This window comes from Pteronotus mesoamericanus, unplaced genomic scaffold (genome assembly GCF_021234165.1).
Source record: "Pteronotus mesoamericanus isolate MK-2021 breed Mesoamerican mustached bat unplaced genomic scaffold, CSHL_Meso_final scaffold_54, whole genome shotgun sequence".
In the NCBI taxonomy this organism is placed as follows: Eukaryota; Metazoa; Chordata; class Mammalia; order Chiroptera; family Mormoopidae; genus Pteronotus; species Pteronotus mesoamericanus.
The window spans coordinates 10758644-11047001 of record NW_026555321.1 but is presented as its reverse complement, the minus strand read 5'-3'; the positions used below and the strand labels follow the sequence as shown (position 1 = coordinate 11047001).

Here is a 288358-nt window from a genome sequence, read left to right as displayed (position 1 = left end):
GCATAATGGCATTAGTCACACTTTGTCATAAGAATTTTCTTTCTATGTTTTGTTTTTTGCCGGGAACTCCTCCTGAAATGGCAAAAACGGGCACAGGAACAAACACATCCTAACTTACAAGCCAGAATTTCTGCTCCTGTTGCCTTTGGCAAAGCACCTACCTCAGGACTGAGCACTTAGTGGGGCCTGTGTAAATGCTGGTGGAATTGCATCAGCCCCTTAACCTAACCAAACCATGGCCACGTTGGGTTTCATAGGAGAATTTCAGGAGGATCAAGGGAGTATTAAAGCAGCCAGGCTGGGAAGGTGATTTCTCAACACTGGTTCTTGCACAGGAGCTTGTGGGCAATCAGGTTTTCAGGGCACCTCTGTGAAACAAGGAAATAGAAAGAAATCTGTGTGTAACCCTCAATTTTTTTATAACCATAACTTTCTTCCAACTAAAAGACTTCCCTTTATTCTGAGAATGTTCCTTCTGACCTTTTGGAGCAGAAGAGTGTATAAAAAACTTTCCTTTTATGAAATGGCGATGGCAGGAAATGATAGTTGTTTCTCTTTCTGAATGTCCTTCTTTTGCAAAATGAAACGTTGGCCACTCTGGCGGCGCCCAAATGTGTTTGTTGGTTTGCCTGTTTAACCATCCTATGAAATGTGAAGACCTGGGAACTTGTAAATCCGGCAACGGAGAATGTTTGCCTTGCATTTTTAGAGAAACTAAAGAATTCTTTAAATAGTACAGTTGGCAACAAAGTTGATAAGTGGCTATGCCACCTTATTTTGGGAAAAAACAATATTTATCATTTATATATGCTATAATTTGGGTGTACACAGCAAGTAGACAAGTTCTTATACACAAGTAAACAAATTCTTAAGATGTTCATTGTCAAACTTTATTTAGATATGCACACATTCTCTTTCATATAGCCAAAGACCAAAAATATATCTGCACGCAAATAAAGAGGTGGCAGTCTGCTTATAAGGGCTTGTTATGTGTTTTCATTGAAAATTTACATTATCCCAAGGACTTCCTGGTTCTGCTGAGATGCCAACATACAGACCTGGCCTTGACAGATGAGTTCATTATTCCTTTCTAATTGCAAGGAGATTTCTAGGTGTGTTCATTACGTTTTAAATGAAATCTGCCTAAAGATTTTATGTGGTACCAGCCCAGGGATCAGCCAGTGGGGTCCATTGCTTCTTTTCTATCCCTGGCTTCCATTTCTTACCTGTAAATTCTGACCGAGGACCTGGATGGACGCCTTTGAGTAATTCCCACTGTGCAATCACCTCTCCACGTGCACCGCTGCAGGAATACAGGCGAGGAAGCTGAGCCACATCATAGTGATACGCTCTTGAAAAAGCCCTACTTAATGTATTTTTAATTACATATTTCAAACACTGGTGGCATTTTATGAGTGGATTGTGAAATCTCCAATTATAATTGTTCTCAGTTGGTCGAGGGGCAGGGTGGTAAGTCAAGAACATAGTTTTCATTTTTTAACTAGATAGCAGTTTCTTTGGCTCATTCTGATTTTGATTAACACCTAGATGGTATCTCAGAGAACTGGGAAACAGGGGACAGAGTGGTAGTCCTGAGAATGTTTTCATTGACTCAACAATAAATAGTTTCAAGTACTTATTCTGTATGAGGCACATGGAGGCACCAGGCACACGAGAAGGAATGAGCCACCGATTCTGCCCAGAAGCAGCTCAGATTCTACTAAAATCGAGAAACTGTCATCCATTCCACAGATAGTTATTGAATGCCTGCTGGGCGCCAGGCACTGTTGTAGGGCTATGAGGACACTCTGGTGCTTGCTTTCTCGGGTTAGCTCCTTTAACAGCTGTACAGTTGGCCCTCTTGTTCCGGTTCCATAAGGAAAGAGGGTTTGGCGGTATTCGCTAAAATTTACAGTATGTGCCCATCCAGATGATTCTGCTTCTTTGTAAGAAATGCCATCACACTGGCGTATAAGCAAGCCTGTTGTTGTTTATGACAATAATGAATTAGAAATAGGCTAAATGTTTATTTTTAGTAAAGGAACTGAATGAAAAGGCACAGAGCAGAACACACACACACACACATACACACATACATATATGTGTATGGCATATATTTAAAAATACACATAAAATAATGCTATACATTTTCTAGTACTTACATACACAGATGAAAGACATACAGAAAACTAGAAGCCATATCTCTGAGAAAAACAACAGGTTTGGGGGAGGGGTGGTTAAAGGGATACTTCTGCTTTTTCTATAGTCCTCTTTTTAAATGAGATTGTATTCTGAAATACTTTGCAATTGAAATTAATTAGTAAATATTAATTTTCAAAATAGAGTAGCATAAAAATTAGCATTAGCGTGAAGGGAGGTGCTCCAAGCTATGGAGATTCCATAGAGCCGTAATCGGGACAATAAGGGTAGTAAGGTGCTGAAGAAAAAGTGAGGAGCCAGAAAAATGTAAGTGGGGCCTTGAAATATGAGTAAGAGTTTCCTGGCTTAACTGGAAAGGGAGAGGGTGAGGAGCAGGGCAGGCAAAAGGACCGGCTTAAGCATAAGAGTGAGCATAAACAATTGCGTCTGACTGAGGCACGGCTTGTGTGCCTGGGAAAATGTGCGGCTTGTGGAAAGCAGTCACAGAACCTGGAGGTGTGACTGGAAAAACAGGTGGGGGCTGCAGTCAGAGGCTTTGAGTGACATTCCAAAGAACTAGATGTGTTTTGTGTAGGTATTTCTGTTCGTTTCCTGCAGCTTCAGAGGAAATTACCAGAAACTTGGTGGCTTAAAACGACAGAAATTTCTTCTCTCACAGTTCTGAAGGCCAGAGATTTGAAATCCAGAGGGGCCATGTTTTCTCTGGAGAATCCTTCCTTGCTTCTAGCTTTTGATGGTCCCAGGCATTCTTGGCTAGTAGCTCCATAATTCCAATCTCTGTCTCCACCTTCACACGGCCTCTTCTCTCCAGTCTGTGTCTCTGCCCTGTGTGTCTCTTATAAAAGTGCATTTCGGGCCCACCAGGATAACCCAGGAGGATTTCATCTAGAGATCATTAACTTCTTTATGTCTGTGAAGACCTTTTTTTCCAAATAAGGTCACATCCACAGTTTCTCGGAGTTAGGATGTGGACAAACCCTATTGGAGCAGAGGGAGGGAGCAGGCAGGGGGTCACTCCCCAACCCATTACAGTGCTGATAAGGCAAACCATTAAGCAGAGAAGTAATATGATCAGATCTGATTTCTTGGAGGGTAGTACAGGCAAGTCAAGGCCGCATGTGTCTTAAGGAGTGAAAAAGTTTTTGGTCATTGTTAAGACCAGAGCAGCTTCCATGATTTCTAACATGCTCATTATTGAAATAAGGAACAAATGAATGAACCTGCAAGCAAACCAGTAAAGATTGTGAGCATTTAGAGATGGGAAGAATACTTGTGGGAGGTGCTCATTAAGTGTGTTTGAACAAATGTTGGTCCTGGAGCAAAAATTATTCTTGCATATAAGTGTTCCTTATTAGGCTGCTCAAAAGCACACAAAACCACTGAAGCCTTACTGTACAAACATAAAGTTAATTCGTTCAACAAATATTTATAGAGCGTTTGCTGTAGCTTTGTAGATAAAGGGTGAGAATGTTCTCAGCTCTCATGAGCTAACAATCAATACATAAACAGCATGCAAACAAGAAAAAAATAGCAGAGTGATAAATGCAAATACAAAATAAAATATGATAGTGTGAGATTGGGTGGTCAGGGAAGGTCTTACCAGGAGGCAGCATTTGACATTGAACCCTGGGAAAATCTGAGTGATGGACATTTCCGGCTCACAGCAACTATCAGTTACTTGAGGGACAAGCCTAGCCTGCTTGAGGGACAGGGAGAGTAGAAAAAAGGGCCATATGATGAGGGACCACATTATTTAATGTTTTGGAGCTCATAGTAAAAAGTATGGATTTTAAATACAAGCTGAGGCCATGGGAAGATTTTAAAGAACAGCATGGCATGATCTTATTTCCATTTAAATATGGTTTCTCAACCTCAGTGCTACTGACATTTTGGGCCAGACAATTTTTTGTTTGGGTTCTTTCTTAAACAGAGTAAGAGATTTAGCAGCATCCCTGGCTTCTACCCTCTGGATGCCAGTAAAACCCACTTTCCCCAGCTATGACCACCAAAAGTATCTCCAGATATTGCCAAATGTCCCCTGGGAGACAACATCACCTCCAGATGAAAATATTGATTTAAATAAATCACTCTCTGGCTACCATGAGGAGAAATGTTAGTAGGGGAGGTAAGAGTAGAAGCCAAAAGACCAATTAGGAGGCTGTGTTGTGCTCTAACAAGAGAAGACAATGGTTTCTAATTGCAGAGAGAGAAATAAATAAGTAAATTGGGAATCTGTTTTGGAGGTAGAGCCACAGGATTTACTGGTGGATTAGAAGCATGGAAGTAAGAGAAAGAGAAGAATCAAGGTTTCTGAGCAATGGGGTGAATAGTGGCATCTTTTACTGACATGAGGAAGAATGGTAGGGGACCAAGGCTGGATGGAGGACACAGTGTAGGAAGGAAAGCCAGTGTTTTGATTTCTAAAAGTCGCAGGGTTTTTTTTTGTAATATCTACTAGACACCCAAGGGAGAAAAGAAATGAAGTAAGCTCTTAGATATACAAATCTAGAGTTTAGGAGAGAGTTCTAGCTAATGGTATCATTTTTGGAGTATTTGGTATGTGGATCGTTTTTAAAGCCATGGTCAAGATGAGATTCCAGGGAGAGGGGAAGACAAAAGAGGAATGAGACAGGGAGAGAAGGGAGAATATATGAGTAGAGTAGAGAATAGGTGGCTCCAGGACTGAGGTTGGGTCCCACCACACTTGAAGTTCTGTTCCAGGAGAAGCCAAAATAAGAAATCAAGAAAGAGGACCCGGTGAATAATGAGGGTTCAGAAAAACAATGAGTGATATTCTGAGGCCCATGGAAGACCTTACACTTTTTAGATGTTGCTTTTGTTGAGCTGGAAAGACAAGGAATGATAAGCAATTCCCAAAAGTCAGAAAGAAAAAACTTAATAGTGTGAGATAGCCTAAATGTTTCTTCTTTTCTAATCATTTTAACTATGAAGACTAGTTTGTAGATGAGATGCCCAATGTTCTAAAGCACTAAAGAGCTCATTGCTTCATATTCTTAAAAGCTATTTCAAGTATTCTTCTCTCCTGGTAATTGAAAGGGATCTCTAGGTTCCCTTCTACTACCACGGCAGGGCCTGACTGTGTAACCTTCCACAGTCCTCCTAACTTTGAAAATCAGTGCCAAATACCTTTTAGTGACTCAAACTGTGTCCAAATAGAGAAGCCATTTTTCTTTTCTTGGGTTGATGTCCCATCCCAGGTGAAAGGAAACAAATAGGCAGGAAAGGAATGAACCAGAAATCAGAATAGCTCACCGATGAGAAGCCAGAATAATACCTGGCTGGCTAGGGTACATGGAAATCATTGTGTATTTTTTTTTTAAAGAAGGCAAAAGAGGTTCATGATTACATGAAGTCCTCAGTTATATTTTAATATTTCAAGCCACTAGCAAACAAATCCAAGTTCAAATTGGAATCATACTGAACCTTGAAAGGCCCAAGCAGAGGCATGAGTGTGGTGAATGGTCAGAGTAGGAAGTGAGCGGACATAGTTCAATGTGGAAGTTGAGGACTGAAGTCAGCATCTAGACAGCATAGTTGGACATGGAGATACATGAACATACTATGCTCACACTGTGCGCAAAGGAATAGTGGGAAACAGGAAAGGGGTCCAAGGATTGGGAACAGATAATCAAGTCTCAGGACCAGTTATCCCAGGACAGCACTTTGCATCAGGTAAGTTTCCAGCAGGAAACAGGTTGGGCAGTTTAGGAGAATTAAATGTGTGGGTAGGGTTCAGAGAGATCTACAGAGATGAAGAAGGCTACTGGTACTAGCAATATCAACATTTCATTATTATGCCCAGACCTGAAGGGTCTGGAGAGGAAACAGTTACCAGATATTGAACAAGGCAGGACAGAGCCACCCCACTGGAGCTGGGGCCTTCTTAATAGAATGCAGCCAACCTGCTGCCCCCATCTGGGAGGGAGCTGGGAAGTATGCGTCTCAACCTCAGAATCCTGATACCTGCCAATCAACCAGAAGCCAGAGTAGATGCTGGTTTCTTGGGACAAGAAGAAGAGCGAAGAGTAGATCTAGAGGGAACCATGGAAGACCTCCCCACTGTCTCCCTCTGGTATTAATGGGTTCAGCCTAACATGTACTCTTCAGAGTGAACAAGGTTGGTATCTTCAGATGTTAATGATTTTAGCAGAACTTGAGATAAACTAAGCAATTGTAACCTGGACTTTGCCTAAGAAAGAACTACAGAAGCACATCCAGAAAAACTCCACAAAGAAGACTCTAAGGTTATTTTTTTTTCTCCTTTTTTTCCTGAATACCTTTTCTGAAACCCATACCTTTTATTTAGTGCAGGAAGCACTGATTATCTTGCAGGCTGAGAATAGAGTTTACTGAAAAAGCAGAGAGAAATAAACCAGGTTGTCAAAAAACTATGAAAAATTAGTCCAAGTTGGTAGGCATCAAAACTGTTAAGAGATATCTGCCAGAGAGAAAATAAAACCTGGAAAATTATCCTCCATCAGTATATCTCATCTTTGAAAAATCAGCCTCAAACAAGGCAAGAAAATAGGACCCTACACGTGGTAGGTGAGTCGATGCTTTCTCACTGATGATGGTGTATTCCAACCATTGTGTCATTAGAGTTGAATTATCTCATACTAATGATCTCTTTGACGTCTAGAGAACCAGGGATGTTGTAGTCAACATTACAGCCATCAGTTCTCAATTGTTAGGTTTCCTGTACTATGTGCTATTGTTGTTTTAATACCGATGGTTAACACCTTACCAAGCAAGGAGCTCTGTCATAATGTGGTGACAGTTGAGTCACGGAAGGTGATGAGCTTTGGGGGTCCTTGGGCTTGTGTGACTAATTGTTAGGATTGAATAAGTACCATTTTACACTTCTGATAACTAAGGAAACTAAACAGGACTACTATATATAAGTCAAATAATGAACACATTTGTTTCAAACAAACTTGGATCCTTTTGTGACCCCTCATAAATGAATCCCACCTATTAGTTGAGAGAACATGTACAATCCCTTCTAACTATTCATAAACACATAGACGTAGGTTGGGGCACATGTACCATCATCAAAATTGTGGTTCTGTGTGATAATCTACAAGCACGTAGCCACACCAATTTGTTGTTGTTGTTGAGTGAGAATGATGGAAAGCATGGATTCCAAAGCCAGACTTCCACTGACCATTTACCAGCTATGTGTCCTGGAGGGGCACTACCCAACCTCCCTGCAGTTCAATTTCCTCAGCTATGAGGTGGGGATAAAATTACATCTACCTCTTCAGGATTAATGAGGAGTAAATGAGTTAATCCATGGAAAGCTCTTAAAACCATGGTTGACCCGTGGGGAGTACCCTGTAAATGTGAGCTCTTGGAGTATTAGTTTATTGCACATCTAATGTATTGCACTGTTTATTAAGAAAACCTCAAAGACAAACTATTATTATTGTGTAGAATCCACTACATAACACTGTACTTTTCTCACTCCACTCTGGATATCTTACCATTTCTCTACCCACCACAATACTACCTCCCTGTCAGTCCGTTATCGGTCACCCCAGAAAAGTGCCTGATGTCTAACACATAGTAAGGGCTCCATTAATTTTTGTGGGATGTGTATAGTTGAATAAGACACAATTCCAATCAGTCTCAATATGTTGTCTTTTATTAGTGTAGAGAACACTGAAAGAAACGGAAATTTTTGTCTCCGTAAGCAATTCCGGCCCGATGGCCCCAGACACAACCGTGTCTTTCTATCACCCTGTAATCCATGCTTTGCTCTGTAACAGAAGTCCTCCTGGGAGGGTCAACAATGCACATGCTGTTCCTGAGTAGTAGATTTTTAAATTTGGAAACAGGCTTTTGCTGATAGATGTATAAAAATGCAAACTACATGTGTAATTCCCTCTCACCTTGACAGCTGTGGATAGCAGGAAAATACACTATTTCTTGCCATTTAGCATTAATGGACACTTGAATCTTTCCCCCCAAGTCTACCTGTTTCTGATGGTATCAGGCTCTCCCAAGGATTGTTCAGCTCAGTGCATTTATTTGGGTTTCCCACACCACTAGTGGAAGCAATTCCAACACAAATATTGAAGACGTGCAAATATGAACTTCTGTTTCCTTCTGGAGGAAATGAGAACTCTACCAGGGTGTCCTTGTTTAGGCACTGGTCCCATTTCCAACCCTGCATGGCCCCCAGAACCTACACAGGACACCATGTATAAAACATGGACTTGGTGGGACCTGGGTGGGCTCAGTTTGCAGTAATGAAAAATGCCTTGTTTTCCTTTTTGTGTAATCTTTTTTCAATCCATTATGTTGGTTCATTTTTTTTTTTTTCGTTGTTGCTTGGAAAATACTAAGTGATTAATAACCTGTCTTGGTTTTGCTCTTGCTCTCACTGGCTTGTAGAGAAATAATGTGACCTACTAATGTTTGGACAAATAGTACATTGTGTTAATGACAGATTCCGCTCAGACATGCCCCACGCAATTGAGCTTATCAGCACTGAAAGAACAGGTATTGCTGGACTTTGTCTAATTGTCCTTTCTTTGCTTTTCTTGTTAGACTAAATACCAACCATATTGAAAAGGGGACTGAACAAAACAGTGTTCAGAGCTGTGTATTGCTTTTGTCCTCTACAGTGCAGACAGAGGGAAACCTGTGCAGAGAGGCATATGTGGAGGTCATATAAACAGTCCTAGCAGAATAGGAACATTCTTACATGCTAGGCATGGCATTGTGTAGGCTGGATATTTCTTTAAGTAAAAATTTAAAAAAACAATTTATATAAAGTGTGGTAGTAGGAAATAGGGCTTTCCAGGCAGATAAAAATTACCAGGCAGAGTTAATTAAGTCATCTTTTATAGTATGTAGTTTCATTTAACATAGGTGATTAATGATAACTGAAACTCTCTGTGCTGGTTTTTATATAAGATTCAGTTGGGATTTTAGAGTAAAGGAAAAGGGAGGAGACATAATTTCCAAATTGAGTCATGTTCCCTTGATAAGAAAATTCAAACAAGTTAGAGTTCCCCAGGAGAAGCATATGGTTGAAATTTAGAACCCAGCTCTTCCCGTAAGTAGCCGGGGGTGACCTCTGAAAATGGTTCACTATTCACTTGACCCAGAAAACCGCACAATATCAAGCAAATCAAGAGGTTCAAATTCTCCCTGTTCACTTTAAGATTACTCATGAAACTGCCCAGGCCATTAAGGGTATGCATATTTGAAAAGCCACCCTTTCTGGAGTGTGAGAGTTCATGTAAAGGATGTCACTCTACAGAAGTAACATGTGCCATTCCGTTGTAACAATGATGGAGTTGGTAGGTATGTCCAGGCCAAACAGTGGGACTGGACACAGGGTCAGTGGCCCAAAAAGAGTGTTGAATTTCTGCTGCACATGCATAAAATGCTGAACTTGGGGTTTGGATGTAGATTCTCTGGTCATTGAGAACATCCTGGTGAACAAAGTTCCCAGGATGCGGCATAGAACTTACAGAGCTCATGGGCGGATGAACCCACGCGCGAGCTCTCCCTGCCACACTGCGGTGATCCTACTGAAAAAGAGCAAGCTGTTCCTAAACGAGAGAGGAGGTTGCACAGAAGAAAGAGACATCTCAGAAAAGAGTGAAGAAACAAAAACTTATGGCTCTGGAGTAAGTTCAGCATAAAATACATGGTAATAAACGTTTTAAAAAATTAGAACCCAAATTTTAGAGCTGGCAGAAATCTTTGAGCCACTTCATCCAACGGGCCCATTTTACAAATGGGGAAAAGGAGGCACGAGAGGGTTTGGTCGCACTGCCAAGGTCATGTGGCTCATCAGTAGCCTAGCAATAACCGGAATCCACTTCTTTTTAATGTCTGAGAATTGTATTTTTCCCACATTGCTGCCCACCACCTCTTCCTAGTCACAGTTTTTTTCATTTCAAAAAATATTTGCTAGGCTCGTAGTAGATATAGGCGCTGAAGTGTGGCAATTTAGATGAGAAAATAGAGTGTGAGAGTTCATCACATTGGCCATCAAAGTTATGTTTTTCATCTGCAAAACAGAGACAGCTGCAAAGCATTTGATCTTAACAATGGCAATTAAAATGAACGTTATTTGAAGTTGCAAAATCACCACATTGCATTAGCACAAGACTCCGACATGTGTGCACAAGGGCACTTTGCAGATGTCTTACAGAGACTTAGTTTATGTAGGCACTTTAGGGAACATATGGAACCTGTGGCGTTCCATGGCGAATGTGGATTTATAGCACATCGTCACAAGCCAGAGTGGCTCCCCTCTACCTGCGGGAGCAGCTGGGATGATGTGACGCCTCTGGTCTGCGGATCAATGTCAGATCAGTCCCTTAAGGAAATTTTGCCCCCAGCGGTACCTTTGGCTTCATCCTGTACCCCTGCAATGCATCATTAATGGGCATTTGATGTCATTCAAAGATCCTCCTTTTTAAACTTTATGAAGAATAACTATCACCCAGAAGGCTGTGTGGTTAAGTGAGAAACACACATTAGTCTAAATGTTCTCTGCTTTTATCATAAACCCGCCACAGATATTCTGTTCTTTTTTTTTTTTCTCCAACTTTTGTATTTAGTCTGTATGCTGCATACCCTCTTCCTCTGATTTTTCTCTTCCCCAAATGTTTTAAGCACTTGAGATTACAGAATAAAAGGAAAATACACATAGAGCCAAGTTTCATGAAGACTCTGCTAATAAGTAACTTCGGGGTCTTTAATCCATAAAATACTGGTAAAAATGTGGGCCCTGTTTCCTCCTAAAGTTGCATCGGCATCTCATAAAGAGGCTCTCAGAAAATACAGCCAGTTTGAAGAAAAAAAGACATACAATGCCCCCCAAAAAAGATCAATGAGATGAATGCTAAAGCTATTACCATGAATGTAAAATATTCTCTGTATGATGGTGTCTTTCCTAATTATTTAAGATCGCTTGTAGCATTGATTTTATGTAAACACAAAAACACTCAGCAACAGCCAGCTCCTTGCAGGCAACATAAGTTCCAGGGAATTTATTGACCTGTCGTTCACATGTGTTACTTTACTACCACTTAATGGTCTGTTTAGATAGTCTTGGTGTGTACAAACTCCCTGCCATCAGCTCCAAGCACCACACATTGACAGGTAGCTGCCACAGAGATAAAATAAGGGACCTCAGGCCAGAGCACGTGGGCATAAAACCTTCCTTTATTCCAATCAAATGCAGGGTTTTTTCTCAGCAGCTAGAATGGGAGATGAGGAGGAGTCTATAGCATCCTCTTTCTACTGTTTCTTAAACACTGAGAGCATAAAAAAAAGCTAGACTCAAACCTAGCTTTAGATTTTTGTTTCACCTCTTATTGATGATATGAACATAGGTATAGCAGATCACATCTTTGAGCCTCAAGATGATCAGCTGAAAGACAGGAAAAAATCAGTAACTGCCTGGCTCAGTAAATGTCTTGGGAAATTTTAAGGACAAATGGGAATAACATACTATACAAATGTATGATCAAACAACACACACACATAAAGTCCCTCTCCCTCCCTCCCTCCCTCCCTCCCTCTCTCTCTCCCCACCCCCCTCAGTTCAAAGTTGTTAACAAAATAGGTTGAGAAATACAAACAGCAATTTTCTACCTTGGATGTAAAAGACAAGAGACTAGGGCACTATCACTACTGGCAAAGAGCTTCCAGTCTAATAGCGGGGCCGCCATATTCCTCTATGTGTATTTAACATTGTAACATCTCTGAAATTGAGATGTACTTGATAACTAGTGATGTATCATGTTTAAACAAGCAGACTTTTTTTTTTCTTGGTGGCACATGGTATAATGTTGCCTCTTTCCTATACTCAGCAATGTGTTAGATTCCATGACATTTAGTAATATAGCTTCACAGATAACTTTCCTCTTGGACTGAGGGAGCTGGAGGAAGAGGGAGGTGGAACCCTGAAGGGAAGATACTAAAAAGGCTTTGCAGGAAAAGGAACTTCTTTGTAAGCTACATGGCTGGAAAATTAACATTGGACTCGACTAGTTTGGGGAGAAAAAATGACAAATTTTGCAAGCATTCCTTTATAGAAGTCAACAGTTTCCTATTACATCAAAAGAGAAAGGTAAAGAAAAGGATTGGATAAGTAATGGGAAGGAGGTGGAATAAAGGTAAATGCTGCTCTCCCTCCCACCTGCCGCCCTGTGCCTTGCTCGATGGAACAGTTCATTTCTAGAGAGGTTCCAGAGTGATCAGACGCTCCCGTGCAAAATGCAGGCCCTCTGCCTAGGGCTGACATCATCCACACTCTTCCCCACCCTGTACCCCTTGGGTGAACCCAGCTCTTAATCTAAAACAGAACGTTTGGAGTCTCAGGCTCTGTGACTGGCCTCGGAGGCGACCCCAATTCGATCCCAGGGCAGAGCAAACAGCCTCACGGCAGGTTCAGTTTTGGGCAGGCCTTGGCTTTCAGGAATGTGGTTATGTGGCCATTTCCCTGACCTGGCCCCTGTCATAATGAATCCTTCCTTCCCGCTGAATTATTTCCCCCTTTCCTCTAAAAGATTTATCCTGCATGCCAACCTTTAGTGAAACTTCTTTTGCTCAAGAAAAAATAAACAAGCAACCAGGACTCGAGTGGCCAGAGTTATGACAAGATGAAATGGCGTTTCCTGCGTTTTAAAAGATTGCAAAACATTCTAATGATGAAGAAGAATGTTGATATAGCTTAAATGCCCAATTATAATAACTGGAGTTCAAAATCCAATGAATGGCATCGTTTGTCTCCCTCCCCCTCTGAGTTTCCCCTCCTCCTATTTCCTGTGTTCTCTCCTCTTGACTGGCTTTACTTGGAGACTTTATATTTTTATTTTCTCAGTGTGACATCGACCCAGAGTTTAATGTTTCTGTCATGCATGTTTAGCTTCTTGGATTTTTTTTTTCTCCTATAGAATCCTTATTTCCCACGTTTTATCTACCTCGACCTTTCCATCTGGTTATTTTTATCCTTCTTCCTATTGCTTTATTATTTTCTCTTTCCTGTTTATTATTTCTCTTCCTTCACTCAGGTTTCCGTTTTTCTATTTGTCGAGTCATTCCACATCCCTTGTAAAATAATCATTGAATCAAGATGCTCCCAAAATGTCAGGGTGTAGGCAAATGAGAAGCTGTGCTCTGTTATCATTACTAGGTATTACAAATAAATTTGACCAAGACTACTACCCAACAGTATTGAGGCTGTTAGCATCACATTTAGGGGAGTCTCCCAAGGAGTCCTGTCTTAAAGGAATGCTGTCATTTCCCAGGGGAGGAAAAAAAGACAAGGGTGGCAAGGAGAGGCAGTGTCATATGGTGGCCGTAGGACTTCCTGTGTTCAAACCCCAACTTCTCACTTCGGCTGTGTAACCTTAGAAAAATTACTTCTCCAAGCCACATTTGCCAAACACTGATGATAAGATAATGCCTGTCTTGAAATAAAGGAGTCAGTCCACTTAAGCGCTTAGAACCATGCCTATAACACTGTAAGGCTATAGAAGAATTAGTTATTATTGGTCTAAATTGTTCAAGTTGCTATTGAACATAAGAAAATCCACATTTTGGAAAATACATTTCCTCTTGCCTATGTCCACCAAGGTCAAGTTTTAGAAGGCTTGAAAGTAGTGATCCCCAAAGCTTAGTCCTTCAACCAACAGCAGCGGCATCTAGGGACCCGTTAGAAAGGCAAATTCTCAAGCCCTACTACTCTGACCCCCATCCCAGGCAACTGAATCAGAAACTTCGAGAATAGAATCAGGGGATTCAAGGTTTAACAAACTCTTCAAGTGATTTTGATGATGCTGAAGTTTGAGAACCATGGCCTGAAGGTAGATACCCTCTCTACTCTACAGCTATGTCCAGAAACACAGTATTCCCAAAGCCAGCTCTCCCCATCCACCACCAGCAACACGATGAGCTTTTGTGTGGTTCACGGTCATGCTCTTTGGAGCAACTTGAATAGTCAAGAAGCTATGGGTGTGAGGTAGTAATATTCGAACTGAGGAATATTAGCATCATCTCTTCCCACAGTAGTGAATTACCTGTTTCTTTGGATCCAAAGAATAGGAATCCAAAAGCGTATGGTAGGTAAAGACATATCAAAACAAAGATGGCCTTCATTCTCAAAATAAGTCAGACTAGATAGTCCAGACATAGGCTTAAATATTAGTACCTTTCACCTCCCCAAATAATCAGGTCCCCTGGCAATGAATGTATAATGACTGTTGAATATTTCTAAGTTGTCCATTTTGGAGTATGTTTGGGATCTTTTGAAGTTGATACTGTTTAGGTAAAATCACTGTGTTCTCCTTAGGGTGCTCTTTGGTGGTTGGAGAAGTTCCCCTCTCTTGGACATTAACTAGGTAGCCCATCCACAGATGCATGTGGCATTGCCTATGTCCTGACAAGCAGTAGTGATTCACTAGCACCTGTGAAACTGTGTGTTAAATATGGAAGAGGGCCACATACCCCTCTCTTGTTAATTGCATTAAGAAGATACAGCTGACACCTGCTGCTAGCGATGTCCCAAAGAGACATTAGCTCAGAGGCCAGAACCTTCACCCATAGGCAGACCTCCCAGAGGTGCTCAGTGTAGAAACAAAGTGAGCACATCTAGGCTAGAAGGCTCAATGTCCATGCTACGGTCTTAGAGCAATGATTCCTGAATGCATGCTGCTGATATGCTCACTAGGCAAATACCAATTCCTATGTTTGCTTAGGATGTTACACCTCTATATTCACTTAACCAGCCAGGTTACTTTGGTTATCTCCATTTTATCAGTGCAGAAACTAAAGGTCAGAGAGCTTGTAAGGACAAGAGACATAAAACAAGTCACAGAACTGAGGTGTGAGCCCATGACCTCGGAATCCCAACTCAGGACACGCCCCCCACCACACAGTGTCCCCCTGCCAGCCCACGACACAGCACGGTTGTACGTCTTCAGCATGAATTAGTGTTGGTTGCTCAAGAGAGAGGCTCCTTTTTTGATTCTAAGAAATGAAAAGGTAATTTTCTTACTAGTTTTGGCACTCCTGTGCTAATAGCATCTGCTATTCTCCAATAATTTCCCCAGACCTCATCTGGGTAGACAAAGGAGCCTGGAAATGCTAGCAAGGACGACCACCATTAGTATGTAGCCATGCCATCCAATAGAACTTTTGTTGTTACAGAATGTTCTGTATCTATTTCAAGCAAAAATGATAGCCATTAGGTGAGGAGTTAAATTTTCAATTTTATTTAACATTCATTTATATAGCCAACACAGGACTATAAGGTCATTTTGTAATTGGGGTGTCAGGATGGGTTCCACTTGGAAGAAGAAGAAAACAAAAACAATTTAACCACTGTCTCCTCTACCTCTCAAAATAAACAAACAAACAAAATCCACTTTCTTCTAAATATCTAGTACATCTATTTAGAATGTCCTGGAGTCAGCGTGTCCCCAGCAGAGCTCCCATTACTGCATGGCACTTGTTAAATTGTCTGGTTGTTACCTGAATAGCCAGTGCAGGGGCTCGCGTGTTCTCTTTCTCTCTCTCTCCCCCTCTCTCGCTCTCTTTCTCTCTCTCTCTCTCTCTCTCTCTCTCTCTCAAAGCAAGCTTATTTATTGTTGTTATTTCCTATTAACCAACAGGGTAGGGTGAGAGTCAGTGAGTAGACAAGAAGGAAATACTTGTCCTCTGTGTTGGGCGGAGGGCTTGTGTTAAGATTTATAACCTGGACTCTTCCTTGACTCTTGCATATAAAAGTGAAAAGATGCCCTGGCTGGGTAGGTAGTTGGTTGGAGCATCATCCCATACACCAAAAAGGTTACGGGTTTGATTCCCAGTCAGGGCACATACCTAGGTTACAAGTTCATTCCCCATCAGGGACCATACGAGAGGCAACAGATTGATGTTTCTCTACCACATCAATGTTTCTCTCTCAATTCCTCTGTCTCTAAAATCAGTGAACATATCATCAGATGAGGATTGGGGGGAAAAAAGAGTGAAAAGGCATGGATGATAGTGGTTGTGCATAGTTGTTGGATGACAGCATGTTAGAGATTGCGGTGGGAACCAGCTCCTTGGCTTTTGTCTTCTTTAAAGCGTCACAGCCCTGGCTCGGTAGTCACACCCGCACACAGGACTGGCCCCCCTTTCTCTGGAATCTTCACCTGAGACTGTTCTTTTCTCTCCTAAGAGCTTGCAATGGCAGGAGGTGGGCTGATGTGGGATGTATTAGACAGCAGAGAGCTGTGGTTTATTTCATGATATACCCTTCAAATATGAGCAACTTCAGACAGTCCAGCCTTCTGTGTGCTTTTAATGGTAGAAGACCATTCTGTCCATTCAGAAAGCTTAAGAGGGGGAAAGAAGTAAGTTGTTCTCCTAATTAAGTGCACTTCTTTCACATGTTGATAGTAAAAAATTGTGAGGTGCACTGGTTCCACGTTATTACACACTACACCGCATCTGCGGTCTGTTTTGTCTTCATGCATCATAAACTTTTACCTTTGGGGTCACATGCTGAGTAGCACCATAGAAATTTGCAAGCAGAATAAAGTATGCATGCTTTCCTCCAGTCTGGTCCCCTGTTTAGTTTCTTAGCCTTATGGTTTGCCACGCACTCCATATACATGAGACTCTAGTCACACACATGTACTGGGCATTTCTGAGATGTGCCCTCTCTTCTCACACCAGATGCAGACTCTTCCCTTTGCCTTGAGTGCCTTTTCCTGACTTCTCTGCTTGCCACAGTTTTGAAGAAAGAGAATCAGGCTCCATACATTTATTTACTCATTTATTCAATTTATATGTATGTATGGGGCGTCAGGATGGGTTCCTCTTGGAAAAAGAAAAAAAACAATTTAACCAAACAAATTTAACAAATTTAACTCCTCATCTAGTGGCTCGGAATAAGATACAGACAATGAGAAGGTGACAGACTGGTTACCTGTGTCCAAATCAGGCCCCCACCCCATCTCCTTCTACCTGGGTAACTTTGGGCACTCAACCTAATGAACCTCATGTGCAAAACCCTGAGGAGGCTGCCTCCCCCTGCGATGGGCAGTCGTAGGTGAGGGGACAGTCCTCAGCTTGGAGAATTGCTGGCACAAAGGAAATCCCCAAAGTTGCTTCCGTCCCCTTTAAAGCTCTGCTTAAATCCCACCTATTCCGGGGAAACCTCCTAAGTTTACCCAATTGGAATTCGTCTCCCCGCCCCATCATGCCCCTAGCATGTTGCGTGGACTGAAGGAATATGCCTTCTTTTCTGTTTTATACCAGTTATTTGCATGAGATTCGGTCTACTCAACTTGATTTCGAGCTTTTAGAGGAAATGGTTTGAGTGTCTGTCTTCTCTGAAATGCCCGAATCACTTACATTAAACTCAATCTATAATTTTTTACTGTGTTCTGTGTGCCAAGCACTGTGTTAGATGGAAACAGGTCAAAAAACTACATTGCCAGCCTGCAAAAGTTAAGGCATAACCAGGGGGAATGTAATGGGCATTATCATTTCTCTTTGTTTGGACCTATTCATTCTTCTGGAAATTATATCACCTTTCCTTTGAAAAATTATTCTTGTAATTGGATCATTGGCTCCCGATCTTCACCCCCTCCTGTACTAATACCCTTTGCCTTGAGACTCTTCAGTCCTTCCCACTGAGGCCACAGTACCTTTCCCCAGCCCTTGACTCAGTGCTCAACTCTGTAAGTTGTGTTAGCCAATAAAATGGTTAGAATCCAGTGTGCCATTTCTGAGCCCAGTCCTTAAGATCCACCGTAGGCTTTCACTTCCTCTCTTGTATTCCTGTTACTGCCTAAGAACTTCCCCTTCAGCCTGGACACCAGAATAAGGCACATTAATGGAAAAGGCCTGAGTTTAACCCACCAGCCAGACCTGCAGCTTAAAGCCAAGTCCCCTAGTCTGTATTGGCCAACCTCCAGCTTCATGAAGAATAAATGCTTACTGTACTTTCCCACTGAGACTGTGTGGTTGTTGGTTTTGCAACAGTAGGCAATCATATACTGACCTCACCCTTGCCTTGTCCTCCTCTGTGCCCTTCCCCCCATCCAAGAGCTTGGAACGTGGTCCAAATGGGATTGCCATCTTCCTACATCTTCCCTAACTCGGAGCCACCGTTTCGGTCCAGGGCAAGTATGTGACCCAAAAACGGAACAATCAGAGTTCTTCTCTAAGACCTTTCCTATTGGAACCAAGAGAAATGTGAGCTTAGGCCCCCCTGGCAGACATGATTCCATCCTTCTGATAAAAGTGAACATGTTGACAGAGGAGAAGGGTGACAGACGGACAGACAGAGGCAGGGAACAGAGAGGCTGACACACCAAGACCAGTCTTCAAGGCCCTGATGCAGAACCTGGGAATCTGGAAGGGACCCTAATTTCTGCTTTCCTCAAGACTGCTCAGCATTTCTTTCCGTTTTATGAGCTAACCCGGTCCAATAAATGTTCTTTTTAGCTTAAACTGGTTCAGGTTGAGTTTCTGTCTCTTGCAACCTTGAAAAATTCAGACAAAAAAAAAAAGGGAATATGCTGTTCAGTCTGATAGAGCTGTCCTTGGGGAGCAAAAGGGACTGTAGGGGCACAGAAGGGGATCTGAGAGGACAGGACGAGGGCCCTGACCCAGCTTAGGGAGTGGGAGGAGGCTTCTGGGGGAAATGAGCAATGAAGCTGACACCTGAGGATGAGGAGGAGTTGGCCAGAGAGGGGAGAGAGAGGGGACGCTTTCTGAATACTGGAGGCTCATAGTCAGAAGTGAGTTTGGGAAGGTTGGCAAGGGACCGGCCTTGCAAGTCAAGCTAAGGAAGTGGGACATCTCCTGGTGGCAGGTAGGGCCCTTAAAGGACTTGACAAGGGGACGTAATGGCTTGAGAAGGCTTCTTTTTTGACTGCACAGCAGAGACTGAAGTCAGGATGCCAGTTGAGAGGCTGTTAAAAGCATCCAGGCATGAGATGGAAGTCTTCTGGATTCTAACGAGCCTTAGGCATTCAGGCAGGGCTTTCTCTGAGTTCGTGTGCATGTGGTATTTGCCAGTTGGACTGAAAATTGGGGAGTGAAAGCCACTGTCTTGAAGCTCCCTTTGAGGGAAACTGTGCCTTCTATTTAAGACTATGAGGAATCTTTGACAAGGGGACAATTGGCCACTTGTTCCATATTTTTCCTCCTAGGAGACCCTACTGAACATGTACAACCTGGGTGTCACTACCCTGGGGCCATCAACTCCTTCCCCATTGTTCAAGATGAGCGGTGTTGCATTTACCCTGAATAAAATGATTCTCATTTACTTACCTAGCAGCTGTCAAAGCCTGAAATTTCATTCCGTAGGCGTAAGCAATTTTCCCCCGTCAGCATGGCTTCATCTCGAGTTTGTTATCTGCCTGCAACAGTGAACAGTGGTTCTACAGTCTCTCTTCCTCTCTCTTACAAGCAACAATTACAGACCCATTCTGCCCAAGTACAAACGCATCTGTTAGCAGTTGTCACTCTGGAGCCATGTGCTTGGGAGCTTTAATAGTTTTTCCAAGAGACCTTCAGTTGAAGAAATGGCTTGGTGATATACAACGGAAACCCAAAAGGAGAAAACAGTAGCTTAACTCCTTTTGGAGCTAGCAGGAAAGAATAATTCTGTTTCCTGGGCGGACAAGGGGACACTGGCTTTGGGAAAACTCAGGATTCAAGTCCCTATTGAGGAAGATGAATTCACCAGGAAGACGTCAGGGAAAGTGCTTAGATAAGCTATGCTGAATTTCACCCCGGTTGGCCTTATCCTTCTAGCACCTGTGGAGGCAGAACACATTGGCTGGATTGTGTCCAGAGGACCGAAGTAGAGAGGACATGAAACAAGAAGGAGAAAACAATGGGTTTCTGGACTGTGTAGGCAGCCATTCTGGATTTTGTAGAATTTGTGGTGTCTCGTTAGCATTTCCCTACAGGCCCGAGTATAAACAGGAACAAGACGTGGCCCAGGGTACCCCCAGCCAGTTCTGGACAGAGAAAGGCCTTGGCTTTGACATCTGCACGCAGCAGGCCTCTGGGGGTGTAAAGTGGCTCGCCATCGGCTCCTCTTCCCCATCCCTTCAGGGCTTTTGACCACACACAAAATGAGGTCGCACTTCAGCCTTGCCTTTGTTCCACCCCAAACGATGTCCCCACCCTCCTGACAAAGCAGCTTTTGTGCCTTATGTCAAAATAATCACTTGCCCAAAATGATGGCTAGATTCAGAAATATCTCTGCTTTATCCCTAGGGAATAGGGAAAAAAAAAAGTGTTAAATGTTTAACCTGGATTGATGAGGTTTGCTGAAACTATTGGATGAAATAAAAACTTTCCTACAGGCATAAATCACTGGGGAGACTTTTCCCCCCCTCTCATTGATTTTTGGATTTGGTTAATGATTCCAGCACTGAGAACATAAGGCTGGGTGGAAGTTAAAGAAATGGAAAGGCCGCATTAACCTCTAAATTTTACCTACATGTTGATTTTTGACAGTGAAGTACTGTAATTAACTCAGACTATTTTCCCAAGATTTAATTTTTTGCTGATGTTCAAAAGTATTGCAGAAAAGCTGATTCCTAATTATTACATACAGCATTGCATAAATTTCTTCCTAATTAAAAAGCCTCTAAATTCTAAATAATCAATTTATAAAGACTTGGTTTTGAAAAATTAGGCATTTAATTTCTAAAGAGTTATTAGTAATTTGTGCTTTAGCTAGTTAATTATGGTTATAATACTATTGCAGTCATAGCGGAGATTGATGTAATGATACTATTGCAAATTTATTTTGATATGTCTTCTTTAATATGAGAGAATTACAATATAGTTAGTTTCCAGTCCCTTCTTAATTATGCTTGAAAGCATTAGTTTAATGAAAGATAAGAGGGCTTGATAAGTGTACCATCAGAATTTATTTGAAAAACTATTTTCAACATGAAACAAACAAATTGATTTTTGCCCTGGCAAAATGAAATTTGCAGTTGGTAATAAATTAGCAGACAGAAATGTCTTAAAATTAAATAGTATTTGATACAGAATGTCCCATTAACCATTGTGACAATTCACAGAGAGCTTCACATGAGAAAGTAGTTAAACTGTACAAAGGAAGCCTGCTGACAAAAATGAATAGGACTCAACATAAACAATGATGGCGTTGTAAATATTCACAAATGCATGAGAGAGGTGGGAAAGATTTTTTCCTTCGCCATGTGACTTTCTAGGCATTAGAAATAAAAGAATCTAGAAACTGTTTTTGGATGTTCCCAACATTTTCTTTGAAGTTGTCAGAGGAGAGAGATTTTTTGATTTAATGATAGAAAATGCCACCGAGCTGTTTCATTGAATAGAAACACATGAGCTCCCTGAATAAACCGGGCAACATAAATGGATTGCTGGTTGCAAGAAGAAAGGAAAGGGAAGAAAGTAAAAGCAGTTTCACAGAATGTGTGGAACCAGCTGTGCTCAGAGTGCAACGTGCCAAATTCAAGGTCGCTGAAGGACGCATTTCCACATGGAGGGAATCTGGACGGGGTTCCTGGGGGAAGCGGCAAAAATTCATAAGCTCAAGATCTTTCTGATCAAATTCCAGGTATTAAGAGTTGACTGGGTGACCTATCAGTCCCTGCCCTCCCTGTTTTACAAGGTAATAAGCTTGGAGGTTTTGTTCTGCAGCTTCTTTAGGGATATCCTCGGTTTGGACTGTTTTTGTTAAGGCTGTGGCTTTTACCAGAGAAGGTCCAGTAGCTTCACGATTCTAGTTTTTCCACAGTACACCATTCCTCATAGCTGTGTCACTTTGAGAAAGTTACTAAACATCTCTGAAGTCTGTTTCCTCTCCAATAAAAAGGTGCCAGTAAGAGAGCCAGCCCCATTGTGTTGCAGGGAGGCTAAAATGTGGTGACGCCTGCTAGCCAGCACTCGTAGCACCCGGGGAGCTAGCTAACCGTCTGTAGCGGAGAGGACCAGTGCAGAGAACTGGAGGTCTGGTCCGTGGCGGGGCTGGGCAGTTTTCATTCACTCATCTTACAAATGTTCGTTATCCATCCCCTCTGTCTTCAGTGTGGCTTATTTGCTGTGGACACAGAAATAAAGAGAATGCATGGATATCTGCCCTGTCAGAAGTCACAATTCAATAGATAAGGTAATTGTGTATAGAAATAAGAGTGGTTAGGTTTGGGTTGCATGGGGCACAGAGAGAAATGCCTTAGAAAGCTTGAAAAGGCCTAAAAGAGAAGACGAGAAATATGTGAGTCTTGAATGAAGGCGAACTAGGTGGAGAAGAGTACTGAGGCAGGTGGCAAAGCAAGACTAAAGGGGCCTAGAGCGATATGAAGGAGCTGTAAGAAATCTGAGTTAGGGCTAAAGAAGTAAAGTGAGGCTGCTGAGAGATGAGCCTGCAGGTTGGCAAGGGCCCAGGCTTATTTATTGGGTAAAAGACAACCTGTGGGATGTAAAGTGCCAGGCATACCTGTGTGTATATTAGTAGACACATTCATTTTTCCTCTTCAAAAAATAGCACAGGTTCTAAAATAGATAGTGGAAATCTACTTCGAATAGAATAACCAAATGCATAGTCTATCATATTTATCAACTTTGAGCTTCTCAATAATAAACATCATCATCAAAGGAAAAAGTAATAGAGCTTTAAAAATTACTCTTGGGGGTATTTTATCACATGTACAATAAAATTATAACATTCTTCCTTCAGTCAACAAACATTTATTCAGCTTTTGTTACGTGCTGGGCATTCTGCTAAGCCCCATATGACTACTATGTACTACTTAGTTTGACTTTTCCCAGTACTCTCAGCAAAACATTAATAATTTTGATAACAATTTTACATTAGATTAGCTCTTTCCTTTGCGCCTAAAAAACCTGATATTGAACTTATTTAAAAAGTACTTATTGAACATCCATTCTGTCCCAAATATGCATGTCTATATTTGTTCAGTGGTCAAGTTCTGTATCAGTATAATGTTTTCTATATTCACGGTCAGGGATTAGAACTAACCGTATGACCTTGTGTAACTCATTTAACCACACTAGGCTTCCATTTCCTGATCGAGAAAGTGAGTCCATTTCATAGTTCTTTACCATGTCAAAAACTGTGTGATTTTTGAAAACGGGTAAGCTCTTTCAATTAGGAAAAAAATGCATTTCCTTGTGTAAGTGTCAAGAGCTGATGTATACAAACTTTCACTGAAAGTTTTAACTTTTCATATACTCTTTCACTAAAATTCAGGCTGATGCCAAGGTAAATCTTTTGGGCAAAAGTTCCCCTAATTTTGGATGTTCGATATCATACAATTTTACATGAGAATTTATTATCATTCCATCTGACTTAACATGTGTGTCCATGCACTAGTTTCTGCCAAGATAAAAAGGCAGAAAAGCTCCAAGTTGGGGGACCGGATGCAAGGGAGCTGGCCGGCCACCCTGCATTCCCCTCTGAAGACTGAAATAATTGAGGCGGGCTCCTGAACTCCGGGTCATGGTTTCAAGGCTGGTCCATCACCATTAACTACAGGAGCCACATAACCACACTGGATGCTCCCACGTAACTCCCATTATTATCGATAAAAGTTACACTACTATACCGAGGGGAGAAAAAGGCCACAATAAGGCTTTTAAAAAGCTATTTAATATATCAGCTTTCACAAAGATAGACGACATCACTAAGACAAAATGAGAAAAGATGTGCCAACTTTACAAAGTATTGGCACTGTTAATCATATTTTGAAATATTGCTGGTATATATCTTGGAAAACACAGCACGGTTGCCGTATTTCCAATGGGAGAGATGACAGTTTTAATGTTGAGATACACTGATAATTTCAAGCCCTTTTTTCTCCCTTATATAGGATAAGTTAAAGAAGTAAATTAGGCAACTAGGTGGGTTCCAGGACCTTTAGTATTAAAATTGAACATTGTAAATTCTGTCACATTCCATTACAAAGACATTGCAATATTTTCTTAAACAAAAAACTACATGCATATATGTATGCATTATTATAAAATTATTTACATTAATATATATTTTTATATACAAAATGTTAAGATTTCAGAAATGTATATACATATTTTAGATGGACTTATAAAAAAGGTTTTTTTAAAAAATAGCTGGGTTCCATTTATACTTCTTTGTTTTCAATTTTTAAATATGTCAAAAGAGATAAATAAAATGCAAGGGTCAGTAGATTTCAAAGCTGTCCATATTCACTATTTTCATCTTCCCAATTCTGTGAAGTGGGTAGTACACATGCATTTATGCCCATCTTATTGGTGAGGAAATATGAAGTTAGTCTCTTGCCCAAGGTCCCCAGATGATATGTGGCAAAAGCAGGATGTGATCCTATTCTGCTGCTGCTAAATCCAGGGCTCTTCTCACTACACCAGCATGGCTTTCTGACATGAGATCACTTACAGATGGATACACACACAGATGTGAACCAGGAGCATGTGGATTTCATAGTCTAGCTCCATGTATCACCGTGGTGCTCACTGAGAAATGTGATCTACTGGGCCTGCCTATTTCTGATGAATTTGTCTCCTCTAACTTCAATTAAAACTTTGGTAACTATGGCAGATATTTTGGGTTGCTGTTGTCCTTTCTTTCTGATTAAAAAACATCTCGATTTCCTTCCGTGTAGAATCTATCCATTTAAAATATCCCATCTTTGGGCTCCTTTGTAGCCAGGTGTAGCCATGTCTGACACAGTCCTGGCCAAGGAGTTGGAAAGAAAGTCCCTTAATGAGGCTTCAGAGAAAGCTATTTAAATGGGAACAGAATTGTTGGCTTTACTTTTGATCTGATCCCCCTCTATCCTTTTTCTTCTTACTTGAAATACAGACAGAATGCTGAAGGGGTAGCAACCAGTTTGCAAGGACGATGATGAAAGTTACGTATTTAACTAACAGAGTAGAAAGGTGGAAAGGGCTCGGGTACCCCAGGGCATCAGGGAGCCGTTTATCCTGAGATCTGACTGCCTACCTACTGAATTCCTCTTCTGTGAAAAGCATAGGTCCCTAGCTTATTAGGCCATGTAGCTGCTGTGACTGAACTCAGTCCTGACTGACAGAGTAAAACAAACTGGAAATGAAAGGAAAAATTGTCAGATGGAAGCAGAAGAAAATTCAAGGTTTGTCTCTCAGGCGGAGAATAGATACAATCCGCAAGTGCCCCATCAACTGTCATACATCCCTGGCAAAGGCCTATCACCAGGAATGCTTTGGGTTAGGGTCTCAGCTTCTGTTTCCAGAGAAGAAAGCCTTAGGGATGCATTTTATAATTTGTCGCTTTACGTCTGTTTTCTTTATTTGCAAAATGAGGATGTTAATAAAACCTACCTCTCAGGACTGTTCTAGAGAGGCACTAACGTAGTACATAATGGGCTTAAAATACTGCCAACCATCCTGGAAACAAATAATACTACCGATTATTACTATGATCTGAAAAAAGAATGGCCAGTAATGAACAGTTCTGCACAGGCAAGAAGAACTGACTCCTAGAGACACAGTCCCTGCAATTCTCCCCTTTCCACAGACAGAACCCCCATAAAGAGCTTCATTTCCTTCACCCCATCCTTTTCCACACAAAAGATACCAAAAGTATGGGAGTTTGCCTTGGGAATGATCATGATGGAAGAAAGAAAAAAGCCAAGGAATCTATATTGGGTGATTTGGAGATTCCAACGTAAGTATCAAATGTAGCTCTTGTCTTTAAGAGAACTCACAGTCTGGTGGGTGAGGGAGAAAGGAACAGCGTGTTCAGCTGCGCAAGCACTGACATGCTGTTCTGCAGGGTGCTAATAATAAGTAGCACAAGGTTTCAGAGAAACAAGATCTCAGTATTTGCCCGAATCTCTCAGCCAAGGTTTATTGGGGGTCTTGAACTAAATATTACAAAGGGGCCAAAAAAAGAGAACCAGAATGGAATGAAATCAAACGCACCTTAGAAGAGATCTGATAGCATGTGAATGTCCCCAGGGTAAAGCTATTATCTCATTCATTGTAAAACACAAGTACCAGTACACATAGAATAAATTTTCCCAGTTGGGTTTTTGATAGTTTTCTGCCTGTGGGATCCTGCTTTGGCAAAAACCACAATTATTCAACACTTCTACTCCTGGCTCTTATGAAGTAGCATGTAGCAGACCAATGCTCCTAAGAAGGACAACTAGAAAGGCCAAAAAGAATTGAAATAAAAAACTGTCTGAAGACATTAGATCTGCCAAGGCCTGTGGGACCTGAGGGACCAAACTCTCTGAGAAAGGAAGACTCCAGACTTTTTCCCCTCTCAGTAGCTTTCCCATTTTTAGCTGTCTAAAGCAAAGGGTTAAAAAGCCAAACAAAAGAAAAGCTGCTAAAAAGCAGAGTGGGTTTTTAGAATCTTGTGGTGCTAAAAAGACAAAAAATTCAGATCCCAGGCTCCTCCTAAAAGGCAACACCTTAGGAGTAGGTGAACCCAAAGGAGACAGGACCTAAGAAAGGTAATACTTTCTCTCTGGTACTGAGCCTTTAAGTTAGATGAGGTAAACTTCCACTACTCTAGATATCTAGATTTACCTTTACCTGCAGAGAGAGTAAATCCTCTCTAAAGGGAAAGGACAGCATCCAGAACCTCTAAGATTTTTTTTTTATACTCAATATTCCTCATTCTATCAAAACTTATCAAACAGAATATGAAACAGGACCAAGAATAAATAGCTAATAGAAACAGACCCATAGGTGATCCAGATATCATAGTTATCTTTAAAATCAATGTGATTAGTATAGTCAAGAAATACATGATAGGATGGAGAATTTCACTAGTAAACTAGATTTGATTTAAAAAGAATCAAGTAGAAATTCTGAATATATATTTGGATTCCCAGATAAAAAGAAGAGAGATATTGGGACAGAAGCAGTTTTAAGGAGAAAAAGGCCATGAATTTTCCAAAATTGATGGAAGACATCACCACAGGTTAAAGAATATAATTTGCAGCCCCAAGCTAGATAAAACCCAATTACTCAAAGCCAGTTTCATCCAACACTATTGATTTGCTTGTGGTTTAGAAGGAAAACCATGTGAAGCTTCATTGAATTCATGGTTCATGTGATTTCGACTGGAGAATGAGATAGTAGTGTTAAATTTGACCTCAACTTTGCCTTTAAACTTGAGTAAACCTAGGGAAATCCGGGTAGAAGAAAGTTACTCTGGCTTAACTTTGGAATGAGAACAAAAATTAAAATTTCAGCTCTGTGATTTTTTTTTTTTAATTTGCTCTGATGTAAGAAGAGGCTGTGTCCCAAACTATACTGCCATCCTAATAACTTTTCCAGCTTTTTTGATCAGCTCTGATATTTTCCTGGAAAATCTTGTCTTCTCTGACATTTGAGTGCTGGTATTTAGCACTTTTATTTCAATTTCTTTTTCTTTTAAGAAATCAGCTATCGTCTTTACTTTTTAAAAAGATGCCAAGTTTCACAAGCTGCAAATTCTTTTTTAATAAAAAAAAAAATTTAACCTTAATTTTTTTTTTTTCCTCCAAGAAGCTTATAGTTGAAGGGCAAAGCTTCCCTAATAAATTTTTAGTGACTATTTCAAGATTTCTTTTTTCCTGGACAGGATCCACCTGGAGCCTTTCAGAGGCTGCAGATAAGGCAAGGAAGAGTTCAATCCTAGACTGTGAAAACTCTATCTAAAATCGCTCAGGCTTTCATCGCTTGATCTGATTTCAGGAAAGCAGGGAAGAGCGATATTTGTCAAAATGTCAATGAATTCTCAGGTTGTTTTACATTTTCTTCAGCAATCTTTGCTACTTCATTCTTTCCAGAGGTCTCTTCTCACTGATGAGTAGTCTTGGCAAAGCCTTGATGGTTTCCTTCCATATTCATAAGGTGTTGGCTGCACTCCGTTTCACATACCAGCAGGGTTAGCTTAGCTGGAGTGTTGTGTAGCCAACAGCAACATGCTCCTTGGTAGAAAGTTGACTTGCTAATGCTTGTCCCCCTTTAACTCCCTGGAGTCACTGTTTTTTTTTCCAAGAGTTACTGCTTACTAGAGCAAACGAAGACAAGATGGCTGACTTACTGTCCTTTTTTTAAATAAAGAATACGCTTCCCAGGAATGGAGAATTGACCCAGTTTAGAGAAGGTAAGCAGAAATATTTCTCAACATTCCCTCCTTTTCATTCTCTAGCAGACATTTTGAGCACCTATTATCGGCGAGCTCCCATAGTGGGGGGTAAAGATGGGATGGGGGAGGGGAGGGAAACAGCAACGAAGTAGGCATAGCCTCTGCAGTTCAAGGATTGCCCGCAAAGAGAAAGACCCTCATGATGATACATTAATGTTAGTTACAGTGACATAAAACAAGTGAAGTTTTTCAAAGTTTCTGTCCTGGAAGAACACCCCTCACTCTTCCACACCCATTCTCCAGCTGTTGATTTCTTCTCAAAGAACATAATTTGCTTGCTACACTTTGTCAAGGATCTTAACAGGCCTCACACCCAGTCAACATTTATTGTATGTTTTTTTAAATCCTTGGAAAATAAAATCGATTCTATAGGACCAGAGTAAAAAGTATAAGAAGTACAATCTTAAATCCCCTAAGGCAAACTCCAAGTCTGGCTAAATGACATTTGCAGATCTGAGAGGTGGGCTTAGCTTCATTTCTCTGCTTATTGTATGAGATCTGACCCCTTAGAGGCCAAGGTTGTATTTTAACCATCCCTTGTTCCCAAGAGATTAGTACAGAGACCTGGCATCTAGTGGAATTCATGAAAGTCATCGAAGGTGTTTCTTTTGTGCCACAAGACTGACAAGTAATCTCTATCAATGATCCAAGACAAAATGGCAGCCATCATATGCTCACAGATATGTTATAAGCGTTGCCATGCATCAGGTGCTGAGTTTGGTGTTGTGGAAATACAAACTTACTGAAGAGGAAATTTTTGCCTTCACCTTGCTTACCACGTGGCTGGTGAGCTGAGACATGTGCATAAATATCCATCGTCTAAGGCAGTATGGGATGAGGAAAGGAATAGCATAGTAAGCACTCTAGATCTGTGTTGCCAAATATGTTAGCCACTAGCCACATGTGGCTATTTAAATTACATAAAATAAGATAAAATTTAAAATCCTCTTTCTCAGTCACATTCACTACATTTTAAATCCCCAGTATTCACATGTGGCTAATGGCTTCAACATTATAAAGCACAAATATATTTCCATCATTGCAGAAAGTTCTGTTGAACGTGCTGCTCTAGATATCTAGAGAGACGAGAAAGCACTCCTGTTTGGTTGGTCAGGAGAGGTTTCTGGTGGATGTGGCATAGGAGCCAGCCCTTGGTGGAAGGGCAGGACATTGATGGGAGAGGAGAAGACCTTCCAGAGGGATGCATCGCTTTGCTAGGGCTGCCATAATGGAAGATGGCAGGTCGAGTGGCAACAGAAATTTGCTGTCTCACAGTTCTGAGACTGGAAGTCCAATTTGCAGTTGGACACAGTGTTCCTGACTCTTCGCATGGTCATCCCTCTGTGCTCGTGTCTCTTTGTTTTATAGGGACATTGGTCATATTGAATTAGGCCTCCCCTTAGCAACTTCATTTTAACTCATATACCTTTTGAAAGACATTCTCTCCAAGTATGGTTACATCCTGAGGCACTGGGTATTGAGACTTCAACATATGCAACAAGACAGGATCATCTACCTTGCACCAAGATTAACCACAACAATGAGCAGGGTGACAGAAGCCACAGCCACCGCTGTCACAGCAGACCCTAATGGTTAAATATTTTGCATTGCCTCAACTCCTCATTCACGCCAAGGCTCCCTGATGGCTGCTAATCGCCCCCACCAACCCTTTGTTTTGGTGCCTCTAAGTTATCTTTACTTCCCTCTCTCTGCCTTTAATGTAGAGTGATTTTTTTAAGTCCTGTAAGTTTTTCTACAGTAGATACCATCTTTCAAAAACATCTTTTGTCCTAGTTCTATCTCCACATTTTTTGACAGTTACCTAAATGGCTACTTCTACCATGATTATTTTCAGGATAGTTTCTACCAGTCACATCATGTACTGTTTAAGATGCCTTCAGTGGTTCCCTATTGCCTGTAGTCCAGTATTTGAGGTATCCCTCACCAGAACCTAACCTATAGAACCTTAATATCTGCTACAGGTGTCACTACAGCTGAACAAGGGGACTGACTGTGCAGTGTGGTAGGCAAAAGAACAGTCTTTTGAGTAAAACAGACACAAATTCAAATTCAAAGTATTCATCATCATTTGAGATATGTTAACTGAAACTCGGTTTCCTTGTCTCTAATACTTGCCTTGAATGTTGCTGGAGAGAGATTACTTTTTAAAATGTACAAGGTACCTGCTTAAATATGGTATCTTCTCAGTTAAACATGTAATCATCATCCTCCCTGACTCTACTTTCCACCTGGGAGCACACTGTTTCACCTGCTGGCTGTGACCTCTCCTCTTTGTATGCCTATTTTAGTTCCCTTCTTCAAAGGCCTGCCATGAGAACATTCTCGGCTCTCAAGCAGCTCAAGCTGGAAGTGTCAGAAAATTAAGCAGCCCTCAACAAGGACAGATGGGAGATTGATGGGTAAATCTCTGAGCCTTCTTGCCAATTGGAGAGGATAACTCTGAAGTGTCTTCTACCCTCTCTCCCAAGATCCCAGCTGGACTGAACTCCAACTGCCTATAATGGCAACTTCTCAATAACACACGTGCCTCATCGCCATCTGATTTCCTCACGTCCCCACCACTGGAATTCCCCCACCTTAACTCCATACACTCAAAACCTTCTCTCAATCACCCAACTAAGACAAAAGCTAATGTGTACTGTCTTTCATAACTACACAGAACAGACTTAGTCTCTCACTTCTTAACGCCACAGTAACACCCAACTTAATAGGCCTCAAACAAGCGGTGTTCACTCCAGGCAATTGTCATGAGGAAGTTAGGAGCTATGGTTCATGTAGTATCTCCAGTGCTACCAGAGGTCTTTTTCCATTACAGAATTGTTAAAGGAAGGCTGGCCTGGCTCCATGCAGCAGGAAAATCAAGCAACGGCACAGTAAATGCCACATGGCTTATAAAACAGAACAACAAGAAAAACTGTGATGCTCAAGAATGAGTGTACCAACGCAGCAGGTTCTTTGTGATTTTATCTGATGACATAGGATCCCTTGGTCACAGTGGCCTAAGCCCACTGCTATGAGCTTTCTTTATTCTTGTCACCAGAGAAAAAATGTGTAGTTCCATGAATATCTTCTACTGACACGACAAAAAAATTTTTTACATTTATTTTCTTGTTTTCCCAAAAGACCGTGCAACTGACTTTGCTTTTGTCATTGAGCATCTGCTAGCAAAGGTTCTGTGAACCCTCTTCACCCTCATCAGATCACACACCATGTGCCATTATCTGCTGGGCTTGCACATTTTCCTGGTTGACAGCCACTGTAAACTTTTGCATGTCTGGAACACGTGTATCATAAACTCAAGGCCTGATTCAAAATTGTGTTACCTCTGTCATGGAATGGGGCATAAACCTTCGGGAATCAACCTGAATATTTGGGATTCATAGAGAATGCAAAGTCCCAGAATATTAATGGCCATTAGAATCTCTAAAGTGGGACTATTGTTGAAATTTCTCAAGGTTTGGAAGCACTAAATAGGTGTACAGAGTGTAAACAGTACAAAGTTTTGCTTTCTTTATTACAGAGGACATGGTGTGGGGTCCCCTTTAATCATATGCAGAATTTAAAGTGGCCAATTGAATGTGGGGTTCACATCCAAGCCAGCTGATAAGTTCCCCTGGATTCATTCTCCAGAAATGTTACTGTTCAAGTCCCCACGGGTACAGAAAGTTATGTTAGTACCTTTACCCAATGGAGTCTTACTTTCACATTTCAGGAATTCTTCTAGCAGGGAGATGCAGAAACAATGGAACTATTTCTAATTTTGATCCTGGACAGATACTAAATCAGACATATATTTACATCAGACAGTTTCTCATTGTTGTAGATCGTGACCACTTTTTCCTGTCTGAACACCATTTACGACAATCCAGTTCCTGTTTTCATCCATTCTCTTAGCTGGTAATCCATCCCGCTTTCTCTCAGGGTGAGATTTTGTACTCTGGCTGAAACACAATGTGCTAATCCCTCCGTTCTAAAAAGGACTGGTAACGAAACAACTGAGTATGGGTCATTGTGTCGCTCACAATGTGTTGTTCTTCCTGTGGCTTAGTAAACATTTACAAGCTAAGATACAACCAAGTACGCCTGGTCTGCCACTCACGAATTCTCATTACCTGGCTAATTAAATGGTGCTTTTCCAGGTGCTATCCTTAAATAGTTTCACAAATCTGTCTCCAGTGTTTTCTCCCAAAGTGGCTGCAGAAGAAATGCTAAGAACCTATTGCCACATCCACTAGTTCTCATCCCAACAAGGCACTTCTTTTTATCCTGGACTTTCATCTGATATCATCTGACTTGACAAAGAATTACTTAATTAATGCTTGTCTTTATTTCCTTTGAACCTGGGATCAGTGAACTCTTGGAACCTAAGGGCATGTGTTACCATATATGGTTGTGACTTGTTGGTTTGTTTCATTTATCTATTCTTTGCTTAATTTCTTGCATGGTTCACTTAGAATAAACCTAACTTATTCTACAGTCCTGTTGGAAAAAAGTGGGGTGGTGTCTAGGTGGCAATTTGATAACTAATGGGTCCTGAGGTTCCCTTACCTGTGTCAGTTCACAGGAACTAATACTTGGTATCCCTACCCAACACTATGTCTAGCGATGTCATGTCAGACGATTCCTAAAACTGACCGTGATCAGAGTATTGACCCCATGGAAATCAGCCTGCACTACAAATGAGAGCTTCTTCCTGAAAGAGAGCCAGTTGTTAAATATTCACCAGCACACCACTGGGCAAAGGTCAGCTTGTATTTGGCGTAAAAAGTCAAGATCACACAACAGCCTTTGAAACTTTTCAGAGGAATTGGAACTGTTTTTCTAAATCAGTGGATCCCAGCCCTTGGCTACCTAAGATCTCCTTTATAAACTAAATATTTTATAAAACATTATATGTTATTCTGAAATGAAGTATGTCAATAATGTAACCTACCTACTACAAAACATTATTTTTAAAAAACAGCATAATATCCTAATGATAATATAAAGAAAAATTAAAAGAAAGTTAATTATAATAAATTAATTTATATTTTACACTGTAAGTGTTTGGGCATGACGACACTAGGGGACAGGATAAGGTAGCCAAATGGTTGTCTCTTTTAGAACTAGCATGAAAGCACCAGCTACAATACAAACGGGTGGATGTGATACGTTTGGATAGTTTTGGATGAATCAATATGACTTCCTGGAATGATAAACAACTCGATAAAATTCTTCTCAATACAAACCCACACTTCCCGTAATCCATAAGGTAATTGCACCTTGAAAGAACAAGTACATGCTAAAACCATGCAAAAATTGTTTGTGTGTTTTTATATAAGAAGGAATTTGTCTCTAGGTTCAGGTCAGTATTACCTACATTCTAAAGTCATGTGATACATCAGTAGCTGTTCTTCATTATACGGAACAACTGACATCTCTAGCACCACCCACTAAATACCAGTAGTTCCCTAGTCAGAGAGGCAACCAAAAATATCTCCCAGAGCAGCCTAAAAATAGGACTGCTCTGGGTGAGAACCCATACTTTAAATCAAGGCCAAAGAACTGCACTTGAGGGCCTGGATTTGTATGTACCCCCTTTGTTTTGATGGGTTGGTATCAAAAAGGAGAATTTCTTGGTTGAAAGGACAGTGACACCTGGGCATCCAGAGGGGAGGTCTCAAGCTACCCAAACTCTCAGCAAGTCCAAAAGATGCAGAAATCATGGGGAGAAACAACAGGAAGCTCTAGGGAAAGGGACAGTGCTCCTTTCCAGCAGGCTGGTACGGCAGGAGCTCAGGGGGCTGGGGACTGGGTGGAGGCAGAAGCAACAGACATTGGGGAAATGGCAAACTTCAAGTGGAATCACCAGTCCTGCTTAAAAAATCTTCCATGATGCAGGAATAGTAGGTGGCATGAGAAACAGTCATCATGGGGCATTACAGAGCCAGGGGCTCCCTGGAAATGACTCTAAATTATCGAATAACTCTTGGCTTCTTGTAATACATTGTGGTTAAGGTGCTTCCTAGTGGGGAATTGAGAGCAGATAATTATCTGGAGGGAAATGCATATTTTATTTTTCTGTTATTCTCTGTCCCTCATTTCCTTCTTTTGCCTGCATTTACTTTCTTGGATATTTATTTAAAAGATAAAAATTATGCCCTGAAATATTGAGGCTTTGGTGTTTCTTCATTAGATGCTGCTATTACCTGCATAACCTGGTTATATAGATACTGACACAAGGTTTCATGAAAATGCTCTTTGTACTTTAAAGTTAAATATTCAAAGCTCATTCTGTAGTGACTTCTAAACTCCAACTCCCCTTCCCCCAAGTATTTGAAGTGCTTGTGGTAAGAGCTGCTCACCCTCTCAAGGTTGTTGACTGGAGTGGTGGTTCTCAAACTTTTTCAATCCAAGGACTAACTGAGAGGATTTAAAAAACAAAAAAACAGCAACAATATAAATAGCCTTGAGTCATTGGTGTCATCCACTCTTTATTTTTTAAATAAACATTTTTATTGAAATATACATATAAAGAAGTATACAGATCCTAAGTACACAGTTTGGATTTCTTTCTTTCTTTCTTTCTTTTTTTTTTTTACAACCAAATATACACATTTAACCAGCCCCCAGATTAAGAAACAAAAAAAAAAAAACAAAAAAAAAAACAAAAAAAAAAAACAAGAGCCCCTTTGTTCCTTCTTCTAGTCACTAATCCTGACCCAAGGATAAATTAATTAGACCTATTCTTGAACTCTATATAGAAAGAATCATAAAGTTATGCTTTTTGTGTGTGTTTCTGGTTTCTTTCACGCAACACTATGTTTGTGGCATTTATCCATGTTATTGCATATAGTTGAAGTTCATTTGTTCACATTGATGGATAGTATTTCGTTGGATGAATATATTTTATTTATTCATTCTATGATTAATAATATTTGAGGGGTTTTCTCTTTTGAGCTAGTATGATTAGAGCTGCTATGACCAGTTTTTTGTTCATGTTTTTTATATGAACATATGTGTACATTTCTATTGGGTATGTACACAGGAATGGAATTATCATGTCCTGAATTTTGAGTATGTCAGATTTCAATAGATAGTGACAAAGGATTTTCCAAGGAGTTGTACAAATTTCCATTCCACCTGGAAGTGTATGAAAACTCAGGTTTCTCCACATCTTTGCATACCCTTGGTATCACTGCTTGTTTGTTTTCATTTTAGCCATGCTGGGTTTGCAGTGGTATTGCATTGTGAGCTTCAGCTTCGTTTCCCAGAAAACCAATGAAATTGAGCACTCTAACAAACAAGACTAGATAGTATTTAGCTGTGACACACTGGTGTGGCCAGCATTTATTCTCAAGAGTTAGTGTCTCTACTATACTGGTTGTTAAATATTTTGTTAAATACTGTTTTCCATGGCAGCTTTATTGAGGTATGATCAATGTACATTAAACTTTAATATTTAAGGCATAAAATTTAATGATTTAATGAGTTTCAACAGATGTATACACCTATGACCCATAACCATAAGCAAAATAATGAATATATGTAACAAAGGAAACCATCAACAAAATGAAAAGGAAACCTGCCGAATGGAAGAAAATATTTGTAAATCATATATCTGATATGAGGTTAATATCCAAAATTTATAAGGAACACATACAACTCAATAGCAAAATAAATAGATAAATAAACAATCCAATTAAAAAAATGGGCAGAAGATCTGAACAGACTGTTTTTTGAAAAAAGGCATACAGATGGCCAACAGGTACATGAAAAGGTGCTCAACATCACTAATCATCTAAGAAATAAAAATCAAAACCATACATCTGATAGAATGACTGATACCAGAGAGAGAAAAATTGACGAGTCTCGGTGAGGATGTGAAGAAAAGGGAACCCTTGTGCACTTCTGGTAGGAATGTGACTTAGCGCAGCCACTGTGTTTCCTCAGGAAATTAAAAATAGAGCTACCATATGATCCAGCAATTCCACTTCTGGAAATTTATCCAAAGGAAATAAAAACACTAACCTGAAAAGATATCTGCCCCCTCATGTTTATTGCACTATTATTTACAATAGTCAAGACACAGAAACAATCTAAGTGTCCATCGATGGGTGAATGAAGAAGATACGGAATATACACACACAATGAAATATTATTCAGCTATAAAAAAGAAGGAATCTTGCCATTTACTACAACATGGGTAGAACTTGTGGGCATTATGCTAAGTGAAACAATCAGACAGAAGAAGACAAATATCATGTGATCTCATTTATAGGTAAAATCTAAACACACACATACACAAACTCATAGCTACAGAGAACAGATTAGTTGATGGTTAAGGGAGGCAGGGGTGGAGGGGTGGAGATAGAGGGGTGAACAAAGTGGGTGAGGGTCGTCAAAAGGTACAAACTTCCAGTTATAAAATAAATGAGTTCTGGTAATGTAAAGGACAGCAGAGTGACTATAGGTGACAATACTGTATTGCATTTGAATGTTGCTAAGAGTAAATTTTGAAAGTTTTCATCACAAGAAAAAAAATATAACTTCGTGTGGTGGTGTGTATCAGCTAGACATTGCAGGGGTCATCTCACAATACATACCTAAATTGAATCATTATTTATACAACTGAAACTAATATAACATTATATATCAATTATATCTCAGTTAATTATAGGAACAATGAACATACCCACCCCTTCCCCAGGAATTTCTCCATGTGCTTTTGTAATCTTATCCTCCTGTCCATCCCTGTTCTCCCAATCCCTGCCTTGAGGCAACCACTGATCTGCCACCTACTACAGCATTTTAAATGTCCTATAATTTCCTTATGTAAATGACACCACACATTAAATCCTATTTTGTGCCTGTCTTCTTTCACTCAGCATAATTATTATGAGATCCGTCTATATCGTAGCACAGGTCGGTTCATTCCTTTTTATTGCCAAGAGTTTCCCATTGCATATTTATCAATTCACCTGTTGATGGACAGTTGGATTGTTTCCAGTTTTGGGCTATTACAAATAAAGTTGCTATAAACGCTATAAACATTCATGTTATTCACTAAAAAAAAAAAAAAAAAAAAATGCTTTAATGTTTCTTGAGTAAGTAACTAGAAGTGGAATGGTTGGATTGTTTGGTACGTGCATGTCTAACTTCTTAAGAAATTTCCAAACTCCTCTCAAAGTGTTAGTATGATCGTAGACTTCTAGTAGTTGTATATGAGAGTTTCAGTTTCTCCACACCCACAGCAACACTTGGTGTTGTGTCTTTTTTTAAACCATGGTGATTCTAGTAGATGTGTAGTGGTATCACTGTGGTTTCAATTTGCATCTCCCTAATAACTCATGATGCTGAGTATCTTTTAATGTGTTTGGTTGCCATTGTAGTTTGTCTTTGGTGGCATTTCAGTGCAAATCATTTGCCCACTGAAGGTGAAGGTGGGACGCTTGGATGATTATTATTAAATTTTGGAATTTCTTTATGTATTATGAATACAGATTTGTTTCCAAATATATGCTTTTCCTTTAGTCTGTTGTTTGTGTTCTCATTCTTTTAGCAGATTTTTTCAAAGGAAAGACATTTTTAATTGTGATAAAATCCAAATCACCAATTTGCTTTTTATGTACCACACTTTGGTGTCATATCTAAGAAACCTGTACCCACCCCAAAGTCACAATATTTTATCCTATTTTTCTTCCAAAACTTGATAGCTTTATGTTTTAATTTTAAGCCTATGATCCATGTTGCGTGAATTTTTGGATTTGGTGTGAGCTATGGATCATTTTATTTGTTTGCTTGTTATAATGAATATCTAATTGGTCCAGTGCTCTTTTTTTGAAATGACTGTCCTTTTTCCTGGTCTGCATATACGTTAACTTCCTTATCAGTGAATTAAAAGTATAAGGCTTATGCCACAGATTTTGTGTTTTAAATGATATCTTTTAATAATTAGTCTTAATTTTATTTTACTTACAGTGAGGCCATTCTAGTTGCCTTGAAACAGTAGATTGTTGTTTCTGCCATTTTTTAATTTCTACCAAGTTGTACATGGCTCTATATAATCACTGTCTTCTAAGAAGTGCTGTTTGTTTATTCATTCGCCTATTTATTCAACAAATATTTTTTGAAGGATTACTAGGTGTACTGTTTATTATTGGGGTTGTCACAGTGAACTGGGTAGAGTTACTGCCCTCAAGGAGGTAACTTTCTGTTATCAGAGAGATACAATAAAGAATAAATGTATGCCAGGTAGTAAGAAACTATACATTTTAAAATGTAGGGCCAAGGAACAGGCAGTGAAGAATGTGACCTAGAGTCCTACTTTAAATAGAATCATTAGTATCTCAATTAAGGCAATCTAATCATAAGAAACAGAAGACAGGAATTTAATAACTCATGTTGCTATCTAAGCAAAGAGTATTCCAGGCAGAGCAAAAGGAAACTCAAAGATGCTAAAGGAGTGCATTGGCATGCCTAAAAAATGGCTGCAGAGCGTTCTTGGGCATTGAAGTAAGAATTTTAGATCTTGAAGAAACCTTCCATATTATCCGGTTCAAGGATTGCTGGTGGATTTCATTCCCAAGCCAATTCAAATGGATTGGTAGTGTGTGCCTGGAGAGTGGGAGTCAGCATTGTTTAATATATTTTAAGGTCCAGATCATAAATATTTTCAGCTTTGTGGGACATACCATTCCTGTGCCAATCCCTCAGTTCTGTTGTTGGTTGAAAGCAGTCATGGACAATATGTAAACAAACAGATGCACATCTGCTGTTCCCCAATAAAACTGTTTAACAACAACAGGTGGTGGGCTGGGTTTGGCCTTGTAATCTGCCAACCTCTGGGCTAGTCTGGTGCGGGGCAGCCTTACCCAGATCTTTTAGACGTACGCATTAGTAATTCTGGCATGGGCTCATGTAAGACCTCAATCATGTATTTGCCACCATGAGTCACAACAGCTTCCTCAAGTTACTGATCAGACCAGGCAAGTTCTTACAAGCCATTACTGTGAAGATAGGTCCCGGGCCTCTTTCCCCCTCCGGATTAGCCACAACTTACATATATGACAGTAATAGAGCTTTGAGGGCCGCCTCCCTCTTCAGTGCAGCCCACAGGGCTAGAACCAGCCTAGGCCTGGGTGGGAGCCTTTCCTAGGGAGCTCCCGGTAATGTTCAGAGTTGAAAGTGAGGGCTTTGTCAGAATTTTGACACATTCTGTCTGTGTTACACAGAAAAACTCTGTTATTCTTCTTTGAATCTGGAACATGGGTGGGAGTTGGTATCAGGTGTCTTCTCTGCCACAGACCAGTCCTCCCAACAAGAAAGGAGAGAAGGCCTTGGCCCAACTGGGTCGAAGAACAGGTCTCTAACGTTTAGACTTCACAGGGTTTGGGCAGTTGCATGAGGAATATTTCTTCTTATTTTAACTTTAAACACATCAAAAGAAATTTGATTAATTAGAATATAGAGACCCCTAAACTATAATGGTATAAATAAGGTAAAAGTTTATTTCTCTCAATGTAATTGTCTAGAGATAAATACATTGGCTTTGCACTCAGTGGCTGTGTTGCCTGCACACAGGCTGGCAGGGTAGCTGTGCTCCACAAGGACATTCAGGGACTCAGGTTCCTTCCATTTTATTGCTTTGCCTTCTGGGTCCCACAGCATTACAGCCGGCAGAGAAAGGAAAAGATAGCAAGTGAAATATGGGAAATCACTTTTTAAGAAAGAGTTATGGAACATGCACACAGCACTTCTGATTCCATTTTGTTGGTAAGAACAGGGTCACATAGGCACTACCTATCTGCAAAGGATTCTGGAAAATGTGGTCTCTATCTCGGTAGCTATGTGCTCACCTAAAGCTCTGTTGAGGATTTTTAAAGGGGATTATGAATTAGGAGGAAGGCTGGAGTTGGCAGTTTGTCACACAGCTTATAAAAAGAGGTAAAACATTTTTTCTGTCAGTTTTTACCCAAAGTGTGAATAGTAATTTCTAACATTATATAATTTACAAAGTTTTTTCTCATACAGTGTTTCATTTAATTCTTCATATTATCTTCCTTTGAAGTAAATAGACATTATCATTTGAGGTAGACATTATCTTCACTTATGAGACAAATAAGTAAGGCTCAGAAGGATTGTGAGGATACCTAAGGCAACACAGCCACTGAGTGCAAAGCCAAAGTTTCTTTACTCCAGGCTCAGAGCTCTGCCATTTCCACTCCCAGCAATTCATTTTTCTTAACACAACTTCCTCTAAAGGCCTACTTTTTTGCATTCACCAAGTGGAATGTCCCATCCCAGTGGAGGGTCTGACACTTTAGTGTTCAGAGTAAATACCTGAGGACCTTGATTAAAATGCGGATTACTGTACCCCTACCCTAGATATTTTCATTATGCGGCTCTGGGTGGGAAGCCATAGCATTGCAGTGCTTTGGGAATCATTACAGCGATCTTATATTTTACCATTGTACTTTACTTAAAGAAAGAGGGCAATGTTTCATAGTTTTATTATTTCATTTCCTTGCCCTCCTGTGCTTATATGTTACCTTAAATTTTGAAACTATTGCCTTCTGAAAAATCTCTGCTACTTTTTTGAAGCAACTCTAATTCAAAACAAAAAAAGCAAACCATGACAAAATGTCAAAAACTGATTTTGGATACCACCGTGATACCCTCTCACACAGAATTTGTCAAAGCCTTTGGGTGAGGTAGTTGTCGAGAAGATGGCTTTATATGTATATCCTACTGTTTGAAAGGAGAGAGAAAAAGACTTTTTCAACAAAAATATTTATGTTGTATTCATTGTGTTTGTGTGTGTGTGTGTGTGTAACATATGTATAGACATATCACTGTTTCCCCAACAGAGGGCAAATTTCACAGTGATTTCTATCTGGCCCAATTTCTGCTCAATCACATTGGCCTTTTTCACTTGCCTTTTTCTCTGTCAGACACCAGGATGAATTTAAACTCCATCCCCTCTCCAGCGGCCTCTGAAGTATTTGTGACTTTATACATCCCATTTGCTGCTAGAAGAAACTAATGGAAATTCCTTGAGGGCCTTCAGCTTTCCCTCAGAGTCACAAACTTTTGTGTTGCTAATAGAACTCAGCCTCATTAGCATTTCAAATCCTGGATGCTCTTAGAAATCAGCGTTAGATCCAAGGGGCACCTCCACAACCTGATTATCAAATCTGTTTAACGGAAATCTCCAGTGGTCAGTGGCTTTGACTGCCAGTACAACTCACCAGGAAATCCTTCTCCAGGATTCTAGAGAAGGACACATGCATAATCTGAAGAGCTTTACTTTTGTCCCTCTCCTTGCTCTACACATTGCCTGCCAAAAAGCCATACTCTCTTTATCACCATTGGTGGTTAGATGATGAGTCAGAGTAGGAAGAGATGGGTTAATGGATGAGTAAATGGGTCGCTGGACAAGTAAGTGGGTGGATAACTGGAAGTGTAGATGTACGGGTAGATGGGTAAACAGATGGGAGGGTGGCTGGGTGCATATCAGGTAGATAAATGAGTACGTGGATGGGATTGAGGAATGCATGGATAAATGGGTAGATGGATGGAAGGAAAGATAAGATAAGATAGGATAGGATAGGATAGATAAAATAAATCTTCCATCTTGTAGAATACCTTTGCCATTTTGTTAGCCATAATTGTTCTTACATTCCTGAGGCTAAGTACCACTTCTGCAGAAAACAGCAAGTCGCGTCATATATTTTCTGCCTCTCACAGGAGCAGCAGGGTGGGGCTTGTCAGATAGTCTATTGCCATTCTGACTGAGTGTCTGCTTTGTAAAGTACAAGAAACCACCCTCCTTTATACTGCACGCACACACACGCATGCATGCTTCAGTGCAGTGGTATGTAACCAGGCATCTGCAGCAAAACCTCTCGGGGAACTTGCCCTAATTGCAGGTGTCTGGGTCCCGCAGCCTGAGATGTGCATCCTGGTTGAAATGACTGCCCTGACGAGGATTCTCCGGACCTGGTAGCAGGAGTGTCTGAGTTGTATTTGAGCTATGTGTTCCTGGCTTAATTTTCTCCTTGCAGATATTCCACTAATATTTTTAAAGCATTTATATCTCAGGCAATGTTCTAAGTATTTTTAACTTGTATCACTTCATTTAATCTTTTCTACAGACCTTTAACATAGGTATCATTAGTATGTCCATTTTTCTGGCGAGGAATTAAGGCATGTAGAGGTTAAGTTACTTGCTGAGGGTCACACATGATAGAGGGGAGGCTGGGACTCCAGCAGCCAGTTGACGTCCAGTTTCCATGGTCCCACCCATGGTGTTATACTGCCTCTCTGGTCACTAAGCTGACCTTTTAGAGAACCGTGGTCCAATAGCACTTTCTGCAATGATGAAAATGTTCTCTATCCGTGCTGTCACATGTGACTTTTGAGCACTTGAAATGCAGCTAGTGTGACTAAGGAACTAAGTTTTTTAATTGTATTGGATTTTAATTAATTTAAACAGCAGTTTAAGAACCAACTAATAGCCTCTGTTCATATGTATGATTTTCAAAAAATGAAGGATTGAACTAGGAATTAAGTTAGGCATCTCAGTTATAGACATTATCCCTTATTAATAATATTAACATGAAATAATTGCAAATCACTCTTAGGATCTTTGTGCTTTTTTCCATCCTTGAAGGAGTCTTACTGTTCTTCTAAGCACTCCACCAACTGGGTGGCATGTCTAATCTTAGCTCATTGGAAGATTCAAAGAGATGGGACATTAAAACAGTTCAGGCAGGATAACACAGGGACGTCATGGGCAAGTTGCAGCATGGTGGTGCCATTGATATCTATTCTCAAAATCACTGTTAAATTTTCCAGCTCCCAAATACTGACCTTATACATTGGGGTAAGTGGGGGAGGGGGTTGATGGAAGTAATGGACTTTAAAGAAAGGCTTGGCGGTAGAAAAAAGGAAGCACAGGAGCACCTGGGCTCATTGGGGGCCAAAATGCACTCTCACGGCCCTTCTTACAGAGGGAAGTAGAGGGAGTGAAGTAGGAAAGTGGGAAGTTATGAATCAAGATGGAAGAAGAGGTGATTCTGGATCAAGGAATAGAATAAAAGAGCCGTATTACTCATGTGGTACACCAGTTGCAACTGGGTAAAGCTCTTAAAGGAGAGGGAAAATTAAAGTGTTAACAAAACCCAAAAGTATATAAGTAGGTTTTATTGGGAAAGAGACAAGGCAATGTAGAATTTGGTGATATGTTGGTTTAGAACAGAAGTGAACAAACTACAGCCCATGGGTTAACCCTAGTCCACTGCTAATTCTTATAAAGTTGTCCTGAATATAACCATGCCCATTCATATATATATATATGTATACACACACACACACATACACATACGTGTATGTGTGTGTGTGTGTGTGTGTGTGGTGTCTGGCTCCTTCATACTACACTAGCAGAGCTGAAAATTGTGGAAGAAACTGTATAACCTGCAAAGCCTAACATATTTCCTGTGGCCCCATATAGACAAAGTTTATCACCCCATGTTTTAGGACAAAAGGGGAATACATTTTAGCACAACCATCTGGAAGTACAATATTGTTTGGCCATCAAATTTTAAAATGCACATCATCTTTGACCTGGCAGTGCTGCTCCTACACATTTATCCAGCAGATGTTTTGGTACACATATCCACAGGGCTTCTTAGAACACTGAAAAAACTGGAAACAATCTATATGTCCCGTAGCTGGACACTGGTTAAATGAATTACAGCATGTTAATGTAAAGAAACATTATTTACTTTAAAAAATAAATCTCTGGGTACTCATTTCTTAAATGAGAAAGTTCTGTTTATTATGAAAAGACTAACAGGAAATATTATTAAATAATAAAATGTTGCAGAACAATATGTATTATTTGATTATATTTGTATAAAAGCAACAAACAATTCTCCCCCGCAAAGATAAGCAGGTATATACCTGGCACCTATCACAATGACACACATAGTAGGTACTCAACATTTGGTGAGTGAATACATAGAGATGTCTACACATCTGTCCAGAAAGTATCCAGCCATGTACTAGGAAACAGAGACCTTTATTGAAGAAGATGCAAAAAACATTGTACACAAGACAATGAAGCCTCATTCCCCTTTAAAGGAGGCCTCTTGGGACCTCACACAGTTCTCTCAATCACTGTCAGCTGCCCTGTTGTATTTTCCCGAACCTTACCCGTCGTCTGAAATCTCTTCCCTTTCAAATGTGATTTGAGTTTTGGGAAAAGCCGGAAGTCATAAGGCGCTAAATCTGGGCTGTAGGAGAGCTGAGCCACCTGGGTGATTTGATGTTTCGCCGAAATATTCTGCCGGAGATGTGATGCAGGAGTGGGCGTGTAGTCATGATGAAGCAGCCAGTTACCAGTGCGCATAGCTGTGGCCTTCTGAATCATCCAAATAGTTTCCAAACAGTACACATGCTTACTCAACGATGTCTTCTGCCCCCACTGACTAGTACAGTGAAGTTGTCATTGTTCACTCATGTGCATTCTGGTCCACTCTCCTTGGCTGCCAGGTTACATTGACGTCGCCCAAACCGTTCTCGTTATATTAACAATGGCTGGGCTCTTTCGGGACAGACTATCTTATATATATGTATGTTAGACACACACACATACATATATGTACTTTTCACTTTGTATCTTCTAGACTAAACTCTCTGAGTTTTTATGAATATGTATTATTTTTTAAAAAATCTAAATAAGAAGGGGATAAGTAAATCAGGGGAAATAGCCCGGTAGGCCTCCGCAAACTGATCACTGAGATGATGCCACCGGCAGTGACTGTCAGCTGAGAAACAGCTGGGAACTTATTGCTCAGCACTGAGGCCTTCAGGAAGGGATGTATTTAAGTGTCAAGTTGGGACCAACAGAAACTGCTGGGCTTTAAGAGGTTTCTTTATGAGTCATGCACAGCCAAAGCTGAGAAGTGCTAAAGAAAACAACTCAGACGTGTGGAAAGAGAGAAGTGTGCCCGTTGTCCTGGGGTGAATGATGTTTTTAAGTAATCAGGTGGGAAGACTTACGTGAAGAAACTGGAAAAAACAGGAAGCTGGAGAGAAAGGAGCCAAATGAAGGAGGGACGCAGTGGCCAACCCTCAGGGTGAAGTGTTTGAGGGAAAGCAAATGCTCCTTGGGGTTCTGAGAGGACCCACTCTCTACAGCGATGCAGAGCGCCACCTTGCAAGTTCATGTTTGCAAAGTGCTTTGGTGTCCTCTGCTATAAGATCCAATGGACATCAACAGTCCTGGCACATTAGCAGGTGTTGAGAGGGGAGGGCCCGAAGCAGTTTCTGAGTGTTGATGAGCGTTCAAACGTCCCCCATCAACTGACACATAAGCAGCTCTTCCCAGTGGTGTGGCCGCCCTGGGAACAGCCTGAGCTCTTGGCTCGTGGTGACCGCACATCTCTGCTGAAACACGGATATTACTCAGGGCTAACCATTTGTTTCTCTGGCAGAATTGTGGCAAGAGGGGTTTATAGAAGAGTAATGGTAAAAATAAATAAATATATATTTTTTAAAAACCCTGACAGACAGGTGTGTCTTTTTAAAACAATCAGTATCCACCTCCCTCCCTTTGCCCCTCCTGTGCGCGCCTGCACTTTGCATGACTTGTGCCTGGGGTGGATGTGTCTGCGCCTGTAGGAATCACTTTATTTAGACATCACGCAAAGCATTTGACCAGTTTTTGAACACGGCCGGCTGCAACACTGTTACACAGAGATGCCTGCTCTTTCTTCACAAAACTCTCCAGTTCAAACATGTTTGCAAAGCATGATTCATGGTGTTTCTTTCTGGATTGTCCAGTGGGTAATTGCTGTACACAAACCAGAGAAACAGATGTAGACCCTGAACCCTGGCTATAAATTTTTGTTTTATGATTATGGGTTTCAAATGTGCTGTGTCACACTGACAAATACACAGTTATTCTGAAACAAAATGGCTTTTGGTCTCAAACTTTAGCTTTTTTGTTTGAGGTTGGAAATACATTTATTAGAGTTTCTTTTATCATGCATCAAACACAGAGAAAATACAGGTCCTTTCGTTCACTGTCATTTAGTTGATGAAATGACTTAGGAACTTAACTCTTGTTTATATCAATTAGCCTATGGTAAAATTGGTTTTGTTACACATTGTTTCACTTACAGTAGAATCTTTTGACATCATTAAGTGAGGAGATGACATATATCCAACTCTTATTTTCTGCTGTCCCAAGAGGATATTTGGGAAACATTTTTTTCTGTTTGATTAATCTTTAAATAGGTGCCAATAATTTAAACTTCATTATCAAGAAATTAACTAGACCACTTTTCACCATCTACCTATTCATTAATCTTTGTAGTACATGGATCTGTATTTAAAGAACTGTGGTTTATTTGTGTGTCTTTCCTTAACTTTACTTAAGATGAAAATTTGGAGTAAGAATCAAGTTTTCAAGAAGTATAAGAATTAGGTTTCCTGAAAAAGAAATGTTAAGAAATGTGTGGCTAAATTATGGGGCTGCTTTATAAATTAATACTTGGATTAAATAATAGTTCTAATAATTGCTTTCAGCATAATTAATTCATGATGAGAAATGATGAATTGACTGAGTACTGTTGCATTGTAAGAAACCCATAGTATTCTGCTCACAAGGATATAAATACTGATCGTGCATCTCAAGGCCCAAGTTTATTTCTCTACAGTTAACAGAACCCTAAGTTGATTATAAATTTTAACTTTTCTTGAGCAAAGAAAGAAAAATCTCCCAACCTCTGCTGCGCACACACTGTGTTATGGTCTTTGGTTATGAATATAGAATTTAAGGGAAGAAATTTGGCAGCAGTTGTGTCTCTTTCGAGATGAGGCTGATTCTCTAGTTTAGGAAATGACAGTGAACAGAATTCTGGGGAGATGGACCCCATCTTCATTTCCCTGCGACCAAGGCACGCCCTTCGGAAGGGCTTGGAGTAAGGAAGTGCTGTGGCCTCTCCTGGTCTCAGGTACTCATCCACCCACACCTGGCAGCGCTGCCTGTCTCTCATCTCTTAGCTCCTCCTGCTGTACTTTAAATATAGTTGCACCCTCCTCTCCCCCAGAACAACTGGTCATCCATTTCCAGTGTCGGGTATAAAATAAGCCCGGTTTCCAAGGAACTCTGAGGACCTTAAATAAACATTTGGAGCTGTACGTCTCATGGACCACATAGAAATTGCCACATAATATGGTGCTTTGTATATCTTTACAACTATCTTAACGACAGTGTGTTAAATGTTTTGTAAATTTTGCTGTGCTCCTTGCTTAAAATGGGTGTTTTCTTTGTAGTTAAAGGGCTTCTTACAATACAGCTCTGTTACAAAATGAGGGCCACATAAAAAAGAGAGAGGAAGAGAGAAAGAAAATAACAAATACGTAGATTCAGCAAAATCTCACCCCTTTATCACCCTGAACTTTTCAATAGCAAGAACTGAGCTTGCTGGGCTGAAAATTGTGTTAATGTACCTTCATAAAAGGATCTTTGACTTGGTAAGTGTGTGCGATGCATACTTTGCATGTTACTCCAGGAGTGCCACTTAGCAACTCTGCGAGACAGAGCAGCGTTTCAGGGTGGGGCGGGGTGCCCCCTGGCAAGCTTTTCACGAGCCCGGATGCCAATGCACATTCCAGCACTGTCCACACAAGGGAGAGTGGAGCAGCGTCCTGCCCTGCAAGGGGCAAGGGGCCACTTGCCCACCCTGTTTTGTGCAAGACTTTTAAGTAAATACTGGAGAGGCAGTGGAAGGGGTAGGCTGTTTTAATTCTTCCCCAGAGCCTCCTTTCTCTGAGGCACAGTTAAGCAAGTTATGCAAAATGGCTGCAGGGGGATTGAGTCTCCCTTTTGAAGCTCTCTGTCTGCCTGAGTTTATTTGTAAATATTGCATCTGTCCTTCTCAGTGTTTTAAGACTTGGTTGAAAAGCTTCTCCTTCCTCTAGGTAGGGTCGGTGTACGAAGTACAAAAAGAATCCTTTTTTTTCTTAACTATTCTAAATAAGTAGCCAGATTGGGCAGCAGCTAGTATTGGTGAAAACTGGCCCACACACTTAACCAGTTTTCAAAGTATGTGCTTAAGTTGGTGGTGGTGGTGATTGCGTGATGAGAGCAGCCACCAACATGCTGTTGGGGTCCCAGGCTGTGGAAACAGCAAAGTAATTTCTGCATTAGACTGGGATTCCAGGGAGCTGGGTTCTAGTTAAATGTCTGAGCTGTATGACCTCAGGCAGGTCTCAGGCTCCCTGGGCTTTTATTGCTCCGGTTGAAAAATAAGCTAATATTTGTTCCAGGATATGTCCCGAGTATCATACAAGCACAATTTCTTTTTGTCCTCACAGCAACCCACTGAGGTGGGTAGTAAGTAGTATATGTCCATTTTACAGATGCGAAAACTGAGGTCCAGAGAGGTTGAATTCATGTCCCAGACCACACAGCTGATTGGGAATAGAAATGGAATTGGGAATCTACTTCAGTTTGACTTCCATATCCGTGCTCTTGAGCACTATATGATGTTTGCTCAACTCAGGACCTGGAATCCTGTGTATCAAGGAGTGTGTGCGTTTGGAGCAGGAGTAACTAATTCTTGACTACTTCCTATGCTGCCTATAGACTTGAGAGTTTTTAAAAAGTAACTGAATCCAGAAAGCTGGCTTTTTACTCCACAGCAAATGCAATGCCTTTGGCCAGGGCTTGCAAGAAGGATAAGGGGGGAAAACACTATGAAATGGAAAGTTTCTCATCCCAAGGCTTCCCTGAGGGGTAGCTGTTCTCTATTCTACAGTTTAGGGGTTGCCTGTGCTTTTTCGGGACTGGAAAAATACATAAGTTACAAGGAATTTAACAGACAGAGCGGCGTACAGAGGAATTTAAAGGGTGGGCTGGGGGCTAAGGGGTGGGCGGGAGGCAAGAGGGGGCGCGAGGCGAGGCGGAGGGGGGGAGCAAGGGGGAACACTCGCTTGCAAACTAAGCGGCTGCAAATAAAAAGGTGAAAAGGGAGAGAAGTTGGCGCTCAGCGTGAGCCAGGAGCGGTGTCCTGGCTCCTCCCCTGCTCGTTTTAAAAGCACTTCTAGCATTGTTTTTAAGGTGAGAAATGGGAAAGAAAGAGCCGGCTTGCACGCTCGCTCGCTGCCTGTCTCTCTGGCTGTCTGCGTTTGCAGGGCTGCTGGGAGTTTCTAAGCTCTGTGAGAATCCTGGGAGTTGGTGATGTCAGACTCGTTGGGTCATTTGAAGGTTAGCAGCCCGGGAAGGGTTCACCGAAAGTTCACTCGCATATATTAGGCAATTCAATCTTTCATTCTGTGTGACAGAAGTAGTAGGAAGTGAGCTGTTCAGAGGCAGGAGGGTCTATTCTTTGCCAAAGGGGGGACCAGAATTCCCCCATGCGAGCTGTTTGAGGACTGGGATGCCGAGGACGCGAACGAGCCGGGCAGGGCTTGTCTGGGCACCGTCGGGGTAGGATCCGGACTGCATTCAGAAGGCTTTTTGCAAGCATTGGCTTGGAAGGAGAACTTGGGATCTTTCTGGGAACCCCCGCCCCGGCTGGATTGGCCGAGCAAGCCTGGAAAATGGTAAATGATCATTTGGATCAATTACAGGCTTTTAGCTGGCTTGTCTGTCATAATTCATGATTCGGGGCTGGGAAAAAGACCAACAGCCTACGTGCCAAAAAAGGGGCAGAGTTTGATGGAGTTGGGTGGACTTTTCTATGCCATTTGCCTCCACACCTAGAGGATAAGCACTTTTGCAGACATTCGGTGCAGGGGAGATCATGTTTGACTGTATGGATGTTCTGTCAGTGAGTCCTGGGCAAATCCTGGATTTCTACACTGCGAGCCCGTCTTCCTGCATGCTCCAGGAGAAAGCTCTCAAAGCATGCTTCAGTGGATTGACCCAAACTGAATGGCAACATCGGCACACTGCTCAATGTAGGTTTATTTTTTCCCTTCTTCTACCAAGAAAAAAAAATTAATTGTCTCTCTTGCATGCAATAAAGACATTGGAAACAAACTGCACTGGTAGCAAGACAAAGGGTTTAATGATTTAATGCTGAAAGGGTGTAATATGCTGGCGTGTGCATATTGATCCCCTCTGCTGAAAATTTCCTGTTAGATGTTTTCTTCCCAAACAAGCCCTCCCGACCCCCGCTCCTCTCCTTTACCAACCTTACAGTCTCTTGAAAACAGTTTTAAAAATATGTGTGTGTCTGTGTGGTGGGGGGGGAATAGAGGGTGACCACAGGACTTTGAAACATTCTTCAAGTTAAGGCAATTGGACACATTGTGCAGTTTTTACTAAGATGTATGCAGAGGGAATTTAGCTTTGCTGTTTTTTGGATTAGCTACCAGTTGTATATATCACCCCCTCCCTGTGTGTTTCAACAGTCCAAAGTAATTAAAATATGACATCTTCCTTGCAAGGAATTTAGCCTGATTAAGATGGCTTGTAGCTCCTGAAGTTCATAAACCACCGGTTAAAGCTGCAGCCTCCAATGTTTTCCTTACTAAGGAAAAGCAATATTTCTTAGCATTGACCCTGCTGCCACCTTTCCGAGTCACTTTGTTGCTCTAAGAAGTTGCTGTTTTGCTAGAAAACTACTGGCAATGAACACCCCTTGCGCTGAGCCATCCATTATTTTCCATATCTTGCAATTCAGCCAGGAACTTGGGCATTGGTTATAGGAAAGGAAATATAAGTGGGGTAGCCCAGCTTTTTTTGTTTTTTTTAATTGACAATTTGGTTATCTGCTGCTGACACCATGCCGAGGCACGCATCTGGTCAACAGTAGCCTGGCTGCAGGATTGAGAAATGACCAGAAGTCCCAGAAAATCCCACCTTCGGTGGCTGTAGTGGGAGCCTGCAGGATGCGTCTTAGCCCTGACAGTGATTTAGATAAATGGCTCAGCTATCTATCAAAATGTTTTTAGTACTTTATTTGACAATTCATTGGAGCATTAGCCTGAAAATGACATTTTAAATCTTTGTTTTCAAAAAGGTCAAAGTTTAACTGGGAGAAATGGAGTTTTCCTAATAACATGGTGGCTTACTTTATCTAAGGAGAGGAGAAAAAGGAGAGGGGACAATGACAAAATTTAAATTGCCCTCTTTGAAACTTTTCTTAAGGATAAAGACTTGCTTCTTGGGCCAGGAAATCAACAGGTTTGTAGCTGAAAAATCAATAACCATTTGATGCCAACAGTCTGGCTGTCTGACTTAATATTTCGTAGAGCCATAACCAGGGCAAAAAGAATATCGTTTTCAGAAGACGTCTTAATCCTCAGCTGCTCCCCAAATGCCTTTTCTTCCTGCTGCCTCGTTTCTTTCCAGAGGAACTCAGAAAAAACTTAAGCGTTACCAAATAATTTTCAAGCCCACTAAGAGATCTTTCGGACCTATCCTCTCTAGCAATTAAAACAGTGTGAACAATGTCACTTGGGATCGCTGGGAACTGGGGCTTGCTCAAACTTTTTCTTGTAGGAGAAAGTTCTAATGAGACATTTTTTAAAGAACCGGGGAAAATATGCTCGTGTCCCTGGAATAACGCTGGTCAACCTAATAGAGCTTTTACAAGCGGACTTCTCCCTTTCGTAATTAACCCTCCAAACATGCCCATTAAGTTGCAGGAGTAGGGGGAAAAGCTTTGTTTGTTCTTGAACAAGTTAAACAAGGGATTTGCCTTATCTAGGAAGAGGAGTGGTAAATGTGTCATTCGCCTAGGGCCAGCCCGATAAGCAAGAAGTGTTGATAACAGCAAAGTTCAGCTAATCAAAGAAACTTGCATTAGGAAAAGTAAATAAGGACATTTGACAAAGGGATTGCAGAAATTCCACTGTCTTATTTTTGTAAGCAGGGCAATTAGTGCTTATTTTGGTCAATTTCACAAGGGTCTGAATCCCAGGCCCCAATTTTAGTTTAAATGAATAAAGTGTAAATATTGCGTATGCCCCCTCAGAGTCGCTTTCTCCTCCATAAACCACTTTATGACTGGTCAGTTTAGGTGTTCAAGTAATTAAGTTTTTAAGCATAAATAAATACTCCGACGAATGGCTGCCATGCCAGGCTTGGTTCAGGGTGACATAGCTAGTTACGGCTTTCAGAATAACAGCAATCATCTGAGGGCTACCTTTCTGTAAGTAAGAACATAAAAGCCACAACCTTTTCCATTTTCCTTAATGAGTGTTTTGACGAGAAGCAGATCTGTTTGTGCTCTTAACGCAGAGGAAACAGTGGGCAAGGAGGAAAAAAACATAGTACTAAATTCCAACCAAAACTATTTTTTGTTTTGAGATCCTACTGATTTTTTCATGGGGTGGGTGTGTGTGTGGGGGTGTGTGTGTGTGTGTGTGTGTGTGTAGTAATTAGAGTAAATCTTTTGAACATAAAACACCAGAAGCTTTCTCTGAAAGGTGTTAAAGTATTCTTTTTATTTTCATTTTTTTTAAATTTTGAAGACAGAAAAATGATATGCCAACCAGCTGCTGTTGGAGTAGGGCCTGTGAATTGCTGGTTATAAAAATGCGAAGTCAGGATTAGTGGGCTACTAAGGGAATGTGGTATAAATAATATGATTTAAGACTGCCCCTGGAAGGTATGGAGTCTCTAAGTTTCTGTTCAGATGCCTCCTGGATTATCTTGGTTTTAGGCTGCTCCAGATGTTTTCAGCATTAATTGCTCAATGGGCATAGGATAGATCCTGATATTTGTGGTTTAAATATAGTTGCTTTCAGTGAAATCATGAGTGTTACAATTTCTTGGCCCTTTTCCCTGTCCTCTCCCTTCTCAGCACATCAAAAGAGAAAAGAAAAAAAAAAATTCTTTTTGAAATACTATTTTGTCCATTAATGAGAAATAATCTGTTAAAAAAAAAAAAAAAACAACAGAACTGTGGCTGTGTGTGATTAAGAAATGAAGTCAGTCTCCTTCTCAGAGCCCTGGGACCTGAATTTTAAGTATTAAACAGTATCTAAATCCTCTCCTAGTGAGATATAAATTGGGGTCAAAGTGGCAAAATCAAAGATACCCTCTGAAAGAGAGACTAAATAAAGACTGACAGCCACCGTATGAATTGAATGGGGTTTTGAATAAATATTTCGGTGAAAAGGCTCAATTGTTTTTCTAAAGTAGGACATAATTTTCTGCTTCTCAGCCACATGACGGTGGTAACTAATACCATCAGAAAGAAGAGAAGAAAAGGGACTTTTGCTTAAATCTCAGAGTGCAGGATAGGGTCGGTTGAAAACAAGTGGGAGATTCACGAAGTTTTCTTCCCTGTAGAAGAAAGACATTTACCAAAATAAGTATCGCCAACGTCCAGATAACTTGGTACTTTAGGTAAGGAGGTATGGGTGGGCAACTTAGAAGTAAAAGTGCATGAGTTTAAATTTTACCACGAGAAAAGTGTAGATTCCAAAAGTAAAACAAAACAGTAGGAGCAGTAGACATCTGTCAGCTTAAACTTCGCCTATGGAATTGATTTGGAAGTTCTCGTAAGCATTTGATTCTCCAGCTCAAATGCAAAGTTGTTGTATTGGAACAGGCCTTCCCACCCCCCCCCCACCGCCCCCCTTAGTAGATAAATTACCAGAATGGCAATTTCTGATAGGTTAGCTGACCTGAATTAGAAGTTTTCTTCTCATTTCTGGAAACCTAGCTTTGACGATATAATACCCAGTCAGTATTGTTGTGAACTTTTCTTTACAGCATAAAAATAAAATAGAGTTCTTCTGCATATCAGATGCTTATAATTTACTTTCAACATGTTAAGCCTCTGAATTGGATGAAAAAGAAAGAAAACCTTACCGTTTTCTCCTTTATGTATTCCACAAGCATCAATAAAGGATTTCAGAAGGGAAATGCATGATAAATGATAAAGATGATAAATTCTGTTCTCAAGGAATTTATAATCTTTAAAACTAAAGAATTTTTTTTTAAAGCCTTGAAATTTTTAGTTAGAAAGTGACTCTCTAGGAGTCAGATGGAGATGTGAAACCAAGATGCAAAATACAAAACTTTTTCAAGTCGCAAAGGACTTATTAAACAATACGTGCAGTGTTTTTAGAACATCTTAAAAAGGATCTTCTATAGAGTTTGAGTTACATGTCTAAGTGCCAATAAATTAATCCTTAAATGACATTTTTATACTTTAAATGTTCTAATATAAATTCAGTTAACTATCAATTAAACAGACTATTTCAGAAATGGGAGTTTTGATGAAGGTTAATCAGAAAACTCTTGGCTAAAAACCTCTCCAAAAGATATTAATGTGGAATCTTGCCTTTCAAATTATAGGGTGCTTATGGCAGTCATATATCTCTGATTTTCTAGAATAACCCACTTTCAAATATACTGCCACAATTCCCACATAAATCATTGAAATATGCCAGATATTTCAATATTACGACATCTCCTAGGCTGCCCCTTGAACCCGAGTGGCACGGACAGTCTTTGTTTGGATTCTATGGTCAATATAACGAGAGTGCTCACAGCTTAATTTTTCCATTAATACTGAAGATCTCCTTGTGTCATGCTTCTGAACGTGAATTCCTTTTGTGGCAAACTATAGATCTGTAAATAGAAGACATCCCTTGCAAAATGGATTTAAGTATTACAATGGGGATTCTGACTCTAGCACTTGTGAAACGTACGTGTTGGGAGTCAGGGAGGGGGTAGAATTAGTGAATTGAATTACTCTGAGTGAATCTACAAGGTCCTGCAGAAGAAAGGCCTGCTTGAGTATGGTTGGTAGGCTAATAATATGGGTGTAATAATGTATAGTTTTAAGTTGAACATTTCACCTAAAATGTCATATGGTGTGCTTAAGTGTGATATTCTTGTTACAGAATTAAATGCTTATGATTTTGTAATAAAAGATTTTGTCATTTAAGAGGGGCATTATTTGTGCCAAACCCCGTATATCAGTTCATCTTAAAAAGTTGGAATTGGGGTTGAGAGAAAGAAGGGAGCAGAGTTAACTCAGGTTTCAGATTTATCAGCATTCTGTCTGTAAGTGGCTTGGCCTAAGTACCTCTTGTTAAACAGCAGAAGAGATAACCTGCCTGGTCTGTAAGATCTAACAACACAACCTCATCAGTCAATATGTTGCCCTGAATTCTCCTCTTCCTTCCCAGCTTCCTTACTTCAGCATCAAGAAGCACGATTCTTGTCCCATCCATCCCCCTAAACCCCTTTAAATGAATTTTTGTGAAATGTTGCAGAAGTTCTCTGTACCAAGAAAGCAGTAGAGGGTGAGTCTGCAGGTATTACGTTATTTATCCTGAGCTTTCAGAGCTTCTTAGATAGGAATTCACACAGGCAGTGGAACTGCTGACTTGATTTTTCTCCAGCCTTGCAGGGTGGGGAGCTGAAGGCGTGGGGGTGGGGGGGGGCGGCATTCAGTTAGATAAGACCCTTGGTGCGCAGAATGATAAGGCGAGGATAACAGGAACTGACATCAGCAGGCGACTCAGCCTGGCCTAGCATTTCCTCCGCCAGGGCACCGGGGTCCCAGGAGTCTCCGGCTCCCACCCACCGCAGCTGCTGAAGTGAGCCAGCTCAGGGTGGGAGAAGCAAGCTCATGTTATCAGGGGTGATGACTGTGAGTGACAGTGCCCCTCATTCCCAAAAGGAGATTGCTTTAAACAGAACAAAGAAAAACTTGGTGGGGGGGGGGAGTGATTTTAATAAAAACAGATCTAAGATTGTATTGGCAGTTTAACGTTGTCATGTAATAGGTATTTATTTCCTGGCTGTCAACAGTTTGTTTCCCTCCGATGTCTCATGAGAGTCTACCGAGCAGTCACCAAATATTACCACCTATGGTTCGTGCCAAGTGTCCATATAGAACAAAATCGGAGGGAAGCCACATTATCAGAGTTAATCCCTTGGACTCCTATTTACTTTTCGAAGTACCAAGTACCCACCCCCACCTGCATCATATGACAGCGTTGTTAAACCCATTTCATTTGCCACCAGCCCAGCAGATTTTCCTCTGCTCTTTCCGTCTTCCTTTTCTCTTAAACTCAGATTTGTTTTTTCTTTTGCAAATATATCCGACTTGAGGTTTGCAGAAGGAGAAATTCAAATGAAAGTGTCCTATTTTATTTTTTCAAGTTTATAGGTTCTCTTCAGTCTACTCCTTTCAAGATTGCTCTTTTTTAAAATTTTAGCGTTGAATAGGAATTAATCTCCTAATTTGATTCAGATTTAGTGAAATGTTTGCTGTTGTTGTTGTTGATCAATTACTGTAATTACTGTTCACCACTGATGATTAACATTTTACCAAGTGGGGGGGGAACATAGCTGAATTCAAATACTGTGATAGAAGTGATGCAGATAAGATCAGATAGGACCAGTGCATCAAGTAACTGGGAAGAGAGATGGATCACATTTATCACAATTTTTCTCTAATTTGCAGAGCAAATGAAGATCTCATGTAATAAATCCCTGTTCTCACAAATATTAAAGCTTTCAGGGCTACAGTACCTTTGTCTTGTCATCAAAGTCCATAATTATAAAAAGGCTGATGATCTGAAGGTCATTTTAGCTTCAAAAGATTTTTTAGGGTCTGGTCTATTGGAAAGCTTGGGGGTATAATTAACTAAAATGGAAATGGAGGCAAGCGAAATTTAGTTCCTGATGTTTTAATTTAGCTCAGTACTGCCATGTGTTATTGAAGAGAATTCTTAAAGGCAAACATAATTATTTCATTATGGGCCTCAGAATGCTTTCATTGGCTTTAATGACAAGAAGCTGTATAAAAAGGCATACATTTTAATTAGTCCTCCTTATATTTACATCAGATAAATAACAAATAATTGATGAAAAACAAGACTTTGGAATGGATGATTTCACATAGCGCGCTGGTTACAGTTTAATGATGAAACATTTCTCTGTTGCTTTGCATTTTAATTATCCAAACATTACAGTGGTGGGGCTGCAGAGCTAAAATACTGTTGTTGCCATTTTATTTCCAAAAAAAAAAATAAAAAATCATGATTGATGCTTATGAATTGGAGGCTGAAAAAGGTAGCTAGGACCGCATCTCAGAAGAAGTAAATTGCCAGTACCATTAATTTCGCTGTGTTTGTTAGCACTTACTTTCATCACTTCTATCTTTTCTGCTTCATCTTTTAGGATTAAGGTGGTCAAGCATTTCACATGTGTTTTTATGGCCACATCTTCTCCTAAATACCTTTCTTTCCCTCTTGCTGCCGATTTTGAAGACTTGCCTAAAAGTACTTTGCCAAATGTGTCCTGGAAATGCAGGGAGCCTTTCTCCAGGGTATAAGCCCAGTTTACCTTTGATTTTATATGAAAACCCATTTCACATGATTCATCCCTTTTGGTGTACAGAACACTAATTGTTATTATTGATTTTAAATTCCGTGACCATTACAAGTAACCCAGATGACTGGCAGATAAAGGGTAATAATCCATGGAGTTCTGGAACTGTTTCATGTTTGTCTGGAGTACTTTATGTGATCAATATTAACTGCCCCATTGAAACTAACTGCTGTATCAAATAACAGTCAATCAAATGAATGTGCTTAGAGATTATTTATTGAAAGCTTTAATTGTTCACTGGGGCCCTGCTTATCAGAGGAAACAATAGGAACTAGAGATAGGATGAGCAGGTTTGGCTTTGCGGGGAAAGTTGGAAGATGCTGATGAACATGCATCTCTCTGGTAATTGGGCAGGAGTTTCAGAAACCCATGTTGGGCTTCTAGTAGGCAGAAATTGCATGGGCTCTTACAGAGGTTATCCTCTCACCTGTACCCCGAGCGCTCTCTAGGGAAGGTATAATGGTTTTCTTGCCCTATGAAAGTTGTCCCTCTCTGAGAGTTTTATTTCTGCTTCCTTGGACTCCCACTCACATCATTACCCTCCCATGCATCACCCCACTTGTAGCGCGTCACTGCCTGATGGTCTGAGATCATGGAAATAGCCTGACTTGATGCAGGATCAATTTCTACAGCTATGAAATGGGAATAATAATGTCTACATCACAGGATATGTAGAAAGATTAGAGATACTGTAAATGAGGGTTCTAGTCTTGTCCTGAAAACAAACAGATGTCACTGAGTAGACCTTCTGCTCTGTTCCATGACACCTATGGCTTATGTGCCATGGCTAATGGCAACCAGTCTTTTTTAGTTGGTATCTCTTTTCCTCAGTGAAGTAGTTCCTCTCTGTGTGGCTCATGACTTAGATGACAATCCTTCCCGTTTGTCACAGTTTGGATAGCACTGTGGTCCTGATTCAGTGGCATCCATTTAACCAAACCCCCAGATTTAGTACAAATGGATTGACTTTTACAAGTGAGCGTTGTCACTTTTGAAGTTGTTACAATACACATCGCCCAAGGATGCTGTCAGGGGCGCAGTACATTTTTATTACTCACTGATGGATTAGATCTTGTAGCGTTCCATTCAACAAAGGGCTCTTGGGTGTCTGCCATGTTCCAGGCTCCCTGATATGTTCCGGACAGGGGGAAGTGTGAGGGGAGGGAGACGGCAGGAGGGATCTGATGCTGCCCCTGCTCTCTCTGGACTTGCAATATATGGTACAAACTTGTGCACACGGGTCCTTGTGAGACAGCCCCCTTTTAACACAAACAGAGTCTCCTCAGGACTGTGAACCTGAGTTTCATTTTGATAAAAATGTAAAACTGCTGAGAACCACAGCTGATGCATAAGGTGAAGGATCAAGAGGGTGACACATTTTTGTCACAAGGAGCAGGCTTGAAGTTTTCCTATGTGTCGGCCTCCTGGGTAATTTCTAAACGTAGCTTACAAAGCAGAGTTTTAAACTTACCTTGAGCAATAGAATAAGTGCATACCTTCCTAACGGGCTTCTTGAAGGCTCTCATATGAATGCTTCTGAAGTGTTTGTTAAATAATGTTCTTTCTGGGGTCGGTCGGATTCGATTAGGCTTTTAAAAGTCACTGATTTCTTTAGGATTGTTTCTGAGACATTTTACTATGCAACAAACTTCCCCGAAGCTCAGGGGCCTAACGCTTTATTGTCTCGTGATTCTGTGGCTGGGCTGTGCTCAGCTGGGCAGGTCTTCTGTCCCACCGGATGTCAGCGGAGGCTGTGCCATCCAGGGCTAACCTGGGCCGGAGGTCCCGGAGGGCTCACTCCCGCCACTGCCAGTCATGGGGTCGGTAGAGAGCTCCGCTGGGGCTGATCACTGGCCTCGCTGCACGTGGCTGGAGCTTCTCACGGCCTGGTCAGGGCGTTCTGAGAGGGGACATGCTGGAGGGAGGAAGCGGACGCTCGCTGGATCCAGAGCTGGCACAGAGTCACTGTCACCATATTCTCTTGCTAAGCTGCCACAGGGCCAGGCCAGATTCAATGGTCTACCTCTCAATGGGGGAGGGACGAAAAATGCGCAGCCAACACCAGTCCGCCGTGACAATCATCACACACCAGTATGTGCCCCATGACAACAAATTACTGTCTTCTGACAATAGAGGCTAAATTGAAAAACTGTTGGATTATAGTTCGGGTTCTTTTCTTTTGGCAGGTTAAATACTTAGCACAATTCCTCTCTAATGACTATACATACATTATTATCTCTTAATCTTCACAAACAATTCTGTGAGGGAAGTACGATTGTCCTCCTTTTACAAAAGAGGAAATCGAGCCTCAGAGAAGGTGAGTAACGTGACCGGCCTCACCCAGGACAGGGTTTTCAGTCCTGAGAAGGCCTCCCCACCCTCCACGTGCAGTTTCTCACTGAGGGGCCGCCAGCGTCCACGGTGCTGCCCGCGGAGCAAAGAACTCCTGAAAAACTTTTTATGCCCCGGTAATACCAAGAATGACCATAGAGTGTTTGGGTTTGGGGGCCGTGTGGAAAAGGGAGAGCTGTAATTCCCGGGAGTCCCTCCGGTCACGTTATTTCTCTAATAGAAGCCGTAGTCCTTTTATATTGTGCAAGAAACTAGTGAAGCTATTTTACTCTTTTGTTCTCTGTGTTTCTTTATCCTGGTTGTCGTTGAAGTCTGCGCTGGCCTGGCCCTCTCTCTATGGCTGACAAGAGTTGGGGTCAGGATTAGTTTTGTATTGGCAGAGAAATCACAAGAAAGTGAGAGACAAGAAATGAAGTTTTCCACGTTATCCTGGTTCACTTGTAACCCTCGTGTAGAAATGGGTGCTCGTGTTTCCTACTGGCTGGTGTCTCTTAGCTAAGCAGCACAATTGTGTCTTCTGTTACTTAAAATAGCAGGGAGGACTTTCTAAGAGATGATGAAGTTGAATCATTATTCTTGTATTTGCCTCCTATTTTAAGTAGCTGTTTTGTTTGGAGAGTCCTGCACCTAAGAAAACGATTATTATTTAATGAAGTTTACATTAATAATGATGTTATGCATAAACCATGGTCAAAGACAACGATATGGGCATCAACTGTTGGGGGGGGGGCTGGGTGAAGGTGGGCAAAGAGGGGAAAAAGGCAGGACAGCTGTAACAGCATAAACAATGAAAAATGATGATGATGATTAGCCTCCTGCATAATGCTCTTATTTTTGTGATTTCAAATATACTTTAAGTGGATACAGTATATTGTTTTGGATTGTTATAGGCCGTATTCTACCTGTTCCTTTTATTTGAGATCCAGTTGATGTTGAATTACACGTTTTGAAGTAATAGAGACAGATAAACAGATTGAAGTGAATCACTAAAGGCCATGTAGTGGGTTCTAGAGGGAAGTAGATCTCAATCTACAAGGTGCTGCCACGTGCTTCAGTGTGTACAGTGTGGCAGCAGCGTGTGGTGAGGCACAGGGCAGCGGGCACCCATCCTGTGCTGCCTCTGCTGTGGGGGCCAGAGCTCCAGGGTGCCACAGTGTTTCCATCTGTAAAATGGATCCATAATGCTCATCTTGCAAGCGTATCATAGACTTAAGTAAAAGGGGGTATTTAAAGTACCCAATATGTGACGTTCAGTAAGAGATTCTCCCCGCCCCCCCCCGCCAAGACTTCATTATGAAAAGCTTTATAAAATGCAGAAAAGCTAAAGAATCTTCTAGGGAATACCTGGATACTCTCACCACATCTCCCATTAAAGTAAACAGGTTTGTTTTGTGTTGCTACCCATTTTTCCTCTGTGTGTGTTGGGGAGTGGGGGGTTTGGTTTTTGGCTGGATTCCCTTATTAACCTGGGAAGTCTTTGAGGTTGGATAATGTGTCCTTTACTTCTGCTTTTCCAAGGCTAGTCTAGCAGTGCTTGGTACCTGGTCAGTAGTCAGTTAACTACAGCTGAGTCATGAACATGGTCAAGCATACCACCACTTACTGTACTCGATATCGGCACTGTCCAATCAAACTTTCTACAGTGATGAACTCTGTAATCCTATGTTGTCCAATATGGTAGCTGCTAGCCATGTGTGGTTACTAAGCACTTGAAATGTGGCTAATATATCTGGGGGACTAAATTTTTTATTTTAATTTATTTAGCTGGCCACCGTATTGAACAATGCAGCTCTATATACGTCAGCTATTAATATTTTTTAAATATTTGTTCATTCTCTTTATTTCCCTCTTCCTTTAGCCTTTATTCTTCTTTCCTATTGCTATTATGGAGCTCTAATTATATCTTTATGTAGCTGGTAAATAGACTGTAGGAGAATGTAAACAGAAAACTGTGGGGTGGTGATTTCAGTCATTGTTTAACTTGCTTTCCTTCTGGGTGGAACTGTTTTTCCTGGGGCCTGGCAAATACTTGGTACTTATTTTGCTAACACTTATTTGGCAGAGCGAAACCAAGATTTTCACAGAATTCCACTGGGCTGGACTTAATTACATTTTTTGTAGCAATCATATCACAGGTTGCATAAAGTTTCTAGTCCTATGCCCCACTCCTGATTGGTTTTCAAATGGACACAGAGTATCTTCCAACATTTTTCAGCTACTTTCAACTTGTTTAAATAGCTTAATCTTCTGGGAGGCAGAGAGGAACAAGCCATAATCTATGGAAGCCTCCGTATGTGTTCTAGAAAATTCCATGCTCTGCCTCCCACAAGGGCTTTCTTCTGCTTATATATATATATATATGTGCCCTGCTTTGTAACCCAGTGCCTGGCACACAGTAGGTGTCCAAGAAGGATGCTGAAAGTAGTTCAGTGACAACAAACTTGAAATTCAGAACATCACAAGAGGTGTCTGCTTTTATTTATTTGTATATCTGTGGCTTACTCAAAACACTGGAAACAAATTTGAGGAAGGTGTCAAAAACCTGAGAGGTTTAAGTTGGCTTTTATGGTCAGCTCTTATAAAGGTCTTAGCTGGAAAGCTGGCCTGGAAATGTAAGAATGGGATATTTCCTTGATCTTCTGGCACTTACTTTGATATGCCAGGAACAGATTTTCTATGCTACTTCCGGTTGTTTAAGACATTGTTGCTCCCTCCCCCCCTTTTTTATGTCTAGCCCTAGAAATGGTGTGAAGAGAGTAAATAGAAATAGGAACAAATCAAGATGACCTTTTGATTTTGTGTGTTTCCCCCTGAATGGTTGCAAGTTGTGATTGATTTTTTAAAGTGAAATAATCGCCATCATCATCATAGTTAATATTAAGTGCATATTATCTTCCAAGTGCACAAAATGGCTTATGTCATCTAAACCTCACAGCAGCCCAAAGAGGAAGCACTGTTTTTCCTCCCCTTAATGGATGAGAGTTCCCAGGCACCGAGGTGGTCAGGTACCCACTTCAGATTTCTTGAGGAGGAGGAAGTGATTTTGAAGTTCCCCACTCAGCTCTGCATAATGTGGGTTTCCTTCCCTCTGCCAGCTTTGCAAAGTGCACTCCTATTTTCTTTGTGGGGAAGGGCAGTGAGGAAGGTTGGAAGCCTCAGAACCCACAGAATAATAAAAGAGTTTCCAAGTGAAAGCTGGAAACAATACATTTTTTAAACAAAATGGGCAGTTACTCTAATTGCTTTGCCCCTACTGTTCAATTCCTTTTTATGTTCTAATTCATTAAATTATGTGCACACACAGGCTTATTATTTACAGATGTATGCACTTTTAACTGGCTCATATGAAACAGATGTTTCACGAAAGGTAACTGAGAGCAAGTGATCTAAACCCTCCTTAGTGGGTATCAAGTGAGTATTATGGCTCATTATCTGCAGGTCTTTTGCTATTATTTTGAATTGCAGTGTCCAGTGTGGGGAGATGAATTTAATCTGTCCCCTGGAGGAACAAATTAAAACACAATGACCCTATAAGGAGACAGCTGCATCTCAAAATAAAGGGAGGTTGTGTGCAGGTGATAGACAGGTGGTGTTCACATGTGGGCTCAGGTGGGTATGAGTGAGTTTTATAAGCAGTTTGAGGGGAAAAAAAAAGACCCATTGGATTACAGTGGATATTTTTATTTTTAAAGAGACTTATTCCATGATATTTTAATCATTACAGTCTTTGAATTCATAGCCCAGCAATTATCATACCTTTTCTTTTATCCAGAATGTCTTAATTCTTGACTTTTAGGTGGAATTATTCCATTGTTCTTGTAACTGGCAGGAATGCATGTAATGCTTGGACTATGATGTCAAATTACTACTACCTAGCAGATTCTGGAAGAGCTAAGCTGGGCCCTGATCACAGGTTTTTCATGGCTCCACAATAAATAATATTCAATTAATAATAACCATAGAATTAATTCAGTATCTCTTGCTACATAACAGACCACCCCAGTACTTGGTAGCTTACAACTTTTAAGGTTCTGTTGTCTCACTTGGGGGTCACTCATGTGGCTGCAGTCAGATGGTGTTGCGGCTGGACCCGTCTGAGAACTTGACTGGGCTGTATGTTCAAGGTGGCCTCTCCATTCACATGTCTGGTTCCTTAGCTGAGATCCGTGGAACAGCTGGAGGCTGCCTGAGTATCTCTGTCTCCATATGGCCTCCTCTTGTGATGTGGGCTTCCTCACAGTATGGTGGTCCCCAGGATCTTTATTGGCTTCTCCCAAATAAGCATTAAAAGAAACCCAGATGGAAGCTGTAAGGCTTCTTAGCATCTAGCCTCATGTGTAGCACAGCATTACCCTTGCCACATTCTGTTGATCAAAAGAAAATCACAGTAGCAGCTTAGAGTCAAAGAGGCCTACACAGTGGTGTGGTTCTCTGAGCAGGCCATCGTCGGAGACCAACAACCATACTAACTAGCAGTAGAAATAAATGCACTCAAAACAAGATAACATAGTCTAGTAAAAATAAACATGACCAGTTACTATTGCCAAGTGGGTGGCGTATGTCAGTGGACAGTTACTTCCGGACTTCTTCAGAATATTGGGGAGCAAAAATAATCGCCCCTCAAAGTCACAGTGAGATTTATTGTTTATGAATTCTCAGGAGTTCTCTAAACAAACTACCAAAAATGGAACAAAAAGATGGCTGAGACTGTGTCACTTTGAAAGCTGGAAACCATCACAATTGAAATATAAAATGGGATGTGAACTATTAAGTGGCATATCGGGTTTATTGCATGTATGACCATGAGAGTGCATTTTATTTTGTCTTATGGAGCTCTAAAAAATCCATGTAATGGATTAAAGGTATTAAAACCCCCATATTCTGCCTGGCTCGAGGCCAGGGAACAAGGCGTGATAAATAATCCCAATAGACAGAATATGTAGGGAGGAATTTTAAAATGTACTTATGATAGACATATTGACCTCCCTAACTAATAAAAATGTATACATGAGGTTAGTTTTGAAGGAAAGGTGCAGACCTTGCACATTTATGGTGTATATAAATATTATATACACTATAGTGATAGCATCCTTAAAATATTTCCCTCATCTCTGTGACATATGGCTGTCATACTCTGTCTTTACCCTGGAAGCAAAGAAAAGTATGGATTTTATACTAACATGTGCAGTTACTCTATGAAGAAATAGTTTCAATATCCTTCATCATAAAGCAGGGGTTAGGAAACTGAGCCAAATCTAGCCTATAGCCTGTTTTTGTAAATAAAATTTTATTGGAACATGCCACACCTGTTCATTTACATCTTGTCTGTAATGGCTATCCCTTGACAGTGGCAGAACCAAGTGGCTGTGACAGAGACCAACTCTACGGCTTCCAAAGCCTAAAGTACAATGTCTGTCCAGAAGGTTTCCAGCCATGTCATATGAAAAATAGAGACATTTGTTGAAGAAGATACAAGAAACATGGTACATAGATCAATGACACCTCAGTCACCTTCAAAGGAGGCACTTTGGGATCTCGCACCGTTCTAACAATCGCCATCAGCTGCCCCATTGTAGTTTCCTGAGTCTCATCCGTGCTCTGAAATCTTTTCCCTTTCAAATGTGATTTTAGTTTTGGGAAAAGCCAGAAGTCACAGGGTGCCCAATTAGGGTTGAAGGGGGGCTGAGTCACCTGGGTGATTTGATGTTTCACCAAAATAACTCTGCACGAGCTGTGATGCACGAGTGGGTGTGTTGTCATGATGAAGCTGCCAATCACCGGTTGCCCATAGCTGCGGCCTTCTGAATCATCTGAATAGCTTCTGTGCAGGAATGTTCAAGCTTAATGCAAAATTTGATGTAGATTCCTTGCTCTGCTCGCTCAGTCAGTTTGAATGCGACATCCACATAGTACACATGCTCACTCAGTGGTGTCTGCCGCCCCCACTGACTAGTACAGTGAAGTCATTATTTACATTCCAGTCCCCTCTCCTTGGCTGCCAGGTTACATCGATGTCGCGCAAACCATTCTCATTATATTAGCAATGGCTGGACTTTTTCTGGACAGACCTCGTACTTTGTCCTTTCATAGAAAAAAGTTTGCCGACCTTGTCTTAAAGCATGAAAAAATTAATTGGACGGCTCAGAATATAAATGAATGCTTTGTTTCTTGTTTATAATTATCTGCGTGTGGATTCAGGAGGCCAGTTCTGGATCAAGCCATTTCCTAACCATGTGACCTTGACCAAGTCGTTTTACTTCTCTGAGCTTCAGTCCTCCTGCGATAATGAAGCCTTAACAACTGATAATGATAATAACCCCCTCTTCTTCCCACTTTACCACGAGGGAGCAAGTGGGGGAATGTGAGTAAAAACACACCTCACGTCATCTACATAGTGTGTGCTGTTGGCAGATTCTGCTGAATCAGCTGAAACTGTCATCACTCCTCTGATCTGTGGCAGGTGAGGATGTCTGTGCAGATTCCGTTCTTTTCACTCATTGATTTTTTCCAGCCAAAATTTACTGTGCTCACGCTGTGTACCGAGCACTCTTTTAAGCACTGGGTGTTTAAAGGCCAGGCAACCGAAGCCTCTGTGTGTGCAAGTAACATGCCAGGTCATGGCAGCCTCGGGCACCCATCAGCTCCTTCTTCCAGGTTGGGCCATTTTTACCATGTGGTATTTTTAGCTGTTCATTTGCGTGGGCCAAGAACAGTGTCTTCTAACTTCCCCGTAACCCGGCCTTCACCACGGTGTCTGGACCTGCCAGGTGCTCAATAAATATTTGTTAGCAGCTGGATGTTGTTGGTTGGCAGTCGTTGCCCTGTGCTGCCAGCTTCCCCGTTTGGTCCATCCCAAGGTTTTCTACTTGGGGTTTACAGCAGCAATGGAAGGCTCTCCAAAGGCAAATTCATGTTGTAAGGAGTTGTTTAAAGAAGCTGTTTCTGAGGCTTCTAGGCATGTGGGTCCGGGGTGGGCCAGGAAAATCATGAGGAGATGGTTGTTGCAATATTTTAGATGAATGCCTGAGAGGCTGGGAAGGGACAGTTAAGAGAGAGTGTAATGAAGCAAAGATGACTCAACTTGCTTTATTCATATTAGCTTGTGCAGAATCTCTTAGGTACATCAGGAGGACCGACTATTTTGTTAGGGAAATGAAAGTAAAGTTCAGGAAATCAAGATATGAGGCTGATTGGTAGAAGAAAGACAAGAAGGTACGTAACAATGAAATTGATCAACACAAGCCTGACCCTAGATACAGGAATGATGATAAGTCTGTTTAACACTGCTATGTAACAGGCATTATGTCAGGTGCTTTACAGTGCTTTATTATTTAATGCTTACAATGATCTAAAGAGGGATATGCTATCATTTTATAGAAGGAGCAGTTAAGGCTCAGAGAGGTTAAGTAACTTGCCCCAAGTCACACAACTAGGAAGTAGAAGAATGAGGATTGAACCCAGGCAGCTGGCTCCAGAGTCCATAGTTCCAACCACATGCCACAGCTTGTTACAGAGATGGAAAGTTCTCTGAAGGGGAATATCCCCTTCAAGGCTCAAAGACTTGAGCCTTGGGGCCTGCTCGTAGTTGGGAGATGGGTGAAAATTTCTTTGAATGATTTTTTTTTTTCAGTTTTCCCTAGCAGTTTTTTTAAGAACTTAAAGTAAAGCGCTTTGAAATTCTCATCCTTCTCACATCAAGAAATATTGAGAAATCAAAGGTACAAGGGAAAAAAATCAATGTTATAGTGTTTCTCTAATCTGAACAATTCTTTTAAAATAAAATATCCCCAAGTGTATACTTTTGAACTGATGCGTTCTGCTCAAGTCCAGCACTAGCAAAATCTCCCTATTAGTCAACTAGAAGGTTTGGTAAGGATGTTCACTATCTTTCTGCTTTCAGTCATTCCTCCCACACGCCCTGGACCGCAGGGAAGAGAGTGATTTGGCTTCTCACTTGGGGCATTTCAAATCTGCAGTCAAGGACAATTCTCCACGTTGGTTTCATTCTTGTGCCAAATCAGCTTTGGTTAAAGGAGAGCATATGGCCCCCTGGAAGAGATGGAGAGCCAGGTTGGGGGAGTGGGGGAGAGGTCCAGAGACTCCGGCCTCCGAGCAGAGCCCAAAGCTGCCAGTGCTGCTGACCACATTTGGCCTGAGTGACTGCTCCTCACAGTGTATAGTCACACGCCCTTGGATCACTGCCAAGGACCTTCAGAACTTTGGTCTTAGCTGCTGCCATCCTGCCTGCCGGGGGCTGGTTTCTCAGCAGGGAAGATCCGGGAGGGGGTAGAGGGCACGCGCGCTTGCGTGCGTGTGTGCAAGTGTGTGTGTGTGTGTGTGTGTGTGTGTGTGTGTGTGTGTGTCTTTTTAATTCCTGTGTTTGCTTCTGGGGGACTTTCCTACTTTACTGCTCTGACTGGAAAGAAAAAAAGGGCCTTTTTTCTGTCCCCTTAGCTTTGTTTTCAGTTTTCCAGTTTACTTTTGCTCCTTATCTTTGGGTAACCATGTGTCTTTTTGACTTAGACATAATCTATATATTCTCAAACTTGCGGCCAGTGATTTTTACCAACCTCTTGCCACAGAAGATCTGTGTAGTCACGAGAGACGATGTCATTGCCTTCTCCCCACACCTGGGTCACACCCATTCTCTTGAACTCAAGGCATTTGCCTTCAAAGTCCTGCTCAAAAATTCTGTCTGTACGGCCTTCAGCAAGTCACCTAACCACCTTGTGTTCGCTAGCCTGTAATATTGCATACATGCTCCATAACCATTAGTTATTAATATTGTAAGTTATTATTAGACTCAGCTCTGGAGATGTTTCTATCATCTTCTAAGGCAATAATATTAGTCAGATTAAGATATGGCTTACGTATTTTTCCAAACACTCTAATAATGAGGTGTTCGGTATTATTTTTCTGTGTTTTTCTGGTTTTGTAGAGACCACAGAGCGTCAACCCTGCAGTGTGGCAAGCATAGTTGTCATCTCCGCTTGTCAGATTAGGAAGCTGAGGCTCAGGAAGGTGAAGTGGCTGTTTGGAGGCAGGGTTGGGAGCTGAGCTGATGCCTCCCGTCTTCTAGGCCCGTGCAGTTTCCACCTCTCTAGCGCGTCAGGAAGGTATTTACTGGCCCACTCCTTTGTCCTAAAGTCTCCCCACAAGTAGCAGCCTTTCCCCGGATCAGGGCTTTTGAACCTCAACATTACTTATCATTGGGGCCCAGTAATTCTTTCGTGCTGTCATTGTTTTGGAGAGGGGCGCGCTCTCCTGTGCATTGTGGGATGTATAATAGCATCCCTGGCTTCCACCAGTGGAGGCCCCCGTTATGACAGTCAAATGTCCCCAGATACTAAGAAATGCCTCTCGTGGGGACAAAAATCTGTGTTGGTTAAGAACCGCTGCCCTAGATTAAGGAAGCACAAGGAAGTGCATGTGTTTGCGGGGGTCGGGGGGGGGGGGTGGAGTCGGTGCTGGCTAGCACTTATTAAGCACTTACAGTGTGCCAGGCAAGTTGCAAATATTGTCTGTCTTTCACCAGCTCGCCAACGGGAATTTTAGGAGTGTCTGCATTTTCAGGAGGAAGACACTAGGGTTCAGAGAAGTAAAAAAAAAATTACAGAAGAGGGATTCAAATTCAGGTCCGTCTGGCAGCAAAACCTGTGCCCTTCCCATCACTTCCTGCCCACAATTTTCTGCAGGGTCATGGTGTTTTAGTTCTTTTTTGGAACCAAGAAAACTCACACAGTGAGGATTAAAGTGGTTTCAAAGTTATTTTGAGACCACTAGTATGAGTGTATACCTGTAAAAAGCAAAATGAAACAAAAAAGTTTCTTTGCAGCAGACACCCGAGTAAGCAGAGCCTTATTTGGTTAACAGGAGTTTGACTAAATTCTGGTGTAATCGTACTTGACGTTTCTCAAACCTCATGTGACAAAGCATAATTTCATTGGCATCTTCCGTAAGGATTCCGAAAAGTATCTCCCCCATTACTTTTCTCTAAGGCTGGCACCAACATGGTTGAAAAATATATTTACAGTACAGAAGCCAAGAATTGTGTATCTGAGACAATATACATTTTAATGCTCTTATTTTAATCTACTTCGTGTGCAGGAAATTTGAACAGATAATAGAATGTCATTTATTAGTGCAATAATTGCTTTTTAGAAATGACGGGAATCCTGATTGGAAGCAGAATATGGAACTGAATCGTTTGGTGTTGAGATGAACTCTTCAGGGGGACCTTAATATTGCGATGCAATTAGCTTCATGCACGTATGATTCCCGGGGCCCGTTTCAGCATTTGTTCAGTTAATACAGTTCCATTTCTGATGCCTCTCAGTTCAGATCATTAATAAGTACTTAGACGGGTCTGCCTGTTAAGTGATTTTAAGGGAGAATTTATTTGAACCCTGTCAGAAGCTATCTTAGTATGCCCTAGAAAATAGTGATATAAAGCGTCGTCTGTTAAAACGTCACCCAAAACAACCTATGAGATAATTTTCGACTATATTCCTTGAAGCAAGAAAGCACATTATAAAAATGAAATGTAGGTGTTGAACGTGTCACGTTCCCTTATGAAAATATGACAGCACTTCCCATGGTAAAAGTCAGTCCCAGATATAATTTCTGCTGCTGGCCGGGAGCCCAGGCAGGTGTAGCTACAATGCAGTGATTAGTGGATACTGTGCCTCACTTTCTCTCTCTCCTTTAAAGGACCAAACTATCTTGTTAAATTTAACCATGTCTGGGATCATATTGGTGTTTGGAAAATTGTAACTGTGAATTAAAAGAAAGAGAGGGACACAATTCTTCATTCCTCAAATTTGAGTAAATAAGACCAGACCCATTGACATTTCTAGCAAAGGAAATACATGAGGGAGATGGAAAATGAGCAGTTAGAGCTGTGGATTTTCGTGAAATAATAGTTGTATGTAAGAAGCCATTTAAATCTCTTCTGTAAAGGCTGAGAGGGGTGCTGTCTTTTTAAATTTCCTAATTTTAAGGTGCAGACTTCCTGGTACCTCCCCTCCAGGTGATTTTGGGAGGAGTAAAGAAGTTACTACCTATTAAGCACTCAGCACAGCCCCAGGCACACAAGTAAAGGCTCAGTAAAGAGTAGATACTATTAGTTCAGGCTCTTCCGGTACAACTTTGAACCCACTGCCAACTAAAGTCCACTGCCAAAATTCCGTGGGAGAGAACGAAGGCTTCTGGCTTCTGGTGAGCATAAATACACACCCAGCTTGAAGATCTTAATATTTTAAGTACTTAACAAGGTGGAGCATTTAGTGAGGACCTGTGCAAAAGGGAAGCTCACTGAGTTCCCATGCCAAATTGACTCAGCACAATGTTTGGGATTCTGGGGAGGTGAGCACAGTAACAGGACATTTTTTAAGTCAGGGTGTCTTAAACGTTGTTCATGTGCAGAGGAATTAACGGAATTTTCTTAAAATGCCTATTTTGATTGGCAGCCATTTCTGGGTGGAGCCGAGAGCCTTCCTTGAACGAGTTGCCAGGTGATGGTGTGGCTGCCCACCCTGGACAACCTTTTGCAAAGCAAGGCTTTCTTTAAGGAGTCAAAAATCAAAGCCTCCCCCCCCCCCGGCCCTGCTTTTGTCCCCTGCCTGTGTTCCGCACCTGTTGCATGTGTGGTCAGAATAGCAGGGATTCTCATAACCCAGCTCCAGCCCTCCGCCAGGATCCCGGTGACCCGGGCAAACACACACTCCTTCAGGGTCATGGGCAGGTTACGGAGTCAGGACTGCCAAAGCCCCACAATGATGTTTTCCTTCCCCAAACACCCCCTCCTTCCCTTGCCTGCCCCAAACCGGGGACTAATCTTGGAGCTGCTTAATAATAACAAAGCCAGCAGCAGTGTGCGGCAAGTCCATTTTAGAGCAGAGTTTTTCTTGTTTGATAATTACCTAATTTCAGAACGCGATTCACAGATTTGCAAAACCAATGTGTGTGGAGACAAACCACTTCTCCAGAAAGCTGATTAAAAGCAGACCCCCGCACGAAGAGGCGACAGGAAAATTAAATGAGCGACAGTATGGAGTTCTTCTGCCCCCCACTCTAACGTTTGGAGGCATGTAAATTATATTTTAATAAAAGGTCTAGAAGCGCACTCACACACACGCATGCGCACATACACGCAGAGGAGAATCTGGTTCTAATTACTTGTACTTTAGTTGAACTTTGGCGTTTCCTTTGACTTTCTCCCTAATGTATGTGAGCTGTGGGCCTAGCAGTCCTGCAGTGAATCCACAGAAAAAGGGGGAAAAAATCCAGACCAGCTCTCTTTGGTGCCAACAAAAATGAAGCCCAACTGAATGTTTTGACCAAATGCAACACTTTGCTATTCTCCCTTAATTAGCTGAAATTACTCCCTCCCACCGGGTCTGGAGCTCTGGGCTCAAAATTCCCTGGGGGCCATGCAGGAAATGCCTTTTGCTTTACAACTCCTTTTTTTCTTTTAAGGCTCAGCTGCCCAGAGAGTGCGTTAAAATATTGTCTTAATCATGGAAGGTTCTAGTAAAAAGACAGGGCTTTCATAATGCAAGATGCCTGCCTCTAATCAGGCCCAACATAAAATCCTGAAATCTGTCAACATGGTTTAGCCAGCAGTAAATTAGCTCTCACAAAGAAAAAAAAAATTGTATACTGAGCTCTCTCTTAAAAATGGTATCAGCTACTTAATCTAACCTTCAGAAAAATGCTAGGCATGTTAGGAATTGTGAAGGGAGCTATTGTTGGAGACTTTCTGTGTGTTTAAATGACACTCAGGTGTGTTGTAACAACAAGGACATTTATCCTATGTTTTCTCAGGTGAGTTAAGTTTGTAAGTGCCAAGTTCTCTTAACAGGCCACATCATTACATTTTTTTTTTTCCTTTTGAATTTTGAGAATGAATTAATCCCCAGCACTGTGGCCGTGGCCCGGGGTGTGCTGGCGTTCCATTTTGCACCATCCCTGTTCGTGGAGATTTTTAGTTTTTTTGTTTTGCCTGTGAACAACCTCTGATTTTGAAGTCCTTCAGAGCAGTGCTTCTCAAAGTGCGGTCTGTGGCCCAGTGTCCTTCTTGAAACTGCCGGTGGCCAGTCCACAGCAAATGCAGAAATTGGGAGCAAGTATTTAAAGACTTTTATAGCAATTGCACAGCATAAGCTTATGTCTGCTAACATTTGTTTCTAAGTTGGAGCTTATGTTTTGGACACCTTTTTGTTAATTGTTTCTAGAGATCCATTTTTTTAAAAAAATTTTTAATTATTTATTTTAGAGAGGGGGAAGGGAAGGAGAGAGGAAGAGAAACATCAATGTGTGATTGCCTCTCATGCGCCCCCTACCAGGGACCTGGCCCACAACCCAGGCACGTGCCCTGACTGGGAATCGAACCAGTGACCCTTTGGCTCGCAGGCCAGCACTCAGTCCACTGAGCCACACCAGCCAGGGCTAGAGATCCATTTTACTTATATATATTTTTTCTAGGGATTTGTCTTGATTGGATTTTATCACCTCATGATAGATTTAGAGTGGAAGGGTAAGACATGGTCCTTTACCCTAGATAGAATGAAAATTACTAATTTAAAGCAAATGCCCACCGCCCTACCTCCAGGAATCCTCTTGCCGGTTGCTGGTCTGGACCACACTTTGAGGAGCATTGATTTAGATGCAAACAAGACCTGTAATGAATTTTTATACAAGACAGCGATTCTAGCTTTGTTTTCCTTAGTGGCAGACATCCTCTATGTTGCAGGGATGGAGGGGTTTAAAATATGGGCTGGAAGCTTGTGCCTGTTCACGCAGGGTTGTGCAGCTTGCTGTCTCCTTTTGCCTGTGTGCAGCCCAGAGAAGCCCCCTCAGCACCTCTGGTGCTGACTCTGCTCTGGGCAGGGACCCATGGAGCCAAGCATCCATCTTACCCCAGTAGCAGAAGTTTCCCTGTCTTGGCCATTCCCTGACGAAGCAAAGCAGCCCATCTGGTGAGCAGTTTAGATGCCACATTGGAGGCTGCGGCTTGTCGGCGGTGCAATCACCAAAGAGCACTGAATAAGACAATAAGTAAGCAAGGAAATAAATAAAAGCGGGAGGCAAAAAGCAGATCCTAATTATTCCTCAAAGGCCGCTTCCCCAAACTGAAATCACATCAGGATGACTGGAGTACAGTTGTCTGATTGAATGACACAGGCCGCTTTTCCCCCTGGGAAGTCTAAAAACTGCTTTTTTGGCCTGCCTGAGATCGCTGAATGAGCTAATACAGGACACATTGTCTGCTGAGCCTGCAGAGTTTTCCAGCAAAAATTTTATCATTCCATAGACTTATTGTGCTTGCTTGGAATAAGGAACAAAATGTTTGAGGCCTCTCAAGGGCATTTGATGAATCTAACTCTAATTTAAAGGGACTAATAGATTATTGATTTAAGCAGGATGACAGTGAACAGATCAATGGCCAAGCACTCTGTCGCTACCTTAAATGCCAAAATGACTGGGGAAAGGGGAGCCCTTAGGCTATCTGCCTCCCTGGTTTCCCACTGTCTTTACTCCTGGTGGTGGTGGGGAGGGGGAGGGGCAGGTGGAACGGGGAATGAAAGGGGAAGGGGAGCATTAATAAACTTTGCCAAAGTATTTTGCTACATTATCCAAAAGGCCGGAGGTTGCATTAAGTAGGGATCTGCTTTTATGCTGATGCCATATCCTGGCTTTAATTCCAGAACTGGTTGTGGTGAGTGTGTTTAAGGCTAGCTTAGGCAACCTGACTGGACCATGGAGACTTTTCCTTTCTTTTTGCATTGCATAGTTCTCACTGTTATGGGCCACACAGAGGAAATACAGGACCACAGATTACCAGCTTTGAGCATGATATTTGAATATAGATGTAAATCAAATATTTAGTCCTTTACTACCAATGGTAAATTTTTTCTGAAGATGATTATTCCTTGTCACATATAAGACTTGACTGTTTAGATTTGTGTGGGATTTGCTTACAGCATTTTTAGGATTCAAATTTAAACCTCGATAGAAAGAATCAATTTATCCCTCCAAACACAGCCTGGTCATCTCCCCCGGGAAGCCTCTCTTGGTTTCTCCTGGGGTGAATAAAGTTTGAAACCTTCCTCATTATCATAATACCAGTGGCTTCCAAACTGCTGCAATTTGGATTCACCTGGGAATTCTTTCTTTTTTCCAAAACATGCTCCTCCTGCCTGGCTTCCACTCCCAGACATTCTGGCATATTAGGTCTGGGATATAACGTGTGCATGAGGATAGTTGAAAACTCCCCAGGTAGTTCTAATACGTAGCCACGTTTGGAAACGTTACATGCTAAATCGTTGGTTTACTCTCTATTAGGCCAAGCTTGTCGGGACTAAGGGATTATACCATGCTCTGTCCATGGCATATAACACAATGCTTGCCATATTATAGTCACTCAGCAAAAATGAACAATTGAAGATGTGAACATCCGTTGTGCAAATATGGGAAAGTTCACAGCATTGCAGGTGAAATCACCCCAGCCCTAATAAAAGTCCAGAGCCCTCACAATGGATGGCTTACAGTAGAACATTTGAATTGATGGAAGCTATTCAGAACAGCATTTTAGATCCATTCGTCATAAATGACTCTCATCCATAGAAAAAGTCTATTTCCAACCTTTGTAAAATGTTTTGGGATTTTCAAGGCCTCTCCCTTTTCGTGTACTTTGCCCCGAGTTGCTTGGGTATTAAATTGCCCGCAGTTATGTTTCCTCTCTTTGGGAGGGTGAAATGCTTGAGTACATGTATTTGAAGTGGCATATTTATGGAAATTACCACCCACTTTTGAAATTCAGGGCATAGCTGTGACAGCTGAATCCAGCCCTAACAATTCTATTTACAACTTCCCAAGTCAAGCCAGATTAGCTGTTCTACATGAGCGAGTAGGGCATTAAAACACACCCCCCACCACGTTGCTTCTGTAGAGAACACAATGCAGGGCCGCTCCTGGTGGGGACGGCGGGGCCCTGTCAGAGCTGTGGGAGCGCGCGGGCAGACATCGAGGCACACCAGTGGCACCAATCCAAAACTTTTCAGAGGCACGTAGGGAAGGACTCACCTGTTGATTTTAGGAGTGTCAACTGACACAGGCTTCCTAGAAGTCAATTTATCAAACTGAATTAAAAACTAACAACAGATTTTTAAATAACCATACATTTTGAACAAATAATTCTACTTCTGAGACTGTATCCTAAGGAAATAGAGATACACTGAGATTCGCTGTAAAGATCTTCATGTCATAATGGAATGTTCTGTGGAGAAATATTTTTTACAAGGAAATGAACCCCTGATAGAAAAAAAGTTAAGCAGACTAAGTCCCAAATAGACTCTACAGTATAATTCAATTTTAGTAAACAAAGCAACCAAAAACATATGCGTAGAAAAATGTCTGGAAAGTGTATGCCAAGATGACAACAGTGATTTTTCTCTGAGTGAAACGATTGTGGTTGATCCTGTGTGTGTTTGTTTTCTTTGGTTTTAACAAAGAGTGATCTATTATTTTGTACTTTTAACAAGTACTGTTCTCTTCTTGATGTCATCATTACTCATCTGTTTTCAGTGAAGGTGAATGGTATGAGGAATGCTTTGCATTTTCAGCCTGATATGTGATCTGATAAGCCTTGGAGACATTTTAGATGCCAGCCCATCTGTAGAACACTTGGCATAATTGTGCCAGGCCATCCCGAGTAAGGGCTCTCTTGTCCCAGATACCTCGGGTCTAACCAATGAAGACTTGAATAATGAATTCACTCCAAGATTCTTCTGAATTGTAAAAATACTATAAATAAAGTTAATTCTATTCCAAAGGGATAATTAATTACTTTTTTAAGTAAGCAAGTGAGTAAATGAAAGTTATTTGATTTCCAATTTTATAATTTATTGACTTAGAGGAGCACTTAGTGTTTGTAATGGAAGAAGAAAAAGTTTATGTATTAATTCAACAAATATTTATTGATTACTTACCTACTATATGCCAGGACCTCTTCTGGGCCTGGAACACATTGTAAACAATGCAGGCAAGTTCTTTGGCCTCGTTAAACCCATACTTGAGGGTATGGAAGAGGTATAAAGTAAAGTTGTACACAAACTTGATAAATGTAGAGTTAGAGAATTGTATAGAAAATAAAATAAAATAATGGGATATAGTGACCAGGAGTGAGGAATGGGGTAGGGCATTTTACTTTCAAAAGTCATCTTAGATAAGGTAACATTTGCTCAAAGATCTAAGAGATGAAAAGAAACCAGAGAGGTGAAGGTTCCAGAATTTCCAGGTAGGAGAATTGGTCAGTGCGCACTTGCCTTAAGTTGGCATGAGAGCTTGGCCTATTCAAGAGATACAATAGAAGCCAAGTCTTGAGGAGTCTATAAATTAGGACAATCATTGCTGTTGCTATTGGGCCATATCATGGAGAGCTTCACAGAACATAGTAAAGAGCTGAGCTTTGATCTAATGCGTAGCTATTGGAGAGCTTTAAACAGGTAAGTAAGGAGGGATTGGTTTTAACTTTTTCAACAGTTGTCTTACGGCTCCTTTGAAGAATGGACTCCAGTGTAGAGAAGTAGGTACAGTGAAGAGGCCATTGCTGTAGTTGAGGCGGATTCCTAGCCTGGCATGGCAGTAGGACTGCAAGATGAGGACTGATACAGTGTGTCTAGTGGGTGACTTGACTAGACCTGCTGTAAAGTTTGGCTACAGGACAGTTAAGTCAGTAGAAGACTGGGGCCTGATAACTATGTTTTCAAGTAAGTTCTGAAGAGATGCAGGTGCTGCGGGTCCATAAGATCAGTCTTTGAGTAGCAAAGGTTTTACCAATATTATTATTAAGGAAGATTGGTTAGGGCACATGCCAGAGGCCCTCCCCATACACTTGCTGAATGGGAACTTTGGGCATTTTCTTCAGTTGTCCTCTGGAAATTTGCTTTTGGTTAAAGGAGCAACAAAGTCAAACAAGTTATTTCCAAGACTAACTGAATCAGAAGCCAGCAGAGACAGAAGGGTAGCCAAAGCCTGGGGTTTGCAGTGTGAAGATTTGACTTTGCAGCTTGTTTCTACCGCTGCCCTGTTGATCTCGGACAAGTTTACTGCACACCTCTGACTCTGTCTCTCTTGAGGGTAAAATGGTGGTCAAGTCACCTCCCTCACGTTGAAAAAGACACTTTGTAAAGTACCGAGCACCCTAACAGTGTCACTGTCCCCACTGCTGTGCCCCAAATGATGACTAGTTTTGTGAGCCTCTATCTTTGCTAGTGTTATTGCTGAATTGGGGGCGGAAGCCTGTGAATTCACTGGTAAAGAGAAATGAACTGAAATCCATTTTCTCTCTTTCTCCATTGTAGCGATTGAAACACAGAGCACCAGCTCTGAGGAACTCGTCCCGAGCCCTCCGTCTCCGCTTCCTCCCCCCCGCGTGTACAAACCCTGCTTCGTCTGCCAGGACAAATCCTCGGGGTACCACTATGGGGTCAGCGCCTGTGAGGGCTGTAAGGTGAGTACCCATGGCTCTGCGCCTGGTGCACTCTCATTCTCTGCGAGCCCTGTGAAGGCGACCTCCCCAGCTCCAGGAATGGGCTGCTTTGGCATCTGTCACGTCACTTTCAGTCAGGGTGGTGGCCTCGGTTGCATTTCATGGTTTGACTTCTTATACCTCATTAGTTAAAAATTCAGAAACTTCTGCAAGTAACTGATGGGGGCCAAATGCCGTAGGGCCCTTAAAATAACACACAACAGTCCCTTTCAGGTAGCAAGAGTCTTTTGAAGGAGTTCTGAAAAGCACCATCCTGTTTCTCTTTAAAACATGCCGTCTGGTGTCTCTGTAGTTTTATTTTATTTTTAAATATGACTGACAAGCCATTGAATCAACTTGCAGAGAATCCAAGGTTGAAATTGGGATTTATCTTCTGGCTGTTTCCTCGGCCCTGTGGCCTTTGAATTACAGTTTGATTTTCAGCCTGTAGGGACTTGCTACTGTGTGTGTGTCATAAATTCAGGGGGACTGGATTTAAAATTCCAGCCTACAGAGTAGTGGAGGCTGAACATGTGTCAGAGAGGATATGGCTGCTTTGAATCAAGCTAGACAATTGTTATCGAGTCCAACAGGCTTAATTGAGTGAAGGAGCTTTTTTTTTTTTTTCTTTTTCTTTCCAAGAGAGAAAAGAAACAAAGAATGACTTTACAGGCAAATCCAACTCATCCATAGACAGTTTTTCAAAGGAACTATGGCTGTCTTGAGCCAGTTCTTCCCTAGATATACAGCTTCTTTATGTTCTCTCCAATGGGCATTCAGGTCTATTGTTTATATACCTAAATTGCATGATTCATTGGTAATTGTAAACATGTGGGAGAAATATTACAGGTGCTTCCATTAGGTGCTTTATGGCTTTTTGTATTTGGTTTATTGGAGTTAGCACTTATTTCTGTGTGTATTGGTTAGGCACTATCGTGTAACAAACCATTCTAAAACCAAGAGGCTAAAACACTAACTTTTTATTGAGTTGGCCAAAAAATCCTGTACTTTTTTTCTGTAAAATAAAAGACATATTTCATTTTCACCAATAACTTCATTGATTTGGACATTTTGAATATGTCGGATATCTCCCACCATTGGCTTCCAGTGGGTTGAAGCCAGGGATGCTGCTAAACATCTTCCAATGCATAAGACAGCCCCACAGCAAAGAATTATTTGGTCAAAATGTAAATAGTACCAAGAAACTTTCAAACCACTGTTGACATGTTCTATCAGTCCAGCACCTTCTCTGTACATGGCACAAATCTTCTTTTTGCGTCTCAGTTGTGTTTTTATGTTCTTGAAATAGAAAGCACGAGATGCCAAAAATTTTGCGTATTTTCTTCCATCTTCAATACTAAAATGGCTGCATGAAAATTCACCAATTTTGATAAGTTTCTATTTAAATGCATGCTGATATGACAGCTGTCACAATACAATCTAACAAAATTGTTTCGAATGAAGTTAAAGACAACTAAGCACTACTAGAACCATCATACAGAAAAAACATAACGGATTTTTTGGCCAACCCAGTATTGAGCCTGCAATTCTCTGCAATTCAGCACTGTAGGCCGGGCTCCTTTTGGTGCTTCATCTCTTCTGAGCTGTGCTCCATTGTGTGCCACTGGTCAGCTGCATATTAGTTAGCGGGCTCTGCCTCTGGGGGCACTCACTGCCTGTTGGCTGGGGACCCTCAGCTCAGCTCTCCTCCATGTGGTCTCATTCCCATTCGGCTGGCCTTGGCTATTTGCATGGGCAGAGTGCCAGAGGAGAAAATTGGGGCATAGTGAGTCTGTGAAGGCTAAGGCTCGGAAGTGGCACACCATCACTTCTGACACATCATGTTGGCCAAAGCAAGTGATAAGGCCAGTTTGTATTCAGGAGGCAGGAACATAAACTCAACTTTTTAATTCAAGGAGCTGCAAAGTCACTTCAGATGCAGGAATACAGGGGGAGAAAAATTGGGGATATTTTTATATTTACTCTACCACACTGCATGTCTAACTGCCTATGAACACAGAGTGGAGAGGCCTCTGGTTCCCTTGTCCAGCATCTCACACTCAATCTCTCATGTAGCGGGTGCTTAAAGATATAAGTTGGGCAAACATGTAAATGTAACTCAGCCCCTCAGTGAAACTATGTGTGGTTTCCCTTATTTCAAACAATTTGAATACATGTGTATTATTTACAGGGCAGGTTGGGGGAAATTCATGAATGACTTAGGCACATTCCTCTGCCTGTGGAATTGTGTTGGTTGTTTTAAAGGCACTCGCTTTCCTACAGCAGTTTCAGGTATGGTGATCAGGAAGGTTAACACAGCAAGCAGTTGGCAGCTGGATAAAAAGAAAATATTTGTGCATCTAATTATTGCTTTAATACTGGTAGCCTCTGGCAAATCTAAATTTATCCTGAGATTTGAGAAAGCTTCAGAACACCAGCTTACTTTGTCCAATATATAAATAATTTGTTGTGTGATATAAAAATAATTTTCTAATGCTTATTCGAAAGTTAAATGCAAAGACTCTCCTTTATTTCTAAAACTTTTAAGTCATCTCACGTCCAGAAATCTTAATGAGGTTTGTCATATGGCTCAGCTACCTGCTCCCACTATGTCCTGGGAAAAAAACAACTGAGCGAATCTCTTGTGTGGGTTCCAGGCCCTACATGTTAAGCTGTTTGGCAATCTGCATGGTACACACTGTTTTAATCAGCCCTTCACTAATTCTCTGGATCTCTTGTTTTAATTTAGGATTCTGATTCTTTTTAGGAAAAAAATCAACAAAAACAAAACCCATATCAGCACAAATAACTTTGATGAACTTGGTTAAGCTGTTCCAAGTCATGTTATGATAAATCTTTTTAACAGAGCGGTAAGTCCAGTTTAAGGTCAGATGAACTAGCCAGCCAGTTAGTTGTCAGATTTGAAGAGTTTTGTCTTGTGGGTGGGTCTCTGAAAATTTGAACTGCCTTTTTCCTTGGTAAAGACGGGTCTGCATTTTCACTTGCTGGAAAAATACAGTGACGAAGTTCACAGAACTGAAAAATGCGAGAATGCAAAGCTATGAAGTAATACCCCCAAAAACAAAATAGCTTATTATCATTTTTTAAAATTACTAATACAATGCTGAATTTATTGTATAAAAAAGTACAAAATTAAATCAACCATAGTTCTACCCTAGGAGGGAAAAAACACCACTAACCCTGTTTTTCTAGTTTTTCTAAGTGTACATGATGTTGCTATTTTTGTGTTTTGTTTTTTGGGGTTTTTTTTTTTTGCTTTTTACCAGAATAGAATTTTACCTTGCACACTGGTTTTAATTTATTGAACTAATTGCCTATTGTAGTATATTTCCAGTGTTTCTCTGTTATAGCTAATGCTTTAATGTATAGACTTTAAGTATGTATCTGATCATTTCCTTGGGATAAAGTAGTATACAAGTAGAATATCTAGGTCATTGGCTTTATACAGTGTTAAGGCTTTTGATACAAATTGCCAAAATGCCCTCTAGAAAAGGTATATTAGTTTAAGCCCAGTTGTTCTCTTAAAGCTAGTCTTATTGGAAACTATCTATTAGGAATTTCCCCCTTGTGAAAATAAGGTGATGAGTCAAGAGACAACTTCTATTCTGGAATTCTGTCTGTATTTAATTTGGTTATACATAATGGGTCCCATGCTTGATACCACTTTGGGCTACCTAGGCCCTGGCTGACCTAGAAGAGGTGGCCTCATCCTTTGGCTGGGATCAGAAATCACTACTCTGGGCTGAAGGCCTCCGCTCTAAAGTTGGACTCCCAAACAGAACCCAGTTGACAATTTTAAGAATTAATGGCTTTCTTAAAGAGGGGCTTTTGCCTGTCATTACCAGGATGTGCTTATTGATTATGGTTTGGGGAAGGAACCAGGTGGCAGTCTCAGAGCTTAATGAATAGACTGTGGCTCACCTTTGGGAAAGGCCAGTGGCTGCTCTGTTGACACAGCATCACCCTGGCAACCACCCTGGCAGCATAACCACTGGATGTGCTAGAGGGATGTCCCATTTAGGGGATTTCCAGCTGAGCCATGACAATTTTTTGCAGAGGACAAAGAATATGTAAAATGAACATGTGGTGTGGTTGGCCAGCAAGACTTAACATTATAAAGTAATAAAGCTGATTTTCATATAAGAAACAGTCTCATTGCTCAGAGCGAGAGCTTGTGCCCGATTTTGGCCTTTATTTTACCTTTACCTTTCCATTTTTGTAGCTTCCAAAAGTATGGAGTCTGGAGTGAATCCTAGCTAGGCACTTGCTAGCTTTGTGACCTTGAGAAGACATTTTTAATTCTGTGTCTCCCCCTTCTCATTTGGAAAAATGGAGATAATAATACCACCTGACTCATAATATTGTTGTGAAGATAAAATGAATTAATATAAAGCATATACAGTAATACCTGGCACATATTAAGTGGTATATGTGCTTAGTTATTGTCTGTATCATCGTTAACTTACAATGACGTTTGCACATGGTGATGTGACATCAATTATCATCTTAGCATTCTCTCTTGTAATGCTCTTTCAGCAGTTCCCCATTCTTTTATATCAAAACAAACATTGTTTCTTTCTCTCAAGACTGAGCGTAAGACCCCACCACTCCATGGAACCTCCCCTGATCACTCTAGTAAAGAGGTTGGCAAATTGTTTCTGTAAAGAGCCAGGTAATAAATATTTTAGGCTCTGAAGGTCGTATGGTCTCTGTTGCTACTACTCAACTCAGCCCTTGCAGCATGAAAGGAGCCGTATGTAAAAGAATGGGCATGACTATGTTCCAATAAAACTTTATTTTATTTTAAAGCAGTGGGTCACTTTTGGCCCTTGGGCCTACCATACAGTGGGTCACTTTTGGCCCTTGGGCCTGGTACCATGGCTTTTGCTGAAATATACAACGGTATATTATTTCTTACAATTTCTAAAATTTGGAACTGGTAGTCCAGAGCACTCATGCCAAAGATGGCAGGCCAGCTGGTGCTGGTGGACTGAAGGCTTGGAACTGTGGCTTCCCTCCCCGCTTTCTTAAGAAGACCTGCCTAACAGGGGTTGATGTCCACATCCCTAGGGCTCCGTGGTAGGAGCTTCAAGACTCATGCTCCCTGTCGGGTATTTCTCCACCTCTTTGTTCTTACTCAGCTCCCACTTCCTTACTGCCCACCGTCAAAGAAATTAGTTATTTTTTTTTTTATAAGGGAGCTACTTCCAAAGGCACCTGGCATCTTATTTTGGAGTGATTTTGGGAATGTCGTCTATGAGCTGCTGTATTTGGTAGCTTTTCCTGCTTAACAAATAACCCAAATGCTTGTTGGCTTAAAACAATAGACATTTATTATTTGTTATAATTCTGTGTAGGTCTTTTTGTCTGGGCTGGCTGGGGCTTTGGCAGGGTGCCTGTTTTCTCTTCCCATGGTGTTCTTGCTTGTCCATTAGCCCAGCCTGGACTTGTTCATGTGGTGGTGGATGGGTTCCCATCAGTAAGAGAAGACATTACCAATGTGCAAAACCCTGGCTGCATCACATTTACTAACTTACTAATGTCCCATTGGCCAAACCAGTTACATTGTTAAGTCTAGATTCAGTGGGTGGAGAAATAGGCTGCTTTCCTTAAGAGGAAAATTAGCAAAGTCACCTTGCCAAACGGTGGGCGTACCCGAGCCGGCCTTTGATTAGATCCTGTTTTCTACTATTTCCAGTTTCATGGATAAGTCTCTTGGGACATCTGTAGTCACCATTCTGTCATCCTTCAGCATACATTTATTGAACGCCTACTAAGTTTCAAGGCCAGGTGCTGGAGATACAACAGTGAGCATGATAGACAAGTTCCTTCTGGAACTTACTGTCTTGTACAAGAGGGCAGATGGTAAACAATTCAAAGTTGGAATGAAATGAATAGAATGGCTGTATGAAGAATAATTGAAGGGTACCTGATTTGACAGTGGTCAGGTGAGATCTCATGGCTGAGAAGGAATGAGTTGTGTGACTAATAAGGGGAAGCATTTTAGATCAGAAACTGAACACTGGATTCTAGGACCATTTCTTCCACTCTGGACTATGCCCATTAACTTGTCTGGGCCTCAGCAAACCTGTGGAACAAAGGCAAATCCACACATTTGAACTAAGTGCCATGCCAAATATGTGAATGCTAAACAGTGAACCCACCAACTGAACCAGTTTCTTGTTAGGGCTGGCTCATATGCATGGGAGTCCCCAGTGTTTACAAGTCTGGGGAGAAGGAAAATGATGCCCTGTTGGATACTTACTCTGACCCAGGCATTTGGGCATTTTATACCCATACTTTATTTAATTCTCACAGCAGTGCTGCAGGGAGTAAGCTTTATGATCCCGATTTTGCAGAGGAGGAAACAGGTTCAGAGAAGTTAAGAAACTTGACCAAGGTCACACAGCCTGCCTTGGCCAGGGCTGGGATTGAAATCCTATGCCTGATGGAAAACACCCCTTTGCTTCTGCCACTTTGAAACAGGAGGTAGGAAGCAGTGGTGTGTTACGGTCCAGATTGGGGATTTCATCGGGCAACAAATTAAAAACAAAAACAGGTGGGAGCATATGTAAAAGAAAAACAACCCTATTGTTTCAATCATTTCATAGAAGAGATGACATTTTTTACAACAAAATCTTTAAAAAAAAAATAAGGAAGAGCTCACAAGTCAGCCTTTTCCTAAGAAGGGACAGTTAACAGACAGGACCCACCCATGGGCACGCTCCCAACCAGAGCTTTGTCCTTGTTCTCTCTGCTTTGCCACTGATGGGTGGAAACTTCCCATCCATAAGCCAGCATTTGGGAGCCACTGTCCAGCCCACATGGAGGGCCCCTGGGGTGAGTCCGGGCGCAGGCATGATGGCGTGCCTTCTCCGCTGGGGCGCAGAGGAAGTGCTTGCTCAAGGTCACGTTGGCAGCCTTCTATTTAAAGCAGCCTTGAGGAGCTTCAACTCCACTAGCCCCCTTGATCCCTCAGGGCTAATTTTGTCCATTTTCTCATCCGCCTTTGTTTTTCTTTCCTCTGAAGAAGGGAGCCCTCATCTCCATGACAGTGTTCAGCTACTGGTCTATTTTGTTTGTTTCTTTTTTGTTTTGTTTTGTTTTTTTTCCTGGCACATGGCGAGTAGTGTGGTCAGGCACAAAAAGTTTTGCAATCAGGAAGATGGATGTCTGTACTTAATTTTAGAACTTCTATTAAATACTATAAATGTGCTTAGTGATTTTATTTGACCAAGGCCATTTCAAATGACATTGGGTTTTTTTTTTTTTTGTTTTTAATGGGCGTGGGTAAACATGAACATTATGCTGTTTGGAGAACATTTTTGGCTTTGCCCACCCTGATGGTTGCTTCTGTTTAGGGGTTTGCTGCAGTATTCGGCCCCAAGAACAATATAACATAACTAAAGGCAATAACGAAAATAGGACATCTGCCTGCTGTAGGTGCCAAAACTGAATTATGAAGCCTGACTTCAAGTTCACTATTACAGTCCTTGAACTAGAGTAGTAGGTCCCCTTATATACCCACAGAGCTATTCCCCTTATTAAAATCAACCAACAATGGAGAATTTATTTATTCTCTCATTCATCAGATATTTATTAAATACCTTCTATAAGACAGTCTCTAGGTATAGGAATTAAAAGTTGTGGGGGGTTTTTTTTTGTTTTTTTGTTTTGTTTTGTTTATAAAGATAGGGGGCTATTTTATTGTTTAAATTTTTAATTTATAAGCTTAAAGGAAAATCTTTCGGAGCTGTGACCCATGGTCACATCTGAGTAGACTGTGCTTTGGTTTGTCCTCATGGCCAAGTCTCATAGCCCCCCATTCACACTCAGGCAGCCCCCCATGCCCACTTCTTGTGCAGCAAATATGTAAGGCATCTCTTGTATTACATTTTAATTTGTGGCTCCGTTAACTTATACAAGAAACAGGGGAAAAAACCCTTAGATTACCTTGCCTTGACCTCATATAACATATTTAAAGGTCTTTAATTGACCTCTTCCTCAAGCCTTTACAGTATCACTCTGAGGTAGATAGGAGATCTGTAGTTTAATCCTCATTCTACAAAGACAAAATCAAAATTAAAACAGAATTAAATCATATACACACAAGATAAAAGGTTTTTATGTATTTTGTTTCCAGTGTTGTGTCAATGTTTAGAAAGTACATAGAACAGTGCCTGTTAAATAATAGGTGCATAGGAACTATTTATTGAACTTACAGATGAAGGAATGGGCAAAAATATAAATAGTGCACGGCCTTGTGCTGTGATTCTTGTGGTTAGGGCGCTTGATGGGCTCAGAGAAGGGGCCTCACACCCTCTGACACATTGCGGGAAGGCTTTACAGCAGAGAAGATTTTGTGATAGATGTCTAAGCATTTTTCAGATGAGGAAGGAGAGAAGAGTGTTCCAGGCAAAAGTTGTAGATGAATATGAAATCAAGGGAACTTGAAATAACCTATGAAAATTTTGTGGAAAAATGGAAACTCACCCACTCTGTTAACGTGAGTTTTGCATAGCCCTGTGCAAACAACTGGGGACCAGCCAGGCACGAAAGATGCTCAGCTGGGACTCATTACATACCGTTCCCTCGGAGAAGCCTTCTCTAGAACCCCCAGGTTAGGTCCCCCTTTTTATATTTTCTGTTCTCCTTTGTAGCACTTCACACAACTGTAATGAACTTATTATTTCTGGATTCATTTGTTTGATATCATCCTCTTTTGTCAGACTATAAATTCCAGAAGGGCTGGAGCTGGTCCTTCACCACAGCTTTATTATCTATTGCCTAGTACATACAATGCTCTGCACATAGTAGGGCCTTAATGTGGTTTTTATCAGAAATTAGATCTAAATATATCATAATTAATATAGTAATAAATGACACATAATAAAGCAGATATAATTATATGGTAATGCATGTAGTAGCATAAGTTTATGTATTCTAATTGCATAGTGAATTACGTTTCATTACATAGGATTTGTGATGATACATTTGTAGAAACTTTTATGAAATTTTCTGAACAGACAAGGCCTTTCGTCGCTAAGACCAGCTTGTTTTCTTCTTAATTTCTGTCTTCCACCTCACAGTTAACCCATCAGAGCAAAAAGATCTAGTTTCTTTGAAGTTGTCTATAAGCAAACCATTAAGGACAAGCAACTGGAATATATAGTGAAGAATCTGTGGGATCTTAATGATTTAAAGAAAATAAAAATCTCAACATCTAGAATTTACCTCCAGATCTAGCCACATCGAAACCGCTGAGATAGCAATCTGGCTTTTCCTAAAAACAGTTCCTACAGGAGAAGAAAACTCTTTTTTTGTTGTTGTTGTTCTAGATAAATGTTATTCTAAATTAAGAAATCATTTTGGGTTGAATAGACAGGAAAATCTGTCCATTTTTTTTTCTTCTGGTGCATAAATAAACAGGAAGTGGAGAGTGAATTCTGAGTTAGTCTGCAACCCTGTATTTTTGTGTGTGTCTGTTGGCCGGATGATGATAGTTTGTTTAAATTGGTGGTTTTAAGTAGTTTATAAATCTTTTAATAGTTAAAAGTTTATAAATGCTTACGTTGTTGTTTTAAAATATCAAGAGCACTTTCATTAGTTGTTTTTTTGTTTATTAAACAAGCTAAAAGCCTGTAATTTTTGGTAAAGGTTTTACCTTTGATATACAGTAGAGAAATTATTTCCAGTATTCATAGTTAACCTGTCGGTTGGGAAATGGCTCACTTCCCAATGCGGTCTCAAGTCTGTTTCATGTAGTTTGGCTCAATTTTTAATAAATATCATCAAAATCAACACTTTTCTGATTTAAAGCAAGTAAAGAGCAAAATAATTAACTTTTACAAAATTCCTAGGGGCCAACCATCATCTAAAAATGAATTGTGGCAATGTATTATTATTACACCAAACAAAAACAGAAACATATTTTTGTCAAAGAAATAGAGGTATACTTTTGGGGTTTCCTGAGAGGGATATAAATTATGATTGAAAATCATTCCTGTTTAAATAAAATTTACACCATCATAGGTAATGATTTTTAGTTACTTTTGGGAGATAAGTGTTTCAGCCTTCTCTCTTTCTAAACCTTTTACTAGAGAGGTTAAATAGAAAGCTTTCAATCCTATGTCTTTTTCCTGAGTGAACACTTGGAAAGAAGTAATAAGAAGTGGAATGGTCTGGGACGATCCTCCTGTTTTATCAGCCCCTGTATTTCTCTCCGTGAGGACATGGCTGTGGTCCTTTGTCTTCCCACTATGTAAGGTTCCCTTGCCTCTCTCCCCACCTACATGACTGTGTAAAACGATAGAAACAATAAAAATATCTTACATTCCTATGGCCTCTTAGTGTTTCTTAAGTACTTTCACATACAGAATTAAATTAGGCTGAGTTTAGGCACAATACAAAAAAGAAAACTCCAAAATGTGCACTGTTTCATGCAGAATTTATTTCTACCTCACACAGCAGTTCAAGGCGTGTGATCCTGGTTGGTTTTTCACACAGTGACTAGGAAGTCAGGCCCCTTCCAATGTTACAGCTTGGCGCCCACTAGGTCCTTCGCATCCTCAGGAATAGGAAAGAGAGTGTGGAGGATGCAGCATACCTGCGTCTTAAAGCCCACAGCCTGCAGGGCAGACAACACTGGCAACAGCTGCTCACAGGACCAAAACCAAACAGCAAGAGATGTCATCTAGCCACATGCCCAGGTACAGATGATCTGCTATGATAGAAAGAATGAATTGGGTGAAAAGCTAACAGTTTCTGCCTTAGGTTTTGTATTTGATCCTCATAACAATTAGAGAAGAAGGTGGAATCAGTTTTTTCCCCTTTATTTCCCAGATGAGGAAACTGAGTTTATAGGACTAAAATTTCCCCTTCCAGGATCTTGATTTATAATCTGATTCTGTTACTGAAATAGTTATTGTGGAAACTAACCTGGATATATCCCTTTACTTATTTTTCCTGAATCTAGTGAAACTATCTTTCCAAAGTCTATGATTCTGAAATCTTCACGTTCCTCCTAAGTTCTGTTTGCTATCTTGAGAGACAGGGAAAGCCTTCCCCAGCAGAGTGAGACTTCTCAGGGGTGAGATTCCGGTGGCAGCTCCCAGGCAAACATCCCGTGCAGCCGAATGACCCCAGAAAATCCCTTCGGCAAGCAAGCGGTCAGAGATGGACATATGTCTCTTATTAAGACCCACAAAGCCAGGTTCGGCTCCAGCTTTGGAAACAGATTGGCGTTCCTTTTGTGGAGCATCAGATGAAATAGTTGTTTTCTATTTTTGTGTCGTACCAAAAATATGTGTCCTTATGCACAAGAATCTTACTAGCCCAACACAGTGCTCATGTCATGAAAACCACACATCTTTCTAGATATTTCCTCGTTACTGAGCTTCTCGTACCATAATAGTTTCTTTGGGATTAGAATTTCTCATGTTCCTTTTATGAGCTGTGTCTTTGTTGTTGTTTGGTATTTTTCTGCTTCCGAAAAGCGGCTAGATGTGTCATTTGGGTAAGCAGTGCCAGAATGGGGACAGTTTCGTTCTGTGGACCCTAGAACTCATCCCTGAAAAAAGTCTAGAGAGAGGAATAGCAATCTGTGTGCATTCCCCCGCCTGTACAATGCTAGCATTGTCTGGGGTGAAAGGAAAAGCTGGGGTGCTGGCAGCCCTGCCCCATTAGAGCCTTGTTCCTTGTTCCATATTGAAAAGATGACATTCCTTTGCTAGCAACGTCCTGCCCGGATTTCTGGCACCAGTTCTGTGGCCAGCACTGTTGCCTGGGGCATTTTTGTTTGGGTTGGTTTTGTTTTATTTCAAAGCGGCAAAGCGCAGGCTGCTTAAATGTACAAGGTAGAACTGTTTTTATGAAGTTTGTCATCCAACTTGTCAGTACAGTCAAGGTGGCCCGTCTGCCAGGGCGTCTGCTTCCCATACGCTGGTGTCAAAATGTGAGATGCATACACAGTAAATTTAACTTATTAACTTGTTCTTAAGTGTTCCAGAGGCAGCTCTTGGGATTTAACATGGACGCCCGCCTCCCTCTCAGGATTGCATGTAATGCTTCATTTATAAGAGAGATTGGTGGATTTGCAAAGTAAATATTCCAATAAGGAAAAGCAACATCTTCAGTGACCTTCTTGGTCTGCTTCTATGGAGGCTTTTTCTATGCTTGGAAAAAAAAAAATTCTCTGTATTGGCTGCAGCTCCGACCTGGAGCATATAAAATGCTCTTCTCAGGTTCTTGTGAGCCTTAGCATAATGAACGATAGAAAGCTGTAAGGTAGCACAGGGAGGGGAAGAAGACTTTGATTTTATGAAGGATTTTCATGGTTAAACAAATTTGAGGGAAGTTGAATGATCAAGCAATGTTAGTTCTCCTCTGTGCTTTTGAATCCGTAAATAGCAGCATGCTAAGTATACAACACCACCATTCATACGGGGCTGGAAAGTCCCCCAAATCAGGAAAATTATCCTTATTAGTCAAACCCAGCAGGGATCATCTGACTGCTCCTCAGGGAATTGAGAGTTTTGGTTTGGATTTTACTTCTGTATGTCATACTCAGATTGTAGATTAGCTGTGCTATATCTGGGGATTTGGGCACATAGCCATACTCTTAGCCAAGAAACACTTTTAAAAGCTGATAAGATAATTTATATTACTCCTCATTAACATAAATAATTAGTTATAGGATAATAAAATCGGGGGGGCATTTTTTTATATTTGTTTCCAGACTCATGTCCTGCTGCATTAGATGCTTCAACATTAGTACCCTAAATTGACAAATTTATAGACCCAGTAATTCGTAATATCTTTTGATGGCATCGTTGCCATTTGGATGCATAATATACCAGGTTTGTAATTTCATCAAAAGCATTTTGCTAAAATGCTTGAATAGTTTTCAGTAAATTTGTTATGTTGAATCATGATGAAAGAATTCTGAAAGGTATCATCAGTCCAATGCCAGAAATTATGGAAGTAAGGCATTGGAAATTGAGTCCACTAATTCTGGTTATTTTGCCGAAATGGAAACAAATGTAAATTTCCTCATCTAATACTGTATTTTGGTCTTAAATGATTATTTCTCGCTTTAGAGTTATGTGGGAAATGTCCTATTTAAATGATTATTTGGTGCTGACACTTGCCTGTTGACCAAAAATTTGAGTCTCAGACACATATTGTAGATACATATACTGAATTTATTTATGTTAATAGTTGTGATGGGTGGCATCTGCACACAATTATGAATTACATAACAAAGCCTAAATGAATCTCATTGTCACCACCTAATATATTTGGTTTTAAATTCAAACTCATAATGAAGCCATTTCTTTTTTTTTTAAGATTTTATTTATTTATTTTTAGAGAGGGGAAGAGAGGGAGGAAGAGAGGGAGAGAAACATCAGTGTGCGGTTGCATCTCGCACGCCCCCTGCTGGAGACCTGGCCTGCAACCCAGGCATGTTCTCTACCCTGGGAATCGAACCGGTGACCCTTTGGTTCGCAGGTTGGCGCTCCATCTGCTGAGCCACACTGGCCAGGGCTGAAGCCATTCCTTTTGTTGTGCCTACGATGGGATGTTTTCTGTGTGAGAGTTCACTGGATTGGTGTCATGGACCTGGTAGTACAAGAAACCTAAAAGAGCATTTGGAACGCATGAGTCTAGATCAGATATTCCTTTATTATTTGACTGTGTTTCATCCATCTTATCTTTTATGAGCTCTGGGCCTCAGAAATAGTATTTCTGTTCTTTACTGTGTACACTAATTGCAGGGAGATCATTGAATGAAAGATGAAAATAGTGACCTCCAAGCACTATTTTGTCAGGGTCAGTGGGCAGTTGTCAGTTACTCTAGGCTCACAGCGGAAACTGAAGGTATATTTACGTTTAGGTATCTTAGTGTTTAGTATTTCAATAACTTCTTTTAAAATTAAAAAAAATGTGAAATTCCTGCAAAGGCATATAAAACAATTTAAATTGGAAAAAGAGAATGATACAGATAGTTTTTCGAAATTTGGTGTCTTTATAATACTTGTTGCTTTTCTTCAAGCCTCCTGAGTGCCGTCAGAGTGGAGTGGGTAGATCTTTGGTTCTGAAGCTTTGCTGGGACACAGGCCACCTCTCTACTGCTATCATGAAGGCCCTCTCTTTGTTGGAGCCTCTGTCACTTCCATGCCCAATTCATTGCCTGAAACAATCTTTATATTGAATAGAGAAATGTGATCGTATCATGGGTCTAGAAGGCGAATGGACAATATTGGTAAACATCTCTAATATTTCATCCCTTCTGCTCCAAGAATCACTGCCCCCCCCCCATATTCATGTGATTATCAGGGCAGTTGCCTCATACGTACGGTTACATTCACGTGCAGTGGAAGGGGAATTCTCTCCCCATCAGTATCAAACTCTATTGGCTTATGGAAAGCCCCTTGGGTAAAAACACTCTTATTTGTCTGTGCCTCCTATTTGTTATACCATCCTTCTCTGCCAAAAATTTTTCTTACAAGTTCCTTAAACATAGTTCATGAGGTAGATTAAAAAAAATATTATGTTGCACCTAAAATTTCCTCTCCGAACTGAATTTGATCATAACGCATCTCTAATTTTATTACGGAACTCCTCAAGACGATAAAGGACAGTTTCTAGCCCTGTCTTTATGTGAGAGACCCAGTCCTAGGCCTGTAAGCTGACCTCTTCTGTACAGTCACCATTGCTCTAGTGTGGCTTGTTGAGTCTTTATTGAAATAAACGTGCTGGCAGCCATCCTGACGGGCCAGGGTTCCCATACTGGAACTTCTTTGTAGCACTTACTACTATTTGAGATTGTTTTATTAATTGTTTATATATTCACCATTTTTTTTTTTTTTTTTGGTCTCCCTCCCTCTAGTATATAAGTGCCATGAGAATAGGGACTTTGTAAGTCTTGTTCTGTTCTGCATTTCCAGCACCTACAACAAAGCTTGGCATGATATGGACACTTAATATATGCTTATTGAAGGAATCTATAATAGGTAATACGTGGAAGACATAGGGAAAAATCAAATAGGATTAGAGCATACTTTTCCCCAATGATTGGGTTAGGTCCAAGTTACCATGGGGCAAAAGTGAAGGCGCAGATAGAGAAGAACATGATAAGGGACAATGGTAGCTGAAAATGCCCTAGAAATGGAAGAATGGTAATTTCAGTCGTCATCATGATTCATTCGTTTTTATTTTTAGGAAGTGAGTTCTCCTCTGAGCCCTCAGAAGTATGCCGGGGTGTTCACCCCGTCTGCCTTGCTGTCCCTTCCCTGTCGCTCTTTGCCACACTGCTCTTGGGTGTGGAATAGATGATGCAAGAATGACGTTTGGGCTCAGTTTGCTCTCTGATGAGATGACTTGCTGGAGTGTGTGCCAAGGGTGACTTTTCTTATCAATTATTAAGGTCACTTCTTAGCCTCAGGTTGAACTGGTTTTGAATTTCAAATATTGGTCTTTCCCATTTGTCATATTTCACATCAGTGAAATAACAGATGGCTTCTTTTCATGATGAAATGATAAATCCTATGATTACTAACAAGTACAGGGTATACTACAGTTTACTGAGAGTTCATGAATACAGTATCTTCTTGCTTTTTTACGATAACTGTTATGTAAGTAGGACAGAGGGGAACCCCTTCTTCCTTGTGGTTTCATTTCTAATGTAAGTGTATGACATAAAAATTATATCGTTAAATGACCTTTGATCATCCCAACAGTGTGTTCCAGTTACCGTTAACCGCATAACAAACCACTCTAAATCTTAGAAACTTAAGACAATTATTTTTTCTTTTGCTCACAGATTCTGTAGGTCAGGAATTTAAACAGGGCACAGTGGGGATGGCTTGTCTCTGTTCCATGCTGTCTGGGGCCCTGCTGAGTAGACTCTACACCTGGCAGTGTCTCAGTGTCTAGGAGGTAGAATCATTTGGGGGTGTTTTAGGTTATACATCTGGTAGTTGATATTGCCTATTGATCAGAGCATCTATGTGTAGCTTCTCAGTGTGGCTTGAGCTTCCTAACAACATAGCAGTCTCAGAATCATCAAACTTATTACATGGTAGTTCAGAGGACCAAAAGCTAAGGTTATAGGAGACAAGGGGGAAGTCACAAAGCCATCTAGGTTGAAGGGGAAGGGACAGAGACCATTTTCTCATTGGGATAGAGCCATGGTCACTTTAGAAGAGCACCTCTAAGTGGGAGATACCAGGGTGGCCATCTTCAGAGAATCCAGTCTGCTTCAAACTGGGTTTTGTTTTGCACCAGAGGCTCTTTCCATTAGCTGCCAGATGAAGCAAGTGGTTTGTTTGTAGGAAACAATGCACACCTTTATGTGGTGGGAAGACTCATGGCTCACTTTGACGAACAGATGGAAACCAAGAGGGACCGAGGGAACCGTGGCTTCCAACCACCAACCTCACCCTGCTTTAGGGCATGTGCTCACTGAGTTAAATGGTGGGGGAAGATTGGGCTACCACCCACCTTTAAGCTGCTGTAAGTGAGTTCTTGCTTCACAGGTAACTTAAAAAAATGAAATACACTTTGTGTATACATAATGTCTCTGACAACAGAGAAGGAAAAAGTAAACCAGAAGGCCCAAGTCACAAAGTCACACCCAGTTCTGCCAGCTTCATTGAGGCCGATCTCCCAGGGAGCTGGCCTTAAGCTCAGGCCCCTGCCTCCCTCCGGCTTGTATCATGTCATATGTTTATTGGTTCTAAGCCACCCAGTGAATTTTTAGTTTTACAAAATGTGGGTTCTAATGTGAGATGCTCTTTTCCTTGTTCTTCCCCGAGCTCCCTGTCAAGATACTTATTTATTCCTTTTTGGGCAAGCTATTCCTGTGCATGGTCAGGGTGCTGAACTCCCATTGACTTTGACCAAAACTCTCTTTGGCCTCAGTTTGGAAGTTGTCTATGGGCCCTTAATTACACCCTCTGGCAAAGGAGAAAGAGCACTTGAGACACACATAAATTCTGTACATATTTTTGAGGCTGGGCTGTTTAAAAAATGTTGTCTATCTTCTTTTTTTTTTCTCTTTGAACTTGGACTTGAATTTTTATAAAGTACAGCATGTCAAGGGAAGGGCAATGAGAAAATATGCAGGGGTATTTACTTAAAAATTAGTGACTCCATCATGGTGTGTTCCTCAGTTAGTATTACTGTGGTATGCTGCATTATGAAATGAGAGATGTTTTATTATATTTGAGATGGCTGCTATTAAAAATCTGAACCATGCTGTACAATCTATGCACTTCTCTGACCATGGATTTTATTTTCCTTTGTTAACATTTCAGATTAGATTAAGACCCCACAAGCTATTTATTAATTTGTTCTTAAAATTTAAACAAACAAAATAAGTAAAATGTGCTGAATTTTGTCCAAGTCCTTATAAACACTTGCAGCAATGACTTTTTCAAGTATTGAATTTTGTGCATTTTAAGGAGGCCTATAGAACGATGGAAGTGTTTTGGGGTGGCTTTTAATTGATACTTGGTTAGGCAGAGTTGTGAGAGCTCAAAGTCTTCAGATCTCTGACCAATCTCAAACATTTCATTGGATTACCACCTACCAAGCCTCCACTATCTATTACAGAGAAGGCTGGATTATCACCCAACGCAGAATCCACAGGTCCTGTTAATCCCGCTGGATGTTTCAGCCCCTCCCCTACTGGGTATTTTGAATCAACAGCCTCATGGAGTGAAATAGACTGATTTGACTTCCTCTCCCCATCCTCTTCATGAAGTACTTGCAGTGCAATGACTAGGATGCTGGGAAAGAACTTGAACATCCCACAAACTGAACATTATCACAGAATAACAAGAGTGGTTGCATTTCTTTGGAAAAGAGAGATTCGTATACTATACAATGGGCTCAGTCTTAGTGAGATGGAATAATTCAGTGGTATGGTTCCTGCTTTTCCTGTTGTTGGTTGGTATCCCCTTGGCCTGAGCTAGTGATTTTCAAAGGACTGGGAACTGGGTGGCCTGGGTTCAAATCCTGGCTCCCCTACTTTCTTGAATAAGCCACTGAAACCTAGGTTTGTCTTTTGCAGAATGAAGATAGTAACTCATCTGGGCATGAGAATTATTTTGAGGAGGAAACACCGTAGTGTATACCCAGTATTTCTTTAGTGAGAAAAGCACTGACCTAGCACTTACTAAGTGCCAGACACGTATTTTAACTCAGTTATTCTGCACTACAGCTCTACGAAGAAGGTACTGTAACTGCTACTTTTTCCAGGAGAGGCCTGTTTTTTCCAGGTCCTTGGCTCAGGCATAGGACCTGAGCCAAGTCAGTGGGCCCCAGTTTACTTCACTTTCTCTTTTCCTTTAGGAACATGATTCTCCATCTGAGAGGTAAGCCAGGTTAGTTTCAAATAATTACTAAGCTTACCTACTTTCATCTTTACCATCCTCTGATTCATTACTTCTTGAAAGTTTGGCAAGGATGCATTTTGGTCCTGTTTCATATAATTTGGAAGGTTTAAGTCACTCCATATTTCATTCTATTAGATTAAGCTCAAAGTAAAAGGATACCTGGTCATTTTCTGGGGAAAAAAACAGCGCCATTGAGAAGTAGCATTTACTTTTTTGTTTTTGAGTTGAGAATTTGGGTTCTTTCTCAGGATGGCCAGGAAGTTAGTGAATGATGCAGGCTAGCTGAGCACCGTAGCAAATGGTGGGAGTATGACAAAGACAGTGGCTATCTCTTCTTGATTGCCACCCTGTATCCTTGGCGTTCAAGTGATAGCAGGGGTCAGACTCCGCAGGATGGCTCGTTAAGCTATAGATTGCTGCGTCCCAACCCCAGAGTTTCAGATGAGGAGTAAAGCCTGAGAATATGCATGTCTAATAAGCTCCCAGCTAACGCGAGGTGCAGTCCTGGGACCACATTTTGAGTGCCACAGCCCTGTGGGACCGTGGGACTAGCATTGCTGGTTTTCCAGTACTTGAAGTGACTCTCTAGGACTTGAGGATGATGGTTTTTTAAGGTCTTTTTCTGGTTCTCCAGACATTTCACTACTGGAAAACATGCAGACCCTGCAATGATTAATCAAGAAAATATTAGGCAGAAACATTAAGCCAATCTCTTTTGTAATTGAAATCTCCTACTTTTTAAATGTTGGCAACAAATTTAAAAGTTTTTAAAAGACTGTGCCGGCCACCACAGTCTGGGCCAAAGTAAACATGTCTTTTGGCTCCATTCAGCTTGCAGATTAGCAGTTTGCAACTTCTGTTTTAGATGCTAAGAAGATAGCATGGATGAGAATGAGAGAATGAAGTTTTTTGAATTTCTTCCCTGAGATTAAAAGCACTGTGAAAAACTGTAGCAGAAGAAGAGAAAAGCCAGTCCAGGAACCCACAGCATATACTTTGCTTTTAACCTGAAATGCAAATGCATGAACTACTAAAATTAGCAGATTGTTCCCTCAGCGAGGCATGCGCAGCCTGTGCGTTGTGGTCAGTAGCTAGTGACAGGCAGGACTCGTGAAAGAACCCAGCGGGGCCAAGGTGCTTTTCCTCCTCAGACTTTTTTTTTAGGTCTCCTCCCCTCTCACATCTAGCTTGCTTTCTTTTCTGGTCCCACCTTACTTTTTGTTGCAGCTTCACTGGCACCTTTTGCCACTTCCATTTGCATCACGAAAGCTACTGTCTACCTTTAAAGGCAGACAAGTAGTAATAAGAACAGCTAATATTTTTGAGTATTTATGTTTTTTAGCTTCTTAATGTGTTTGTTGGCTTCTTTAATCGTCCTACCAACCTCATGAAATAGAAAATATTCCTATTCTTATTTTAAATGTGAGGAAACAAGGCAGAGAGGTTAAGTGACTTCTGCAGAACCACACAGTTAATAACAGGCAGAGGTAAGATTTGAACCCTGGCTATCTAGCAGCAGGAGCCAAACCCACAACCACTAGACTGCTTCTCCAGTGAGGTTTTTGACCCCTCAAAATAGGACCTGGACAGATGAGGAAGCTGAGCACACTGCAGCCCATGGAATCATATCTACTTTCCCTGTATCTCCAAGTAAACATCTGGTTCATTGAACCTTTATCATAATAAAAATACGATTATGCAGAGCTTGCAGGCTAAAACCAGGCTTACTGCTCTTTGACATGCCTGGAGTTGCCTGATGGGACTCAGGAAGGGTTTATTTGATCAAAAGCTTTACTTGTTCTGGCCTTTTAGTGATAATCATTTTGGTCAATTAACAGGGCATGTACTCAACAAAAAAATTTCAGGCTTCATTGCATGTAGGACCCACTAGACCAGCGCTGTCCAATGAAAATATGTTAGCCACCAATGCAATTTAGATTTGTAACTTAAAATTTTCTAGTAGGCACATTTTTTAAAAAGTAAAATAAAAAGTAAATTTCAATAATATACACATCTGTCATCTAATTCAATATCCAAAATATTATCATTTCAACAATTAATTGACATCAAACTATTGAGAGATTTACATTTTTCATACTTAGTCTTCAGAATCTGAAGTTACTTTTACACTTACTGCACAGCTCAGTTTGAACCAAAGAGATGTGAGAATTATCCACAGAGCTGAGCAAACCCAATGAGAAAACCCTGAAATGTGAAGTGCAAATGGGGAAGGAGCACAAGGCAGAAAAGAATCAACAAAGCATCTGGATACAATTGTTTTAAAGAAGTGGTTTTGGAGGAAGATAATGGGAAATTTGGGGGAAATTTTGCTAACTGGTACAAAGTCTAGTTGAAAAAAAATATGTATGTTTACTCTTTACTGATTTATTTAGTCAAGTTAATTTTTGTTTGGAGCTAGGAAAAAATTATACAAACCACAGTTGAGGATGTCAGATCATAATGACAGAGAGCTTTGGAAGGAATTATTTGAGGACCAGAGTTATTCCATTCGAATGACTTAAACTTCTTGACCCTTAGACCCTTTTCAGTTTTTTAGATCAGAGGAGCATAAAACATTTTTAAATCATATTTCTTCTTCTTTTCCTACTGTTGAAAGAATGTGGTACCTTTAGCTCTTAGAGAACTTCAGGTTCAGATGGTGCAAATAAAGCATTAGCTTCCTGGTTTGTTTTTGGGGGTTTTTTTTTGGTAGCATGGGAAAACAAAAAACAGAGATAAGAGCGAGGGAGACTAGAGAATGTGATTAGGAGTAAAACTTCTGTGGATGCATAATGTCAGCAGCACAAACTGTTTTCATTCTCCACGTTAGTTAATGGCTAATGTAGAGATTGTGCTGCCGTTTGCTGATAGAGAGCAGTTTAAAATATTTTATCATTAATGTGACAGGGAGTTGGATAAAGAAAATGAAGCGTGATTATAAAATGCTAATTATCGTTCTCAAGTGCATATTGGGCACTCGCGAATATTTGCAGCGTAATTTGCTTTATTTATTATTTCAGTTTGGTTATAAATGTTAATTCAATTGCAGATGGTATGTTGGCAATTTACAGAGCTATAAAGTTATTTGGAAATCCTAATATTTTCTACCAAAATGTTCTGTGAATGATGGATGAACTAAATTAAAAAACCCCTGCTTTTTAGAGTTAAATACATTAATTGGCAAGTAGGCTGCAGGGATTTCCTGATCTGTTCTGCCTACGTTAACTCCTTAAAGGAAGAGAGGACATGATTTCTATTTTAGAGTGGGAATTTTCTTCATGAACAAGGGGGAGAGGAAGGAGGTTTCTTTCTTCCACCACCTTCATAATGGTGAGATTTTTTTTGGTGCAATTTTCTTCAAGTTCTGGTTCATAGCACTAAAGAGACAGCCTTGAAGTCACATTTTTTTTCTGTTACTACATCAACAGTGTCAGAGACTATGATGTTGGTAATTAGGGTGTGTTGGGGGGGAGGGAGAGAGGGAGAGGGAGAGGGAGAAATCATGTTTTCTCAAACCTCACCGAGTACTTAAAAATACACACGTTTTCAATAAGAGGTTGCCAAACTACAGCCCACAGGCAAAATCTGGTCTGCCACCTGTTTTTGTACAGCTGAAAGCTAAGAATATTTTTTATATTTTAAAAGCTTGGAAAAAAATTTAAATTGACTATTTTATGCCACATGAAAATGGGGTAAAATCAAATTCAATGTTTACGAAAAAAGTTTTCTCCAAACACGGCCCTGTCCGTCCATTGATGAATTGTCTGGGGCTGCTGCCACCCCATCGCAGCAGAGTGAGGGTCCCCAAGGAGGGTGAAAGGTTTACTTCCGGCCCTTTACAGGGGGAGTCAGCCAAGCCCTGGGGCAGACAGCCTAAGGCGTAGTTTACAAATGGAAGCTTTAGCCCTTTTAAAAAAACAAACAAACAAACAGACAAACTTTATTGTAAAATTTATAGAATCATAAGAACTTTGGGGGAACAAATACACAACTCTTCATTTTTGAAAGCCAAGAAGGAGGTTATAAATGAGTCCTACCTTCCTTTTTTTGTGGCAATGTTGATAATTTAAAAAAGCGATGTTATTTTAGTGATGTAAAAAACTTTGTGCTTCTCATACACACAATATACTCAAAACATTCTCTTTGCCCCCAAAATAAGGATAAAAGTAAAGATTTTCTTTTATTGTCAAATTAAAAACATAAACTAAGCCACATTCCTGGACTGCTCTATTGGTGTTAACAATTAAGGATTGTCTGCAGAAGCACAGTAATATCAGGAAATATGGCTACCTTATAAAACTCGTTTGGAAAAAATGTCATTCCTTACTAAGAAATACTGTGCTTAATTAATTCTTGCTCCTAGGAGGTCAACTCGGGGCACTCATTATGGCCTTAATTGGTGGTATAAATCCTGAGACCCGAGAGGAAAACACATTGCATGGTTAGTGGTCTCTGGCCCTTTGGGCGAGCGTGCCCCAGAGCCAGCCCCATTTTGGAGAGTGACAGCTTCTGGTTTTGATGGCTTCGGGTCTGGCCACACTGATATTGGGATTAAAGGCCAATGTGCAATAAGAAAAGAAACGCAATGACTCGTCCCGGTGTTTTGCATTAAACAGTGTGAGACAACCCACTACCTTCTGACTTGGAAAAATGTGTTTCTTTGAACTCCGGTTTTTCGTATTAAATTATATTCATTATACAGCCCATCTGGAATCTCCTGCCAGGCCAGAAATCATCTTACAGACATTAGCAAAAGGAAGTTAAATGTAATTTTTTTAAATTGTATACTTTTCATTTCCATTTATTTTTTTCCCTTTTATTGGAGAAACCAGATGGAAAGGAAGGCAGGAGCCTCTCCCTCACCCTGTGTCCCTTCGGGACCAGAGGCGGAACACTCCTGGCTGCCGCTCCTCCGGCGCCCTGACTGGAGGTGATGATGGGGCTGTCTAGGTTCCGGGGATAATTGCTGGGAAGGTCAGGAGTTCAGTTTGAAGCTCACACTGGATTGGGGTGCCGAGGTTTGGAGGGCAAGAACAGCGTGGTGACTAACTTTTCGCTTTCACTGAAGTGGGTCGCCACAAATTATATTTGACAGTGTGGAAATGAAACTCACACATGTCACATGGGATGCAGTTCATTTTTTGTGTTCTAGTATTGCCTTGGTTATTTTGCTGGGGGTTGTCTGTTTGCTAGATTTTAACCCAGTACAAAAAGGGCCCATGCTGGGGAGATGTTGGGCTCTCTTCATCTCTTTCACTGAACCAGACTCATCCACAAAAGTTACAGACCTGAGGCTCATACTGGGGACAGGAGAATGTGTGTTTCCTTGTTCAGACACATGGAAATCTCAAACGTCAGCACTAGAAGGCGCGTAGAGATAATTTCAAATGTGTGAAATGGAATTGCAAGAGGAGTTCAACAGTTTGCCTGGGGTCCCATAGCCAGTCAAACGCAGAGAGTAAAAGCAGCCCACAGCTCATCGGACTTCCACTTGGCTGCCTTTTTCCTGGGACCATCCCGCCACCCTGGCAGAGGAAACTTGGCCACCTGAGTAATTCCTCCAGGTAGCCCTCCACCCATTCATAGGAGTGAATATTTACTGAAAGTCAGATAAAGTACTGGATTTGGTGCTGAGGACACGAAAGAATTATGACAAGTCTTCAACTTAATCAACTACATCATAAAAATCTATAGTTGCTATCTGCCTATATTCTACTGCTCATCTGTCAGTTAACTGAAATGAGTTCCTGAGTTCCTGTGTTTGGAAGGGGTATTTTAAATTCAGATAACGGTTAGATACTTCTGGCAACGTACTGACGTATCCTGTATCTGTGGGCATTTTTTGATGGTGGTTTCGGAGAGTCAAACGGGAGTGGAGCGATTAGCCCTCATTTTGAATTTCTAGTACTGAGTCTTTGTATCTGATGTATAGTTGTATTACAATTAGAGATTAGTAATTTTATTATCTAAGTATACTTTCATTGTTCTAAATATTTTCTTTAGATGAGGACAGGGTCTTCAAGCGCACCTGGAGAGAATCTCATCCGATTGACGTTTTTAGGCTTTACAACACACCTGAGATTTGGAGAGCAGACGGAGGAGGGTGATCCTCCTTCTCACTCACACACAATGGCTGCCTTTGTGCCTGGATGGTGACATGAAGTGTCTGCTGTCACCAGTTCCCTCCGCTAAAAGCATCCTTAAGGAAATGGGCTCTGTCTTATCGTCATTCATGTTTGACACAGTAATAGACACATCACAAAGGTAAAGAGCAACTCCAGGTCTTCCTTTCCTTAGCAGTGTGCTAATGGTATGTCCACTAAATGGGTTACTTTGGCTTTAAATAATAGACCCCATAGCTTCTCTGTTCCTCAGCGTGAGAGGCGGTTTCACATACCACTCTCCACTTTCAACAAAGCAGATAAGGTATCAACACAATTAAAAGTGAAAAATAATCTGTCTGCTTTGCCGGTAGTGAATGCTTACAGAACACACACTGATACAATAGATTTTAAATAATTTATGTCTGGCACTTTATTTTTTTCAATCTGTAAATGAGGACACCTAATGCGGAATGGCCGGCATGATACTCTATCCTTCCCCCATTAAGATAACAAGATGAGGGGCAATGATTCAGATCGGTATATTTTTGGAGCACAGTGTGTGGATAAAAATTAAAAATTAAAGGAGATGATGTGCTGAAATACTTTGGGTAAGCAAGCTCATAAAAGCCATTTGGAAACCTGAAATTACAAATTAATTCCGACTCTCCTTCTGAGGGGCCCCTAAAAGCCCTTTCCGTATTCTTGGCAGGATGAAAGCATTACTTTTGTGTCACTGCCTGGTGTTTTCACAAGGTCTGTTCTAATGCTCGCTAAGGTGTGATGCTCAGTCCTAATGTGTCTCTTGCAGACGTCTCTGCTCTGAACCAAGCACACTTCAGATGATGTTAAAAACAAATAGAAATTAATATGTGATTCATTTTATCTTCCCCCCGTAGACACGTTAAATCTCACATTACCAGGATGATGTGATTCACGACTTATTTTCCAGTCCTGAGCCAGTGGTTGATCCAGTCCTGAAGGATTTATCCAGCTGCTATAGCCCCCCTTGGCAGTCGAAAGAATTGCCCCCACAAATCCCCAAAGTCTAGGCACAGCGCTGTTCCACAGAAACAAAACTGCTAAGCTGTTTACAAAGAGCCATTCCGTCCTTTGGTGGCTAAATGTAGCCTGACGATTTATGGGGGCCCAACTCTTTGCCCTACACCTCCTGTGAACATCTTTTAATTACTCATTGGAAAAAACTCTGGGTAAAAATATCAATCCTGAAAACGTGTGTGTTCCAAGGAAGAAGGCCAAACACATCCAAGGAAATTTCCAGTCCTGTTTGATCTAAGGAAAAGAATTCCCCAGCTCCGCACACAGGCAGATGCTGAAGAGAGACTGAAGTGCTTTTAGATGAGTTCAAAATAAACACACCCACCTAAGCGATCTTCTTTGTCCTTCTGGAGAAAATTAGAAGGGTGAATGAAGTGTCGTGGGATGACCATCTGAAAAGAGCAAAAAATAGGATAAAACGCTCTCAAAACTCCCAGATGAGGCTTCCTGGCCCCAGAGGCTGGATCTCATACCCCTTGTTCTGGAGCTGAGTGTAACCCCAGGCACGGCCATCCCTGAACAAGCCCAGCCGGGGCAGCAGGAAGGTTTGGGAAGTAGCCGCCAAGGAGAAAAATGTAATTTTGATGCAGGAAATACAAGAAGAACATACAGCTTTTCTCTCAAGATATATGCTTCTTCTGTCTAAAGCCAGCAATTTTGGAAAATGAAGCTAAGAGTTTAAAAATAAGGACTCTGTCAGGAAAAATAAAACGGGTCCCCCTACATCCATTAGGCTGCCTTTAATTGAAAACTGGAGTACAATCTAACTAATTGGCAGGTGCCTCTTTTATCCCTGTGACCACTCGCCCCCGCCCCTTCTCTACAGTGGACTCAAGAGGCTGTCATTGTTTTTAGCATCTAAAGTCAGGTATGAAATGGAAAAGCAGAGAAGTAACACTTAAAAATTAATTGTGTGTATTCTGCCAGATTTTCTCTTATAAAACAGGCACAGAAAATAGAAAAGTAAAGGTCCTCAAAACAGCAGTAGCTGCCGGAGTCTATTTTTATATAGCGTGGCACTTTGGTGGAAGCTATAATGTGCTAATTGCAGGCAAGTTCATGGTGTTTAAAAGAGCTTTACCTTTTGCTTTGGGGACCTATTTAATTTCAAGTCTTGGCACTGTGCTGACATAATATAGCAACTTAAATTTTAAAGATCAAGAAAGAGGAGCTATGGGTGAAATTTGAGCTTATTTCTTGCTAATTTGGAATCAGAGAGAAGGGAGGTTGGAATAAATCATGAAGTTAGTATTTCTGTCTGAATTTATGATATTGGAATTTCACTATTGAAAATATAACTTCCTTTTTCCATTTCCTTATGTTTAAGGAATTTTGCTGGTGGTTATATTTATTGAATTTAGGTTTCTGTGTTGACCTTTCATTTCCTCCCTTTCCTTCTACACAGAATCTCCACATGATACTTAAAAGGCAAAATAACTTGCAACATGTTATTTTTTCATTATAAAAGTTGCTCATGTTTCAGCACAAAGATGATTAAGATACAGCCCTGCCGTGCAAAGGACTCCTGTTTTGAGGAACAATAAGACACAAAGATTAATCACTGCAATGTGGTAGGATGAGTGAGTGTTACAACAGGGTATGCTAGGATGGCAGGTGGGCATTCACAGGTGCCTGACTCTTCTTGGGGGCCACATCTTGGAGCAGGAGCCAGTATGAAGCACAGGATAAGGCAGGGAAAGGATTTTTGAGTTATAGGGAACAGCATGTGTAAAGGCACCAAGGAGAGAAAGAACACTCTAGGTTGCGGGGGGACCTGCGCAACCTTGAGGGGCAGGCGGGCTCTAAACCATTCTGTGGATTTGGGATAATGCATTGTACCAGGTCTTAGCCCGGAGTCACTGTGGCTTTTCCAGACAAGGACAGAACCCATTTTGAAAGGTGGAGCTTACGTAGTATTTTCTTGATAAACTGTGAGCGAGATTTTCTGCGCTGTCAGGGCAGAGAAGCAGAAGGCTACATCCGGTAAATGCTCATGATTTTGGTTGCCTGACTCAAATGTGAAGGCTTAAATGTGATCACCTGACTGGCCTCCCTTCTTCTACCCATACTTCCTCTATGATTTCTTCCCTTTTGCTTCAAATTCAGGACATAACCATGTTTTAAAAGAGTGAGAAAAACTCGAGTGAGAAGATTCCAGAATGGCACTGAAAATTAAATTAACTTGGAAAAAGTACAACAAATTGGGGACAACCATATTTTTCTTTTCTACTTTAAGTCCTTTTTAACATCATGAAACAATGCCAAGTACATCATAATATTGGTGCCTGTGAAAGGCCTTTGAATAATGTGACATGCAGTTGCCATGGTGATGTACATTGTCACCAACCAGCAGTTAGGACAGAGCTAAGTCCTGGCTTTGTTCATGGTGAAGTGTCCCATACCAAACTTCTAAAAGAGATTTAAAAATTCATGCTCGTCTGCAGAATTTAAGTATATATTTGAGCACATTTTGGCTCTCTTTCCTTCTGCTTACCTTTTTTTCCCCTCTTCAGTACAGATGAGGATCTTTAATTTGGGGCCAGATGAGATTTAGTAATTAATGTGCAAAGCAGCTGGGGTTTGCTAACTTCTGGGTCGTGGCTTAGGCGCTATTTTGGTGCATCTTCTAAGTAAAATAATTGAGAATTAAAAAAACTGAAAATGCATTGGCTTCTTGCCCTGTTATATTTAGAGTACTCCTGATAATAAATCGGTAACTATGGGTTTCACCATGGAAGGGCACGAAATAACTGACCCAAGTAATCTAGAAAACAGATGTCTTTAGTTGGTCTTAAGTAAATTCTCAAGACCAGATTTCAAGAAAGCTATGTGGAGCCCAGTGAAATCCATTTTAGTTTTTTTCTGTCTTAAGTTTTTCTTTCTGCCATATCTCAACTCAACTTCTTGAGAAGAGGGGGAGTGGGCCTAAGATACTCTATTTATAATATTTAACCTGCTGTTCAGAATTTTTTTTTTTTTTTTTTTTTTTTTGGATAACAGATTAACTTCTCAGTGTCCTAGGCGTCACCTTATTTCTAATTCACTCCTTTTTCAGATGGCTCCCAGGTGGGGATCAGAGGGAGCTGAGAGGTCTATGAAGGAGTTTCTGGGCACCCTCCTGAAACTGCACCTCAATATATATGCTATGAGGGAGGAAATTTTAAACAATTCTGAAAAAGTTCTTTATATTCTCCCTGTTCCTCCCAGTCCCCTTTATGCACGTGGGAAATAAAGTCCAACAGTAGAACACAGAATGCCTCCTGAATGGTTTCCTTTTCTGGCTCTTGCTGGCCAGCCAGAGGCAAAGAGAGACTATCCAAGACTTCCACATCTTCACAAAGGAAAGAGGATGGAATGCTATAGATGGTATTCTACAGCCAGGACTGCTTTCTTAATTTGCAAGAACCAGTGCAAAATCAAAATGTTTGCCTCTTGTTCGAAAGTTTCAGAGTTTCAAGACAGCAGCAGAGCAATAAACCATGCACAAAGTCCTTCTAACTATGGCTTAAAGAGTGAGCTGCAGGTTGCATGCCGCTGAAGCTGGCCCTGCCTACATTTGGTCCCTCTACTTTTTTAAAACAGCCAGTTTAACTAATAGTGTTTACTTGCCTAAGGAAACACTCTACCCCTAAAATTTGTTTTTAGATTATTGGCCACAAAACCTGATAAATTAGCCACCTACCAATTAAGGGTTATAATAACTAGACCTATATGATAGCTGGTCACTTTGATAAATTATTTTAAACAAGGGCAGGTCTTGGTTATAAAAAAGATATTTTTTTACCTACATTAAAAGATATTTTATCAAACTGATTAATTGGTCTTACTGTCAGTTTTCAGTTTATATTATCTGGATAGTGATCCTCTAAAGAACATTGTGACCTGAATGTATTGGCTCACTGCTCTTCCTGGGATACCTAAATTTTGGAAGTTTAGACCTTCATCTCTGATATTGTGAGTTCAGGTTCTCAGTTGAAAACATGGACTGCCTTTTTACTAGCATTCCCAGGGAACTTTAATTAATTGGGAATTAAAAGGATTGAGAGCTTTGGCCTCTGGGTCTGACAAAGGTTGGGCTCTCAGGGTTCACCTGACAAAGTCCCGGAAAATGCCTTGACCACACTCTTCCGGGAAAATTAGTTCCCACGGAGATGATGTTTTTGCTAAACTGGTAGTCACTGCTTTCTCTCAAATCATGTTTCTAGGCATCTCCCCAAATAAAGGCTTGCTTTGCTTACCTAGGCAAGAGTAGATGTGCTAAGGAAACTTCCGGTCCAAGGAAGCTGAAAGGAGACAGGCCTAAAATGCATGGTCAGGTTCAAAGTGAAAGGACAGAAGAGACATTTTCCCAGTTAGCGGGCAAGAGATGTTACAGAATAATGGCCCTTACTGCAGCCATGGCTATGGAACACCAGAGTACTCAATTTTTACTATTGTCATTTGTGCTTCTTTACTGAGTTCTTAACAGTTGGGACTGGTCCTGGTGGGGATTTTTTTTTTTTTTTTTTTTTTTTTTTTAACAAAAACAAACAGCTCTAAGCCTCTACCCCTTGGGAGAATTCAACTTCTCAGCTTTCTTGTTTGGAGTATGAGTCTTACCTTGTTTTCCTTTTTGTGGCTCCCAGTGTGCCCCCCTCCCTAGCTGGCCTCGTTCAGTGCTCCTTGCGGTACATTCGTGCCCACCCTCCCGGATCAGGAGGAAACTCTCGGTTTGTCATCAGAATAGTAGGCTGTTTTTCTACTTTCTCCCTCCCTCTCACCCATTGTCTTCCAGTGGGGTGAAAAGGTCTTTACTTTTCTCTTTCTCCCTCCCAAATCTTGCTATTAATAACTTTTCAGACATTGTCACGCATAGACTTCCACTCACTCCGGAGGGTGTTTCTTGTTTGTTTAAGGCAACGTGTTTCCTGGTCTGAAAACTGTGTTTCCCAAAGTAGCTGTGATGGGATTATTCCATACTCACCTCCTATTGGCAGCATCTTTGCCTCTGGTCAGCGGTGGGAATCGCAGCTCTGTGCAGGCCTGGGGTCGCACCTCGCTGAGCTCCAGCCTAGTGGCCTGGGTGGTGCTACTCAGGCAGCCACCTGGTTACTTTGTGATTGAGATGGGATTGAACTCCTTGCCTTTTAACGACCAAAACAAAACAACCAAGTGATTCCTTACTTTCTTTCTCTTCTTTATCTTTGGAAGGAGAAATTACCCTTTTGAACTCTGTATGGGATAGAAATTAACTGCAAAAGCCCAATGCAAACAGATGTGCTTCCCACACTACTTTTTGGGTGATTTTTCTCCTGATCCGATGTTTTTTGTGACTAATATAGTGCCAAGTTGCATTTTTTTAAACAAAAAAAGAAAATAGTTTTTACTTAGTGCCTTTCTTCAAAGCATCATGACGCATTCTGCACATGTGAAACCTGGTGTAAATGGTTTTAATGCTAAAAAGCAACTTCCATTCAAAATACTGCAGTATGAATTCTCACAAGCAACTTTATAATTCAATATGAGTCAACAGATTGAAATGTTATTTCAGAAATCAAATCTTGGACATGGACAACAGTATGGTAATTGCGGGGGAAGGGAAGGGGAGCAGGTAAGATGGAAGAGAGTACGGGGGATAAATGGTGATGGAAAAAATTAAAAAAAAAAAAAAGATATCAAGGATTCTTCGGCTATATTTTTCCCCAGATCTGAGGGCAGGCTAGGGTTTTTAGGTATTTGTATTGATACCCAGAGCTCACTATTTACTTTATTATATGTAAAATAATGAGATGATGAAATCAGTGATTCACAGCTTCCTGAATGATCTTGGCAGAATATAATTCTAACCCTAACTCTCTCCAACTCAAAAGAATAAATGCCTTGTGTGGCCTTCATGATCTTGCCCAGTCTGAATAACAGTCCACTCTTCCAGCTGTATGTGTGTCTCTCTCTCACAAACACACACTCACACACATACACACGCATACAGACTCTCACAGTCCATCTCCATCATTCATATCTCGGCCAACTTGGACCACTGGCCCTTTCCTGTGCTTTCTTAAGACCCCTGCTGCTCACCGATAAGGGTAAAAAGCCTGCCATTCAAATCCCACCCCATCTATAGAGCTGGGATCAAGTGCCAATTCCCCACCAAAACCTTTGGATTCCTATGGCCTATACTCAGTAAATGTTTTTTTGTGTGCCTATTATGCGCCAGGCACTATGCTGGGCACTTTTTCACTTTCTGCTTTTATTAAAGTACTTATTACACTGCTTGGTGGCATCTGCTACAGAGTGGTCACTTGACTTACCATTCTTGGTAGATCGAGAAAGAGCAGAAAACGTGCCTTATACAGTTGACCCTTGAAGAATATGGGAGTTAGGGGCATCAATCCACTCATGCAGTGGGAAATGTGAATATAACTTTTGACTCCCCCAAAACTTATAATAGTCTACTGTTAACCAGAAGCCTTGCTGATAACATGAACGGTTGATTGACACATATTTTTTATGTTATGTGTACTATATACTGTATTCTTACAATAAAGTAAGCTACAGAAAAGAAAATGTTATTAAGAAAGGTGTGAAGAAGAGAAAATATATCTATAGTACTGTACATATTTATTGGAAAAAAAATCTGTGTATAAGTGGACCCATGCAGCTCAAACTCACACTGTTCAAGGGTCAACTGTACATCTTAGTATGCCCAGGAGAGCCCTGTACCTCCACTCCAGTTAATGGGCATTGAAGGAGCAAATCAGTATGTGAATGAGTAAATATAATGAGAGATGGCTTTTGGAATGTTGAGGCTGTCTGTCTATTCACAATAGCCTGTATTGTTCAGCATTTCAGAGCAGTGTTCCATCCTATTTAGGAATCTTTATTTTGAACTCGTAGAGTACATTGAAAATCGTTCAGAAAAGATCTTTGAAAAAGGAGGCTTCGTCAATAACCATAGATACCATCCATAGGTTGCTTGCTATGTGTAGGACAATGTGCTAACACTTCACATGCGTCCCCTAATTGGGTACACTCAGTAATCCCACTAGGTAGATATTTTTACTATCTCCCATGTATCTTCTTTATAGATGAGAAAAACAGGCCTTAGCATAACTCACGCAACATCACACAGGCAGTAGGTGACAGAGTCAGAGTTCAAATCCACACGTGCCTAAACTAAACTACTAATTCCTAATCACTAGGCCAGTATCTAAACTGACGAAAATCGCCCTCTGTGGGGGAGGATGGAGAATATGATGTGTGAAAAGTAAAAGGTAAAACAGGCTCCATGAATGGGAAAAAAAATTACAAGAAATAGAGTAATCATTTGAGAGTGTCAGTGGAGGGAAGGTGGCCCAACTGAATCTCATATCAAAATAAGGGAGTGACATTTACCATTTTTATTTTCTCCATGGCATCTGTAGCTTTGGGATTTGAGACTCGCCCATCAAGGGAATTATGAATTTTAGATTTTTAGGTATAGGAGAGAATATTTAGTTTTAAAAGAGTCTACTTTTCTTTCTGATTTAGGATGGTTTCTGCACTGTAGATAATGGAGGATTTGTTAGAACAATAATACTTCATACTCTCACAGGGAGACAGAAGTCATCTGAGTAAGATGTGGGCGTTCCATGACTAGTGCTAAGGACCGAACCATGAACCAGATGGCTGTCATGCATATGTGTCCTTATCTACTGTATGAATATTTTTTGTCCCTTTTTAGTTGGACTCAAGTTATTTGATAGCCAAAACAGAAGAGCATGAGGTCAGAAAGGTTGAAAAAGTCCATGATTAGAAAACACTTGACTCAGTTTGTGAAGAAGATCTTCTTCTCCTAGGTAATTAGAGTGTTTAATTTTGCTACTGGTTTTTATTGTCACATCCAACATGTCATGATTTCTATAGAAGCCATGATTAGACAACAGAAGTCAGAGTTAACCAACAAAAAAGTCATGATTAATTAATAGGAGTCACGATTAACCAACAGAAGTTGTGATTAACAAGGAAATCATAGTTAACCAAAACAAACCATGGTTAAGCAACAGAAGCCCTGATTGATTAACCTCATTACAACTCACATCAGTGGATCTTTTATTAACCTCAAAGAAATCTGGTTGCTTATTTCCTTTTTGATTTCCCATGTACCATTTATTCAGGTTTTCCAAAGGCAATGTTTACAAAACTATAGTGCAGTAGCATTGGTTGCTTATTTTTTTAAGTACAAATAATACCATCCTCAATGAATACATTTCTATTGAAGAATTTTTATAGAATTAAAGTGCAATACATCCAGGACTATCTGCCTTGCTGTGGTTTTAGCTGAGCAGTTCATTCATTCATTCATTCCATCAATTTTTATTTATTGACTCTCTACTGTATGTCAGGATCTGTCCCAGCCCTGGAGATATGTACCAATACAATTTTATTAGGTGGTGAAATATTGGAATACTTTCCTACCAGTTGTTATTAAATGGCCAACCCATTAAATAGCCATTGCCTTGAGTCTTTCCCTCCCCTTACCCAAGTCCACTGCCTTGATTCCAGAGAAACCATATTAAGCATTGCTCCAAGGCCACATTGGAGCCCACCAACCTGTCCAATGTAGTTCTGGGGAGCTGACCCCCATGCCCATTCTTTCCCCCTGTCAGGGAAGCCTGGATCCCCACAAGGAAGATGTCACACTTGATGGTGGTACTGTGACACCTTAATGTGGAAATATAGGATGCCTATTTAGCTCCATGGGGACAGTGACCACTGGTGACAGGCTGGCATTCCCCTGTGTTGTCCATGGAAACTCTGAAGTAGATAGTAGCATTGTTTAACATTTTCAATATCATACTTAAATAGTCGTAATAGAGAAGGAAAAGCAAAATGCCAGGGTGGCCTACAGGAGGAAGCTTTCATGTGTCTCTGTCAGAGAGGGCTTCCTGGATGAGATGATGTGTATAGCTTGAAGACCTGACAGAAATTTTCTGGATTTACTCAGAAAATGATGTTCTAGGAAAGAAAAAGAGTGAAATTGTGGTATCGGCAACCCTAGACTTGGTGTCAGGAAACCAGACCTGAAAACTTACAGCCATAAGCTTGTGGGCCAGTTAACAAAGTGTTCTAGCTTCGGTCCAACCACATATATCTGCCTGAGGTCCCTCATACAGGTGTTGTGAAGACTCAGTTTCAAGATTATATGAAAGCTCTCACATGAGAGTCTATTAAGCCCCAGGTTAGTCCCAAGAAATGGCCATTTTGCCCACATAGGTGGAGGGTGTCTTCTCCCTTAGTCTTCCAACACCATCTTCTTTGTGGCCATTTTCTTTGTCCACAGAAATGCCCTCATTCTCAACTCTGAAGCCATCCCAACTCATCACTCCCTGGTGTGAGCACTTACTGGAATCCCAGAAATGCAGAGCTGGAAAGGATCTTAGAAATAAGCCACCCAATCCCCTAGGGCTGTGACTTGCCCAAAGCCACACAGTGGTAATGAAGACACTGGCAACCCAGCACCTTGTCTTCCTCTCTCTTCCTCTTCTGCCTCCCTCCTCTGTCCCCTTGGGCTGCTCCTGCAAGTGAGACCAAATCCTTCCTCATTATATGAGGTCTGTCCAGAAAGTATCCAGCCATGTACTATGAAAATAGAGGCATTTTCTTGAAGAACATGCAAGATACAAGAAACATTGTACAGAGGACAATGACTCCTCAGTCCCCTTCAAAGTAGGCACCTTGATACCTCACACAGTTCTCCCAGTCGCCATCAGCTACTCTGTCATATTTTCCTGAATCTCCATGACGGTCTGAAATCTCTTCCCTTTCAAAGGTGATTTGAGTTTTGGGAAAAGCCAGAAGTCGCAGGGCACCAAATCTGGGCTGTAGAAGGGCTGAGTCACCTGGGTGATTTGATGTTTCACAAAAAAACTCTACACAAGACATGATGCATGAGCAGGCATGTTGTCCTGATGAACCTGCCGATCACCAGTTGCCCATAGCCGTGGCCTTCTGAATCATATCAATAATTTCTGAGGAGAAATGTTCAGGCTTAATGCAAAATTTGATATAGATTCATTGCTTTACTTTCTCAGTCATTTTGAATGTGACAGCTACACAGTACACATGCTCACTCAACAGTGTCTACTGCCCCACTTACTAGTACAGTGAAGTCCATTTTTCATGCATGCACATTCCAGTCCACTCTCCTTGGTTACCAGGTTACATCAATGTCATTCGTGCAAACTGTTTTCATGAGATTAACAATGGCTGGGCTTTTTCCGGACAGACTTTATATGCTTAGCTTTTCAATCTTTTCTCCTCCAGATGTCTCTACCCATCTACTGGCATCAAAAACCATCACACTTGAACACACTATATCTAAGACCCATTTTTACATATAACAAGTTTGGGGTTACAGTTTTGTTTCCCAAAGTATGAGGCTCCCAGTTTTAAGGGGATGGATTCATGGTTTTAAATCACATTTAAATAGAATTACGCAGTGAGCAGCTTGTTCATTTTTGTCTGAATTCTTCCAAGAGAAGATCTCAGGTCCGTGCTAATCTGTCTCTACCGCTCGCTCAGCCCCCTTTTCAGCAGGGAGTGAGGCGGCCTGGGGCCCCAAGCCCTTAGCAGATTCAGGGTCCAGTGAGAGTGAGGCAACACCTGAATATTGTTGGGCTTCACTTCCATTTTATTTTGAGTGTCTCCTCATATTGACTGTTGGGACTGGTTTTCCAATCAAGCTAGAGTTTAAAAGTTTCCATTTAAATAATGTTAAATGTAAAAAAGAGTCAACCTAAATAAACATATTAAGTAACTAATATTTAGGTGGCATGAGGCTATGCTCCCACCTCCCCGACACACACTAGGTCTTCAAACCAGTGGTCTGAGGGAAAGCCAGTTTTATGTAACACTTCACAATATCTACCAGGGAGGAGGAAGATTCATACAATGTAAACCTCTTTTTGGCCTCAGAGGGCATTTCTGTTTACCCAACCCATGTATAAAAATACCTCACAGCATATAGTTTAGTCAGCAAGTATCCTACCTTGGTGGAAATGATTTACTGAAACTTAGACCTTCTCTTGAAATCCAGCCAAAAATCTGATTTGGAAAACCAAGAAGTCCTATTTAGTTTCTTGCCGTCATTGTTACTGAACCACGCTGACTGGATAATTAGTGACACATAAAGTTCTTTAATTCTGTCTTCTTTCACCCAAGCATCATGAGGTTGTTTTTTCTCTCCTCCACGATCACTCACTAAGAATTTGCTGAACTGAATATTCAGTTTTTAATAAACGGAGCTCACCTTTGCCCATAGCTCACTGGCTTCACACACACACCGAAAAGACTGGGTCTTCCTGCGCATCAGTGTTTTCTGGCAGGAGCGCAATGGCAGGAGTTTTCATACAGTGAGTGTGTGCATCCGGCCACCAAAAGGGTCCTGTAGGTCTTTTTCTGCAGGAAAGGATGTGTTCTGAGGTGACCGCTCTGCACAGATTCTTTGAGGGTTTCCTAGTATTTGTAACCTGTCATTTTAGATTCTGCGCATATTTGTAGCTCCAGCGGTGCAAAAATAAACTGTTTTCTTGGAAAATGTGTGTGCCTGGGATGTGACAGCAGCAGCAACCTTCAACAAGATTTCCAGGCGTTTACAGTTGAAGCATGCCAGTAAAAGTATGTTTATTTAGACACTAAAATCCTAGGGTGCCCACGTAAATATTCTAAACAATGTGTGTTACAGGAGCTTTCTTCGCTAATGTGCTTTAGCTTTGAATGTTTTTAGTTCTGGCTCCTGGAGTGTTAATGTACTACCAGGAAAGTTGAACTCAGATGGCGAGTCTTATTTGCTGTTCAGCACATGTTGGTGGTGTGTTTCTTACATTCCGGAGAATTGTTTCTGATGTAGGTAAAAGTTACATCTCAGTTAAGAATGTAAAACTCTTTGCTTTTACACTCCTAGCAACATAGAGGTTTTTCTAGGCAAGGGAAGAGAGAAAAGGCAGCAGATACACCCATCACTCCCTGTTTATTCATCTGTGTATTTCACAAGCATCGCTAGATTATCTGTTGTCTGCAAACCTGTGTGATAGAAATAGGGGGACAAAGAGAAGGCCAGGAAACTGCTCCTGGAGCCAAAGGCCTGCTTCATTTCCTCAATGTTTCACAAAAATCAGGATAAATTGCCTCGTTTGTCAAAATATAACTTTCAAAGAGTTAAAAAACAGTAACTCATCCAAACTGTTCAGTAAGCATACATCGAAGACTGATTTAACTCCTTAACAAGGGAACCAGGAGGGTGACAAAGCTTGTGCACAAAAGAATAGGAGAAAAATGTGTAAGTAAGTAGATGGGTAGAGCAGACAGACGGATGGACAGAGAGATGGAGGAATGGATGGATGAATGGAATGGAAAGAGGAGAGAATGCTGGGATAAGATTGCGAAGTCAGATACGAAACTGGTTAGTGTCCTACATGGCAATTAAATAGTAATTTGGGGGATTATATTTCCACCAAACAGAAAGCCCTTGCTCCTCTACTAGACAAATATTATTTTGCTATTTTCCAATCGTAAAATCCTTACAGAGTCTGGGCCCAGTCAGTGGTGAATAGTAAGTCAAACAAAGTCACATTTCTCAAGAGCACTAGATGACTCTTAGGTAAGCTTGTCACTCCGTGCCGCAGTATAGTGCTGCCCAACAGAACCCTCTGCAATTAGGAAAGCATTGTGTATATGTGCTGTGCAATGTGGTAGCCACTGGCCATATGTGGCTAGTGCTCATTTGAAATGTAGCGAATGACAATGAGGAACTGAAATTTTAATTTTATTTAATTTTTATCAAATTTGACTTAAACAGTGGTTATTGTATTGGAAAGATAGCTCTAATGTGCCATTAAATAGGTGGTTATTTTTCTGTTTTGTTTTCTGGATAATTTTTTCCTAAGCATTTTATAAATTAAATCACATTTTAAACATTATAACAGGAGTTAAATATTGTAAAAGAGCTCAGAGAAGACTCCTTTGAAAGACCTAATTGTGTCACTAATCAAATAATTTCTTTTGCAAATATGGGGCCTCTTGTATTGGGTTCCTTGATAGTGGACTCATCTGAAACCTTTCTGGCCAGCAAGGGAGCCGCTCATGAAGTTGCTTATTTGGAGGGAGCCCAGCTCTGCATTGTGTTTTCCAGCAGAATCAGCTTGGTATTAATTTCCTGTAGCAAGATAATAACAGTCATGTCTAGTTTTGATTAAAAGCGGCTTCTGGTTTACAAAAAAAGGACTATTAATATTTTCCAAGGATTCTAAGGCTTAAATAAGTTAACTTTTCTGCTGCCATCACTTCATTACTCAGTATGAGCAATCAATGCATTGATAAGGCTGGTTGTGATTTCTCATGAAGCTCAGTCGTTTTACTCGGTTTTCTCATCTCGCTTGCTTGCTTGCAGGGGTTTTTCCGCAGAAGTATTCAGAAGAACATGATTTACACTTGTCACCGAGATAAGAACTGTGTTATTAATAAAGTCACCAGGAACCGATGCCAGTACTGTCGACTCCAGAAGTGCTTTGAAGTGGGAATGTCCAAAGAATGTAAGTGGAGTCTTAAAATTTTTTTCCCGTTTGCCTTATCTATAAATATGATTTGCTCAGCTTCCAAAATCAAGTCGTGGGGGACGTCAGCATGTGGAATTCAGACATGACACTAATGATGTATTGCCAAGGGCAGGTGTAAACAGAGATGGCATGAAAATAGAATGACTGTGGGGATTTTTCAGATAAAACTTGAGTGGCAGTTTGTGAAAAGACAGGAGCTGGGTGTCATGGATGGCAGGTCTGTGTTCCAGAGCAGTGACTAACTCTGTGTATTTCAGAGCCACTAGCAACTCGAACATGCAAGTAGCCACTCAGAGCCTCCACTCCCCATTTGAACAATAGAAATAGAGAGTTTTTCCAGTACTGGCGAGAATCAAATGAGACGAGAGGCACGCATATGGACAGCAGTAATAATTTGCCCTTTATTAGAGGGGAGGAAATGTAAAATTTTTGTTGTGGAAGAAACATGGAGAAATTTGCCATGTTGGCATTTTTCCAAACTTGATTCAAATTTTTTTCTCCCAGCTCACCCCCCTTCCAAATAATTATATGCTCTATTAATGCAGAAAAGAACATTTTAGTAGATTAAAAATGAGTGGACCATACCCATGTGATCATAGGGATTTGAAATAGGCATGCTTTAATATAGGCAGAGCACAAAAGACTTCATCCGTACATTTTCTCTTTGGTGCTCTCAAATGTAGGGAATAAGAAATTGACAGGCAAATGGCTTGATTCAGGCAGGCCTAGGGGGACGTTGGGAAGTGTGCCGGTGAAGCGCTTAATGGGATTGCTCTTGCTCCATTCAGCCCATCACTTGGGGATTTGGCAGAGGCAGGCGATGAGTGGGGCACTGGACCCGGTGCTGGGAGGGAGCTCTGGGGATGCCTGAGGCATGACCACTGCCCTCTAAGAGTGTGGGACAAGAAGCCGGGCATCTCAGCCACAGTCCTGCAGTGGGGTTTGAAGACTTATCTTACAGATACAGGTTAAGGGCTCTTGGATTTTGAAATTGGGAGATGCAGCCATGGAGGAGGAGCCTGACTGGGGAGGTCAAGCCCCACAACCATGCAGCCTCACTCTGAGGGGGCTCAGGAAGCAGACGGATTCTCGGCTGGGAGCCACAACTTGGGGATGTTTCCTGGTGTCCCACCCAGTGTCCTAAGTGTACCCACAGTTCAATTCACTTTTCTGCCTCTTGGATTTCTGCACTTAAGGGAAAACTGCAGAGCTGGGACCAACACAGTCGACTCAAGCCAATTAGCATTTTCTATGTCCCAGCCACAGTCATTGGTTTATGGTGTGAACATGTAACGTAGTCTGGTCCAATGAGGATGAACTCGAGACTCAATCTTATGATCCATAAAAGAAAAAAACGATACATCAGACTTCTTCAAAATTAAAAATGTCTGCTTTCCAGAAGATATTGTGAAATTAATGAAGAGACAAGCCACAGACTAGGAGAAAATATTTACAAACACCTGACAAAGGACCTGTATCTAGAATATATAAAACTTCTAAAAATTCAATAATAAGAAACCAAATAGCCCAATTGCAGAAAATAGCCAGTCCTTTTCAAAAATGCCAAGATTATTCAAGACAAAGATAGACTGAGGAACTGTTCCAGATTAAAAGAGCCATGACAACTAAATGCAATGCATAATCCAGATTGAGTTCTAGATCAGAGGTAAAATAGCTAAAAGGACATTATTATGACAATTTGTGAAATTTGAATATGGACTGTAGATTGGAATATAGCATTGTATCAACTTTGAATTTCCTGACTGTGATCGTTGGGCTATTGCTGTGCGAGAGAACGTTCTTGTTCTTAAGGTCTGCAACTAATTCTCCATGGTTCAAGGGGTGTGTGTGTGTGTGTGTGTGTGTGTGTGTGTGTGTGTGTGTGTGTGTAGCAAGAGAGAGAAAGAGGTACAGAAAGAAAATGTGGCATAATATTAAGAGTTGTGAACATGGAAGAAGGGTATACAGGAATTCTTTGTACTATTCTTGCAACTTTGCAGCAAACTTGAAATTTAATCAAAACAAAACAAAGAGATGCGTGCTTAGAACATTGGGACAGAAGTGCCCCCTCCCTCCCGATGCACAAGAATAAGGAAGCAAGTAGCTATAAGTAGCTTATCCTCCATCCCCAAGGGAAGTCCGCTGTAGGGCAAAGCAGGCACTGTGGGTGGAAGAGTAGACAGAGAGACAGAAATCATGCCCTGAATGGCATCACTGAATTGCTAAAGCAACCAACCCTGAAACCTTGGCCTCCAGGTCATTTTGTTATATTTGCCAAGAAGTAGCCATTAAGGCAGTTGGGGGTGGGATCTTGTTCGTATTTAGGGTCCTGATGAACAAGAATGGACTGAGTCATCAGACAAGAAAGCACCCTGCATGCTTCATCCCTTTTGGGAGGGTCTTTTTCCTCTGGACGGCTCTGTCTCTCGATGATGGGTCAGTTGATCGCATTTCTGCTATTGAATTACTTAAAGTCAGGAATGTGATGATATGAAGCTAAGGTTCACTTAGCTCAGGCCTCATATCTCCCTGTTGATGAGAAAAGCATGATATTGACCTGAAATAGCCAGGTTATTCGTATGTTCATAGGTATAAGTGGCACTCACAGGATGACCACCGAATGCTCCGTTTTTCTGGTCTGCCATTATGTGGACATGGTTGTCACCCTGTAGTTCCGTGGGAGAATTTCAGTTGAGGCTGAAATTATAAATGAGTAAGCCAGATGTGGACTCAAGGAAAATCAGTGCTGTGCATTTATTTTGTGTGGGCTGGAGACCCATTTCCTGCTTACATTACTTAAAACCCATATCCTGCTGCTCTGTAAAAACTGGCAGCTTGGTTAGCAATTAAAAAAAAAATAATGTTTACACCCACAGGAAAACTCTAGTTTCAACCCTCAAGGAACGTATCACCTTAATCAGATTTAAAAAGATAGAAATGGGAAGAAAATGGGATCATTATGCCCAAGTACACAAAAATAAATACATTTTCCACAGAAGGAAATTGAAGGGAAGAAATAAACACTTGGGAGTATAGGGACTGAGGCTCTAATAGAATATTTTAAAAGTTGAAAGAGAGGAAGTAGGAAAATACGAGAATCAGTAACCGTTTACACCACAGTGTACGCAACTGAAAAGAACCCAAGAATAATGGACTCATAGAATGTTAGAACTGAAAAGGGATCTCAGAGATTGATTTCCACTCACCTCTCTCATTTGACATACAAGCACACTAGGACCCAGAAAGATGAAACGGGTGTCCCAGCGATCCCCAACTGGCTAAAGACAGACCAAGATTACAGTGCATGCCTCCCACCTCTCCTTGTCATGCTTTCTTTGCAATACCAAGATTAGCAAGATTCTAGCCATAGGTTGGGTCAGTTTGTTAGTATGTGTCAGAACTCTTTAGATGCAAGTAACAGAAAACCCAGCTCAAAGTGGCATAAGGTTAAAAAAAAAAATTGGCACAATAACAGTTCAGAGTAACACAGCTGGAACCAAGGGCTCCTGTTCCTTTTCAGGGCCTCGTTCCTGTTCATTTGTCACAGCTGTTTTTTGCTATGTTGGTTTCATTTCCAGATTTTCCCCAGGGCTACTAAAGATGACTCCCAAGAGCTCCAGGCTGATAGTCTACCCTGCAACAAGAGGAAGACCCCACTAGTGCCTAGGGAGCAGTCGTGGTTGGCCTCCCTTAGGGCACATGCCCCTCTAGGAACATGTTGCTTTTCAGGGGGAGGAGGGCAAGGATAGAATACGGCGATGGACTCCGTCTGGATCATGTGCCAGTCCCTGGGAGCCAGGACTGAGTTTGACCTCACCCCAACCCCATGGGCAGGGAGTGTGGGAAGTGTGCCTCAGTGGGAAGTCAGAAACTGTGTTCTCCCCAGTATATTCTTAGTCTTTATGGGGCTGGAGTGGGATAGAAAAAAAGGAAGGGGGGAGAAAGAAAGACCAAGAAGAAACCTAAGAATCATAGTAATAGCTAACATAGGGTGTCTCTTATGTGCCAGGCACTGAGCTAACCTCTTTAAGTATGTTATCTCATTTGAACCCACAACAACCCTGTGAGTTAGGCTAGTGAAAATCCTTCTCCCTGCCTCACTTTTTGGCAGGTGCAGAAGCTGAGGCACAGATAGGCTAGTTAACTTACTCAAGGTAACACAGTAAGGGAATTTGGACACAGGTAGTAATGCACATTGCTTGCTATCAAAAGGAGCTTTTAAAACTCTGAGTTACCTTCTCAACTCTACTTTATTGCCAGTGGTTAATAAAACAATAATCACACTTCTTGCTCTATATTAGAGCGATAACCCATTGGAAAATCATGTGCAAATTTAATTTTTATAGATCAAATTTGGTTTTAAATGTATAGGGGGATTTACTAATAAAAGAAATCTTTCAGTGTGGCCCATCAGAAAAGCATGAATATTTCCTCATTCTTCTGTTCTCTAAATGCTGGTTGGTATACCTTATATTTTCCAAGGGGTTTGGAAGGCTAGGGGAGCCTTTTTCCAGAGGAATAGCCATTTGTCAGAGCATGGAATTTGAAAACGGTAACAGCAAGTGAAAAAAATCGATTTTCAGCAGCATTAAAAAGTGGTACAAAAATTTATGAAGAACTTGGGAAGGAGGCAGAGGAAGCAGAATGACTCCAAGTTGAGTGATGAGCTTCTGCTCGTGGGGTGGAAGGCGTATAATGATGTCAGCACGGGCAAGTATGGGCCCAAGCCCTAAAATAAAAACAAGAAATAAAAAAGAGAAACAATAAATAAAGAGATAAAATTTGGGATTGCGAATGCAGCGTCTGGTCAAGCTTATGATGCAGAGAAACGGCTAATTGTTCACGACAGGGAAGGAGAAGGTTTAAGATGCTGCCGTTGAGAGACTGTAGGAGTCTAGAAAGTCTGACAAAGGCCTTTGAGTCACTGACAGAAATTCAAATGAACAGCTCAAACCATTAAGCCAGGGATTAGCAAAAAATTTTAAGGGCCTAATAGAAAATATTTTTGGCTTTGTGGGCCCTATGATCTCTCTGAATCACCCAACTCTGATGTAGCACAAAAAACAGCCATAGAAAAATACATAACAAACAGGTGTGGTTGTGTTCCAATGAAACTTTATTTATGAAAGCAGGTGAAGGGCTGGGTTTAACCCAAACGCTATAGTTTGTCTACTTCTGCTGTAAGCGGCTCATCCAGTGGCCAGGCTGCTCTGCGACCTCATCTCCAGCTCCCGCTATCATTCCCTCACCTCCTACCAGTAGACGCCCCAGCTTCCAGCCACCCTGGACCGTACTGACCCATGAGCCTTATACCTCCATATTTTTGCAGAAGCTGTTCTCTGCCCACATCGGGAGTCCACCTCCTTTCCTTCACAGGAGTGAGCCCCAGGAGGCTGCTGAAATGTCACTTCCTCTTTGAAGCCTCCATTGGACCCCACCCCTCACTCTGTGTCCCTGTAATGCTGTGGACACACCTTCATGAACCACAGACTTTATTACAGTGTGATTCTACACACACTAGGGTGCTCCCTGGGTTGATCGTAAACTTCTGAAAGGCAAACATCAAGTCTAACTCACTCTGTAGTCCCAGTTAGCATGATGCTTTGCTCAGCGACGTGAGATCGATCAAGTGGTTAAAAGTGGCCGTTTGGAAAGACAACTGAATCTGGCATCTCCCTGGCTTTACTTTCTGAAAAGCTGTCAGACACAGAACAATTCTGGGTGTGCATCTATTCAGCGCTCAGTCATTTGCTTCTTTGATCTGGGCCCAGAACAAGTAATTCAACTTCTTTGGATTTCTGTTTTCTACCAGGATAAGAGGAACATTGGGGCTGACAAAGAGCCCAGGCATGATGTGAGAATCGATGCTTTTAATCCTGTTTAGACAACAGTGTTTCTACAATCTGCTTCCTCTTGCCAGTTCCCTCCCCTAGAAGACATTAGATCCCCTAGTGGGCTTGCTACTGAAAACTGTTGAACTGAGCAGGCATGTTGTGTAACTAACTGTGCATGGCAAAAGCCCAGTTAAGGTGGACAGGCAAAATGGACAAGTGGTGGGGTATGGGGCTCACCCTCATTTGCTAAACAAACGTTGGCTATCAAGTTGCTCATTGAGAAAAGGAGAGGATCCAGGGATAGGATAGACATTGGGACCAGGAGGCCAACAGGACAAATGGAAGATAAGAATTAGGCCAGAATCAAGACTTGTGTGCTGTGAGGAAGGGAAAAATAGAGGGCCCTGGATGCTTCTAACGCTTGACCAGTTCCCATGGCCCTCTGCCCTTCAAGCTGGGGTGTCCCCCTCCCCGTGTCTGTAACAGAGATACTGTGCAAGGTATTGTGGCTGCCACCCCGCTTCTATTTCTTTTCCTTCTGAAAATCACTGGCCATTAATTCACAAAGGAACCTCTTCAGATTGCTCTTTGAGCTTATGTGTATGTGACCTGTGCCTTTGAGTGTTGGGCAAAGCATGTCTTTGATTTTGTTTGAGAATGCTGTTTAGCGTTTATTTCGCAGCATTTTTTTCCTATGACAGTTTCATAAGTGTATTTGTAGAATAGAGAAATTGAATAATCTCTGAATTTAAGAGTCCCTAAGCACTCATTGACACCTTCTCATTTGGGGCATATTGAGCTTAAAAATAGCTTTTTATAAAGTCTCTAAATTCCGATTTATACTTTAGACATGAACGTCCCCGTGGGTCGATTGGATGGAATGAATGTGCTTTGTACGGATGCTTAGATACTTTCATGAGAGGTTTCTGTTGTTCTGTGTTTCTCTCATTTCCCCTTTAGTGTTAAACTTACATTAAAACAAACCTTTTGGATTAAAGGCACTTAACCTCAGTTAAAATCACTTTTGTTGGTGCACAAATTATATTGATGTGCACATTGGTTCTATGGCTGGATTTTACTGGCTTAATAATGAGGAAATTCATATTGTAGGTTGCCCTGTGTACTGGGGAAATTACATAAAAATCATCATCAGAGCACTTAATGTCTTTCTAATTTTAGTTTATTTCTTCATTTGTTCCCCAGTTGCGTTCTAGCCTGTTACTCCGTTGCCGAGGTTCACTGTGATCGTTTTGTTCTGCTCACCAGTGATGCAGCATTAACCCCCCACCTCCCCCTTCTCCCGCAAGAGCCCCCGAAAAGTAAATGAAAGGCTGGAAACTTTATATTTTTATATCTAAAAGTGTCATCGGAGTTTGAAACTAAAAATCTGCTGCCTCTTTCCACTTGCCCAACGTTGATGTTTTCCTGCATCTGTCCGGGAGATCGCGAGAAAGAATTCCGTTGGGACACTGACAGCCCCGTGATGTCACTGCCACCGCAGGACTGGAAGCCCATTAACACTCAGACGGCAAAGGAAGTATGACAATTCCTTCAGCTTTACTAACGCATTTCTCCCCATAGCCTGTCTCGTGGAAAGGGGATGGTCAGCACACTCTCACCTTAGAAAAAGGAGAAATTTCCATTACACGGGGGCACGGAGCAGAGGCGGGGGCAAAGGGCTTTGGGGGCAGCTTGAGCTGAGTTCCGGTCTCACCTGTTCTCTCATGGCGCCGTCTTGGGCAAGATGGTAATTTTGCTCCAAGTGGAAGGAGCTAACCTACCACATGGGGCCTCTCATGGAAACCTTGCAGGATTGCGTTGTGCGTTGGACTTCGTGAGGACCGTGCATTTTGCACCGTGCTTGGCATGCAGGAGATGCAAAATAAATGAAAGCTATTCTCTCAGGTTCTTTCTCCAGTGCTGATACAGGCTTTGTCTCTGTTCTTGTTCCTGCTCCACAGCTGTTGTTTTTTTTTTAATTTTTTAATAATGTCAACTTCAGTCCCCTTTCAGGAGAAAAGGGACGTATGGAGGATCTCTTCGTTCTGAATGGTTTATAACGCCACAGTGTAGGTGTACAGCCCCGATATTAAGTCACGGCATTAAAAATAAAGCTCGAAGGCATCGTTTTCAAAATAAATACCCACCTCCCTCGGCCACTGGAAACTGAGAGGCAGGTGGTTCATTTGCCCAGATATGCTGAAACACATGTAATCAGAGAATGGCACGGGATCCTGGTATCGTGGAACCCAACGCCATGGGGAAAACCGAACTGGGGTGTTAGAAAGGACGCCTGGCCCCCTTCCTGCATCAGTTAGCTCGGGGTGAGGCCATTGGGGGTCTCCCGGGCGGTGCCAAACCCCTGCGGAATTGCCAGGGAGGCAAAATCTCCCTCTTCCCAACATCTTCCTTTGTCATCCATTTGAGGTGAAGTCCAGGGAGGACACTGGTGGTAATAGGATAGCTGATGGTCACAAAGTGTTTTACCCACAGCACAGTCTCCCAAGGCTTCAGGTCATCCGACGTGGCAGGTAGGACTGGTATCATATGATGACGTACTATGATCCTTAGTGTCCTGAGATTCAGAGAGTAAGAGGTCTACCTAAAGTCACACCGCCGGCTTAAACCTGTGGGTCCTACGAATTCCAATTCCCGCTATTTACAAATAGAGTTCCTGTGTGCTTTTAGTGCTAAAAACTTGTCAATATCTTTGTCCGCCTTTGCTCCCAAGTCACATATCCTATCATTTACATACATGATTTGATTTGATATATGTACTAGTTTAATAGAGTATTCCCCCAAGTGCAAACTCTGCATACAGTGATATGCAACATAATTTTAGGGAGTATTGAATTTAATGTCGAATAATATCAAATCATGTAGTAATAAAGTTATTCCCTTTTCAGTGTTCAGTCTTTTTATTACCAATGAGAAAAATCTCAGTTTGATGCCAGAACAGCCTTCATTAATACCTCTTGAACCTTTGCTAATCCTTCTTTTTTACAGAGAGGGACAGGCAACCATACCCAGTCAACACTAAACTGTAGTTATTTCAGAGATGTACAAATGGTTTCTTCAGTGGCCAGATAAGTACATAGTTTAGGCTTTGCACGCCATTCGGTATTTGGTGCGGCTACTTGACTCTACCGTTGCATCATGAAAGCTTCATGAACGAATATGGCTTTGTTCCAATAAAACTTTATTTAAAAAAACAGGCAATGGACCTGAAAACCCTGTCTATTTTTTACCGTTCTCTTTACGGAAAGTAATATGATTTTTTATAGTAACAATATAAAATTCTCTAAATTTGGTTTGGGCAAAAAAAATCAATTTAGACAGAAACCATGAGAGCATAGTTGTCTGAGAGTATGTGAAAAATGGTGAAGATAGTACTGGGAGAATTGAAGTTTGATGAAATCTGTTTTTATGGGTTCGCTGGTCAAGTATTCTTTTATCGTAGCAGAACTAGAACACAGTCTAGGGGAGTCTCAGCCCAGTAAAACCTCCTGTAGTGCCTCAGTCACTTCAGTATCCCACTGACCTGCCCCCCAGCCCTGCCCCCGTGCTGAGCTGTGCATGACTCGGGGATGGGCAGCTGGGTGTCGCTTTTCTTGGCTCTCCGGGCTTAGTCCTGTCCCGGTGCAATGAGGGATCGATGAGTGAGTAGAACTGTCAAGATGAGATTCAAGCATTGAATGGGTGAACTGGTGGTGGGAACATGAGGACCCAGGGAAACCTCAAGTTGTAATGTTTATTCCTCCTCCTAAAGACCAGTGGGGTAGTGTTGTGGCTTAAAGCACAGACTGGAGGGACAGCCAGGGTTCAAGTGTAGCCCACCCTTTGCTCTGTGTGATTTTGGGCAGGCTATTCAGTATCTCTTTGCCTCTGGTTCCCTCTCTAATAATAGGACCCACCACATATGGCTACTGGGAGGAATAAATGAGTGAATCTACAGTAAAAGTAAAAGATATTTCTTAGCTAAGTGTTAGCTCTCATTACTCTTCCTCCTGCTCTGATAATGGCCCATTCTGGCTGCCTAGGAAAGACCTGTCTGATCATCGATATGGTCCTTAGTGACTGCACAGAACAGCTAATGCTCCTTCCGGCCCAGTGGTCCATTTACTCAAAACAAAGGGTACTGTTGAGTTTGACGTCTCTCTTTGGGGCTCGGATGCAACACCCACAGAGCAAGGTGTTAGCTCTGAGCCAGAGGATCCCATGATGGAATTCATGGCCCTTCCTCACTTACAGAATCGGCCCCAAGTGTGTCAGCGTGGGCAGGGCCCCACACAGCTGGCTCTGCCTGCCCCAGCCTACCCAGGACCCTGTCCTGCTCCCCAAGGTACCCCACGAACCAGCCACGCTCAGCCTGCCCGTCGTGGGATGCAACCTGGGGGTGTGCGTGCTTTTCCCTCTGCACTCCCTCCCTGCCCATCCTACAGCCGTTCGTCTCTCTCCTGAACACGCCAACACGTTTCCCCAAATTACTCTCACCTCGCTACAGTGTGACATGTTAGTGGCACCTCTGTTGGGTGACTTTGAAAGTCAAACTTGTTTTTGAGTCTAAGAGGCAGGAGGTATGTGTATGTGAGTGAATGAGAGCGAGCGAGAACATACATGTTCTCTGCACTGACTGCAAGCATCTTAAGGGCAGGCACAGCCTCATTCTGTTCTTATTTGGTTTCTTCAACTATAAGTCCAGTGCCTTGTACTTAATAGAAATTTCTGGAATGGATTGGAAACAGCGTACTTTAGGAGTAGAGATTGTAAATCAGGAACTTTCATCTGAGCTTTCCAAGAGATAGAGATTTGAATTATGTCCCATTGATATAAGGAGCCTGTTTTTGCCTTCTCTGTTTTGCCTTCTTCACTAATTTGCACTGTATGAATTCTAGCATATTTTCCTTTGATGACATGGAGTTTTCGCCTTGTATGTTCCATGGTGGATGAACCCAGGGTGAGCTGGTAGATAGGTCCTAACAGAGAGGATGTGCTTTCTCTCAAAACTGTGTACACCTACACACCATATTTCATCAAATCTATAATTTGTTCAGGCGCACTATCATTTTATATACCACTGAAAAGCAAACAGCAGCGATTAAACTGAGACACAGTGAAGATCGTAAGACAGGTGGCACTTTCATAGAGGGAGAAACCAAATATCAGCCCTGTAAGAAAAGGAAGCATCTCACATCCTAGGCTGGAAATATTCTGTTTTCATCTTGAGCTATTTTTTCGTTCTGCTTGAAATAGACATTGATAAAACCTCAGTGCCCAAAGACAATCCCCAGCACACAGCGAGCTGGCTGAATAAATATGCAAGTGCTTCTAAAATAGCTGGCAGAGAGCCTTTTGTTTGGAAACAAATGTCTCCTTGAAAATAGCAACCCGAAATTCTCTCACAGTGCCTGTGTTCTGGGGCGATGAATGTGGCCCTTTAAGTACCTTCTCCAGTGACAGCAATTCTCTGGAAATTGCTCAATAAATCCATGCATAGAATACAGTCTGGAATTTGCTCCTCTTGAAGTGGTTTTGAGCACTTAAACCCATCTCCTCTCCCTTTGCCCTTACAAAATATTAACTAGCACAGTTATGTCTTTCATCCTTCTCCCTTTAAAAACTAGAAAACAAAGTTTTGCTCACTTATCTGATGAGCTAGATTAATGGAGACAAACATTCTTTTAGTAGCTGGACCAACTAGAGTGAACACCCTACTTCTTCAGGAGGAGGAATGTTTTTGTCTCAAAATGCATTTAATTGCCCCAATATTTCACTGCACCAACATAAAATACCTCCATGATTTAAAAAAGAATTTGATTGCTTTATTTCCAAAATGGTTGTAGGATGGAAACGTGGTTTTGATGTTGTAGAATGCAAATCCCCCTGTTTTTCTTTGCTTTGGGGGGCATTTGATAACATCACGTGGTCAGACCTATAGACGGTATTTTGATTCAGCAACATTGTTGAGACATTAAAATAGAACTAAGGGATTTCACTGGTGTTTCAAAATGTACCTGCTTAGAAGCCAGTCATGATAAGTCCCTTCCAAAGGGAAAGATAAACGTTGCTCCTACTAAACTCTGCCGACTCGGAGGATTTAACGAGGACAGGAAGAGAAGCAAGGGCAAAATGTAATGAGTGAAGGATTCCCATTTTGTGTGCCAGACAAAATGCTTGAGCAGTTTTAAACTAAATGGAAACTTGGCTGTGGTGCTCTTGGACTTCGAGCTCTCAGAAATGTGAAAATATTCAGGCTCAGAATTTTACTTCCCACCCCCAACAAGTGAATGATGCCCCGGGAATTGTTGGAGGAAGAGAGACCTCGGGACTCCTTCATGCTGGGTCCTGGGGCTGAGCAAACACTGGGAGATGGCTTTCCCCACGATGCCCAGGGGGATGATGGTGTCCTGCTCGCAGAATGCAAAGCCCCGTTTCGTTTTCCCAAAGGGTGCCTTGTGCATGGCTCTGTGGTCCTGAATTATAATCACGTCCACCAAATTGAAATGTGGTGCTTTACTCCACCAGAAAGCCTGACATTAAAAGCACCAACAGTCCCAAGTGTTGGCAGGATGTGAAGCAACTAGAACTCTCATACACGGCTGCTGGACGTATAAATCGGGCCCAAGTTTGGATCACTGGGCAACAATACTTTCTAAAGCTAAATGTATCCGTGTGACTCAGTAATCCCCGTCCTGGGAACATCCTCAAGAGAAGTGAGCACATAGGCCCATCAAAAGATGTATAGAAGAATGTTCACAGCTTTATTCCTAAAAGCCCAAAGCTGGAAACCACCCACATGTCCTCAAGTAGCAAAATGTAAATAAATTGTGACAAATTCAAATAAATGTGCATAGCAATAACAAAGGAACTAACTACTAGTAAATATGACAGCATGGCTGACTCCCATGCACATAACGGTGAATGGAAGAACTCAGAATAAAACAGATTTAAAATGAGCAAAACTAATCTACATGTCAGAGGTGAGCAAGCTGGTCGACCTCAGCGCTGCAAAGGGGCACGTGGGAGCCTTGTGGAGTGCGGAAATAATGGGGTGTATACCTAACTGTGTGTGTCATGCCTGTTTTATCTCCATCAAAAAGGAAAAAAAGGTTGGATGCGCAAGTACCGTTGGAAGGGCCTCTCTTTAGAAGAGTCCTCTTCCCTTTTCACACATTAACATTTCTGCAGGAGGTGTTTTTGACCTCTCTGCCTTTTGCCTTTTCATCTGATTTGGACCTTTATCACGTGCATCTCTGAGCGCGTCACGAGCAGCGGCAGCAGCCGCAGCAGCTATGGGTGGGATGTTATCCCGGACTCTGAGTTCTCCGAGGATGGTTATGTAATACCTGTAATTGCATCAACCTGCCTAACGAGCTTTCCCTTCGGTGCCATGCCCTGCAAATTAATAGCCCATGGATCCATTTACAGCATGTTGTGTTTTGGAAAACTATTTCAAGCCATCAAATAATAAACAGCTTTAAAATAAGATGACATAAGAATTGTTATTTTTAAGTGATTAATTATCAGTAGTGTCAGTAAATTCCTCTCAGAGATGTCATGTGGTCAAAACAGGATTTATGAACCTGTGCGGAATCTAGTTTAATATCTAGCTGGCTTTCCTTTTTTCCATTCTTTCATTAAAGCCGGTGGGACTTTAGTAAGTGATCAAATTGAGACTGGTTTGGGGATGTGAACAAGAAAGTTTGGCAGAACAGACAACTGCATTTTTTTTTTTAAACTGCCACCAAAGGAATTTCTCTGTGAGGCCATTCACATTTAAAGAAAAGGTTCTACATTTACAGAAAGTTCATCTTAATTTTTAAAAATCCAAAAAGGGATTTAAGAAAACTTTTAGGCTAATTGACTTAAGAGTCTGGTTAGCACACGCAGTGTGTGTGCATGTGCTGGACAAGGGCTTCCGTTTGGTTCTGGTGCTCCCAGGAGAGCAAAGTCCAAGGCAGGGTTCTGGGTGTCCCCCAGATGAAAACAGCCTCCTTGCTCAGGAGAAGCACAGATTTTTCCAGATTCTGGGGTTGGGGATGAATGGCCCCCACGGGTGCTTATACAGCGAGAACTAGAAGATGTCATTTAGGATGTCCTTGACATTTTTCGTTGTTCTTCCTTGGACATCCTTCCATGTAATTAAGTCTCGTCTGTTTCCCAAACTGGAATAAAAGGGACACAGAGCAATCATTATTACCCTAGACCCCAAAAGAAGTGACTGTGGGCAGGAAGAGAGCACAGTAACAGTGTCATTTCAAAACAAGTGTTGGTTTACCTCCTCGTTCCATTTCAAATGTTGTTATTTAACAACTTGCTCCTTCAAATTCTGTCTTTCTGGGTATCTTCTCAGTTTCTATTTGAGTTTCCCTTTTAGAGCAAAAATCAACTATATTTTCAAACATTTATCTCTTTAGTAAGGTATAATTTATGTATTTTAATGGTATGGACCTTAAATGTACTGCTTTATAAGTTTTGATAAATATCTCCATTCTTCTAACCACCTATCCATTCAAGATACTAGAAAGAGACTATGGGAACCTTCTGGGGTTGGAATATTTCCACATCTCGATTTGGATGGCGGTGGCAGTGAAGGTAAATTGTTCTGAGGTCTGTCGCCAGAGATTAGTTTTGCCTTTGAACTTCATATGCACAGAATCCTACAGTCTGCACTCTTGAGTCTGGTGTCTTTCATTCATCATTAGGCTCGTAGGATTTTTCCATATTGGTACATGTGTCGGGTGGTGGTTTGCTTCTAATTTTGCTTACTGTCATTCCATTTACAGATAGGCCATTCTCACCTTAATGGATGTTTGGGTTGTTTCCAGTTTAGGGCTATGATGACTAAAACTGCCATGAACATCCTTGGATGTGCTTGGTGCATGACAGAGACACTTATTTATCTTAGGTATATACTCTAGAATTATTGGGTTATAAGGACATGTGTTAACTTTTATTTAAAAAACAGCCAAATGTTTTTCAAAGGGGATATAGACACTTATTTCTCTTGGATATATACTCAAAATTGGGATTACTGGGTCATAAGGACACATGTGCTTAATTTTATTAAAACTGGCCGGTTTTCCAAAGTGGTTTTCCTACCATTTCACAATCCATTAGCGGTGTATGATGAGAATTTTGGTTGCTCCACATCTTTGTCAAACCTTGATATTTCAGTCTTTTTAATTGTAGACATTCTACTTGGTATGAAGTGCTATTTCATTGTGGTTTTAGTTTGAGTTTTCCTGATGACTAATGATACTGCATATTTTTTTAATTTAATCAAAATTGGATCTATTTTTATATTAGAAAATATGCATAAAACTATGCACAATTTGATCTCATATATATAAAAATACAAAGTTTGGATGATACAGCTCAGCATGTCTTTTTGTATTCTTTTTTGAGCTTATCTTTATTTTTATTTTGTTGTTTTACTTCAGGGACATTTGTCAATTGTATGGTAAAGAAAAGAAAAGCTGCTTTTTAAAAAAGAGGTTCCTCTTTGATTGATTGAGATAGAACTTCTGTTTATTTATCTAACACTTCATGCTAAGTAATGTTGGGTATTGGCAATGCTTTAGATAAAAGTGGTTGAGAAAATAGATACCACTACTGTTTTGCATTCGTCTGTATCCCCAGGGAGAAACAAATCCATTCCTATACCATCAGACATCTTGCTGTTGGAAGATAACATCCGTATTTACCTCAGTTTAATAGACCATAAGCCAGGGGTCAGCAAACTTAACTCTGTGAGCCAAACCTGGCCTGCCGCCTGTTTTTATCAATAAAATTTCATTGGAATACAGCCATGTACATTCATTTGCATGTTATCTATGGCTGCTTCCCCACTAGAACAGCAGAGTTGAGTCGTTGAGACAGAGACCATATAGCCTGCAAAGCCTGACACCCTTATTGTTTGGCCCTTTCCAGAAGGAGTTTGCCAACCCCTGCCATAATCCATTCACTCTTTTTGAATTTTCTATTTTAATTTAAACACTGGTCATAAGAGTTTAGTTCAATGCCAAACATATGTGCAGTTTGTAACTGTACCTTCATTTCTGTCCAGTTCATATGAGCTACTCAGTGGTTATGTGCCTTACAGTCTCAGGTCTTGATAATTCAGTAGGGACCACATCTAATTTCAACTTTGGACTGAAAATTCACAAGCAAATCCTCTCCCAGCACTACCCCCAAAATCCTTTCATGTTAGGTGCCAGAAAAATAAAAGGACTTTCTTCTAGGTAGAAGTGCAGCTAACTATAAAGCCATGTAATTTTTTTAAACACACACATATGAGAACATAAACATCCAACTGATGATTCTTTTTTAGGTAAAATAAGGAGAGCCTGTGAATAAATGAGCTTGATTTTCTTGTCTAGAAATTCTTTGTGAAAGCTGTTCTAGAAGAAGAGAGAAAAATGCTGTGAGCAGGGGCACCAGAGTTGGAACAGTGGAGTTTCAGGATGATTTCTTTTTGTCTAAATGGTCAAGTTATATTAAATCCCATATCTTATATATAGTGCAATGCTTTAACATTTACATCAACTCATAACAAATTACTCTTCACTTATGCCTTTTATAAACAACCAAAGAGGAAATTAAAGCAAATAGTACTTCAATGGACTAGCATGGTGCCCTGGCCCATTTTGAAGATGGACTCCAGCCCTGGCTGGTGTGGCTCAGTGGATTGAGTGCTGGCCAGTGAGCCAAAGGGTGCCTGGTTCAATCCCTGGTTGGGGTACATGCCTGGGTTGCAGGCCGGGTCGGGGGTATGCGAGGGGCAACTGATCATGTTTCTCTTACACATTGATGTTTCTTACCCTATCTCCCTCCCTTCCCTTCTCTCGAAAAATAAATAAACAAAACTTTAAAAAGAAAAAAAGATTGACTCCAAGGCAGCACAAGGGACCCTGCCTTCATTTTGTAACTTGTAATATGAAGATGTACGTTCTTACCCTTCCCATATCTAAAGGCGTTTGTGAGAACAGAAGTATGAAAAAGGGGAAAGTCCTTTGACAGATCACAGTGCTTGAGAAACAGAAGACAAAACTGCAGCTAATATTACTGGCCCAAGGCTACAGGAGAACATTTGTCCGAGCCTCCCCCACCAGACAGAGGACAGGACACTACCTTTCTCCTGAAATCCATATCACCCAAGACTTCCCATGTGCACAATGCAGAGCCCATCTATGCATGTTCTCCTCCCAGTAGAACTTCCCCGACCTACTTAGCCTTCAGACTTTGCTCATCTAAAAGATGCAGTCATCTTTCTTAGTTTCCTCCTAGAATCTAATTATACGGAACGAGGGGTGCTCCCAGTATCACCTCACATCCGATCGCATCAGGGAGGTACCCGCTTCAAGGGTAAATCAACATGTGTGCTTTGCTGCTGCAGGAGCTGACAGCATCTTTTAAGTTATTCCTGGTGCCTCTTATAGCTTTCAGGATGTCTGAAAACAAAAAATGAGGTCCATTGGGGCTTTGGTGCTGCCGGACTGTAATTCATCGATAAATGGGGAAGAGATCCATGCAGTAGGCATGAATATACCCTCTGTAGTTTAATGTTGTAGCAGCCTGTTAAAAAGCACTACACTGAGAATTCCTAAGGTGAGACCTAGGGGCTAGCCACGCTCTTAGCTAGCTGAGCGACCACGTGCAAGTTACTTTAACCTCTCTTGGTAAAACACATCTGTAAAACAAAAGCACTGAGACAATGATTGGTAGGATCCCTTCCAGAAACCACACAGACTGAAACAATAGACTGTAGCATCCCTTTAATGAGAGTCAGTAAGGCCTCTTCACTGAGAATTATATTTGCTTCCAGTACACAATTGCAGTGAAATCTAATTCATACTGGGCTCTGCTCTTCATAAAGTTTTGGAACGTAATGATGTACCAGGATTGACTTTTCTCACTGCCTTTTCTTCATGGGTCAATTTTTTTTATGTGGAGAATCTTGGAACATTCTCATCATAGCCTGTTATAAAAGAGGATCAGCATTTCAGAGATGAAATACCTGAGACACAAAGAGGTTAATTACCTTGCCCAAGAAAAGGTATAAAACACTTCAAGCGGAAGCGGTCAGGAGGAGGAGCTATATGCTTAGATGAAAGATAAGAGAAGTTGTAATTTTATACTCTATAATTTCTAGGGATCTAGCATGAATGTATAGATTAAAAATCATGAGAAGACTTGTATTTCCTGTGTCCCTAGACTGGAGTTGGGAAGAGAGAAACTAAGATCAGGGGTAAACAACCCCTCAGCAGGCACAGGAACCAGGCATATCTACAAGCAGGTGGTAATATACAGCCGCCCCCAAAACCCTAGTCCCAAGCAAAGCCCAATCATTGCTTATTTCCCATCCCTAACTTGAAGTGTTTTCACTTAGCAGGAAGGTTCTCTTTATAATCCCATGAAAACGGAAATTCTGGGAAAGATAGCCAGTTAAATCACTTTTTGGTTACTTTAGAGGAGGAAGTGTTGGCTCCATTTTGTCAGCACATGGAGGAGGAGGAAAGAGGAAAAGTCTGAGGGCACTTGGGGAGGGTCTGTGAGAGCAACGATGGAGAGCACAGGGACGGTCTGGCCGGGAACCAGGTCCAGCCTGGGAACGCAGCCCTGGCAAGTCAGAGGCCTGCGGGTCTTCTCCGAGCCCCCCACCCCCAGCATCTCTAGTCCTGAGGTGTCCCCGTCCACCCTTCTCGTCCATGTTTGTAGAAGACTCTCGGATGGGTTTGGGTGTCATGGGTTACAGCCCTAGATTCTTGGCTCCAGATTCTGTACATAGATCAGGAGACTCGGGCTGGTTGGTCTCCAAGTTCCCGTCCAGGGCATGGCCCCCCTAGGCACCTGATAAGGGGTAGATGAACGCACGATCAGATTCCAGTTTCTGGTCTGCGTGTTTAAAGTGTTGTCTAGAGAGTTCTCTTGGTCACCAGAACTCATATTTAACATATAGAAATCTTTCAATGGATGACAACTATGCTTAAATACCTAGTGCTCAGCACATAGTGATATCATAATAAACAGGTGCCTGAAAGCACTGAGAACATCGCTGCTTTCCACTGAGTTGTGCCAAAGTGTCAGAAACATTCCGTCTTTACGTGTGAGGAGTTGGGAGACATCTGCCCAGCGGGATGGCTCTCTGCCCTTGTTCCTACTCGATTTCTGGCCCTTTGCAGGATAAATCAAGTCCTTAGAAACAGGAAGATTTTTTTTTTTTTTTTTTAAGATGTGGGGTAGGGTGGGACAATGGCTGTTTAAAAGAAAGTGTGGGGTAAGGTTTTTGTAAAGTGAATGATCCTTTTATAACCTGGGCAGTCACCTTCAGGTAGTTGGATGTTGGCAAGTATCATGTGAAGCAAGCAAGGGAGATACTATTTTCAAATCCTATTTAAAGACCTAGGGATATGAGATTTATAGAACTAAAATGACTTGGCTCGTGTCAGTGGTTAGGTGGTTGTGCCAGAAGTATCAACAGAACCAGGGTGTCCTGCTGCCGAGTGGAGTGCATTTATTACCATATCATCTTGCCCTTGGGAGTGCATTTTCATCAGCTGAGCTGAAGAAACTAAAAATTAGAAGCATCGAGAAGTCAGGGGCCATGTTTGCCCCCATGTACTTTACGCAGTTCCTCAAAAAAAAAATCTGCTTAACAAATGCTTTTTGAACATCATGGGAAAGTAGCTTACCTATCACTTCCCTATTTGAATAAAGAATCAGCCCTTATTCACACTTTCAGAATTGAAACAGGGGGAAAATATAACCATAAAACTTCTGCAGTGATTCTTACAAACTCTTTTTCTCTTGCACAGGACCTATTAGTAACATGGCATAATTTTTTAAATGGGCCATTTTTAGTAATAGAAAAAGAAAAAAAAATCTCTCATTCCCATTCCCATAGAAAGTACAATTTGAAAACTGCTTCTTAAAAAGGTAGAGCACTACATCCTGTGGGCAATGCCTAAGGCTCATGCATTTAATTTTCTGTAGGGCTTCTCTCCTCTGCCCTCAATACAGTCTAGGTGGCTCCCCACAGCTAGGAGGGAATTTGTTTAAAAAGTGAGGGGAATTCTTAAGGTTACCTAGGAAGCATTTTGAAGTCAGAGCTGAATGGAGAGCTGCCATGTGTGGTGGATGGAAGCCGTGGCTTTCTGAGAAGTCAGAGCTTGGATATTCCCTCACCTGCCAGTTCTAATGGAGTCAGAAGGACACGTGACCAAATCAGGGTGACCTACTTCTGTTACCCCGGCAGCGAGCATAAACGCTCATTTTAAACTAGCTCCTTGAAAAATCAGATCGAACAATAACAACAAGAAGGTAGAGTGAATCAGTATTTTTAAGGTCTCTTTAGTCAAAATGGCCAGAAGAAAAGATCAAAGGATAATTTAATCGGAACTTTTTTTTCCCAGTAGAAATTAGCGTTTAGCGTTAGACTTGAAAAGTCATCAGCAGACTCAGTGCTACTACCATCTTCCCCATCTTGACTGGAATAAAGATGAGGCTCCTAAGTAATTTAGTACAAGTCTTTTTCTTCAAGTAAAAGTAAGAATTAAAACCACAGATGGACAAATGCCTTCAAAAGAAGTTCTCATTCTCTCTCTCCATTTTGAAAAGTTTTTGCTTTTATGGCTCTGGGAATACAATCAGAAATTATACTTTATGTAGAACTTTTTAAATGTTCACCCTCAGAAAGTGTACTGACAAAGCTCTTGAAAAAGTCCACATCCTTGTGGTGGTAAGTGGATGGAGAAAAGCACTCAAAAATCTCTCTATCATGAAAATAAAATTCCAAGAATCCTGGGTTGTCCTATCCATTTGGGGGTAAAACACTCAATATTCACTCAAAGGCAAAAACAAGATATGTAATATTAAAAACTGGTGTCATTTCGACATAAGAGACAGTGGTGGACAGAAGGGACAGAGGGAGCCTGGTGTTGAAGCAGTGGACAGGGGATAGATGCAGACAAGAGGACTGAGGTGGACATTTATGTGACACCAAATTGCCTCTGTCTCCTGTCCTCAATAGCTAGCTCCTTGAAGTCAGAAACTTTGCCTATATTGTCTCTACAGACCCCTGAGAAAATAGTTTCTGGCTCCTGTCTTCACGAGTTCGCTCAATTATTCACGTATTTCCTGAGTGTTTACCATTTTGCCTTGCAATGGAAAGTATTTGTGGTGTGCATGTTATATGCCACATGCTGTGTTAGGTGCAGATAGTCAACACCGAAGAAAGTCTCTGATGTCATGGAGCTTCTGTTTGGGGCGGGGGAGAGGGTAGGCAGATGCAAGTATCAAGCAACCTGACAGAGCACTTCAGGTGGCCATCACAGCTTAGAACAGAACTGTGCTCTACTATATGGTTGCCAATACTTAATGGCTACGAGTACTTGGAATACAAAGAAAAACATAAAGCAGAGCATTATGGGGCTGATGGGCTGGCTATTTGGTAAAGGATGGTCAGAGAGCATCTATCTGGCGTGGCAACATTTGGGCAAGGGCATAAAGCAAGGGAGCGAGCCAGGTAAATATGAGAGAAAGAGGGTTCCAGGCAGAGGAGCAGCAGGTACAAAGCTCTGTGCCCTTTGCTGAGGGCTGAGTGGTACAGGGAACAGACGCAGTCATGGTCCACGCTCTCGGACCTTTTGTTTTACAACTCAGGTCGGCTTTAAACTAGGAAAATGCACACCAAGCTGTGGCAGAAAATAAGAGAAAGGACTTAGGATTGGCTGATGAGGGAGGATCTCAGTGAGGAGGTATGAGGTCTGAAAAGGGGGTGACTATGCAATAGAGTGGAGAGGCCATTAGAGGCAGTAGGGACAGCATCAGAGAAGGTATTGAGGCAGGACAAAGTCTGGTTTCTTCTGGGAACCCAAGTGAAAGAAGACCAGGGGGGCTGGGCGCAGTGAGAAAGGGGAAGACGCAGTCCGAAGTGCCATTGGATAGGAGGCCAGAGGACAATTTGGCAGGCTCTGGTAGCCCATTGAAGGAGCTTGGCTTTCTTCTCAGTATAATGTGGCCCCGTTGATAAATGATCAACACTGAGCCGTGTGATCACATTTGCAGTGTTAAAACATTGCTCAGACTGAGGGATGGGTTGGAGAAGGAGCCGGCTAGGAAAGTGCAGGCCCCAGTTAAGAAGTCCAGGCAAGAGATGATGAGGGCTCGGACTGAGATGGTGGCAGTGAAAAATTGAACTTGAAAATAAAGAGAAGTGAGTGGATTCTGATGAATAAATTGGAGATAAAACCAACGTTACATAGCACATAAAACTCACGTGGAGAGTCTTGGACTGGATAGATCAATGGATGGATAGGTAGTGAGGTAGATGGGTAGAGGGGTGGATGGACTACTGGTTTCCTGGCCTTCAGTACAGTTCTGGCATGCCAATCTCAACCTTTAAAGAGAGCTGAGTGATACACCTTTGAATAGGATGCTAGTGCTTAGAGATGTTTCCCTTCCTCAGGTGGGGCCTTAGATTCTCCTAATTCATGAATCATGATTTTAGTGATGGAGTTTTGCTGGCGAAGGTATATTACTCACCAATGACCTTGCCAGAAAACCTTATTTGTGGTTAAGTATGCAACTGGTGGTGTGCGTGCGTGTGTGTGCGTGCGTGTGTGTGTGTGCGTGCGTGCGTGTGTGTGTGTGTGTTTGTGTTTACCTGAGAGCAGGGTATGTGGAGAACCAGGTCTTGCGGAGGCTTGCACTGTGCCAGGCATGTAGTGACTGGCTTATAGGCTACTTTCTTCAATCCTCAGGACTGTCCAGTGAGGTTGACACCACCCAGCCCCTTGTGGAGATGAGGAACCTAATGCTTAGAGAAGCTTGAGGTCACAGCAGGTCAGGGGCAGGAATGATTCTCTCCCTGACCCAGGTTGGAACCTTCATAGTCTACTCTAACTAGCCAGCCCTCCAAATTCTGGTTTTCTGTGTAATCAAGTGACTGAAATGTTGCACCTCAGCCCTAAACATTCACTGTTATAGCATCATTCCTCATTGATTCAAAGGCTCCAGGGATTCCTTGTGATCTATCTGCTGATGTCAGCCTAGCGGTGGGCCCTTTGTGACTCGGTTTCCTCTGCAGGGAGACGTGGCTGGGAGACCTTCGATTGAGAAGCACTGAAAACGATAGTGAAGAGTCATTGTATGTTTCAAGTATACTAAATCCCCTTCAGCATAGAGGTGAAGAAGACTGGGCTTTAAGGTTGTTTAGCTGTGGGTTCAATTCCAACCAACCCCAGGCTGTCTGTGAACTGGAGTTTCCTTAAGTACAGAATGGAGTTAAGCCAACCTCAGTAGTATGTTGTGAAAGGATTTGCTGGTACATGAAGCATTTAGTCCAGATTCTTCTAGGCACAGGGTAAGTGGAACAAAGGACAATTATACTCTTATATCTCAAGGCAAGAAGGGGTTTTTTGAGGGTAACTAGATGTCCTTGGCATTCCTCCAACAAACCTACATGTGATTATTTCTCCTTGAGTGAATAAAAATTAACTGTAGGTAATTATCTTTGCTTCTACAGAACTTAAGAGAAAAAGAAAACAAACAATTCACTCTGTAAGCCTTCTAAGAAGAAAAGGCTTTTTCCCCGTTTTCTTGCTGTTTGTTTCTGTACCTCAGTCTCTCCTATTCAAAGCATAATGAGCGCTGTGTTTGCTCCTGGGACAAGGCCCCTGGCAGAGCCGGGCGGGAGGCCCACAGAGCAGATGAGGTGCTCCAGAAGCCGAGCCAGAGCCTTAGGAAAAAGCTTGCCAAACACTGATGTTTGACTAATTGGTAATGTCTGGGGACTTGGCACCAAGAGAAAGGAAAGAGGCTGGTGGATTTTGAGGAAGGAAGAACAGACTTGAAGCCAAGCATCGAGATCCCGGAGGAAGATCCTGGCCCACGTGGGGTCCAAGCAAGTTTGTCAAAGAGTTTTGAAATGGCCAATTAACCCCCTGAAGGACAGAGTGCCCAGAGGTTTCCAGCATTAGCTCTAGCTGCGTTGGACTGTGGGAGGGGGTGAGGCAGGAATAGGCGCAGAGTCTCAGGTGCGCCCTCTTGAGGCCAGACAACTCCATGCAGCATTGGCCTGAGACCCTGTTCATAGCATTTTGGTGGCACGGAACTAGGATGGTGAGTCAGGAGGAACTTTGGAACCAGCGCTCCTCTGGTGTTGAGCTGAGCTGAAGTAACTCACCCACTCAGATGGTTCCCTCTTTCAATCTTACTTTCTTCTGGAGAAGGAATGGAGGACAGCTTGCTTCCTACCATGTGGTTCAATACTGGCCACCTTAGTCCATCAGATAAGATTCAGTAAGGTGGAAGCTCAAAGCTATCTCTTTCCCCTGCCTCCTCCTGTGAGCCATAGGTGAAAGTGCCCACCTCATGTCTAGGAGCTTTCATATTTCAGCTAGGGAGGCTGGAAATGGGCAGCCTGATGGGGCAGAGTGGTTCCTACTCCTGTGTTTGTGTATCTCCAGCAAACCACTCAATATTTAATAGTGTAATATGTCCACGTACAAAAGTGGGCCACCATCTTTGAACAGGCAGCCCTTCTTCTTAGAATGGTAACAAAACTGCACCCTACTGGGAACCCTTCTATAAATCTGTTGTAATCTTTTGAAGCTAGACTTTTCTACTCTTCATGTTCTTCGGTCATATTGTTCTTGTTTTCTCTTGGTCATAGAGTTGTGTTTCTGAAGAAAAAAAAATACAGCCTACTGAAAATTGTTCAATAGGACAATGAGATGAAGAGTAATTGGATGTTACTCACAGCTGGTTGGAGGGTGAATAGCTATAACAGATTTGAAAAACAGTGTAGCATTATTTGGTAAAGTGGAAGATGGGTATGCATGGTAACCTATTTCTCTGTCTCTACCCTCCCCCATGTATGTATATATGTTTCTTTCTCCTAGAAAAATGTGTGCAAGAATGTTCTAGCAACACAATTCAAAATAGCAAAATTCTGGAAACAATTCAAATTTCAACAGCAGTAGAATGCATAAATAAATTCAAACAATTAAAAACTATATAACAATGAAATTGTATAGTAGAGAATATAGATGAATCTTAGGTTTTATCCTAACACAGGATGAAATCACAGAAAAATATGAATGTTTTCATTTATATAAATTTCAAAACATGCCAAACAAAACAACTGTTTTTTTATGGATAGAAGTGTGGTAAAATTCAAAAGCAAACCAAGGAATTGATAAACACAAAAATTTAGAAAAGGTTTACTTCTGAAGGATGAGACAAGGGGAAGGGAGTGAGGCACCCAGGAATTGCGAAGGGAAACAAGTCTTAAAAGTATGTGATGGAATTTTGGTAGGTGACAGAACTCTATGTATCTTGAGCTTCATGGTATTTACATGACTATGTATTTTTCAAAATTCATAGAACTGTACACCATACACTGTGAACTCTGTTCTTTGTAAATGATAGCTCAACTGGAAAAAACAAAACAAAACAGTCATTAAAGTGTAGAGTAGGCACACAGGTGTGTTTACTGTATTGTGATTTTTTTATACCATATATGTCATTTGTATTTTTTTATAGCTATTCATTCTACTCAAAAAAGCAATTTTTAAAACCCCTCAACGGCTCACCATTTTCCTCAGGTTAGCGTCACACTGTCCACAGGATTGGTAGCCCCTTCACTTTCTCAGCCCCTGCTGGCCTCTCCTGGCCCTTTCCGCCCTGGGCTGCCGCACGGATCCCCGGCTCACCCAGACCCCCGGCTCACCCGTGCACCCAGCTGCCTCTCCTTTTCCTGTCACCCTGCTGACCTTGCTGGACTGTAATTGTCTGTGGATGGCTGTCTCCCACTAGGTGAAAATTGCCTAAGGGTCACCTACCCCATCGGCCCCCAGTTCTGGCACATCGTCTGATACTTCCTAGGTGTTCGGCAGAGATCTGTCAGTGGGCTGAGGTGCAGGCACCCCCTTTGATTCTGTAGGAGGAAGAGTACTGGGAAGAGATGGGTGGGGGGGGGGGGTATACACGGTGGTACTTACTTCAGGTTCCAGTTCTACTGTTTACATGGAGTATTCATTCCCTATTGCTGGGATAACATGTTACCACAGATTTAGTGACTTATAACATTTAGTAACATTTTCCCTTTTAGTTTTGGAAGACTGAAGTCTGAATGGGTCTCACTGGGCTAAAAGAAGGTGTCAGCAGGGGTGTTGTTCCTTCCTGGGGGCTCCAGGGGAAGAGGTTCCTGGCCTTGTCCAGCTCCTAGAAGCTGCCCACATTCCTTGGCTGGGGGTCCTTTTCCATCTTCAAAGCCAGCATTGTCTGATTTTTGTCTTTCTCACATTGTCTCTCTCTGATTCTAACTCTTCTGCCCCCTCTTCCACATTCAAAGGGCCCTGTGATTACCTTGGTCCACCTGGATTATCCAGAATAATCTCTTTATTTGAAGGTCAGTCGATAGCAACCTTAATTCCATCTTCAGCCTAATTCCCCCTTGCCACATAATGTATTCACACATTCTGGGGATTAGGCTGTAGACATCTTGAAGGGGGTGCATTCTTCTACCGCCACATGTAGTAAAGAACTCATGAAATCATCCACTGAAACCGGAGAGAGTGACAGAATATAGCAAATGGCTCCTGGTTTCAGGGTCTCATCGGACTTATGCCTTGGTCTCTGTGCCCCAGAACCATCCCTGAGACAAGATTTAAGTGTTTAGAGTGTTTGGTTTTCTTTTTATTTGATGATCCCTGGAAACACAGGTGGGAAGCAGAGGGAGATAGGGAAGAGCCCACAGTAAAAAAGAGGGTGTAACCAAGGCAGTTGCCCTGGGTGCCAGTGGAATTTCTTCTGGGAACCAAGTAGGAACCTCAGGGTTATTTTCCAAGAAGCATTAACTTTGGTTGAGGTTCATCTCTTGGGGGAATGTACTCCGCAGTCCCTGTGGACCACCTGCGCTCCAGGACCAAAACAAAACAAAACAAACAAACAAAAAAACCAAACAAACAAAAAAACCAAACAAAGAGATGCAGGTTGGCAGTTGGAAGTCAGGCCAAAATACGCTGAGAAAGTCCAGTTCAAGGAGCACATATATATGTGCAACAGCACAACAATGTCTGTTATACTCGCATAGGAATTTGAAAATCTGAATGTAATAGAATCATGGTGCTGAGCAACTCAGTGGGGTCTTTTAATGATAGTTAGGACATTTCCAACTTGTTTTCTGAAAGATTCCAGTAGAGAAGTCCCCAGGTTCCTTGCAGGAAAGTCCCCAGCCTGTCCCTCCTCCAGCCGGAAGCACTCAGTTTTCTCTTTTCTATGTTGATAGATTTTATTTGCAAATAAGAGAAGATACAAACGTTTAAAGGAAAAAGGAAAAGAAAGACAACCACTTTCTTGGTCTACAAATTATAAAAATTGTGTGTCCGGGATCTTTCCTGCCAGGTAGGAATTTGAGGGAGGCAAAGAAGAGCTTGGTTTAATTTCCCTCAGGGTCTTTGCTGAAGGGACAAGAGCAGAAATCTGGATTCAGTTTCGTTGGTAAAAATAATCTTTTCACCCCCAAAATGTAAAAAGCTACATCATTCTGAACCTTTGGACTTCTTCAGTGAAAACAGGCTGGGAGGGAGGAGTGGGGAGGGGAGATTTTGAGTTGTTTATTTTTAATGAAATGTTTAAGGCTGAAATAATGGTTCTATATAGCTTTGACATAATTTATTCTACTTTGTGTCAATTTGCCCAAGGAGTATAATGTTGTGGGTGTTAGAGCTGCAAAGGGCTCTCACCAAGTCATGGATTATAATTTACATGTAGAAAGTCTACATATTCCATAATTATGGTGTGCTATGAATTAGTAGAGTAATACTGAATATCTCCAAACCCCTTATTATGGCTTCTCACTTGAAATATGTGTTCAATATACATTTATTCAGCAGTGCTTAAACATGGCAAGTCATAAACACATGCTTTTTGAATCATGGGACTGCATTTTCTCCCTACTTAAATGTAAGATCAGATGTTATTAACAGTAGCGAGGGGAAACAAGAGAGGAGCTGTTAAAAAACAAATAACATTTTTTATTTCAGAAGAAATTTCTCCTCTTTATGATACTGTTTTCCCAAAGCGAAAGAGGAAACAGTACTTAGATGCTTTTGGTAGTTTCTCTGGAGACAATTTATTTTATTTTTGAAGGCCTTTGCCTCTGAAGAGCAATACTATGTTTGAAACCTGCCATATATTATATGAATATGCTTGACCAACTGATTTGGTTAGCAAATGCTTTCTGGAAAAGATCCAGGAAGAAGAGCCAGCTCTCAGATAATTAAGACCGTGGTCCAAATGGCTGGAATCTTGAAGAGACTTCCTTTAAATGCCTCTGAAGTGAGAATTTAACTTCATTCTTTGTGGAGAGCAGCCCAGGCACTGAGCCACAAGATGAGGGGATTCTTCCCAGGGAATGAAATTAAATAATTTGGAGAGAGAGGCATTGCTCTCCAGGACATTTAAAGTTCATTTCAGACACTAGCCTCTCCATGTCTAGCACTCTTGGACCTACGTCCTATGCTTGCAATTTCAGCATGCTGACACCAGGTGGCAGGTAGTACTGAGGTCCTGCCAGATGGCCTATTATATGGAGCTAAGGTTCCCTTCTGTGCAGCTAATGAGTTGAAGGGAATCACAGGAAAATTCTTTATGAAAGAGTAACTTTTCCTAAAAATACTACAGAGGCCTCCTCCACTTTTAAATCCAATGGACTCATCATGTCAATGTATACTAAAAAAATATTGAGGAGAGGCCCTGGCTGCTATGGCTCAGTGGATTGAGTGCCAGCCTGCGAACCAAAGTGTTGCAGGTTCTATTCCCAGTCATGGCACATGGCTGGGTTGCCGGCCAGATCCCAAGTTGGGGACATGCGAGAGGCAACCAATTGATGTATCTCTTACACATTAATGTTTCTCTCTCTCCCTTCCCCTCTCTCTAAAAGTAAATTTTAAAAATCTTTTTTAAAAAATTAAAAAATATATTGAAAAGAATTATAATGTGGTTTTATGGAGTGAACATTGCTGTGTTTGTGGAAACATAATGTGCTCTATACCACAAGGTGTAACAAGCTCTTCATATGGTAATGTTTTACGAATCTTGAATAAGAAATCCCAGAGATAAAGTAAATAAATTGGTATTAAGAAATAATAGAATATAGAAGGATTATAATAGTAGTAAAGTATATAAATAAAGCATCACTGAAATAAATATAAAACATTACGATAATGGGTCAAATATAATGTCCAGTGAGTTGCCCAGTTTGTGGTTTGTTATTTCACGAGAGGGTAAAATTGTTTATAATTTTACATCTTGGGCTTCTGTTTTCCATGAGTAATATAAGCACAAGGAATGCAGGATAATGTTTGGACATGTTCTTTGGGTGGGAAAGGAGAGGGTGAATTGCATTTTATATGCCAGTGAATAAAGTAAGTACTTGGCAAATGATATATTTACATTTTTACATTGTTGCTTTGATCTGCTCAGTTATTAGAAGAAATCATAAAATGATCTGATAGAAGGAGCAAAAAGTAACTCATAGGGCTCTAGACAGTGCTAAATGAATGAAGACAACCAGTTATAAAGTTTAAGGTAAAGCAGGGACTGTCTGTAATAAAAAAGTTATTAAATTATATAATTGAGAGTATGATTTAAAGAAAAATGAACTCCTGGGCAAAATCAAGTGTCTTACTTGCTAATGCTAACACTTCTGAGTTAACCTTAAATCAAACCCTAGTTTTCTCTCTGTGGTAGCGGTACGGCCTCCTGCTGAATCTCCCAGTGCCTTCGGGGGCTTCTCAGAGTTCCTTCCAGGGGCAAAGTTGATTCCTCCCTCAGATTTTCCAAGTATCCCGACTTAAGACATGCTTTTGCTTTGTGCCCCTTGAAGAAACCCCGAGATTATGTTTCAGTCAACTCAGCTCTAACTTCTTACAGTAGGAATGGTTTGGTTTATTCTTTCATCAGCAATGCTTGGAAAGCCTGAGGAGTATAATGTTGGGATCAACCCATGGAGCTGGAAACCCCTCCTCACCATTTCCTGGCCACAAAACCCTGAGCAAGTAACCAAGAACATTTGTAAAATTAGAGTAATAATGGTACCTACCTTAAAGGTAGAGAAGTTTGGATGGGATCCTGTGTACAGTGAGTGGGTTCTGTGTACCTGGTACATGGCAAGTACTCAACTCAATAAAAGTTAGTTATTTTTATTACTATTACCCTTATATGTTATTTTTATTCTTACTACTACTACTACTACTATTATTATTATTAATGGGTCTTCAATGACCTTTTCTGAATCCAAGGAATAACCAGGGCTCTTAAACTTGTTTTTATACCATAAGTAAAAGCAGAGAAAGGTCCCTGCTTCGTAAATCCTGTGGGGCTATCACATGTGCCTTTCCGTTAAGTTGTCTGGGTCTGAGCACACAGCCAGTGTCCCGGGCCCCTCTGGCATAGTGTCTGCTGAACAGATCTGTTTGGATGCAGCGTTTTTCTTGTCAGAAGCCATACTTCTCTTCAGAGAAAATGTTATAAATACAGTCGCGTGCCGCTTAACAATGGGAATACATTTTGAGAAATGCATCATTAGACAATTTCATCGTTGTGTGAACATCATAGAGTGCGCTTACACAAACCAGGCCTACTACACACCTAGGCTCTGAGGTGGAGTCCGGTGCTCCTAGACGACTAGCCTGCATAGCGTGTCACTGCACAAAACAACACGAGATTAAATCAAGCGCAGGAGAAAATGATGCAATCAAGAGACACGATAAGCATGAGATGTATGAGGTGCTGCTGGTGTAACACGGCATACTGTTTTGCGGCAACCGTTTTTTTAAATGGAAAGAGTACACTCAAAAATAACATTAAAAATTATAGTATAGTAAATACATAAACCAGTACCATAGTCATTTTTATGATTATCAAGTATTATGTACCATACATAATTGTGAGTGCTGTGCTTTCTACAACTGGCAGCACAGTAGGTTTGTTGACACCAGCTTCCCCACAACCACATGACTAACATGTGGCCTTGGGACAGCCGCGATGTCACGAGGAATTTTTTGGCTCCATTATAGTCCCATAGGATCGCCACTATATATGCAGGTCATTGTTGACGAAAGTGTCCTTACGCAGCACACGACTGTGAATACATCTAACCCTGTTTCAAATTTCCATTTTGATTTATGTAAAGAGTCCTTTGGGATTAGCACCTAAATGCTGGTCATCTTTAACCAAAGAACAGAATAATGCCGCACAGCCCGCGCCGTGAACACTTGACCAGTCCTGCCTGTGCTGCCAGTGTGGTGGTCCCTCCTCAGGAGGGCCCAGCTGTGTTACCCTGGAGCCGAAACCATATTCTCTGTGCTTGCCAATGGGGTGAATGAACTGGTCAAAACATCGCTGGGGCTGTGGGGGAAACAGCTATGCACAGGCTGGATTCATAGTATTAACAGTGTGGCATAGGGGGACTGAGTGAAAGCTCTCTTCAGGTCTGAGTTTCCCAGTGGAAGGGAAAAAGTAAGGATGCAGGTTTAGGTTTAATTCAGCCACTGGCGGGGCCAGCTGAGTGGTCTGTTGGTTACTTAGTTTCTCAGGGCTTTGGGATCAGTAGCCATACTGACCCCAATGAGAGAACTAGTTGCTCCTTTGTTTGTTTCTTTATCAGTGTGTTAGAATTATTGACGAGTTCTGAATTGGAAATCTCTTGGTTGGGGTCGGTGGTCACTTGCTTGGAGTGATGTCAGAAAGGACTGTGTTATTTGGTACTTAGGAGCTTGTCCTAGCTTTAGCTCCTGGCTCCACTGCCTATGGGCTCGATGACCTCGTGTAAAGAACCCCTCCATGCCCTTATCCCTAAAACAGGAGAGGAGAAGAATTCCTACCTCCTTAGGTGGCTGTGAAAATGAAATGAGTCAACACAGAGAAATGCCACCAAGAGTGCTGGACCCAGAGGAAGCCATTTATAAATGTTCACCAAGGTGAGGAGGCTACTGGAGGTGATGACAGTGAGGCCGAGTCCCCTGCCCACCCTCACCCGACCCTTCACAAAATGTCCTTTCTCCAACCTGCTACTGCGTCTGTGGTAGGGTTAATGGGGACACCAAAAAAGAAAAAGCATCTCATCTCACTTTAAGGACAAGAAGCTAAAGACAAGAGCAGTTAAGTGTCTTTTCTAAAATCATGCAGCTGCTTAGGGACAAAGCCAGGCCTAAAACTATTGTCTGCAGAATTTCAATCTAGTGCTAATAACATCTGCCATGCCAAATTCCCACCAGAATAAGGAATTTTATTTTACTATTTCTTATTTAGGTAACAATGGTCTATAACAGCGATTTGCAACCAGTGTGCTGCAAGAATGTTTAAAACATGCAGTGCCTGACTGTTTAGCTGGGGCACTGACCTCTTTTTCCTTAGATTGTCAAAAAAATGACAGGAGCCAACACGACAATAACCATCTGGTGTGAATAAATCAAAATTATACCTTTTTTTTTGTCAGCTCGGCAAAAAATATATTTTTGTGTGTGCCACAGAATTTTTAGTAATTATTTTATGTATGCCATGAGATGAAGAAGCTTGAAAATTGCTTGTTTGTAACATGTTTCAGAGGTACAACATTATAATTCAACATCTGTATACACTACATCATACTCACCACCAAAAGTCTAGTCTCCATCGTCGCCATACATTTGACCCTCTTCCCTCACTTGGCCCCTCCCCACCCTCCCCTCACCCTCTGGTAACTACCAATCTGTTGCCTGTGCCTATGAGTTTGGTTTTGTTTTGCTTTGTGTTCACTCACTTATTTCTGTGATGTATTCCACATATGAGGGACTAGGAATTTTAAAGTGTAACTGCCCAAGAAGACTTAGCAGGTTCGGTTTCTCAAGGCTTAAATGGAAGTTAGATTATACCATTGCATTCTAACCACACAGCCAGCTATAGCAATGCCCGCGGTTGGGGGCGGGTAGACAAGACGGGACTGAGGCATTAAGAAGACGGAAAAATGTTCCAAGTCAAACCATTTCTCACAAAGTCCAGTGCAAAACAAGATAACATCTGTAGTTGCAAAAAAGCAAACGTGTATATATTTATCTCTGGGCTCTGGTGAATATGGGAAGTTTAGTACTTCTAAAAAAGTTAAACTGCAGTAAAAAATAAAATGCAGATGCATTGCTGTTCTGAGCAAATGCTGCTAGGTACTTCTGGAAGAAATGATGTCTCTGAATTTCGTGGGTGGATGGAGGCTTAGGGGTGAGGCTTGGGAGGTAAGTGGTGGGGAGTTTCTGGGAGGACAGGGGCGTTGTCATAACACAAGAGCTTTAGAAGCCCTAGAAAAAGAAAGTTGGGGAGTTTTCCAGTGAAATTTTGGATTGAGAAAGAAAAGAAACCTATAGTTTGCTAAACAAGATGGCAGATCCAGTTCAAAGAAATTGAGTAAGAGGCTAAATTCCAAGAATCGGGAGAAAAACTCATCCAAGACTTCCCTGGGAAGCACCCAGATCAAAATGCTGACTCGGGGATCTCTGCAGGTTGCCGAGGAAGGGCCTGCTGAGGTTGGAGGCCTGAGGGGCTGGCTTGGAACTGATTCAGGAAAAGACCCCAAACAACCCACAGGGACAGAGGGAGTTGAAAGTGTGGTTTTGGCCCGGTGGGAAAGAAGGGAGGTTGGTCAAGAGAGGCCCACTCAGAGAAAAGTGGCTGAAAACAAGAAGCATCTGGAACGGGCCGTTTAACGCTTTAAACTCATGCCAAGCTAATTGAGTAATGTGAGCGTGTGTTCTTGTAAATTATTTCAACTGTGTGCCGTGCTTTCCCTGAGGTTGCCTTACACTGCACGTCAAGACTGGTTGTGTTTGAATAGGCTCTGGGTGGGCTGTAGCTCTGCGTATGTGTGTGCGCGCCCATGTGTGCGCACACGTGGTTTATTGATTATAGTCTTTATTCACAGTGCTGTGCACTGACTGATTTGATTTTCACAATTCATTATTTAACATGGCAAATACTATAATTCCCATCTTGGCGATGTAAGGGCTGTTTAGCTGTGGCACTTAATTCCTAACCCCACGTCACCTTATAATGAAGATGCTTCTGGAATGAGAGGAATGCATGGCCCATGTGTATTTCTGAACTGATTTATCAGGAGGATCTCTTTAATTGGTACAGCCTTGAATGGTGATGTCATTTGTCTTAGGAACCTCTCGAAAGCCTGGGACAGACCCCTGCAGGTCCCAAAACTGAGGATGGACGTTTTCACTAGAACTAAAGTGAAGAACCTTGCTGATTTTCACCCTGGACTTTGCCTCAGCCCTGCTCTCCTACCTTTGCTCTCTTCACAGACAGCTCACAAGATCTCCATCCGCTATTTTGTTTCTGCATGGAAGTCAGAAAATCTAGGTCAGTTTATCCATGTAGAAAGTGTTATTTTATTGAGTTAACTCTGTCCAACCTGCTGCCTTGATGCTTTATAGAAACAAAGTCCCTTGTGTCCAGGGCCTTTGGAAGTTTTCAGAGGCCTCTCAAGTAATTGCTCAGATTTAAAATCAACAATGAAAACCCTGCTTTTTTTTAGAAATACTGTTTCCCGGTAACAAGTGTCTGCCTTTTTAACTGTTTTGTCAGACACTAAATCACTTCAGCCGTTTCGATTGTGAAAGGACTTTAAGTGAAATTGCCAATGCCACTACATCAGTGTCCAGAAAGATCGCCATGCGTCTGACGCAGTGGGAGGCTGAGACCCATTTCATAATTATGGAATTTCCTTCTTATTCCTGTAATTTGACCCAGTAAATATCATGAAACCCACGCTGGTTATCAAAAGAGAAAAGAGTCCTTTTGGCTGCTAAACATCATTTTCAGTTGTATTATCTTCTTATCAGGGCTTTAGATGTCTCACAATTGTGATTTAAAAAAAAAATGTCTTCACATTTGAATAATGCTGTTTTGTAATAACACTTTCCAATATTTTAGAGTCGAGTAACTCAAGGTGGGTCTGGGCACCAAAGCCAGTCCCCAAACTGTTACCAGACCCGATGACATAGATACAGAAATTGAGAGTAAACATTTAGAAACTTCCAGCAACCTGGTATTGCTCCAACGTCCAAGCAGCATTTCATTTTCCCAGCAATTCATCTATATTGTATTTTGTAAAAGTATTTGTCTATTTAGAAACAGGCAAAAGCAAAATAAAACGAAACCAAAAAGAAACAACCCTGGTCCTTTCCCCCAGATAATTGAGAGAAACTGTTGTTATAGCATCCTTTAATCTCACTTGATGCTGCTGATAACTTCGTGAGGGAGATTAGTGATTGAATGTTAAGGCCATTTTACAGATAAATAAGCCTGGGCTCAGAGAGGTTTAAGAAAAAAAAAAAGCTAGCCTGTCACACATACAGTTTCATGATCTAGTTCTACCCTGCTAATCGCAGACCACCAAAGCAAGCTCGTCTGCAAAGATTACCTGTGTACAATTGACCTTGAATGATCTATGGACAGATAACATTTGAGTTCTCCTAATTCATAAAGCCACTTAGACCCCAGAGGACTGGACCGTTCCTTGTTTTTTTTTGAAAGCAGTTCAAAGATTGGAACTGCAGAGATGCTCAGGGTTTGGCAGAGCCCCTGGAGACCCATGAAGCCCCTCAGCATTGATTTGTGCAATGGGCAGCCCGGGTACCGTGGGAGGAGTGTACCAAGGCAGACAGCATTGTGTTGGGAGACAGTTAAAGTCCTTTCTTATGTCATACCCATCCCTACCTCTCTTTTCTACCCGTTGGCCCTATATCTACCTCCTCAAGATACTGAGACTAAGTCCTAATATTTGGTCATAGGCACGTGCCCCTCCTGAATCTTCTTTCTCCAATGCAAGCCAAATGTCTCTCGTTTTTTAATGGTTCTTCGTGTGGTGTGGCTTCAATCTCCCATCCTCAGTCTCACCATCCTAGCCACACTCTACATTCTCTTTCGTTAATGTCCATCCTAAAATGGGTGAGTCCCTCAGAAATGAACCTAACACTCCCTCAATCCATACAGTGTATTTCTTATAATGCAGCCTAAGATTGCACTACCTATTTTGCAGTCACGTTGCATTGCTGTGTTGTAATAAGATAAAGGCTGTCTCTTTCGTATGAACATCTTCATTTGGCAAGTTATTCTACTTGCTGACCCACTAATATATTGATTGATTTCTTCCTTCACCCACCATCCAGCCAAGCATCCGTCCATTCAACCAGTGGAATTCTGTAATATCAGCCTCAGAATTTTAATCCTATAATTCATTTTGAGAAGAAATCATGGCCAGTGGAAGGAAAGCAGTTGAGTCCTTTTAAGCTTCCCAGTTAATTTGATCTGGAGCCTCAGTATCTGGGTGGGCACCAGCTCTTTGGTCCACCCCTCAGGGAATGGTGAGCCAGTTAACAAGGCCCCAGCCAGCTGCTGAACTCTGGACTATGAGCTATCAGCAAACGCCCAAGGCGGACGGCTCCATTGGCTTTAGCGCCCTCCCTCCTTCCCCTTACCTTTAAGAATTGCTGATCAGGGAGGTCCCTTTGCTGTGACCTCTGTGACATCTGTTTCCAAAACATGCAGACGGGGCTTCTGATTATACCCAGCATGCCAGCCTCTGATGGCGTGGTCACCGTACCCTAGGACCGTACCACACAATTTATGTGGTTTGCCTCAAGGGGCCCAGGGATGGAAGGGGAGTGGGAAGGAGACCATTAACATTGTTTCGCATGTTATAATAAGCACGTAGGATTCTTGCAATTAAGAAAAGTAATAATAGAAATGATTAAAGACAAAGGAAAGAACTCACCCCTCCTCACTTGTTGGCTAGAGATCGGTACATCGTGGAACACTCCTCCTCAGTGGCTGCCTGACTTAGTCGTGACTCACTCATTTCCTCGCTCCTGCATCTGACCTCTACCCTAACCACACTAGAGGGAAAAAAAACTTTTTCCCACATGTACTAATGACCTATTTCAGAGGTCACCAAACCGTACAGCCCATGGGCCAAATCAAGCATATCACCTGTTTTTGTAAATAAAGTTTTATTGGAACACAGCCATACCCATTTGTTTATCCTGATTGTCTGTGGCTGCTTTCCCAGTACAACCACAGAACCAAGATTGGGTGGCCCACAAAGCCTGAAATATTTACTCTCTGGTCCAGCTGCAGCGGCCTCCTGGCTGTTCCCTGAATACACTAGGGCCTTGGAACTTGCAGTTTCTCGTGCCTGGAAAGCTCTTCCCTTAGCCATGTGCCTGGCTCACTGCCTCATCTCCAGGTCTTTCCTCACATCTGCTCGATCTCCTCTCCTCGATTTGGCCCGTGGGCTGTAAGGGTCGGTAACCTCTGAATTAGGTCGTTGGTAGATTTGGGAAGAAGCTTTACAAAGATGAGTTTGCAGACTTTTGTCCTATGCTGGTAAAGTCCGTTCATCTAGCCTCTGCGGTGGTCTCACTCCCCCCCACCCCCACCTCTCGGTTGCCTGTGGTTCTCATGACCACCCTTCTTGACGATGTCTCCTCTGGTCCCCACGGCAGCCGTTCCTCATCATTCCCTCCTTGTCTCTGACTGTTCGTTTCCTGTCTTCCATCCTGACGCTTACCTCAACTGTAAACACACGCAAGGGCACAGGTTTTTTGTCTTTTTGTCCATTTCCGTCTCCCAGTCCCTAGAACAGTGCCTGACATGTATGTGTGGTGAGTGGATGAATGACTCTAGCTCTGTCACCTTGCAGACAGGTCCTGTTGGACCTCACAGGTGAACAAGGAGGCCCCCACAACAGCCCACAGAGAAGAGTTTAGCCTGGAGTTACAGCCATTTTCCCTTACACGGCCAAGAACCTGGGCTTTAGGGAGCGCCTTCCACTTCGTTGGCCGCACACCTGAGCCCTTGCTCGGACTTTATGGCTATGTGTGTGATGAGTGAAGGTGCGCTGGTGCTTCTGAACATCTCCTTCTGCGCACCTCCTCATTTGGTCCAAGCTCCTCCAACACGCAAAGGAGAGCAGCTGAGATCAGGGAGGGTCCTAAGAGGAGGAAGTGGAATAGATGAGGACTTTATAAAATGGTTCTCTGGCCCCTTTCTCCACAGACTCCTGGGCCCCTCTGTGACCACCACCATGGCACTAGATGAGGCCTCTGCTATTCATTTTCAAGAAGGTGGCTATTTTTTCTCTCTAGTTTCTACCTAGCTGACTTAGATCATGTTTGTCAAATAAATTACCATCTCAGGAAGGAAGGGAGAGAGGGAGGGGAGAGAAATGCAGGCAGGCTGGGTATGACTTAAGCCTTTTATTGTTAAGGGCAGGCTTGGCAAACGTTCTCCTTTTCTGTGCTAGTCCTGATCAGTTAGTAGTGGTTGCTGGGATCTTCTTGGATCACTGTGTTGAGAAGGAGTTGAGGCTGTATTCTGGTTCAGTTCAGGAAAAAAAAAAGAGCTATAACCAGTCAGTGATGTCTGCCGTGCGTGTGAAAGAAGGGGAATTTGGCTTATAGGCCATGTTTGTCCATCTCACTTCTAGGCTATTACAACAATGTTCTACAAAACCTTCTGAAGAGTTACTGCGTGAGTGGAGCGTGAGGCTGCCTGCTTTTGCTGCCGCCATCTTCCTTTTTGCTGCATTTTTGAGACCTGTGTCCATGTTAAGAAAAGAAAAAAAGCATTTTCCACAGGAACTGAGAATATTTATGACAGCCAAAGATGTGCAAATGTGGTTTTTGACTGTTTAGAGGTAATCTTTAATAATGCAGCGACATTCCGTGACTACATAGGTGTGAAATGCCAGAGCAAGGTGTTTAACGTCGTGGTCATTGAAACAGAAGGCAGTTCTCTGGGGAGTGTCAGCTGGTGCCAACTGAACCCTCAGTGCTACAAAGTACACACTCGCCGTGGACACGGGCTGGACCCAAAGGTGTACCTGTAAAGTCAAAATGGGGCTTTTCCGGCAGTACCTTTTGACTCTCTGCAAGGTAACATAAACAGAAAACTTTCATTTAGACTCAGACAGACCTGTTCATTCATTCTTTCATTGTATGCCTATTACGTGCCAGACAATGTTGTAGGCCAGAGACAGAAATCCCTGCCTTCACAAAGACGGCATTTTAGTGGGAGGAGACATACAATAGTATGTAAATGAGTAAAGTATCTGCTAAGTTAATTCACAGTAAGTGCTCACGAGAAAAATGAAAGAGGCAAGGGGAAAAGTGAGCACTGTGCAGGTACTAAAAAGTGAGGAGCATGTCTGTTGTTTCAGCGAGGGTAGCTAGGAAGGGCCTCACTGGGAAGGTAAGATTTGAGGAGACACCAAGAGGTGAGGCAGTGAGCCATGCAGATAGCTAAGGCATGAGCTTTCCAGGCGTAAGAAACTGCAAGTCTGGAGGCCCTAGTGTATTCAGGGAACAGCAAGGAGGCTGCTGTAGATGGAACAGAGTGAGTCAAAGGGAAGGTGGAGGGAGATAAAGTTGGAGAGCTAACGGGAGGACAGACTAGACAGAAAGATGCCGTAGGCATCATTAAAATTATTTTGCTGAGCCCGGAAAAAAGACATATAACCTTGGAAATTTTGACCAAGCATCCTATAATTGGGAGCTTAATCTTAGAGAAACAGCCACCATCATGAATAGACAGAGCAGGGACGACTGTGTTCTGGGTAGGCCAGGTGCCTATCTACACCCCATGGATGTGGAGTTTGAGGAGGATAACAACAGCAATAACAAGAGTTTTCTTTATCATAGGATTCCTCTCCTGTGTTATTTTTGCATTTAAACCAGCTGAGAGTGGGTTCTATTCCTGCAGAAAGTATTTCCACATATCCTTCACCTTAACTATTTCTGTAGGGTTTATTTTCCTACAAGAATTTTCTGTGGTTGTGGATTAGTCAGGGTTGTCGGTCATGAAAAATAGAAACCAACTCAGCCACCTTAAGCAAAGAGGGATTCACTGGGAACCTGTAGAGGGGCTCCCAGGCAGGGGTGTCCAACCTTTTGGCATCTCTGGCCCACACTGGAAGAAACAGAGTTGTCTTGGACCACACATTAAATACGCAAACACTAATGAAAACTGATGAACAAAAAAAAAAAATCTTTTAAGTAAATTTGCAATTTTATGTTGGGCCTCATTCATAGCCACCCTGGGCCCTATACTACTCGCAGGCTACAGGTTGGATGCTACTGGGAGAGGCTAGAGACCCAGGTTTCAGAAAGGTCTGGAATCCACTGGCTCAGGGAGGTTGGGAAGGAGGCCTCCTTGTGGACAGTATGGCCAGAATGCCACCATTAGAAAGACTGAATCCTGACCACTTCCCATCTCTCAAATTCTCAGTACCCAGGAGAGAGTGACCCACTGGCAGAGTCTGGGACCTGTACCCTTGAGTGGACAGAGGAGAGAGTGGAATGATAGGGCCTCTTCATTCTCTATACTGCATGAGTGGGACAGGTACCTGGATTTTCCGTCCTATCAGAATTACCCCCAGTGGAGTAGAGGTACTTTCCCCAGAGGAAATTGGGGTAATGGTAAGGAGGAGAAAGATGCTAAGAACTGCCCCTGTCCCAGACTGCCTACTGTCCACTCCAGGATGCAATCAAGAGTCTCCTGTTTCTGCTGAAGGATTAAGAAATGCTATTCAGTTCAGCTGGGTCTTGACTCATCTAAGAGTTGCTCAAGAGTGGTCACATTTGGTCAAATGACAAAATTGGATGTAATGAAACTTTGCAGGTGTGTGCGTGGACACCTCTGAAAAAGTCACCATCCCCTTGCCTCACCTGTGCCCATGGCCAGCTGGCATTTCCCTGTGTCTGCAAATAAGCCACACAGTAAGAGCTGTGCTTGCCATGTCTGCTGTGCTTCCTAAGGGTGCTACCAAGCACTCGCCATCTATTTCCCTACATAATCTTTATACCTCTGAGTTACGTATTATTGTCCCTGCTTTCAAATGAGTCTCAGAAGCTGGACAAGTTAAGTATTTGCTCACATAGTCAGTGCTGTGATAGATCCGATTCCTAAGCTGTGCTCTTATTTGTTAATTTAAGATGGTAATGTGTACATCCACCAGTAGATCCCAACTAGAAGCGGTTTTATCCCCCAGACACACTGCCAAGATCTGGAGACATTTTGGGGTGTTTCAGCTGAGGTGACTTCTGGTGGGCAGAAGCCAGGAATGCAGCTAAACATCCTAATGGGCACAGGATATAGAGACAGGCCCCATTACAAAGAATTATCTGGCCCGAAATGCCAGTCATGCCAAGGTTGAGAAACCCTGAAGTATAGACACATCGATGCACAGTTTGTGGCCTCCTAAAGTGCCCATAGTGTTTTGGGGTCTGCATATGCACATGAGTTAGCTCTTAGAAGACGAAGCTCACAGTGAGTAGGAATCAGCTGTTAATATTTTCTTAACTATGAGTTGCCAGAAAGAAATCTTGTTCCATGTCCCCGCAGCTTCTACTCTCAACACACTTCTCTCAGAAAGGACAAAGGTCACTGTGTCTGCTCAGGCAGAGAAACTGATTAAAACCCTCTGCTTCAGGATGGGCTTCCATGAGTGTCTCAGTAGCTCTGTATGGAGAGGCAGCCTGGCAAATCCACTCCCTCTGGGCAGTGGCTGTTTGCAGCGTAAGGCTGAGGTTGGCCGAAGGGGTCACAGCTGCCCTGTAATCAGATTATGTTGCTATATCCGACCATTGGCCATCTGTGGCCCAGTGGGGAACTATTAAGCCAGCAGCAGTGACCTAAGTGAGATGGACGATAGCAATGTTCCTTGGAACGGAGGACTGACTAGAAAGATTGTGCAATAGCCCAGCTAACGGGTGAGCAGATGGGTTGTTCTGACAGGAGTGGAACTTGTCTGTTCCCCGCAAAGATAAGTGAGATTGGAAATGCAAAAGTAGCCTCCATCCAGAGAATTTTCCCAATAATCTGCAAAGAATAGCAAGAACCAAGCCTATGGCAGACAGACCCATGCTTGACGCCAGGCACTGCCTGTGATTTGGCCATGGATTTCAAAAGCCTTTACAGACCCCTTCCTGGAAGCTATTTTAACAAAATAACAACACTGTATACAATGATAATATACAAAGATGTTCATTGCAGTATTATATATATTAGCAAAAATATGGGTAATACCATGAGGGAATAACAAAAGAATGGTTAATAAATGTATTCACGCATAGAAAGGAATATCATGCTGCCACTGAAAGCCATTGTTTTCATGACATGGGGAAATATCCACAATGTTAAGTTTATATGAAAAAGAAGATTGGAAGTTTGGCTATTCTATGATGTATAATGGAAAAATACATAAGCACGTAAGAAGGAATAGAAAAAATAAAACATTAACAGGGTTCCTTCTGGGACTTGGATTAATGATGATTTATAGTCTCTCCTTTACAAATGTGATTGTTTTCCAAACTGTCTGCCGTGACAGTTGCTACTTTCAAAAAAGAAAACGGGAAGTTAGTTGCCGACTTGTTGGGCACGATCATTCCCAAGCGCCGCTCCAGTAAATTCACGTTTCAGGCTGCATCTCCAAGGAGTCACCACCTTCCCCAGCCATTGCTAACAACCACTGCCTAACTCACTCTGGAATATTTAGATTTTTATCCAAGCAGAAGCCTGTGGCAGACTCTATGGTTGTCAAAGTTGCAATTAAGTTCACCTGAGCTGTTGGTTTCAAGAAATAGGATATAGGAGCTTTGGGAATTTTGTTCTGTTCTCTGTGCATTTTCCAGCTGGCATCCCTTTGCACTCTCCTCTTCAAGTAAGATGGTAGTGATGGGTTCTCCTAAAATGCATAAGGCAACTTTCTTTTGTCTGCCTTGTAACCTGTCACCTGATAAACGCCCCAAGTGGCTCAAGAGTCTGCCTGGGGGCGCGCCTCCCAGCCTGCTGTGGCTTGCTTTTGTGCCCTTCTCTCCCAAAGCAGAAGCCACACCAGAACCATGGTTAAGATGGTTTGATGCAACTTAAGGTGGACCATTTCCCCGGCCAGGTACCCCTGTGCACACAGCTGGCATCGTTCTGAGTAGATGGGCAGCTGTGGATCAGGGCTCTCAGGATTAGACAAAATGTCATTCTGCCACCTGCTGGTCAGCTGCAGCTCCTGCATGGGTAGCTGCAAAGGCCACAGACGCAGGACTGTGCCTCGCGTCCCCTGCCCAGCACCCAGAAAAGATTTATCAAGGGCCCACAATACACAGGGCCCTGTTCTGGGTGCTGTTGATGGCATGCGAGGGAGTCCTAAAATCCCTGCCCTCTTCCATTCTAGTGGGGGAGAAAGATGATAATACAGACAAATAAGGAGACAAATCTGGAAAAGGGAATAGGATTGTTGGAGGCAGGAGGTGCAATTTCGGATGAAGAAGTCAAGGAAGGTCTCATGAGAAGATGACATCTGAGTAGAGACATGAGAGAGGTCAGGGGAAGAGCGGCGGGGACATCTGGGGGAAGAGGGCTCCAGGCTCAGGGAGCAGCCAAGGCAAAGGCCCTGGGGCGGGAGCATCGCCCGGGGTGTTTGAAGACCATCAGGATGCCGGCGTGTCAAGAGGGGAATAAACAAATGGGCATGAGACAGGAGATGGAATCAGAGAGGCCACAGGGGGCTTGACACAGACTTGAGCTCTTTCTCCGTGTTGGAGGGGTATGAGGGGGTCGGGGCAGAAGGGTGACAGCACTGGGGTTTTAATAGAACCGAGCTGGCTGTCATGTCGAGACCAGACTATAGCGAGGTAAGTGCAGAAACAGAGCGAGCTGTTGGGAGGCTGTAGAAGTCAACCCGGTGAGACGTGGTCACGCTGACCACGCGGGAGTGGTACAGTGGCCGCGGCAGTGGCTGTGGCAGTGGTTTGGTGGCTGTTCACAGGCTTCTCTTTTCATCATGAGTCCAGACCCCTTTGAGAAGTAGCTGTATGAACCAGAAGGAGACCAAAGTGTCAGCAACTAGTTTCTAAAAGTCATCTTATAGTTGGAGTACCTTATCAGTGCTACAAAGAAGCTTGCTTTTGAAAGGGGGAAAAAAATAAAAACAAAAAAACCTGCATTTTAAAAAATATTTGAAGGAATATAGGCTTACTGAAGGCAGATTGTAAAGTACTGCAATTTGTAAAGAAGAAAATACAGGGTCCTGTAGAAGTAAGGCCTGCTTGAGTGTGGTTGGTAGGGAAATAATATGGCTGCAATAATTTATAGTTTTAATTTGAACATTTCACCTAAAATGTCATATGGTGTGCTTGAGTGTGATGTTGTTATGTTACAGAATTACATGCTTAAGACTTTGTAATAAAAGAATTTGTAATTAAAAAAAAAGGGGGTTATTTGTGCTGGACCCCATAGAAGTCACAATTACTCTCATGTTCCAGGTATAAGATCTATTAATATTTTGATTCATTTCATTCTGCTCTTATTTTCCATGCATATATGAATGTATGTTCAAGTATTTCTCACCTCCTTGTTTAGTGAAATTTAACATTGTGGATATTTTTCCATGTCATTGAGTAGTCTTCAAAAGAGTATTTCTAATGGCAGCATAAGGTTTCTTCCCATAAGTGTGAATTAATTTATAAAGCCATGTGTGGCCCCAAGGGCCTTCCTGCACTTCACCCTCGAATCATATAAGCTTACCCATCCGTCGCGGGCAGTGTTGCTCCCTGAAAGCCTCCTCCTACTGCAGAGCCTGCTCCTCGGAGCTTCCCCATCATGGAGAGCAGGCCCATGTACTCTTTCTTGCAGGCAGGCAGGTATAGAGAAGGCCTGGAAGGGCTTGAACCCAGAACACTAAGGGTCTTCCCTTAGACTAACCAAGACAAGTCCCCCTCCTCCCCAGGGAGTTGAGAAAGTGAGGTGGCGGGGAAGGTTAGGAGCACTACTCTGCTAAAGCACCCACACGGAGAAACCCAAGGCCAAGGACACAGAGATGGCCTCCCACCACTGAGGATGTAATGCATAATGAATGTCAAGTTGTTGGTCATGGGAACTGTTCAATAAGTGTATTCTTCCCCCTTCCTCTACCGTTGCCAGGGAAATACCAAAATTCCGTAAAGGTAATGGTCACATGGGCCAATTGGAGGGACCAAGCTGAATTAAGGGACAGTCATTCTTGTTTGGGCCAACCTAGTGAGTCTTCTACATGTAGGATGAGTTCAGTAAGTTTTCCTTGGATGTAATTTCATTAACAATCCTTCTGATCTGCGTGCATTTGAATATACTTAAGAGAAAAAAGAGCCCTAAATTGGCCAGTCTCTTGACCTCAATTGGAGTTCAGTAATTGCTTATTGATGAATGAAGGGATGGATGGAAGAAAAGAAGAGAGGAAGGGAGGTTAGGAGGTAGATGGATTTTAGGAAGGATAAATTAACATTCATTGTACTATTTTTTTTCTTTCTATATAAAGATGTGAGGGAAATAATGTTTTTACATAAGCCAATGCCTTTTCCTCTTTTTTGCTCATGCAAAATAAAAAGCCAATATGAAAATTCCTTATTTCTATTGCAAGAAAGTCGGGAGCCCCATTGTGATCTAAGTAGCGTATCTGTTTGATTTGGACAGGAGGGGGAAGATGAGTGATTTCCCAGCTTGAATGATGTAAATCTGTATTCCCCCCCCATAAAATATATTGTTATTGCTGTGATTCATTTGGCTTTTTTTTTTCCAAGTGGACTATGGTTTGTGTGCAGTGGATGAAGTAATTGGATTGAGTGCTTCTCCCTAGAGACAGAATCAATCACCGTTGTAGAAGATGGTGACATTTTAGAAAGAAACTCTGAGGAAAATGTCATGCTTAAAAAATTAGATTTAAACCCACTGGCTCCAGATTGATTTTTATTACACTCAAATGGATACCCTGATTGATTATCAGTCTTACAGATGTTTAGCACATTTCTCACTTCTCTAATAATCAGAATAATCTAATTTTCAATGTCATTTAATGTACTCTATTCAAGGTTATAATAGATCATATTTCTAATAAAACACAGCAATTATATAATGAATAATACAGGAGGGCCGACATTTGGATTCCCTTGATTTTAAGGCACTGCCAAGAGAAAGTCTTAGATAAGCCCATTCCTTGAAATGTGAGGTACATTGTGAGCCTTCAAATCCGTTATAGAGGGGTGTTTTTTTTTTTCCTGCTGGTGATCTAAATGGAGCTTTGCCAGACTTGACCAAAAAAAAAAAAATTCTTGGGAGGAAACAGCAAGATTTGAATCCTTTAATATATGTTATTGGTGCACCTGGAGAAAAGTGATAGGTTGCCAGGTTATTTATTGAGTTTCTCCAGTAATTGCTGCTTTCTCCCCATTTTTGATATACATCCCCTGGAGAAATACCATATTTTAGTTCTAAATATTTTTCCAATACCCATTGTAGCAGCAGCTGACATTACGGATGTTTCAGGGTAAACCACGGGATATCTAATTTTGAGGATGTTTGACTATATTTAGAGCTTAATACTAACCTGATTATGCTTAGTTTGTTTTTTATTGTTTTGTTTTTTTTTTTAAGAGACCTGACTCACCTTGGGAAGTAACTTGTGCTTTTTATATTTGTGGCTCCTAACCAATTCCAGTCATGTCGAAATCTGGGTTAGTAATTATGAATTCCTCTATTATGGCTTGCAGCTGAGTGGGTTGATCTGGCATATATGAACTGATATCCAAGCCTGGTCACTCAACAAGCAATAGCACTTCAGGAGTTGCCCCTTTGTGCAGTGTGCTTTGGTGGGGGCACCAAGGGGCAGCAGGCAGAACAGAAGCCTCAGGACACAGAGAGACTAAAAAGGCCTCTCTTAAAATTGGCCCTAAATATGAACCTGGCTGAATGAGAAATTTAGAAGACTTGAAGCTTCCAGAAGGTCTCAACAAAAGCAAATGGTGGGCCAGTATGAGCAGTAGGCCATTGAACAGAGATGAATATTGAGTCCTGATTCAGAGTCAGCCGTAGAGGAAGGGCAGTCTGGGAAAGACCAGAGCTAAGGATCAGATAGCCGTGGGCTTGCTCTAAGCCATTGCTGGGTAGCGATGTGTCTTCCCTCGTAAGATCCTTGGTTAATCAGATCATGAAAGACCACCATACCTCTCTGTATTTGTGGCCAGTCAGAGCACATTCTGGAATATTAGTTTCTTATTCTCAGGACCTCGTTTTAAAAGGGAAGCTATCTAGAACTGAACATGATCAAAAACAGGATGACCAGGATGGCGTGAAATCCACAAGCTGTCTGCTCTGAAATAGAATTGAACACCCTGGAAATTCACAGCGTGGAGATCATCGACATAAAGAGAAGATAACTGCTTTAAACTGCTTGAGGGGCTATGAGCGCAGAGGAAAGTTTGCTATCATTTACTGAGTGCTGGATCTTTTTAACACCTCTCCTAGATTATTACCATTCCTTAACGGTCATGGCAACTAACGTTGAGAGTGGCCAAGTCAGCTGCCCAAAGTCACTCAGCTCCTCAGCCACTGAATCAAGATTTAAACCCAGCTCTCTCTCATCCAGCTTTTGTGATCTGTGCAATAACCAACACTCTTCATAGACTGATGCTGAGTGATCACTAAGGTCCCTTCCAACTGTAGAATGCAGTAGGTCTTCATTCAGGATACGTATTCCAAGTCATTTCTTGATATTCGGAAATGTTCCAAGCATAAGGAGAGAGTGCTCTCTCACAGTACCCAAGGAAGATGGTAGTGTGGGAATACCTGCTGCTTAAATAAATGTAGATTGAGAGAGAGAGAGGACCCCTTTGCACTTAAGGTACTTGGCAGTAAAAGCTGCCTACGCTGTTGAAAATGATAGTTCTTGATGCTGGCTTACCATCCTGCAATTTCCTGGAGCCTTAAGAAAAGGGAGTGTGTGTATCTGTGTGTTTTAAGGAGTTAAGAAGGAGAAGGCTTATAATATTAATGAGAAAAAATTATCATTGAGAACTTTAAGGACAGGGTTTTGTCAGGGTAGTCCTTAGAGGTGAGAGGCTCACAGGAATTTTTTTTTTTTTTTTTTGGGTGCACAGCAAAAGAATGAGTGAGCATATGTGTGGAACAAGACAGCCTGTTTTAGCTCTGCCAGTACTACTTTTACTCTTTATTGTATTGCATGGCATTTGGCTACCTTTTCAGATGAGCTGGTATCTCATCTGCAAAGCATCATTCAAAGAGAGAATGGACTTGAGCAGCGGTAGGCAGACTAAGTGGACTTTGATGAGATTCATAGGACGAGGAAGAGAAAGGATGGATCTGCCTCTCCCACTAGGACGTGGGCCCTGATGGGCTGTGGTTCCAGATGCCAAGATGACGACACCAAAGAGGAGGAGTCACATAAGGACAGCAAAAGCCTCTTTCAGGAGAGGATCAATGCGAGGGACCGTGAGATGTCTAGTGGGCAGGCAGATAGGCGCCTCTGATGCTTAGGAGAAAGGTCTGGGCTGGAGATTGGAATTCGAGCCTTGCGGATATATGTGCTTGATAGTGGGGTTCTCTGTATACATCTCAAGTAAATTATTTAATGAATGAACAAGTAAAGAATCAAACTGCTACTCTAGCTCCTATCTTTAATTGACAAGGAGCTCTTTTGCCCCGATCTATGTGACACTTTCTGCCCCCATATACCCATAATACTTGCTCCTTCCCCTCCTTCCTCTCCTCAAACATCTCTACAGGGGCCTTCGCTGACTGTATTTCATAATGCAACCTCCCTGTCCACCTCTCTCTCCCCTGCACGATGTTCCTCCTTAACGTTTACTGTCACCTGACATCATACTGTACATGTACTTGTTTGTTGTCTGCCTCCCCCAAGAAGAAAATAAACTTCTTGAAGCCAGGAACATTGCTTTATTCAGTTTTACCCCCTGCACCTGGAACAGTGCCTGGAATATAATAAGCGCTCGGTAAATATTTATGAATTAATGATCACATTTAGAATTGATTGCATGCGGCTCAGGACTTCATGGTAGGTCCTCTCGTTGTTTCTTGGGTGTGAGCTGTCTTCCCACTAGCTCTCCAGTGCTCCCTGATCTGACACCCCAAAGGTAGGATTGGTAATAAATAGGAGGCCCCAGGGAGGCTGGAATTCTCCACCGCGTTTGTTCTAGGCCTTGCCTTCCTCCCCGCTGGACTGAGGTGGAGAAGGCATTAGCAGATGTCTTTCTGATTAAAAGGAGAGAAAAGCACGTTCTGGGTGTGGGTGTGGGTGTCAGAGGAAGGGAAGAGGAAGGGCAGAGGGAAGTGAATTGTGCAGGTCTGGCAGGAACGTTGTGTGTTATTTCTTGAACTTCTTGTGTTTTTTTGACTCCTTAGCCGAAGCATTCCCGGGAATAGAAGCTCACTTCTGTGCTCATGTCAAACATCCAAGTATGTGGCTGTGAGCTCTGCAAAGAATGGTGAAGATGGCTTTATTTCTTTCCCAAATGACTCTCCAGAGAAATAAATACCTGAGAATTAAAGTTCTGTAGGCCAGAAAGAGTATTTTTTGTGAACTAAATAGGATTTTAGCAATCCTTCACCGACGAGGGCAATTTGGGATGATCTATTTATATTGAGAAACTGATAAGTTCACTCAGGGGAAAGCTAAGTTGGCTACAATTCTGGCCAACACTTCACATGCTGAGACTGACTTGGAGGCTGTGGCTTATTTCTGCTCTTTCGTTTTTAACGTTTTCTTTTAGTCGCACGTGTGGCCCGAGAGTGACCCTCAATGGCATTCAGGGCAGCCAAGGCCAAGTAGGAGAATCCTTTAGTTACAGTCCTCATTCTATTCTTGGTATAAACACTAATCTTTTTAAAAAGCGAACCACTGTAAAAATTATTTCATGAACAGTATGTCGTTTGCAGTTTGAACTGGGTTTGAATTCTGGCCCTTTCAATGACTGGCTATGTGACATTTAAGGTCCTTTTACCTCAGTTTTCTCATGTGCAAATCAGGAGTAATGGTACCACCTTCCACTGAGGGTTGCTCTGAGGATTAAATGAGATAACATATGCTAAACACTTAGCACAGCACTGAGAAGAAGCCCTCCCTCCCCTGAAGGGATGGGGTCAGCCTTGCCCGCCAAACTGATATTTGCTGTTAACGCCACACCCTATGTATGGCTGGGGGAGAAGTGACAGAAGTCTGGGTCACACACTGAGCCCTGGTCTGTGACACTGTGAGATTCTGAGCTTACTGTCTATGTTTACTTCTGATAGTTTCATGGTTTCAGGTCTTAAATTCAAGTCTTTAATCCATTTGGAGTTGATTTTTGTATAGGTGTACAATAGTGATCCAGTTTCGTTATTTTGTATGTGGCTGTCCAGTGTCTTTTTTTTTTTTAAACAACATTTACTGAAGAGGCTGTCCTTTCCCCATGTATCTTCTTGGCTCTTTTGTTATAAATTAATTGACCACATGTATGTGGGTTTCTTTCTGGGCTCTCTCATGCCATTGAGCTATATAGCTGTTTTTATGTCAGTACCATGCTGTTTTGATTACGATAGTTTGTATTGTAGTTTGAAATCAAGGAGTGTGATGCCTCTGGCTTTGTTCTTCTCTCTCAAGATCATTTTGGATCTTTGGGGTCTTCTGTGGTTTCATACAAATTTGAGAATTATTTCTTCTATTTATATGAAAGTGTCTTTGGAATTTTGTTGGGGATTGCATTGAATCTGTAATATCTTTGGGTAGTATGGACATTTTAATAATATTATTTCTTCTGATCCATGAGCACAGACTATGAAGTTTGAATTTCCACAATGGGCCAGAGTCTCCCATCTTTGCATTTCAAAGCTAAGGGCAAAGAATAGTCAATATTTTCTCATAGACAGTTTCTGATATCCAAGTGGGCCAATAATTACATGGATTTCATCCTGTGAATTTGAATAATGCATTTCTTTTTTTTTAATCCTTTTTTAAAGATTTTATTTATTTACTTATTTTTAGAGAGGAGAGGGGAGGGAGAAAGAGAGGGAGAGAAACATCAATGTGTGGTTGCATCTTCTGCACCCCCTTCTGGAGACCTGGCCCGCAACCCAGGCATGTACCCTGACTGGGAATCAAACCAGCAACCCTTTGCTTCACAGGCCGGCACTCAATCCACTGAGCCACACCAGCCAGGGCTGAGTAATGCATTTCTTATTTGGTGGTTTGTAGGCTGCACTTGAAAAATGTTGCCTTTCTATGTGCTTTGCTCCTATGTGGTATTGCACGCTCACCCACACCACACATATGCACGTATGCACACATGCGGAGCTATTTCCATGAAAGCAGGGACTTTTGACTTGGTTTCCTGCTGCATCCCAGCAGCTAGCTTGGTGCCTGACACATAGAACTCATAACTACAGCTGAGTAATTATTGGTAGAATGAATAAATACATGTTGAGATCCACTGAGTCTACTTTTCATGAGGTCAAAATCTAGAAGATGGGAGCTGGAAGAAATGAGGGACTGCAGGCCTTGCCATCACTTTCCATGGCTGGTGTTCCCATCCCGAGTGCATCTTCCCCGAGACTCTCTCCAGTCAGTCACTTCTTCTGAGCCCGAGACCCAGCGAGCCCACTGCATACCGCACACGCTGGACACTACCACTTGCATGGCACATGGGCACCTGGGGTTTCCTACAACCTCTCCTCTTCTCTGTGCCCTCACCACCGTCCAAGCCAGAAGACAGCTTGTCCCCTCTGACCCTCCGCAATGCCTCGCACCCGTCCCTGCCTCACAGTCCCACCCTAGCTCAGGCACCCCTCTTTCTTTACTTGGGACTCCCAGCAACCACCTCTGTGATCCCTCCTCTCCCCTGCCCCAACCATTTCTTCACCACGAACAGAGTGACCCGTCTAAAAGGCAACCCTGATAATATCACTGTCACTGCCTCCCCAAAGGAACCAAAACCCCAGTCTCCTTGGCAAGGTTCACAAGATCCTGTGAGCTGTGGTCCAGCCTCAACTCTGAATTGTGAGCCTTGGTCCTGTTTTTTCCAGAGATTCAAAGCTGCCCTGTTGCTTTGGTGCGCGCCTTTGGTCTTGCTCTGTCTTCCGCCTGGGAGACCCTCCCATCTCTTAGCTGTTGGTCAGCCAAAGCCTCCTCTTGCACAGACAGTTCCTAAGTGAGTGCGCCTTCCAAGATCTCACTGTCCCGCGTTGACCTTCCGGTGAGCCTTACAAATGAGCAATGTCAGATTCCCTGGGAAATTCAGACAGCCTTCTTGTGTTTGTAAACATGGGTGGTTTCACTGACCTCTCTTATAGGTTTGATTACAGAAAAACACATTCCCGAGGGCCTGGTCTCAAGTTTGTTTCCTAGGTTGACTTTTGAAGGGCTTTCTCTGGCCTCTTCTTAATCCTCCCTGCCCCCCCACCCCCCTAACCTGGCTCCGCTATTAATATTCTCATAGAGACGCCACTGTCTCCTTAACCAAAACCAATGAACTTTGCTCCTTCTTCAGTCTTGCTGACGGTCGGCTGCATGGGACTTTTGCCCAGGCTGCCCCTGCTTTTCCAAATTCTTCTTTTCCATTGGTTTCTAAGATTTTTATTATACCAACGTTCCTGCTCACCGTTCGTCTGCTTCCATCACTGTGTTCTCTTCCCTTTTCCACCAACTACTGGCAACTCCCAAGGATCAGTTTCTGATCCTCCTCATTTTTTTTTTTTTCCTCTCTCTTTCTTTAGATTGTTCACTCCCTCTCATGATGTCCACAGTCTCGGTTTTGACTCAAAATAATCTAACCCCAGACCTATTTTCTCACCAGCTCCACAGTGCCATGTCCCTAATGACCTCTGAAATTGCTGCCCAGATTTCTGACTCACCCCCTTCGAGCCAAGCTCATTTTTCTGCCCAAAACAGGATTCCCTATTTCTCATCAGCTTCCCCAATTTTCTTCTCTGTCGTGATACCATCGGTCACAGTAGCGGCGTTCAAATCTTACTTTCCTGTCTGAGTTTTCTTTTTCATTCCCCACTTTCATTATCAAGTCCAGCAGATTTTGCACTGCTGCGCCTCCCTGATATTGCTTCTTTCTTTCCTCAGTATACCGATCTAATCTTTTCTCCAAGTCTTAGTCTTCACTATTTTTTCCTAGTCACACCAGCGACCTTACTGTCCTACGGACATTCCTGAAAGCATTTCCTCATATCCCCCACATCCACGATGTTCTTTCCATCTCTTTCTGCCTCCCTGATGACAGGTCCTTTAAGGCCCTTGCAAAGCTAACTTCCCTCATGTAGCTTTAGGCCTTTGCATATACTGTTCTCTTCATCCCATATATCCATGCCCATTCATTTTAGAGATATTTGTTGAACATCCCTTATGGAAAAGACAGAGTAGTGTGCACCAGGGGTACCTGAATGAATGAGACCTGGCACATTCCTGGAGGCCATTCAGCTCAAGATTCCTCTCTCCTGTGGTGTTTTTTATGACTCCCACAGATCGAACTATCAGCTCCCTCTTACTACTATCTCATAACCTACTCCTTAGACTTTCGTATACCTGTTGCTTAAATTAGTGAATGGATATCTCTTTCCTGGTATCACGTTCACTGCATTGGAGTTATTTGTTTAGGTGGCTGTATCTTTTGCTGGAATGTGAGTCTTTTGAATAATAAATTCTCATTCTTGTCTCTTTAACTTTCATCACAGTGTCAGGTACGTTGTAAGTGCTCAGTAACTATTTGAACAGATGGGGAAATAAATGAATGGGTGAGTGGATGGATGGATGGATGGATGGGCGGGCAAGTGAGTAGTTGGATGAAGGAACAGAGAGCTGAACAAATGGACAAATGGGTAAATGAAAGAATGAACAGATGGACAGATGAATTAATACCTGGAAAGATGGGTGGGATAAATAAACAAAATACAAACTAATAGTTATATGAATAGATGAATGGATAGACAGATGGATGATATTAAAAAACAAAACAAAACCCTGCAGTGAACAGAGGCTTTCTTTAGTGGTTATCCTCCAACCCATTGTAAGAAATAACCTTGAGAGATAAGCCAACCTTCAGAAACAGTAAAGTTAAATTTATCTATAATTATTAGGAAAATAGGTTATGGTTAATTGACTAGCCGTATGCAATAGCAGACTAGTATATATCTCATGCATGAACTGCCAATTCTCTAAAAATTAAAATTAATAGAATGCATTTAGAACAAAAGCTATACTGAACAATACACTTACTTGGTGATTCTGAAAGCCCTTAGGAATGTTAGTGTTTCAAGGACCCGCATGAGAACCACTGAGGGATATGCAGGCTGACATACCCTGTTTAAATGTCATAAAATGAGAATTTTTCACTTAAACTAAGTGTGTAATATTACACCATTTCTACATATGATGATTTGGATTTTTAAAATTTATTTGACAACATGCAGGAGCTGTTCTACATTAATATCCTAAATAGGGTATTACATTGGGCAAACTTGCAGAAAAATTGTCTATCTCTCAGCTACCTCATTGATAAATGAGCGGCTCAGGCAGAGATTCATCAAGTGTGTCAAACAATACCTGAAAAAACTGGATCATAAGGAGGTGAACACGATCACATCTGTAAAACCAAGTTCACAGGCAGCGCCCTGCCATAAGAGATGAACCTATTGAAAGTTTCAACACTGTCCAGTTTTAATCTTAAACTCTAGTTATATGGCCCAGACTAGAGCCTTGCCTTAGATAAAAATTCTTTCTTCTCCCCCTCATTTTTCTCCTCCTTCCTTTACTTTTTCTCCTTTCCCTTCATTTCCTTGCTTCCTTTCTTCCTTCTTTACTTCATTTCTCTCCACGTTCCCTTCTCTACTGCTGCTTTAGCATTTCACACTTCAAAGCATTTCATGTATATGAAACCCACATAGTCTATATTATATATCGTGTGTATTAATATTTATTTGTTTGTTTATTTTAATCCTCCTCCAAGAATATGTCTGTTGATTTTAGAAAGAGAGGAAGTGGGGGGGAGAGAGAGAGACATGGATCAGTTGCCTCTCGTACGCACCGTCTCCAGGGATCAAACCCACAATCTAGCTATGTGCCTGGCTGGAGTTTGAATCCGCTGGGGCTTTGAGTTTTATTTATTGGGGGAAAAGCCATGCTTTATTTGACTGAGTGTCTTTAGTAGCTACAGGATTCAATAAATGTTTGGTAAATAAACAATGTGGTATAGGACTTCCACTGTCTTAGCACATATTACACTATGTTGTAATTATTTCTTTCTCTAAATGCATATAAGAATCTTGTGTATGATGGAAGAAAATAATGTCAATGTTTTTCACATAAGGACACTGAGATTTAGTGGCATTAGGAGCCTCTCCGGAGTTTCCATAGCAGTGAATGATGGACTAAAATACAGACCTTTGGAATTTTACCCCAATGCCCTTCCCTCATGTAGACATAACACTGTTGTGCAAACTGCTCCTTAAACAGCTTGTATGAGTTAACTATTGCTATATAACAAAACACCCCAAAGTTTAGTGGCTTGAAACAATAAGCATTTTTTATTGTTCATAAAACCAGGGGCCAGCTAGGTTTCTGGGCTGTCTTCATGAGTCTATGGTTAGCTGCAGATTGGGGAGGCAGATCTGCTGAGCTTGCCTGATTGTTCTCCCAGGTTTAGGGACAGGCTGGCTATCGGTTGATCTAGAATGGTCTTGGCTGGGCTCACCGGGCTGTCTTCCACATGGTCTCTCATTCTACAGCAGGCGAGCTCAGGCTTGTTTACACTCAGTGGTAAGGTTCTCAGGGCAAAGGAGCACAAAATCTCTGGAGTCCTAGACTTGGAAATGGTACATTACTCCCACTGCATTCTAGCTGTGAAGGTGAGTCAGAGGCCTTCCAGGTACAAGGGGTGTAATGGAGTCTCCACCTATTGATGGGAGGAGCTACAAAGTGACTCTGTGAAGAGCTGCACAGAGGACAACCAGGAGGATTAGGGCCATCTCTGCAGCTGAGCCTCCTTGCAAGTACAGTCCCATTTCCTGGCACTGCCTTCCTGTCCCTCCAGTTCTGCAGGGTTTGCCAAGGGTTGTACAACCCATGGGGAGTCACAGAGGCTGCTTTGCAGAAAGTTTTCCAAGCTTAGAGAAGGACCTTATTTCCATTTTAAATATCATGTCAAAAGGAAAAAATATATAAGCATGTCAAGGAGAACTCCAGTATATTTTCTGAAAATTAATTGGGTTTAGAGGAAAGGAGACATGGAAAAATTTGGCCATTAGAATCATTATGATAGAGAGTGTTGTCAAATATTCGAAGGCTATAACTTGCTGGGAAGAATGTATATTACACAGCGCAGGATACAGGTCTGTCTGGAACAGTCTGTTGCTGGGGCGTTTGTTTTTATCATTCCTTCCCACAACTGAATTCTGATTTTGGAAGGCTGACCATGCCTACTTCATGAAAAAAATATAAAGGGATGTGCCTCTCTCTCTCTGCTCAATCATTTTACCCTAGATATATGGGTACTTATTTTAAGACTAATGATTCCTGAATAACAGACTGCCTGTACTTTTACAAAGAAGTTAAAAAGACCCACAAAACAGCCTTCCAGATACATGAGGACAGGTTGAGCTTTGGCAAAGAGAACTCCAGCTTGACAGAAGGAAGAATTTCCTGCCCTTGAACATGGCTTATGGAGGTGGTTACTGAACTCTCCTTTTCTAAACTGGAGGCTTTTAGAAACCAGGCACGTGGGTCGTGCGGAAGGTGTGCAAGGCTACTCCTGATAAAGCAGAGGGCCAGCCTCGATGCCTTTCACTGCCATCTTTGGCATTCCATTGTATGCCATCAATAAAGACCTTCATCACAGCTCTGCTCCTGTTGGGTAGCTCTGCCTCAAACACAAAGCCAAAGACACAGGCACCCCGCTGTGGACGGGATTTAAGGAAAGCCATCCCTGAGAGCAGCTCATTGCTGCCGGGGGCTGTGTAAAGAAATCCTGCCGATTATGAGGGAAGGCATCCCAGAGGCAGTATGCAGTTTCTCAGCTGCTTGTTGCCAAGCTCCTGCTTTGATGCATCATGCAGGAATGTTTAATTTTCCCTCATCTCTGGAGTTGAACTTATGCTATTTCCTATAATTCACACAAGACTCCTGTCCAAAGAAAAGGATCTGTCTCTTATAACAGAGCCTCTGAATTCCAAATCTCTTGTCTTGCAAGGATGACAGCCACCCTGGACCTGCCCCAAAACAAACACGGCCACAGCAGGGCTGCCCTCACCAGCCAGACAAATGAGGGGAAAAAATGTTTGGAATTGTAGGACCACGGGGGCACTGTCCACTTGAGAGGAGGTAAAAAATACCTTCACATCTAAAAGCAACCAGTGAGAGGAAACTCTGTTGAGAAATGTCTTGAGAGTCATATTAGAATAATACACCACTTTAAGCAGAAAGAAGTATTTGACATTTGTACATTCCGATATTTCAGCCATTCTCTCTTAAGTGCTTTGAATAACTTTAAAAGCTGAGCCAAGGCTGGTAGATTTTTGTTAAACTCTTAGGATGCTGTGTCCAGACTGTTTGCCCCAAGCCTTGCATGTTTAATAGGTGGTAACAATTCTAGCTGCGCTCTCTGCCCAGTCACTGGTGCTGTGACTGCTAGGCTCTCCCTTCCACTTGTCACGTCGTTTTGAAGTTCCTGCACATGGGCAGCCACGCTGCAGGTTTGGAGTAATCCTTCAGGGATGCTATTTTAACCTCCATTTCACAAACCCTGAGATCAAGGTCCAGTCACAGGACTGCATTTGTTTAACAGGCATTTGTGGGGACCCTGCCTTCAGCCTGTTCCCAAAGGCATGTGTCTCATTAGCAGCAGAGAAAACTTAGCTGGAACCTCATTTACTAACCTCCTTTCTCTGTGTATTTGTTCAAATCTTTACTAACATTTACATGGCAAGTACTCTATTAGGAGAGACATGGTTTCCATCTTCAAGGAGGTTCCGATCTTGGAATATTAACTCCCCCCACTCTACCCAACTTTACAGTCGGAACTGCTATGTTAAATGCTTGAGCACCAACTCCCAAATCCTGAAATTATAGGAAAAGTGTGCCTCTATCCACTGTGGGTCCATCTGGTTTCAAATCCTTTGGCAGTTTATTTGCATAATTAATTTAGAAAATGATTTTTAAAGTCAGAGTAAGATTGTGCTTTTCTTTTAAGCATACCTGTGTATTAGCGACAGGCTCTCTCCCACGCATGGCAGCTAGATAGCTCTAGTCCCCAACTGCGGCCCACGATCCTTGCAGTTAGCAAGGAGGTAAAGAGTCAAGATGAACAAATTCTAGACTTTGACGGTCAAGCAAGAATAAATAGAGCATTATACTTTCTTTGCTAAGCTGAATATAGAAAATTTTATGGGCAAAAGGCACTGTCAATTGTATTTCCTTTCTTTTCTTTTCTTTTTTTTTTTTTTTGGCTATGAAGAAATTTTTAGTAAAGTGTTTTTGTCTCTTCCTGAATCAAAGTGAAATCCCCATCTTTTGCATGTTTCCTGCATTGCATTTTTATTGTGTGCATAGAAATCAATATTCCAGATACATGCACAAGTGCACACATTAAAATGAACATGACTTCATTTATTTCCATGATTAGACATTCAAATAAAAGTGCTTGGGTGTCTGTTTTCATATTCATAGGTCGAGATCCGTACATCAGAGGTATTTGTATAAGTGACACTTTTATTACATTCATTTCATTTGCAATATGATAGTGGATCATAAATACGTTACTTTTATGCCACCAAATCTGATTTGTAGCACTTAGCCCTCATGAGGAGAATACTTGATATTTTATGGAGCACCTTCCATCCAAGAAGCGCTTTGCTTACATTGGGCAGCTTCTCCCAGGTGTGTAAATCACTCTCGCGACCCTTCGGATGCGCCACCTGCTTTATCAGCCCCCTCGCTCCTCCTGTAGGTTGAAGAGCAGGGAGTGAGTCCCCTGCAGACCCAATGATGAGGTCTCCCATGACCGGAAGGAAGGGGCTGAGGTGAGCTCTGTGTTGCCACACAGAGACCCTGACAGTTGACAAAGTCCCACAGTTCGTCACCTGCTCATCTCATCTTTCATAAAACTGTGTTTGAGCCCTCATGGTGTGTCTGACACTGTATTAAAACCCTGGGGACACAGAGACTAGTAAAATATCGCCCTTGCCTTCCAGATATCCACACATAAGGAGGGAGGGCCCTGTGGAACAGTAATGCCCCTCCCACCTCATGATGGTGACAGTATGTGACCCTTGCCTGCCTCCCATGCCCTCCCAGGGACACACTGTGCCTGAAAGCAGTTTGTCAGACCCCGAGGTTTGTCCCAGGGATGTTGGTACACGTGCCAGCGAGATGCAGAAGGAGAGAAAAAGGGACCAACCATCCAACATCACAGGCAGCCTTTTGGGCTGAGCATCTGTTCCATAGCCCAGACTCACGGAGAAAACCATCACTGGCTCCCCGCCCGCCATCCCACCTGCCCATCAAGTCACCCTCTCTCCCCTCAGCATGAGCGTCCTGAACCTGGACCACCCCTCTGCCCTCTACACACACACACCACTGCCAGTAAGACTCAGAGCTGCTGCAGCCTCCTTCATAGCACTGACCACAGTGTGGAATCATGCACGTGCGTGGCCGACCTGCAGGGCACAGCAGTTAAGAGCGAGGACCCTGGAGCCAGGTTTTCTGAGTTCATATCACAGCTGTGTCACTTGCAGGATATGTGGCTTGGCCAGGTTGCTTACCTTTCTGTGCCTCAGTTTCCTCATTTGTAAAATGGACATAATAATGATATTCCCATCACGTTTGTGAGGATTGAATGACCTAATATGAATACGGGGTTTCAACAAGGGCCCCATAGCTGCTTTGGTAGTGAACGTTTTTAGTATCCTAATGAATACTCTAGTGTGAGCCGCAGTAACTATAATAATAGTGATGCCAATATTATGCGTATTATTATCGTTACCATCACTATTATTAGATGATTCGTGTCCATCTCCCACCATAAGTGAGCTCTATGGCAGGAGCAGCCATCTGAGTGGCTCACCATCTTATCCCCACCTCAGGTGGCGCATAGTAGAAGCTCAAAAAATACTTGTTGAATGAAGGAATGGAATGAAGGAACAAATGAGTCTTCTGCTCATTTGGTGGCGGTATCAGCTGGCTTCTTTAAAAGCATCATTCCCACTTATGAAGCCCACAGGCCCTCAGTGCTCGCCACGCCCCCCCTTTTTCCACATGGAAGGGCCCTACCTCCTTCTTCCTGATGACTGGCCTCCGTTCACCTTTACAGGAGCCTCACTCTTTCCCACCGAGCGCACATGCCTCCAAGGGGCTGCCGTCCAAGGGGAGGGGCTCTGACTGCTCTGTGATGCTCCGCAGTGGGGCATCACCTGTACCAGATCCCCTGCCCCCAGCCCCGCATCCCCTGTGTCACCCCCGCCCCACATTGGTGCCCAGTCCCAGCAGCTGTGAGTCCCCGGAAGCTGGACAGAGCCACCGTCCTCAGGCCCATGGGGAGTTCCATATTCTGCATCCTCTCCTTGATCCTGATGGTTCTTGGAAGCCGTCCCCACGCCTGGCCGATACCCTGTCTGCGTTCCACGGCCATTTAAAACCACTGAGCGAAGCAGCTGCCGAAGCCATGTGTTCAGAACCCTTGTCCATTAACTTAGGAACTTTTACATAATTGGGGTGTTATCACCAGAGGTGTGCCTGCATTTTGCAACCGCAGGCGAGTTTCTGAGCATCCCAAGATGCCTGTGGTCAGGGAGACGGTGGGGAGGCACTTTGCTTGGGGAAAATAGGAGCAGCCCAGAAGGGGGCATGAAGCTGCACATCGGTCCCCTAGCCACCGGTCAGCTGCTAGGGCTTCTCCAAGGGTGGGCCCCCTGCCACAGAAGATGGAGCTTTGGCTTTGCAACTGTTATTTTGCAAATGGTGGGTGCTGTTACTGCACCACCCAACCCAGGGCTCCCCACTTGGTGTCCTGCGATAGCTCCCTGACATCCCCTTGCCCCGGACCCCACCTTTCCCTTTCTGGCTTGGTGGGCATGCTCAGGGGTGGTGACTCAGGGTGTCCGTCCCTCCTCCTGCCTCAGGTACAGTCCCCTGAAATCCTGACCCGATTACTTACAGAGAACTTGATCTTGGGCCTCAGATTCCCAGGCTGTAGAAAAGGAATTCTAAGGTTCACCTCACCTGGTTCACTGTGGAATGTAGTGAGCAAGAATTCTTCAATTGCTTAAGGCACTGGCTAAGCAATCAAGAAATGGCATTCTGTCACTGTTGTGTTAGGTGGTCACAGGTGTCATCATGGCTTCTGATTCTAACCAGAGCAGTTCCCAGTGTCCAGGGACTCGTGGCCTCCCTCGGGGTTCTGGGTTCTGTTGTTCTTTTTGTTTTAAGGTTTAATTCACAGAGTATAACATTCATCATCTTATTCAGTGATTTGTAGCATATTCACCAGGTCATACAACTGTTACAACGTTCTAATTCCAGAACTTTTCATCTGCTGCAAAAGCAACCCCATACCCATTAGCAGTCACTTCCTATCCAACCCCTACCCCAGCCCTTGGCAAGCACCGATCTGCTTTCTTTCTATGAATCTGCTTATTCAGAACATCTTATATCAAGAGACTCAGTCAACATGTGGTCTTTTGTCACTGGCTTGTTTCCCTGAGCATAATGTTTTCAAAGTTTGTCCATGTTGCAGCATACCTCAGTATTCCATTGCATTTTATGGCTAAATAATATTACACTGTATGAAGATACCACATTATCTGTATTCATTCATCAGCTGGTGGACACGCGGGTTGTTTTCATGTTTTGACTACTATGAATAATGCTGCTATGAACATTCATGCACAAGTTCTGCATGGACATGCATTTTCTGTTTTCTCGGGTATGTATCTAAATGTGGAGTTGCTGGGTCGTATGGTAACTCCATGTTTAACTTTCTGAGGCACTGCCCAACTTCTTTTCTCAGGCCTCTGTTTTGGAAGGATCGTCGTTACTCTGACGTGACTTTTGTGTTAGCTGAGGAAGAGGGTCATTGGCAGGACCCAGGGAAGGAGCGGGTCTGAGAACCTGCACTGTGAGCCCCCTGGGCTCCCACACAAGCCTTGGGCGGCAGCCTCCCCTCACACGCCCAGACCCCGTCTGTGTAGAGACGCGGGTGTCTCTGCGCCACGCGCTCCCCTCTTCCTCCCTCCCCGTCTCCCCATTGCTGACTATGTTCTTTGTATTCTCCCTGCTGCAAACTGCATACCCGCTCCCTGTGTTTCGGACGGGCTGGGAGCGGCCTGGGCACGCAGAGAAGGCTGCATCTAGGCTGGGGCACCTCGCACTGTCCTTACCCGCTCATTCTAGATCAGGAAATGTTCTGAGCCAAAGAACAGTGTCATTTCAGAGTCCTGGGAAGACGGTCATCTGGGAGGTTTTGTTTTCTTCTCAAACATCCAGTTCCTTCGGAATGAGTCCAAGTGAGGAAAGAACTTGTCAACTGCACAAACTTGGGTACATTAGCCTCTCTGAGGCTCCATTTCTTTATCTGTAAAATGGGTTTTAAATTGCCTACCTGATAAGGGAGTAAGTGAGATACTGCAGGTAGCTCTTACGCATATGCAAGATACTCAAGAAATGTGGATTTTTTTCCTCCAACCGCCCTGCCTCCTGGTCAGATGTGAGCGGCTTATACAGACACTAGGATTTTTAAGTCCCATTCATTTCTCCCTTTTTTTCCTCTCTCCCTCCCTCCCTCTCCATTACTATCTCTTTCCTGTCTCACGTTCTCCTCTCCCATGCCCGCCTCTGATTCTGCCCTCAGCTCAAGCTCCAAGCAGGGCCCCAGGTCCCCTCAGTGTAGGCCCAAGGAACTGCCAGTTCTCAGGTCACCCGGGTGCGCCCGCTTGGGAGGCAGCCCAGGCCAAATCCTCTGAGGGCAGATCGGATTGTGCCGTGGGTCCTCTGCAGCACAGATTCCCAGCTCATGGCAGAGGCATACACAGCCAGACACCCTGGGTCCCCCGGGAGCGTGGACTCCCCAGAGAGGGCCCATGGGCTCCTTTTACCTGTTGGCCTCCCTGGGTTTCAGTTTCCTTTCCCAGGAGACCCAGGCCAGAGGCCAGAGCTTTGAGTTACACTCGGATTTGAAGTCATCCGAGAGGCCTGTGCTGTGAGAGGAAGCATCGGCTTCCACAGCCCCAGGGTCCTGGGCTCTGAGCCTGCCCAGCACTGAGCTCAGTAGGGGCTGCTGAGCCCAAGACATTCATCTGCTGAGGGTCCAAGGGCCAGGCAAGATGTGGTGCCAAGAGGCTGTGGGCAAATAAGTGAATGAGTGAATGAATGAATGTTTTTTCAGGCCAAGGGTTCAAAATGCATAGATTATTATTTTTAAAATAACTTTATAAATAATAGTACGTGATTAATATGAAAGTTTAGGAAGCAGGAAAGCACAGAGATACAAAAACCATAATCCCATTATCTTTCAGATGAATTTCTTTAAAAGTGCTAGTCAATGAATTCAGAAAACTAAAAAGCAAAATATCAAAACAAAAACGCTTAGCTGTGGCTGGTGTGGTTCAGTTGGTTGGATCAGCGTCCATAGTCAAACCGTTGCGGGTTCAGTTCCTGGTCAGGGCGCATAACTAAGTTGCGGGTTCAATACTGGGACAGAGCACCTTCAATACCTGGTCTGGGCATATATGGGAAGCAAGCAATCAATGTTTCACTCTCTCCCTTTCTCTCTGCCTTCCTTTCTCCCTAAAAAACAATGAAAAAAATGTCCTCGGGTGAGGGGAAAAAAATACCAAAAGCAAAAACAAAAAGCTTACTTTGGAAACACCAATTATGATGCCCCCAGGGCTGTGTCTGGGATATGTTTCCCAGGCCAAAATGGTTCCCTGGAAGTGCCTCACAAGCCATCTGCCCTGGAGTTGAGGGGACCATGCGTGGGAAAATCTCTCTTAAGGACCAGTGCACAGAGAAAGTTTTCCCACAATAGAGCCTCCGCCTGCTGGGGCAGCCAAGCATTCCTTCAGAATTGGTTGGCACGTGCTCGCACAGAAAGACAAGCATCACTCTCTGCCCAGCTCTCCAGGCCACCAAACCTCTTTTCTCAGGAGATGTGTTTACAGCACCTTTTCCCGCTGCTCCTATTCCCAGTGTCAAATGAATCCAAAGCATCGGGGAGCACAGTCCCAGCCATCAGTGACCCCTGATTTGCTTTCTCTCGTTTCCAGCTGTCAGGAATGACAGAAACAAGAAAAAGAAGGAGCCTTCGAAGCAGGAATGCACAGAAAGCTATGAAATGACCGCTGAGCTGGATGATCTCACAGAGAAGATCCGAAAAGCGCACCAGGAAACCTTCCCGTCGCTCTGCCAGCTGGGTAAATACACCACGGTAAGACACGCTCCCCTCACCCCGTGCCCCGGGCTGCTGGGAGGACGGGCACAGGTCCTTGTGCACACGTGCATGTGTGCGCGCGCACACACACTCTCTTCCCTGGGCCTGGAGGGACATCCGCCCAAACTCGGCCCAGGACGTGCATGTCAGCCCCGGGGCTGCGCAGTGGCCACCTTCCTCCTCACGCAGTAGCCTTCGCCCACTCTCTGAGTAGGCTGGTGTTTCCTCCGATTCAGTCAGGTGTGCGTGCACTCACCCAAGGAACACAAATGGAGCACGTACTATATGCCAGGCTGTGTGGGAGGCGCTGGCGACATGAACAAGTAAGATAAGGTTGCTGCTTGCAGGGCCTTAGGGCCTGGTGAAGGAGACAGGTAAAACCAGTGAGGTGTAACTTGGGGCATGGCAGACACCTGTATAGAGCCCACTGGGGACCCACGAGGAGCAAGGGATCACCTGTAAAAAGCACTGATCCAGCTGTAAGATCTACCCAGGATGATTGGGGCTCTTCCCTGGGCCAGGGTCTGGCTTCAGAGAGGCTTTGTTAATAACCCCTAAGCCAAGGCCTGGAACAGCACAAAATAGGCGTGGCCCTTCCCCAGGTAGGTAGGTAGGTAGGTGGGTGGGTGGACCCCCTCTGCTCCCAGTATTCTGCTGGGAATGGCTTTTGCTGAGGTTAGAGATAAAGAGAAGAGGGAGGGAGAGAAAGGGGGATTGAAGTAGGAGGTGTGTGTTTCCTGGTGTCGGATGAGACAGTAGAAACATGAGGTACTTTAATATTTTATAGTGTTTTTTGTATGTGTTATGTTCCTTGGTGTATATTCCCAATGTGGGGCACTCAATAAATATTTGTTGACTGAGTGAATGAATGAATGAATGAATGAATATAGAAAGTTGTTCTGACTTATTTAAGTGGCTTATGTCGCTTGCCTAGATGCTAGTAAACATGCTTCTTTTTTAAAAAAGCAAACATTGCAGCATTTGCTGGTTTGGTGGCTAGTGTGCTAGGAAAAGAACAGTGTGAAAGGTCACAAACATAAAAAGATGAAGAAGTGTTGCCAGACAGAAAAAAGAACAGGGAGCGCCACAGTGGTAAAGCTGTTCTTGGGACACGCGCAGTCATGCATTTCGGTGTGGGTGCCACAGATTTGTCTATAGAACGGGAATGTGGCCAGGGACAGGTCCAGAGGGTTGGCTGTGGAAATCATTGCTAGAATTTTCCAGGGCAGCTTCTCAGGTGAGCAGGAGGCTGCACAGCTGGTGGCAGAAGCTTCTGTGGGGCTGGCGCTAGACTTAGGTCCCCTGGCCAAACCGAAGACTGGCTCAGGAAGCAGAGGGAGAACCTAGAGCAGGGCTTCCCAAACCTCCGTCTGCTTACGAAGCACCTGGCATTCTTATCAAATGCAGGTTCTGATTCAGCAGGTCTGAGTGGCACATTTCTAACAAGCTCCCAGGTGGCGCTGGTGCCGCCACTATACAGACCACACTCTGCATAGCAAAGGCCATGAAACTACTTTGAGGGGCAGGACCCAGAATGACCTTTGGGACTCCCCAGACCCTAGTGTGAGGGAAGAGGAGAGATTTGGGTGTGCCTTACTCTTTATCCTGTAAAGCTGTTGACCTACCTGCCAGGCCGAGGGAGGTGCTGGACTCAGTGGACAAGCTCTCGTGGAACCTGGGGAGCACTGTCCTAGCCCAAAGCAGACACAGAGCAGGACAAGGCTGGACACCATATGGGACCTTGCACTGTAATTCAGGATATAAAGCAGGCCTGTGAACCAAGAAATGGTGGCAAATAATGACAGGTATCGAGAGCAAGGGCGCTGGAATCAGATAAATTGGGACATATACCTGCCCGGTCAGCGATCTGTGCTCAAGCTACTTAACTTCCCTCCACCTCGTTTTTCCCATCTGTAAAGCGGGGATAGAAAATGGTTAGGAAGGTGAAATGAAACAATTCATGCAAAGCTTCTATGATGGGACCTGGAAGTAGCTACACAGCAGTGATGTGACCACATACCCACCCACTTGCTGGGTATGAACCTGGAGGCTCCAGGAACCTGGTCTCATGCCCGGTGCCTCTTGGCACTGCAGAGAGATAAAGTGATGAATAACCAGTGCCAAGGAGCATATCATTTATTCCTTTTAGAAGTATTGATTGATCACTTACTATGTTCCAGGCACTGTACTGAGCTAAACATTAAGGTGAGTGCGTCCTGACCTAAGACCAAGGGAAACTACCTGAGGCTGGGCCACGGGAATGGACACAGGAGAAGAGCAGAGAGAACAGGTGCTCTGGAGTGGTGGGACCATGTTAAGTTGAGAGCGAGCAGGAAATGAGAATGGAAAAGCTTTGCAGAGTCTGGAAAGAAGACTCAGGAGTTTGTATTTTAGTCTAAATACAAATTCTTGTATGCACAGCTTGTGATAGGAGTTGTTATTATTCTTATCATTATTATGATTACAGCTAATATTTATTGAGCATTTACTATGTGCCAGGGACCATGATAAGTAGCCTAAATATATTAATTCTCTACTCCTTACTCCTTGCGAGGTCCCTCTGAGGTGCATACTGTTGCCCTCGTCAGGCAGATGAGTAAACTGAGGCTAAGTATTATTTTCCCGACATTCCAGATGAGTAAACTGAGGTGCAGAAGGGCTAAATAACTTTCCCCGAGTCTATAGCCAACACGTGGGACGCGAACAGTCCGGCTGCAGGGCCGCCCTTTGAACAGCTATGCCGCTCACAGAACACGTCCGCGGGGCAGTGAACAGGTGGAGTGGCAGCGGGAGCCGCTGGGCGTCTGGTCAGGAGGAGATGACTGTTCCCCAGAGATGAATCCAGCAGTTAGCTCCAGAAAAGATGGAGTAAAAGAGGACAGTCAGAGTCAGGAGGGCTTCCCGGAAGTGGAAACTTCGGAGCCAGGTCACAAGGCATGGGACACGAAATGACAGTCCCTGGGGTCCTTTGCTACCGTGTCAGGGGCCCAGGTGGAGATGTTTTAGTATGACCTGCTCAGCGCCCTCCCCCAGGCTCCGACTCCTCTGGTAACCAGGTGAGATGGTAACCCGGTGCCCCCTCTAGTCTGGAGGAGGGCAGGACAGACACAAAGCACAGCATTTTCCCCTCCTAGAACACATGTCCTGGGATGGCCTTGGCTTCCCACAGATCCTGGGGGCGGGATGCTCCTTCAGGACAGTCCTCTGTTAGCACAGCTCTTTCCTGCCCCAAAAGCCTCATGGGGCCTCTAGCACCTCCCTGCCCCAGGCCTCCCTGTGAAATCCTAACATCGGAAGCGTCTCCGTGGGGATGCTGCTCACGCCAAAGGTCCGATTCCATCTGCGTCCGCTGGTGAGGCTGCCGGCCCCGCTCTCTGGGAGGGCGCTGAAGGGGCTGTCGGGGCCCTGCCTGGGTTCACCCTGCAACCCGAGTGAACGTGCCCGAAGGCTCCCTCTGGCGGCCGGAGCTGCCTGGCGCACAGGTGCCGCAAAGTGCTCCTGGGAGGGGCCCCACCCCAAAAGTAGCTGGTGGGGTAAGGCCCTGGCCTCCTTTCCCCTGGAGCAGGGTACCATCTCTCCATCAAACCCTCTCTCTGGTGTTCCCCATGGAGGTGGAGCCCAGGCGCCCACAGCACATCCTTCATTGGCCACCTTCCCTTAGCAGCCCCCTCCCTCCCACTCCTCCTCCTTGCCTGGGATCTTTTCCCATATAAACTCTTTGCATTCAAATCCTAGTTTCAGGGTCTGCTCCTGCCCAAGGCAGGCAGATGCCCTGAGGGCCACCAGGGTCCCTTCTCATTCACCCCTCTTTGGGGACAAGACACCATCCGTCCCCAGTTGGTGCCCATCGTTCTGAGCACTTTGCAGGGACTTCCCACACCTCCTGATCCAGCAGGGAAAATGAAAACGCAAGTTCAATCTCCAGTCTGACCTCTCAGCACAGGGCAGCCTGACCCTGCTTTAGGGGCCCAGAGCCCATGTGCAGGAGCAACACGGCTCCCCTCCGGTCTCTCCTCCCATTTCTCTTGATTTCTACTCTGTACACAGCCCTGGCGCTGTTTTTATTGTAAGCAACTTCAAATCCTTTCTGGAAGTAGGTGGGGGTATAAATAAATAACAGCAGCCATAACACATTCTCTGCAAGCTCCTAGTTCCAAGTGGAGCATTTTTATAGAGAGCTTTTTTTAGATAGGCGATTGCTTCTACTGCCAGGAAACCTCCTGCCGCCCTCACCAGACTGGCATTCCTATCAGGGGCCTTGGGAATAGCAGGCAGAGAGGAATTAAAAAGGCAGCGAGCTGCCCACCGACAGATCTTTGAAAGAGCACTGCCTCTTGCGTCCCTAGTCTGGGTAGATATGGGAGCAGTGGTTGGGCCCAGGAGGCAGCAGAACACATGTGAGAGACAAAAACATACGCCCACCACCTTCCACACCCAGGCCCAGCAGGACGCTTCAGAGCTGGTCTCCCTGGGAAGATTCCTAACTAGCAACCCCTCCGAAAACAAGGAGGTGGGAGGGGGATTTCATGGAGAAAGGTGGGCAGCAGCAGAGTAGCTATTTATACTGAGCTCCCCAAAATGGAACGAGGGTGTGAACCAGAGGAAACATCCTGGCTCGGAGGACGTTTACTCTGCTTCCTTAGGACTAACCCTAGGGATTATGTCATTTAGGCTTTGGGGTCTCTCAGGCCCAGGTTCAAATCCTGCCTGTGCTACTTAGGAGTTTCGTGACCTTGAAGTCATCCCTGAAGCCTCAGTTCCCTCATCTGTGTAATGGGGTTTAAATAGTGCTAGTTCATGGGGTTGCTGGGACGGTTTCATGAGAGAAATTTATCAGGGCGCCTTGTACAGTTTCTGGCACAGAAATGTGCCAAATGAGCAGGCCTCCTCCTTGCGATCCTGCTATGAATAACAGCTTGTCATTTTTTGGAGCCACTTGCCCAGGTTCTGGAAAAGTAAAGGGGTGGGTGGGAAAGCGAGGGTTCCAGGGGCCCGGCCCCAGCCTGGGTGGCTGCTCAGGGCTGCATCTGCTCCCGCGTCCCGCTGCTCTGCCCTGTGTGGCTGTTCATCACCTTGCGGAGCTTGATGGGACATAAGCTGCCCTCCGCGGGGTTCCTGAAGTTGAGCTATGGGGATTTAAAGAGCCCTTAATCTATTCAGAAAAAATGACCACCAACAGAATCATTAAACGACCAAAGAACTTTTCAGGAGACGAGTGCTTTAAAAAAGGAAGGGTATTGTGAGCCGCTCCAGCTATGTGTGGACTTGGCGTTCATTTTAGCAACTAACACTGATCAGCCAGAGAATCAGAATCGGAAATGCGCGAGGCCGTCCCCCCCAGGAAGGAGGCTCCTGGTGAGATGGAAGACTGGGGCAGTCACAAGGCCCAGGTCTGACCCCCACCCTGCTACCCCCTTTCCTGACCTTGAACCAGCCCTCAATTCTGTGAGCACGGGGGTTTGCCCATAAACATACCCGCCCTGTCTGTATTCCCTAGACCGTCCTTTCCTTCTCCAACATGCATTTACATACACTGACTCTATTAGTTTCCTGGGGCTGCCACAGCAAAGCACCACAAGTTGGGTGGCTGACGACAACAAAAATTGATCAGCCCGCAGTTCGGGAAGCCAGAAGTCCAAAAGCAAGGTGTCCGCAGAGCCGTGCTCCCTCTGATGTCTCTAGGGAAGAATCCTTTTCTGTCTCATAGCTTGTGAAGTCACAGGCAATTTTTTGGCCTTCTTTGGCTTGTAGATAGAAGCAGGTCCCCACTCCTGTCTTCACGTGGCCACCTTCTCCCTGTGCGTCTTCATACGGTCTTCCTTGCACGCAAATCTGTCTCTGTCCAAGCTTTCCCTTTTCATGAGGGCAGCATCATGCTAGATCAGGACTCATTCCAATGACTCCATTTTAAGTTGCTTACCTCTGTGAGGACCCTATTGCCAAATAAGGTCACCTTCTGAAGTATCAGGGATTAAACCCGCCACACCTACTGAGTGCAGTATTGGGGCGCACAAGGCCATGCTTGCAGCTCTTTCGTGAGGTCCGACTGAAAAATCACATTTTGTCACATGTTCTATAAGCTCTTAGAAATCTCTGGCAGCACACATTCTAAGGCCTCTTCTTTTAAAGGGGACGCCCTCTAGGCACTGGGCTAGGTACCCAGGATCCTATTCGCTGGGTGGTGGGGGGAAAGGAAGAAACGTTCCCAGCCGAGGGAATAGCATGGGCATGGCCAGGGGCGTTGCAGGGAGGGGCTGGGTGGGAGGCAGGCGCAGCGTGAGGAGGCAGGTTGAGGCCAGCTGGCGGGGCCTCGGTGTGCCGGGATAGGCTGTGCAAATGTTCACCAGAGACAGCCGAGAGAGGCTTCTAGTCAGGAGAAGCGTGACAAGAGGGCAGCCCTGGCTGCTGCGTGCCTGGCCAGCAGGCTCTGGTAAGGAGGCAGGCAGAGCTTTTGTTCTTCCTTAAATGTGTCCCTGGAGTTCCAGAAGCCATCAGCGGCTCCTCACCTCAGCGGAAACCACCCCCAAGGCCAGCGTCAGTGATCTCTACCCTCCACCCTGTAGCCGGGCCGTTCCGCAGGCTGCACCCCTGCACTCTGTAATATCTCTGAACCTCTGAGATACCAGGGATGCCGCAGCTGCAGCCCTCGAGAGGGGCCCTCCAGGCTCATGTTCCAGCCCCGGAATTACAGACAGTGGGGCGGTGCAGGAGCACCCTAAAACATTACCTCAGGGAAGTCCTATAGCATCACCCTGGCTCTTAGCCAGGCTTCCAGGAAACATTTGAAGGTCCTTCAAGATCCTCGCGACAGCCCCCTGCCCCTTGCCCAGAGCCCTCTCCACCCACAGGCTGTGCCGTGCCTTTAAGACATTGCCTCTCTTTCCACTCATAGCTGCCAAGCTGCCTTTCTCCCCACCTGTCGGAAGCATCCGGTTCTGAGGCCATGTTGTCATAGCATCTGGATATATTTTGGTTGACCACAAAGAGATGCGGGCCTGGCACATGACATTCTCTTCCTGGCGAGGCTACATGTCTTTCCGCCACCTGTGGGAAGCATCCAGAACTTCCAACCATGAGGGAGATCACAAATGCTATATCAGGTCTTAGGAGACCGAAAGTTCAGGCCAGGAAGGAGAACACGGGATGACCCAGGCACAAGAGGGGTGATGCGGGGCGGGGCGGGGGGGCGGGTGCTGGAGCCCGGCCACCTGGTGTGGGTCCCGTACCCTCCACCGAACCGCCAGGGCGTCTTGTACCAGTTACTTAACTTCTCTGGGCCTTCAGTCAGCCGGGTGGGACGACAGCAGCGCCTAGCTCAGGAGGGCGGTGTGAGAATTAAAGGGAGTTCATTGGGAAGCACTCAAAACGGTGCCTGGCTGAGGTAAGCCCAAGGAAGGGGTTGTTTCGTGAGCAACATAAAATGGAGGAGTGGAATGTGACGGGAGCCTTTTGCAGATAGAATTTGAAAGGGCATCGGCCTCTCAGGGTGGTCGAAGCGCAGAAACTCCAGGCCGAGGGAAGGGGGCCCCCCCAGTGGATGTGCCCAGTGGTCCCAGGGGACCTTAACTCTTTCTTCCTTTTAAGAAATGTACGATCTTCTGTAGTTAAAAAAGAACAAGAGGTGGCCCTGATGAAACAAGTAGTACCCAGCAGCTGCCACGGGTGGGATTTTGAAGACCCTGGTGATTCCACGTGCATTTACGGGTCTTGTTCTGAGAGTAAGGCCAGCAGAAGAGCAGCCTGTGCCGGCAGAGAACCAAGTCTGCACAAGAAAGGGATTCAGTTGCAGGACAAAAGTGGCCATTTAATTGGAGTCTGTCGTGGGGTTGGGCTTTTCAGCTGCTTAAGATAGCCCTGGGGTGGGGGGAGTTCAGGGTGTGCCCTCCACCAGGGCCTGGCTGCACAGCATTCTGGGAAGGCAGCTGGGGCTCCTGCCCCGGGAGGGGCTTCCCGCCAGGTTGAAGGCAGGACGGTGAGTTTGGGGAAGGCCTGCCTCTCTGCTTTGCCTCTGCTATGGCTCTGTTTCTCCTTAGCTGCCAAAAAGGGCCTTTCCTCAGCACCCCATGCCGCACTCTCCTCGCCTCCCGCTCCCGCAGTTTCAGAAAGGCTGCAGAAAACCCACACTTCCTCCACGCTCCCTATAACCACCTTCATTATCAACCAAACCAAGCCACGCTCTAGATCTGCCACAGCTGGAAGATAATATATAAGCCATTTTAAACCTCATGCCTATGAATCCAGCACCTGGCCTAATAAAACACCAGGTTATTTTGTGTTTTATTAACTGCCTCTTCCCTTCAGTTTGCATAATAGTGAGTGAGATTTACATGCTGTTAAGACGGCTGTGCATTATTTTTAATAGAAGGTGCGGCAGGCTTCTCCCTCTCGTCCTGTGTGTGATGAAGTAACCTCATATGATGCTGATGAAGATTTTGTTCACACTTGCTGGGTCGGGGCAATGTCTTTTTTCCCAGATGGATCCTGCATTTTAAAATGATTTCCCGCGGTAGGCTCGCCTCTCTGTCCCTCTTGATCACGTCTTCCTCTGAACCGGATAAACTGCCTATTAAATTTAATTATAGCCCGAATGGCGCACATCTTGCTCTCCTGTTCCCCTGAGTGCACTGGATTCCACTGAGGTCCTTGAGGAAGGAATACAATAAATCTGGAGGGCGCATGCCTACTTTCCACAAAGAATGTTGCAGAAGGCAATGTTGGCCACCAGCTTTTTTAGGGCCTCCGTGGCATCCCTTATGCAAATGTTTCTTTCTGCCTCTCCTCACCAACATTAAAAACAATAGCTAGTTTTATTGACTCCATGAACTGATTTCCACTGAGGTGAGGAACTGAAAACACCCGTTGGGATGCACAGTACCCTTAACTGAATTACTCACAAGAGGGGGCCCAAAAACCATAATTTATTTATTAAAAAATTGTGTATTTATGTTTCTTATATGTTTAAACTTCAGTCACCTTCCAAGTACTCTCCCTTAGATGCCATATATCTATCAGGATGTTTTTTCCACTGCTCAAAACAGTTTCTGAACTCATCAGTTTTGGTGCCTTTTAGTGCTTCTGCGATTTTTTTTGTTTCGCCTCTTTCACATTGGCAAAACTGCCTTTTGAGGACTCTTTTTTTTGGAGAAACAAAAAAAAAGGTTGCTCAGGGTGAGATTGGGTAAATGGGAGGGTGGGGCATGGGGTTCATGCCAGTTCTGGTCAAAAACTGCTGAACACTGAGGGCGGTGTGGGCAGGTGCACCTGTAAGTCACCCATCATGAATAAGTCTTCAAAAAAATTCACTGAAGTGGAATGCAGCCTCTCACAACAACACCAGCTGGTACACTGATCCAGATGGGTACCTAGAGCACTCGCCTAGCAGGGGAAGCCTGTACTACAAGGGGCCCGCCCTCCAGAAGTTAATGCCAGATTTTTGGGTGGGGTCTTCCTCGTGCATTTGTCAGAGGCCCAGAGCCAGGCCGGGGAGCCTCGCCTTTCCGTGGAGTGGATGGTTCGGCTCTGCCTTTGGAGGCCGCAGGGGCCACAGCCTAGGAAAGCCTCATCCTCAACACGTTAGCTGTTCTGTGTCACTTTAAACGAGCAAGGACTGGTGGGAACTTCATTCACCCATCGATTCATTCAGCAAATATTATTCTGAGCACCCACCTTGTACCAGGCACTGTTGTGACGCCGATAGCCCCGCAATGAAAAGGAAGCCCCTGTGTAATAAGCGAATGGCCGGGCGCGTCAGGAGATCGGTGCTGCGGACACCAAACAGGACGGGCCTCGGCAGTGCGTGGGTGGAGGGTTCGGCAATTTTCTTCTGGGGGGATGTGGGGGCTGAAAGTAAATTCTGTTTAATTACGTATTTAGTTCTTTATCAGTAATCTTTTACTTTTTCTAATTCTTGAAATGGGTTTTTTCTTCCTTAAATTCAATACAGGAAATACCAGTATCTATTGCAAAGCAGAAATTATTATATAACATTAAGAAAATATACCATATTTTGCCTTGTATAGTGTGCACTGTTTTGCCCAAATTTTTGAGGGAAAAATAAGGATGTGCATTATACATGGGTGTAATGATTACATACCATGGGTATAATCTGTGTATATACACAAAACGTGAATGCACATTATACATGGCAAAATATGGTACACAGCATGTGAGCAGAACAACATATATTGTTGTTCTCCTCCAACAATAAACACAGATTTTGGATTTGCAAAATCCAAAAACGCAGGCTACTTAAGTATAATTGAGGATATAAGGCAGTATTTATTTTCTTCTCCTGAAATGTTGTATGAATAATTATTACATGTGTAAAGAGAAATTTTTTAGTAGTCCAACTTACAAATAAAATACTGAGAGATGCCCATTCCTTTTTTTAAAAAAAATCTATTAGGTTATAATTTATGAAATATCAACCTCAAAATAAAAAATATTTTTTTAAATTCTGCCTGTTATACCCAATTTTCATTACTTTAATGGGCTGTGATAAAAAAGTATTTTGGAAGAAAAACCTATTTTTTCACACCATGTTTATCTTAAACATCAACAGCTCACTTAGTTCTTACATGGCGAGGCAGCAAATCTTAAATGGTTATAGAAAAGTAAGGATGAAGAAGAAATGAAAATAGAGAACACAGAAATCTACATGTAGAAAGAAGGTTAACTAAGTACTAGGGTTTTTTGAAAATTCACATTTATGTTTTCTGTTCTAGTCACTATGAGGGTGGTCTGTAATTTTCAGTAAAGTAGTCTGGGAGGCCCCAGAGAAGGTGACATTGAGCGAAGACTTGAAGGAATGAGGGAAGGCATGGTGCAGCTATCTGGGGAAGAGCATTCCCGGTAGAGGGAACAGCCAGTGCAAAGGCCCAGCGGCAGGCACGGGCCCCACTTGTTCAGGGAGAGCTAGAGACCTGTGCAGCTGGGGTGGGTAAGCAGGGAGAAAGTGGGAGGAGACAAGGTCAGAGAGCCAGAGCCAGGTGTGGGAGGGCCTTGCAGGCCATTGAAATGACTTTGACTTTTAGTCTGAGTGAGAAATCCTGGGAGATTTTAAGCAGCACAGTGACTTGGTCTGACTTGTGTTTTGAAAGGTTTCCTTTAGTGCTTTGGTAAGAATAGTTTGTGAGGAGGCCAGGGTGGAGCGAGGAGGCTGTTACAGTGATCCAGGCAGGAGGTGATGGTTGCTCAGCCTAGGATGGTGGCAGTGGGGACCTCTTCTCTATGTCTTGACACATTGTAGTGGGAAGGAGGGAGAATGTGAAACTCTCAGACTTAACCATCTTAAGCTATAACTGTACATTAATCAGAATTCTTCCTGTTGCTGGTGATAGAAACCACACTTAAATCAACTTTGATTAAAAAAAAAAACTAAAACAAAAAGCCTCCTTGTATGCATCAGGCATAACTGGATCCAGCAGCTCAGTGTCTGCAGGACAGGGCCACTGTTTTTCTCTCCATAGTTCATCTCAGCTTCCCTCTGAGATGGCATCGTTGTGAGGAAGGCCTTCTCCACCTGCAGGCCCCTGCAAACCCCTGGTAATGTTCACTGACAGAGAGTTTCCCTTCCCCAGTTGTTCAAACAAAGTCTCAGAATTAAGCCTCATTGGCCAGCTCTGGGTTACCTGCTCTTTTCCAATCCAGTCACTATCGCCAGGAAGAGGGACCGCTCTGATGAGCCAGACCAGAGTCAAGTGCCCTCCCTGCACTTGAGCGGGTTCCATTGCCCCACGCAGACCCCAAGGACTGAGAGGGAAGGAGGAGCAGTCACCCAAATGGCTCTGGAGGCAGAACAGAGAGTACGGCAGGAAGACAGAGATGCAAGGTGACCGTTCCACTCCATTCACCCCAGCAGTCTTGCTGGAGATTTCAAAGAGAAAAGAAAACAAAAACAAAGTCAAAACCACTTTCTTGGGTATATGGGAGTGTGGTTCTAACCAAAAGCTGAGACCTTCAGTAGTTTCTGGCAAGTTCTCAGTGGTAGTCTAGTTCCTGTGTGTGCTGTGAACATCCTCTTCATTGATGAAGTGAAGAAAGGTAGGTTGAGGCCCATAATGGCCAGTAGAGTGGGCCAGTATGGGGACGTGGCCGGCCGTGTTACCTCTGCAGGACAGCGGGGAAGATAGTCATTGCTGTGGTCTGAGCCCCCGGCTGTGCTGCGGGCAGGAGGGGCTCTGAGGAAAGGGGCCCAACGCAGTTCAAACCCCCGGAACACGTCAGGCACCATTTGCTTCCTTCCCTCTGGGATGGTTCTTACTCTTCCCAGCAGGCTTTGCAGGCAGGTGGCATGCATCCCTCTTTCTCGATGGGGAGCCTGAGGTGTGAATAGAGGATATTACTTGTAGGAGGTCACATCTGTCAGCCAAGTAGGGAAAAAGGCCAGGTCTGGGGATCAGGGAGGCCCGGGATGCGTTTCCAGGCCTGCCTTGGCAAGTCATCTCACCTGCCTGAGATGCACGTGCCACATCTTACAGTGAAACTGACAGCCTCTTCTTCCCCATGTGGATGTGGGGTTCGGAAGAGAGGGGGTGAAGGCTGGCGGGGGTGGCGGCTGCTCTGGTAAGGCTCCAAAAGCAGCAGGCACTTCCCCCTGAGCCCACGAAGGGTGGATGCTGTCTGGTGTGTTTAGCCATTGTACCCCAGCCCCTGGCTGTGTGGGGGTGGGTCAGGAAACATTCAAGGAACAGAGAGAGGGGGAGGAAGAGAAGAAGATGAATACATGCACAAAAGAAGGAGTATTTAAATGAACTCAGGAGCCCAACCAGTAAATGCAGAAGCTTGGACTGAAATCGACTGGCCTATTGGGATGAGAGGAAGGATTCCCCTCGAATATTCTGTGGCCATCAGAGATGAGGGATCCTGCAGGCACCTGGGCCTGTGGTCCTGCGTGGAAGCTGCTGAGGGACGAGGAGGCCAGTCCTTCCTGGGAAGCGCAGGGAGGCACAGCTGGGGTGTCCAGGAGCTGCCCCTCGCGAGCCCCTCCGTGCTGCACCGTCCCGCCGCCTGCGCGTGCCCTCTCCGCAGAGGCTGGGCCAGGCCTTGGGACAGGGAGCGCCGTGTGAGGCGAGCATGTGGCCATTGTAACACTGAGGACCCCTAAGAGCCTAAACTTTGTTGTCATTGTAGTATTTTGTGTTTTCTTTATCATTGTCATGTTTTTACCTTTTGTTTTATTATGTAAAATTGCAAACTTAATATGAAAGTAAAGAAACTAGAATAATAAACGCCCATGATCCCTCCACAGTCAATCTTGTTTCCATCACCTATCCACCCTCATATACACTCTACCCAGTACCTACTGTTGGAAAGAAAATGACAAACATCTTATTTTGGGTGTAAATATTCTCATCTGTCCTAAATGACAGACACCGCTGCAAACAAAAGTGTAATGCTGTCTTACTCCTTCTGAAATAACAATAACACCCCAATAGCTCAAATTTCCTCATATGTTTTTCACAATTTTCCTCCTATGTGCCATTTCCTCATATATGTCACAAGAAGCAGGCCATTTCCATCGCTCCACCAAGTCCCCTTTATACACCTCCATGCTCAGCCGTCCCCCCACCTGGAAACCACTGATCTGCCCTCCGTCACCGCAGTTCTGCCATTTGCAGAATGTCACACGAATGGAATCACTCTGTGCGTTGGCTTCTGTGCCTCTTTTCTTTCCCTGAGATTGATGCTTTTGTGGTTCATCCGCGTTGCGGCGCGGATCGATTGTTCGTCTGTGGTCACTGCTGACTAGCACTCCCCTCGGTTTTTCCAGTGAGCAGTTAACGAGCATCTGGGTGGAGTCACTTTTAGTCTATAGGTTTCTTTTTCCATTTCTTTATTCCCCTTGCACAGTATTTGTTGAGGAAATCGGTTGGTTTTATGGCGTCTCCCGCGTCCTGGATGTTGTCCGTCGCATCCTCCGCGGCATAGTTTAGCGCACTCCTCTGTCTCCTGGGTTTCCTGCAGTGAGAACTAGAGGCTCGCTGTGCTTCTGAGTTGACTGTTGCATAGGTGGCGGTACGTGTTTCCATCAGGACACCCAGGTGGCAGGCTGACTCTTTCTAAGATAATGGCAACCACTGATGGTCAGTGCCTAGAGCAACTGATTCATCAGTGTTACAACGTGGAGACTCCTTACTCTATTATTCTTTCTTCATGTATTAGCTGGAATAATTGCACAAAGAGAAATTCCCCGTATCTGTAATTTAACAGGCCAGTGGTAAAGGAGGAAAAAAGCTCAGCCATCCCACCAGGAAGTTCCCTGGTCAAGACTGAAGTGCCGGCACGTTCATAGGAAATGTGTCGAGTTTCCCGCCACTGGGCTCCCCCGAAACTACGGTGTTTTCTCTCCCTCTTAGAATTCCAGTGCTGACCATCGAGTCCGACTGGACCTGGGCCTCTGGGACAAATTCAGTGAATTGGCCACCAAGTGCATTATTAAGATCGTGGAGTTTGCAAAACGTCTGCCAGGCTTCACCAGCTTGACCATCGCAGACCAAATCACCCTGCTGAAGGCCGCCTGCCTGGACATCCTGGTATGTGCCCGTCTGAACTCTGGGTCAGGGGTTTGGGGTGGGGGAAGTGGGGGCTGTGATGCTTTGAGGGCCTCCAGAGGCTTCAGTTTCCCCAACCCCTCTTCCTGCCACCTCCTTGGCACATCGAGCCCCATCCTCCCTGCCTGCGTCTCAGTTCAGTTGCCGAAGGCTCAGAGACTCCCGGGAGTTGGACAGAACTTTCCAACACTGCCTACCCAGCACATGACCTTGGAAAGAAGGTCTAGCCATTCTTGGTCACAAGCCTTCAGTGACAGCTTGCTCACTCATAGACACTTCTACAGGACAGCCCTGGAGGTCTTCAAAAGGCCTCCAGGCTAAACTGACCAGAGGTGGCACATAGCAGCCTTGTTCCATCCCCTGATCTCTCGCCACCTCCACTGGTGGCCTTGCAAAAATTCTCGTCCATGGGCCTCAGTTTCCCCAACCATGCAAAGTGGATCCCTGAGGCCCCTCCGCCTCCTGCTGTTCTCACACTGTGGCTCTTCGGGCCCTGGTATAGGTGAGGACGCTGTCACAGCTTGTCCTCTGCAGGTCTCTGCTGGCAGGATGCCCACTGTCTCCCTGAGGGGGCTCAAGGGCGGTGCAGTCAGTTCTGTCTGGGGCGGTTTTCCTGGGCGGGGAAGCGGCTCCCATTAGGGGAAGCAGGGACGTGTCCTGCCTAGGGGAGCGTGTACTGACGGGCCTCTGGGGGGACATGGGTGGCAGGCTGGTCCCCAGGGAGACATCAGAAAATAGGGAAGGAAAAATGAGCTCTTGAGGTACTTTAAAAGCATAGGTTTTTCTTTTTATTACATCTTTCATAGCTTTGGGTATAAACAACTCTGCAAAGCAAGCATAGTTACTCACTGTAATTAGATACACGCACCACCCTGCTCAGGAGGAGAGAAAACCCTGGACAGGGCAGCGATGCAGGAAGCTTGAACGCTTGTGTCTGTTTGCGAGTTGGATTTGAGGAGGAGTGGTAATGATGGCTCAGTAACCTATGGGTGCCAAGAATCCTGGGAGTATATGTGGTATTTTTTCTTTGCATAAAATCACAGGGTTTGGATCATACCTAGGAATGTTCAGGAAAAAAAAAACAACAAAACATCAGAGCAACATCAGTTTGTCACTTTCCCACACTCTGTAGAGTTTGCAAAACCTCAGCTTATCCACACCTCACACCACCTGGAGAGCCTGGGGATAGAGATTCAGCCCATTTTACAGATAGAGCCAGAGGCCAGGTGAGTCACCCAGCACAGGTGAGTGCCGGAGCCAAAACTCAAGACCCAAATCTTTGGGTTCCAAAGCCATGAGAAGTGCACACAGGAGAGAACAAGGTGCCAGAAGTGGTGTGAGAGGTGTGGGCCACAGGGAGAGAAGCAGCCAGACCACCAGAGATCGCTAGAACAAATCAATAATGATGGTAATGATGATCTAGTAGAATAATCAACCTTTTGACACTCTGCTCACAAGTGCTTCAAATGAGGCACTCAGTAGAAGTTCCCCTAGGCCTCAGAACACCCTCAAGATATTAGTTGAGTCGGGAGTAATTGCCACCTGATTAGAGAGGTGCCCCAGAGGCCCAGAGTAGCTGAGTGATGGGTGAGGTGACACAGAGCCAGTCAGTGTCTGCACCAGGGATTCCTGTAGAATTCTGAGTCCCCTGCATCACGCGGCCACCCAGCAGGACCTGGAGCCTTCCTGTGCTCAGGTTCCAGCCTCGGCCCTCTGCTCACTTCTCAGTCCTCCTTGGGTCTAGCTGCCAGGTAGTGAGAGCGTGTGAGTCTGTCAACTCCGGCCCTTTGGGAAAGATGGAACAAGTGGGATGCTTTGAGATCCTCCAGGGAAGTGTCTTATTTCCATAGTGCTACCTGCTTCATGACCAGAGGCTTAGATCCCCTCTTAAAATCCCATCCAACTTCAGGAGCCATCTTCGCACATCTCACATTTACACTGAACCCTGTGGCGTTCCCCAGCTTTGCTGACGGAGCTGAGACTCAGCCCTTAGCCCCTCGGTGGAGACAAGGAGGACGGGAACTAATACTGTGACCTTTGTCAAGCTACTTAACCTCTCCAAGCCTCAGTTTACCTATATATAAAATAGGAATACAAATTAATAAGGCATTAACTATGGCAATTCCTTAAATGGGCCTAAATACGGTCCCGGATACAAAGGAACATGCAGTAGGTCCCCCGTCAGTGAATCTGAAAGCAGGAACAAAACTGGCATAAGCCCAGGGAGGGACAGAGACCTGCGGTCATATGACACAAAGCAGAAAGTATACTTATTTGGCCCCAGGCAAGAGCTCCTTTCCAAGAATTTGTAGCAAAGGGAATTAATCACAAGATCCTGAAAATGCACAACTTCAAAATTCTCATCTTTTGGATGAGAATGTCAACCAGCTGAGTGTTCAGAAAAATCTTCTCATCTCAGCCTTTGATGTGTGGATAGTGAGACAGAGAGACCAGAGGGACTGCCAGACACAGGCTGAGGTGATTCTCCGGCCCTAGAAGGGAAAGCCAAGGCTGTGCCACAGGTAACTAGATGTGACCTGGTGCCCCCGTTCTCAGCTCCCAGTGCGTTGTGGTGTTGTGTGGCTTGTCCTGATGGTCACCCATCTGCAGGGCTGGCACTCTGTTGGCAACACGCTCCTGGTGTGGGATGTTTTGCGAGGCCCTGGAGGGAGAGTTGGTCTGTAATCACAAGGTGGATCGCCCTCAGGAAGCAGGTCCAGGGGAAGGATAGCCTTTAGCCTGTCCTGCCCGCACTCCCTCCGGGGGGATTTCCTCCCAGCCTCTGCGCCGTGGGGACCCTCTGGCGCGGAGCCCCTAGCCAGGCTTCCCTCATGAGGCCGAGGGAAGAAGGCTGAGGCCCGGCTCTGAGTTTCATGATTTCCAACAGGGAGAGAGTAGGCAAAAGGTCTCTGGTAAGATGGGCCAACTCTTCAAACTCATCGCAGGTGGAATTTTACATTCCTTTCCTCACCCAAGTGTGGGGCATCCTCAGTTTGGGTTCAGGACAAGAAAGGGAGCCCCTGAGAGCGGTCCCTTCACCTGAGTTCTGTCCTCAAGTGTTCCTTCTGGCTCACTCCTCTCTCTTCTCCATCTGTTTCTTCTACCCTCCATCTCAGCCACCTCTTCTCTGCAGGTAATTGGGATCAAGTCCCTCTCAACGTAAAATCATAGGAAACAACCCTTGTGGCTGTTTGACCCTCTGGTTTCTCTCCTCTCCCTCCCTCATCCCTCCCTTCTTCCTTTCTCCCTTCCTTCCACAAGCATTCACTGAGGACCTGCTGTGCGTCAAGCTCTAGGCTCTGATGACAGAGAAGTGAACAAGACAGACCAAATTTCCTGCCCTTGCAGGGGTGACCTTCTGCGGAGAGATGGCTATTAGGCAATATCTTTTTCTTTTTTTTGTATTGATTTTTAGAGAGAAAAAGGAATGGGAGAGAAGAGAGAGAGAGGGAGCAAAACATCAATTTGTTGTTCCCCTTATTATTTATGCATTCATTGGTTGTTCCTTATATGTGCCCTGAGCAGGGATTGAACTCTCAGCCTTGGCATATTGTGACGATGCTCCAGCCAACCGCGCTACGAGGCCAGGGCGAGGCAATGACTTAAGTGCTACAAAGAAGAATAGAAGCAGATCAAAGGGCAGAGCACGACCAAGCTGGACAGGAGTTGATTTCCATAGTGCAGTTAGGGAAGCCAGTGACCTTAGACGACACCTGAAGGAAGGGATAGAAAGAGCCGGAACCAGTAAAAGACACTGGTCTGAGAGGTGTGCAAGTAGAAGGGGGACCTGCACAGAATGGAATTCAAAGGCCCAGGGTCAGGGGAGGCTCCGGCAGGCCGAGCCTCAGTGAGGAGGTGAGTGTGCCTGGAGGGACCGAGAGGGGGCGCCAGAGGGCCTTTGTCTGAGGAAAGTGGTGCCTGAGATCGCACATCGATTTCCATCCTTGGTGTCATAAGGAGTCACTGGACTTTGACCAGAGGTGAACCGTGATCTGGATTTTGTTTCACATGTTCATTCTGCCTTGTCATACAGCATGAGTAAGTATAAGTTGAAGGAAGGAAGCTCATACACTTTTAATGAGCACTTGCTATGTGCCAGACACCTAGAGATACGATGGCGGAGAGGAGAGGTGAATCCCTGCGCTCCTGGAATTTGCAGCCCAGCCCTTGAACCGCCCTAGGCCTGCTCCAGCTTTCACCTTAGAGCTCGTCTCTTCCCCCTCCCGTTGGCTCTCCCCTGCTGCTGATCGCAGGCCTGAGCGTGGCCTCTGAAGCCAGCTTGCCTGGGTTCAGGACCTGGCTCTGGTGCTTCCTAGTTGTGTGACCTTGGGCAACCTGCTTCTCCTCTCTGAGCTTCCATCTCCTCACACTGAAAACGAGGGCGATAATGGACGCTTCCTTTCAGGGTGTGGGGAGAATGGAATGAGAAGCACACATAGGGGGCCTGAACGTTGGAACGTTGTCGAGCTCAGCTACTGTACCTATGATTGTGCAGCCCCACTGCCCCCGCAGGGGGTTCTGTTATCATCCCCAACCGCAGGTAAGGCAGTGGGGCCAGCTGGGAGCCCCAGGCCCATGGGGCTCCCCCGAGGGTTCCTTGGTCTGGAACACCCTTCCTTCTCCCCCTTCCCTCAGCCCCCCAGTTTCATTGTGGCCAACTCCTCATCTCAGCTTAAATGCCGCCACTTCAGAACAGTCCCTTCTGACTGGCCAGCCCTAGATTGTCGCCCCCTCCCCACTGCTCTCTGTCGTTGCACTTAAGACATTTTGAAACCTGTTCACTAGTGTCTCCTATGCTGGACTGTTGGCTCACTGAGGGCAGGGACCACGTTGGGTTTGGCCACCATGGCAGAATTCCAGGCAGAAAAGAGGCATTCAGTGGGTATCTGTGAATGAATGGATGGATAAATGCACGGGCAAGTGAATTTGAGATCAAAATTGGAATTTTAGCATATGGGCTGCCGCTTGAGTATTGCATCTATGGAAGCTTCAAGCGTGAGGTCTTTCCCTGTGTGACACGCCGGGCTTCCCGGGGTCCTGCCACCTGCTGCCCTCACTACCCACAAGGAAGACATTCCCACGCCAGCCACGGCAGCACCTTGCTTCTGGTGATGCAAAAGTGATTGCCCTGCCTGACTTCAAAACATGATTTGTAGCTTCTGGGGTCCTGGAGACCTTGTGACTCTACAAACAGGAAGGACCATTTCCCAGGTCCCTCCTTGCCTTTCCAGGGACTCAGCAGAGACAGGACCCCCACCTGGAGAGGAGCGAGCTCTGGCCTCGGAGCTCACAGCCTGAGCTCAGGCTTCGGCACCGCCTCTGGCCGCCGGTGCCATCATGAAGATGGCCTGTGTGCCTCCGAGCCTCAGCTTTTTCACCTGTGGGGGCAGCACAGCTACTTGGGAAGCTACTGGAAGTCACTGTGAGGCCGTCAGTTTAACAGTTAAGAGGGTAGGCTCTGGAGCCGGACTCCCCGGGTTCAAATCCCAGCTCTGCCACTTAGAAGCTGTATGAATTTAGGAAAACCATGTGACTTCTCTACACCTCAATTATGTCTTCAGTGAAATGGGTGTAATAGAAACTCCTCCCTCATGGGGCTCTTGGGAGAATTGATTGGGTTAATGCATGTGGAGCACCTGGTACCTGGCACATAGAAAGTGCTCCTGTAGATTAGCTACATGGACGTCAATATCAGGTAAGCCCAGATTGTCCTTGTGAGCTGTCCTGAACTGCTACACAAGCACACAATCCATCTGGACCTGTGCTCTCCAGTCCGGTAGCCACGAGCCATCAGTGGCTGCGGAGCATCTGGCACGCTCTAAATGCTGTGACTATGAAAATACACACTGATTTCCAAGGCTGAGTATTTAAAAACGTAAAATATCTCTTTAATGATTTACATACTGGTTATACGTTGAAACCAAAATATTTTGGATCTATTCAGTGAAATAAAATGTACTATTAAATTTAATTCCACAAAATGCTCGTAACATTTTACACAAGAACGGCTCCTGGAGGGCTGCTCTAGGAAGCAGTCACAGTGAGACGAGCCTCCTGCTCCCAGCACATTTCCTCCTCAGGAAAGGCAGGCTGGTGGCAGTTCCCACGGAGGGAAACATTTTGTTCCCATGAACTCATACAATAGGTACTGTGCACTGCCAGGGAAGACGGCCGCGCACGGCTCTGTAGGTTATTGTTGTTGTTATTAAGACTTTGACATTCCCACAAGCAGTGGAGGATAAACAGGTCAGATCAGGAGCTGCCCACCAGGTGCCAAACACAATTAGTGTGGAAACTAACATGGGTGTAAATTTGATCTTCCTCGTTTGCCTCAAAACTTAGAAATCCCTGGATGGCCCCCTCAGTGGGTAACCAGGTGGGAGAGATGCTGATGAGGGAACCCAGTTCATTTATTCCACACATTTTCATTGGCCACCTGCTGTGTGCATGTCACTGTGCTGTTTGTGAAAGCAACAGCAAGGAGCAAAGTGACAGACAGCCGCCGCCTTCTAAGAGCTTGTCTTCTTGCAGGCGATGGGTCAGTAAGTCCAGAGAAGGACATCGCTGTGGAGAAAAGGAAACAGGGCGGGTGATGGGTGCTGCTGTGGAATATTACACAGCAATGAAAAAAGACCACTGCCCCATGCACTAGCCTGGAAAATCCCACAGATGTGATATGGAGTAAAAGCCAGACGCAAGAGAGACTGTACTGTGTGATTCCATGTATCTAAAGTTCAAGACAGGCAAAACTAATCTGCGGGAACAGAGGTCAAAGTAATGGTTACTTTGGGGGAGGAGGTTGGATCGGAAGGAGCCCAGGGGGAGCCAATAGGCGCCAGAACCATTTGCATTTTGATCTGGGTGGTGGCAACACAGGTGTATACTTAGGGAAAACGCACTCAACTACACATGAGTTGTGTGCTCAGGGCACATATGCTGTACTAGTTATCTATTCCTGCATAACTAGTTGCCACAAGATGTAGCAGCTTAAAACAGTCATTGCTATTTCCTCACACAGGCCCTGTGTGTCAGGACCGGATTTAGCTGGGAGGTTCTGGGTCAGGGGCTCTCATGAGGCTGCAGTCACGTCATGGGCAGGGGCCGGTGGGGCTGCTTCCAAAGGAGCATGTTATGTTTGCCCAGCGAGTTAGTACCAGGGAGCGACGTGAGGGCTCAATTCCTTGCCACGTGGCCCTCCCCATGGGGCCGCTGGGGTGTCCGCATGACGGGTCAGGCAGCTCCCCCTGACACTGGAGATTTAAGAGAGCGAGCCCGAAGGAAGCCATGACCTCGTCTCCAGAGTCACACCCACACTTCCCCCGCATTCTTTCATCGGCATCAAGTCACTGGGTGCAGCCCACACTCCCGGGGAGGGGAATGAGGCGTCACTCTTTGAAACGACTAGCAGCAATGAATGTGGGGGCATGCTTTACAACAGACGGGCATGGGTTTTAGGAAGCCGTGTTCGCCGTGCCCTCTGAGCTCTGAGTAGGAAGAGGCCGCCACATGAAGGTCAGGAGCAAACAGGCAGCACAGATGCTTCGCAGCAACAGGGAGTTGGTGGAGATTCAGACGGAGGACGCTATGGCCGGCAGTTAATGAGCGGGGCTGGGGGCGGGGCGGGAAGGAGGGACAGTGCTGGGGTAGGCGAGGCACAGGAAGAAGTCCTGGTTTGAAGGATGTAAAGATGACTACTAGCCGTCAGAGGGATTTTAGCAGAGGAGGAGAAGTCATCTCGGATGAACGTTGTGAACAGCGTTCTGTGGCTGCAAGCGCAGGAGTGGAAATGACGGACAGGCTAAGAGGCCTTCACGGAAAGAGAAGCAGTGGCGGCTTGGGTTAGGCGGTCACAGGGACAAGGAGAGAAGTGGACGAGTCCCTGGCTCTGCCTCGGGATGTCAGGCGCTCAGACCCAACCTCCCAGAGCTGCACCCGCAGGCAGTGTGCTCACAGGAAGCACGCAGAAAGCAGTGGAAAAATACTCAGTTATCTCTGCTGAAGGCAGGACGCGAGGGCCGCTGCTTCCCGGAGGAGAAGCAGCTCTGGCCACCAGCAGAGCTCGGCGCTATCCAGCGGGGCCTTCCTGGGGGAGCCAGCCTTACCCGGGCTAGTTTTCACCCATCTTGTGGAGTCTGCATGTTCCTCTCTCCAGGCCAAATACCCTCCTTTCTAGCAAGGGGCGTATTAATCCTGCGGAAGCGCTCGGTGCCAGGGCTGGGAGGGGCATGCTGCCCCGCGGGCCCGGCTGGAGCCCGGCTGGGCCAGCGGCTCCCTGGTCAAAGAAGACACTGACCAGTCTTCCATCTGAGGCCACGCTCCTTCCTCTCTGGACAGCCCATTTGTCCTTGGTTTTGGAATTTCTAGGGAGAGAAGCAACTGGACAAAGTTTAAATATTTCATCAGGCTCCGAATAACTTTTCACCTTTTCAAGAGGAAAGCCCTTCCGAAGAGAATGCGATGGAGGGGCCGGTGTGCTGCGGTGTGGACTGGGGTTTCTAAGCGAGCCATTGCCGGCTCACAGATGTTTCACTCCTCGCTTCCTGTTCCTCCCCAACAAATGCCCGGGTTCGTTCCTTCTTGCAGAGACAGAGCTCATGCACTCACATCTCAGCCACGTGCTAAAGCTGCAAAGACTTCCTTAGTACCTATTTGTTTCCAAACTGGGCACACATGTCTGGGGATTTCTTGCCCGTAGGTAGGGATCATAGGGTCGCCCCCTATGTAGGCAGCACTCCCTCGTGGTCCTCCAGGCGGTCGAAGGCCTGGCATTGGGAGTCCTGCGTTCTGCCCCGGCGCCGTTATTGTAGGGTCCTGAGCACCGCACTTCAGCTCCCAGGGTTTTCTGGGGAAGGTAAGGCCGGGTTCCTTTGCTGCTCTGACATTGGGAATGGCTTCCTACCCCATCCACTATCAAGATGAAGTGCAGCAGGTCAGCCCATCGGGGACTCAGGTAGTAGCCGGGCTGGCTCAGAGTCCTGGGCAAATATCTAAGAGCCGAAAACAACCCCCCAGCCAATGAAGAGGAATCTTCATGATGTTTTGGTAACGATTCACACTCATGACAGGTTGCTTTCCAGTTCACTGTGCCACGTGATCAAGCAATAGGATCATGAGTAGGTTTGAGACCATGCCTTGATTTAGATACAAAGTAAAGTTTGTAGAATTCTGTTTCTAGGCCTCAGGCCACCAGCCACTTGCTTCTGGAACCGTGTAGGCCTCTACAAACAGCTGTGCAGGCTGTGCATTGCACAGAGGCACTGAGCCCAGGGGACATACAGGGCTGATGTCTAAATCAGTGCTGGTCAGCTCACTGCAGAGGGTAAGAACATGGGCACTAGACACAGACAGCAAATCATGCCACTGAGGTGTTCTATGACCCAGGACAAGCTGTTCGGATTTGTAACCCCATCTGTAAAATGGGGTGGTACTAGCCCTTCTCTCTCGGGCTGACCAGAGAATTAGGGAATATATAAACACATGCGGCAGAGTAGCTGGCATGTACTTGGTGATCAGTAAAACATTAGCTTTCATTCTCTGCTGGAGACAAAGAGTGCTAATTATTCATCCTTGTCCTCAGGAGATAGCTGTCTTCTTCCCAAGAAGACACTGGAGTCAGACTTTTTTATCACCTGAGCACCAGCATCTGGGACACACTGAGCTCCCTCAACCTGCTGGGTTTTCACCTCTGTCCAGGAAGGAGTAATTTCTCCCTGTGCTTCCAGAAGCTCCCAGCCTTTTGCAGAGGGAGCAGTCAAGTGTGGCACCCTGCTTGGCAGGTTCACAGTGGTTGGCACAGATGTGCTTCTGGGTGGGTGAGTGCTCTGAAACGCACAGAGCCCTATAGCCGGGCAGGACCCATAGGGCAGTGGGGCATGAGCCAGGGCTGTCTGTATACAGAAGATAGGCGTTTTGGAGTTACTGTGCTCTGAGAGAGACCGAGAGGCACAGTGCCATGAGCAGGGGACTCCTTGGTAGCAGGTGTCCTAGGGTCGCCAGCAGGACCATATATCAGGGGCACATTCAGGTAGGACTGGCAGACTGTGGCAGGGTGACCCAGATCTTGCCTATAGAAATTCTACCGATACAGCTTGGCTTTCTTAAAATGCTGCCTCTTCTCCATCAATCTGCTCTTGATTCCTCCTGACTATAGCTGAGCTTTCCTCCTTCTGAACTCCCCAGCTTCTTGCTGGGTCCTTATATTATAGATGTCTGTAGAACTGTGTGACCATATTCACTGTACCAAGTCGTTTGAAAAATGAGCGTAGGGCATGTGTAACATTTGATATACACTAAACATTTAACAAATGGTAGATGTTGTCCCCCTCCATTTTTTTGATAGGCTGTAAGCTCTTAAAAAATAAGAATAGAATCTTATTCATTTTTTTAATCCTCATCCAAGGACATGCTTATTGATTTTAGAGTGAGAGGTAGAGAGACATTGATGTGAGAGAGAAACATCTATCTCTGTTGCTTCCTGCACATGCCCCGACTGGGGACCAAATGCACAACCTAGGCATGTGCCCTGACCGGGAATCAAATTTGTGACCTTTCAGTTTATGGGACGACACTACAGCCAACTGAGCCACACCATCCAAGGCTTGCTTTTTTTTTTAAATCTCCAGCACCTGGCATAGTGCCTAGGCTGTAAGTAGGTACTTGGTAAATGTTTATTTGACTCAACGAGGTTACTTTTAGTCAAACAGATATTTCTCGTGTCCTATTTATTATTCCCTAAAGTAAACCTGAGCCAGTGTTTTGACTTCTAAACTGTCAGTGAAAGGGCTGGAGGAGACACTCAACATCCGAAAGGAGGGCAGCACCTGGGACATCCTCAGTTTCCTGCTGACTGGATCCGTTTGATGCTGCCAGGACAGGCTGGCTTTGATCATCCATCAAATCTGAGTGTTGTTTCTTTTTCCTCCAGATTCTTAGAATTTGCACCAGGTATACCCCAGAACAAGACACCATGACTTTTTCAGATGGCCTTACCCTAAATCGGACTCAGATGCACAATGCTGGATTTGGTCCTCTGACTGACCTTGTGTTCACCTTTGCCAACCAGCTCCTGCCTTTGGAAATGGACGACACAGAAACAGGCCTTCTCAGTGCCATCTGCTTAATCTGTGGAGGTACCATCTACCCAGACAACCCTAGAGCAACTTAACTTGCCATTTATGGGGAAAACTTCATCTCCATTTTGGAGTTACTGTACTTGGACAGACACGTGAATAAAGCCAGGCATGCATGCTTGGGGTTTGTTGCATTTTGCCATATTGGTCTAAATTAAATAAACATATTTGGGATCCTCCTGCTCTGAAATATCAAAATGCTATTGCTCCAATTGCTACAGGGCTCCTTTTTTTAAGGTAGGATCAGACTGTTGTAAAATAAACTGCCTAGGGACATTTTAATGACGATCCAAGACACTTGCGTGTGTTGTTTGCTAATTTAATGGCTGGGAATGTAAGTCAGTGGGTTAGCCCCCCTACCAGCCCTTAAAGGACTGGGATAAAATAAGGCTTTCTTCTTTGCAGTGACCCCTACCAGCTCGCAGGAGGCTGAATCGTAAGTGGTTAGAAAGTAATGGCTTTAATTAGGGGCCGATTTACCTGGCTTTCTTAACCATCCTGCACAAGGTTTTTTTTAATTCAGTTCAGTAGTGACACCTCCTGGTCGTGAGAAGCAACTCTCTCCTTGAGACAGAGGCAACAAACCATCCAAAGGCACCTTCCACCAATAAGGGGAACAGTCATTTTCAAGTATTGCTGCCTAAAGCAGTTGCATGTATCTTCAAATTTGTGAATGTGATTGAATTATCAAATTATAAAAGTCATAGTAGGAACAAGGAAGAGGAGAAATGGAAGAAACCCTCTAGCCTGGCAAGTGAGAACTCTTGCTGCCCCGATACTAATTGTTTAATACTTGATTTCTGGTATCTAGACCGCCAGGACCTTGAAGAACCAACAAAAGTAGATAAACTACAAGAACCATTGCTGGAAGCACTAAAAATTTATATCAGAAAGAGACGACCCAGCAAGCCTCACATGTTTCCAAAGATCTTAATGAAAATCACTGATCTCCGCAGCATCAGCGCTAAAGGTATGTCCTCTGAGTCTGCACTGTATTCAAAACTGGAACTTGTGGTCCCAACCAGGTTGTATTGCTTTTTTAAACCCCATGTTTTAATTCAGGATGTTTGATATTAACTGCCTTTTTGTTGTTTTTGTTTTGGTATTTCTCATTGAAATCAAAAGGAATTAAAATAGTATCCACCCTTAAAAAAGAAAAAAAAAAAGAAAATCTCAAACGTGACCCTACTCATGCTTATATTATTTAAAAATCAGACAAGTAAAGATCAGAAAACTGGTTTTCAAGAGAATGTACCCTGTAACAAACAGGCTTTTTAATTTGCTGGTTTTACGCATTTCATTCCAGCTTTCCACGCATGCTCTGGTTTATTTAAACTTGGCTCTAGGTTTTCCTGAACATCCAAACATCAAGAAAAATGAATAGCACTTAGGGTAATTGTTATTGGTGAATTTTCTTAGTCAGTGTAGCCACTGCTCTCTTGTATTTGGGCAGATTTACTTCTGCCCACTTCTAAGCAAGGAAATTCTTGCCTTCCTGAGAGGTACAGTCCTTGCCTAGTGATCTTCAGTTTATGTGGCAATTTGAGCAATTACTGAAATTCCCAGAGCCCTAACACAGTTGATGGTCAGCATAGGGTTTTTTGAGGTAGAGGAAACTCAGTAGCCATCCCTAATACCAAATATTATTTGTCATTCTCCTTCCGCGTTAGCATACTCTGTCCCTTGATGAGCCAAGGAACAAAGTTCAAGTTTTGGAGTACTTAGAAGAACAGTAAACTTGCTTGACAAAGAGTCTCAATCCCTGAGCTCCTAAAAGGCTTCTTCAATGAGATATTGAGTTCATCCCTAGCCCAGGATCATTAGAGGCAAACAGTAGATACCAGTGATTGACTATTGTAATTATGATGTTTTTAATGTAAAACAGTGAGGCTATTTAACTTAATACAGTCATTTCCTGTATGTAACTAAACCAGTGCTAATATAATTTGCTGTGGTTATGGAAATACCCTGTAATCTTTGCGTTGTCCAACTTGGTAGCCACAAGCCACATGTGGCTCTTGAGCTCTTGAAGTGTAGCTAATGCAATTGAGGCACTGTTCTCTTAATTGTATTTAACAAATTTAAATATAAATAGCACATTGGACAGTGTAGTCCTGTATCAGGTTGGTAATTGCCACATTTTTATCACTCAAATCACTTCCCCTGTTTTTTGGTTACTGGTATCTTTCAACTGTCTCATTTTCAAGATACATACTCTTTCTCGTCTTTTATCAGGGTCTCCTCTTTGTAAAGTATGTTAAATAAATACATACTGATACTGTTTCCTGAAATGGAGACATGGAATTATCAAATTTAAACATGACACCGTATCGCTGCACTTTTCTATCGATAAAATTAAAAATATTTTAATGTTGTAAAATCAGGATAGGTTCTGGGAAGCACTGGTAGCACAATTTTCACCCTTGTTTAAAGCAGATGAAAGTTGATCCTTAGTTATTCAGCTTAACTCCTTATCTCTACCAGATTTCTATTATCTCTTTTTAAAAGGTGCAGAACGTGTAATTACCTTGAAAATGGAAATTCCTGGATCAATGCCACCTCTCATTCAGGAAATGCTGGAGAATTCTGAAGGACATGAACCCTTGACCCCAAGTTCAAGTGGGAACACAGCAGAGCACAGTCCCAGCATCTCACCCAGCTCAGTGGAAAACAGCGGTGTCAGTCAGTCACCGCTGGTGCAATAAGACACTTCCCAGCCACTTCAAACATTCCCCAGTACCTTCAGTTCCGGGATTTAAAACGCAAGGAAAAAAAACATTTTTACTGCTGCTTAGTTTTTGGACTGAAAATATATTAAAACTCAAGAAGGACCAAGAAGTTTTCGTATGTATCAATATATACTATACTCCTCATCTGTCTAACTTACCTAGAAATACAAACTTCTTAAATTCTAAAAATCAGCCATTTCATGCAACCAGAAACTAGTTAAAAGCTTCTATTTTCCTCTTTGAACACTCAAGATTGCATGGCAAAGACCCAGTCAAAATAATTTACCCCTGGTTAAGTTTCTAAAGACTTTGTACATACAGAAATATGGCTCTGTTCTTTCTATACTGGATGTTTGGTGCTTTCCTTTTGTCTTGCATACTCAAAATAGCCAAGACACCGAGGTTATGACACAGACTACTGTACATGTCCGGCTAAGAAATAACTGTCTTGCCTTCACAGAATAACCGAGACAGCAAGGTAAGGAAATGGGACTATTGTACAGAATGACAAGATAAGGCTAAAGATATTCTAATTTAGTTAGTATGGAAGCTTGTCCTTGCTCTTTCTGATGCTCTCAAACTGCATATTTTATTTCATGTTGCCCAGTAAAAGTATACAAATTCACTGTACTAGCAGAAGAGAATTCTGTATCAGTGTAACTGCCAGTTCAGTTAATCAAATGTCATTGTTCAATTGTTAATGTCACTTTAAATTAAAAGTGGTTTATTACTTGTTTAATGACATAACTACACGATTTTTTAAAGAAGATACATTTTTACAGTAATGATAGCCTCCAAGGCAGAAACACTTTTCAGTGTTAAGTTTTTGTTTACCTAATTCACAAGCCATTAGGGAAATTCCTTGGTATAATTAACAGGCTGGCCTACCACCTGTACCATGTAACTCTCGTGTCCTTCCTGACTCATGCCTGATATTGGGGTGTTTTCCAGCCTTCTTGATGCCCAGGGGCTAACACTAACTAACTCTCAAAGGCATGGGCAGAGGATGCATTCTTTGACCTTGTTCAATCACTATGAAGCAGAGTGAAAGCTGTGGTAGAGTGGTTAAAAGATACAAGTGTCAGTTTCTTAGTTCTCATTTAAGCACTAGTGGATTTTTTTTTTTTTGATATATTAGCAAGTCTGTGATGTACTTTCACTGGCTCTGTTTGTACATTGAGATTGTTTAACAATGCTTTCTATGTTCATATACTGTTTACCTTTTTCCATGGAGTCTCCTGGCAAAGAATAAAATATATTTATTTTAAAGGTGTGTGGGAGCTTTCACTACACTTTCATTTTCAGTAAAGAGACAGAGATAACAGTTCCATTTTTTAATGTTTAAATTTCATTTCAAAAAGCAGGTCTGTAGTCTGCAATCATGACAATTAAAATCTGTGCTAATGCACGGCAGTCTATAACAATACTACAAGCCAATCAGACAGTACATGACATTTCAATGAGTAAAAAAGAGCATAAAACTGTATGTGTAAGAACAAAATGTTAAAAGGCCTACCACATTAATAAAAAACCATCAATTACATTATCACATTAAAATAAGTCAGATGTACAAAAGTCTGAGACAGAAAAGACAAAAAGACAACACAAGTTATCTGTTGAAAAATGTTTCTGTGCTCTTTGGGCACTTAATTAAACATTGCAAAATCGACATCATCTTCATCATCAGACTCTGCAAAATATTTTACTTCTTTCCTAGCTCGACCGGTCCGTGGCAGAGAAGGTGGTTCAGAAGTGAAGTCTGATGGGAAGATGTCCACGTCTGAATCCTGATCAAAAGATGTTTTCTTCGGTTTCTAGAACATTTTTTTAAACAATAGATTTAAAACCCCAAAGTTAAGAAAAGGAAAAAAAAAAACTAGTGTTAAAAAGAATCTGCATTCCTTATACTTCATTTACATTTGGGAATTATAAATAACGATGCTTTTAAAATTAGAACTATAATGCTAACTTAAGGGTAAGACCAGTTACCTGTTTATTTTTATGAAGGGAAAAAAGGATTATGTGTAATAATTTGCCACCTTAGTGATCTTGTAATACTTCTTTCAGACTTTATATATCACTCAGCAAATATGCAGATTAGTAAAAATTCAAATTGTCTAATTTGTAAGTACCCATGAGTTCATGACAGAAAAACAAGACTTATGCACAGTATGTACTGCACACTGTGTTTATAAAAATGCAGAGAGTCGCCAAGATGGAACAGAGGTGTAGGAGAAGGATGGATGGAAGAGGGCAATGTAAAAAGCAGCACAAGACTAAAATCACATGTTTGTACTTTAAGTTTTAATGGACTAGACAAGGAAAAAAGGGGGGGGAGCCATTTGCTGTTTTTTGTTTACCTAAAAGATACTGTATTTCTGGACAAGTGTCAGACTAATTGGGAAAATAAGCCACAGTCAAATGAACTCAAGTTAAAAAAATAAAATTAGCCCTGATCAAATAAATAGCCTTTATTTGATCTGAAAAAAAAAATATTTCAGATAGGTAATATACAATTTCTACTGTTCATTAGATGAAATACTCAAGTAGGCTAATTTATACCGCTTTTCATCTGAGAAAATAACCCTGATTATATAGATCTGGACTTGGATAATTCTTTAAAATTAGGATCTTTCTTTATCCTCATGGGGCTTGTATACAGTTGAAGCTATTAGAAGACATATTGGATTGGCCAAAAAGTCCATTTAGGTTTCTTTCCATTAAATAAAAGACACATTTTTTATTTTCACCAGTAACTTTATTGATTTGAATATTTTGAGTATGTCAGCTGTCTCCTGCTATTGGTTTCTAGTGGGCAGAGGTCAGGGATGCTGCTAAACATCTAGTGCATAAGAGCCCCCCGAGCAAAGAATTACTCAGCCAAAATGTCAATAGTCCCAAAAAACTTCACGAAGCACTTTTGACACATTTCATGTCTCAGCACCTCTTCCATACACTGCACAAATCTTTGTGTTTTAGTTGCATTTTTACTTTTCTTGAAATAATAAATCATGATACACCGAAAATGTTGCTTATGTTCTTCCATCTTCAATATCAAAATGGCTACCAATGTTGGCAAATTTTTTTTTAAATGCACACAGATATGACAGCTGTCACAATACAATCTAAAAAAATTGTTTTGAATGAGGTTGAAGACAACTAAGCACTCCTAGAGCCATCATATGGGAAAAACTAAATGAACTTTTTGGCCAACCCAATAGTAATAAGCAAACTAAACCAGTTACAGATCATTTTAAACAAAGCCATGCATTACAACGATGCTCCTGGTTACCTTGCTTGTTGGTTTGGATGTTTTCCTGCCTGGGTTATAATCGCCTTCATTTTCGGAGCCAGATATTTTCCTTTTCCTTGCTCCTCGACCTTTACCTTAAAAATGATAGAGGGGTTTTTTTTCTCCCAAGGTCAAGTGCATTATAAAAAGATAAAAACATCACTTCTTTGGCATGCCCTGATCTCTTACATGTAGAAACAATTAGGCAGCATCATGTCAATTCTGGAGCTGACGTGACTAAAGAGTATTTCACAAATTTGAACTAATTGGAAGGTCTTCATTACAAATTTTAATGACCAAGCCCCTACTGACTGCACAAAAGAAAACATCTGCATTTTGCACACGCTCTCCTTGGGCCTGAAAAATAAATCTCTCAGAAGACTGCTTTTTAAATTGTATATAATGAAAAACAAATTTAGTTTCTAATTTGCTATACACCAATAATTTTAAAAATACAATATAAATTATTAGAGAAGTAATACATGCATTCTTAACACAAATTATAAAGGTTTAAATTCTTACTCTAAATTTTACTTCTCTTATCACACACTAGTTAACAACCAATCGCAGGTCCCACTTTAAGCAGCACAATCTCAGAATAACCCCCCCAGTGTTAAACAGGCAATAACTGTCAAACCTACATTCCTTCGCAGATCCAGAATTACCATAGGCAGCCTATTTTTAGATCTACCTAACTTATTATTCTCATCACTGAAGGAAGAAGGAGAAAAGGTAATATTTAAATGTTCTCCATTCTACAGTGAGGTAAAGAAAATGGAACTAAATTGCAATTCTAAACTTTTTAAAAATTCTTTAAGAGCTATGACCAACTATATTACACCAGTAAGAAAAGACATCCCAGATGACCTTGGGATGTCATATCCGATCAAATAAATCAATGAAATGGCATTTTTGTATTTATAAAGGTTTCACACCATGCACACCATAATAAGTACTGACTCTCCAGTCATAGGATTCTTTTCTGCCCTGTTATTCTTCCTTGTTTCCCTGTAGGCCTGTATCTCCTTATCCTAACTGCCACTTGGAGAAATAAAATAAACACAGTAACATCTGTCAGTTAGATAAAAGGTTGAACAGCCACCCTTAGAGAAAGCCATGTCTTACATATTTTTTATAGCCTCTGTAAGTACCTTCCAGATTCTGAGGGCAAGGAGGGGATACCAGGGAGGAGAACCTGCGCTGGTGCCCTCCTGGGGCCTTGAGCGCAGCCATTACATTTCCCAGGTCAGTAAAAAGCTCTGGTCAAGGGTCCTCGGAGCCCCACCCTACTCCAGTGGGTGTCGCGCTCTCCTCCACCTTTTTAATAACTACTTCCAGTGAGCCGTCCCCGCCCTTGGGAGTGTCTGAACCATTCCTACATATGCAAATTGCTTGCTTAACCTCTTCCCCAATTTCTTGATTTTCCCTTTGGTTTAACTCAGTACTGATTCTTAGATACATTGTTTGCTGAGGAATAAAGCAATTTAAAATAGAATAGGTACCCTGTCTTTCTAAATTCAATGAGTAAAAGACTAAATATTTTCCACAGGGCATGTGTGAGGGTTATACAAATATATCCTCACCTTTTGGTGTCGCAGTCTTCTTTGGAATGCCAAATTCTGAATCCGAGTCAGAGTTGATAGTCTCTACTTTCTTCTGTTTGGGGGTTCTCTTGGGCTTAGGGGTTGTATCTGAAGATGGTTTTCCTATTAAGCAAATTTCCACTGCTTAGATCAATGTAATATACTTACCAACAAACCAAGCTGAAGTGAATCCTAAAACAATGGAATTTCTTACAGCTGATACGAAACTGAGTAGCCTTAAGTAATAAAACTCTCTCCACTTGCCAATGTAAAGGCAAACAATTTCTCATAGATAAAATGCTTTTATTTAATTATGCAAAATTTGCCTTTTGACAATTCAAGTAAGATGTTTTTGAATAAGGACCATTAAAATGAACTAAGCAGTAACTTTTTAGAAACGTAAAAACATAGTCAAGACAAAAAACCTATTTGACATATTAATTATAACCCAAGTATAACCACAGATTTAGTTCTAATTTTTAAAATATTTTAGAGGAATAAAACCATTTTTATGGAACCCTCAAATACCAAGAATAGAAATTGATTTTCTTTCATTAAGTTGAAATTCAGACTTGACATTTTTATGTGGAAAGGAATATGAAAATTCTAGAAAAGGCAATAGACCCAAAGACCTTTGATGTGATGAATTTGGTTTTAAAAATATATCTTGTTTTTCAGCTTCATTTGCAGTCTATCTGAAAACTGATTATCACTTATCATTTGTATGATTAGTAAAACCTAACTTAAAAAAAATTAATGAATTAACCACAGACTTTTCCATTAAAACAAAAGACCCGCACTAAATCTATGGAAACTATATTCCCAGGCCCAGCAAGATGCTAGAGCTAAGGCCCCTCATTAGAGCAATAGGAGGAGCCCATGGCTCTTATGGCAGAGTGGCAGCCACAGATATGTGGCTTTTCTCTGAGTCTTCATACTGAAATCTACCACAAGTTTGTCAGCCAGCACAGTTCCTGGCAGAAGTATGGGCTTCGCAGAGCTGGGTGTTCTAGGGACCACTTTTTTTCTTTGGAAGAGTTTCCAGGTTTGCAGTGTTAGGTGGCACGTTCAGCTCTGCTGGGCAAATATTAGGTCAGATATCTGAGTGCTAAGAGCAGTCTTTTTGCTGTAAACTTATTGGAGCTACAGACTTTAACTTGTATAATAATTTATGTAATTTGGAATTTATACGTGATCCCTCAGAAGGACATGATGCATCCTCTCCTTGAAATGTTATTTTGTGGGAATTGTATTTCTGGAGGAATGCTGAGTGTTTGCTGGGTCCCTGAAATGACACCACACAGGAGTCACCCAGTCAACTGACACAATGCGAGTTCAGCAATTGCTGATAACAACCAAATAGGACAGTGTGACAAGCTATCCTTTTTTTTTTTCCTCCTTCATCCTTACCCAAAGATAAGTATTTTATCCTCAGGATTTTATTTTGATTTTAAAGATACAGGAATGAAGAGGAGAGAGAAACATCAATCAGTTGCCCCCATATGCACCCTGGCTGTGGATCAAAGCCGCAACCTAGGTATGTGCCCTGACCTTTTGGTGTAGGGGACAATGCTCCAACCAACTAAGCTACCTAGCAAGGGCTATGCTATACTTTTAGTTAATGCTAAACTCTGATTCTTTAAGTTAAATAGGAGTGAATAGCTTGATTCAGGAAACAAGCTGATATGTTGAAAGAACTAATTGGCTGCCAAGTTATCAGGGATGTTATAAGATACTAATATGAAGATCAAAAAAAAGATACTGGAAGGGAAATTATAGGGCCTGTCTTGAGTTCCCCAGAAGTAGATCCAAACTGATTTTACAACAAAGACTCAAGTATTTATTTGGGAGGCAAAGGAAATACAGAAATGAGACAATGGTTCCAGCCAAGAAAGAGACATAGGTAGAAATGCTTCACTTCCTCACACAACCAAAAGAAAGGTAACAACCAATTTAAAAACAAAAAACAGCCAGAACTGCCAGAAAAATCAAACTGCATGGAAGTCTGACAACCAAGGAGTTAAAGAAGAGAAGTTCATCCAGACTGGTAGGAGGGGTGGAGACGGGAAGCTGGGGTGGAGGGGACTCACAGCAAGGTGGCCAACTGGAGGAGGGGATTCTCCACATTCGCATGTGGATAACCTGGGAGAAACAACTGGGGAGCCAGATAAACCACAGAACCCAGGGTTCCAGCCAGGGGAAGTAAAGCCTCAAAAACTCTGGCTGTAAAAACTTGTGGGGTCTGTGGCGGCAGGAGAAATTCCCAGTCTCGCAGGAGAGTCTGTTGGAGAGGCCCATGGGGTCCTAGAACAAGCCCACCTAAAAGGGCACAATCTGCTTGTGGGTAACGGGAAGTGATGGAAGGTGGAGCAATAGCCAAGCAAGTGGCATTGTTCCCTCTCTGACCCCCCCCCCAAAGACGGAACCACAAAGCAGTGAGGTAGGTTACCCCACCCTGACTAACACCTAAGGCTCCTCCCCTTACAACATAACAGGTGTGCCAAGACAAAAAAATAAGGCCCAAATGAAAGAACAGATCAAAACTCCAGAAAAAGAACTAAGCAATGAGGAGACAGCCAACCTATCAGATGCAGAATTCAAAAAACTGGTAATCAGGATGCTCACAGAAATGACTGAGTACTGCCACAAAATGAAGGAAGAAATAAAGGCTATACAAAGTGAAATTAAGGAAAATATACAGGGAACCAACAGTGAAGGGAAGAAAACTGGGGCTCAGGTCAATGATTTGAAACAAAAGAAATAAACATTCAACTAGAACAGAATGAGAAACAAGAATTCAAAACAATGAGGAGAGACTCAGGAACCTCTGGGACAACTTTAAACGTTCCAACATCTGAATCATAGTGGTGCCAGAAGGAGAAGAAGAAAAGCAAGAAATTGAAAATTTATTTGAGCAAATAATGAAGGAAAATTTCTCCAATCTGGCAAAGGAAATAGATGTGCAAGTCCAGGATGCTCAGAGAGTCCCAAAGAAGTTGGATCTAAGAAGACACACACCAAGACATATCATAATTAAGTTACCCAAGATTAAAGATAATACCCAAGATTAAAGAGAAAAGCAGAGAGTTACCTGCAAATGAGTTCCCCTAAGACTATCAGCTGATTTCTCAAAAGAAACCTTACAGGCAAAAAGCAGGAAAGTATTCAAAGTCATGAAAGACAAAGACCTACATCCAAGATTACTCTTTCTAACAAACCTATCATTTAGGATAGAAGGGCAGATAAAGTGCTTCCCAGATAAGGTAAAGTTAAGGAAGTTCATCATCACAGCCCTTATTATATGAAATGTTAAAGAGACTTATCTAAGAAAAAAGCGACCAAAAACTACAAACAACTGTAAACAACTGAACCTAAAAAACAAAAACATAGCAAACAACTAGAACAGGAACATAATCACAAAAATGGAGATCATATGGAGGGTTATTGGGGGGGGGGCGCGGCAGGGAGGAGAATGGTGGAAAATGTAGAGAGAATAAGATGCATAATTGGTAGGTACAGAATAGACAGGGGGAGGTTAAGAATATTATAGGAAATGGAGAAGCCAAAGAACATATATGTGCAACCCACGGACATGAACTAAGGGGCGAAGAAATGCAGGGGGATGGGGGGTGCAAGGCAGAGGGGGATAAAGGGAAGAAAAAAATGGGACAACTGTAAAGAGCATAATCAACAAAATTGACTTAAAAAAAGGAAAAAAAAATGAGGCGATGAAGAGAGGGCCGCCAGTAATGGATAAGTTACATCAAGCCTGTCATCAGTGCGGGAGCTTAATCCCATGAGGAGTCTGTCTCTTGGAGCCAAAGTGAAAAACATATCCCAGAGGGGCAAGAGCTCTAAAATACTTGCAGATCAGCTTTCCTCAATTACTGGTAGAGGGTGGCTGCAGATGGATAAATGTTAATATTGCAGCACAGCAATAAAGAGAAAGTTCCGGGATAAAGAAATACAGACATTGGCCCATATGCACTGAAGCAGTAAAGGCAAGAGGATATGGGCAGGGCACCCAGTGCACTGGCTAGAGAGGTTCTTGGAGCCAGCCAATTTCTTACCACAATGTCAGTGCATTCAGAATAAGTAGGGACTTTTATTGTTGTGTGTCTACAATAGTGTTGTCTATTGTGCATTTTTAAGATCCTGAAGGGATAGTCCATACTATTTGTTTACTTGCTGTGTAAGTAGCAATTATCTTTGAAACAAAGCACTATTAGTTATCTCCTTAAAAAACACCAAGGTATGTATATACCTTGGTACTAGTAACAGATGCATGAAGCAATTTAGTGTTTTATAGACAATCTAAGGCTATGGAAAAAGAAAGACACTATCTATATGGCTCACAGAGAGGCCCCAGCTGATGTGGTTTAGTGGATTGAGCACTGGCCTGAGGACCGAGAGGTTGCTGGTTCAATTCCCCATGAGGGCACATGCCTGGGTTGTGGGCCAGATTCCCAGTTGGGAGCATGCAAGAGGCAAATCAATCAATGTCTCTCTCACACATCAATGTTTTATCTCCCTCCTTTCCTCTCTCTCAATAAATAAATATCTTTAAAAAGAAAAAGAGGACCCCCCAAATCAACTGACCAATCATTCCACAGGAGAAGTTAAGGCATGCCCTACCTGGTAACACCATCAGGCTACTAGAAACATTGTCCTTGTGCAACTAGTTTCAAATTATATTAAATTTCCTTTAATGTTAACTATCACTACACAGTTTATGCAATGCTTACAAAAATCAAACATAAGTACATACCCTTTTTAGCAGCTACTGTTTTACTTGGAGTTTTATCTGTTTGTTTCAGACCAAATGATGGTGAAAAAACAGAAGCAGAATCTTCTTCATTACTGTCAAATTTAGCTGAATCTAAAAATTACAAAGCTTTTTTTCAGTAAAGAGATTCTGTAAGGACCATTTAATAGTTAAACTTTAATTCTTTTTACTGATGACTTCTCTTTAGCTAGATAACTGATCTTACAAGTTTCTATTGATCCTATAATCCACAATATACAAATAGCTGAAAATAAAAAATATAACAATGTTATATTTCAAAAAAGTTAACTCTGTTGTAAAACAGTATAGAAATGCACAGAGTAATGAATTTTTAATAGTCCAAAGTGCTAATTATTCAAAAGTTAACTGACGAATTCAAAAATAAATACTGATGATTTTAAAATGAGATATGAAAAAGCTCTAAATGTGATTATTTTAGTATTTACACATCTAATGCTATTAATATAAGTAATAATGGTCCAACCTAAAAGAATGAGTATTCATCTTTATAAGTCAATATTAAATCATTGAAGATTTATTTAAAAGGCATGTAGGCTTACTTTCACACTCAAATTAATTATATTAACCAATTCCTCCTTCCATCCCTCCATCTCTGACACTAAAATAGGGACTCTTACCCTTAAAATGACTATATAAGTGTTTTGATATGCTGTCAATATGCATATCTATCTATACATATAGAGCTTGTACCAGATCTCTGTATATCTGTCTATTTGTATGTATGTGTTAAAAAATTCAAGTGAGTCAATTCAATCTAACAAGATTGTTTTGACCTTAAAAATTCCATACACAAAAATATAGGGAATAAATACATACACCCTGATTAAATTTGCTTCTATGAAAGTTTTAGTCTGTTGGCCACTAGGGTTTAGTAAAACAAATCTGCATATTGCTACCCTTGTAACTTTAAAAAGAACTGTCATACACATCACATTGCCATGAAAATCAGATTTCGATCTTCCAAAATTTTTTTCTATGTTTTTTCTCTCATTAAAACACTACTCCCCCCACATACACACTTCCTACACATATACAGGTTAGTTAGCATCTGCCTATCCACAATGCCTATTTTGACCAAGTAGTTGGGAATCGCCTCAGGAAAAGTACATAAACCTTATTACATTGAGGAAAATGTAAAAAGAAGGTAAGTTATCTACTCATAGAAACATCCTGAAGGTTAAATCATGGCCTAGCTGATATATCTACTGTTTTTTTTCTCTCCACTAAATCATAGCAATAATACAAATAACCAATCAAAAGACTCAAGAAGCATACCGTCTTCTGACTTCTGAGAGTATGAAGGAAATGAGAAGAGATTTCCAAAATCCTGACTTTTTTTGTCATGTGAAGATTTTCTATTAGAAAGAAAAGTTAAACACCACAATATAATTTAAATATCTGTTTCAACCTTGATAAATTATATATTAAATTATATATAACATACACTGCAGGATTATAATCACAGAACAAAATCTTGTTCTTTCATTGTTTCTCTCTGTTACAGTAACCAAACCTTTTTCCTCTTTTCTATGCACAAATGTGTACACACATACACACAGACACCAGACGAACCAATGATTTAATGTAAGAGAATGGGAACTGAGTGAAGGTTCAGTTATTCAAAATATCACTGAATTAAGTTTTATGGTTGATAGAACCATTCTAAAATTTAACATTAGTAAATCATTGGCAAAAATCCAAGGAGAAAGTCAGATTCTCCATCAGAGTAAGCAATAATCCTATTTTTAATCCTAGGCTGCAACTGGTAAAATACTTCTTCACAGTAGGTGGCAAAATATTTTCTTAAAGAATCTGAAATAGTTCACACACTTCACATCCTACGTGTTAGTGTTCACACTCATCAGGGGCAAGAAAAATCAATCAAAGCCAAAGCTAGGAAAGAACACTAAACTTTCCATTTCTAAAGAGTTGCTATTTTTCTCTGAACCAAGGGTTGTCAAACTATCTCCCACAGGCCTGCTGCCTATTTTGTACAAAAAGTTTTACTGGAACACAGCTACATTAGCTCTTTTACAATTGTTTATAGTTTTCTTACGGCCTGCAAAGCCTAAAATACTTATTATAGAGCCCTTTATGGAAAAAATTTTGCCAACCCATGTTCTAAACTATAGCAAGTTATGTAAATAGCTGCATTATTAACAAAATTTATTGCTTCATATGGAGGACCTTACCTAGAATAACAACAATTTCTTAGAGCTTAATCAACTAACCGTACCATATAACTGGACAGCAGCTGCTTCATTACTTACTCTGGAGTAGCTTTTGATTTGCCTGGTGAAAATGTATATTCATCTTTATCTAGGCCATCTGAAGGAACGTATTCATCATCCCCATCATTTGTTATGGGAGATGCTTTGACTTTCAATTCCTCTAAATCATTATTGTCATCATCATCATCATCAGCATCATCATCCTCTTCTTCTGAGAAATCAAATGTGTATTTAGGCCTCTCAGCTAGGAGAAAAGTGAAAGAAGGTTAAAATCAAATCCAGCTTTATCCACATGGAATATTATGAGGAATAATGCATTTGAAAAATATTCCAGCTATCTCTCAAAAAAAAACTCAAGGGAAAAAAAAGGACAAGCATTTAGAGAATGAAACCCAACAACTGCAGCCTCCATTATTTTGATAGTATTAACACCTATCTTGTACTTCCCAGGAGGCTATAAGGTAAATGCTGCATATGTTAGGAAAGCATAAACTGGTAAGATTAATTATTAGCATGTTGCTTGTTATACTTAAATATTACTCAGGAAAGTAGTCGTTACGGCCACTGTAAAAGTGACTATGAATATAAGATTTTCCATATCTGCAATTACAAAAGACAAATCGTACAACTCTTTAGAAAATGCTAATCTTTCTCTTAACCTTTTGCATAAAAATTTTCTTCTATTCATAGTAGTTTTACTACAAAATAACAGATAGTAATTTCTCAGATGAGTAAGAACAAGCAGAGGTAAGACCTCAAAATAAATTGGCAAGACAGTAATTTAATACAATGTATGAAAAAAGATACCAACTATAGGGAAAGGCACACTGGTATAATACAAATAAGTTTTATTATAATTTCTAACACGTGCTATGAAATAAAATTTTAAAATAATTTGGATGCTATGTAAGTTTTCACTTCATTCTAGATATATGGACAAAGCATACATACGGTTCTGAAAAATTTAATTTTTATGTAAATTGTTATATATGTTAAAAATTCACATATATTGTACTGCCTATACACATTAGAAAAAGAAATTCCATCACTCTGCGATTAGAGAGCCAAAGAATTTAAGGCCTGACAATTTGAAAAGTATCTCCCAGAGGTAAAACAACTATAATGAAGTATCATTCAAGTATAAGTCAGGACTTAACATTGAGAATGACATAGGACACTCATCGGTTTTTAATTATTTGAAGACTTCAGGTTAATGAATATTCAGACAGGATCAAATCACATGCTTAACAGTAATACATAATAACAAAAAGGGGTTGTGCAGCCTAACTCTATGACTGCAGTTATCTAAATAATGCTATGTGCACAGAATCTCACTTCTAAAGTAAGGGGGAATTAGAGATACAAGGGGTAAAAAACAAACAAAAAAAAACCAACTATGAAGTATTTCTATTGACCTGTCACTCTTGGCATACTACCAAAATACATTTTTTATCCCAAATCTTCAAACTATGGAAGAAATATAACCCAAACTTGGAAATAAACATCAATAAGAAAATGATTTGACTTTAAATGGTGGTTACACAATGCAATTATACAGATCATGTATCACAGAAATGTATATTTGAAATCTAATCTCATTAACCAATGTCACCCCAATAAATTTAATAAAAAATTTTAAAATACATGATTCATTTTAAGGAAATTTGTTTTATGTCCAACTTTGTCAGAAAAGATCATTTTGTAATTTTTGTCTTTGTGAGCTGTAACTTTTGGTTTAGTACTTTAGTAATATTCGTAATACTAATAATACTAACTTATGTAAGTAATACTAACTTAGTCAAACTACAATAAAACTAAAATAAATATAAAATAAATCACAATACCAGCCGCTCTCCTAAGTAAAGAATCTCTTGGAATAACCACAGGCTCTGTTTCTTCCAAGTCACTTTCTGACTTGGATTCATCATCTGACCAAGGATTCCGTTTCTTCATTTTCTTTGCACTAGGTTTGCCAGATGATGTAGGTGCTTTTCTTTTTCTCACCCTGGTACCTAAAACCAAAAGAACAACAATGAAATATGTGTTAATATTTGTACAAATGCTGTACAAATGCCGACAGCAAAAGTAAAACTATTACAATGAAAAGTTCTTTATAAAATAACAAATGTTCATGAACACTGGAGACATTAAACTATTAGGAAAAAAACACAATCAAAAGAATCTAGTTATACCCTGAATATACACATTTTCACACAGAAAACCTTTGTAACAAATCCTCACCAGGCTCCTTTTTCTCTCTTTTGGGTTTGGGACCTTTGTTTACAGGCACTGACTGGATCAATGCTTCTTCTCCTGTACCTTCTACTGGTGTTCCACTGAATTCTTCATCAAATTCTACTTTTACTGCTGTGGTATCAAGATCACCCTACACATTAAAAAGAAAATCAAACCATGAATAATAATAAAAGTTAAATTAACAACATGTATCTCAGAGATATGTTTCCAGCCAATAGATTGCTTCTTCATATTAGATCAGTAAAAAAATAATTAAGTGTACTTCTATTGCGGTCTTAACAGATGACTTTGATCAGACCATATTTTACTTTATGTATTTGTGGCAAGTGGTATTCCTTTCCACTGTAATCTGGTGTGCACCATGAGATGATGGCTACTTAAAAGAAACCATAAAAAATAAGAAAGCCAGTTTTGATTATCAATGGGAATTTCAGACCAATAACTAAGTACGTCAAAAGGTATCTGCAAACTAAGTTGGCATAGCTCTGGTCTCTATATATAAGGAAAAAAATCTTCAGATTATCGACAGAAAATAAGCAACACAAGTTATGCACTGCTAGGCATATAAGACAAAGTAGAGAGAGATTTCTCTCTCTTTGTAAGAACAAGTCATTACAATACAAATAACATATAGAGAGAGGTCTCACAATGACCCATGAGCAACTCTGCCTAGGGCAGAGTCAGGGAAGACACCATGGGAGGACCTTTCTGATTGGCTTTTAAAGTAATCACATTTGCTGGGTGAGGAGAAGGAAGGAAGACAGACCATCTTAGCAAAAGACACAGTGGCATGAATCACCACATCGTTTAGAGAATTGCAGATAGTCTGTTAGGATTCAAGGCAAGATGAAAAGAAAGTTTAATCATACAGAAACACAGGGAAGCAAGAAGGAGCTAAATGAGTGTATACAGGAATCTGTGTGGAGTCAGTAGGAAGTCACTGAAAGCTTTTAAGATTGGTATAATAAGCAGACTAATTGAATTGTACTTTTTGGAAATATCGTTCTGGTAATAAGAGACAAGACTGAAAGGAATAAAGTGGAGAAAGGTAGAAATTATGATTAGATGACTAGATACAGTGCGACTAGTTAAGAGGACTGGTTTAAATTATCTCAGAGAAAACAAGAATCCCTGAAGATATGTCAATGGGAACCAAGATAAGGAGATGGATTTTGGAATTGTTTCGTAAGCAGTCAACATGATTTAGTTACTGATTAAATTGGAAAATTCCCAGACTTTTGGCTAATGTTAGTGATGGGTGACAGTGCCAGTACCTGAGATAAGGCACAGTAAAATTAAAATACATATATACATCATTATGAAGGTGGCATATGCCAATGAACTAAAGCAAGAGATACGACATACCTTTTTCTTCTTCAGCAACTTTTTGCTGGCATCTGCCTTCATGGCAGTAATTTCAGGAACTATTCTCCTCCCATAAGGTGAGGGCATTGTTTCTTCCAACTGAAGTTTCTTCACCTTAGGTTTGCCAACTTTACCTTTTACTGCTTTTCCAGCCATTCCAGCCATTATATCTTCTCGTTCTTGCGCTTCCACTTTCTGAAATATAATTATAAAGGAGGTGGGGCGAGAACAGGTGCACAAATAACTCATTAGAAAAGACAACCCCTATGTGTAAAAAAATCAAAACTAACTTTATTCACTTAGTAAGAAATAAAGTTTTCCTTTCAAATAATCTTAAAATAATGGCAAATATAATAATTCTAAGTAGAAGACCTGCACTGTAGTCCTAATATTGTCTAACTAGCTTCTCATTTGTAATACAAGAGCGAAGTAACTAAATGGCTTCAATGGTCCCTTCCTATTTTAAGAGTCCTATGTTGCATTATGGAATCAAGATTTCTGGTGATATGATATCATCAGAATCCTAATAAATCATACAAAAAGGTAGTTCTGTTAAGTATGAAGCTATTATTTACTACTGCTTTAGCCGTAATAGAAAATATAAAAAAAATTGTTCCTAAACAAAGTCAGAAAGTATGAAAATTGAAAGGGTCAGGATAGTTAGATTGAACTAAGAAGGTTCTATGTAATAATATTTAAATGAGGATGTAATTATAATTGATGCTTAATATCTTTTATTTTACAAAATTATTCCTTCAAATAATTAGCAAGCTTTGAAGGGTACTAGGAAAAATGCCATCTTTATCTCCTGAAAGATTATTTAAGAAATCCATGGATGGAGGTGGGAGCATTATGCTAAGTGAAATAAGCCAGGAGGTGAAAGACAAATACCTTAGGATCTCACCTATAAGTGGAACCTAATCAACAAAACAAGCAAGCAAGCAAAACAGAACCAGAGACATTGAAAAAAAGAACAAACTGACAGTAACCAGAGGGAGGGGGATAATGGGGGCAAGAAGGGGAAGGGTCGTCAAGGAACATGTCTAAAGGACCCGTGGGCAAAGCCAAAGGGGGGTAGGATTGAGGGTGGGAGGTGGAAGTGGGTGGGGCAGGGGAAGTAGTGGAGGGAAAATGGAGACAAGTATACATGAACAGTAATAAAAATCCTTATAGCATGATAGCTTAACAAAAATAACATAAGTTTTGAAATCAAACAGATCTGAATTTCAAACTTAGCACTACCACTTATTAGTTATAAATCCTTGACAATGTTTATAATTCATAAAGAACCTACGATGCCTGAGGTATTAAATATCATGTGACTCCATTTTATGGATGAAGAAACTGCGTAAGTAATTGCTCAAGCATAATGATACAATTTCTCTCTAAGCCAGTTACTGAACCTCTCTAAGCTTCAGGATCTTCATCTATGTAACAGGTTAATAATAAATAACCTCTCATTCGGCGGGGGGCGGAGGGGTGGTCACTCTCAGGATAATAAAGAATGCACTGCCAATATACAATAAAGACTCAATTAATTGTACCATTAGGCTTTAAATGGGATATATTAACATGAAATTTAAGTCTAAATCTTTCTAATGTAAAAAATATATATATCATGAATAAATAAGTTGTTTGGACCTACTTTACTCATTATCAAATAATATAATGAGGTGGCAAATTAAAAGTGAAAGAGATTACTCACTGGTATTGTTTTCAGTGGTACCTTTACAATAATAAATAAATCAGCATAACCAAAAAAGTTTTCTATGTCTCCTGTTAATAGTTAGTGATCAAATTTAAAGCAATATTAGAATATCATTAATATTAATCAGGGACAATACTTTCCCTTTGAATATATGATTGTTTCATACTTAATCGACATTAAGTTTTAAATATATAAGTCAGAAGAATAAAAGGGTTTCAAATTTTTTTAAAAATCTAATTCATTTTCAATAAAAGCAAAGCATAAATCAAGGTATATTTATATTTGTGACATTTGAAAGACCATTAAGATAACCCACTAAAATATGCCAGAAAATTTTATTAGGCCACTTTATACCACATTTATTCATAATATTTCTAATTCTGATTTAAGTCATGTGGACAATAAATTAATGAAACAACTAAAAAGTAAAAAGAACAAAAAAAGTAATATATAAGTAACAATAAATATAATTACCTTTTGCTACTCAAAATCAGATGATCATACTGCTACATTAATTTAATTCTAAAATTATGAGTTAACTGCTTAAAAATAAGGCCCATTTTAGAAAATGTTTACATTTTATATCTTTCTCTACGTTTTCTTTTATTTTTTAAATTTGAATTCTACCTGGAGAAAAGTAAGTTATATCAAAAGATATTAAAATTTTCTGTTATAAGCCCAAAGAGAATATTTTTCTATTTTCTGAAAATCAAAGTACCTATATTGTATCATACAAATACATACATACACACACACATACACACTGCTTTTTGGGGGAAACACATTAAACTGAATCATCAGTAAGCTAATTAGAAGTCAATTAAGAAATTTTTACTTATGGAGAGTATCAGTATTTAATTTATTCTGATATTCAACTCCATAGCTTTATACATTCATCTATACCAGACATAACCTTCTTAACTTCATAGAAGCTTAAACCTAATGCAGCTTTTACGGACATTAACCTCACAGAGTTAAAGGAAATTGAGATAATTTAATTGAAAAGAATTTTCATTCTTGTTTCATGAAAATTATTTTTCAATATATGTCTTAATAGAAACTTAACCTACATCCAGTTCTTCAACGAATGCTGCTAAATCTTCTTTCCAAAGATCTGAAGGAGATTTTCTTTTAAGATCATTGACCTCTCGCCCCTATGACAAAAAAGTAGCATTATTTAAATATCCAATAATTTAAAAATGTGTAAACGGTAAATCAAAATACTTATTTTTGAAAAAAGAAAAGAAATGGATAACACTGAAATAGCTTCAAATTATTTAACCCACAAAAATTCATACTTTTGTATCCCTCTGTTTAATCAGTTCTTCAACTTTTTCTTTAGTAAGAGACCACAGAGACATATTTAAAATATAATTAAAGTCAGGGCCTGAAGGAGTTCCTGAATCAGAGGAACTATCATCATGCTGGTTTTGTGATTCTTCCTCTTCTGCTGCCTGTAAAAAATAATAAACTTTATATTAAAGTCCTATATAGCATCAAATCATTGTTGAATTTTATTGAATACTGATTTAAAAATTTCACTAATGCTTTACTATACTCTTAATGTTACATTTTCACTTGGTGGAGTTATTTTAGGGTATCTGCAAAATTACCTAAAAATATATCTTTCCTATAAGAAGTTTAAATTTTCCAAAAATGTATAATAAAGTCTTCAAAGGGAGTGATATATTCAGTCCCTATTTATCTAGGAACGTGATAAAAAATTAACTGCTCTGCCCAGGCACTATAAGTCACAAAATGAGAAGATACTACATATTAAAATTAATACAGTGGAACTAATGTCTTATCACTGTGTTTTATCAGATTTTTATATTAGTGAGTGAATGAACAATCTGAAACCCAAAATAAATATCACGTATGAAAAATATTTTACAGTTATACTAAATATGCTCAGGTATAGTCCCTCCGTAAGGATGAACTCTTAATAAAAATTCTCTAAAGCAAGGCATGTAAGGACTAACAGAAACTTCACTTAAGAATTTAAGAGCTGGTGAGTAAGAGTATGAATTATGAGGGCTATTCTAAAATTTGATTTATAAGGTCTTTTTCATAGAAATGATTACAATAAAAAATCCTCATGCTAATATATAATTTCAAAATCCAATGAACTTAACAGAAAGTGTGGGTGACATCACCTTTTAAGTTTTTAAATAACAATAGCCATTACATCTTAATTTAATTGCATCTAAATTGTTGAAGGCACTCAGATAATTTTAAATGACTGAGTTAACCATGATACTCCATAAAACAAAAAGTTCACTTCTGGTAACCAAAAAAGAAAAAACTTTACAATTTAATTAAAATGTTCAGTAAAATAATATATATATATACAAAGTCAAGTTTAAGTAGAATCAAAGAGATAAAAATAAAAATTGCAAAGCAAGATGCCTCATTACATAAACAAAACTATAAATTCAATTAAGCAACAGTAGCCAAATAAGGAATGTTGTTATTCAGCTGACAGTGATTAATATGTACCTAGATAAGTTGTGATAATTCATAAAATTTTTTAGAATTTTAAAAATTTTAGTTTTTAAAAAATTCATCATGGAAGAGTGTTTGCTCTGGAATGTTTAGGCTGTTACAATACTATTAAAATATTATTAGAGTATCATAAAATCCTGTTTAGACCCACACTTTAGAAGTTTATTTGTCCTAGGTTTTGATGACACTCAGTTATTGTTTGTTAGTGAGCACTCTAAGAATATGTGTATGTATCATTATTATCATGAAGGTCACTAAGGATACTTTCTTTCAGAAATAAAGATAAAACTTTTCAGGTTCCAATGACCAAATTCTATTATGTTTGAAAAAAACTATAATCTACTAATTATCCACTTTATAATGATCTCTTCTCCAACTCTACAAAATAGGATATGCTTATAAGGACAGCTCTTTTTGTTACCTGAACCCCCAAAATGAACCCATGACCAAGATGCTGAAGAAATTTTGATGGTGACAATGAACTTATTAAAACCAAGCACTAGGTTTTACCCATGAAGTCTATTTCCACCAGAAGGGCTTTCTCAAACTCTAAACACATATATTTTAAAACTAAGCATTAAATTTACTACCTAACTAGTTAATTTTTTAAGATACAGTTTAAACAAATAGTGATACAGTAGGGCAAGTAGTTTATAAACTATAATTTGGGGTTTTAGATTGCAATAAAACACATTAAAAGGAAAGCAAAGTGCTTGGATCATCTTAATTCTAAACACTCACAATCTCATCCTGCCACTTCTCCCCAAATGAGGAATGTGCCTATTATCTTAATATGCAATGGCAAAATATGTAACTTATCCTAATTTTGCTCACTCTAATATAAAGCATTCTATAGTCTGTTCAAAACAGAAAAAAGCTATAATAGTGTCAGTGAAAGCAGCATTTCAATGTAATTTGTTAAAAACCCCAAAAAACATTATGGTTGAGAACTCATGAATGTAGAGAAGTTTAAATATTCAGTTCAAGTTATGTCACGTAATCATAGCTGAATTTTAAAGATGCTAACATTATCAATATCATATGTACACAATATTTTAATTAAGAATAAAAATTAATCATTTTCCATGTTCTTCCTTTTGTACATTTGTGTTCTCAATCACAATGCTGTACTGTCTTTAAAATTGTCTCTTAATTATTCATGACAGCAAGAAACTAATTCTTGAGGGGAATTTCAAAATTTCAATACTCCATTCACTGAATTAATATTAATACTTTATGATCTGAAATGGACAATTTAATTAAAACATTAGAATTTTAATCTGAAGTTACAGGGTTTAAATCTGCAGCCAAAGATCTAAGCACAGGACAGAACATAAATGGTGCTCAGTAAGTATGGTAATATCAAACATTTTGTCTCTACTCTTCCCAGAATTCATTAAAACCAGAGCAAGTGAATGGTGACTGGATACCATGTTGTGCCCAGAGACTAACCAGTGTGAAATGATTTATGTGCTACCAGTGTAGTTCCCAGATAGTACACATGCACCTCACAAAAACCACCACCATTAACTGACACCCTTTAATGGCAGGCTCAGAAAAAAGGCCAAGGAGACTGAGCTACCTTCTCACACCTGGAGTCATTTCTCCAGGCCCTGGTTGAGTCACACTGGCAAAGTGCTTTGTGGTGGGTGTGCACTGCAAATTCCTGTACTGTATCTGTTCTGTGGATAAACAGAAGACTTCAGTCTCCAAACAGACAACTCAGCACCTTAAGCAGTACTAAATTTAAATTTTAGGGGTTGGGTTTTTTGTTTGTTTTGGAAGTTGCTTTTAAAAGCTTCTCTGAATGTCTTGTTCTGCAAATGATTACCTTTTCTTGTGCTTCTTTCCAGGCTTTCACTGGGTCAGATTCATAACCTCTCTGGACTAACATTTGAATCAAATCTTTCTTTGACCTATTCTCTATGTGAGGGAAAAATAAAGTTAGGATCAAGAAAAGAGATTCAATTTGTATTTGTTTATATTCTACTGATAAAAATGTCGTCTATTTAATAAAGATTTTTTCCATTTTAACTAATGCTCAAATTTTTAAAAGTTGCATCTTACCTATAGCAATTTTCCCTTGTATCTTCTCTAAAATGAAACGAGCTTGATTGTTAAGTTTTGTAGATTCTGCTCCCAACATCCCTACAAGCCACTCCTTACGTAAACCGTAATAGCTTAATCGTAAATCAAAGAATTCTTTCAAAATGTCTTGCACAGTTTCATACTTCTTCAGACATCCCATATGATCAAAGAGTACCTAAGCAAAACAAAGTTTTTGAAGATTATATAAATCTGTACTTGTATTTTTAACTTATATGACATCTACAGTATTTAAAAATAATAATATTATTATATAAATATATACCACTTCTAAAAGCCATTAAACAAAACCAAAACTATTAAGCTCATTAATGTAAATATTCCTTTGGTGACTCCAGGAAACTGATAAATTCAATTCTCAAAACTGTGAAAATATTTAAAACAAATAATTTTGAAAGTTAAGAATAGGTCCATAAAAAGGGTTCTTATTTAATGTGGCTAGAAAACCACCTAAAACTTTTTTTTCAAACTAAAATTAAACTATCTCTAAGTTTAAAATCATTAAAGTTCTTTTTCCCATATACTCAATGGATGTACATTTGCCTCTTTTTTGTTTTTATAATTGTGCTATAATTCACCTAAACTTCCTCAATGTTTTTTTGAAAATTCTACTTTGCATCTTTTTTCTCCTTTTTCCGCCAGCTTTTCTTGACATCTTATGGCACTTTTTTTTTACAGGTGCTGTACTATTGCTGGACTTTTTCTTTTACTCTTCATTAAATCTAAAAGCTCATCAGCAATGGAACAAGAGTAATCATACATAGTAACTTTCTACCGTCCTCCCCAATTATAGATAAACACAAATATACAAGTTTAACACAGCAGATTAGAGTTATGAGGAGATAAGTACTCCATAGGTAAGATGCTAATAAAGACGGGCATAAGGCACATGAAAGCACGACAACAATCACTCCCCTAACTTTTAGTCAGTGGGTGTGACTCCTCTGTGTTCAAGCCCAGATGCACAAATGCAGAGCTGGGATTAAGAGTAGTGGATAATGGTAAAGGAAAAGAAATGAATGTACCTCTAGATTCTACAGCAAATGTACAGGGGGACAAGGGGTGCATTCAGACTTACTACAGCTACTCCCATCATGAAACCAATTACAAAAATCCAACTTAAGAGCATGCAAGAAAGGATAAATAGTAATAGTAAATCTAAACAGTTACCATGGAATTACAAGTAAGAGTAGTTTGAAGTTTAAAAACTTTGTGCAGTCCAGCAGCTTCGGCTTGTGCTAATTTCTCTTCAGTCATTTTCACCACAAATTTCACAGTTGTATCAGTATGATATTCTTTATAATCAGAAATTAATGCTGGTGTTTTATCTGTTCCATTTAGCATAGGTTCTAAAACCTGTTCTTTGTATACCTATAAAAGATTTAAAAATTTAAGTAGTACTTTTCATAACACACACTCATGTTCTCATACCACAAGCCATGCGATTTTTTAAAAATTCTCAGTTCCTGCAAGGGGTAAAAAAGGGAAATCTCCATCATTGTCATCTCCTGCCCAGTCACTATAGAAGACAACATATGGGGATCTCAGTAGAGAAAGAACACATACAAGGTAATGGTTCTGATCTGTTCATACTCCAAAGGGCAAGTAAAAGGCTGAGCATATAAAGACGATGACATCAGCTAGAACTGACAAAAGAGATGACATGCATACCCTTTTAGATTTGTAACAGCTAATACTGACATGAATTTATTGGCCATATTTATAAGGGTTCAAAACTACTTCTTACATATTATTCTACTCATTCCAAGATAAACAAAAATAATAATCTCTTTAAAAGCTAGCTTATGTTTATTCTACATTTAGGTAAGGTAAAAAAAACTTTTAAATGACTATTTAAATATTCAAAGCTCAAATTCAATGGAATGGGTCAAATAATGGAATTTTTAAACACTATACATACAGACTTAGAGCAAACAATGATGGAATCATATTCTTATCAGAAAGAACTGCTTAATACAATCCCTCTTCACAGACAAGATGACTCATATACTTATACTAACCTGTGTCCAAGTCCTAACTGGAAGCTCTGTAATCTCTACCGTGTTTCTATCCACCACAAATATTTCACCACTGACTGCATATTGGTTCTGACCAAGTTCCTGGATTGTTCCTTTAAAGTTTTTGTAGTTTGGAAGCTGCAGATAAGAATAAAAATTACTTAAGGCTCTGCTACTGACAGATGAACATGATGGAAACTTAATTCCTCCTCCCCAATAGTCCCTCTCCAAATAATCACTCAGTTTTGAATTCACAACTTCTGTTAATATAATCTAAATATTCCCCATCTCAAAACCTTAGCATCATCTTTCCTAGTCTCCCAAGAATATTACTTTTTTCCCCTACTCTATTCCCTCTATACCTCCTTCTCCCCTAGATTAGTAATCCTTTCAATTCAAACTGCTTGGACATTACTTTGAAAGCCTTCCACAGTCTTGACCCAATCTAACATTCTACCTGATTTGCCTACCAGACCACTACTCTTCTTCCACATTTTACTTGAATATTTTGAATGTTCTCACTTTCACTCACTCTATCCAGCAGTCCTGACATATAATCAGCTTCCCACACCCCATGCATTTACATCAATCTTACTCATTTTTCTTGGCCTAATTACAAGTGCTCTCTCCCTCTTCTAAAATTTGTATTTGTTGTATCACTAAGAAGTTAAGAATACAGCATAGGACATTTCTTCAGGCAAACGGAGCAGAACTATCTTTTGTCCCTGTAAATTTCATGCCCCAATGTCTTGTCTTGATTACAGATTATCTTTTCGAAGACAGAGATCACAGGTTTTCATCTCACCACTTAGCACAGTGTCTCAAAGACAGAGAAACAGAGATAGAGAGAGAAAGAGGGTGCACACGAGAAGCGCTCATTGATCAAATACAAAGACTTAAATACTTTAAAATATATCTAAAAGAATTAAACACTATAATCATAAAGTAGTTTGAAGCTTCTATCAAATATTTTAAGGTAAAGTATTTAAGGAGAAAAACAGATTTTAAATCATATGTATAATATTTGTTTTATTTTAAAATACAAAAGTGAAAAAAATGTGGAGAGAAATACATTAATATATTGTTTGTTTCTACATGCTGGGTTTATGAAGTATATTTCCCTCTTTGCTTATTTATATCTTCTACAATGAGCACTATCATTTTTGTAATAAAAATACTTATTTAAGTGTATCATGATTAAAAGAAAATTTCCAGATTATTTTAAATCATGTGGAAGAGGAAAGGACACTTTTTTGAGAGGTGTTTCTTGGTGGGAGTTTGGGAGAAGAACCCAAAGTGCAGTTAATGACATAAGGGCAAAAATAAAAAATATGGGGATACATTAAAATATACACAATAGGCTTTTAAGCACCCTTAAAATGCTAATATAATTCAGTAATTTTAGGACAAATCCTAAAGTTCCATAATTTTGCCATAAAAATATTCTCTACACACTTTAGATATATGAAAGGCTGAAATATGAAGTATTTTTAAATTTCAATATTATCTCCCCATAAACCTTATCTCCAGACTTTTTCCAAAGTTTGTATCTTTTGCTATAAGCACATATCAAATTACAGAATAAAGTGGTTAATTTCTATAATACATCCTAAAATAAAAATGTTTCCATTACTTTTCTAAAATGACTGGACTTTGTAGTTCACACATTATCATTTGTTAAATAAACAATATAAGCAATAAATTATAAATAATTACCATGGGGTGAGGGTCCAAGCCATCTAGCATTCGTCTGACATTGTTCACAATTTCCCTAGCATCATAGTTGGGTAGTTTACAAGCCCATCCAGTACCAATGCCCTCGGCACCATTTATTAAAACCATGGGAATTATGGGAATATACCATTCAGGCTCTACCCGTTGATTATCATCATAAAGGAATTTAAGCAGGTTGTCATCCACAGCAGGAAAAAGCCGTCTTGCTAAAGGGCTAATGAAAGGAAAAAGAAATATATGGAGAAGTGTCATGGTTTTCAGAAATAAAATGTTACATATATAATTAAAAACTACATTTCAAAAAATCTTTTTAAAAGGATGAACCTGAAGAACATTATGGTAGGTGAAATAAGCCAGAGAAAAACAAATACCATATGATCTCACTCATATGTGTACTCTAATGAACTGACGAACAAAATAAAACCAGAGGCATAAATACATGAAACAGACTGACAGATCTCAGAGGAAGGGGGATGGGGGGGACTGGAAGAGATTAGCCAAAGAACATATATGCATATACGCACAGCCCGAGAACAGACAATGTGGTGAAGACGGCAGGGGTGGAGGGGACAAAGGAGGACAAAATGGGGAACATCTGTAACAGTGTCAACAAAAAAATTTTAAGTGCATTTTTAAAATTTTGATTACAAGTGCTTCACAGCAAAATTTGCCTGCCTTATTACCAAATATAGTTCTCTCACGCACAAAGTCAGAATAAAATAACCCAATTTACTTCCACACTTATCTACCTAAATTCTTAGTATTGATAAATAACTTCTTAAGGATTTCCTCTTACTCTGACTAAATCACATCTTCAGCCTAAAAAAGTAAAGCTGGGTCAGAAAAAATCCTTACATTCATTAGGGTTGGTGTCACCAATAATTCATAAAAATTTAGATCAACAAAGTTCATTCTATTTACTATCAAATAATTTAAAACATTTATCCTCAACATGATCCACAATAATACTTCTCCATAGTTACAATTCCATTAAACATTTAGTTAGTGCCAATATAAACGTCATATAAAACTTTGTTATTACATTAGCAAATTGTTACCTTAACATTGTGAAAATGTAACGAGGGCTTGCAGCATCTTTGCCACCATGAAGCCGAGTTCCAAACTGACCAATAGGTTGAAGCAAGTTAATATTGTTACTTCCCACAAAGTTCTGAGCCAAATTCACAATAGTCATCATTAATGCTTGCTAAAGAATAGAAAGAGAATATAACATTAATAATCTAAATTTTAACCTTCTATATGTATTCCCTAGTTTTCATTAATTTCCAAACTCTCAATTATTTTATCTTTTCAAAGACCTTACATAAAATACTTTATTATGCTTAATTGTCATTCTTCATGCCTGTAAGCATAGTTCTCAACTGATTCCAAACTTAATGCTTACTTCTCCATGATGATAAGCAGACATCTCAGCAACAGATCCAGCCAACTGGGCAACTTTTACTTCACGTTTATCATTCCTCTTGAAACAGGTGAATAAAACTTTTCGTTGGCCTGGTTTAAAGCCTATTTTTAAACAGAACAATCTTCTTTTAAAAATATTACTTAAAATATAGTTGTAATGTTTCTTATTGACAAAAGTGTTCTAATATATTCAAGGAAGAAAAGGAAAGAAATTTAGCTTTTGAAAAATAACTGACTAAAAATAATTGAGATCCTGTAACAAAGTGAGTATAAACTAACATGTTTTGATAGTATCTCAATCTATTCCAAAAGTGAAATACCAATTCAAAGACCACCTTCTGGTCTTAATGAAGTGCTCAGTGGCTGCAAACTTCTTTCATAGCAGATTCCAAACACAACATGACCAAAACATCAGTTATGACTGAAGTAGCAGCAAACCATCGATGAGTCTGAAATTATTATTAGAATATCCCAAATCAGGATAACCCTTATAAATAAAGATGTATTGTGGTAGTTAAGAATGCAGGGATTAGAATCTTAATAATCTGGATACTGTTCTCAACTAGGCCATTCAACATGTGCCTTTGCACAAATTACTAACCCGGTAAGCCTCAGTGTCCTCATCAGTTTAAGAGAAAATAATTACCTTCCTAATAGGGTGATCATAAGGATAACATGAGATAATGCAAGCAAAGCACTCTGTTTCCTTATCATTCTTCTTGCTCTAGACCAAAAAGCACAGTAATAAATTTTTTAGTATATGCTATCTATTGTCATCATCATTGTGGGCCCAGAGCACTGCAGAAACAAGAGGATGATAAACAAGGCCCCTTTCCTGGAGAACTTTAAAATCTAATTGAGGCGGCAAAATTAAAACAAGTAAAATAACAGGCACACAATTACTGGCACAGTAGTTTAGGCATCTAAGACCAATTTAGACAGAAATTGTTAGGAAGACTTCATAAAAGGGATATAACTTAAAGCTAGAACGTGATGGACGACTAGAATCATCTCTTATTAGCTGAAAAACCAAGGAACATAAAGATCAACTAACTTGCTAGAAGTTATCAAATGAAAATTAAAAGGTACTAGATAGAAGACCAAAATCTGCTGTCATTACCAGGTAGCACTCTAAAATTTTTTTTTGTCAAATTAAATAAATTAAATATAAAGTTGTTTTTAAAATTTAGTCTCTGATAAATAGTTTAGAACTTAACAAAATCTCATTTTACTACTTATTTTAGGAAATCTGTGATCAACTTGGGGCAAAAGCTTTTAAGAGTTGCCTTAAAGTTAATTTTCCTAAAAAACTCAAAAAGAGTTTTTAAAGATTCCAATTAAGAACTATAAAAAATTTCAGTCCTACCAAAGTATCTCTAAAGCAATTTCAGGATTTTTTAATTTATTACTTAAGCAATCACTTAAAGTACATGAGTTTAAAATATACTTAATATACAAAAATGAGAAAGATTTTTTTAAATGACAGCTACTTACCATCAACAAGAGATGGTATAGATCTTTCATTGTCTGAGTTTGAGAAGAGAATCAATTCCTTGTTGATGAAATCATTGTATGTCAAATGCTTTGTTGCTGTACCATATAAAAATTGCTAAGAGAAAAGTTATATAGCAATATTATCATTACCACTGTATCAGTTTTAATCTCTTTCTTCCCCCAGATCACTATTCTGTATGACTAACCTCTGGTAATCCATGTAACCTACGCTGTCTCCGATCTTCCATAAAATTTGTTAACCATTCTTTTCTGTCATCAATCTTCTTTTTACTGAATGCCTGAAAGATTCCAGGAAAGAATTTCACATATTAAAAATAAAATAAATTGTACTATACAATTAAAATTTACAAAGACAAATAACTAATTGCTAGGAAACTTGATTTTTCCAATATGTTCTTATCAAAAATACACTTAAACAGAAGTCTTTCAATTAAAGAACAATGAAGACGGCATAGTCAGGCAGTTGGTGAGGAGGGAGAAAAACACTAAAATTAACTAGGTTGGGCATTAGAATTCAAGAGACTTACTACAGAAAAGCCAGACTGGGAAGAAAGGTATAATAGGCACATTTCATAAAAGGTGGATATTAGGACAGACTTTTAAAAATTATCTTTATTACCAACGTAATGGCAGCATCATCTTCAGGACCAGCATATCTAAACAAGATGCGGTGTCTTTCCATATCAGCAAAATATTCCTTTGCTTCTTTAGCTGTACTGGTACCCAGCCCTGCATAATTTAAAAAATAAATATGAGAATAAGCCAGACAGAGAGAAAGGTAAATTCTGTGTTATCCCACTGATATGTATGGACTAAAAAAGTTGAACTCATAGAAAGAGAAGGTAGAACAGTGGTTGCTAGGAGCTGGGGGGAAGGAGGAAATAGGGAGATGTCTGTCAAAGAGCATAAACTTTAAGTTATAAGATATTAAGTTCTGGGGATCTAATAAAAAGCATGGTGCCTACTATTAATAGTATTATATTGTATATTTGAAAATTGCTGGTAGTAGATATTAAATGTTCATCCCATCAAAAAAGGGAGGATAACTATGTAAGGTGATGGATACGTTAATTAACTTGACGGTGGCAATCATTTTACAATGTAAATACATATCAACTCATCATTTTGTACACCTTAAATATATACAATTTTGTCACTTATATCTCAACAAAGCTGAAAAAATTTTTAAATGAATCATGAACATCAATGGTTATTTAAAACCATTAGGTGAAAAGTTCATAGATCAAGCTGGCAACACCTATACCAACTGATTAATATTAGCAGACAAAAAAAGACAAACCATATATTATTACATGGCTCCTGACTAAGTATACAACACCATCTATTAAATATTTTTGCCACATAAATCTAATCTACTTCTAATCAAGCCTCCATTATAGTTAGTACCAGTTAGCAGAGAATAAAGGAGCAGAGGAACATGATACATACTTAATGAAATTATAGGGATACTCAGCAAAATCCAGAATATGAGAAATTATACAGGACAAACAATCCAACATTTTGAACATATAAATTACAAGAAAAAATATGAAAAGCAAACAATATACTAAGACTGAAGAAAATTATCAACCAAACGTAATGTGTGGGCCTTGTATGATCCTGACGCAAAATAAAATAAAATACTATAAACATTTTTAATACAAGCAAGAAAATTTTAACACTGAATATTTTAGGTTATTAGAGAAAGATATAATAATGGTATTGTGGATTTTTTTAAGAAATTCTTTAAGTGATACATATTAAAGTATTATAGAAACAATGTAGTATCTGTAAATTATTCCAAACTAATAGAGTGGCAATGAGAAGAGTGTACATGGAACAAGACTGGCCATGAAATGGTGACTGTTGAAGTACACAGGAAGCCCATTATACTGCTCTCTGTATTTTATAAAATTTTCCATTATAATTATTTAAAAATCAGCAATATCTATTTTAAAGTCTAAAAGATACTTTCAAAATATTTTATAATGCTCTAATAAAAATATATTTCTGTCAGTAGTAACTTCACAAAATTTAACATTTTAAAATACAAACCTTTGTAATATTTTATTTTCCAGGCTTTCTGGTTTTCTATATGTTTTTTCCACTCATCAAATTCAGGAATACTGTAGAAGGAAAGCTCCTGCTTGTTTTTGCTTGCCTTAAATCAATAAAAAAAAAAATTAGTTTTTCTGCTACCCTTTATAAACAGTATAAAAACATATTAATGTAAATAGTACCTTTACAATGGGAGTAATGAACTCTTCAAGAAAACCATGCTTCAAAAGTGATGGCCAGTTGTGGTGGATAAAATTAATAAGCAGGCCTTTTATGTGAGAACCATCTTGATCCTAAATAAACATTAGTAAAGACAGCTGTAATAATTTTACAAAATATAATTACTTATATAACCAAATTTTTAAATGTATAGATGCAGCAAAGAGACAAAATTCCATTCAAATTTTATAAAACAGTGGATACTATTCTTTAGATGATGACAATAAAGAATTTTTCTTTAAGCCCAAATAAAGAATACAGTGAATGATAGATTGAATCTTTCTATCATTACAAAATATACTATCACTACATCTGTTTTATAATTTACCCAGGTTTCACTGAACGAATGATTTAAGGATGTAAATACATAAATCATGGTTATAATGCAATTTCACTGGGCAATAAAAGGCAAAATCCATGGAGAACAGGCATTCACAAGCCTTCTGCTGATTTTTTAAAAAAACAAACAAAAAACTGCTAAATTTCTGCTTAACACTATACAGCAGGCTTTTCAGTTGAAGAGTTTCTCTACAAATGCTTTTAATTAGCGTACACAAGAGAAAAGCAGTTGGATGGCATGTGAAATTTTTCCTTTTCAATTTTCTACATCTTTCCTAGTCATTGAAATTTAATGTTCAAGTCCTCCTAGTTCTCTGTTCATCCAAAATTATGCCATTATATAGAAATAATAACCATTATCCTACTTATTAATTGATCTTTCTTACTTGTAAATGTTATCATTTCCTTCTTATAGGTAGGCTTCAACTCCATAGTACTATAGTGTGCTTTCCTCTTGTCATATTTATTATATTTTAAAACATTTTTTTAAATAGCTAGCCAAAAAGATGGCTACCCAATAAATTAGACAATGTAAAACGTGTTTCACACAAACAGTGCCATTAAACAATGTTTTCTTCCCCACTGATGTACAATCACTTTCAACTGTATATCTTGGAGCAAGTCTCATAAAATAAGTATTGAAAAGGACAATCTGAAAAACGATATGAGTCTTAAATATGTGGCCACTTTTAAACCAACCTGATCAGTCATAATCATAATCTTTCCATAGCGTAAAGTTTTCAGAGATTCTGCATCATCATAACTTTTCTTGTACTGTAGACCAACTATTTTAATAATATTGTTTATTTCTGCATTTTCCATGATCTGTAGGTAAGAGAAAATAATGAAAAGTATTTTAAAATGTTGACATCTACAAAAAGCCAGTCACAATTTACATATAAAATTCAACAATTTCAGTAAAGTATGAAAACATTATATATATGTGTGGGAGTACATACATAAATACATACCTGTTTATGAGAAGCTTCTCGTACATTAAGAATTTTTCCTCTGAGTGGAAAGACTCCATATCTGTCTCGTCCGATCACACCTAGTCCAGACACTGCCAGCGATTTGGCAGAGTCTCCCTCTGTTAGTATTAGTGTACAGTCCAGGGAATGTTTGCCACCTGAGAGAAATTTAGAAAGACATACACTCCACATTCCTCAATTTTACCAATGAGAAAAATGAAACCTGAAAACTTAATAATCACAATGATGATAGTGGAAGACTATAATAATCACCTTACATTATACTCAGTGTAGTGTAAATATTGTGTATTTTACTGCATTTCTACCCCCTGAAAATTAGCAATATGTGGTGCAAGTGGCAATTTTAATAAAGTGAAATTATACTCTGAACATAAAATCCTTTAGTTTAACTATATGTGGTAAATGAGAATTTTCTATAACTGGATAAATTAAAACTTAAATCTTTTTTAAAAATCTAAATCTTACCAGCATCATTTGCGTCATCCAGTTTGGGAATACCTTTGATTTTACTATATTTTACTGATGAACACTTCTTGTTCAGCTGAGTCTGAGCCTTAAATTTCACCCAGTTCAGGATACTTTCTACAATGCCACAATTAGAAGCCTAAAATCAAAGAATAATGATATACAAACAACCCAGAAGTTCATACATTCATCTAAAATTAATGTAATACTTGTATCTGTGCAGTTATAGGGCAAAACAATGATGATAATAATGATACATGCTAGTAAATTTTATTCTAACTGTACAATAAAACTAACTCAGGCAGTTAACTATGCTGAAATATAAACACATGAAAAAAAGGTGACTTTTTTACATATGAAAAATTCTATTATAATAAGCCCCATAAAAATATACATAGCTTTTCTTACAAGTTAATTTTGCTCAAATTAACAGAGTAAAAGCTGATCCACCCTTGAATTTACCAGCTGTTAAGTTCTAGACACTGACATTTCTGGTATCTGTCAATACAAAATTGTAAATCTTGAATTTGCTATGACAAATAAAAACTATTAACATGAAGGGAACATTAGGATAAACTCAAGAATTTATGAATAATCCTTATTCTTTAAAACATTTGCTAATGAGTATTTCAACATAACAAATTGTATGTCACTCTCAGTTAATCAACATGTGACAACATGTTTACCCAAAAACAAACAAAAAAAAACCTGAAGCACCTCCAAGTTGCAGTTATTTACTTTTCATCTTCCTGGGGAGTTAGATTTTAGTTGTATGGAAGAGTTTTCTGGAATGTTTGAGATATAAAAAGAGGTGAAGTATATTGCCAAATTCAAACTTAAGCTGCCAAAAATGAAAAAGTATAAAATCTAAAATCATATTAGTTCATAATGAAAACTTTTATGAGGGCAGAAATTTGGGAAAGCATTAACGTAGGGTCATTTGTATTCTGAATTAATGATGATCAGATCCAAAAGGACTGTTTCTATAGGCCTTAAGCTACAATCTAAAAACATTTGTGCCCTGGCCAGGCTGTTCAGGTGATTGGAGCGTTGTCCCATACACCAAAAGGTCTCAGATTTGATTCCTGGTCAGGGCACATACCCGGTGGAGGTGCACAGAGGAGACAACTGATCAACATTTCTCTCTCACATTGATATTTCTCTTTCTTGCTCTCTCTCCCCCTTCCTCTCTCTAAAATCAGGGTGAGGATTAAAAAAAAATTTGTTTTTCTTTGTGAGAACCTACCTTTGAAATTCCAATAATGGAATTTCATAAGTATGTTACCACTATAGCAATTACTCCTCCACCAAACTATAAATTTCCAAAGTGAAGGAGCTGTGATTCATTCATCTTTATTTTCTCAGTGCAAACATATTAAGAGGAACTTTATATATGCTTATTTAATATGCTTGTTGATGGTACTGATGAATAAGGGACAGAGCCAAATATTTCTTATTATATACAATAGATTGTAAGACGCTATTAGCAGTCACAAGGCTTGATTATAAATCTAAGATTTATTATTTATTTGTACTCTCACATTGTTTCAGAAAGGTTAATGCAGACTAAATAAAATATGTAAAGTAAAATAAAATTTTAAAATATGTAGAATATGAAAATTTTGTTATACATATATTACCACAATTTAAAAAAAAAAAAAACTGTATCATGGTAAAAATCAGTAGGTCAGATTGAAATGAACAGAAAAGTTGAAATCAGAAGTTCTAAAAGGACTTGAATATTTGTTAGGTGGGCAGATATCTGGCTTTATAATGCCCAATGCAAAGCTAAAAATACAATTAGTTACATGATAACCTATATTAATTCTTGGCAAAATAATCAATTGTTTTATAAAACAAAGTTCACCCTTTATTTAACCTAGGAAATTTGCAGAGGTAGGTGCATTAGTTTGTACTATAAATATGCCTATAGCCAAAGTTAATATGAGAAACTAATCACATATGAAATAAATAAAACTACTTAACTCTCAATAAAAACACACTGAAAAATAATACTAATTTTACTCACTGCTTTGAAAAATTTTTCTGACAGCTGGCATTTGGACCCAAAACTTTTGGGCTGCAGAGTCATGTTTTCCTTAGTCTGAGAATCAAAAGTTGGGTTTTCAATAAGACAATTAATAAAAACCCATATATGGTTTTTTACCTGTTGAAAACATACCAGAAAAAAAGGTCAACATCAGAATGGATATTACCTTCTATATACTTCAACAGAATACATAAAGTATCACTTACTTGAAATGGTTTCACTGATACACCAGCTTTGTTCTTTTTCTTGACTACTTCGATCAGTTTACCAACAACTTGATCTACTACATAATCCACATGACGTCCACCCTAAATTAAATTAAAAAATCCAAAATCTTCTATAGTTAGGGTAGCAAAACATTTACATATTCATGTTTTCTAGAATGAGCATTTAATCTTTACAACAACATTGGGAAGTCAGGATTATTAAACCCATTTTCCAGAGAAAGCATTATTAGTGTCAAAATAGCAGAGTTGGGATTTAAAAATAAGGTCTTTTTGGCTATAAAGCCAATTAGCCAATTTCACACAAAGTAAAACAACTGAAAAACAAAAGAAAGACATGGAAGTGAGAATGAATACTGACATGGTGGTGGTAATGACACTCACAAGGTTTAAACTTAGCAGCCATTGTCAGTTGTCCATCCAATATCCATTCTCCCTTTTACTTTAATGACAAATCCAAATTTCTTTGTTTTTAACTGCCAACATGCCCAATTACAAAGATTCACCAATCTGGACTCCTTTGCAGCTAGAGGTACCCACATGAACCAGTTCTAGCCAAAGATGTCAGTAGAGGTCTACTGGATGAGGCTTCCAAAAAAACTATTGTATCCCTGACAAAAAGGGAGAGATTTAGTTGGCATATGCATTTGCCCAAACCAATTCTTTCTCCCTGGAACTTAGAAATGAGGCAAAGAGGTGTGGCGGGCAACTAAAAGGCTTGAGAATAAAAGCCAGATGCTAAAGGTGGAAGAAAAGAAAGCCAGGAAGAGCACAGGTACCTAATAATGCTGTGGAGTCACAGATCTAAACTAAGACTGCCTCCCCCCCAGTCCCTAGATAGAAGAGAAAAAAAAAAACTTTACATGTTTATGCCACTGAACATTAGGTTTCTATTACATATAATAAAATGCAATCATAATGAATGAAGGATTTCTGTTGACTAGAGAAAGTGATGCTAGATTATAACAAAATTAAACATTAAAAAAAGACATTAAAACTTGAAAAATAGTGACAAAGTGATAAATCACTGCTTTAGTTTATTCTAGGAATATATGATAATTATGGGGATTGGATAAATTCTTTTAAATGAGAATTTCATTTAATTTTGAAATCCAAAAAGAAGAGGATTTAAACTCCTTAGAAGGGCATATAACATGTTCCACAATGTGACCCCCAAACATACTCAACTCCTATTAGTCTTTTTTCCACATTCTAAACTCACAACACAGAATAGGATATTTATTCTGAATTTCATAAAATATAAATGTATTCAACTATAAGCACTAATAGTATAAACTTACTTCTCAATGGATGTTAAATTATTATAAGGCAGCTATTTCACAGACAATAAGCTTTCATTTTCATAAATTAATTTTTATTTCACCAAAGCAGATTGGGTTTTTGTTTTTGTTATTGTTGTTTATCTTGTTGCTTTTAATGAAGCATTGTTCTATCACTGACTTAGAAATAAAAGAATCAGCATACTCACTTTTGTTGTTGCAATACTATTTACAAAGCTGATCTGCTGGAATCCTTTTTCACTCAATGTAAGACAAACATCCCATCTTTCATTTGCGAGTTCATGAATAACTTTCAGGGCCACTCCAGTTTCATCCAATTTGTCTTTCACATAAAGATCTACATAACTGCGAAATCCATTTACCTATTAATTTAAAAAAAACAATAAACAATCTTATATTGTGAAGTCACTATTATTAAACCCATTTTCCAGAGGTGAATGCCATCAGGTACTCTCATACTTTCATTTCCCCTCATTCACAACAGCTTATTCTGCAGATTCAAACCTTCATGACTTTCTCCTATTCTACTTTTTGATCCCTACCCTTTAAAAAGCAATTCATTTCATATGTACTTGATAAATAAAGGTTATGAATGGATAGTTGGACAGGTAAATTAGTATAAAATCTTTCAAAAGTTTAAGTTTTCTAAATAACAAAGTAGACTTCCAGTTTGAGTTCAAACATGGGGAGGGCTGGGGGGGCAGGGGAGGTTCCACCCTTACAAGAAAAGAGCTAGTCAGACAAGTTGGTATTTTTTGAACCTTCACAAAATTAAGATCACCGGATATCTGGCCATCCTGAGATTGAAGAGAATCAAGAATCTGCAGGAGACAAAGAACCTAAGCATTTGCTTAACTGGGGCAGATACAAGGCAGATGGAACATTAAACTAGAAATTTTGACAAGCTGCTACAAGACAAGTGTGCACCAGTATGAGTGCATGAAGCCCCTGAGGGCTTTTCCTTCAGTTACCCCAGTAGGTTCTCACAGGGAACACAGACTCTAATAAAGTTCTCCCAATGGTCTGACCGAAGGAGGGGAGCAACAGCTCCTGGGAATTCCACCCAGAGCCATCTCCCTTACCAAAAAACAAACAAACAAACAAACAAAAAAACCCTTAATTTGATGGAGGAAAGATATTGCTGGAGAGTATCGGCAAAATATCACTGTAACTGCAATTAAGTCATTCTGCCCAGCCTCACCCCATCCCACCTGAAATCATTTAAGTTAAAAAAAAAATGATTTATTCTGCAGGGCAGGGCACCTCAAGAATACTGAATAAGAATACCAGGGGATACCAGCTGCAACTAGGGAAAAGAACAGAGGGCAAAGGAAAAATCTCTACCTCTAGAGAAGCAGCAGAAATACTTACAAAGGCCAAACCCTTGAGACAGAGCCTCAATATGCACTCTGAAGTCTGAGACTTTATCAGACATAAGAGTTTCCCCACAACTACCACCAGGCTAACAGGCCTCCAACACTGCATTTAAACTGGAAGAACTGCAAGAGACATACCCTCCATGAGGGGGAGCTCAAAGGGAAGGCCCAAACAAGAGACAAGAACAAAGAAGAATATGATGTCTCTGATGAACACAGCAACAAACCTCCACCCCAGTAACTACAGCAACAACAAACTGTAAACACATCCCATTTCCTGTATAGATTAACATAAATCCTCGCACTAAAAGCTATTTAATCCATACCTACTACCCTATACAACATATCTATTTTTCTACAAAAACTTCCAAGTCCTGTCATAAGACAAGAAAAAACAGAGTCTGAAAAGACAAAGCAATTATCTGAATCAAACTCAGGTATGTCACCAGTATTTTAACTATCAAGGCATTTAAAATAACTATGATTCATATGTTAAAGGTTCTAATGGAGAAGTTAGGCAACATGCAACTTCAGGAGAGATGGATGCTGTAAAAAAAAAAATTAAATGGAAAAGCCAGGAATCAAAAACAGAAGATATATATGAAGCATATCTTCGACAGGCTTATCATAAACTTGACATAATAAAGGGAAAAAATCATTAAAATGAAAAATAGACCATAAAAAACTAATTAAAATACCCTTTCATCTAAAAAAAATAGGGTAATAAAACTTAAACTGAAACACACAAAAAAAGAAAGAATAAAGCAGAGCAAAACATCCAAGAGCCTAGGACAATACCAAATCATATATCATGTGCATAAATGAAATACCCGAATTAAAAAAAAAACAGCACAAAAGAAATACTGAAAGAAATAATGGCCTAAATGTTCCCAAATCAGTGATAGACAACAGACACCAAATAGAATAAGTGCAAACACACACACACACACACACAACCCACATACACACCTAAGCACATTATACTTAACAAAAACAAAGACAAAGAGAAAATCTTGAAGGCAACCAGAGGAAAATGAAACACCTTACCAACAGAGGAAGAAGGATATGAACTACAGCAGACTTCTCATCAGAAACCATGCAAGCAAGAAAACAACAGTGACACCTTTAAGTGTTGAAAAAAAAAGAAACTGTAAACCCATAATTCTGTATTGGGTGAAATTTCTATAGTCTTTGAAAGTGAAAGACAACAAAGACTCTCTCAGACAAACATAACTGACTGAATTTACTGCCAGCAAAAATACCCTACAAAAATGTTAAAGAAAGATCTCCAGGCAGTAAGAATATGATTAAAATCAGAAACTTAAATCTACACCAAGAAATTAAGAGCACTGGAAATGTAGTAAATGAAGGTATTACGTTTTTAAGTTCTCTAAAAGATAACTGAATGTTAAAGCATTAACAACGTCACAACTTTGAAAAAATTTCTGCCACCACTTTTTCATATGTTTCTTCTGCCTCATTCATTCTTCTTCTGGTGCTTACAGATACGTAAAAGTGAACTGTATGATAGTAAAGACACAACAAAAGGGAGGAAGATCCTGAAGACACAGTTATAAAGTCCTTTCACTACATACAAAGTGATCAAATTATTTGAAGGTAGACTCAAAGTATTTACAAATGAAACTATAAACCCTAGGACAACTGCTTAAAAAATTTTAAAAAGAGCTATAAACAGAGGTGATAAAATGGAATCACCAAAAAAATTCTTAATTAAAACCAGAGAAGGCAAAATAAAAACAAAGAAAAAATACAATGAAAACAGTGAGCAAGATATTTTAATCTAAATACATCAATAATCACTTTACACTGAGTCACCTAAACACACCATTTAAAGAGGTTACGATATTAGATTTTAAAAGATCTAACTGTAAGCTGTCTACAAAATAACAATGTTAACTATTTTAGAAGATACTTACAGGCAATTTCTTTCCATTAAACATGACCTTGACCCCTTTGCATGAACCAGCCAAATCATAAGCTCTTCTGGTCATGAGGGCCACAATATCCTTATCAAGTTTTTCCATCTTAAATTTGGACAGATCTGGTTGGAATGTTATGCATGTGTAATCTTCACCATCAAAATGTTTAATTTTGGCTTCAGAAGTCTTCATCATATTATTCATCCATGTCTTTAAAAGAAAAAATTTTCATATATTTCTATATTGTTTCTAATTTTTATAATAAAAATTCAGTTCATGAAATACATTTACCACAACTATACACATTTTTCAGCTTCATAACAAATCTTTGAACCTGATATTAAAGATGAAAAAATTTTAAATATCACTATTATAGCAACCGCATATTGAAAATAAGCAAAAGAAACTGCACAAATATATACACTGTAAATATCTTAAGTTCTTCAACATTATATAGAATTTTACAAAAATAAATAGGTATGATGCTTTCCTGAGAAAATTATTTTAGCTTATGTAAAATTTCAAGCTATTTTCAAAGGTCTACAAGAGTAAAATAAAATTTAAAAATATGAATTTCACCCTAGCTGATGTGGCTCTTGGACTGAGCACTGCCTAAGGAGCGAAATGTGGTTGGTTCAATTCCCAGTCATCACACAGGCCTGGGTTGCAGGCCAGGTCCCCAGGTAGGGGCATGTGAGAGGCAACTGAGTGATGTATCTCTTGTGCATTCATGTTTCTCTCCCTCTTTTTCTCCCTCTCCCTTTCCCTCTCTTTCTAAAAATAAATAAATAAATCTTTTTAAAACAATATAAATTTCATGAATCAACGAGGAATTTTTCAAATATCCAAAGTGGATACATTTCGATTATCTTTGAGGATCAGGGCACCTTCACTAAAGCTTACCTAGATTTTTTAAAAAGCCTGTTAAATAAAGCATTTGTTTTAAAGAAACAGGAGAAAGACAGGCTTATATAAAATCTCCCAATTAGAATATTCTAAAGTTTTTTTAAATATATAATGACATGCTTAACACTTAAAAACACAAGTATATGGGCATGCGTGTGAATCATCGCAATTTACCTTAGGTTCTATTACCTTAGCAAAGCAAAAAAACATTATTATTTTTAAAAAGCAATTAGACATATTTCTATCATACCTGTTTAAAACTATGTTTGTATTCTTTGCAAGCAGTTTCTACCGTAAACTTTGTACTGAAAATATTACAAAGTTTTGCACCATAACCATTACGACCACCTGAAAGAAAAATTAAATGTTAAAGGTTTAAAGAAAGTGATTTAAAGAAAACAGAACACAAGTAATTTAGTTAATACCAAAAGACATGGTATTTATAAACAAACTCACATACACAAGAATCGCCTTACTTTCATCAGTAGTTCAAAACTCAATCTGTCAGTTGGATTAGTGCTCTAGAAATTCTAACATAAATCAATGTACTATCAGAGTTAAGATTTTTAAGTATCTGTCAGACTATGATCAAGACAGTACTTATACATGATAGTTTTTCATAGATATTCTGAAAAGGCTTTTACAATAATAAAAGTTTTTGAGAACAGTATTTTTTAATAAAAATTCTAATCAGTCATTTAGATTTTCTTTACCTGTTACTTTTTTCTCATCATCATCATAGTTACTGGATGTTAAAAGCTGTCCAAAAATTAATGCAGGAACATAAACTTTCTCTACTTTATGTTCTACTACTGGAATGCCTTTCCCATTATTCCAAATGCTTATAATGTTAGATTCACTGTAAATAAACAAGCAGAGTTTAGAGCTTAAATAGTTTAAAGACATTAATTTCCATAAAAAGTAAAGTAAACCAGAATCAACCTGAATAATTATAAGCAAAACACCAATCATTACTAATTGGAAGACACTCATGTGTCCAGAAAATACTTGGCTGAGGACACACATTTCTAACCCCAACTTGTAACTTACATTAGAATCACTAAGATCTGCAAGTAATAGTGCAATATTTCTCAGGAAAAGAAACTCTTCTCAACCTTCCAGAAAATAGTAAATGTAGTGAAGATTTTACAGTAGAAGTCAGCCAGAGATTCCATTTTCCTTTCATATACATTAGCCATGATCTTCCTGCTTTATTCTACCATGTCCCCACCTGTGAACCACAAGCTCTGAAGAGACAATGGCCACTTGTCATTTTCATTTCCTATCTAACTGCGGTAGCAATACAGACGGAAAAAGGATAGACAGCCTGAACTGTATTCCATTTTCAGGTTAAATGTTAGAGGGCTATTTGCACTGTGGCAGGCATTGTCATAAAATAATTTTAATGGTTTTATAATATATAGATATTACCAATTTTAGCTCTTTTTAGGTTTTTCTATCATAAAAAGTAAACATTTTAGCCCTGAAAGGTATGGAGTAGAGGATCCAATAGCTAACAGAAACTGGATGTAGGTAGTAGTCTTGGAAGACAGTTCTGCTTACCCTATTGTTCCGAGTAGTATATATGATGCCTTCACCCATTTAAGGTCCAAATTTGCAAAGAAACAGCTTCATAACCAACACAGAACTGACTTAAAAAGCTAACATTTACCAATCTGATTCTGAATCCCTTCGACCCTCTGTTCCATGCAAAAACATACATTCCTTAATCTCTTAATAGTTATTAGAAGTAGTTACTACAACTTAAAAACATTGTTCTGAAAGCCAAAATAAAAATCAAAGATTCAAAAGGAAATTAATTAAATCAAAAAGTTTTTACAAAAACAAAAAAAAGACTTTTAATACATTATTTTCTTTCCCCAAATCAGCAACCAACTTTTCTTTCCATCACTTTTTAATATACATTCAACTCTCCAAATCTCGTAAGCTCAAATTTTGATACCATTTTTATTCATATCTCCTGATCATTCTCTAAAGTCATCAGTCATCAAGACTTATTAGTTTGTCCTACTAGATTCATTTCATATCAGTATCATTTTTGTCATTCTAAATGCCAGTATATGAATCTAGATATACTAATATAACCTTAAATATTGATTACTGCAAAGTCTTCTTGCTAGGCACTCCCCTTAAATATATTCCGCATAATGATGATAGACTTAGTGTAGCTTTTATAATACTATTTTTGGCTCCAGAATACATAAGTACTTCCATCTTTTCTATTAAATCAAGTTTAAAAGTCCACATTGAAGGCCCATTATCCATATCCTCACTTACATTCAACTGTAAGTATTCTGCAACATGCATCCTATGTTTCCCTCTGGTCAGTTTTATTACATGACCATGTTCACTATCAATTCTTCCATTTCTTTGTTTATTGGTCTTTCCCTTGACTATAATGTCTTTTTTCCTTTCTTTGTCTAGGTAAATTTTGCCCTAACTTCAAGTCAGTTTATGACTTCAGTTCTCCATTAAGCCTTTACCCAGCCTCTAACAATGCTTTCCAACTCTCCTTATATTGAGATTAGCAAAAAATCTAATTATTCACTAGGGAACTCAGGAGGTAATTAGGTTATCTCACTTGTGGGTAAACACTCTCTACAGAATACACAGCTACATATTTAGGTATCTAACAGTTTCAAATTGCCGGTGGTACTTTCACTGTGTGTACTTATCTCCAGGGGTACAGTTAGTGGGCCTTAGAAACAAGGGCCATATATTGCACTACTGTTTTAGACTTCCAAGTAGTTCCTATGTTGAGATTGAAACCTACAATTTATTTAGTACCTATTTTCTTCAAAAAACTTCATGAGGCTTAAAACTCAGAGAGAACAATTCTGAAGGAAATAAAAGCAATGAATGAAAAATTACAGATCTTAAACATCTCAGAATGACACAAAAGTCAATCAATATACTCATGAAAATCTTTTAAAAAATGTTTCACCCTACTAGCATATATGGTACTATAATTAAAGTAATCTTTATCACACTTTCAAAAATATTAGGCCTGCTATCTCCTACATTTAGTATGTCTATGTGAGTATAAAATTGGAACTTTCTATCAAAGTTACCTCCCTATTACAAAATTTCAATCTATATCACTTTCCAGATCTGGTGTTTATTTCTGTAATCTCTAAACATTAATTCAGAATTCCATAACTGTATTCATTTCTCCATCAATAATCGTCACAGATATATTAGGAAAATATACTGCATTTAAAGAAGCTACAAGTTTCAAAATAATTAAAGCTGAAAAGCAACCTGAAATACAATCTAAATATCCTAAACATCTAATGTTCATCAACTGCAAAGAGGTCAAATGAATTACAATATATCAACATAATAGCCATATAAAAAGAATTAAGTAGATCCATAAGTTAATAAGAAAGGCTGTCAATGATATGTCAAATAAAAATAGAAAGATATAAAATAGTATAAATATTATAATCTTGTTTTTTAAATAATGTAAATGTGAGTATGAGTGCATTTTTCTAAGAGCTGTAGTTTTAAGAGTTTTAACTCTAAATAAACAAGAACATTTAAGCTAAAAGAAGAGTTAGAACTCTGGTTACTGTGCTTTCCACATTTGCTTGTTGTTAATCAAACAGATTCCAGCAAATACGTTGTTTCAATACTAATCATTGTTATATTATTTAGTAAGTTTTAAGTTTTCCTGTAAAAGTTGCTTCAAATTCTCCACTTTCTAAAAGAGCCAAGTTCTGCATGACATCCCTTGCTAATCTACTTCTATTGCTTTATTTAAGTTGTATACTCACCTCACAGAGTAATATGGAAAAAGAACAAGAGTTAAGCTATTCTGAATTCTCTACACTTAACCCATTCACTATCAAAATTCAACCCCCCCTTTACACAAAATGTTCATGTACAAACATTCACAAAGAAAAATAAAACTCTTCTATACAAAAATGTTAAAAAGAATGAAACTGAAAGGATATCAAAAATGTACAGCAGAGAAAACTGGGTCAATGGAATAAATAGCACTACAGTACTTTTTCCCATTTCAATTGTTTTAAAATGACTTCTAATTTAAAGATCAAATGAGCAAAAATTATGTCTCCAATATAAAATTCATTTTAATAAAAATAAGATTTACTCTGTAATATATGTAGTAAAGGAAAAAATAAGGAATGCCTTTATAGGATGAAATTCACAAAAATGATTAAAATTCAGAAATAAAATAAAAAGAAATAATAAAATATAAGCATCATCAGTGTCTCCCAAAATGCTTGTCTAACAATTTTATTTCCATCAATATGTGTATATATATTTCAATTAAGAACAGAAAAAAGAATCAATAGTTTCTAATCAATAATTTGTAACAATAAAGTAAAGTAGAAAAGAAGTGGTGAAAAATACACTACCTTCATTTTTCTTCCTTGGGAGCAGCTGACTATGAATTTTTATTTTATATTGGAATAGAAGAACTTTCTAGCAGAAGTAGTTAAAACGGCATAGAGAGAAACAAGAAAAAAACTGGTAAAACTAAATTTATCAAGTAAATTTAGTTATAATTCCATGTCACTCTTATGCCCATACACAAATGTTTGCTGATTGAAAAGGGAGTTAGAAAGAGAGCAATAAAGGCACAGAATAACTCTTTGTCCAGAACATGTAATAAACTAAGATAAAGCATGCCACCAAGAGCTATTATTTGGTCCAGGGATGTCCAGCCTGCAGCCCACGGGCCACATGCAGGCCAGGATGGCTGTGAATGTGACCCAACACAAAATCATAAATTTACTTAAAACATTATGAGATTTTTTTTGTGATTATGTATTGAAATGTACTTAATGTGTGGTTCAAGACAAATCCTCTTCTTCCTGTATGGTGCAGAGACACCCAAAGGTTGGACACCCCTGGCACAGTTGTTTTATAGCTCACTTATTCATCACCTTGGTTATAATGGGATTCTTTGTAAGCTCTTTTTTAAGTCTGTGTTGTTAAAGTGGCCAAAACAATTAAGATAAAAGAAACAAATAATTGCAACCATGTTCATCAAGAATATGTGTAAGGAAAGCCCTTTCTTCCTTATTTTAAAATTAGAATCTTTCAAATCTGAATTTTAAAAAAGATTAAACCTACAAAATATTTAACATCTGTTGCTCCTTACTAGGTCTAATAAAACATAATCAATGATATAGTTTTTAACTGGTAATTTCTTAAATATGAAAGAGAAGTTGTCAAGGTTGATAGTTAAAATTTTCTTGAAACTTCTTACATTTCTGCTTATGTTGTAACTTTTAAGGATCCAACATACCTTGCCATATAAATGCTCAAAAAATGTATTCATTATAAAGAATTTAAGTTTTTAAAAATAAATAAAAAAGAAAAATCAAGAAATTTAACAGCATAGTTTGTGGTAATACTTTCATATAAAATAAGAGTTAATTTCATGACATAACCAAATATAAACTATATTTTTATTATATCATTAATATTAACCATGCCATCTAAAATCAGATTGACAGGAAAGCTATACTTGAATTATTATATTCTCATGTTAGAGAAAAATCTTAAAATCATACTAAATTACTAATATAATTATAAAGGATAAAATAAGTATTTTACAAAAGGCATGCTAATGAAAACAGAATAAATGTAACAACTATATTTCTAACCTAAAACTTCCTAATTTTCACGTTCCCTCGGTCCTCAAAAAAAATCACCATAGTGAGATCTAATTGGCTGAACACCTAGTGTATATTTTATAATACAAGCAGTTCCTAATTTATAAATGATGTTATAAGTAATGACTCAGTCCAAATGCAGATCTTGAAAAGTAAATTCAACCTATAACATAACTGGAATAATACTGGCCACTGCCCATAGCCTTGAGTCCCAAAACAAAGTTAAGAAAGAAAAGGCAGAGTAATTACTTCAGTAACTGAAACAGTATCCACAGCATCAAAGAGAAAGAAAAGTGGTCTCCAAGAGCTCACATAAGAAAATGTTTTGGGGGAAAAGATCATGAATGAGAAAAGAAACTGTAAGAGTATAATGTTCTGGCTAAAAGAGACAAAAGTAACACGATCTTAAGCAAAAGGGAAACAAAAAAGTACAAATGTTATACATTATTCACTTGAGAAGTATTCGTAAGTTGGACCCTATCTGAATAAAACAGCATAAAAAATTAAATTTGGAACATACTTACGGGTCAATAGAAACTTTAATACAGGTCATATTCTTATCCCTCTGTTTATTGTCAGCTGCATTGACTATAAAATTAAATATTTCAATGAGTAAGCAAATATAAAGTTATATAAAGAAATACATGGACACAGTGCACGCGTATCACAACTTAATAAAAACACATATATGGTAATAGCTAATAAAAATAATTATTGATAACTTCTAATACAAAACCTTATTTTCCAAATAATATTCTTAAATTTTATATCATAACTGTCATGTCTTCTATCACAAAACAAGAGGGATAATTTTGTGATATACAAAAACAAATTAAGAGAAAACATCTGCAGTTTACAACCCCCTACTCCAGATCTAAAAGCAAAAATCTGTAATTATATATATAGTTATTTTAAATCACATTTTTATTTTTCGATTACAGTTGACATAAATTATAACATTAGTTTCAGGTGTGCACCCCAGTGATTAGACATTACATAACTTACTAAAAGATCATCCCAATAAATCTCGCACCCATCTGACACCATACATAGTTATTAGAATAGTACTGACTATATTCCCTAGGCTTTACGTCCCTATAACTACTCTACAACAACCAATTCGTATTCAATACTTCTCAATCCTTGCACCTTTTTCATGTCCCCCTAACCCCTCTCCTGTCTGGCAACCATCAAATATTCTCTATTAGTCTGTTTCTGTTCTGCTTGTTTGTTTTTTAGATTCAACTGTTGATAGATGTATATTTACTGCCATTTTATTGTTCATATTTTTTATCTTTTTTTCTTCTTCTTCTTAAAGAAGACCCTTTAACATTTCATCAAATTCTGGTTTGGTGGTAATGAACTCCTTCAGCTTTTTGTCTGGGAAGTTCTTTATTTGTCCTTCAATTCTAAATGATAACTTTGCTGAGTAGAGTAATCTTGGTGGTAGGTTCCTGCTTTCCATCACTTTGAATATTCCTTGCCAATCCCAATCCCTTCTGGCCTAAAAAGTTCCTGTTGAGAAATCAAATTAGCTGATAGACTTATGGGAACTCCCTTGTAGATAACTAACTGCTTTTTTATTGCTGCTTTTAAAATTCTCTTTGATTTTAACCTTTGGCATTTTTATTATAATGTCTCTTGGTGTTAGCATTTTGGGTTCATCTTTTGGACTCTGCTTCCTGGGCTTGTATGTCTATTTCCTTCAACAGGTTAGGGTATTCTGTCATTATTTTTTCAAATAGGGTTTCAATTTCTTGCTGTCTCTCTTCTCCTTCCAGACCCTCATGATGTGAATGTTGGTATGCTTGAAGTTGTCCCAGAGGCACCTTACATTATCCTCAATTATTTTTAATTCTCTTTTTCTTTTTGTTTTGTTTTGTTTTGTTTTTACTGTTCTGATTGGGGTTTTTTTTGCTTCCTTATACTCCGAATTGCTGACATGATTCTCAGCTTCATCTACTCTACTGCTGATTCCCTGTAAATTATTCTTCAGTTACCGCAGCCTTCATTTCTGACTGGTTCTTTTTCAAACTGCTGAGGTTCTCACTAAGTTCATTGAGCATCCTTAAAACCAGTGTGTTGAACTCTGTATGTAGTAGATTGCTTGTCTCCACTTTTTTTCCTGGTGCTTTGTTCTGTTCTTTCATTTGGTACATGATTCTTTTTCTCATTTTGGCAGCCTCCCTTGTGTTTGCATCTATGTATTAGGTAGCGCTGCTATATCTCCTGTGCTCAGTAAAGTGGCCTAATGTAGTAAGTGTTCTGTAGTATCCAATGGCACAGCCTCCCCGACCACCCAAGCTAGGCACTTGACGTGAGCCCCAGTGTGGACCATGTACAACCTCTACTTGTTGCTGAGCCTTGATTGTTGGCATGTCAATGAGAGGGATTTATCACCAGGCCAATCACCTGCAAGAACTGGCTGCAACCACCATGGAGGATCAACTATGCAGGGGCCTACCCCACAGGGCGGGATTTACTTCAGTGTGGCTCTGGTGCCCACTGAATCCACCGCTTGGGTGTTACTTGTGAAAGTGCTTTAACATGTTCTGAAGGTGTTTACTCAGTGCAATGGCTCAGAGGCCTCCTGAGAGGTGCAGATCAGGGTCAGTCACTGTTCGTGTTCTGCCCAGGGCCACCTGGCATGAGCTACAAAACTATCTGCAGATGGCTGCTACTTGTGCTGGGCTTGGAGGTGCCCAGGTGAGGCCAAGCTATGAACCACAGCCTGCTGCTGCTAATGCTGGGGCTGGGGCTATTTAACAAGAGATACAGGGCACATTGAGGCCAGATGCTGCTTGTTTGAGAGATTTTAGGAAAATCTGAAGCACGAACCAAGACAGGCCATTTTTATGGAAAAGCCACTGGAAACCACTTGGGTAGATCCAAAAGTTTTGTGGAGCAGGGTCTCAGGGAATCACTAGGGCAGTGCAAATAGTGTGAGCCAGGTTGATGGAGTCTCAGATATGGAGCCTGCATGCCGGCTCTGTCCAGGGACAATTCATCAAAGAAACAATGGCCTCTACCAGCACTTGTCTCAGAGAAAGCTGCCCCTCAGCTCTTGCCCTGGTTCCAGCCAACTCAGTTCCTCTCTGTATGTCCCTGGTGCCTTTTGAGCTACTGCCCTCAGCATCGGAACTCAAGTGAGTCCAAATAAGTCCATGCATAGGCCCTTTAAGAGGAACTGCCTGGGACTCCAGAAGCCTGTCTCGCTCAGCCTCAATCCCCACTGCTTTTTACAGCCAAACGTTATGGGGACTTCTCCCCCTGGTTCTAAATCTCGTTTGGGGGGACTAGTATGAGGCTGGGACCTCTCACTCCTCAGGAGGCACCTCCACAGTCAAGATATCCCTCCCTATTTTTATCTACCACAAGTGGGTATGGGACCAATCCATCCTGCGTCTCTACCCCTCCTACCAGTCTTGATGTGGTTTCTTCTTTAATTCTCTGTATAGGACTTCTACACAGCCATATTTCAGGTGGTTCTGAATGACAGTTGTTCTGTAGTTTAGCTGTAGTTTTGATGTCTTAATTATATTTTATCGTGGTAACAAATAACCACCTTCTCTTGATCTCCTTCAATTGACTAGTGATTTTATAGACAGATTAAGCTAAAACCAATCAGTTATTTTTGAATTACAAAGGCGAAGTCTTTAGCATCCTTAGAAATCTCTAAATCCTATGCAGTATAACTGATAATATACTTGATACATTAACCACTGCTTCAGTAAATTCAAACACAAGTTAGTTGTCAAAATTAAATTCCAGTCACAGAAGGAATATGATCCTGATAAACACCTAAAAGTAAAACTGAGTAGAAGACATAGTGAAAGGAAATAGTAAAAGAAACAAAACGTAAGTAACCAGTTTTATTCATCTCTCCTTGTCACAAAGACCCACTGGGAGAAGCTCAAACCCACACAACTCTGCTGTCTAGGAAACCTCGAGTGGCACTGATGAGGAGGCACAGCACAGTCTCTAGAAAGTCCTTGGCTAAAAACATCTCCAAACTGCAAGCATCCCCTAGGAGTCAATTCGACTACGAACTTCATTAACATTTAATTAACGATGTGATGTGGAGAGCAAAGAGATCATCTAGAACAAGGACTGTTAAACTAGACTGCCCAAAAACAATACTGTATTTGTTGGTGAAAAACACAGTTTTACATATTTCACCTCAAACTCATTGAATCTGCAAGGCTCAGGCTCTGTAATCTTTTTTTTTTTTAAATCCTCACCTGAGGACATGCTTATTGATTTTAGAGAGAGGAAAGGAAGGGAGAGAGAGGAGAGAAACATCAATGTGAGTGAGCAAGACCACTGGACTCTCGTATGCACCCCAACCAGGGACCAAACCTATACCTTAGGCATGTGCCCTGACTGGTAACTGAACTAGCAACCTTTTGGTTTATAGGACAAAGCTCCCACCAACTGAGCCACACTGGCTGGGGTTGTAATCTCTACTTTTAACATGCTTCTCAGGTGACTGGGATGCAAGCAACTCACAGATTATTGCACATACAGATCAACTTGGGGATTACTAATCAAATATATCACATTCATTTTTCAAACGATTAAAACACAGATATGATAAGTAGATATGAAAATATTATAAGTTATGCAAATTTTCTGAAGGACATTTATATTCAGCATAAAAAAGAGATATGCCTTTAAAATGTATATTTTAACTCTGGCCTTATATATAGGGACATTATAATGATATCAGCAGAAATAGATGCATCAAATCTTAAGTAAGTACTTACCCAAGATTTCATCAAAGATCTTGTATAAACCTGGCACAAAGGTAACCTCTCTGCAATTCATTCCTACATCTTCATCATACACCCACATTAGCTGCATTGAGAGTAAAATTCAAAAAAACTTATGAGGTAAAAAAGTGTTTAGCATCAATTTTACACAGTATAAACACACGTCTGTCACTTATGCGGTAAATACTTAAGACTTTCAAAGTAAAAAAATTATACTATTTCAGTTACAATCAATGTTACTATATTCACAATCAATTTATATAACCTCAAAACTGAGAAATTGTTCATTTTGTATCACCTGTATTTTATCCATAAATTTAGCTTTAATATAAGTCACCAAGAATTGTTAGAAACAATGTTTAAATAAAAGAGAAAAAATGAAAATGTCTTAAAGATACTTTACACTTTTACTTCAAGCTATGTATTTTTCTATTTTATAAGGAGCCCCCATTAAAATAATATGAATACAACATGACTTTGGAATCACAGAGATCCAGGTTTGAATCCTGGCTCTTACTAGTTGGAGAGATCTGAGCAAAAGTACTTTATATAAATTCCAGTTTCCTCATCTACAAAACGGAGTTAACAGTGCTTACTTCCCAAAATTGTTAAAATCAAATAAGATAACATGTGTAGGCCAAGTCTATAATTAAGTATTAAGTAAGTCATTAGTGTACATGTATAAATTCTAGACTTTAAAGTAAACCACAGCACAGATGAACTAAATAAAGTACTTTTCTAAAAGTTCATATAGTATCATTTTACTCTATACTTCTTACTTTGATAGTTTTTATCTCCTAGTTTTTTAATCTCTAGCAAGAAATGAAGACATTTCTACCTCTATTATATCCTTCTATTTTGCTTATGATGACAAACATGAAATTATGTACTTACAAAGCACATATCACAAAAATTGTATTAAAAAGTAGATATAAATACACATCTCCTACTTCCAATAAAATTTAAAAACCATTACCTGTGTCAATGGCTCCACTGACCCAATGTATGTATCAGGACGAAGGAGAATGTGTTCAAGTTGTGTCTTTTTCTGATATACTCTCTCAACAGACAACTTCTTTGACGAATCATTTCTGTTTGCAGTTTCTGACTCTTCTTTTTTTACAGCATTGTTCTGATCAAAAAGAGTCTAAAATTAACCAAAAAATCAAATTTAAATAACCTACCAAGGGGTAAACTAAAATGTATATGGATACATGTCATAGGTTTTCTTTTTAATGACAAAATTATCTTTCAGGCTCACTGACTTTCAAGTCCAAAGAGAACAATCTATTTACTGATAGTCCAGTTCTTTTTACAATATGGTGTGCAATTTCACACTATAAGGCATATAGTCACCAGAACAACTAGAACAGCCTCTATTCGATCTAGAAATATAAGTATCTCCCGTTTCTTTAAGATAAGTTAATTTCTGTAGTCCTCAAAACCACCCAAGGAATATTAGTTCTGATCAGGTTACAGGATCACAATGACTGAACCTGGCTGGCTACAAAAACTTGCAAATTAAGTTCCCTGCCATTAACCTACTGAGGATTATAGTAAAGAGAGGGCAAAAGTGACTTACATAAAATAATAACCTATATAGTTAGCGGACAGTGATATGATTGAGAATACTTAACATGGGTTATAAAATCTCAAATTTCACACTTTTCCAGGTTATGCCATAATTGCATACATATCAGTGATACATGGCCCTTTATCGAGGCACCCTATGATTTTAGTTTCTCTGCTAGTTCCAAGGAGGCAGAGGCTGGTGATCCTGATCCTAACTGTTACAGCAGATAAGGATCCCAAACTCAAATTCCCATGTTTTGGAAATTTCCCTGTCTTCTTAATAGCACCAGAGAACACCTCTCTCCTCCTGGAATTCCCTAATGCTGACAAATAAGATATCCAACTAAAAAAAAAAAGGTATTATGAGGTCTGAGTATTTTAGAGTCAATAAAGGAACAAACTGAACTAACTAACAACCAAAATAGAGACAAATTCACAGATAGACAGTAGACTGACAGCTCTGGGGAGGGCGGTTAGAGGGTGGAGGGATCAAGTAAAAATGGATTTGTGGACATAGACGACGCTGTAGTGATTGTGGGGCAGTGGGGAGGAAGGTATTAGGGGGATAAATGGTAGTGGAAAAATACAATAAAAATAAATTTAAAAAACAAAAAATAAAGTGTTAAAAAACTCAAATATAAGACACAATGAGAAAAATGAAATATCTTCACAGGTCTTTGAACTTTAGTAAAAGTGAAACAGTCAGAAGACAAACAAAGGAAGAGAGAGATTTTGTGCATTTGAAAAAGCAGTGTACCACTTCAGTCCAGGTCATAGATAATAGCCATACCATCATCTTTAAAGTCAATATTTTTTTTTAAAAAAATCATTACACAGCCTTTACATGTATGTTTAAAAATGAAACTATAGAAGCTGTGCATAGTCTAAACAAAAACAAGAATTATAACACACAAACCCTATGGAAATTTGAATGTTAATTATAATCTTTCAATGCCATAAGCTTAAAATTAAAGATACTTAATATTTCACAATATTAAACAGTATTATAACTCATTTTCTATATTTTTATATGTTCTCTCACTTATAAGGCTATTAACTCTGCTCAGAATTGATTAAAAATACCAATGATTTCACTCTTATGTGGAATCTCATTAACAAATTATGAACAAACTGAACTAACAGGGAAAATAGAGAGAGACGCATGGAGAGCAGGATGGCACACAAGGGGCAAGGAGACTGGGGGGTGGACGAATTGAATGAAAAGGGAAAAGGACTCCCGGACATGGGCAACAGTGTGGGCAGGATGGGAAATAATAAGGGGACGAAATGGGAATGGGAAAAAACACAATTTAAAAAAAACTTTTTTTTAAAGAGTGAGCATAGTGAGAAGTCTGCAGATTTCCTGGGAAACATTTTGTATTAGTTTAAATGTAGTTCATAAATAACAGCTTCAAGACAAAAAGAAAGTTCCCAGAAACAAATTATAATAGGTAAAAAATGATGTAAATAATTAAAGAGTTCTTAATTGAAACAAAAATACCTTTGGACAAAAGAAAATAATTCTGTTTCATAGTCTTCATATTGTATTTCTGTCAAAAGTTAGATTATGAACTAGTTGACCAGAAGTATGAACCATATTTTTAAAATACCAGACACTCTCCATATTTCTAATTATGTTCCTTGCTTTTCGTGATGAGATGATTAATTTAGAGAAAAAAATCTAAGGGTGAAAACAAAATAGTTAGAACAAAGTTCATAATGACTAGGTCACACTCTTTTTTTAAAAAAGTGCTTAATGATGATAAATGCAATGGAATCAAAGGTGAGTTAATTTCTTACCATTAACTTAGAAGTCTGCGATTATTGACAGAGTTCTTATGAAGGTCAGGAACTTACGAAATCATGCAAGTAAGGGCTTTTTTTCCTATTCAAGGCTAACTCTCCAAAACAAATCCCACCACAAACAAACGCATTTTGAAGATTAGACCCAACCAGAGACTCATTTCTCCCTAATTTGGTCTTCCACATTTGGCCCTGATGAGTTATGCTGAACTCAAGCGGCACATTGGTGTGGAAAAGAGGGGTGAAGGACCACCTAATTCCTTTTTCAAGAATTTACAACTTTCTCTACAACTCCTTCCTACAAGTTGTCCCCACTACCTCCAGATGAATACATGAAAATAAGGAAAGTTTGGCTTGCATCTACCACCTTCCTATCAAGTTCTAAAGGTTGTCATTCTTGCTAGGATGTCTCAAAAATCACAGTGCATGTGAAATGTAAGTGGCTTTGTGAGACTACCATTCATAATTTTCTCTAGGAATAATATAGGATGGGCAAAAGTAGATTTATAGATATTCTCGTGGAAAATAACACAATTAATAAATAACAATACAAGAATAAACTGTTTCATGCATTCACAACTGTAAACCTACTTTTGCCTACCACTGTAAATAAGTAATTAGAAAGTAAGTATGACAATATATTTAAAATATTTTATGCCAAAATATATTTTCCTAAATATGTGACAGGTGTTGAAGAAAAAGACATATCATTCTATTTAAAGCAATGAAAACCATTAAAGAATACATATTATTTATGGAATATCACGATAGAACAGATGATTTGAGGTCTTTTGTAGATACTCATACCAAAAAAAAAAAATTTGTGTTAATTATAAATTTCTATTGCTATATTTTCATAAAAATTATATAATCAAGCATTTTACAGTTATAGTTTATTAAAACTATCCTGTATAGTGAACAAAGTTATTTAAAAAGTATATTAAAATGAGCACATTTTCATCAGAAAATTATATACATGCATAAGAAAATATAAAAATACCCAAAGAATATCAATAAAAATAATCTGTGAGAAATAGAAATATTGGTAATTTTGTGTTATATTTTTGGTAGAAAATTTTCTAATTTTCTACAAGGAACATATAGTTTAAGGCTTATTAATCTATTTATGCAAAAACATAATTAATTTAGGATAAAACTGAAGCTTTTTTTCTAGAGGCACTGTTTACACTTTCTTACTACTTCTACTGTTCCAACTATCTTACTCAAATCTAAGCAAAGATGTAAGTGAAACCCAAATAAACAAGTAAGACTGGCAGCCTTGACAAAGTAGAAGGCAAAAATTAACACTGCCATCAGAGTTATGTTACTTTCCCATTCTCAGCAAATGACAGTTTGCAATGCTCACTAGCTCATGAGCAACAAAGAAAGAAGGTTCTCTCCTGAGAGGTCCATAAGCTTTTCTAACAGAAACCTAGACTAATGGTCTCTTTCGGCTCCTGTTTATTGGCAAAGTTGCCCCCTGAATAATGGCCCTATGACCAAAAATCAAAATCTGCGGGTAAAGCAAGAGAGCAACTTCCCTTCCCCTTCCTGTTCAACGAGATGGTCGTATACCTAGAACAGCTTTGAATACAAACAACCCCAACTTAAGAACAGAAAAAATAAATGAGAAAAATTTGCTGATCACCAGATATTACCACTATCTTTACCTTAAAAAGGGGAGTGGAGGGGAGGTAGGGGAACAGTCACCTGAGTAGCTCTTCAGTTTTAACACTGTTATTGATAATATTCAGGAAAAAAGATCAAGAAATTAGCCTTAATAAAAACAGACCAGCAAACTCATATGTACACTTTTATAAAAAGTACAGTTGCACAGATGATAAAGCAGATATATATTTGATACCTGTAGTCTAAGAGAATTATGCTCATTTTAAATATTGAAAAGGGGTCTTTTGATTCAAAATGATTCAACCTCTTCTTTTATATGTTCACAGTAATGATGTCTTGTACTACACTAACTATGGTAAATATTCCACAATGACTAAAAATTAAAAATATGTCATTAAAAATAATCAATTATCAAGAGTATTCCAAATAAATTTTCATCAAAGTAAAAGTTAAAAACCTGTGATTTAAGTTTATTTCTTATTTACTTCTTGGTCAAATTACCAAACTGTTTATAGTAATAAATAATTCCAGCACCCAATTACACTGGAATCTAAGAAACCAGGGTAATATTTTTTATTCCCAGGTAAATTAAAGGCAATGAAAATGTAAACTAGTCCCATATTAAGATAAATATCCTTCACACATCTGAAAAAGTTGTTTTAATTCTATTCTTTGTGATTTATACAAATGATGATGCCATAACTGACTTTTTCTACAGGTCAAAAGCAGGCTGCCAAATTAAGCAATACATTATGGGACTTTTAAATTATAACAAAAGCATCAAAATAATATGTAAAATCTATTTTTGAATATTAACCCATTTTACAGCACTTCTGCAGTACTAACTCCTAGTAGTAAAAGAATATAGATTTCATACTCATCCAAGACTCAACTTTATCAAGAATACTTCTCAACCCCCAGAGAAGAAAAACATTACAATAAAACAAACTCCTTATTTTAGAATGAGTATATACCAAGACTATTTTGTAAAAACAGAGATTTTTCTTACATAGAGTTGTCACCTAAAATATAGCTATTTGGGGCAATCATCCACAGTTCCTGTTTTTCTATAGAAAAATGAATTGCTGCCAAAGAGGGGAAAGGAGATGGTTTGCTAGTTGGTGCTAAAAATGAGCTGAGCCACTCATTCATATAATCAGCACAAAATCTCACCATCTCTAAGCAAACAAGAGTGGGATTACCAAAAAGCTTTAGCAACAAGTCTCTTCTCTTATCTTCTATAGGATCCCTTCACTTTGCATTCTCCCTCAAGGCTGCCATGCTTGATGTCTACTTTAACCATATTTCACCTATACAACAACAGAGAGGGTCATGTTATCTACCCACCATTAATGGAAACGAAAATCATCAATTTGTCTTACAAATATGTTCCTTCAGAAATGTCCTCCAAAAGACAGGGACAAGGAGAAATGTGGATGATTAGGGATACTTAAGATCACAAGAAATGCTGCAATGTCCACTGTGAAAATAAAAAAATACAATTCCTGTAAGAGCCATCCAAATCTGAAAAGAAGTAAAGCTATCACTATTTGCAGATGATATATTAGAGAAAACCCTAAAGACTCCACCAAAGAACTATTAAAACCAACGAATTCAGTAAAATTGCAGAATACAATAGCAATATACAAAAATTTTTGTGTTTCTGTACTTTAATAACAAGCTGTTAGAAGGAAATTAAGAAAACAATCCAATATATAACTGCATCAAAAAGAATAAAATGCCTAGGAATAAATTTAACCAAGACGGTGAACACCTCTGCACTGAAGATTATGAGACATTACTGAAAGAAACTGAAGACATAAATAAATGGAAAAGTATTTTATGCTCATGGATTGGAATAATTAATATTGTTAAAATGTCCATACTACCCAAGGCAATCTACAGATTCAATGCAATCCCTATCAAAATTCCAATGGCATTTTTTTTTTTTGCAGAAATCAAACAAAAATCAACTCAAAATGGATTAAAGACCTGAATGTAAGACCTGAAACCATAAAACTTCTAGAAGAAGAATAGATGGTAAGCTCTCTAATATCAGACTTGGTGGTGACTTTTAGGATATGACACCAAGTGAAGGCAACAAAAGCAAAAATAAACAAGCGAGACAACATCAAACAGAAAGCTTCTCTCTGCACAGCAAAGGAAACCATCAACAAAATGAAAGACAACCTATCAAATGGGAGAAAATATTTGCAAACCAAATATCTGATACATAGCAAAAACAAACAAAACCAATTTGATTTAAAAAATGAGCAGAGAATCTGAATATTTTCCACAAACATACGGGTGGGCAACAGGTACATGAAAAGGTGCTCAGCATCACTAAGCATCATGAAAATGCAAATCAAAACCATAATGATATCACTTCACACCTGTTAGAAGGCTATTACCAACAGCCAAGAGGCTCAGTCGAGCGTCATACAGAAGAGCAAAAGGTCACCAGTTCAAATCCCGTCAAGCTCGAATCCAGTCGGGGCACTGTGTCTGGGTTGTGGGCCTGGTCCCCAGCTGGGGCATGTGCGAGGGGCAATCAGTCAATGTTTCCCTCTCATATCAATGTTTTCCTCCTTTCTTCCTCCCTACCTTCTCTCCTCTCTAAATACATTTTTTTTAAAGACAAGAAATAGCAAGTTTGGTAAGGTTCCGAGGAAAAGGGAATACTTGTGCACTGTTGGTGGGAATGTAAGTTGGTGCAGCCATTATGAAAAACAGTATGGAGATTCTTCTAAAAACTAAAAATAGAACTACTATGTGATTCAGCAATTTCACTTCTGGGTATTTATCTGAAGAAAATGAAAACAATGACCCGAAAAGATGTATGCACCCCTATGCTCACTGTAGCATTATTTACAACAGCCAAGACATGGAAGCAACCTGAAGTGTTCATCCATGGATGACTGGATAAAGAAAATGAGACACACACACGAATATAATTTAGCTATTAAAAATGAAATCTTGTCATTTGTGACAATATGGATGGACCTTGAAGTCATTATGCTAAGTGAAGTAAGTCTGAGAAAAGCAAACACTATATGATTTCATTTATGTAGAATCTAAAACAAAACAAATACAAAAAACCAAACTGATGTATGTAAAGAAAAGACTGATGGTTGCAGAGGTGGGAGCGGGGGGAAGGGTGAAGGCAGTCAAAATGAGTTAAGTCTTGGAGGTGCAATGCACAGCACAGTGACTATACTTAATAATACTGTATTGTATATGTGAAAGTTGCTGAGAGTGAAACTTTAAGGTTCTCTATGTGTGGTTATAGATGTTAAACTAGAGTTATTATAATGACTATTACTCAACATAAAAAGTTGCCTTCTCTGAGGCAAAAGGAATGAAAAAAACTTATCACTGGATTAAAAAAAGGGAAGTATGTGTGTCTGTGTACATGTACCCACCTGAGAGCTTATGTTGTGCCAAGTATTATGGGAATTATATAAATAATCTCAATTCTCATAAGAGTTCCATAAAGTTGAAACCATTACTGATGCTCTTGAATGAGGAAACTAAGGTCTGGAGAAGTTAGGTGTTTTTCTAAAGCTAACAAAGCTAGTTCTTAAAGAGGCTGAATTATAAAACCAAATGATATGATTCCAAAGCGCATACTCTTGAAGAGCATCGTGCTACACAAAATTTATATACCCTGAAAAGTAAATGTACCTCCCAGCTTTTTGTATGAATAAAAGAGGTTTAGTAAAAGAGATACTGGTATATACCAAAGGTTTTGTTTATCCTGTCACATTAAGGTACAAAAGATGAGTTGTTTTAGTTTTTAATGTTTTCAAATGGAAGAGGGGAGAAGAATGGTTGAGAGCATAACCCTGGTTAAAAACGCACCTTTGTTTTAGCCATGCCCTAATCTCTAGGACCTGCTTCCTTCCCTGCAAATGGGAATAATTAAACCTTTTCTTTAAAATGGAGTCATGTATGTATAAAGATTAAATTTTTTTTAAAAGTTATATTTTTTAAAAAATACTTAATAAAATGCAACTGTTGCTACCATCTAAGTATTGAACATATCTAAAACCATACAGGTAAACACATGTCTACTCAGAAAACCTAGCACAATCTATAAAAATTGTTTCTGGGGGAAGGGGGATAATGGTGGAAAGAAGGGGAAGAGACTTGTCAAAGAACATGTATGAATGACTAATGGACATGGATAACAGTGTGTGGAATAACTATTAAGGGGGAGTGGGCAGAGGAGGGCAAAGGATGAAAAACTGGGACAACTGTAATAGAATAACAACAAAAAAATTAAAAATTATTTTTTAAAAATAAAGTATATGCAATTAAAAAAACTGTTTCTAAATACTGCTATTATGTTATTTGAGAATGTATCTAAAGAATATTGCTACTTGACCACTTGTCCTTATAATGAAAAAAGGATTTTCAGGAAGTTAAATACATATACTAAATATCCAATTTGTTAACAATAACTGAGGTTAGATTATTTATCCAACTCTTAGCTAGACACTATAAAGCAGCAGTCCCCAAACTTTCTGGCACCACGGGCCAGCAGGTGGAGCCCAGGCAAGCTTTGCTTGCAGTCTGGTTCCAAACAGGCCATGGACCGGTACTGGTACTGGTCCGCGGGGTTGGGGACCTCCACTAAAAAGTATACAAACAAGTAAAATACATGATCTCTGATTTTAGGAGTTTATAGTTTAATTGTTAAGACAAAAGTATCACACATGAAAATTACATTAAAAAGAAAGACACTTACGTTTTCTTATCCATAAGAGTAACAGAAAAAGGTAAGTGTAAATTTGAGGATAAAAAGTTAGTGAGACTCTCAAGTAGCCTTTGATGAGTAATTAAGATTTAAACTGGTAGAGAGGCGAAAGAGGCATTTTTGATGAAAGGTAAGCATGCTAAGACAAAATGACCAAAGTAAACATGACGTGTAGGAGACTGTGAAGAGATAAATCTAACTATGAGAACTATCCAAAATGTATTTCATTTGGGAGGGCACATAATTTATGAAAAATTGTCTTTGAAAATATGTTTGAGCAGTTTAGACTTACAAAAATGAGCCACTAAAGCAATGCTCTTAAAACAGATCTTTAGCCCTGGCTGGTGTGGCTCCGTGGACTGAGTGCTGGCCTGCGAAGTGAAAGGTTGCTGGTTTGATTCCCAGTCAGGACACATGCCTGGGTTGTGGGCTAAGTCCCCGGCTCAGGCCATGAGGGAGGCAACCAATTAATGTTTCCCTCCCTTTTTTTCTCTCTCCCTTCCCCTCTCTCTAAGGATAAATAAATAAAAAACAAATCTTTAAAACATTTTCATATACAGCCATGTTTCTAGTCAAAAAACATTTGTCTTATATTTCATTAAATTCTGTGTTACAAATACTACAGTGTTAATTGTGGTTTAATTCTTTTTCAAAAGGCACATGTTTTAGATTTAAATATTGAAATATATACAGATAAAGTGATATAATTATACAATTTACTTTACTTCAAATTAAAGAAAAGGGGAAAGGTGGGTGACCTTGAATTGATTGTTGAAGATTGATGATACAAAGATAGTCCTTACACTTTCCTGGTAACCACTTTTTTATATGCTGAATATTTTCTATTACAATATTTTTAACCTACTAAATTAGAGCATTGCTAGGAAAAGAATCAATATTTACATAGTGATTAACTATATTCTAGTTCTTTCACCAATTTATTTTTTACAACCACTTAAAGACGATATATGACTGGAGTTAAATACCCAGTAAACTATCAGGGTCTAATAATCAAAGCTTTACAAACTAAGTTAATTCAGGAAACTCTGCTTGCTTCAGAGAAGCCTTCATAGCTATTTTAACTCAAAACAGTTTTACTGGATTTATATTTTTCACCTTTTAAAATTTTAGATTCTGAAAATACAACACAAACCAAATATACTATTAAGAAGTTAATGTCAATCTTAAACCACTTTGCTTTCTGGTTTCAGATATTATAATGTAAACATTCATGTGGTGACAATGTTAACACTATATGCTGGCATGCAACTCAACAGAAGTCAGTAACAGCAACACATGGCATTCCCAAAATAATGATATCAGGGACTAATTCCATTTTTACTTCTTCCTGTTACCCACAAGCAGGTGGCAACATAACACCGATTTCAACATAGCAGACAAAGTTACTCCGCCTCAGACACAGATGACCACCATGCAGCAAACCCCTACACTCTTGTAAAGTAATAATTTGCTTTCACCCTGGCTTAAAGATATTTAATGTAAAGCAACTTTATGATTCTGATTGTGCATTTCTTGAACTTCACCAATAAAAACAAACATTTGTTAAGACCAGTTGTGCCACATGTTATCTCAATTTTCAAAGCAACCTTATTTTACAGATGAGAAAACAAGCTTAAAAACATTTAAGTTCCTTGTGTAATACTGGTGGAGACAGGATCTGAATCTATTGGGTTGGCTAAACAGCCTGTTACATTTTTCCTTAAAATAAAAGAGCCATCTTCCATTTTTACCACCAACTTTGCTGATTTGGATATTCTGAGTATGTGGGCTCTCTCCCGCTACTGGCTTCTAGTGGACAGAGGCCAGGGCTGCTGCTAAACATCTTCCAATGCATAAGACAGCCCCACAGCAAAGCATAATTTGGCCAAAATGACAACAGTACCAAGAAACTGCGCAAACCAGTTTTTACACATTTTATCAGTCTCAGCACCCCCTCCATACACTGCATAAATCTTTTTTTGCTTTTTCAGTTGCATTTTCACCTTTCTTGAAAAAATAAAGCATAATATACTGAAAATGTTGCATCTTTTCTTCCATCATCAATATTAAAATGGCTGTACAAAAATTCACCAATTTGGACAGTTTTTTTTTTAAATGAACACTGATGTGACAGCTGTCACAATACAATCTAACAAAATTGTTTCAAATGAACTTAAAGACAACTAAGCACTACTAGGGCCACCATACAGAAAAAACTAAAAGAACTTTTTGGCCAACCCAATACATCAATCTGACCTCAAAGTCCATGATCATAATCACCTCACTTTATCATCTCCCACAAAATTAAACAAATCCATGGTCAATGGTGTATATTATGGACACAATGATGCTCATATACTCTGACTTAAAATAAAGCATGCATCAAACCTTACAGTAGACTTATGGGGTAATTATATTTTTAATAAACTAATTCAATAAGAACACATAACCTATAAATAAAAGACTGATTTTTTCTTCTCCTTATTTTACTATATTTCCTATATTAGTAGTTTTATAATAAAAAGAATCTTTAATCAATAAGACAATTTGTTTCAAATGAATTTTTCTGATATTGAATGAGACCTTAGCCTTAAGTTTCACAAAATTTCTTGTATAAAGTTTTTTATAGAGCTTGAAAGAAAAAGTGGTCATTTAATTATCTACAAAAGTAAAATAGCAGTAAATTAAAATACTGCTATGAAATGTTACAGCCAACCAATTCAATCTTGGCGCAACATGTTTACCATTATAGAATCAGAGGTCCTCAGAGAAAACACTGATCAGGACTCAACACTTCCAAATAGTAAATCAGAACCATCTGGCAAACTAATTCCATTTTTAGATGTTGTTTGATTTTAGTAACAGGGGTAAGGGCCATCAATTTAAAAAATCATTCTTTTTCTGTTTATACATTCCCTCCCTCCCCCAAATGTCCACATGGACCATTAACTTGTGTCAGATGACACTTTACGTCTCTGGCCTCTAGTCTGTTCATATTACATTACTGGGGTAATATACAGATTTTGGAGAGATTCAACAATAAGAACCTGGCAAGTTATTTTGCAAAACACCTTGTCATTCAAACATAAATGGTTCCAATGTTTTCCTGTTATCAACAACAAGCCTTGTACAGGGAGCACTTTCCAATATAGCAGAAGGGCTACTCAACTCACCCAAATCTCGCCAAAGAGAAAATGAAGAATTGAGTAATAAAATCGCCAGTATGAAAGCTTTAAGGGTGTTTTGAAACAGGGAGAGTCTACCAAAAGTCCCTGGAAAATGTACCGCTTTTTCCTTTCTCTCCTGGGTACCTAGTCAGTTGGTTGAGCTGAGCTTTTCTGTGTAGGAAATGACCCCGATCTGAACTCTACGCTGAGCCAGTGAATTATCGATCTGCCGTGGGAACTAGATTTCTCTAGGTCTTCCCTCCACTACTTCCCAGCAGGAAGTGAGCGCCGAAATCCTTTTAACTCCAGGACAAATCACTTTCAGTCACCTCCCCAGCGCTCTCCATTCAGCCTCCGCCTCGTTTCACCTTCCAGGCTGACGCAGGTGAGCGCTCCTTTTAACAATCCCGCCCTGACAGATGGACAACCTACAAATACTAACTCCTGTGAGACCGCCAACCCGAATGCGCTTTCAAGTGAATGAGACTCTCGGAATTTACGTGTAAATGGCTGTAGACACATTCCCCGCCAAATCCATTCTTCTTTGAGAGATCAGATCATCAGAAATGGTTGCATTTTCAATACACACAAGCACTTTCTCCGGGATTTCCTTACGCCGCACTTGGAGAAAGCGCTGACCCCCACACACACACGCATATTGCCATACCTCTCATCTCATTCTCGACTTCCCTGTAAGAGTATGGGACAGAGGGGGGAAAAAAGATAAAGCAGGGGCCCCATGTCATGTTCAGGGTTTGTCCCCCAAAGTTTCAAGTGCACGTTATGCTCCTGGAGCCGGAGCCTCCAAGGAGGTAACGAGAAGAAAGAAAAGGGGCGGGGTACGGGGGATTTCGCTGGAAGAAGCCCCGACCCCACGCGCGGTCCGAGGACCGGATTTCCCTCTCTCCCCTTCCTCCCACCCCACCCCCTTCCCCCTGCGGAATTCCTGCCCCGTCGCGGGCCGGGAACAATGCCGCGGCCCGGACCCCCACCCCCAGGCGCCCGCCACTCACCACCCAGGTCAGTGCCCCGTTGCCGCCGGCTCCCGCGCCGCCGCCGCCTGCCTTGGCCATGACGGGTGCCTCCGCTCACAGGCCCCGAGGCCCCGGCCGCTGCTCCCGCTTCCCTGCGGGCCGCCCGGCCCTGCTGCTCCGCTCCGACCGCTCCGCTCGCCGGGCTCTTAGCGGCGCCGCCCCCCGCGCCCCATTGCCGAGACCCGGGGAGGACGCCCGACCAAGACCACCAACGAGGCCTCGCCGCCCGCCGCCCTCAAACTCGAGGCACGGCGTTCGCGTCGCCCGGGCCTAGCGCCGTAGCTGAGGAAAAGGCGGAGGAGGAAGCCGGAGGACGCCGGCGGCAGCTAAGCGGCAGCGGTTCCTCCTCCTCCTCCTCCTCCTTCTCCTCCGGCCGCCTCCGCCGCGGGGTCGAGGTCCGGAGGTGCAAGCAGCAAGCTCGACCCGGGAGCCCGGGGCGTCCGGACGTGGCGGGGACGCAGAGGCGCCTTGTCCTTCCTCACGTTCCGCGAAGGCCGATTGCTCCCGGTCTTGGAGTTGCCGCCTGCCGCTGCTGCCTCAGAGGCGGCCTTCGTAGGCCGTGCTGCAGCCCTGACTCCCTCACACCGACAGGGACAATAAACAGAGCCTCCGCCACCACGGTCGCCTCCCTCTCGTCCGGCATAACACCGCACACACACACACTCGCACACCGGGGAGGGAGGGCGCGGCGGACGCCCCCGCTGTCAGTCAGCGCCTCGTCGCCCAATCGGGGCCTTGTCGCCCAGGCTCTTGGCCAATCCCAAAATTCCAGGCCCCCTGAGGGGCGGGACCCGAGGGGGAAACGTCATTGCGGGTAGCAACCGAAGGGAAGACTTGGGGGGGTTTTTTTGTTTGTGTGTGTGTGTGTGTATGTGTGTGTGTATGTGTGTGTCTGTGGGTTTTCCATTTGAGGGGAGATCATGGGCTGCTGTCAAGGGTCATTTGAGGGCGGCGAAGGAAAAGGGTCAGATTCGCCTTGGTTCGATTGTAATCCTCCGAGCTTGCTGTTTACTCTAAAACCTGCCCACGTAGTCGAGGCTTGTCTTTGCCTGGGGCCGCTGGGGGTGGGGTGGCAGGAAGAAGCCCGGGGCCGTCCCAAAGGGAAAGTATTTTTAAAGAGCGGTTGTAAACCACAAACAAGACGTTGTAGATCACTGATGCTAGGAGGGCTGTGTGACCCCGGGCTCCCCAACGCCCCAGTGGACGCTGCTGCTAAAGAATGCTTTGCTCAGACCTTCCCCTCCTCCGTCTCCTTCCTCCCTCTTCCTCCCTCCCTCATCCTCAAAAGGGATACGGTCAGTTTCAAGAAAACTGCATTTAAAGAACTTAAATGATAAGAGGCACGCCGCGAACGTTCCAGAGAAAGAATGCAGGTTGGGTTGAGGGGTCTGTTTCTACTCTTTGTTGACCTTTCTCTGTGCTCTGAACAATGCGGAAATGTCACTGTCACTTTTTTTTTCTCATCTGTCCAGAACTGTGCCTGGCTATCTCTAACAGGGTATGTCTGATGTTTTAATTTACTTTCGGTGGAATTTTAAATGCACACCAAGGAATAATTTTATTCACATTAAAGCTTTCTAAGAACAAAAATTACCCATGCAGTCGCATCAAAATCTTTGGCAGATGGAAGATGGCTTTACTTCATTCTGCTTTTCAATGTAATTTCATTCAACAAGTATTTATTGGGCGCACACTCTGTCACCCCGTGCCAGGCTCTGCGATGGGTTCAAAATAAAAAACAGGGCCTCTAATTTCAAATCATTTTTAATCTGGTCTGGTGGACAGACTAAAAAGGAAGTTAAACGTCAACAAAATGAGTATTTGAGGACATGAAGTGCCATCAACTAGTTGTGACGAGAGCTTTTTTTAAGGAGATGAAAAACGTATTGCTCCTTTGTGAAAAGGTGTTTTTGTGAACTTCTCTTCCAACTGTGCATTTCCTCTCCAGGGAAAACAAAAATGTCTAGGGTCACATCTTTCAACTGCCTTCTGAGTCCAGAGAGATGGGGAACTCTAAAACGTGGAAATAATTTAAACATAGTTTTTCTTAATTAGCTCTCTAGTGGCCATGTAATTTTGGCATATTTGGGACTTTGGTTCAGAACAGTGAGGCCTTTCTTTACCTTGAACTTGAGGTGCAAGCTTGTAAAATCAAGACACACCAGGGGCTAATCTGGACTCTGAACCTGACCAACTAAGTATCCATGCCTCGTTATTTAACTTCCCTGAGCCTGTTTTTGCGCCTCGTTAAAATGAGGATTTTTGCTCTTATACTTATTGTGACTTTACATCTTCAAAGTACACATATTTTATAAGTTTGAAATGGAGTAAATAATTTTAAAGGCTGTGAGTTTTTTATAAAGATATATGCATTAAGTAAAAGCTATAAAATATATAGCTGTCTCATTTTTTCAACTTTATTTTTCAAAGCTCTTCACCCTCAGATTTTGAAGTGATAAAAAGTATTCAAAGTCAAATAAGTTAATTAATGAAAATCATAGTTATCTTTTTCACTTGCCTCGTAGGTGAGGCACTGAGTCTGTTAGCTTTCTAAATAGAAGACACACCAGTAATTGTAGCTGGTTTTATTATTATGAAAATACCTACCTAAAGAATGACAAATTAAAATTGTTGACTGTATGTATATGCAGATCGCCAGTTTAAAGCAGAGATTTATGATGAATGGGAAAAGGTATCTAGATCAAAAGTATCTCTTAAAATGGAATTTGCCAGGTTTCTCTACCAAAGCTACCATTATTTTTCCTTTATATACAAGGATGGGCGAAGGTAGCTTTACGGTTGTGAGTATGTGAAATACAGAGTTTATTCTTGTATTGTTTATTAATTGTTGTATTATTTGTATTACAACTGTGAACCTACTTTTGCCTACCCCTATAAATACTATATTCTCACCAAAAAAAAAGTATCTTAGCTCCTGAAAAACTATTGATCTTTTCAACTGTGTGCAGCAGACTGAGCATATCTATGATAAAATTGGTTGTACTCATCTTAAGCACAGTTTTCCCTTCTGGGGTTTTGTCAAATAATTATTATTTACACAGTAATTATAGCAGTAATTGCCACATTTTAAAAAGCTTCTATATCAGGTTTGTCTTGTTTGGAATACTACTTTATTCATATGTGTATATGTTATATTTAAAGATAATTTTTACCCCAAAGCAACACCAGCTAAAATGAAAAATTATAAAAATTGAAGTCAATTCTATGAACTGTAAAATAAAGTCCTTTATTTAATTAAGCTTTCTGAGTAGCTTTCATGGAAACTTATCCTAACTACTTTAGAATTTTTACTTTTAGATCTTATGTTTCCCTATCGTAGCAATCAAAAAAAGTATTTATCATGCCTATTATGCATTAGGTGCTCAGGAGCTAGTAATTTAAAAGTGTTGAAATTAAGTCTCTGCCTTGACTTTACAACTTGACTTACATAGTTTTGAGCTAATCTTTAAGCCATAAAGCAAGCTTATATTTATGCATTTGCTATTTAATAACTGTTTTACCTGATGAGTTACACCTATCATTGTAATTTATACACAGTGGGTAATTTAATCAATAAAAATTGTCTAAGAAGACAGTAACTCAAAACTATACTGGGAAAGTTTCAATAGAATTTTCACTTAAATCATGTATTGTTCCATCATTGAAATTCACTTGGGGCCTGGGGAACTAATGTTTACTCTAGTGAGCATTTAAATAAGATCATATTTGAATTCAAAGTTCAGTGTCTTCACTTTTACCTCTCCCTCTCTGTTAGTTTTTATGGATCCTTAATATATGCGGTATACAAAATTTCTAGGCTGAGAAGAACTAGCCTATGGTTAGCTCAATAAATGGTTGTCCAAGTAATGACTATTAAATATTTTCCATACAGTTTAGTTGGTTATATTTCTTTTTTTTTTAAAGAATTTATTTATTTTCAGAGAAGGGGGAAGGGAAGGAAAAGGAGAGAAGCATCGAAAGATTGCCTCTTGCTTGCACCCCAACACGGGACTAGACCAAAACCCAGGCATGTGCCCTGATCAGGAATCAATCAGCAACCTTTCACTTTGCAGACCAACACTCAAACAACTGAGCCACACCGGTCAGGGCTCATAATCTGTCTTTGGAGGTGAGCACAAGATAGGAAAGAAAGCTAATCTAAAGCTTTGGGTATAAGTATTTATATAGTAAATACTATAATAGATTATTAGCTCTGATTTTTGTGACTATTTAATTGCTCTAAATATTTTGTAAGTATATTTTTACTTATGTAATAAAAAGGCACTTAAGCACCAAAAGTAACAGGCGTTTATGGATGACTAGAGACATCCATGAACACCACATTTCTGTGTATTATCACCACTGGGAAGACATAAAGACCAAAGGTCTTCAATTTCTACCTATAATAAGTATGGGATGTTTGTTTTAACTTTTTTTGGTTTAGAGAAGTCTGTTTTGATTGGCTTTGGCCAAATAAGCTATGATGATTCTCTGGTAGTGTCTCTAATGACTTGTACAGATAGAAGGAATATTTCACTTTATTTCACAATAACTCAGGGCCCCCTTTTTTTTAAATAAACAACAAAAATTTATTTCTCACAGTTCTGGAAGCTGCAGGTCTGACATCAGGGTGGCAGCAGGGCTGAGTTCTGGCAAGGGCCCTCTTTCCGGCTGCAGACTGCATACTTCTCACTGTATCCTCAAATGGCAGAAAGAAGGCTAGGATGCTTTCTGGGAAGACTCTTAGCTATACTGAATTATATATCCTGGAGAATATAATTAGCATATGCCTTCCTTTAAAAGGCTGTTTTTGACCTCTGAAAATGCCTAATGTTAGGTTTGGACTTTCAAGGAAGCATTTTGATGCAGGAAAACCCAGTTTTGGAGGACATTAGATGCCATCATTCACTTAACCTTCACCGACAGATTCTAACATGTGGATTACTAAATTGTATCTCAAGTTCCTGGTTGCCCAGAGTCATCTGATTCAGTTACTCAGTAGGTTTATAGGACTCAAATCTAAAGGATCTGAAGAAATAAGGTAGGAGTGACTTTTCTAACTAAACTCTTTCCATTTCAGAAGAGCTGGGAACTCTGAAGCTTGTGTTGCCAAATTATTTTCACTTTGCAGTATATTTAAAAATTTAGTGGGGAAAGGGAAGCTCAAAAGTGTGAGAAATATTTACAGAAGAAGAATCTGAGATATGAAGCCTTCAAGTTAGAGGGGTTTCTGAAACAGAACCAAAAAGTTACCTGCAAGTTATCTAAAGTGATAATTAAAGGGCGGGTAGCTTCTTCAAAGGTAGCTTTGAAAAGCTACCATCTCTGTGCCAATGAACATTAAAAATGAAGTTCTTCCTATTTCCATAACAGTTAATCAGAGATTAGCCCAGATATCTTACATAATACTAGCAGGGATATCTTATGTACTATCTTTGTCTATAAGCTTTCTTCCTTACTTTGAGAGGGCTGTCTAATTGTGGAAAGATCCAGAAGAAGGCCGAAGAATGCTGACTCTTCAAGGAATATATCTCTAGTTTAAATGGTTTTTGAAAAAAGTAAAAGAGCAAGACCAGCCTGTTCAGTAAATGGTATATTACATAGCATTAGCTGATCCCAGAAAGCACCTAGAACATAGGAGTTCAATAAATAATTGCCCACAGAATGAATTTGAAGCATATCAAGATGTCCCTTGCAGTGAAACGTGTCACCCACTGCCCATGATGGTGCTGAAACTTGGCCAGGATCCTTAAGTCTTTTGTTTTTGCCAGCGTTCCTGGTTGATCTCTATCAGTTAACAGATTATCAAGAATTGGTTGAAGCATTGTTCCTCTTTAGGAATATAAATCAAGATGATGTGAGGAAGGAAAGAAGAAGAGAGGTTATGGTACAAAGAGAAAGAATAGGAGGAGAAGGGGCAAACAGAAAGCTAACAAAAGCATCCAGTCCTGTGAGACTGAGTGGAGAAAGTAAGCGCACTCTGCTCTGGACGTAGATCAGCTATAGCCTTCTCAATGCTCACTCTTCGTTTCATGAAGGAAAATCCCACTTACTAAGAACCTTGCTATCTGTTTATTACAGTACCAGGCGGGTGCTTTCATAACTATTAGCTTAATTAACCCTAAGAGATGGATTATCATTCTTATTTCACAGTCAAGGAAATGAAAACTCAAAAAGTCACAGCTGAGTGCTTGGTGGAACTGAAATTCAAACCCAAGCTTCTCTTACTCCAAACCACACCCATTTGTCGCACTGACAAGTTGGCTAACATACTTGGCAATATAGCATATTTGGCAATGTGCTAGAAACTTGGCAATAGCGGTGAGTAATTCTGGCCATCAGTAAAACTCTTTGGTGGTTAAATTTTATTGTTGAACTATGATGACATGCATCTACAATTTGTGTGACTAACTAGAAGTTCTCTTTGAAACCAGCCTGAATCTGTTTTTCTTACCTCATTAAAAAAATAAGTTGCTTTTAGGAGACAAAGGATCATTTACAAAACAAACAAACTCAAACCTGTGGACTCTGTAACATCTCTCTATCTATATGCTTGTAAGCCTTTACCCTAAATCCAGTGTTATGATAGAATCTCAAAGAGCTGACTTTTAACTGTAGGAGGAAAAACACAGAAGTACCATGGGATTGGATTCTTGGATTCACATTTTGGTTAACTAAAAATTCACAGAAGATACTTTAAGCAGCATTAAAAATTCTCAAGGTTTTCAGTCCTACAGGGAGGGTTTGTTAGCAGACATCTTTTTTTTTTTTTTTTTTTGCCTTTTTGTAATCTATTTTTATGTATTATATTTTGGCACCTCCCATTCCAGCCTTTTGCAAATGATGTCTCTTAGTATACTTATTCCTTGAGGTATGAATGGGTACTTTGGAAATTATTAGACCCAGAAACCATGCACAGTATTTGTTGTATACTACCCATGCATAAAGGGTTCATAAAACACATTAGCATTTTTAAGTCTTTGAGCAATCCTGCAAAAAACAATCAAATCTGTTTAGCTTTGAAACTCTACTTTCAGGAATATCTATTAACATCCTTGGAACTTATATTTTAATGAAAAGGCTTTGAGCGATACTACCACTGTCTATATTGTTTCTATTATTACAACATGTTTATTTTACAAGGTTAGAAAGTAGACGTAAATATAAAGCAAAGAACAAAATGGCCCACAATTCCACCACTCAAATAATTACTATTAACAATTTGGTGAATATCTTTCCATTCCTTTTGTAAATATACAAAAACACATATTTTTAAAAAAATGAAGCAATAGCTCTAGTAAGTGATTTAAAATTTAAAATGAGCCAATCCCAGCAGAATGGCTAAAATTAAAATCCCAACTGTTGGTGAGGATGTGGAGCAACAGAAATTCTCATATACTGCTGGTACCGTGTAGCTTAGTAATATCATTTTGGAAAACTGTTTGGCAGTATCTACTAAAGTGAAATATTACATAAAATATGAACCGAAAATTCTACTTTTGGGTGTATACAAATAGGAAAGCACACTTATATGTACCAAAAGACATAATCCAAAAATGTACATAGCAACACTACTGCCATAGCCCCAGACAATCCAAATGCCCCTCAAGGACAGAATGAATATATTTTATATACATACCATGGAATATTGTTCAGCAGAAAAAATGAATGACCTATTACACCGAACATACATGAATTTCACAATATTATGTTAAGCTAAAGGAGTCAAACTGAAAAGAATATACACAGTATGATTCCTTTTACATAAAATTTAGAAGCAGCACAACTAATCTATGATGTTAGAAGTCAGGATGTGGTTACCTGCAGGAGGAAGATTCTGGGTGCTGATAACTTCTATTTTTTGAACTAGGTCGTGAATATATGATTATATTCATTTTCAGAATTCATCCAGCTATATACTTTCCAATTTTACATTTTTCTATATGGATATCATGCTTCAAGTTAAAAGTTCACTTTTAAAAATATGTATTACCAACACCTGACAGAAATAAGGATAAGACAGTGTGGGAAGACACGATCATCGATGCCGTTGAGTTAATCAATAATGTAGAAGATTTATACTCTGAAAGCAAAGTGGTAGGAACACCGTTACGAATTTATTTCATGTATGCTTTCTTTTTTTATGTACACACAAAACGAAAATTGAAGAGTCTTTTCAATAAGCACAAAATGAAAACCAAGTGATAAAGAATGCTGCCACACTGAAGCTCTTCAAAATCGTTAATGAAACCTTTTAATTACTACATTTACCTGCCTACCTTCACTTCCTGAACTAACCTGCTCAACTTTCAAGAAGAAAAAATATACAATTTTCCTACAACAAACAATAATTATAGCCATTATTTATTGGCACTTACTACATATTGACACTGTGCTAACGCTTTACTTGTGTTATTTACTATAATACAAGAACTGCATGAGTTAAAAATTAATTTGCAAAAGCTTTTTGAATTATAAATGTAATATCTTCTGGCTGTAAAAACCGAATAAAAAAAGTGTCCAGAAAGAAATGCAAATATTCTTTAACATGTTTTTTCCCTGTAAGTGTTGCTGACTAACAGGTTGTTATGTGTTCTTCCAGACCTTTTATACAGTATTTTTATGGAAATACACACATGCAGACAGATGAGAGGTCAGCAGTTAAAGAGATCATATTAATATGTCTGAGTTCCTTTACTTTAACTCTTTCCTAGAAATCTTTCTATAGACATAGATCCATAAATCATTTTCAATTTTATAATGACTGCAGTGATGATTTAACCATTTCGCTATAAATAGGCACCCAACCAGGAACACTACTGATTTTTTGGACTGGATAATTCTTTGAAGACCTGTCCTATGCACTGTGGGATGTTTACCAGCATTCCTGGCCTCTACCTTCTCGAAGCCAGTAGCATACCACCTCTCCCCACCCACCCACCTACCCACCTCCATTGTGTCCAGACATTTTGTCCTCTGAAAGACAAAATGCTTACCTCCCACCACCATCAATGTGGAATCTAATGAACAAAATAAACAAGCAAACAAAATAGACTCATTGATACAGAGAACATGACAGCTTTCAGAGGGGAAGGGCTAGGAGGGCAGGGTCAAAAAAGGTGAAGGGATTAAGCAAAAACAAACAAAGCAAAACAAACAAAAATACTCATAGACAACAATATGGTGATTACTAGAGGGGAAAGGATTGTGGGGGGAGGTAGGAGAAGGTAAAAAGGGGACTAAATGGTGAGGGAAGGGAACTTGACTTGGGGTGGTGAACATACAATACAATATACAGATGATGTATTATAGAATTGTACCTCTAAAACCCATCTAATTTTATTAACCAATGTCACCCCAATAAATTCAATTAAAATAAAGAACCACTGGTATAGAAGGATATTTATATTGTTATTTTCAACAATGCAAAAGGGATTCACTGAACATCTTGGTATTCTTGATTATAAACTGCATTTTAGGGATGAGAAAACTGAGGTCAGAAAAGTTTATCTGCCTAAGTTCCCATTGCTATGGGTAGTAAAAGTGAGGTATGAACTTAATTTTTTTTCCTCCAGAGTTTGTAATTTTATCTCATTTCTAATTCTATAATTTTACTACCCAACAGGTGGTTTTAGAGATCACTCCAAGGGAAATAGTCAGAACAGTGAATTTCACTACTCGTTGAGTGTAGCATAAATATATATTAAAGATGTCTTAACTCAGGCATCCTTTAGCTTCTTCTGATAGAACCAGGAGTGAAAACTTCTCAGCTTTCTAAAGGTGTCTATAGCAGAACAAGCCATTTATAAGAAACATTTAAACTAAACAAAATTTTGGGAATTTTTTTTAATCCTCACCCAAGGATACATTTTTTTTATTGATTTTAGAGAGAGGAAAGGGGAGAGAGAGAGAGAGAGAGAGAGACATCCATTTGTCTCCCTTACATGCCCAGACCAGGAACCAAACCCACAACCCACGTATACACCCTGACCAGGTATCGAACCTGCAACCTTTTGGTGCATGGGATTGCACTCCAACCAACTGAACCATACTTGCTATGGCCAAAATTTTATAAATTTTTAAAATAATTAGCTAATGTATTATCAGCACAGTTAATGTATTAAACTACGATGTAGTGTACTAACAACTAACCTAGTTTATATTAGTAATAGGTCCAAGGTCAGGGTTTTAGATCTTTATGGGCCAAGCAGTGTTGCTATCATCATCATTAAAGATTTCAGATGTGTATTGAGCTCCTATTGCATGCATTGTAGCCCACTACCAGTCCTTTATACTCCAGGTTGCATCCTCAATGCTGGGCAGACATCTTGTAACCCAAAACAATTAATAATAAGGCAAATCAAGCAACCAAGGGAGGATGAAACAAATTCAAAATTAATATAGCTGTTAATAGTGATCACTTACTATGTACCAAGGACTTAAATCAGCTGTTATTTCATTCCACAAATATTTAAGCACCTATTATGTGCCAGATGGTGGTACAGATATAGGAGTAAACTAGAGGCGTGATTAGTGAGGGGAAACAAAATGAGGAAGGGATATAGGGGAAGGCTTTCCTAAAAAAAAAAAAAAAAAAGAAAGTAAGTTGAGCTCTGAGATGGAGTATAAATATTAACCTTCAAGACTAGCAATAGCATTTATGAAATTCCCAGGCAGGATGGCTCATAGTATATAGTTGAGGAAGTGAGAGAAGACAACTGTGGCTAAGGTCTGATCAAGCAGGGTATACTGAGTCACATTAAGGACTTCTATCTTTAGTCCTGAAAAGTCCATGGAACACCAATGAAGGATTTTTAAGCAGTGGAAGGTCATGATTACATTTAGAGTTCCTATTTTATTTGCTCTAATATTACTATTATCTCATTCTCACAGAGAAGAAAATCAGAGACCAAACCTTAGAAATTAAACTAACTTGCCCACCACATAAATTATTTCACTACTAGAAAAATGAAATACAGAGGGTCAGGGTTATTACTGCCTCTCTCTTACTAAGTAATGGCTCCTTTATAGTATTATCCTTAAATTTATTGGGGATTATGGGACCTCTAGTTAAACAATGAACTGAGGCCTTGAACACTTAACAGAGGATATGTTGCTATTGATTCTCTGCTTCTATTTTGTTCTTTAACTCTCATACCTGTAAAATGAGAAGAGTCCTTCTGATAAGTATTCTGGTGAGGAATAATATGATGAATGGAAGAGTGATTGCTAACAGAGTTATAAGGACAAAAAATTCCCAGTGATTCTAATATTAAGTGCAGGCAACCACCATTTATAGACTGTCATTTTAAAAATCTGTCTCCCTGAGCACATCATCCATAAATTCACTGCTTTCTTAGATTACCAATGGTGAAGACATCGCCATAATAGTGGAGCTGACCCATCCCACAGAGTCTCTGCCAACCTCATAACGATTGCTTCACCTGATTATGGATGTCTGATAATAAAGAATAGTAAAATCCTGAAGTGTTTTGCCATTCCCCTGGTCATGAATTTCTCTCAGGAAATTTACTATACAGCACAATTCCTTCTTTTTAATTAAGCTATCTCCCACCTTCACTCTTTCACATTCTATTTCTTGTTTATTCAATTGCCTGCAGGAACTAACTTCAAATGATGTTTTTCACAGCTGTTTTTTTACTGCCTGGCCTCGATTTTACAGGTTTCCTTTGTTAAGCCATTCTTTACTTGTTTCCAAGTATAATTTCTCTGGGTCTTTAGTTTCTTCATCTTAAAATGTAAGGAATTTGGATTTGATACTCCCTTCTAGCTAAATAGTTCTATGATTTTTTTTTTTTTACTCTTCCCATTATTCAAATGTAAGAGGAGTAATTTGAGAACATGACCACTGAGTTGCATTCTCCCCTTCACAGCTTTAGAGAACCTTCTTTTCTGTAACTTGATATCAAACATTTCATATTTTGCCCACACTGTTGGCTTGTAAAAGAATGAATACAGCCAGCCTTCTTTCAACAGTGCTGAATGAGAGCCCCATTGTTTACTGGTAGGGCTGAAAATTCAAATATTCTAGTTTAAAATTAGGGGAGAGAGACATGTGACTAGATCCATTTTGTGTTTGGCTTTGGTAATGTCCAAACTGACTTTTGCTGTTAAAAAAAATGATTTTGGTATCTTGCTCTTAGAGGGTCCTCATCAAAGGTCAACTTGGTGGGGAAAAGTCATGCTTCTGGGAAACTATAGTTTCACCTAATTTCATCATCCAACTTCTCTTTCCACTGGAGAGAGCTGAGACTTGAGTCCAAACAAAAGTAATACCTTGGTGTTTAAGGCTGTTCAGGCCCTGAGTGAGCTAATCACTCATTTCTCTTTTGAAGAAGAGCCTTGTAGATTTTCCCTCTTCCTTAAAGGCTTCCATATGGGCTGGATAACTTTTATTGAACAGATTTGTTTTCATTTCTGAAACTCCCTGTTTTACCCCTTGACCAATTTTTATGTTAAATTTTAATCATCAGCTTAAAACAAGTCACAAAATCATTTGCTAATAAACTTAAATTATAGGAAAATCAAGAATAAAAAAATCAATGCCATAGCCTCCAGTAACTTGCTATAATTCTATTTTCATGTCAACAGATATGTTTGGAGAGTTGTTATCTCTAGTACAAAAACCTTTTGGAGATTGTAATAACAAAGACTAACAGCCGCATTATTGTGCTTTATTGTTAGGCCTAAATTCTACTGATATTTTCCATCTGGTCTACTCAGTCTCCTTGTAACTAACTTTTCTCTTCCCTCCTTCCCACCCCAACTTTCTAGCTCAAAACCTAAAGCCAAAAAAGCACCAAAAATCCAAGGTTGATGCTCTCCTCCCCTAGAAAGTTGAATATTTAGAACCAAGTAGGCTAGGTGTAACGGATATCGGTCGCCAGGCAAACACAATAACACCAGAAGCATTAAGAAAGGACCAACAATTCAAATACCTTCTCCCTACCCTCCAAGACAAGGTTCCAAAAGCTATTTAACTGGAAACATTACCTTGCAATCCATATTTCATAAAGACAGAAAAATTGCAGTATCACTGCTCTAGGTAACTTGACTCAATTTCACTTCACATTATGCTGTGGTTTGAGTGTTGGTGCCCCCCCCCCTCCAAATTCATTTTGAAATCTCA

At 40.8% G+C, this 288358-nt stretch overlaps 2 protein-coding genes across 4 annotated transcripts; one reads left to right on the top strand and one right to left on the bottom strand.

Moving 5' to 3' along the window:
• The first annotated feature begins 49626 nt into the window (after positions 1 to 49626).
• On the top strand, positions 49627 to 211720 carry RARB (retinoic acid receptor beta). Of its 2 annotated transcripts, none has more exons than XM_054595042.1 (8): positions 49627 to 49652; positions 78479 to 78627; positions 117636 to 117777; positions 181815 to 181975; positions 196336 to 196512; positions 207455 to 207659; positions 208471 to 208629; positions 210168 to 211720. In XM_054595042.1, the coding sequence occupies exons 3-8, from the start codon at positions 117666 to 117668 to the stop codon at positions 210362 to 210364; spliced, it is 1011 nt and encodes a 336-aa protein (XP_054451017.1). In that variant the 5' UTR covers positions 49627 to 49652; positions 78479 to 78627; positions 117636 to 117665; the 3' UTR covers positions 210365 to 211720. The 2 variants fall into 2 exon arrangements, with proteins under 2 accessions (XP_054451017.1, XP_054451016.1); XM_054595041.1 differs by lacking the exon at positions 49627 to 49652 and adding an exon at positions 49670 to 50347.
• A 58-nt stretch (positions 211721 to 211778) lies between these two features.
• On the bottom strand, positions 211779 to 275884 carry TOP2B (DNA topoisomerase II beta). 2 transcript variants are annotated; one of them, XM_054595039.1, is made up of 36 exons: positions 275188 to 275884; positions 262221 to 262391; positions 261239 to 261329; positions 256997 to 257060; positions 251517 to 251662; positions 251054 to 251151; positions 249895 to 250107; positions 246770 to 246943; positions 245263 to 245364; positions 245036 to 245173; positions 243007 to 243145; positions 242521 to 242678; positions 242249 to 242374; positions 241174 to 241284; positions 240989 to 241094; positions 239553 to 239662; positions 239119 to 239211; positions 238913 to 239027; positions 237399 to 237520; positions 237052 to 237200; positions 235976 to 236207; positions 234263 to 234397; positions 233412 to 233612; positions 232203 to 232398; positions 231967 to 232058; positions 228929 to 229084; positions 228701 to 228784; positions 225923 to 226117; positions 224543 to 224687; positions 224146 to 224313; positions 222341 to 222545; positions 221346 to 221425; positions 220032 to 220142; positions 215264 to 215386; positions 213681 to 213775; positions 211779 to 212202 (listed from the first exon to the last, which is right to left on the bottom strand). In XM_054595039.1, exons 1-36 carry the CDS (start codon positions 275245 to 275247, stop codon positions 212035 to 212037), a joined length of 4872 nt encoding a protein of 1623 aa, XP_054451014.1. In that variant the 5' UTR covers positions 275248 to 275884; the 3' UTR covers positions 211779 to 212034. The 2 variants fall into 2 exon arrangements, with proteins under 2 accessions (XP_054451014.1, XP_054451015.1); XM_054595040.1 differs by having other exon boundaries at positions 262221 to 262376.
• Positions 275885 to 288358: the final 12474 nt, after the last annotated feature.

What these genes read in the sequence shown, in the direction of transcription:
- RARB (XM_054595041.1), top strand. Translation starts at nt 50,191, where the DNA reads ATGTTTGACTGTATGGATGTTCTGTCAGTGAGTCCTGGGCAAATCCTG. An exon ending in ACATCGGCACACTGCTCAAT is followed by an intron (nt 50,348 to 78,478) that starts GTAGGTTTATTT and finishes TCTCCATTGTAG; the next exon opens with CGATTGAAACACAGAGCACC. An exon ending in CATCTGCTTAATCTGTGGAG is followed by an intron (nt 207,660 to 208,470) that starts GTACCATCTACC and finishes TCTGGTATCTAG; the next exon opens with ACCGCCAGGACCTTGAAGAA.
- TOP2B (XM_054595039.1), bottom strand. Translation starts at nt 275,247, where the DNA reads ATGGCCAAGGCAGGCGGCGGCGGCGCGGGAGCCGGCGGCAACGGGGCA. An exon ending in GATCTTTGATGAAATCTTGG is followed by an intron (nt 257,061 to 261,238) that starts GTAAGTACTTAC and finishes TTAATTTTATAG; the next exon opens with TCAATGCAGCTGACAATAAA. An exon ending in TTTACTTAGGAGAGCGGCTG is followed by an intron (nt 222,546 to 224,145) that starts GTATTGTGATTT and finishes CTTTTCTCCTAG; the next exon opens with CTGAGAGGCCTAAATACACA.